At 40.3% G+C, this 288,358-nt stretch overlaps 9 protein-coding genes across 15 annotated transcripts in view; 5 read left to right on the top strand and 4 right to left on the bottom strand.

Annotated features, from left to right (window-relative positions):
• Positions 1-8,720: 8,720 nt before the first annotated feature.
• LOC134212031 (NADH dehydrogenase [ubiquinone] flavoprotein 1, mitochondrial) lies at positions 8,721-19,132 on the bottom strand. Its single transcript, XM_062689528.1, has 4 exons — positions 18,937-19,132; positions 18,576-18,836; positions 9,009-10,085; positions 8,721-8,948 (listed from the first exon to the last, which is right to left on the bottom strand). Exons 1-4 carry the CDS (start codon positions 18,983-18,985, stop codon positions 8,872-8,874), a joined length of 1,464 nt encoding a protein of 487 aa, XP_062545512.1. The 5' UTR covers positions 18,986-19,132; the 3' UTR covers positions 8,721-8,871.
• Positions 19,133-28,121: 8,989 nt separating this feature from the next.
• LOC134216129 (uncharacterized) lies at positions 28,122-29,311 on the bottom strand. Its single transcript, XM_062695113.1, has 2 exons — positions 28,894-29,311; positions 28,122-28,832 (listed from the first exon to the last, which is right to left on the bottom strand). Exons 1-2 carry the CDS (start codon positions 28,951-28,953, stop codon positions 28,332-28,334), a joined length of 561 nt encoding a protein of 186 aa, XP_062551097.1. The 5' UTR covers positions 28,954-29,311; the 3' UTR covers positions 28,122-28,331.
• A 4,288-nt stretch (positions 29,312-33,599) lies between these two features.
• On the top strand, positions 33,600-46,267 carry LOC134212029 (E3 ubiquitin-protein ligase PPP1R11). Its single transcript, XM_062689527.1, has 3 exons — positions 33,600-33,900; positions 45,368-45,638; positions 46,094-46,267. Exons 1-3 carry the CDS (start codon positions 33,790-33,792, stop codon positions 46,153-46,155), a joined length of 444 nt encoding a protein of 147 aa, XP_062545511.1. The 5' UTR covers positions 33,600-33,789; the 3' UTR covers positions 46,156-46,267.
• Positions 34,631-36,311, top strand: LOC134212028 (succinate--hydroxymethylglutarate CoA-transferase). The gene has a single exon (XM_062689526.1). The coding sequence runs from the start codon at positions 34,908-34,910 to the stop codon at positions 36,204-36,206; it is 1,299 nt and encodes a 432-aa protein (XP_062545510.1). The 5' UTR covers positions 34,631-34,907; the 3' UTR covers positions 36,207-36,311.
• Positions 46,268-71,719: 25,452 nt separating the features above from the next.
• On the top strand, positions 71,720-91,474 carry LOC134212027 (F-box/WD repeat-containing protein 5). 3 transcript variants are annotated; one of them, XM_062689525.1, is made up of 8 exons: positions 71,720-71,865; positions 71,993-72,403; positions 73,218-73,375; positions 89,241-89,418; positions 89,480-89,905; positions 89,962-90,712; positions 90,786-90,936; positions 90,990-91,474. In XM_062689525.1, exons 2-8 carry the CDS (start codon positions 72,076-72,078, stop codon positions 91,086-91,088), a joined length of 2,091 nt encoding a protein of 696 aa, XP_062545509.1. In that variant the 5' UTR covers positions 71,720-71,865; positions 71,993-72,075; the 3' UTR covers positions 91,089-91,474. The 3 variants fall into 3 exon arrangements, with proteins under 3 accessions (XP_062545509.1, XP_062545508.1, XP_062545507.1); XM_062689524.1 differs by having other exon boundaries at positions 71,723-71,886; XM_062689523.1 differs by having other exon boundaries at positions 71,723-72,403.
• LOC134212026 (solute carrier organic anion transporter family member 74D) lies at positions 91,322-185,868 on the bottom strand. 4 transcript variants are annotated; one of them, XM_062689519.1, is made up of 8 exons: positions 185,281-185,868; positions 131,517-132,350; positions 113,291-113,782; positions 113,043-113,226; positions 112,831-112,982; positions 99,805-100,903; positions 99,536-99,741; positions 91,322-91,691 (listed from the first exon to the last, which is right to left on the bottom strand). In XM_062689519.1, the coding sequence occupies exons 2-8, from the start codon at positions 131,701-131,703 to the stop codon at positions 91,555-91,557; spliced, it is 2,457 nt and encodes an 818-aa protein (XP_062545503.1). In that variant the 5' UTR covers positions 131,704-132,350; positions 185,281-185,868; the 3' UTR covers positions 91,322-91,554. The 4 variants fall into 4 exon arrangements, with proteins under 4 accessions (XP_062545503.1, XP_062545504.1, XP_062545505.1 ...); XM_062689520.1 differs by having other exon boundaries at positions 185,610-185,868; XM_062689521.1 differs by having other exon boundaries at positions 185,815-185,851.
• LOC134212025 (solute carrier organic anion transporter family member 1C1) lies at positions 161,022-194,899 on the top strand. Its single transcript, XM_062689517.1, has 8 exons — positions 161,022-161,231; positions 161,298-161,643; positions 175,830-176,050; positions 176,110-176,638; positions 193,257-193,312; positions 193,377-193,865; positions 193,923-194,109; positions 194,165-194,899. The coding sequence occupies exons 1-8, from the start codon at positions 161,150-161,152 to the stop codon at positions 194,769-194,771; spliced, it is 2,517 nt and encodes an 838-aa protein (XP_062545501.1). The 5' UTR covers positions 161,022-161,149; the 3' UTR covers positions 194,772-194,899.
• A 23,313-nt stretch (positions 194,900-218,212) lies between these two features.
• On the top strand, positions 218,213-220,370 carry LOC134216128 (uncharacterized). Of its 2 annotated transcripts, none has more exons than XM_062695111.1 (3): positions 218,213-218,546; positions 218,610-219,699; positions 219,763-220,370. In XM_062695111.1, exons 1-3 carry the CDS (start codon positions 218,331-218,333, stop codon positions 220,125-220,127), a joined length of 1,671 nt encoding a protein of 556 aa, XP_062551095.1. In that variant the 5' UTR covers positions 218,213-218,330; the 3' UTR covers positions 220,128-220,370. The 2 variants fall into 2 exon arrangements, with proteins under 2 accessions (XP_062551095.1, XP_062551096.1); XM_062695112.1 differs by having other exon boundaries at positions 218,415-218,550.
• Positions 220,371-237,109: 16,739 nt separating this feature from the next.
• Positions 237,110-288,358, bottom strand: part of LOC134212024 (protein bunched, class 2/F/G isoform) — a 540,084-nt gene continuing 488,835 nt past the window's right edge. Inside the window, exon 6 of the mRNA XM_062689516.1 lies at positions 237,110-240,322. Coding sequence (XP_062545500.1) covers positions 239,981-240,322 — 342 coding nt within the window. The 3' untranslated portion in view covers positions 237,110-239,980. The remainder of the gene's footprint in view (positions 240,323-288,358) is intronic.

Below are 288,358 nucleotides of genomic sequence, written 5' to 3'. Positions count from 1 at the left end.
ATCGTTTTCACGAAAATGGCTGTATCGCTGCGTATACCTAATGGATTTTAGACCTGCATCCAGCATTGGTAAGCATATTAGTTCTAGTTTCTGGGCAAACCATAAAATATGATGGCAGTAAACGTCACATAAAATGACAAGCAGAAGAAAAAATGCATTTTTAACATACCCTCAGAAAACCCGGAACATCTCCGGTGGCCAATGACCTATTTCAAGTTTTGCAAGGAGATAGTATACTAGAAGAGTTTCCGCGTCCGATGGTCCCAATTTCATCGAAATCGGATTTTTCTACGCAAAGTTATGCTGATTTGAACTTCGACAAAATTTTGCCTATCTCAACCTTTTTGTCTAACCCCTGTACAAGAAAGGCGACAAGCTAAAGTGTAATAACTTTCGAGCGATCACCATCCTTAATGCCGCCTACAAAGTGATATCCCAGATCATCTTCCGTCATCTGTCACCATTAGTGAATGAGTTCGTGGGAAGTTATCAAGCCGGCTTCGTTGACGGCCGCTCGACAACGGACCAGATCTTTACTGTACGGTAAATCTTTCAAAAATGCCGGGAATACCAGGTCCCAACGCACCATCTTTTCGTTAATTTCAAGGCGGCATACGACAGTATAGACCGCGTAGAGCTATGGAAAATTGTGGACGAGAACAGCTTACCAGACTGATCAAAGCAACGGTAGATGGTGTGCAAAACTGTGTGAAGATTTCGGGCGAACACTCTAGTTCGTTCGAATCGCGCCGGGGACTAAGACAAGATGATGGACTTTCGTGCCTGTTGTTCAACATTGCGCTAGAAGGTGTCATGCGGAGAGCCAGGGTACGATTTCCAACAGATCCAGTCAATTTATTCGTTTCGCGGATAACATGGACATTGTCAGCCGAACATTAGCAAAGGTGGCAGAACTGTTCACCCGCCTGAAACGTGAAGCAACAAAAGTTGGACTGGTGGTGAATGCGTCAAAGACAAAGTACATGCTTATGGGCAGAACGCACTCGACGTTTAATACACACAACCTCGACTTCAAGGGTGGTAACCTCACCACCCGTCGATTGCAAGCTATGATAGTAACCTATCAACAACCACCGCGCATGCACCACAATGACCTTTATATCTACATACGGAGGTCCCCGCAGCACACCCGCGACATGTTAGTTGTTGGGGTGAGCGAAGTGTTCAAAACACCACAGATGTCCCTACTGCATTCGTTGGTTTTGTTCAAGACGCAACCACCGCTGCAGTTTCGACATAATCTGTTGAGATGCTGTGTTCACCGCATTCCATATAACTTCATTCCGGCACATCATGTCGCCGAGGTTGTCCGGGGTTGTAACAATGCCGCTGACAAGCAGCATGGCATTGCGTTCTACGTCGAATTGCGGGCTTGCGAACATCACATGCTCTGCCGACTCTACCTCACCTACACATTCTGGACACTCCGCAGAATCTGCGAAGCCAAACCTGTGTAGGAATTTTTTAAAGCAGCCGTGTTCGGACAACACATGTGTTAGGTGGAAGTTGACCTGACCATGTTTTCTATCGACCCAGTTGAATACATCCGGAATCAGTCTGTGGGTCCAACGACCTTTGACTGCGGTGTCCCGTGCTCTTTGCCATTTGAGCAGCGAGGATGCTGTCTTGAAACGTCGAGTCCCTTTCGGTTCTCTAGGAGTATGTCTATGTATGTCTATGTATGTCTTCATCCCAGCTGTAACGCGCCTGCTATGATATGGTGCGAAATGCGCTCGCGACTCGTAGGCACATAAACCGGTGTACTCTGATAAGTTTCTTCACATTGTACTCGGCCTTTAGTGTGTTGCGTCGATTTGTCTGTGACACGAATATACAGTTAAACCCTTTATATGACCATTAGTATTTTATCCAGTATCTAACAGGCTTATTGCAACCCAAAAAGTGATACTATGCCGAAAATTGGTCCCATTGGTCCACATTGAAGCATCAAAAAAATTATTTTTCTTCTCTATCTATGTTTTTATGGCGAATTCCCCCATGTATTGCAGGTTTCATAATTTTGGCCAAAAATACCTCCTTTTTTCCTATTGTGCGGCCGGGATACTTAAGCGTAATACCCTGGGCATAGTACCGTGACCTGCCCTAATTCCGCGCATCGCCTAATACCGTAGTTTTCATCAAAAATCAGAACCTATCATGGATATCGTATTATTTGGTGAAATGTTCAAACATATTATGTTTGAACATTTCACCAAATAATGTGATGTCCTTGATAGCCAGGTTCTGATTTTTTTATGAAAACCACGCAGAGCCGTAGTGTGGACTCCCAGCGCCCTTGGCGAAACCGTTATTAGGCGCCCCTTACTTTCTTGGTATGTTCAAAACAATCAGCACGATAAGAGCTAAGATACTTTTAAAGTCAATTGGCCTGGGTCCGTTCTTTGGTCCCTTCTCATTGCTTCATCCCGGGAAATGAGAAAGCGGACCCTTTGGATAAGGTGGGCACTTGTACGATGATGTTTACGACCAGAAAGTAACCTTCGATGATTTTTTTTCTATTAGTTCGTCAGGAAAACTTTGAACTTGCCTCAGGAATCTTGAAACAAAACCAACAGATCTGGAAAAAGAGTACATAGTTAAATATTTGTCTGTATTTTATTCGCCGGTTGATGTCAAAGCGTCCATGGTTTAAATATTGAATAAGGGTCAAGAATTGATTCGAACCATATGTCGTCTACTGTCCAATCACTCCTACCCTCTAAATGCACATCTTTTCAGAGTGAGGCTCTCCGAAGACAATCTGTTTGCAGCGAGGAATATCAGGATATAGTTTATGTCGTGTGGGCGTGCAAGGGACATCGTGGCCCCAGAACTGCGCTAAAGGAATATCTCTGAGGAAAACAACCAAAGCCTCCTAACAAATATTGAAGGCGGGTGAAGCGCTTATTTAGCTAGAAATAGTCTTAGGAAAATAAGCTTAAATTGTTTGTTGGGATTAGCGAAGTGTTGGCGGGTCTTGACCTCTATTACATGTCCCTTGATAATCAATTTTTAAGAGTTTCTGATGTAAGACTGTAATCATTATCATAATCCGCCGATCCTCTAGTCTACCATACCCATCACGAATATCTTTCTCTTGTTTTCCAGTTAAATGTCTGTCGTTTCCCTTTCACATGTCTTCCTCTCGGTATTGTCTCCCAAGAAAATGTTTGTTCATTCCATTACAGCAGTGAAACATCGTCAAGAATGACAACTATGTGAACATCAGCATCGAACAAAAATTATACGCGGTTTTTTACAATCTACTCTGTGTTTCGTCTTTGGGGTATTGAAGTCCTCATCTGGGGCTTCTTAGCTTAGCTTAGCTTAGACTGACTGTACATATCAATGGTTGCTACTCCGTGATTGATCAGAACTGGTGAAAATTACGTCCTCATCTGGGGCTTCTTCCCCAGAAACTTGTTCCATTCTTCTTCTGTATTTTCTGTTCAATTCAAGTAGTATCCAATCGCGTAAAAAAACTTGATTAGATTTTTCATCATTTCCCACAGCTCTGGCTTTCGGCGCCCCTTAGGCCTGGCGCCCTTGGCGGGGGCCAACCTGGCCAACCACCCGCTACGGCGCTGAAACCACGGTATTATGCGCGGAATTATGGCAGAAAACCATCAGACCGCATCGTGCTTTCGTGCTGTGCGGTTCTTTCTCTCTTTGCGGAAGGAAGTTTTTAATACTACCCGAAGCTATTTTAATTTCAACGGTGCTTCTTAGCGCTATTTGTACCCACTGATCCCGTTACGATCTTTGCAAGGACCCGTGCCTTCGTTTTACGTTGGACCCGTTTGCGGAAGTAAAATTCCGACAAGCGGTGGTAATCCTGCAGGGACACCGTTCTGGATCTCTGAATTCTCCACTTCCTTCAAAGAAACAAGGTTTCAAGACCGTCCTGCCCAAGCGCGGAAAAAATAGAAGGAAGCTGGAGAATTCAGATATTCCTTCTAACTCTAATATCGGAAATAATTCTTCTCCAATCGAACTGAGCAATCAGTTCGATTTGATTAATGATGAATTGAGCAAATCGAATCTACCTCTAGCCCAGGTGATTCGATTCATGCGAAAAGCAAAGGATTCCGCCAATTGTGGTATCTGTTGCCGAGTTTTCTGGCTTCCGGAATGAGATTTTGAGTAACCTTCAGGGGATCAAGGTTTCATTTCAGATTGCTAGGAAGGGTGACTGCCGCGTTTTGCCGGGATCCTTTGACGATCGCAAACGTCTTCTTCACTATTTAACTGAGAAGCGCCATAAATTCTTCACATACGACGACAAAACTGAGCGATTGTTCAAAGTCGTCTTGAAAGGTCTCCCCAGTGATGACAAATCACTGGATGAGATTAAAATTGAAATTTCTCAATTACTTGGATTTTCACCAGTCCAAGTAATTAAGATGAAAAAGAAATCCCATTCTGGTACTTCCCAGAGGGGCATTTCTCAAGAATTTTATTTAGTTCATTTTAACAAAAGTGAACTAAATAATATGAAAAGTTTGGAAAAGGCCCGTATTATGTCTCATGTCCGTATTACATGGGAACATTTCCGCAGGCCTGGGGGAAATTTCCAAAACCCTACCCAGTGCCGTAAGTGCCAAAAGTGGGGTCATGGAACCAAACATTGTCACATGGATGCTAAATGCATGATTTGTGGTGGAACCTCTCACGCCAAGGACGCATGTCCTGTGAGAGAAGATTCCAATAAATTTAAGTGCGCAAACTGTGGGGCAATCATAAATCCAATTTCTGGGAATGCCCTTCACGCAAAAGTTTTGAATTCCCGTGCAAAATTGATGACGGGAAATTCCAATCGGATCCCAGATTCGACGGGTAAAAATTTTTCAAACGCTCAAATTTCGAAACCGGTTACCGGTCGAGCAATTCATACCCACCACAATTCACAAACAAATTTTGCCGCTAGTCAAAGGGTAGCAAGCACTTCAGTAAATTCCAATTTTTCCAATGTACCTACGTATGCAAACATCGCTGCTGGTAGACCAAATTTCTCTTCTCAAAATGAGGTTTATACCCATGTCCCAACGGAAAATAACGGTCATGTTGCCGATTCAGGTAGCATGACTGCTTCCGATTTTGATTTTTAACTGAACAATTGCATCACATGATTGATGCAATGTTCAAAGCAAATACCATTCCTGAAGCTGTTCAGGTTGGTATAAAGTACACACAAAAAATTGTTATCGGACTCCGTTTCAATGGATCCAAATAATTGTGTGAAAGTTCTAAATTGGAATGCCCGCTCTCTAAAGGGTAAGGAAGATGAATTATTCAACTTCCTTTCAGTTCATAATGTGCATATTGCCATTATAACTGAAACGTATTTAAAACCAGGACTCTCCATTAAAAGAGATCCAAACTATTTTATCTACAGAAATGATCGTCTTGACAGCGCCTGTGGTGGGGTCGCTATTGTCATTAATAGACGTATCAAACATAAATTATTTTCTTCGTTTGAAACCTTGGGAGTTTCTGTTGAAACAAATTTTGGACAATTTTCCTTCATTGCAGCCTACTTGCCTTTTCAATGCAATGGGCAGCAAAAGAATTTGTTGAAAGCTGATCTTCAAATTCTGACTCGCAACAAATCAAAATTCTTCGTAATTGGTGACTTCAATGCCAAACACCGTTCATGGAATAATGCTCAAAGCAATTCCAATGGTAAAATCTTATTTGAAGATTGTTCTGCGGGATATTATACTATTCAATATCCCAATGGACCAACTTGTTTTTCTTCCAGTCGAAATCCTTCTACAATTGATTTAGTTTTAACGGATTCAAGTCAGCTGTGTGGCCAATTGGTAACTCATGCTGACTTTGACTCTGATCACCTTCCTGTGACATTTGAAATCTCACAAGAAGCCATTTATAATCCAATCAGCTCTACTTTTAATTATCATAGAGCTGATTGGGATTTATATAAAACGTATATCGATAGAAATTTTGATGTTGATATTCCTCTCGATACCAAAAGTGATATTGATAATGCTCTCGTATCTTTGACAAATTTAATTGTCGAAGCCAGAGGCATTGCAATTCCGAAATGTGAAGTTAAATTCAACTCCATTATTATTGACGACGATCTTCAGCTACTGATCCGTCTTAAAAATGTGAGAAGAAGGCAATACCAAAGAACTCGCGATCCCGCGTTGAAAGTTATTTGGCGAGATTTGCAAATGAAATTAAAAAACGTTTCGCTATTCTGAGAAATACCAACTTTGAGAATAATGTCTCGAAGTTGGATCCCAGTTCGAAACCCTTTTGGAAATTAACGAAAATTCTTAAAAACCTCAAAAGCCAATTCGCTTAAAGAGGGAAATAAAATTTTATTAACAAATGGCGAAAAGGCTCAAAAACTTGCTCAGCAGTTCGAGAGTGCCCATAATTTTAGTCTAGGTCTCACTAGTCCAATTGAGGATCAGGTTACACGAAGCTTCGAAGACATTCTCAATCAAGAGAATGTTTTGACCCTTCGTTGGGAAACCAATTTGGATGAAGTGATATCTATTACTAGAAAATTTAAAATATGAAAGCCCTGGGTGATGATGGTATTTTCTACATACTTATCAAAAAACTTCCTGAGAGCTCTTTATCCTTTTTGGTTAATTTATTTAACAAATGTTTTCAATTGGCATACTTTCCAGATAAATGGAAAAACGCCAAAGTTGTTCCAATTTTGAAGCCGGACAAAAATCCAGCTGAGGCTTCTAGTTATCGCCCAATCAGTTTGCTTTCTTCAATAAGCAAACTGTTTGAAAAGATTATTTTAAATAGAATGATGGTTCATATTAATGACAATTCTATCTTTGCTGATGAGCAATTTGGTTTTCGCCATGGGCATTCAACCACTCATCAGTAATTAAGAGTTACGAACTTAATTCGGCTCAACAAATCTGAAGGATATTCGACTGGAGTTGCTCTTCTTGATATAGAGAAAGCATTTGACAGTGTTTGGCATGAAGGTTTGATTGTAAAATTGATGAATTTTAATTTTCCTCTGTACATCATTAAACTGATCCAAAATTATTTATCAGATCGCTCACTGCAGGTAAACTATCAGAATACTAAATCTGATAGATTACCTGTAAGAGCTGGTGTTCCCAAGGCAGCATACTGGGGCCCATTTTGTATAACATGTTTACTTCTGACTTACCTGATTTACCACCAGGTTGTCAAAAATCTTTGTTTGCAGATGACACAGGTCTCTCAGCCAAAGGGCGTAGCCTTCGTGTCATTTGTAGTAGATTGCAAAAAGTTTGGAAATTTTCTCCACTTACTTGCAAAATGGAAAATTTCCTGAATGCTTCCAAAACTCAGCTTATAACTTTCCCACATAAGCCGAGAGCTTCTTATTTAAAACCTTCTAGCAGACATATTGTCACTATGAATGGGGTTCCAATTAATTGGTCTAGCGAATCTAAATATTTAGGACTTCTGCTAGATCAAAAATTAACTTTAAAAATCACATTGAAGGCCTTCAAGCCAAATGTAACAAATATATTAAGTGTCTATATCCACTTATAAACAGAAAATCAAAACTTTGTCTTAAGAACAAACTTTTGATTTACAAACAAATTTTTAGACCTGCCATGTTGTATGCTGTGCCAATATGGGCTAGTTGCTGCAATACCAGAAAGAAGGCACTCCAGAGGATTCAAAATAAAATTTTGAAAATGATTCTGAAGTTGCCTCCGTGGTATAGTACCAATGAACTCCATAGAATTTCTAATATTGAGACATTGCAACAAATGTCCAACAAAATAATTTCCAATTTTAGACAAAAATCGTTGCAATCTTCTATTGCAACGATTAACTCCTTGTACCCTTAGTATAAAGTAGGTTAAGTTTAGTTTAAGTTGAAAACATTGTAATTCCTACATGATTCAATTCAACCAGAGGAAAAAATTCTAACTGCCAGAGGCAATTGAAATGTATTAATAATAACTAAAAGCGTAACATAGCAAATAAGGATGATAGTGTTAAGAAAACACGGAACACCTAGTTTAAGAGATGAATGCATGTATTAGATAATTAGCAAATAAAATTAGTTAAAAAAAAAAAAAAAAAAAAAAAAAATGGCAGAAAACCAAAATCGTCAAAAATCGACATGGGACTCTTACGCGAATCGCGGCAGTACACAGGACTCTCACCGAACTTTTTGTGAACTTTGATGTCCACTTTAGAAGTTTGAAAATAACTTAATGTGAACTTGATAGTTCGGTTAACTACTTAAAAAGTGAGCTGAATAGAATTCTATTCAAAATCCCTCTTGGAGTTGATTAAGCCAGAAATGTACTGTTATCTGAACTTTTGGTTACTTGGGTACTCATGCAATGGCGGGCATAGAAAAGCTTTCAATTAATAACTGAGGAAATGCTAATAGAATACTAATAGAATAATAGAATAATAGAATACTAACTGAAAAGGCCAAGGCCAAGTTCCAGTTGAAATGTAGAATCACAGAAGAAGAAGAAGAAAAACCAAAATTCGGAGCATTTTTTTTTTCAACCTAAATTTTTGAACAAGCCTTACAACTGAGAATCTAACGTGAGATGAAGGACTTTTAAATAGCGTCCTTTTGTAGTGACGATGAAGGAATCTCTGCAAGTATGGTTTTGAGAAGTGGACGGCGGACTCCAAGAATGGTCATCAGATTAACATAATTAATACAGTGGTGGTACTTTGTCAATTAACGATCGAATGGTAGTTTATACATAATCGTAGATGTTTACGCTAATAACCGTGCTTTTCCATACATTGTTGAAGCGTAGATTGAAGAAAACATGTTACCGCTTCATTTATGTTCACAATTTGAAATAAATTTACCTATCACTGTTTAGCGGCTACCTTCTGCTCAAATTTCTTCATACGCGACTCGATTTCCGGTCGGAAGTGACGGATAAGGCCTAAAACAAAACAACCAGTTTGTTTTTTCAATAGATTCAAATAGACCATTAAAAACTCACCTTGAACTGGCCACGCTGCACCATCACCCAACGCACAGATGGTATGTCCTTCGATCTGCTTGGAGATTTCCCACAGCATGTCGATCTCCTCTGGGCGCCCGTTTCCATCAACAAAGCGATGCATCATTTTGTACATCCAAGCTATGCCCTCACGGCATGGCGTGCACTGGCCGCAACTCTCGTGCTTATAGAAGTCAATCAAACGCGAAATTGCCTTGATGACGTCGGTCGACTTATCCATCACGATGATAGCAGCCGTTCCGAGCGATGTCTGCGCCTGGACCAGTCCGTCAAAGTCCATCAGCACATCATCACAAACATGCTTCGGAATAATAGGAGTCGATGAGCCTCCTGGGATGATACCCAGCAGATTATCCCATCCTCCACGAACTCCTCCAGCGTGACGTTCGATCAGCTCCTTCAACGGGATGGACATTTCCTCCTCGACGGTGCAAGGAGTGTTGACATGTCCCGAAATGTTGTACAGCTTGGTTCCAGAATTACGGGTACGTCCGAAACTGGCGAACCAGACTCCACCTCGGCGGCAAATTGTAGGAGCTACGGCAACCGTTTCCACATTGGACACCGTGGTTGGGCACCCGAATACACCGACGTCAGCCGGGAATGGAGGCTTCAAACGCGGCTTTCCCTGCTTTCCTTCAAGCGATTCGATCAAGGCGGTCTCCTCGCCGCAGATGTACGCTCCGGCACCGCGATGCATAAACACATCGAAGTCATATCCGGAGTTGCAAGCATTCTTGCCAATTAGCCCAGCCTGATAGGCTTCAGCAATAGCCAATTGCATATTGGATGCCTCGTTGTAGAACTCGCCTCGGATGTAGATGTAGGCCGCACGAGCTCCCATAGCGCGACCAGCAATCAGACAACCTTCAACCAGTTTATGCGGATCGTGGCGCATGATCTCACGATCCTTGCAAGTTCCGGGTTCTCCCTCGTCCGCATTGACCACCAGGTACTTTGGACGGCCATCCGATGGCTTGTTCATGAACGACCACTTCATACCGGTGGGGAAACCAGCCCCGCCACGTCCACGGAGTCCCGAGACCTTGATCTCATCTGTGGAAAGAAAAAAAAAATGCCATGAATAAGATCATCACGCAATGTTCTATAATGCATCTATCTATGGAACAAACTAGTACTACAATATAATGCCTTCTTCTTCTTCAATGGCTCTACATTGCAACTGGAAATTGCCCTGCTTTGCAACTTAGTATTCTATTAGCATTTTGAAAGCTTTTCTATGCCCGCCATTGTATGAGTATGTATCTGTGTGTAATGTGGCCAGGGAGTCGAGAATGATGTAAATAAAAGCATGATATCATTTGTCGAACGCTGCTTTCGAATCCGTATAAACTGCATCAACTTGACCACCGGAGTCCATGGTACGAACACACAGCGAAACAAACTCTATTAAATTCGTTTCTACAGATCACTTTGGATAGAAGCCGTGCGTGCAGTAGAGATGTACGCTTTACTGGCACTGAATAAAACGTCATTAATGATTATCTCGATCACCTTGGAGCAAAAACATAGGGATGTGATACCTCGGTAATTTTGTACATTCCTTTTGTCGCCTTTTTTGCAAACGGGAAACATGTGCGACATCTTCCATTCATCAGGAAACCTTCCCTCCTTGAGCGACAGTGTGAAAATCCTGACTAAGTGGGTAGCCAGCGAGTTCGAACAATTGTTGAGCACAGAATACGGAATACCATCCGGGCCGACAGTGTACGAGCTTTTCAATTTTCTGATGGTTGACAGAACTGCTCATCGATTATAAACGCATGTAAATCTAAAACATTTTTAGGCGTGAATAGATTTGCAACAGCCATTTGATCGGCGGTGGCCCTGGTGGCATTGAAGGTACTTAGGAATTGCCGAACGAACAAATTACACTTTTTCAGCTCTGAACTGGCGATTTCTTCTCCAAAATGCAAGCACGAAGGCTGACCTACTTCCTTTCGTTTGGAGTTAACAAACGACCAAAACCAAAAACCAAAAACAAGCATCATACATCAATCAGATTTTAATCACCATTTCTCTAGAATTTATTATTTATAAGTAGGCTATTATTTACAGGCAGGGATTTCTCACTCACTCACGCGACAACAGATCGCTCCACCATCCATTTCATCCAGATAAATTACAATGCAATGTAGCAATGTAGCAAATGTTTGCGTAGCAACAAATATTCTCGGGTTTCTATTAAAAACTTTTTGCCTTTCTAGTATTTTGGATTGCTTTTGGGCTCTCTTTTAAGTTCCGAAGGACATGCAAGAAGTATCCAATGGTAGGTATTACGAGAGATCCAAAAAAAAAAAACCGAGAGGGATCCGGAAGGGATTTAAATAGAATTCTGAAAGAAATATTCCATGAGAAATCCTAAGATAACTCGAAGAAGAATCAAAGAGATTCTGAAAAGAACTCCAAGGGGAACCCGAGAGGAATTTTAAGAGAAATTAAGGAAAAACACCAGAATTTCTTTTGGATTCCTCTAGGTTTTCTTTTCGGAATCGATTCCTCTTGGAATAATGTTTGAGTTCTTCGTGGAATTTGTTACAAGAATCTTTCTTTTCCTTCGGATATATAGCTTTTTACGCTAGCCATAAATTAACAAGGGGTGAACCGAATTTGACATATGCTGTGAACTTAATTCATAATAATATCTCGGTAGCCTTGAAGTAGAGTGACGGTCTTCCCCGTTACCATCGAGATTTTTTAGGTTGTTTATTTCTAAACAACAAGGATATTCACGTATCATCATTTTCTATAAAATTGCTAATCATTCTTCTATTTTAGGTTTTCCATTTTATGAATATGAATATGCCTTAAGAGCTACGCAGAATGATGTCAATAAATTTGTCTGTTACAATATTGAACGATGTGATCGATGGAACGCCTGTAATTTTGGATCGTTCATGGCTCTACGGGCAATCTGAGACTCCCATACCGTGCCTCTGCGATCAAACCCTCTGCAGTTATTCTCAATTTCTTAGTCCTAGCTGAGGTTAAAGTTTTTGCGCTGCTGACCCTGGAATCATAGAGGAGGACCAGAGTTAGATTCTCTCGCAATCAAGCTGACCTCAGTCGAGTACACATTTTAAATACACGTTATCTAATCCTCTCCCCTAATTCGACTAATTAATAATAGAATAATTGTACATATTGTATTTTGTCAGTATCGCTAGTCCAGTTGAAAACCGGAATGGGGGACTATCGACGTTGGGTTTTTATTCGCAATCCGTGCATTAAACTTAACTTCGCTAGTAGTGCGCTAGTCTAATTAGACCCTAATTAAACTAGCGCGCCACTAGCGAAGTTAAGTTCAACGTACGGATTACGAGAAAAATCAAACTTCGATAGTCCCCCATTCCGGTTTTCAACTTAATTGAGTATAAATTAAGTTCTGCAAAGGGTCGGCATCAAAACGATCAGTCAGGTAGCACCTTATATTTTAGATGAGATACAACAATACCTAATGTCTCTTTCATAAATCTGTACGATAGATGAATTAGAATCGCGAAACATTTGGAAGCCCTAAAACCATAGATAGTATGACATGGAAGGCGCGTCTCCTTGTATTGTAGAAATAATACAAGAAAGCCTGGAGAAGCACAACGGCTCATTCCTTCAAATGCATGCCACACTGCCACAGGCACCAGCCAAGCTTATATTTTCACGGATACCTAAAAGAAGTATAAATTAATAATAGGTATATTTTAATGGAAAAAATATTAATAAACCAAAGTTTGAAAACATGCTCAACTCAAAGTAAAATAATGACAGTTCAACGATATTTACAAAAAAAAATCAACGGATCACCGATTGCTAAGATCCATCTACAAATATTATAGTGGACACAGCATGTGTCAAAAGGGGTGATTCAAAGTATTATGGCACCAACTCGTAAAAAGCTGGATTCCGATCCTTTTCATAATCTTACACGGACATCTCTCAGAATGTTGCGCAAATTGCACACAGAAGTTCGAAACATTAGGACGATGGCTTCATCGGAACTTCAGGGCTTGTTCTTCGTAGCTATCCAAAAACAAAAAGCATCCTTCGTCTGGTTTGCTCACATCCCGACAGTTCCAGTTCAATAAAAATAAAAACCAGGTCCACTATAGAATTATGTATGTAACTAGAATTAAAACAATTTAAATAAATGGTCTTGTTGAGAGTTTTAGCTTGGTTTGTTTGGATTTTGAACGGAAAAAAATAATTTGAAAAAATTAAGAAGAAGAAAGTCAAAATCAGGCGCCTACATCTAGAAGATATTTAGGAGAACCGTGGTATTCGTGTCTATAATATCAATACCAAATTTTCAAAACGATTTATCTGATTTTGTAAACAAAGATTCAAACGTCGATTTGACGAATCTGATAGCACTCCCACGCAATCCAGCACCATCAACACGTAGGTGAAGCCTTCGGCTACCTGCTGATGGTGTTTGTTTGCGTGAGAGTGCTATCAGATTCGTCAAATCGACGTTTGAATCTTTGTTTACAAAAGCAGATAAGTCGTTTTGAAAATTTAGTATTGATATATCGAAGATATATCTACCCAACTAACATTTAATGTCAATGTAAATGTTATTTCAACTCGTCTATACGGCTTCAAGCTGAATATGTGTGCTATACATATGATCAAGAACATCTATTCAATTCCTTTACCAGCAAATCTGGCGAATCTATTCAGCTGTTTTTGACGTGCCTGCACAACTACTTTACAGCATGTTACACAATTTTTTCTCAATCTTTACTAAACCATTTAGTAATATAATTCGCTTCAATGGCGCTTATTCAGATTTTTTGAATCTGTTAAATAAGTTTTATACAGCCACTGAATTCAATTTGATTAAATATTATTTGAGAGGAGAGTAAATTTCGGAGTTTATTTAATGTTTTTTTTTGTGAAAACCGAAATATCAATTTTGTTGCTACCTAGATTCGAACTCCTGATCTCCTGATTCAATGGCTGCTGCTCTGTCATCACCGTCACTTTGACAGATGTAATAACAAAGAATATTATAGATGTGCTTCTTCGCATACCCTATAGGTTGTTTTACTAACGCTATTTTCAGATTCATGCTGTAGGGGAAGGTGGGTAGACTTGATCCCCGGGGAGACTTGATCATCCCCTGGTTTATCGAGGACTAAAGTAGTTTTGTTCTAGCGTATTTTTTAGTATAGATCGTCTTGACAAATGACCTTTATGTGGTGAGTTACTTTTTGGATTGACAACCTTATTCATTCTGCAGGGATTTTTTTATTTGCCAAGCAAAATTTGAACAACTTTTCATAACAATAACCAAATGCTTTCGTTTTTTAACAGCACAATGCCATAAATATGCTTAATGATCTGTACTGATGAAAATGTTAACATTCCATCAAGGTTTTAGGATATTTGGATTTGAAGTTATTGCCTCAATATGGGGACACTTGATCCCCCATTAGTCATTCATACAAAAATTTGGCGAGAAAATTAAAAAAAAATGTAAATCTATTCTCAGGCATCTATTTTTTTGTAGATTCGACAGATTTGATGGAGGGTTGTCAGGAAAAATTATTTATTGCGTAGATATCATAAAAAAGGGATCAAGTCTCCCCAAATTTGAAAATTCCGCGTATTTTGAAGGAAAAATATTTTAAAATTCTGAGGGCACCTTTCTACTTTTATCGAAGCAAATTTTTGGAGAGGGATCAATTTCCCCCGAATATTTTAAAAGTCGATTTTTGACAGCACTCCAAAAAATCTATTGTGTATCCATAACAACAATAATTTAAGGACTGTCATACATCAGTATAGTTAAATACTATCTATATTTCTTAGAGAGTCTATGTGGAAATCGCGTAGGTTCATTTATTTTTGGCTATGATACATCAGAAATCAGAAAACGGGATCAAGTCTACCCAGTCTCCCCTATAAACGTTAAAAAGAGGCCTACATGCTGCTTTTAGCACATAAGCTTGAAAATTATACTTTCAGCATTATTTCAACTATTATTCAAACATCTATCAGCATGTTCTGTTGGCTAACTTTTATGCATCATCAATCGCTGAAATTGTTTTAGGCAACATTTTCTCGATCTATAGATGCTACTCTGTTGCTAATCGTTTAACAGTAACCGTCAACAGAAATATCGCTGTCTAAATACTGCTAGCATTAATGACAGCGCTTTGTCAGTTGCTATAAGAGCAGGTGAATACCTTTGTAGCTGCTTTACAGAAATCAATATCTCATACACAGCTCCGGCAACAAAAATCAAATGTAAACATTGCGATTTTGACGTTCCATACTGATAAGCTAGAAAAAAGAAGCAGTATAAGGTTTACTTAAACGTTGTGTAATCTTCAAAAATACAGAAGTTGCCTAAAAGCTTCGTTAGTTCATTTATAGCGCCATTACGCTATATTGTTAGTGCTATAAGAACAGCGAAAACGTTTTCATTGTGAATGCCACTCACCGTAATATATGAAGTTGCTAACAAGCAACTCAATCACATACATGAGCTCTTAACCGATAAGCTTTGTTGCTAATTCAGACAAAGCTGTTTTATGACTATATAAAAGCTGCATAAACGATAAAAGATGAAATATATTCGGCACAAACTGACTAGCTGATAGATATTTGGGTAATAGTCGAGTTGAAGTTTAAGGGATTATTTGCGAAGGCTTTTCTTTTATTCAGCATTGGCTGCTTTTATTCAAATATTATAAAGCCTTAGGCTAGAAGTTGAAGCTTTTAGCACCAAAATTGTTAGTTGGGAGCAGACCACACCTGTCAATTCCCCACCGGTTCAAACGGTTTATTCACCCTTAATGTGAGGTAGAAACGGTTGTTGAATTTGAGGCATGTTTGAGGTGTGACAGTTTCTAGACATCGAAGAAAAATTTTTTTTGCCTCAGAGATATCGCGGGAGATGACTAGAAGACCTTTCCGAGCGGGGTCGTTTCCCCGTTACGTTGGGATATGGATACTCGGAAGTAGTGCGTAACAGTGTAAATCCGGCCATATCGCCAGGCTCAGTACAACACTGAAGCTGACAATATGGCGTCCCTAACCCCGAATCCCAAGGTGTCAGGCGACCCGTGCCGAGGAGATGAATGACCTGGTGGGTGAAACAATTAGCCAGGTCGTTAACGTAGCCTGTGAAGGTTCCACAGAGGGAGGGCTGCTTTGGCGGAAAGCGGGTGGCAGTGGGTGGTACCCACACATCCCCAAGTGATGCACATGTGGTGCAAGCGAATGGGAGTTAGAGGTATTGGTATTACTCGTAATACCCCCACAGAGTGAGGGACCGAGTGTATGGGTGAGCGTACAAGTAAGCCTCGCATGGTACGCATGGTCGGTAGTGTTAGAATGACTGAAGTCTGGTGAGGCCTGGCAGGAGTGTCGGAGGCAGATACCTCTGTGGCACCTCAGAATTAGGGGACACGAAAGTCTCGCTATGCCTGGCAGGAGTGTCGGGGATTTGATGCTTCTGCGGCACTTCCGAAATTGGCATGTAAGGTAAGTGGTGCCACTCCGTTACAGGATGAGGAGACCACCACACTGATTGAGGACTATCTGGGCTTCGAAATATCAATAGGGGGTACTGCCTGCAAAGTACCTGTCTGACACCCTGTTGGCAGTATCAAAGCCCGGGTAGGTGAGTGTTAGGCACGCGTGACGTGCCGGGTGTTCCACGCCCAAACGATGCACAGGAGGTGCACAGAGTGGATACAAATGGGAGATGGGGGTATTACAACCCCCACTGAGTGTGAGACTGAATGTCAAGAGAGTGGTGCACAAGTGGTGCAAGCGATTGGAACTGACTGTATGAGCGAGCACACAAGTTAGACTCGCATAGTACGTGTGATCAGAGTGATTGCTTAGGCAGTAGTGTGATCCGGCTGCCAGGGACGAATTGAGTGAAGTCTCGTTAGGTCTGGCAGGAGTGTCGGGGGGCAGATACCTCTGCGACACCCCAGAATTAGGAAACACGAAAGTCTCGCTATAACTGGCAGGAGTGCCTGTTGCAGGACGGGGTGAACATCAGACTGAATGAGGGCTGTATATGTTGTGAGATTGCGGCATGGGGTCCCCCTGCAGGGTACCTGTAAGATTCTTGCAATTATTCAAGCGGCATAGGCAGGTGAGTGTTGGGGCACATGTGGTGGCAATGTGTTTTGTGCACATGTGGTGCATGGGGAGTGCTAGGAGAGTTGAGGCGCATGCGTGCACTTGAGTACGTCATGTAGGGGGCGCAATGCCCAATAGTCATCCCCCGAAGTATTGCTTAACAGCGGGCCGGGGGAATGACTGGAGAGGAAGGAGGTGGTTTTAGTCGGTCGGGAGTGGTGATCCCATCCCACACTACCTGGGTTCCCACACTACTTAGCTTTAGGCAAATTTAGATATTGTCGTAGAGCCTGATGTCAACAAATCAACATGGAATACGACATTTTCAAGTTAAACATTATTTTAAATGTGTCACCAGTTCTAAATGAATTCGTCTTGCCCCGAGGCGATAAATATAGGCATCATAAAAACACATTTTTTGATGAATGATTTGTTTATCGGCTTTATCGGTCAGTTGTACTCAATGTATGAGGGAGTAGATAATCGAAAGATAATTAAAAATCATCAGATTGAAAGCCGTTTGCTAGTGCGCGAACAAGTATGAAACGATAGAGGGTGAAAGGGAGAAAGGAAGACCATCTATTAAACCAGCACACAATCGAAGCGATCCAGGCAACGATCTCCCCATGTGCTGTTCTGTTTTACATTTAATCCTATCGATCGGCAGGTTTATGCAGAATTCGCACTACCACTCATGGAGGTATGTCCATATCGTGAAGTGTTCTTCCAATCACCCGATTTCGATCTTATTGGATAGAACCTTTTTTTTGTTTTTAACCAAAATCTGTCCCAATTATGAAAATAATTTTGGCTAAAAACAAAAAAAAATGAATTTTAACTTAGTTACGCCTATAAAGAGTTTGTAAACGCCGTAAGGTAGGTATAATTATTGTTGGAATGTGTCACACTAAGGTGAAGTGAAACGAAAGTATTGAGAAGGGTACCACTCATCACTGCTAGCTGGAATAATCTTAATTACCCATTTTTTGCACAAGCTGTTTCAAATTGTTTACGTTTTTTTATTGTTTTCAATGTTTTAGAAGTTTTTTCGGACGCTTTCTTGCCTCGACAGTAAGTTTAATCTAACCGGTTATCGTTCCCAATAAAAATTACAATTACATTTAATCACGAATCGTATATTAAATAATCCTCGACTCAGTATTTAGCTGAAGATATATTAAAGTACATATACGCATGAAATGAATAGATATGATACATTTTTGCGTTTCTTTCTCGAACATACGATGGATACTCAAACAGACGTCAAGCCCCACAGCTCGCCGTGCTCTAGGAAGGAGTTATCAAGCCCTTGGACCAAGTCCCTGCTGCTGCCAACAGCACTCAATATAATTTATCAAAATTTGTATAATAACAATAATATTCTATCGTTCACAGATCAAGCAAATCGGACTCTATACTTACTGATGATCCATTCGGTTCCCTTCAGGAGGATCTCCTTGGTCTTATACCAATCTCCCCGCTTGAGAGCTCCCTTTAGACGCCAATCGTGTCGCCCATAAAGGTTAGTAAAGATTCGATCCTGGTCGGCCAACGGGCCGAACTTGGTTTTCGTTTGCGGCGGTGGAGCCGAAGCCTGGGCAGACTGCTGCCGGGCCTGTTGCTTGTTGGTCGCTGCTGCCGATGCGGACGCACTGGTTCCTCTCAGCACCGGGACAAGGGCCGCTGGAAATGAATGATTATTATTTTTGCCAAATTAATTACATAATGCTACATCGCAAATTCGGAGTAGAGCATTCGCATAAACAATCGCTACCAAACTTACCGATCTGTTGACGCGGAAGCGTATTTAAACGCACCAAAGCGTTTGCCATTGTCGAAGGATCGATATCAGCACCGGATTAAGAACTTTTTTCCGTAGGAAAAAATGGAACTTCGACTGCGAACGCTGTTTTGTCTAGTCGTTCGGCAGAGTGTTTTCACAAATTTCGTGCGACTGCGAAGTTAAAAAATTGGATGAATTAAATCAAGCTCTATCTGGAATAAGGGCGAATGTCGCAAGAGAGAATTCTCTTCGCCGACTTCCCTCTTTCAAATTAAAGTGACAAGCAGATGATCTCGTTGCGGTTTTTCCCCTCAGAACGAAAGAAAACAATGAAAACTTGCATTCTGAGGTGATAAACCGCGATGTAATTCTCTGCTTGTCACTTTTATTTAAAAGAGGGGAAGTCGACGAAGAGAATTCTCTCTTGCGACATTCGCCCTTATTCCAGATAGAGCTTGAAATGTCAAGTTTGGTTTGACAAACACAATTTACAGAATTCACCTCCAAACCGGTAAAGCAGAAAATTACGTTTTCAGAACACTCCAAAAATAGTGTACAAAGGATTCTGTTTTTACACGATTTTCTATTCACGTCGTGTGACTTCAATAATTGACCTTTGGGATCGTTCAAAAATTACGTCCATAGTTTTTCGGAATTTTCAACCCCCCCCCTCCTGTCACAAACTGTCACAAATCATTGCCCCCCCCCCTCTCCCTGAACGTGTATCATTTTGATGTTGGAGATTATTTTGGTTTTTCTTTTTTGTACATTACTTTTACAACAACATAGTGAGTTGTGTTCCTTATACTAACAGTTTGAATAAGTTTTTAAAATGCAAAATGTTTCTAAAATGCTTTCAGGATTTTTTTCTTGTGAATGGTCGTAACATAAGACGAACCCCCCCCCCCCCCCCCGTCCCAAAATGTTACAAAACTTGGACCCCCTCCCCCCTCGAACCATGGGCGTAATTTTTGAACGGCCCCTTTCCCGTCAAAATTTTTTATTCACTCGATCGATTCTTTGGCATTTAAGGTCAACTTTCCCAAAGAACCCATATTTTTTGAAGCCTCTAGTTCTTTTTAAAATTGAAAACAAAAACCGAAAAGTGCTGCACGTGTGAATTTAACAAGGGCCTCATACGCCTGTCACTGGCGAACAAAGCTCGTGTACTCTGCATCGAAGCTTAGAACCGGTGTTAGGACGCAATCGTTAATGTGAACATTTTTATATTCGGTTAGTTACTGCAAATAAATTCTTTTTCGAGTCCCTATAATCAAGCAGGTATCTCAAGCATATCACATCGTTATATTGCTGCATGATTGAGTATTTAATTTTGATAAAATATCGAAAAGAAAAGTGTGCATAAAAATTGCTTCGCCATAACAAAAAGGTGGTAGAGAATTAACACTGTTGTTTACAGTTTAGAACCAAATCCAGATGTCGCACATGTTGGGGTAGGGATTCAGTGCTCCGCCTTCTCCCCCTGGAATTTAAGCACCCGTCTGAACACACTTAAATTATTTTGCTGACCTTAGCCAAATTTTCGCCTATTCCAACAGCCGAGATCTACACGGTTAGAAAAAAGTACCTAATTTTAGGAACTTTTTTTCTCTTGCATCTCCCTCCCTCTTCCCTTTGTTGTCATAAAATGAAGAGCAAACCACTCAACAAGGGCATTAAAGTGTGGGAACCCAACGTTCACGCTTAGATTGGTTTACCTATTTATGGGTACTATATTCACTCATATGTGGGTAAATGCAATTATACCAATATTATTAGTAAAACTTACCCAAAATATTGGTGAAATTTACTGATATTCTGCAGAAATAGACTTTACCTATATTTGGGTAATCGCATTCACCCATATTTGGGTGAAAAAATGAACATAAATAAATAAAGCAGAACTAATGGCCGTCTCGTGAATGTCGCCGTCGTCACAGCAGTTTATAAATTCATCCCTTTCTTTCATTGTTCAACCCAGTCAAAGCCGGTATCTATCAACGTACCTAGTTCCGAGTGTTCTTCATATGAGGTAGATATTTTTTGTATTTTATTGGGTAGGATTGCTATTTTTCTTATCTTATATATTATTGATACACCACTTTCAGATTGGAACTTCTCGAAGATCTCCAGTTCCGACCTGAGACGAGACCTGCAAAGACGGCTTCTTTTTCCTTGTTTTGATACTGGTTCTTCTTTTCATCACAGTTGATCATCGATTCTCAACTGTTTCCTTGAGTGTTTCACCTAAATCCCGGGTAGAATCTTCTGAGCGCAATAAAAGTGTTTGCAATTTACGGATTTATAATCTTATTTTTAAAGAGATTTTCCTATCGGGAATAAAACACGTATTCATAACTGTGCAATATTAAGCTGTCCGGCTATTCTAGAATACTTTTCAAAGTGAAAAAGTACTCGTAAAACAAAATCATTCGGAATACTTTTTGAGGGATACCAATACTTTCACACAAAAAGGTGCTGGTTGCATCTGACAGTTTGTGACAGCGCTTGCTGGTTGCAGATGAAGTTACATTTTTTCCTCTTTGCAAGTCCCGTCCCAGGTTCCGACCAAACAGCACCATATCGACCTCCATACATGCGGCCAAAACGGATACTAGTTCCTAATCGATCGGCGGAGATTCCATTGTCGAAGCTGTGAGCCCCTGACCCCAAACGGCTCCACATTCTTAGGAAGTGTCAGTGCTTCGGATTGTTTCGCAACAGTTCCAGTGAGCTAATTGATTTTGCAACAGAAAGGTCTTGACGATGTTGTTCCGACATGCATGCTACCTACCGTCTTGGTCTCAGTTTTGGTGTTCCCGATCATCAATTTGGAAGTGGTCGTGATGGCATCAAGAATAACAGATCCAGTTAATTCGAAAAGGAAATGGAACGTGAGTGCGAAATAGGTGCGGGTACGAGTGCAGTACACTACTAAAAATCCACACATATTTATTGGCAAAAATCCATAGATTTAACTTATATGATGTATATCAGCGCACACATAACCATTCTTCACGCGAACTACTAATAAAATATATATCCAAATAAACTTTATGTGTGGTCTCGAATCAGCAATTATTTAATTTATGTGTGGTTCTATATCGATTATATTAGGGTGGAGCTATTGCAAAAATCTATAACGGCGACACATATATCTTATATAGATATTTTTAGCAGTGTAGTTCCTGTTTGTACCAAAAAATTGTTTTGCTATTATCCGATGCTGCTCCTGAAGAAACCTCCGGATTGATAGGATTGGTAGGTTATTTGGTTTTTAAAATTATAGTTTATTCATATAATTGATGGTTTGGTTTTTATTTTCCAGATCACCAGTTCCGCATTGGCATGCCGTCAAACATCCACACCGGCATTGCGTTTATGTTGTCAGCTAACTTATGTTTCGGTGTTCCGTTCGTTCCACTCGAGGTTCCACTATACTGATACGACGCTGCTACTAAGGGATGTCCTGTCCTGGGATCTGTTCCTGCGGTTCCTGCTGATGATTATACAGTAGCAGCCAAGCATCCGGCAACATAAAGGTTTAAAAATAATCATACCTTATATATGTACTACACACTTAAAATAAATCGCAGATTTCTGTGAAATTTCACCGAAATCTCAACAGCAGCAGCCGAATTCCGGTGAAAAAAGGTCTTGAAAGAGAAGACAATTTTTAAGAGATTTTGATTTTTTTCTTATTTTGGAATTCCGGTGATTTCTTGTAAGAAAATATTTGACGTTTAAAAAAGAAAAAGAAAATTAAATTTTCTTCGAGATTTTTGCAGCAGAAATCAATCGTTTTTATTTATTCTTTTTGTGACAAGTGATAAACATATTACGGAATAACTATTTATTTGAAATTATTTCTAAAAAAATGGAAACATTAATTGTAACATATTTTGCAAGAAAAAAATGGTACAAACGACAAGAGAAAATAAAACTACTTCGTCACCGTCGATTTTTGAGAGATATTAGTAATCCTTTCGAAATATCGGACGGTAATTTCGTGAAACTGTTCAGAATGCCAAAATATCTAGCTGAAAAATAATTGACTTGATGGATCAGCCGTTGAAAGCAATTCCGTTGAAAGATGAACGAACAACAACAATTCCGGTTCATCTACAGGTTCTGACAACGTTGAAATATCTTGGTTCAGGTAAATATATTGCAATATTGTGATTTGAAATTTATTTTTACAGACTTAAGAAACTAATAAGATTGGTTTATGCTCTCAGTTAATATAATCCATTACATTTTAGGTTCTCATCAAGTGACCGTTGGGCAAGATAACTTACTGGCAGTTTCACAAGCAACATGTCATCGTATTTTAAAAAATGTGATCATTGCAATGGACAAATATCTTTTGGGGAAGTTTGTTGTATTTCCAACTGATGATACAGAGTTGACTCGTCTCAAGCAAACATTTTTCCAGCAGTTCAATATTCCCGGCGTCATTGGAGCCATTGACTGCACACATGTTGCAATTTTGAGCCCCCCAAAAGACGTGGAGCATGTTTACTTGAATAGGAAAGGTTACCACTCGAAAAACGTTCAACTGATTTGTGACATTGAGCTTCGCATACTTAATGTAAACGCCCGATTCGGAGGTTCAACTCATGATGCTTTCATATGGAAGCGCAGTCAAGTTCGTCAACATTTAATGCAAAAGTACGAAAACGGAAGCAGAAATATGTTTTTGTTAGGAGACGGAGGATATCCCACCGAACCATGGCTACTGGTACCATATTCAAGAACTGTGAGACAATCACAAATCGATTTCAACACAGCTCACTGTAAGGCACGGAATCCTATCGAACGCTGCAACGGTTGTCTGAAGTCCAGATTCAGATGTCTTTCTAAGGATTCGTTTTTGCGATACGAGAAGGATTTCTGTGGTCAGATTATAAATTGTTGCGTGATAATCCATAATTTCCTTGTTTCTAATAAATATCCAGTAGCGGATATCTTGGATGAAAATGTTAATAATGAAAATAATGACCCTTTCGACGCAGCGGACCGTTTTGGCCATGATGATGATAATGATGGGCTTCTTGACGTAGGAAGAAGAGAAAGAGAAAACATTGTTAATAATTATTTCAATTAGTATGATAGCTCCGATCCGAATCCGATCAATCTAATTGCTAAATTAATAAACTAAACAGATCACGTTGTTTTGTTTTTTTTATATGCTATCACTTGAATATACATAAAGGCAAACATCCAATATTCAATCCCTTTTCTACCAAACTATACAGCCAATTAAACTAATAATTTCATATGATCCAAGACGAAAATCAGATGACAGAATTCAATTTCAAGAGATACAGGGGAACTTTCTTCAAATATGTTCATAAATGACTGTTCTATCCAGAAAGAATATTGAATAGGTATGGTTATGGACATAATGATGATCTAGACCATCCAAACTATCATCATAGCTTTACCATGTATTGGATAAATTATTAGTTCTGTAAAGCATCATGACCCACTCCTACACCATTCTAGAGAAAGTAAGGAATGGTACAGGATCTATTACAATCTCTACTATCAAACTGTCCTAATATTCAAAACAATTCACAAGACGATTTACAATGCCCCCACCATGATTATAAGAATAAGAGAATAAGAATAAGAACTCAATATTTAAAACAGCATGAAGACTTTGATGTCTTATTCATCATTATCGAGAGTTGGCTACATGATACACTGTTATCGACACTAAACAGTATTCTAGGATCATCTACGACACTCCAAACTGGCCCCAGGTGTCTTCTTATTGGCGTTACGTCCTTTACAGAAACATTGCCGCCCCAAGGCTTAGTGTTCGATACATCACTTCCATTGTTATTAACACTAGGATTCATTTGTTCAGAAAATCATAACCAAAATTTCGAATGGCTATATCTAAGTTGTTTTTCAATCTGTTTCCTCTGTGAACCAGTACAATTAAATGTAAATGTAAAACATATATGATAATTGTGGCGAATAAGGCGACCCTGAATAAAGCATTTTTTGGTTGCATTGATATATAATGTAGAACGTATGTCTTATTTCACAATAAAAATTATTAAGTTTACTTCTTTAAACTAAAATATTTTCAAATAACAATAATGAGAAAAAAAGATTACAAATTTGAAATTCAATCGGAGTAGGTATTTGAAATACTAGCAATTATGCAATTTGGAGATCTTAGGACATCTCATGTAGTTAGATATGAAACACAAGTGAAGCACATACACATGAAGGCCATAATTGGGTTGACACTGTTGCTGGATACACCGTGAAAGGCGTGGTTTATTCAGTAGACAACTAGATTCAAAATCAAGGGTAATATGGAAATCTCACAACAACTGATTTGCCTGTATATGGGCTGTAGTGAAACATAGTACTTGGAGGACATAATTGTACTGATTCCGTAGCTGGACACATCATGGAGGCTTTGACTGATTCGGAAGATTATTTGATTAAAACTCCAGAACAATATGAAGATCCGAATGCCATTCTGTCGAATGGGTCATTTGGCTGAACGCCATTTGGCCGAATGGCGTTTGGCCCAGTAATTAAAATACGTTTCCATATTAACTGTGTGAAGTGAGTTGTGAGTAGTGAGAAGGGTTTATAGTGGGAAGCAATAAGTGTGAAGTGACAAATGAGAAACGAGTAGTGTGAAGCTATTGGTACAGACAAACAGACATAACGGTGTCAGGCCATTTGGCCGAATGCCATTTGGCCGAACGCCATTTGGCCGAATGCCGTTTGGCCGAACGGGTCATTTGGCCGAATGCCGTTTGGCCGAATAGTAAAAAAAATTGACCTCAGTTTACGAGTGGTTCTTCTTCCTACTTCCTTCTTCATTTTTCCTTCTTCTTTCTTCTTTCTTCCTACTTCCTTCTTCATTTTTCCTTCTCCTTTCTTCCGTCTTCTTACTTCATTCTTCCTTCTTCATTCTTCCTTCTTTCTTCTTCCTTCTTCTTTTCTCCTTCCTCCTTCCTCCATCCTTCTTCCTTCCTCCTTCTTCCTGCTTCATTTCTCCTTTTTCCTTTTTCCTTCTTCCTTCTTCCTTCCTCCGTCTTCCTTCTTCCTTCTTCATTCTTCCTTCTTTCTTCTTCCAACTTCTTTCTTCCTTCTTCTTTATTCCTTCTTCTTTCCTCCTTCCTCCTTCTTCCTTCTTCCTTCTCCCTTCTTTCTTCTTCCTTATTCCTTCTTCCTTCTTCCTTTTTCCTTCTTCCTTCTTCCGTTTTCCTTCTTCCTTCTTCCTTCTTCCGTTTTCCTTCTTCCTTCTTCCTTCCTCCTTCTTCCTTCTTCCTTCTTCCTTCTTTCTTCTTCCAACTTCTTTCTTCCTTCTTCCTCCCTCCGTCTTCCTTCTTCCTTCTTCCTTCTTCATTCTTCCTTATTCCTTCTTCCTTCTTCCTTCTTCCTTCTTCCTTCTTCCTTCTCCCTTTTTTCTTCTTCCTTATTCCTTCTTCCTTCTTCCTTCTTCCTTCTTCCGTTTTCCTTCTTCCTTCTTCCTTCTTCATTCTTCCTTCTTTCTTCTTCCAACTTCTTTCTTCCTTCTTCTTTATTCCTTCTTCTTTCTTCCTTCCTCCTTCTTCCTTCTTCCTTCTCCCTTCTTTCTTCTTCCTTCTTCCTTTTTCCTTCTTCCTTCTTCCTTCTTCCTTCTTCCGTTTTCCTTCTTCCTTCTTCCTTCTTCCTTCTTCCTTCTTCATTCTTCCTTCTTTCTTCTTCCAACTTCCTACTTTCTTCTTCCTTCTTCCTTATACCTTCTTCCTTCTTCATTTTTCCTTCTTCCTTCTTCTTTCTTCTTTCTTCCTTCTTCCTTCTTCATTCTTCCTTCTTCCTTCTTCCTTCTTCCTTCTTCATTCTTCCTTCTTTCTTCTTCCAACTTCTTTCTTCCTTCTTCCTTATTCCTTCTTCCATCTTCCTTCTTCCTTCCTCCTTCTTTCTCCCTTCCTCCTTTCTCCTCCCTTTCTCCTTCTTCCTTCTCTATTCTTTCTTTTTCCTTCTTCCTTCTTCCTTCTTCATTCTTCCTTCTTCCTTCTTCATTCTTCCCTCTTCCTTCATCCTTTTACCTTCTTCCTTCTCCTTCTTCCTTCTTTCTTCTTTCTTCTTTCTTCTTCCTTCTTTCTTCTTTCTTCTTCCTGCTTTCTTCTTTCTTCTTCCTTTTTCCTTCTGCCTTCATCTTTCCCCTTCTTCCTTCTTCCTTATCCCTGCTTCTTTCCTTTTGCTTGATTTCTTATTCCTTCTTTTTTTTCTTTCTCATTCCTTCTTCCTTCCTTTTGCCTTCTCCTGTCTTCCTTCTTCCTTCTTTTTTCTTTCTTATTCCTTCTTTCTTCCTTTTGCCTTCTCCTGTCCTCCTTCTTCCTTATTCCTTCTTTTTTTCTTTCTTATTCCTTCTTCCTTCTTCTTTCTTCCTTCTCACTACTCACTTCGTAAGGAAACGTATTTCAACTATTCGGCCAAACGGCATTCGGCCAAATGACCCTTTCGGCCAAATGGCATTCGGCCAAACGACATTCGGCCAAACGGCATTCGGCCAAATGACCCTAAACCGACATAACACATTGAACATTTACTCATCAAGTTCATCGTCGTTCAAACACCAACGACATCTGTTGATTTCAGTTAGTTGGGAAAATCTCGAACCAGATGGCGGTAGTGAGCAAACGTCAAACTCGAGCAAAAACGATGCGCGCGCCACGGGTGATCGATTGGCCAACTAATGACTTTTTGAATTGACCAGTAAATCAGTGATGGAAACTTGATTAGTGTTATGTCTGTTTGTCTGTGCTATTGGTAAGAAGTGAGATGTGATAGGTGAGAAGTGATAAGAGAGATAGTGAGTAGCAAGCAATAAGAAGCCAAATAATTTCTGAATGAAGAATAAACAAAGAAAGAATGAGGAAAAGAATAAGTAAGAATCAAGGAAGAAGAAGCAGAAAAGGTAGAAAGAAAATGGAAGAAGAAAGATGGAAAAAGGAAAAAGTAAGAAGAAAGAAGCAAGACGAAAGAAGGAAGAAGGAAAACGGAAGAAAGAAGTGGGAAGAAAGAAGAATAAATAAGGAAGAAGGAAGAAAGAAGAAGGAAGAAGAAAGAAAGAATAAGTAAAAAGAAAGAAGGAAGAAGAGAGAAGGAAAAAAGAAGAAGGGAGAAGGAAAAAAGAAGAAGGAAGAACGAAGAAGGGAGAAAGAAGGAAAAAGGAAGAAGGTGGTGGAATTAAATGGAATTGTACTAAACTCGTCTTATGACAGTGAAAACATTTCACTAAAAAAGAGCTAAATAATTGCCCTATTAAACATTGATTTATTCATATAAAAAACAAATTCATTTATTAAAATTAAAATAAAATGACAAGATGACATAAAAAACAAGATCAAAACATGTTATGCATAGGTTTATGAATTACGGTTTAATAACACTTGTAAGGTTTCGTTGATGGCATACAGTGCCTCCACCTTCTGATGTTTAATCACTAACTTCTTCTCCTCAATGAGCAGCTTTTTCTCGTGCAGCTCCAGTTTACGTTTCCTGTATTCTTTCTTATCAGCCTGAATGGATTCAAGACAATTAAAAATTTTGGTTTCCATTGTTTGTACTCCAGTATCTGAGTACCGCTGACCTCTACCAAGTTTTCGACCTCTGGCGGGTGTTGTCGTTCGTGTCGGACGTGTTTCGGCTTCTTGCATGATGTGCGGAGTTGTTGCTTCAATGTCATCACTCTCTTCCACAGGTGCAACAAGAGCATTACCGCGTGCATCGTTGGGCACATGATCGATTTCGTTGCCGGTAGCAACCACATTTCCATACGCTTCCTCCAGGTATTCAATTTCTTCGGCGTGAGCGTCGTGTGGTTGTTCCGGAACGGCATCGCCAGTGTCAAAATCCACTGCAAGGGTCTACTTGATTCACGTTACGGTCAATTTCAAAGGATGTATGTAATGTTTAATAGTATCTTACCTGTTGATTGAAACCACCTTCTTGTGTCCTTCCATCTCCGTCAAGTGTATCCTTCTGCATTATGGCAAGGATGGTTTTTCAAGCTCCGTTAAAACATCGCGCTTCTTTTTAACCATTCCGTTTTCGCCGCTTTGACGATTTTGGATTAGCAGCCACTTGGTTTTTGTTTTTTGTTTCAGGTCTCGCCACGAAAGCTCCCATTGATCGGCAGTCTTTCTAGCACCTCCAAGAGCATTCAGCGCGTTGCCTAAGCTCTCCCATTTCTGTTTTTGCAGCTCCTTCCCTCGTAGCGACTGAAATCTGTTGTTGGCGAAGTCCAAATTGTCGACCATGAAGTCTACTAAATACTTCTTCTGCTCTACGGATATGTATTTTTTAGGCCTTTAAACATGCAATAAAAAAAACTTATTTGAATATTCATACACTTTTATTTAAATACTTACGCTGTTGTGGATGCCATCACGCAAATTTGATCTTTTATTTAAATCTTATTTAATTAAAATCTTGAATCTTATTAAATTTAATTCTTTAATTATTATTAATGAATTTAAAACTTAATGAAGCGAACCGAATTCAACTCACGCTTTTGTTGACAACGTAATGTCCATTCTAGCTTGAGTTTTCAAAACATCCCAATGACTTTCGACATATTTTGAAAATCGAACAAGGTAAACATGTAAGGCGATTGAATATAAAATGTGTAAAATGTCATTAATTAAGCATACTGAAAAAAATAAATTCCAATTAAAAGCATTTCAGAATATCTTCAGATGAAAATCGACGACAAATAAAATACTTCCCGTTATTGGGATATTTTCAATTGTCCAGTATATAAACGATCGTCATTGACATCTAGCGTATAAAAATTGAACTAGATTTTCTCTTTGATTAAAATTCGAGTTATTTCTTTCTCTTCGATCTTTCGGAATTCGATGAAAAGAAAAGAGATTTGTTGAAAGAGAAAGAGATTTGCGGATTTTCTTCTCTTGAAGAGTTTTTTAATTTTTTTCTTCAACCACCGGAATTCGGCTGCAGAACTGTTCGGTAAAAATTTTACAGATTTTTTGGTTGTTTTGACAGTTGAACAAAAGAAAATACCGCAGAAAATCGGTGAAATAATTACCGAACAAATCTGCTGTTGAGATTTCGGTGAATTGAAGCAAAATTCACCAAAATCTGTGAAATGATTTAAGTGTGTATATAATGAGTCATACATTCAGATCGAGGGGCGGATCACTCACGCATTTTCGAAGCAGTCATACGTATTGATGAACACATTTGCGTATTTTTGAGCATTTTTTAATGCATTTGAGTATTGATGCAATGGATCACGCATTGGTGCATTTTACAGTGCATTGATGCACTGGTGTACGCATTTGAATATTTTACAATGCATTAATAATCAAATATTTCAATTTTGACGTATATTTGTTGTGCTTTCGATTGGAACTTTGGTTATTTCCCATATAGAAAACATGATTTTTCTTTTCATGGAATACAAATATCTGCTGTAATTGAAAAAATCTCACAAATTGCCCCAAGAGTCACCCGCACTCAAGCCCCCAATGCCAGCAGAACGGCTATGGAAACAGCAAATTTGACAGAAAATATATGGACTAACAAATTTTCGTTGCCGTTCCGCTGCATTGCATTCCGTTCTAGCTGTCTGAATGGCAAAGTTTAGATGGCGGTTTTTTAATGATGGATAGACATTGACAATTGATAGACAAAAAGATCAAAAGTCGGAAAGGCATATGTAAACATTGACTTATCCTTGGACTTATCCCACAATTTCATCATCACCAGGAACTTGTAGAAGGCCTGCTGCAGATTTTATATGCCAGGTTTTAGGTTTGATTAAAAAGTGTCCACTTCAATCGGTAAGCCATTCATTTTTGGATGTTACAGAATATGTTCATATGTATTAAATATCCTTAGAATACGTGCCATTTTGCAAAAACATGAAGTTTAACACGTCACATCGCAGGTTTCAAAACTGTTTTAAAGGTAGGCAACAAAGACAACGAACCTTTATTCCGGGATATTTCCGCAATCTCCTCATTGAATTGGAATGCTCCCTGCCAGCTACCACCGAGGTAAAGTTTAGCGCCTTATGCAAAATGGCTGGAAACACCATCAGTAGTACCCACTAAAAGCTATTTTCCTGAAATTAGTTACAAAAGTCAATGTTGACTACCGCTTCGTCAAAATAACATTCTCAAAATATGGCGTCTATATCTGTCAAATCTGTTATACGCACTTTGTACAAAAACGCATTTTATAACGAATTGATGCATTTGTAATGCAATATTGTACTTCCAGTTGAAAACCGAAGTGAGCTCTCGCGACAATCGAGTTTTCTCCCGTTTCCTTTTGTCGCAACTACGTCGCGACTAGTGCGCATCATGGCGCACGGCGGTGGCATAGATGCGCACTAGTCGCAATGCAGTTGCGACATCAGGAAATAAGGAAAAACTCAATCGTCGCGAGAGCTCACTTCGGTTTTCAACTGGAAGCACAATATGTATTTTATACCAGCGATCATTCTTCAACGCACTTAGTATTTAAGCGCATTTTTTAACGCACTAAGCCTTTATTCGCATTTTTCAGCGCATTTGGTATTTTATGCACTTTTTAACGCATTGGTTTAATTCGCACATTTTTGGTGCATTTTTCTCAATACATATTTTCAATTCAGTCAAATTTCAAAGTGATCCGCCCCTCGATTCAGATAAACAAAATATTTTACTTTATATTCATATAACCAATTAATTATTATGCTTCATTTTTATTTATATTTTGAACATACATGTCATCCAAAACAATTTTCGAAATGAAAACATAAAAAAATCACCCATATATGAGTGAATTTCAACTTGAATAGAGTACCCATAAATAGGTAAACATTACAAATATTTCTATGAACCACTTGTACTCAAATATGAGTAAATGGAACTTCACCCATAAATAGGTATGTGCACTTTTTCACGATTATAGGTACTGTTCACCCATATTTGGGTGAACTGAACTAAGCGTGTTGAGTAATCTCATGTTTACTAAAGTTGAGTGAAATTTACCTAACTTTTGGTTAGTTTCTATTTAAAATTAAGTATATTTTGCGTAATAATAAGTGAATTTTTCTTAATTCCAAGAAAAAAATACTTAATTTTGGGTTCCCACACTGAACCCCCGATTTGAGTGAAAAGTACCTAATATTAGGTACCTTTTTCTAACCGTGTAGGTATTTTTTTTACCGAAATTCAGTATTTCTTTTATGCTACGTTTTGACAGGGCAAGTGAATTGAACAACTCAGTTGAATTCAATTGACTTGCCAAAAGTTGAACATGTTCAACTTTCTTTTCGTTCAAGTGAATTGAATTAAGATGTTTACACGTTCAGTTCGCGTTCGATTCAAGCGACTTGCTCAATTCACTTGCCTTGTCTAAACGTAGCATTACCGAGATCTCGTCATAATTTTACCGAAATTAGGCAAAGTTGACTGTTTACCGAGATCTCGGTAACAATTATCGATGATTTAACGAGATTCGTCGAAATTATTACCGAGATCCCGGCTTTTGGATTCTCGGCAATCGTAAAATTTATGCGATTTTAAGTGTGAATGTCCCCGAAAAGAAAATACAATAGAATATGTTGTAAAATGGCTGTTGCGTCACTTTTCCAGATTACGGCAGCAGAGTAAAGCCCCAAACGCAATACAACGGAACGGCGACGGAAACGGCAAATTTGACAGTTATCCCATATATTTTCTGTCAGATTTCCCGTTTCCGTCGCCGTTCCGTTGTATTGCGTTTGGGGCTTAACTCAATTTACACATTAATGGGTACTTTTATATGCTTTTATATGCTATACTTTTATATGACAGCTGCGTTGCGTTGCACATTTTGATGCACTTTTATTGCACCAGACGTCGATTGACAACCGTTTGACGTCTCGAATGCGTTGCAGTTATCGAACGGCATTCGTTAACTGAAAAGTAAACATTTTGCAGTTATCGAACGGATACTGTAACTGCGTTTGTCCTGGTTGAAGCTGTTACTTTTGTAAAGAACTGTCAATTGACGGAAAATTCAGCTGATTTTAAACGTCTCATGAAAAGGCCTATTGAAACTCTAATGTTTCCTTTTCTTATCGGTATTTTCTCAATGGGCCTGATTTTATCTTCAATTGACAGTTCTTCTTTGCAGTGACAACTTCGGGTTTGAGGGCCTGTTCAGCGGTTGTAAACCATTACACAGACTGCCGTAATCTGAAAAAGTGACGTATACGCCATTTTCCAAAAATGGTGTTAACGAGTACTACTCATCGAGCTCTTTAACAGAAAAATGGAAAACATGCATGTTGTAAAATGGCTGTTACGTCACTTTTCCAGATTACGGCAGCAGAGTAACTCAATTTACACATTAATGGGTACTTTTATATGCTATCTCTTTCTCCTAGCAGAAAAATTTACCCATTTTTTGAAGTTCGGCGGCATAACTCATTAATGGGTTATGCCGCCGGACTCCAAAAATGGGTAAATTTTTCTGCAGGGTGAAAGAGTTAGCACAAAAAAGTACCTATTAATGGGTAAACGAAAATCTCCGTGTGCAGTTTCGGCAGTGTCACATGAAAAGGCCTATTAATGCTACCTTTTTAACGTATAGACTTTTTTCAAATGTTATGCGTGAAATATCGTTTTTATGTCTCTAGTTTAAATTTTGTGTTTGTTTTGAATTTAGCCTTTGGGTCGTCATATTTTTCATCTTCATCTGTAAAAATCTCAAAAAGTGATTGTTTCTTGTGAAAAAAGCAGCGAAAGCTATAGCGGACATATTGCTGATGGTAACGATAATACTGTGGTCGAGTGAAATAGTGACATAGGAGCTCCCGTAGTAATGGCAGCAGATCGCCCGGGTCCGACGGGGCCAGAAGAAGTTACATCAGCCGGTGGCAGTATTACCATCACAGAGACCCATACACATGAGCAAATTCCGAGCACCAGTCAGGTAAGTGCTACCGAACAGTTTGTTTGAAATATCGGGGATATAACTATTTTGGCCAATTTCGTTCTATTCTTGGCACCCTCTGCCTGTTTATTCGGTCACAAGCGTCACAATATGCAACAATATACGAAGCATGCCTAGGCAGCATAGTCAAATGAAAGTTTATAGGTTTAAAAAAAAAATTGGCTAGAAATAGAACAAAACTCGAAATGTAGGATCCCCCATTTTTATATGCCGAAAACGAGGTGTGCTGTGCTGATTATTGTTTATCTCAATTTGCAGGGCTAGTATCGGATAATTTTTATCCAGACTATATTCACTGTATTATTTGAAGTTTGTTCATTTTTGCAGATCATATGAAACGGATTTTAAATTCATGATTCCTGACTTTCGAATTTGGCTTTGGTTTTAAATGTGTTTCATTTTTACCATTTTTACTAAAGTAAATTGTGCATACAGTTGATATGTAAGCTCTACTACAGGCATTACAAACCATTTAATCAGTCAGTGTTATGTCCCAGTTATCTACCTCTATAATCTGCTGAGCTATGGCAAATGTGATTGTAATCCATTGACAACGTAAATGTTTTTCAATTTCGTATATCAATATCAAATTTGCTATGGAATTCCTATTCAGATGGGACTGATTGATATCATATTGAATGCACATAGGCTACCGCAATATTTCTGCTACATTTAAACAAGAACTTTTAATAGAATAATATTAGATCGGTTTTATCTAGAAAATGATATCCAGATGTGAATATATATTTACAGCTATTTTCTGACAAAGGAAGAGAAAAGCTGATGAGATTTTAATTGTATGAATTTCCGAAATATATAATTTGTCTCATACATTGTCTCATTCCGTTAAAACTTAACTGAACACAAATCCGCTACCAGCCCTGTTAGTACTTTGTCCATCGTCTCTTATCAGTAATGCAGACTTGTGTGTGCTGATTCGGATAATTGAACAAATTGTTTAGTTTGTGATCAGATTCTGCAAAAAAATGTTCACTGCTAGCTTCCGATTACTGCGTCGGGGAGATCTTCAATGGAGAAGTACGTCAAGAAGGCTTCACCTGAGCAAGGTACTTGCCAGCAACGGTGACTTGAGCAAATACCCATTGGATGGAATAAAAATTCTGGATCTAACTAGAATCGTGGCCGGGCCGTACTGTACCATGGTGTTGTCCGATCTGGGAGCAGAAGTGTACAAGATAGAGCGACCGTTCCAAGGGGACGAATCCCGGAAGTGGGGTCCCCCGTTTCTAAAAGATTCGGTCGATTCCGTGTACTTCATGGCATCGAATCGCAACAAGAAAAGCGTTTGTGTCGATTTGAAAACGGGGAAGGACGTGATTTATGACCTGGCCCGCAAGTGTGATGTGCTGGTGGAGAACTACGTCCCGGGGAAGCTTGACGAATTCGGGTTGGGATACGAAGATTTGAAGGTGGTTGCTCCTTCGCTGATTTATTGCTCCATCACAGGATATGGGTCGGTGGGACCTTATCGGAACAAACCTGGTTACGATGTGATTGCTGCATCGATGGGAGGTTTGCTGCACATTACCGGAAATGAGGATGGTCCCCCAACGAAAGTCGGTGTCGCTATAACGGATATTGCTACGGGATTGTATGCACATGGAGCAATTTTGGCCGCTCTGTTTCAACGTAGCAAAACGAACCGTGGACAAAAAATTGATGTGAATCTTTTATCCACCCAAGTGGCCTGTCTCATTAATGTGGCCAGTAACTATTTGAATGCAGGAAAGGAAGCGAAGCGCTGGGGGACAGCTCATGAGAGTATCGTACCATATGAAGCTTTTCCTACAAGCGATGGTCATATCACGATAGGATGTGGAAGCGATGCTCAATTTGAATCCTTATGTAATCATCTCCAGATTAAGGAAGTGGCAAAAGATGATCGTTTCGTGACCAATCAAACTCGTGTCAAACACCGCAAAGAGTTGATTGCCATATTGGCGCCGATAATCCAAAAGCGAAGTTCTGCCGAGTGGATGAACATTTTCGTTGATGCCCCATTTCCGGTGGGACCGATTAACAATATGGCAGAGGTTTTCCAGGATCCACATGTGCAGGCCATCGAACTGGTGCGAAGTCTTGATCATCCGACTGCGGGCGAGGTTAAGGTCGTTGGTCCTCCGGTCGTCTACAGCGAAGGCAGTAATCTGGCACGTACTGCCCCGCCATTGTTGGGAGAACATACAGACCAGGTTTTGCGAGATTTGCTTAACTATTCGGATGATCATATTCGAACAATTCGTCAGAAACGCATTATTCAATGATATTCATATAATGAATACAATTATTTCTCACTGCAAGCATTTACTAAAATAAACTACTTGAAACAATTTTATGTTTTTGTGCACTGTTCCAAATTTGATGACATCCAGGAAAAGTACACGTAAAAAAATTTAATGTTGTTTATTATTAATATTTCTAATACTTTTTTGCCGAAGCAGGCGCTTAATGACATGTATAAGAAAAAACTTATACATCGCATTAGTCACATACATTCGGAAAATTATTCTTTTCATTAACTTATGAATGTTATTAGCTTTTTGATACGGGCTCATTCATTAGGTGGCATAATGAAGAGTATAAGTATTTTCGAATGGTTTTTTGCCATAACATATAAGGTTATTTTTTTACGTGTATAAAGCATTCATGTAAAACTGTACTTTATATAATTTGTGTTTATTTATTTATTTTCTTTATTATTTGATACATCAACAGAAGATTTAGGTCCTTATTTTGCTTATTGTAATTAATGCTAATTAAAGTCATGATAATAAAAACATCGTTAAATATTGAACATGGCATAATGCCAGGTCGGTGGCACGACGCCATGTTTTTGCAGCCAACATCTCAATATAAAATTCATGATGTGTTTTGTTTACAAACATCACATTTGATTTCCATTATAGGATACAGAACTGTCAGTGGGATACGGTCGCGTAATGTTGGCTGCAAAACAAACCTATTGTGTGAGATAGGGATACCACCGGGCATACACTGAGAAAAATTTTATAGTAGAAACTACCATTTTAGGGGTAATATTGAGAATAGTACCGACGTTTTTCAACCGAAGTGCCAATCGTCTTAAAATAATTAAAATATGCTCTATCTTACGATAATAATAGTTTATTCAACCGCTTACATGGTTATTCTTACTGAAAATATAGTAAAAATGTGTCGTAAAATCAACTATTTTGTTTGAGTCTATGCTAAATAACAATTTTTGTGGTAAAATTGAAAATAATATTAGTCAGGTTTACTACATTTATGATGAAAATAAGCGATTTTTCCCTTCGGTTGAAAAACGTCGGTACTGTTCTTAATTTTACCACAAAATTGTAATTTCTACTACAAAGTTTTTTTCAGTGTAGAGATGAGTGACGTTTAACGCTCGCACACTGATGTGCAATTCGGCATGTGTAAATACATGTTTGTTTTCCTTTTGCGCATAACCTCAAAATTGATCGAGTCATCACGATGGTTGCGAACGAGTCAAAAAATATATGGGAATATACTCATTTTTACCCAAATTTTGCTGAGTAGCACCATCTAGGAGTGTTTGTTTTCCTTTTATCGCCACTCACACATTCGGACGTGAGAATCTCAATAATGCGCTCTTGTAAACTGCCCATGATCGCATAAATGTAACATGTGCATTTTGGTAGATTTTGTAAATCGTTTGTCAATCCTCCCCACAAACTCAATCATTTTCAATTTATCACAGAAAAGCAAGATAGTAAAGCCAATTTTACTGTTGTGGGATGACATGCAGTAAATTGAGCTTTCTGAACGATTCACAGGCTTTTTACAAAATGAACAAAAATGCGAGTGTTACAAATATGCGATCATGGGCAGTAAAGTCGCGACGAAATGTTTGTCTAGATCCACCATCCAGCATTTTAAAATTATCTTCCTATGCTGTGGTCCTGAGACCCATAATGTTATATACCACATCGGACTATGCACACTTAATTTTTTTTACCGGGATCTCAGCAAAATGTTGAACTTTTACCGAGAATCGCACAGCCGTGCCCCAGCAAACATGTTTTTTGCCGAGATTTCTGTCAAAATTGCTGACAATCAGCAAATAATTTGCCGAAAATCAGCTAACAAACGCTATTTTTGCCGGAATATCAGTTGTTTATTTTGCTGTCGCACGGCTGTGCGGATTTTTGCCGAGCTGCAGAAATAAAAACTGAGTGTGTGAGATCAGAAGTTATGGCCAAAACACTTTTTTTATGCGCAAAACACGCTAAAAAACACTTATTCATATTTTTTAGATATGTTTTTGCACGAGAAAGGCACCCACACTGCTAGGTGGATTTTCAGGTTATTTTTATCTTTTTAGTGAGAGAAAAAGGGGAATGTGAGGATGAGATATATTACAAATTGGGTAATCCTCTTCTAGTGTGCATTGATGACAGATATGCAAACATCATCCGTATAACGGATCGGTGGTCATCATCGATTAGTGAATAGCAGGCCATGACTTTGGCTCCTTCTTCGTCGGCCATCCAACGGGGTGGCACTACACGCTTTATTCGACAACGGAAACGGGCCACACAGACATACACATAGCCATCTGTCGACGTGATTTATTCTAAGCTTGACTTCAAGTAGCACGACTGAAAAGGAGGAACAGGGAACTCCCATGAAGCTTTTACGGTGCATCCTAGTTGAGAAATAGCACAGAGAAATAGTCAAGCTCGTATGATGTCCGTTACTTGTTATATACTGCCGTCATAAGCATATTTGTCCCATGTTTGCTGGGATTCCCTATATACATGGGACAATTATGCGTATAACGGCAGTATAAGATCTATACGATATCGCATTTTGTACGACCTGGGTCGGGGAAAAATCGTAACGCAGAGAAGAGCTTTAATCAGAAGAATATTTGCCCGTACAAGCAAGGTGGAAGCCCTCTGTTCCACTAGAGGCCTGAATAGGAGAAACGCGGATAGGTATGTGCCGCCAATCGAACCGTCAAAAACAGCAGCCAATCGAGCAGGAGACCTGTCAAGCAGCCAAAATATTGGCTCAAATACTGAAAACGGCCAAATTCGATTTTATGCAATTTTTAAATAAACAAAATTGAATGTATTTTACATTAGTTTGCAATAATATATGCAAGTCATTTATAGATTATGAAATAAAATTCCATTGTTTATTGGATTCTATTGTTAGGTGGTGTGGACACATAAAATAGCGGATTGTGAGATTTTGTCTACATAAACCATTTCTTCCTTTTCATGTGTTGTTCTTTGATGAAGAAGATTGAATGCAGTGTTGGCAGAGTCATATTTTCTATCCGCGTTTCTCTTATTCAGGCCTCTATGTTCCACCATCAATCGCGGCATCGAGGCGGCAGAGAGCGGAACTGGATTGGCGCGATCAGAGGCTTCCAACATGCTTTCTACGATGTCTGGGTGTTGCGGAGTCTTCAGGAGAGGTTTGGCATCGTACAAAAGGACGTTGACTGAGTTTGTAGTGGCTTTTAATCAACATGCTGGATCCTGTCCAGAAGTGGGAGTCAGAAACTGGAAGGCATCCGAGACTGGAGTTATGACGGAACTGAAGTTTTCCTGACGGCCAGGTGTCTGGGCTGAGTGCAACTTCCTTTAGTCTTACAGCCACTATTCAAGAGATGCGAAGAATTTGAATATGATTCCGAGTTAAGCAATTTTGATTTTGGTCAATTCTAGGATCATCGTATCGTATTTAACGAGAGGTACCATTATTATGATTATATTGTATTGGACACTGGAAGATGTGGAGAACCAACGCGCCTTTTGAGTTTTCCAAAGAAAAGTGCAACGAACCATCTATGCTGGGTTGGGCAACGGTATATGGAGGAGTCGAAAAAGCCACATTGCATCAGCTGTTGGGAGAACCATTCATCGTTCACACCGTGAAAATCGGACGACTGTGGTGGGTCGGGAACGTAGCCAGACTGTCGGAGAATGACCCGGCGAAAAAGGTTTTCTATATCGATCCCTGAGGAACAAGAAGGCGAGGTGCGCTATCAGGCAGAAAACATTTAGTGGACCCTAGACTGCGTGTTTGGCGACGTTCAGTCATAGAATAAGCCTGATGGAGACAACTTTTATATAAGTAGAGTAGAGTGGGGCAAGAGTGCGCGTGGGGTAAGAGTACGTTTTCGATTTTTTTAAGTAATAAAAAAAAGATAAACTAGCAGCACTGCATCAGTTTGACAGGTATTCTGGCTAACTATTATCATGTGTAATTGTGAACGATTTGAATAAACAACAAGGGAGATATGGAGTTAGATATTTTTTTGGTCGTTTTGCTAAAAATAATTGTGTTTCCGCAACTAGTATTCCATAACCATATATAGTATAGTATATACGTTCAATCAGGTGAACACTATACCATTTCGATAACCTATTGTATAGAGTACTTTATGGTGCAGAACATCAATTGGGTTGGTTTTCCAAGAGGTCAAAACCATTAACTGTATAAATATTGGGGCTGTGGGGTAAAAGTACGCAGGAACGTGTGGGGCAAGAGTACGCATATGAATCTTCAAGTTCTGATGCCAAACTCGTGTCTTCGTCCGAAATAAGACTACTTCCGAAGCGAAAAGATCCACAACAATGAAAAAAGGGATAGAAATCGAAAATTATTAATTAAATTCTCCTTCTAAGGATAAGCTGAAACCTTTTGGTGTTAGAAGCGACTCAGCGAACAAAGCGCTGAAACGAAATCATGAAATTGTATTAGGTATTGTTTTACATCTAACCATAGTTTGAAAACACAATTTCATCTAAATGATTATTTCATTTTATTAAAATACACATCCATAAATTACGCAACGCTTAGCTGGTGGGGCTGTTGCGAGATGTATGACGATCTATGCATTTTTTTAGAGGATTCATACATAAATTGTAAAATAGGATGGGGAGGTGATGAAATGGCCAAATTTTGCGTTACGTAATTAGTGGCTCAAACAGCGTCTGCCTGGTACCCAGCGGCTGATTAACGAAATGCTGTATCGCGTCAGCTATACCTAAGGTGGCAGCCCCATCATCGCGATGTAGGTAACGCGACCCCGGTAAGGTAGCTTACTGAAGCCTCTCAAATACCACGAAAAATGGAGATAGAAGAAAAAGAGAACGTTATTTTTGGCAACCGACCCGGCAACGAAATAAGGACTATGATTGGAAACTCGGTACCTGGAATGTCAGGACCCTAAATGAACCTGGACGAGTGAGCCTTCTGGCTCGTGAACTGCAGAAGGTTGGAGTGAATGTGGCTGCTATTCAAGAAGTCCGATGGCCTAGATCCGGAGAACGTGAATTCCGAGCCGTGGACCCCACGACCAATACTGCATTCAAGTATAACATCTATCACAGCGGCGGTGGAAAAGCAGAGCATGGAGTTGGTTTCGTAGTGATGGGCAAGCAGATGAAGCGAGTGATGCGGTGGAAACCCATTAGCGAACGAATCTGTGTGTTGAGGATACGGGGCAAATTCTTCAATTACAGCCTAATCAACGTTTACGCACCGACAAACGATAAATCCGACGACGTGAAGGACACGTTTTATGAATATCTTGATAAAGCCTATGGAGAGTGCCCAAAGCATGACGTGAAAATTGTTATCGAAGACGCTAACGCCCAGGTCGGTAGAGAGGACTTTTTCCGGCCCATAATCGGTAGGGAGAGCCCTCACTCCGCTACCAATGACAACGGCCTACGGCTAGTAAATTTTGCTGCTGCCAGAGGGATGGCCATCAGTAGCACCTACTTTGCACGAAAGAACATCCGAAAGCACACCTGGAGACACCCAAATGGTGAAACTTGCAACCAGATAGACCATGTTCTGGTGGATGGGCGCCATTTCTCGGATGTTATCGATGTGCGGACATTCAGAGGTCCGAATATTGACTCTGATCACTACCTCGTTGTCAGTAAAATTCGATCACGGTTGTCAATTGTATCGAACGAAAGATTACAGCGAACGATGCGTTACAATATCCAGCGATTGTCGGCGGAAGGAGTATCGGCTGAGTACCGCCAGAAGCTCGACGAACGGATAAGTGCAATCAACGTTAGCGACAACATCAACGATCTATGGGAGTCGATCCATGGAGTGGTGAGCACAACAGCACGAGAAGTGGTAGGCACTGCACAGAGGCGACCCAGGACTGGTTGGTTCGATGTTGGTGTCAGGTACCCGATCGAATAGAGATCGGTACAAGGAAGCAAGAGCAGCCGAAAAACGAACCCACCGCAGGAAGAAAAAAGAGTACGAAGAACAAGTTATTAGTGAGGCGCAGGAAAAAATGGAGCAGAACGATATGTGGAGGTTTTATGAGTCTGTCAATGGCGTGCGGAGAAAGACAGCGCCATCTCCCGTCATGTGCAACGACCAACAAGGGAATTTGCTGACAGATAAAACTGAAGTGGCTGCCAGGTGGAAGCAACACTTCGAGACTTTGTTGAATGGAGGAAGTGACGGTGCATCGGTGAACAGAATAAATATTAGCGACGATGGACAAGCTGTGGAGTCACCTACACTAGATGAGGTTAAAAAGCTGTCAAAGAGCTGAAAAACAATAAGGCTGCGGGGAAGGACCAGCTCCTGGCTGAACTTCTCAAACATGGCAGTGAGCAGCTTTATGAAGTTCTGCACCATGTTATGTCGAAAATATGGGAAGACGAGGAAATGCCTGCTAGCTGGTTGGACGGCCTCATTTGCCCTCTCTTTAAGAAAGGGCACAGACTGGAGTGCGCCAATTACCGAGGAATAACCCTCCTTAATTCGGCGTACAAAATTATGTCCCGTGTTCTGTTCAACAGATTGAGACCGCTTGAAGAGTCCTTCGTCGGCGAATACCAAGCAGGTTTTCGTGAGGGCCGATCAACGACGGATCAAATGTTTACCCTGAGACAAATCCTTGATAAATTCCGGGAGTACAACTTACAGACACATCATCTGTTTATTGATTTCAAGGCGGCGTACGATTCAGTGAAACGGAATGAATTATGGCAAATTATGCTTGAACATGGTTTTCCGGCGAAACTGATACGGCTGATTCGTATAACGTTGGACGGATCGAAATCAAGTGTAAGGGTTGCGGATGAAATATCGACGTCATTTGTTACCTTAGATGGATTAAAGCAGGGTGATGCACTATCGAACCTACTGTTCAATATAGCGCTCGAGGGAGAGATTAGGAGAGCTGGTGTGCAAAGAAGCGGTACCATTATCACAAAATCGCATATGCTCCTGGGATTTGGGGACGATATCGATATTATCGGAATTGATCGCCGTGCCGTGGAAGAGGCTTTTGCGCCTTTTAAGAGGGAGACAGCGAGAATTGGACTCACGATCAATACCAGCAAAACGAAGTACATGGTCGCTGGCAATCAACGTGGGTTCATTAGTGGTGGTGGTAGCGAAATAGTGCTGGATGGTGAAAAATTTGAAGTGGTAGAAGAATTTGTGTATCTTGGAACATTAGTGACGTGCGATAATGATGTTACCCGCGAGGTGAAAAGGCGTATTGCAGCTGCAAATAGGGCTTATTACGGACTTCGTAACCAAGTCCCGTAGTCTGCAAACGAAAACAAAACTCGCGCTGTATACTACTCTGATTCTTCCGGTGGCTTTATACGGCCATGAGACATGGACGTTAAAGGAGGCTGATCGGAGAGCTCTCGGAGTGTTTGAGCGTAAGGTGCTGCGGACAATACTCGGCGGTAAACAGGAGAACGGTATTTGGCGGCGTCGCATGAATCACGAATTGTACCAGGTGTATAAAGGGCTGGATATTATTAAGCTTATACAACAGTGCAGACTACGGTGGGCTGGTCACGTTGTTCGTATGCCGGAAGAACGTCAAGCGAAGATAATATTTAGTAGAGAACCCGGAAGAGGCCGCAGGCTTCGTGGAAGGCCGCGTACACGATGGCTTTTTGCAGTTGAAGAGGACCTGAGGGCACTCAATGTTCAGGGCGACTGGAAGCGATTGGCCCAGGATCGAGTCCAGTGGAGAAGGATACTCCATTCGGCGTAGGTTCATCGAAGAGCTGTAGCCCATCAAGTATCAAGTATCAAGTAAGTAATTAGTGGACTTTCTTTAAGGAAAATTCCTTTGTTTACGCCACGCGAAACCTGATATATTTTTACCTCCATAGTTTTTTGGTATTTAAAAAAAACACATCGCATGAAAGTTCACATTTCTAGGACCCCTCCCTCTTTCAGAGTTACGTAATCTTTAAACATTCCAAAATATACTTTCAGTAAACATCAATTAAATGTTATTAGATAATTTTTGTGTTAATAAATAATTAAAACACATGATTGGAAAAGTGCGTACTCTTAACCCACCGGTGGGGTAAGAGTGCGTTTTTCATGTGTCTTGCAATAGGTCATTGCGCGCGGCAAACCTAACCTCACAATTTTGACAGGTACTGGTCCTGTTGTTTACGTTTCGGACTTAGTATTTTTTTGATCCAAATTAAATCTGCAAATTTCAGGATGTTGAAGACATTCCGTACATTTCCCTTTTAAATACAGATAATTATCGATAAGTTTAGGTAATTATCTATCAGATATTCCAAAGAATGATAGAAGTATCTCAAAATTAAAATGTAATCGTCTGTAAACAACAGGACCAGTTCCTGTCAAAAGTCGTGCGGGTCGTCACTGCGCAATGGAGTATAAGGGTTCTGCTTAATCGAATTAAATTATATCCATTATTGTTTCCACTGGGTAACATAAATGAAGAGTATACGAATCGTCGACATTGATTTAATATGCAGAAGCTTGTTTCATAAGGTCCCCATGGTCGATTGTAAACTAAGTGCGTACTCTTGCCCCACTCTACTCTACTGCAGAGGAGAGAATAATAATTCCAATATCAATTCCAAATCAGGCCGCTACAAATGTTTATTTTTGCCCAAAAATAATAATTTGAGGGAAGGGGGGCAACAATAAAATTTCCGGAGAATGTTGATGATTTTCGAAACATTCTTTAACAAATCCGCGAAGTTTATTATTCCCCTTGACGTTTCGGAGACCAGTAGGACATAATTTTAATTAAATATTTGCAATGTCCTTATTGAGTGCTATGAAGCTAAGAGATTCAAGTAATCAGCTCTGAAACCAGTAAAAAACAAATTGAATTGTGGGTTTCGTGGCCGTGTGAATAGAATACATCTTACTCCATAGCATACCACGTAAAGGTGTCTACATATAAGTTCCAGTTGGGATTTAGAGCGTTTCAAGAAGAAGCAATAAAAGAATACGATTTGTATATATGCTCTGCTTATCTGGAAGTAAATTAGCTTTCGAATGGATCCTATTATCTATTAAATACCAATTTCTGTATTGCAGAATTGCAGCAGGTATTGCACTAATTCATATTTTGCACTTTTTGTATTCCGCCCTATTCCAGGAACCTCCTGTGTTACGTCTCCGGTTACAAAAACCTCGGTCGAGCAAGAAAGTCCAGTGGACCAACGGTACGGTAGACAATGAACACATGAATAAAAAGAAATCAAAATGCTGCTGTATTTACGTCAAACCACGTGAGTTTGGCGAAAGTTCTTCAGAAAGCGAGGACGAATGCGAACACTGTTTCGGGCATGTGGAACAAAAGAAAAAACGTAAGCCGATACCGGACTCGGATTCCGATGCAGTAGATTCCAGTGGAGGACCTTCGAAAGGTAAGTCGTTTTCGTAGGGAAATTTACATCCGTAGATCTATGCAGCCTAGGGTTGCAGTCAATATAACCATAGGGAGAAGACATATTTGGTCAGCACAAAAGTTTGATTTTACCATGCTGTAAGGTAGCTGTAAAAATCCTTCATAGTTACTGTGGACTCGCTAAAACAAATGTTATATGATCTGCAAAATGAAGTAGTTGATAAATTTTACTGGAAGCCTGGAAAATTTCATTGACTATGCCATGTCTGCCATTATTTTTCCGACCTTGTCGTATTTGTAATTTGTCGTATGTTTTGCCGACAACTCAGCTGTAGGTTTTTCTACAATTGTAAAATTTAACTTTTTATGTGCATAGTGTCAAAAATCGACATGATCATCTGCGGCTTTCGCTTTTCTACATATGTAAAACTAGCATTAACAAACTATTCTGGTTATTTCTAATTATTTTTATAGATCCGTCTTCAAATGAAAATAGATCTAATGAATCCGGAGATAGTGAATCCAATGCATCATAGAAATAGGTAATACTAATTATAAAACGCATTCAAAACCATTGAATACAAAATATATTATGTTTCAAATTTAATTTCTTTTCAATTTATAATAAATAATTTATTTTATTTCAAACATTTTTTTAAATGGTGATGACATTCCTAAAATTGTAAATGATATCTGGTAGAGCGCAATTGTAGTCGGCGATGTTCCTACTCTGAACGTTAAGATGGTTACATAGCAACAAATCGATTATCTTGGAAACCACGTAGCTTTTACATATTGTACTTTTTTATGAGCACCAGTTGGAAGAACCATAACCAACGTGGAGGATTTTGTCCCACCGAAGAGGGAAACGACGAGAATAGGCCTATAAATATTAGCTATACCCAAGTACATGGTTGCGGGTAGAGAAAAAGGTACACCTAAAGTGGTGTTAGTGCTTCGGAAAGTTCTTGATGTATTTGAAGTTATTGAAGAATTTGTGGTACCTTGAACGTGACATGTGACAATGACATTGCCGCAACTTATACTTATACTTGACGTGCTACAGCTCCTCCTCGATGAGCCGAATTTCAATGAAGTATCTTTCTCCACTGGGCTCGATTCTGGACAAATCACTCAGTCGCCTTGAACGTTTTGCGCCCTGTCCTATTTATTCGACTGCAAAAAACCATCGTGTACGCGGCCTTTCATGAAGGCTACGGCCTTTTCCGGCTCCGGCTTCCACTGAATATTATCTTCGCTTGACGCTCTTCTGGCATACGAACAACGTGTCCAACTCCGCCCCCCTATAGTTTCCCGTATTGTGTAAGTTGAACAATATCCAGCCCTTTATACACCTGATATAACTCGTGATTGCAAGATGCCGTTCTCCTGTTTAACATCGAATATTGTCCGCAGCACCTCAAACACTTCGCAAGCTCTCTGATCAGTCTCCTTCAACCGCCAAGTTTCATGGCCGTATAAACCCACCGGACGAATCAGATCAGTGCTGGCTGAGTTAACGCGATGTGCGATGCGATGCGACGTGACTCACGGAATCCAGCTTTCCGCGAGCGGTAATGGCCGTCACCTTGCCTGTGGGTGAGTCTCTGATTTGACGTTTGTGACCACGAAGTCGCCGGCCCCTATCTGGTTCTCTGTTGAATATTATATTCGCTATTCTTTCTTCCGACATTCGCACTTAGTGACCAGCCCACTGAAGTCTGCCGTAAATTATACGATTCACAATATTTTCTTCTTTGTATACTTGATACAGCTCATGATTCATGCGTCTGCGCCACACACTATTTTCTAGTTGCCCTCCGAGTATTGCACGCAGCACTTTTCGTTCGAAAATCCCGAAAGCTCTCCGGTACGCCTCTTTTGACGTTTATGCTTCATGCCCATAAAGGGCCACTGGAAGATTCAGAGTTTTGTATAGAGTAATTCTCGTTGAGACCGGCCACTATTTGCACGAGGTTCTTAAAAATGCCTAAATTTATATTCTTTTGAAAGCTTTCGTCGAGTATATTAAGGATCCGAGTTAATTTCTTCAGAAAAATGAACCCCTCGTTAGTTATACACGAAATCATTTTAATGGACACCTCGATTTTTGTCAATTCTTGACTAACCAAAACTGTCATAACTCCAACATTTCTGAACCGATCATTTTTCTTCTTACTGGCATTACATCCCCACACTGGGACAGAGCCGCCTCGCAGCTTAGTGTTCATTCAGCACTTCCACAGTTATTAACTAGGTTTCTAAGCCAAGTTACCATTATTGCATTCGTATATCATGAGGCTAACACGATGATACTTTTATGCCCAGGGAGTCGAGACAATTTCCAATCCAAAAATTGCCTAGACCGGTACCGGCAATCGAACCCAGCCACCCTCAGCATGGTCTTGCTTACCGCACGGCTAAGGAGGGCCCCCCGATCATAGAGATCAGCATATCGTTGGAAAGAGGAAGAGTGTATCCTCAATTTGCAATAATAAAAATAGAAGCAGCCATATTGAATTTTATGCCGCAGTCTTATGCCGCGCGCCATTGACAATTGCGTAAAACCTCTGCATATCGTTTCTATCCATTAATCGTATTAAGCTATCACACTCTCTTTGTGTTGACTTTTTTTCTGCGGTGGATTTGTTTCTCTTCTGCCCTTGCTACACTGTACCGCTCTCTGTTGGAACGGGTACGAGTCGCTAGCATTCGACTCCTAGCAACATTTTTCTCGTCCGTCACTCGCTGGCACTCCTCATCAAACCAACCATTTCGTTGGCGTCGCTGTGCAGTTCCTAACACTTTCTGCGCTGTTGTAGTCACAGCTTCGTGGATATTTTCCCACAATCTGTTGACGTCGCCAGATCCGGTGGCATCTCCTTTCCGCTCGTCCAGCTTTTGGTGGTACTGTTCAGCAATTCCTTCAACTGACAAGTGTTGGATTACTAAAACGCATCGTTCTGTTGTTTCGTGAATTCACAACGCTGGAAAGTGGCGCCCGAATTTTTGCAACTACAAGATAGTGATCCGAGTCGATGTTTGGACCTCTGAAGGACCTTACATCTACAGTAGGTACTGCTTATTACCATCTTTCAGGCAGCAGCAAAGGTTACAAGTCGCAGACCATTATCGTTGGTAGCGGAATGAAGGCTTTCCGTACCAATGACAGGGCGAAAGAAACTTTCTCTTCCGCTCTGCACATTTGCATCCCCGATGACAATCTTCACATCGTGTGTTGGGCACTTTCCATAGGCCTTATCGAGGCTCTCATAGAACTCATCCTTCACGTCATCAGGCTTATCATTCGTTGGGGCATAGATGCTGATCAGGCTCTAGTTGAAGAATTTGCTCTCACACTCAACATGCAAATGCGGTCGCTTATCGGCTTCCACCGGATAACACGCTTCATCTGCTTCCCGATTACCATGAAGCCAACTCCTCGTTCTGCTCTGTCACCGCCGCTATAGTAGATGTGGTACTTGAATGAAGTGTTCGCTATGGGATCCACCGCCCGGAATTCACGTTCTCCAGTTCTGGGCCGTGTGTGGCCTAATTCCGCCGAACGAGCTATCCGTTGATTTGATCGCTTGTGTGCTGTCTTCTGGAGCGTGCGACTCTGGGCGTGCCCGACAAGGAAAGAGGCAAAGTCATGGCCTGCTATTCACTAGTCAATGTTGGTAACCGAACCGTTATACGGATGATATTTACATGTCTGTCATCAATGCACGCTTGAAGTGGATTGCCCAATTTCTATTAAATCTCACCCTCACATTCCCCAGAAAAAAAATCATTGACTTGCGATTTTCATAAAACAACAATTTTTTCAACGCATTTTTTTTTACATTACAGCCAAATTTAATTTTACAATTCAGTATCCAATATCCGTACTCAATTCCCATATTCAACATCATCCTAATTCAAATATTTCAATCCTATGTTTGATACGATTTTCCAATCCATACGCAAGTGCATATTTACTAAGGGTCTGTCTCATTTGGAGAATTAAACTGAAATTAAACTTAAAAGTGAAATTTCAATAATTATCAAATAACCCTGCTCGCAGAGCAAGATTACTTTTGACAGATATCGAATCATTTTGCATCGATGTCTTATTGGAATTGCTGGGCAGCATCAGCCATTCTTATTACCTGGTTATTTGCTAATTTTTGAACTGTCACTTTTAAGTTTAATTCTCCAAATGAGACAGACCCTAAACAAATTAATCCAGCCTTTTTTCTGAGCCTTCTGAACTGACAACTTTTTTTATGTTCATGATCCTCCATCTGTATAAGGCATTTTATGAGACAGATCGAAACAGCTGTTTTTCTCGTGTTTATCTACTTTGACAATTAGTGGGAGCCCGTTTGTTTGGTAATTTCGCGCCAAACATTCCGATGGGTCCCATCATCAATTCTGCCTGTTTTACTTTTCGTCTACCAGGGTTTTAGAACATAGTTTTTCATATGATTCTTAAAATGTATCGTTAGATAATTCATATAATTGCATTCTAAGCATGAAATGCTGAAGAAAACACGAATGAAAAGTAAAACGTTACAAACATTATTTTGTGTTCGGACCTAACGGAATGTTCACGCAGAATCATACCAAAACAAAACATTAGAAGTAAATAAACGGGCCACCGCGAAACGTCTCATAAAATGCCTTATTCCTTCTTATTTTTTTGCAAATATATCCAGCATTGTAATCCAAAACTAAATTGAATTCGAGCCGGCAGACCATATCCAATACAATTTTGATGGCTTCCAACAGGAAAAGTCAAAACAATATCGGTGGCTCTCCAAACATACTCTGTATTGGTCCTTCAAGCTTAAGTCAAACAGTCCGGCACTCTCACACAACACATTTGAAATTCAAATTTGAAATGTTGCGTTCTGCTGGTCCACTGCATTAACGTTTCTTCGACGCGAACAATTTGCCCGTCTTCTACACAACCATCAAAAGCTGCAACAATCCGATGAGAACACAAGCAGAAACTGCAACACAAGCAGAAACCCGATGAGAAAACAAATCATTTATTCCGAAAACATATCATGTTTAATCGAAACCGGTAAGAACAACAACTCATTCAACCTGGTACCTTTGACATTACAAGTGGAAACCAATGAAAAAACGAATCATTTGCTTCGACGCTACTTTAGAGTTCTTTCGATATTTAAACTAGTTTAAGTCAAACCGATAAGAAAACAAATAAATTATTTCAGCGTTCTTCCAGAGCGTCTTCGACGTCACAAGCCAAAACTGATGGGCAAATCATTCAATCCGGTGCTCTACCACAGCAGCTTATCTCATCACATATCAAAACCGATGAGAAAATAAATCATTTATGCTGGCGCTCTTCCAGAGCGTCTTCGACTTTTTTTAGGTAGAAACCGTTGAGAAACAACACAATTTTCAATCCAGAGTGCCTTCGACATCACAAACCAAAACCGACGAGCAAATCATTCAATCCGACGCACTCCCAGAGCGTCTTTGACATCCTCAAAACCGATGGACAAATCATTCAATCCGACTCTCTTCCAGAGCGTCTTCGACACTACAAGTCAAAACCGATAAGCAAATCATTCAATTCGACGCTCTTCCAGAGCTTCTTCGACATCACAAGTCGAAACCGATGAGACAATCATTCAATTCGACGCTTTTCCAGAGCTTATTTGACATCACATGTCGAAACCGATGAACAAATCATTTAATCCGATGCTCTTCCAGAGCTTCTTCGATATCACAAGTCGAAACCGATGAACAAATCATTCAATCCGACGCTCTTCCAGAGCGCCTTCGACACTACAAGTCGAAACCGATGAGCAAATCATTCAATCCGACGCTCTTCCAGAGCGTCTTCGACTTCCCAAGGCGAAACCGGTGAGCAAATCATTTAATCCGACGATCTTCCAGAGTGCATTCGACACTACAAGTCGAAACTGATGTGCAAATCATTCAATCCGACGCTCTTCCAGAGCGTCTTCGACATCACAAGTCGAAACCGATGAGAAAATTATTCAATCCGACGCTCTTCCAGAGCGTCTTCGACATTACAAGTCGAACTCGATGAGAAAACAACACGCACGAACTCGAGCGGTTAGTTTTCGGGAAAACAGTCATCACAATTTGAAAAATAAAACACTTGAACAATTCTGATGTGACTTGCTAACTCCAAGTCCAAAATCCGACTCTCTTCTTTATTTACAAAAACGTTATTTATAATTACTGGCTATTGTTTACAATTTTTCTCTCATTTTCAATAATGTTGCAGAATGTTGCATTACTACCTACATTTACTCTCATGTGACATTCTGCTCCGAGAGCATTCGTACTCTCTAAATAAACAATTATTTAACAATTGAGTCAGCTACTATTTCTAGGCCAGCTTATTCGCCAAGTTTTGCTTATACTTAAATATCCGTTGTTTATTTTCAACAGCGGTTGCTATTTGATAAACATAAATGGACAGGTTCCAACCTGTCCAATCTTTCCTTTTGTTCGTTTATATGACATACTTTAATAATAGAAGAAAATGATGATTAATGCATGGCGTTAAGGGTCGCTACATCTCTTCCAACCCACTGAGCTTGAAATTAGAATTGTAAATTATCATTTCAAGTGGATAGTTGATGGTTTCGTTTCAAAACTTTAGGGTTCTCCTGAAGCTATAGTTCAAACACATTCATGAAATATTCAAAAGTTGTCTTCTGATCATTAAAAAATACAAATTTTCAAGCAGTGTATATCTTTGAAATTCCTTGATACTATTTTCGTGCAATTTTCTGATTCCTCAAATTAGTTTTGCTATAACTTTTTTGTAATATTTTCGCCTAATCCCTCTACACATATACTTCCTCGAGAGTGTCTTACCTGATGATGCCTTCTTAACTCGCCTAGCGTCTGGTTGCTGATGCTCGCTTCTTCATAATATTTCGTGTAGATCACTTGGTCGGTTTCAGATTCCGAGTGCAGTTTATACTCCTGGTCTGTTGCTTGGTTGTTTGAACTTGTAAGGTAATATTGGGTCTCCGTGGTAAAGTTTTTGATATATGATGTCTATCGTTTGCTGGGTGCGTAAAATTTGATCGTACCGTTCACTAGGAATAATTTGACGTGCCATCTCCGAATGTATATGTTGCTTTCCTCTGGTTGTAGTTCATGAATTTACTGCTTGCCTTTTAGCAAAAAATGTGTAGCTATTATAATGTATCTCCAATAGCTTTCAGTTGATTCGCCGTTGATACGTAAGTTGTGGTGAATTGCCGTGTATACGCTGCTCAGTTTTGTTGTGAGATATTCGCATCTTTTGTTGTGTGATGCAAAATAGTTGTTATTGATAAAATTTTGCTCGTTTGATATTTCGCCTTGGGTTGATCCTCTTCATAACTTGTCTTCTATCGTGGGAGTTTAGTCTTCATGGTTTTCCTGTTTCTGCTTATCTCGGAGTTATTGTGTTATTCTTCTGTTATATCGCCTTGTATAATTCACCTTTTCCTGATGTTCCTCCGAAAATTTCTACTCCTGATGTTTCTCCAAAGATTTCGTCCCGTTGAATCCGTCTTCATACCCCCACACTCTTTATCTTCAACCTTCCGATTGACCTGTCGTTCTGGTGATACCAATTAACTCTGGTATGTATTTCTCGATGCACTGTTGTCTTCCTTCGTTCGATTCTCGATGTCTTCCTTCGCCATCGGATGTTGTCTGTTCGTCTTCGCTGGATGTTCTTTCGCCCGTTTGCCTCTCGAGTAAGTTATTGTGCACATTTACATTTGGAAAATAATGTGAACTATTTTACTGTCTTTTACTACTCTACACTGTTTTTGGTTTTTTTTTTTTTGATTACCGGATAATGATTACATCTTCAGTGCTATGTCTCTATTTTTATGAATTTGATTCTACTTATTGGGCCTTGCCTCCTTTTGAATTTATCGTTCGATAAAAAAAATAATTGATTGTATTACTTCATCTGATTATGTTATTCTCGCTGAATTATACCCCGTGAAAAAAAAAATTGAGTTGAAGCAAAGAATGTATTCTGCAGGTTTTTGTACAGATATATCTAAAGATAATATAATTTTCTGCGAAATACTTTCCGCCACATATTCCATATTATACCTTATTGGTTTTTTGTTTAGGTTGGCCTTGATGGTTAATTGCTGCAACTGCTCCCCTCCACCGTTTCTGGCTTTTGGCGTGTTTCTGAAATGAGACTTAGACCTCGTGTTTAGTTTATATTTCATATTTAGGCGATAATTTAACAAAAAGCATATTTGAACAAAAAGCAAAATTCTCAGATTTTTTTTAATTGTTAATTTAACAGTAACCCAGCTTGTTTGTAATACCTCGATAATTATAATAATATCAATCATTTTCGAATTCTCTTTCTTTTCAATTTAAAAAATAGTAATTTAAAAAATGTTATTTAATATAACCATGATTATTTTCCCATTTATTTGTTTAACCTTTCTTTTTTTTCAATTCTCAAATTTTTCAATTGTCTAATGCCCTTTTTTTAATTCAATTTGATATTGATTTTCCCTAGATTTCACTTAGATTCGCTCCACTGAATTTTTTTTCCCCATTTTAATCGCATTGTCTCTTCTCACATATTTCATGATTTTCGTTTTGTTCATTTTCTCAGTCACTATTTGTTACATATTCAATCAATCATTCATACAACAAGTGCCATATTCACACATTCCGAGGACGTCTCCTCTTGTCCATTCAAATAACTGTTCACCTTCATACTATCAAGCACTCAAACAAAATTTTTCATTTATTGTCATACTCTGTCACATATTCCTTCTTTATGATATGTTTAATACAAGAGATTCCATCGCGCAAATCTCTCTCAGTACCCAAAACTAGTTTCTCATACTCATATTAATTAGTCTTAAAAAAAATCACTTTCATATATCGTTCTTCTAGAATCATATTTTTACATTTCCGTTATACTTACAAACTTTACGAATTTCCATCGATTATAATTTATTCGGCTTCTTCCATATTACATATATATTTTTTTAACTTTACTTGTTGACTTCTCATACCTGTATTCAACTTCTAGTTCCTCATATTTCCCTTTTTTTTTAGCATATGTCTTTCATATAATAATTTTGATATTTATATTACCTGATTTATCTTCAAGTTGATCTCATATTCTTACATATATTATTATCTGTTTCATTCTGGATGGCCATCCATTATCTTTTTAAAATGCTTTCTCACTTATCATCAGTTGTAAATACGTTTGTAATAAATCATTCTGTTTAAATTACTGTTTTATCTTTTGCATTTTAATTTTTCTCGCAACGAATCAATTAAACTTTTCATAGAAATTCTTTTTCCCATACCATTTTATATTTCAGCTGTTCAACAATATATATTTTATATCCCATTACATGTTACCTTTTTATTTTTCCTTATTATCCCTCTTTCATATTTTCCCATAGTTGTTCTGTTTTAGACCCCAGCAGGTTACCCATTTTCATCCGTATTGGATTTATCATTTTTTGTGTTCTCCCATAATGCCCCTGTTTTAGACCCCAGCAGGGTGTCCCATTTATATTCTCGTTCGTGTTAATGTTTTGTATTTTCCCATAATTTTCCCCATAGATTTTACAAGCTTTAATAGAAGTAATAGTTGATTCGTGTTACACAGCTTTCAAGAAATGCTGTTGTTATACTTGTAAATTTAGGTTCGTTAAATTTAAATAATAATGCGTTGACTATACTGTTTATGCTAGTTACCTTCTTCATCCGTACATATAATATACGCCTTAAAAATGAAAACGTATAAATCATTTCATTCTTTGTACTTATTTCAGTTGAATTTATTGACTATTTTGTATACTATTTGAATGAATGTTTTTTTTTTCATCATGCTTGCTAATATTTTAGTTTGTCTATAATTATAATAGTTATGCGCTTAACTAGATTTCATATTGTTTTAAATTTATTATATTTATATTTATTTGCTAAATCGTACTTATTGATTGTATAAATAACTTATATAATGTAAATTAAAATGTAAAGATATCAAAAATAGTCTTAGTCAATATATTATGTATAGAACTTAAATCAATACTTATTCTAACTAAGTTTAAAACTTATTTTAAATAACTATGTTCTATCTATTTACATTACTTATGCTAATCCTTATAATGATAATCCTTAAACTTACTATGTAGACTCACCATGCTCCATGCTAAGCTTTACTTTTCAGTCGTTGTATTTCTTTAGTCTGTTATTATGCACTTTTTCAAGTCTTTTTCCGTTTTTGATTATTGTAGTTTGTGCACTTGGAAGACTAACTACTTCATATGGACCTCTCCATAAAGATTGCAATTTCTGTCCTGTGCCTGTGGGGTTGGCTTTCACTAAAACCATATCTCCCCACATTGGTTGCCAATCTTTAGCTGTTTTGTCGAAATATTCCTTCCGTTTCTCCTTCGATACTATCAAGTTTTCTCTAGCCGTGTCGTGAATATATTTTAGAGTGACTTTCAATTCGTTGGAATAGTCTCCATAGGTAAATTCCATATCTCTCATTCTGTATATTGAATTAGGAATTCTTGCTTTTCTGCCATAGAGTAATTCGAAAGGCGTGAAACCAGTCGATGAATTAATTGTAGTGTTATACTGGAATGTAAAATGGGGTAAAAGCCTATCCCAGGTTTGTGGATCTCCTCCTATAAATTGGCGTAAGTAAATTTTTAATTCTCTGTTGGATCGTTCCACAAGATTTGCCTGAGGATGATATGCTGTTGTTGTTATCTTTTTTATTTTTAAGACTTTACAAACATTTTTCATGAGGTTGCTCACGAAATTTGCACCTTGATCTGTTACTAGTTCCTTGGGTGTTCCAAATTTACAAATAAAGTTATCTACGAAAGTTTTCGCTACAGTTTCGCTTTCTTGATTTTCCATTGCCGCAACTGTTAGATATCTGGTTACGTCATCCTGTATGACCAGGCCATATTTGTTGCCATTATTAGATTCAGGTAGTACTACAATATCCATAAATATTTTATCGAATGGTTCAGTAGATGTAGTGGTAATCTTCATTGGAATTTTGTTTGAGGCACTAATTTTGTTCTTTTGGCAAGAGTCACACTGCTTGACATAGTTTTCAATATCTTTTCGCATATTTTCCCATATGAACATTGGGCTTATCCGCTGAAACATACGTTTACCCCCAACATGTCCCCCCAATGGGCAGTCGTGAAATTCCTTAAGTACTGTATCTCTTTCTTCATGTGGCACCCACATCCTCTCTTTGTTTGGGGCAAACAACGTGAATTTCTAATTTAATTTTTCTGCAATAAATCGTAGCATGTTTGCATATATAGGAGCTTGGAGGTTTCTAAACGAAATTATTTGAATATTTTTTGCTTCATCTGCGAATACTGGATGTCTGCTAAATCCAATCGTCAATTCCTGAAATAATGTTTTCGGGTCTTCTTTTGATTGCTTGGTTCCGTTCAATATAATGCCCCACATTTTGTGATCTGGTATTGAAAATATGTTTCCATTCAAATAATCTTTCAGGCCATGAGGCAGCTTAGCCAATTCGCTCAACTCTTTGTATGCTGATCTGCTGTTAAGAATAACAAACGTTGCATCAATTTTATTTTCTGGAATTCTTTCTTTAGAAAAGTTCAAAAATTTGAAATCAATTTTACCATCTCGTTCAGCGTTTTCAAATTCTTCGTATACATTCTCATGACATTGATCGTCATCTATGTTGAAGCTTAAATCAATGTTATCCAGTCCATCCATATCTGCGCTCCAATTTTTACTAATTTTTCCATTGAAGGCTTTTGTGTTTGCATTGTCATGATTGGTCTTTTCCTTTTCTTGCTGTTGTATTTGCCTTCTTTGTCGTCTGGTAACGACTGCAATATGGTTTGGGCTACTTTCCTTCTCATTATCCGGCTGCTGCAGTCTAGATAAGAAGTCCGCTACAACGTTATCCTTTCCCTGTTTGTATCGAATATCAATTTCCAATCCCTGCAATTTCAATCTTAATCTGATCAAGGTTGGAGAGGTTTCCTTCAAGTGCCATAGCGAAATCAGTGGTCTATGATCAGTGTAGACTATAAACCGCTGTTGATAAATATAATGTTTAAAATAGTTTACCGCCCATACGATTGCAAGTAATTCCTTCTCAATTGTATGATATTTACGTTCAGCGCCAACAAGACTCCTACTGGCGAATGCAATAGGTCTGTTTATAGATTTTTCATTTGAAAGTACTGCTCCGATCGCATAATCACTAGCGTCTGTAGTTAAAACAAATGTATCATTGTAATTCGGCCTTACTAATAAGGTATCTGAAGTTAGAAAGTTTTCAGTTTTGAAAATGCTTGTTGGCATTCGTTGGTCCAATTAAACTTTACGTTTTTCCTGAGTAAATCATTTAATGGTTTTCGTATTTCGGCTATTCTTGGTATGAATTTTCCATAGAAATTAACTGTTCCTAGAAACGAACGAACATCTTTTACTGTTTTTGGTGTTGGCATTTTTTGAATTGCTGTTATATTGTCCGTTACAGGATGAATTCCGCTTTTATTCACGATGTGTCCCAAAAATTTTAATTCTGTCCTTAAAATTTGGCATTTTGATGGTTCAATTTTCAAATTATGCTTACGAAGAGCCCCCAATACCTTTGACAAGTTTTTGTTGTGTTCTTCAATTGTACTTCCTGAAACTATTATGTCATCTAAATAAACGAATGCTTTTATGCCTCTTAGTTCGTATAACACAGTGTTCATCAATCTTTGAAATGTTGACGGGCTATTTCTGAGTCCCATAGGCATTCTCGTAAATTCGAAATGTCCTGTTGGGGTGGAGAAAGCTGTTTTTGGAGCGTCTTTCGGATGAATAGCAACCTGATAAAATCCTGATTTCAAATCGATTGTTGAAAAGTATTTGCTATCACCAAGGCTATCTAAAATTTCGTCAATTATGGAATTGGGTATACAAAAGGTTTTGTGATAAGATTTAGAGCTCTGAAGTCTACTACAATGCGATATTTCTTGTTGCCGTCTGTATCCAAGTCTTTCTTCGGAATACACAAGACACTAATGATCCCTTGCCGCTCCATTTCCTCTATCTCTTTATTGATTTGAATTTTGGTTTTCTCTGGGAATCGATATTGTCGTTTGTTGATTGGAACATTAGTTGTAGTCTCGATCTCATGAACAGCCGCATTAGTTATTGTAAGGTGATCTCCTTGGAGAAAAACACATCTTGGTAATTAACCATAATTTGGGCCATTGTATTAAAATCATCTGTTTTCAAATGTTTCATTTCTAGTAATTTCATTAATTCACTTGTTCTAATATTTCCGTGCAATTGTTCATGAAAGTTGTTTTCTACAAGGCTGCAATCCAGTTTTTGATCTAAATTTTCGAACCCATAAATTTCCTCGGATGGTTCATCTACCATAGCCTCTGATGTAAAAACTTCTCCCATTTTTCTGTTAAGTTTGGCAAGGTCGTCATTTACAATAGTATTCGCAAAGTATTCTTCTTCGTCTGTGTATATATCATCTGGATCTGGTTCCTCTGGTTCTTCTTCATTTTCATCAACATGTTTCTTTAAACTGTCTTGGTCTTCAATATCCCTTAAGACGTAGTCTACTATGTTCCATCGTATTCGATTATTTTCCATATATGGCTTCTTACCCTCTGCATTAGTTTTGAAAATTCCAATTTTAAAATTATCTTCAATGGCATGAACGTGTTTTTTGATAAAATTCGCTCCAATTATTGCTGGGACAGTCAGATTTTTAACCACATAAAATTTTGTGGGAAATATTTTCTCTCCAATCTTCAAATGTATCCAAATAGATCCTATTGATAAAATCGAATTTTTAGTCACTCCTTGAACTGTCATTTGATCTTTCGTATTTATGGATTTTGCCCCTACTCTGATTGCTCTTTTGGCGCTGATTATATTCATTTGAGCCCCAGTATCTAAAAGATATTTTGTTAATTCGTTTGGATTTTCAAGTGTGGCAAGTTCCAAACAGAATCGATGATCGTAGGTAAATTCTATGGGGTATCTAATACCTTCATTTTTCATTTCGTTTAATTCCTGGTTTTCTTGAACCTTAAGCGAATAATTGTCTTCAAGTTGGTTGGTTTGTTCCTGTTTGTCATAATTATTTTCTGCAAAACAATTTAAATCCGTATGTTGTTTCCTATAAGTATCCTTAGGAAAATGACCTGTATTAATAGTTTGATTATTTGTTCGACATCCTTTGTCAATAATATGTTCAGCTTCTTTAAATGCAAAATCTTCGTTATCTGTTGTCTCTGTTTGACAAGCCATGTCACTAAATAATACGTAATTCCGATTACTTGTGTTTCCTTCACTGATTTTTCCAGCTAATGAATTGACGCCATTTATTCCCTCTTTGATTTATTTTTAGTAGTGTTCGCAATAATATCTGGTGTGCGCAAAGTGTTACTCGCAAATCGCTGATCAGTCTATAATGTATGTTGCTTAAGAAATTCTGCTCCTATAATTCCCGGTACACATAATTCTTTTATTAAATGGAATTTAATTTTATATTGCGAATCCCCCATTATCACGTTTATTTCTACTGATCCTAATGTTAACGTGTGCGTTGAATTGAATCCAGTCATATTCAATTTGTCGGACAAATTTACTTCAGTTTGCCCCATATTAGCAGCTACGTCCCATCTCATTAAGTTACAACAAGCACCAGTATCTATCAAAACTTCATTTTACGATTGGGATTGCCCATTGCTTTGAGGGCCAATAAAATTGATTATCGCTCGTACGTATAATTGGCACCCTTTCATGTGCCGGAATACAAATATTAAGCTTGTGCATACCTGTAGAGGAGTTTTCTTCCATCTTATTTGAATGTGCATTATTGGATTTTTCCTATAAACTTTAAATTTATTGTTATTATTATCCACATTATTATATTTAGCAATATTAGTGTTATAGCGTCTAATTGGTTTATTATCTATTTGTCGGGGTGTTCGGACGCAATATTCGAAACCCCCATTGATCAGTTTTTTTGTTTCGTGTTAGATGTAGTCCTTTGAGCATATGCGTGTAAAAAATCATTTTGACATTCTTCACCATTCAAGTTTTTTCTATGTCCCTCGTTAGAGATTTGATAGAGATTGTCTTCCAAAGCCTTGTTCAATATTTCCACTCTTACGTTGATTTCTTCAATTTCATTTCTATCGTCCCACTCGTTTTTTAACCAGATGAGTAACTCTGGAAATGATTTTTCTCTCTGGAATATTCCTGCATGGGCTAGATCCTTGTTTCGAAGTCCCCCTAAGAAGTGTTTTCGCAAAGATGATAACCCAAACGGCCCTTCATTTTCTATCCATTTATACAATTCTTCTCCTCTCGCTTTATATTCATCAAACGATTCGTTTGGTTTCTGTAAAAGTGTTTCAATATCTTTCATGAGAGCACTAATGCTTTTCTGAAACTTAAATTCTCGTTGTAAATTAGCTTTCACTTCTGACCAAGTAGGGGCAATTAAATTCGAAATTCTTCGAAGAGCCTTACCTTTCAATTTCATCCATATAACATTCAAAAGCGGAGTTTGATCGTGTCCTTCTAACTGAGATGCAAATAATTCCAATTGTAAAATGAATGGTTCCAGCTCTTCTGGATTTCCATCATATACGGGTATACATTGGAGTGCTGTTATTTGTGAAAACTCCATTTTACCTTCCGTTTTGTACCGAACCAAAGTATTTAATCAAGAATCAATTAATTGTGACATTGAGGTGTTAAATTGAATAAACTTGTTTGTAAGAACACAAATCCTGCGAACGCATATTGCTGGCAATTACTGTACTGCTGTTGCATACATTATTTCATTCAAATTAAAAGCTCCCGTACGTAGACGTGTAATCATATCCAATGCATTGCATTGGAAACGCGCCCATTACCGTGCGCCTATCTGCTCGTCCGCGGTTTGGACGACTAATTGCCGACGCATCAAAATGTACTCAGTCCGTTCGCGGGTCGTATTGAAAAAAGTGCCGAGAGAGTTACCGAAAAAAGTGTGTCATCCAGTGTCCAGTGTAGAACATCGTCGTGGAAGGTAAATATATAGTGATAATTAATTTATTGTAGGTGAACATATGTGAATGCCATGGGCATCTTAATTTTAGTTTTCACCGGAAAATCCATCAAGATGTCTTCGAGTTATGCGAAAACGAACAGAGACCGATTAATCGTGGACAAATTCTAGTGCTTTACCGCAGTGTTTCCTGTTGTGCGGTAACCGGTAACCTGTATCGGTGATAGGTGAGTATAACACCTCTGTATCGTGTAAATAATTTCACCTTTCAATTTTAGTCCTGGACTTAATACCAACTTTTAATCGGATACTCTGGGCTTGGCATCTATTGAGTGTGAGTATTTAGTAGTAAATAATTTTTTGAGGATACTTGTATTATGGTATTTATAAATAAAAATGTTTTATTATTACATGTAAATGCTTCGAAAAGCCCGAAATTCATGTACTCACCTATACCACATTTTTTTTTACTGCTCCGATGCTCCAGGGAATTTAATTAATTTGTCCGAGTTTTTTGTTCATTATGGCTGATTTTTTTGTCCTTTTTCGCACATTTAAAGTTTTTATTCTGACATGCACAATCATAGTTTTCTACACTTTTTACACATTTTGGATGTGAATTTTATTTCACTAAAATTTTTTTTTGAACTTTTTCACTTTGAAATTCAACTATTCTGTCTTCTTGATTTTTTTATAACTACTAGACTGTTCGAAACGGCGTTTCCATTGCCAAATTTTAGCGGTTACCGCTGTCACCAATTGCACGAGCTCGAGCGGTTAGTTTTCGGGAAAACAGTCATCACAATTTGAAAATAAAACACTTGAACAATTCTGATGTGACTTGCTAACTCCAAGTCCAAAATCCGACTCTCTTCTTTATTTACAAAAACGTTATTTATAATTACTGGCTATTGTTTACAATTTTTCTCTCATTTTCAATAATGTTGCAGAATGTTGCATTACTACCTACATTTACTCTCATGTGACATTCTGCTCCGAGAGCATTCGTACTCTCTAAATAAACAATTATTTAACAATTGAGTCAGCTACTATTTCTAGGCCAGCTTATTCGCCAAGTTTTGCTTATACTTAAATATCCGTTGTTTATTTTCAACAGCGGTTGCTATTTGATAAACATAAATGGACAGGTTCCAACCTGTCCAATCTTTCCTTTTGTTCGTTTATATGACATACTTTAATAATAGAAGAAAAATGATGATTAATGCATGGCGTTAAGGGTCGCTACACCGGCGATCTTCCCTTCGACATCACAAGTCGCAGCCGAAGAAAAAAAAATGTCCCAATCACGCCCATAGGATACTTACAGCACAATAATTTCCAACCAAAAAACAACCTGGCAGGATCGCGAAATGTGTGGCCTAATTCCGCCGAACGAGCTATCCGTTGATTTGATCGCTTGTGTGCTGTCTTCTGGAGCGTGCAACTCCGGGCGTGCCCGACGAGGGAAGAGGCAAAGTCATGGCCTGCTATTCAATAGTCAATGTTGGCAACCGAACCGTTATACGGATGATATTTACATGTCTGTCATCAATGCACGCTCGAAGTGGATTGCCCAATTTCTATTAAATCTCATCCTCACAGGCCGCCGTATTTCCTGGATTGCTGTTACACTCACGCCGACCTTTTGCAGCTCACGTGCCAGGAGCCCAACACGTGCGGGTTCATTCAAAGGTCTCGTGTTCCAAGATCCGATTTTCCAATCTTTGTCCTTTATTTGTTACCGGGTCTGTTGCCGTTGAATCAATTCGTTTGTTCTACTTTTGCCTTTCTTGGTAACTGTAGAATCGGTAGGATAGCTTTCCAGGGTTGCGCTACCTACATCGCGTTAAAGGGACTGCCTTCTCGATGCTGACACGATGTAACATGGTGTGCACAGTTTAGTTTACACTTTACAGTCCCTCGCTGGCACTCGGACGATGATCAGCCGCCCCTAAGATGGGGAACAGAGGCTGTTGTGAGTTGCTCCTAACATGGTGAACAGATGCTCAATCAGATTTGCACCTCCGAAGATGAGCAAATCCCCCCTTCCCTGTCAGCATACGACCATAGTTCCCATCGCGGTTGGTTACCTGATCTTCCTTAAAGCGACGAAAAAAGCTAAAGTGGTGGGTATAGATCGCAAGTTCTGAACTCAAGTACGGTTTGGATAACCCAGGATGTCCCACAACCAACTTACCATGTCTCTTGGTCTTCTGGAATATGTTATGGACATTCTGAATACATATCCAAGTTTCTAGTGACGGGAAAAGCTAGTGTCGTAGCTGTAGATCGCAAGTTTGGAACTCAAGAACAGTTTGGATGACCAAGGATATCCCAAAACCATCTAACCATGTCTCCTGATATTTACAAATATATTATGGATATAGTTGAAGCGACGGAAAATGCTAAAGGGGGGCTCTCCTTAGCTGTGCGGTAAGACGCGCGGCTACAAAGCAAGACCTTGTTGAGGGTGGCTGGGTTCGATTCCCGGTGCCGGTTTAGGCAATTTTCGGATTGGAAATTGTCTCGACTTCCCTGGGTATAAAAGTATCATCGTGTTAGCCTCATGATATACGAATGCAGAAATGGTAAATTGGCTTAGAAACCTCCCAGTTGATAACTGTGGAAGTGCTTAATGAACACTAAGCTGCGAGGCGGCTCTGTCCCAGTGTGGGGATGTAATGCCAACAAGAAAAAGAAGAAGAAGGGGCTGTAGTTCCCAAGTTATGAACTCAAGGACGGTTTGGATAACCCCGAATATCCTAAAACCATCTTACCATGTCTTCGGGTCTTCTGGAATATGTTATGGACATAGTTAAATACATATCCATGCTTCTAGTGTCGAAAAAAGCTAGCTTCGTGGCTGCAGATCACAAGTTGTGAATTCAAGGTCGGTTTCGATGACCCACGGTATCCCAAAGCCGCCTGGCCATGTCTCCTGATCTCCATAAATATGTTATGGATTTGGTTGAATGCATATCCTAGCTTGGAGCGACGAAAAAAGTTGGAGTGGTGGTTGTAGATCGCTAGTTCTGAACTCAAGGACAGTTTGGATGACAAAGGATATCTCAAAACCATCTAACCATGATATGGAAATGCTAATATCATCTTCCAAACTTGCCAGTGGAGATATATCAGCTTCCACACTGATATTCTTCCCTCCCCCTTGGTAGAAGGAAGGTCGTGCGATATGTGCCATCACAAATATTGCCCTCCGCTCGCTTTCAAATCAACTTCTATAAAAACATTCTTCATGCCTGCTGTATCCTAACGTATCCTGTATCCTCATGAACATGTACGTCTAAGTTTGGAAGATGATATTAGCATTTCCGTATCATTGTAAATCGTTTAACTTCACGTAGAAGTAACACACACAAATCATTAATTAGTGCATCTAACCATGTCGCCTGATCTGCACAAATATATTATGGGTGTAGTTGAATACATATCCAAGCTTGAAGTGACGAAAAAAGCTAGAGTGGTGGCTGTAGATCGCAAGCTCTAAACTCAAGGACAGTTTGGATGATCTAGTACATCCCAAAAAATATTTTTCATCTTATTTTGTCAGTTCTCCATTATTAATCAAATGGAACATATCAAATTTACTGCGTAATACCGCGTAGAAAAATTTGGGCCTGAAAGGGTTAAGAAAAAGGTTAAGATCCGCTGTTGTAGATTATGGAATCTTGAGAGAAAATTTCACTTGGTTGATACTGGAGCCATCCATGCGAACAAATATTTGAAACACCTTCCTCCGATGCGCGCTCATGATTCTGTTACGGACGGCAACTTTCTGACGTCGTAATTTGAACAAATTCGTCTCACTTAATCTTCCTTTGTCCTTTGTTCCTTTTTCTAAGAATGCATCTTTCGAATCACTAACTGTTCTCGACGACGAGCATACGTCATGAGTTGAATAAAATCTGCTCCAGCAACTCCGCCGATGCTGGGACCGCTACCCGTTCTCCGCGACATTTCAAATGAAATGCCACGCGCGCGGGGGAAAGCAGTTTTCTTATAAACAATAGTGCTGTCCAATGAGCAGCTCGAAGTAGCTCGAAGTTGTTCCCGTCCTGCTCGTTCTTTTTTGTCAACAAATGGGCATGAGCAGGACAGGGAGAAACTTTGAGCTACTTCAAGCTCTCATTGGACAGCATTAATAAATAAGACCCATTAGTCCCGACTTTCTGTTGATCGGTATGAGAGCAAATATTGTGTAACTATAACAATCACCAAAAGGGCGTGGCTACAGGGTTAACTTTATTGATTACAAGAAAGCAGTTTCTCCGCGCGCGAGAGCCGCGAAGAGAAGACCGCGGTTCCACCATCGACATCGGCGGAGTCTAAGCCATAATTTGAGGCGAGACGAATTTTGATCAAAGTACGCATGATTCGGTTGGTGATGGCAGATAGTTGAGCTGCAGAAATTTATTCGCATGGATAGCAGAAGCAGCCGTCAAGTGAAATTTCCCCTCAAGATTATAATTTTAGTAGGTAGTCTGCTACTTGTTTCAGGTTTTAAATCTATCCATGCGAATACATTTTTTGCAGCTTCTCCTTCGACACGCGCTCGTGATACTGCTGCCGACAGAAACTTTCTGCTGTCACCAAGCGATTATGATTTGCACTTTAAACAAAATTCGTCTCGCCTAACACTTCGCTTCAACAAAATTGTGATCCTTAAGAGAACCGATTGATTTTCAATAATCCGTTCTACCAATCACAAACTGCAACAAAACCAAATGAGAATCTTGAGAAAATGTCACCTAGCTGCCACTGATGCTATCCTCCCTCCGACGCGCGTTCGTGATTCTGCTACGAACGGCAACTTCCTGGCGTCGCAAAGCGGTTAATTTACACTATAAAAAAAATTCATCACCCAACAAACCTTTCCTTGTATAAAATGGTGGTCCCGAGAAGAACCAATTTATGGTCCTGCAACAAAACCAGATCTAGAACCATGCAAGAAAATTTCACTGGAGTGTTGCTGACGCCGACGATAGCCACCCGATAGTTTGTCGCTAAATCGCTACAAATGCAAAAACCACCGCCACCGATGCTAGGACCGCTACCAATGCCATCATTCTGTGCATTCTTGGTTCCCGCTCTAAGTGACCACGGTGACCACTCACCGTGGATGTGAATCATCGCACAGAAAAAAAAACGCTAAAAAAACGCCGGTAGAGGTTATTGACGGCCCATGGCTTGTGGAGGCGATGAACCGCAAACGCGATGGGCTTTCGGCCTTCGAGGTGGCGACGGAACAGCTGGACGCCATCATCGACTTTGCGTCATCGAAGCATAATATCAGTAAGGACCTCAAGAGGAGCTTGCAGAAACTTCGAAAGTCGATGCTGGACGCCAAGCTGGAGAGGGCGGTCGGAACGGCCAAGTGTAAACCCGTGAAATCCGTGGAGTCGAGGACTACCCAGACTGAGGCCCAAGGATTCGCGGACTCGGGCAAGGTCGAATCGACCAAAGGCGTGCCAGCGAACACGGTGGTACCAAAGTCTACCCAGACTGAGGCTCAAATATTTGCGGGTACGTCGGGGGTGACTGCTCCAACGGATCAGACACAAAACGGGGGAGACAGTCTCCAGGGGATGAGCTCCCTGGGGGCCGCTCCAAAACGCGGAGGGTTACTACCCCGAACAAGGGTAGTGGGGCTGGGAAGCTGAACCCCGGCCAGGTACCTCCAAAACCGGGAGAGGAAGGACCTGGAAAAGTCCGTCCACCCAGGAAAGACGATGGTAAGGGGTTACGGCAGGCTGAGAGCTCTCAGCCGCACCAGACCAGGGAAATAGAGGGGGATGACGCCTCCTGGACCCTAGTCAAGAACAAAAGGAAACCGAAGACGTCAAGGGCCGAAAAAAAGGCCCAGGCGAATGAGGGTAGCAAGAAGTCTAGGGTAGGCGCCAATCGCTCCAGGGGCGATGCCCTAGTCATTACGGTGGACGAGGCTAAGTACTCGGACGTCTTGAAGGCGATGAGGAGTGACGTCAAGCTCGGTGAACTCGGCGCCGACGTACGTCGAATAAGACGTACCCGGATGGGCGAGATGATCCTCGAGCTGAAGCGGGGCGTCTCGCGAAAAAGCGCCGCCTACAAGAAGTTGGCGGAGGAAGTCCTAGTCGAGACGGTCAAGGTGAGGGCACTCACGATGGAGGTGAATCTAAGGGTTAAAGACCTGGACGAGATCACCGAAGTCGAAGAGCTCGTCACGGCACTGCGGCGACAGTGTGAAGTGGAGACGCCCACCGCAGCCGTTCGGCTACAGAAAGGTCCGGCAGTGACGCAGGTAGCATGGGTTCGGCTATCTGCAGCGGACGCCTCCAAGGTAGTCAAGTTAGGGAGCGTCAAGGTGGGATGGTCGGTATGCCCTGTGAGCATATACGAGCAACCCGAAGTTTGCTTCAAGTGCCTGGAACCGGGGCACAAGCAATGGGACTGCAAAGGCCCTGACAGAAGCAATCTCTGCCGACGCTGCGGATTGGAGGGACATAAGGCACAGTGCTGCACGAACCCTCCCAATTGTTTGATTTGTTCCAGCAAAGCTGTGAACAGCAAGCACCCCATGGGGGATTCGATGTGCCGGGCGTTTAAGCGTGCTGCAAAATCACAGTGCAGGTAACGCAGCTGGCTTGCTCGGCCTCGCCCGAGTGTTTGGTGTGCGCAGCTTTAGAGGAAACGGCGAAACACGTGTTGTTCGTGTGCTCACGTTTTCGCGCAATGCGTGACCACATGCTTGCCACATGTGGTCTGGACACTACCCCGGACAACCTAGTTCGGAGGATGTGTAAAAATGAAGTTGGCTGGAACGCCGTTTCATCGGCTATCGCCCAAATCGTCTCGGAGCTACACAGAAGGTGGCGCGTGGAATCAAGGATGGCTAGTTCAGGCGCAAATAAGAGGTGGTCCAAGGGATCGGAGTCGGCTTCATGGGTCATACCGGTGGTCATGCTCTGTGGTCGAACTCGATCCTTTTATCGAACAAGTGGCCGCGCGAAGAACAACATGGTATCGTCGCTTTCGCGGCGTCGGTCAACCGGGCGGGTTCCGAGCCCGAGGACGGAAAGGGGTCCTCGTCAATAAGGCTAGGGGAGGCGTAGGCACCGCGTCGCAAGTCCCTCTGTGTGCTAGCGAATAGGCTTTATCGCAGAAAGGTCAATTTGGGGTGCACGCGGCATTTTTGATACCAGTCGTGCAAAGGGAAGCAGGCGCGAAGTCGACCCTTCCCACCTTCCGAGGACATAGGGCGTGGTAAGGCCACCTGGAAAGCCGGCAACGCGCTGGCACGATACCATGGTGTTCTTCTAAAAAAGCGAGTTACGATGTTCGGTGCTGCAAGGACACGCAGCTAACCTTGAGGGTGCGTTGTGCACTGGCCCCCCTTTGAAGCATTACTTTCTGGTTGTACCGAAGGGACGATGGGCTTGGCGGCAATGGAAACGGTTTAGCGGGTCGGGGATGTAGTCCTGCCTCCCTCGTTTGCTGTTGGAGGTGATCCCTAACCCCGCACTTCCTGGACAACCCAGGATGTCTGTTGAGCAGATTCCCCCTCCATTGCTTAGGAAAAAAAAGTGGACCACAACCTCGACCCAACTAACGAATTCGTTTTTTTGACGTAGAACTACGTCTGTCTTTTCTATATTGGGGTACACTTTACGATTGCAAAAAATCGAAAAACGTCACGAAAATATGATAGACTTTGATCGTTAATATCTCAGCCGTTTCTCGATGGATTTTCGATTTTCTTGGACCATTCGATCAAGGAAGAGTCAACGCTTCATAACTGATGTACACTGAGGTCGTTTTTTACGCGGTTTTTTTCTACACAAATCGTTTTTTACGCGATTTTTTTTTCGCTCGAATTTCGGGATATCCGCGGTTTTCTCAGACAAATTTTGGATTTACGCGGTTTTTACGTTGTTTGAATTAACTCGGCCCATATCCTCCGCGTAAAAACTGACCCCAGTGTGTTACAATATTTATGTATGATAATATTTACTATTGAAAACTTGCTAGCAGTTTAGCAATCCGTTTCGGTGAATCAGTCAATCCCGTAAGTGGATCGCAAGCTTCTTCTTCCACAGCACTATATTCCAAATGGAACTTGGCCTGCTTTTTAACTTAGTAATCCATTAGCATTTCTTCAGTTATTGATTGAAAGCTTTATATGCCCGCCATTGCATTAGTATGTATTGTGTGGCAAATATTTATCTCTTTTTTTATCTTTATTAGCGAGACCTTCAGCCCAAGGCTGGTTAGTCTCGTGTGTTGCAAATACGAAAATGTTTCCCACCCGAAAACATCCTTGATCGGATTGAGAATCGATCTCGCTATCTCTGGATTCTGCGCCTATGTTCGCATGGCTAACTGGAGATCTCAAGCCAGCATAGACGTCAAATTAGTACAACTTACAGAGCTTTTAGCTGGTGCAGTTCGTTTCTGCGTTTTCTCTCGAAAGCTTGGGGGCGTTTAACGTCAGCTTCACGCTAGTCTATTGATGCCAGGGGTTCGGAATCTCCTTTGCTGCTGCAGTGGATGCATTCTGATTCGACTGATTCCTAAGTGTCTGCCGGAATAAAAGATATTTTAGTTACTAGATAAAGATTGTCGCTGTCGTAGCTGTCCGGAACATCTTTTGCTGGCGAGGATAGGGGATCTAAATGTCAATGAAGGAAAAATACATACGATTTGACAGTTTGATACCACATATGTTTCGGACAGCAGAACAAAGGGAACAGTAGATGCATAAGTATTAGATTGCTAATGTCGCTCCTGTTCGCGTGACTAACATCTAGGTCACTTTGATCTGGCAGCCAAAGTACCGCTACTACAAGTGTCAAACCAATGTTGGGAATGAAACAAAACATGCACTACTACATAATGCATAACACACCAAGTTAGGCAAATACTTTTAATGAATACAGCGCCATACTAGCGTTCTAGTACTTATGCTTCTACTAAGGGAACCGAAGCGACAATCTTTATCTAGTAACTAAAATATCTTTTGCCGGAATAAACGCAAAAGCCGACGCAATCCACGTGAAGGAATAATGATAATAATCAATAAACTGCCAAACGTCTTTGTCATCATCATTATCATCCTCCTCAAAGGTTGGTCTAAGGATCATATAGGTACAGCACCAGGGTTCGTAATGCTCACTCAATCTCAGAAGCACAGGATAAACAACGAAACAAGATTCACCCTGGGTTTGAAAAACGCTTGCTTTGGTCTTATCCAACAGAAAAGTCGAAAACCTGTGCATTACATACGTAGTTCAACGTCACCTCTACGTACAACCCGATTGGGCTGCACCTTTGAGTTTTTATATATAGGCGAGGATAGGGGATCTAAATGCCAATGAAGGAAACATACATACGTTTTGACAGTTAAGTACCACACATGTTTCGGCAGCAGAACAAAGGGAACCGAAGCGACAATCTTTATCTAGTAACTAAAATATCTTTTATTAAAATCCCAACCAACGAATCATGACTGTACCAACGTCAAAAATTCAAAATCATTTTTTACGAGTTTTTTGTTCCCAGAAGCTACTTTAAAAATTAAAGCAAAAGCAAAAGGGAGTAAAATACTTTATTTTCAGTGGGTATATACGTCTCAAAAAAAATATTTTGAATTTTTTCATACAAGAGTGGACCACCTTAGTCAGGACTCTAAATAAATCTAGATTAGTGTCCCTTGTGGCACGAGAATTGCAGAAAGTTGGAGTAAACGATGTCACGATTCACGAAGTCCGATGACCTAGATAATGAGAACGTGAAAGTCAGATGTTTGTGATCAGCTATCTGCAGAGCCATCACTTTCAGTTATTTGGAAATCAAAGTGCCCATCCAGCCCACTGTGCATTCGAAACAATCAATGACGTCACTGTTCCTTTCGGAGCAATCAGCTGTCAAAGATTGTCGCTGTGTTTGTGCGATGGCTGATGGTTGATTGCGCGTTGATTGTTTTGCTGGTCGTGTTGTGCTTATGGGAATCGGATCGGAGAACTTGTTTATTTTTATTTACACAACGCATGCAACACAATCGTTGTATTCGCGCTTCGGACATCGCGCAGTTCAACAGCCACAGAAGTCGGGAGGACTGGCAGGTAGTGGTAAAAGTATCAGTGTGGAAACAGTAAGCAAATAACTTTTATAGGTATTACAACTGCAAAATAATTTAGAAGTACCAAATTGCAATAATTTTCGTTCGCATTCATATTACGAAAATTGCTTCAAATGGGCCAATGAAATTATTTGTATAGAGACAACGCTGAACATTGTGAAGGTATCGATTGCGAAATCTCTACAACAACGACGGAAGAAGTGGTGAGAAATCAAAAGAAAAATGTCCTACGAAACGGCAGAACCATCGGGTTCGATGGAATTTCAACGAGCAGGGACGACGGATGAACCTGCGAAAGGTCGTTCCCGTTCCGGTAGCAGCAACAGCAGCGTAGCGGACGAGGAACAAGACGTTTACTGCGAGAATTCCCCATGGGTGTTTATTCCGGAGCCGATGTTTACGAAAATTTTTCTCTGTCTGGACCCGCGGGATATGCTGAATGCAGGGCAGACCTGCAAACGGTGGAACAAGCTGAGCCGCGATGACTACATATGGCGAAAATACTTTCAAAGGGAGTTCAATGTGGATACCAATATTGGACTGAAGCCAGGTGAGGCCTATTTTTGGTATTATTCGAATCGGTCAGCAGGGTAGTTGCGATGATGATGGTGACATAATTGCGTCTTGCTATTCATGTGTGAAGTGGAGTTTACCCGAGTGTGGCATGTGAACAAAATTATATTCCATTTAGAGCGAAGGTGTTTTGAATTATGATTATGATGCATATAAAATTTACGTTAATCTTCTCAATAAATAAAAATTAAACAATAATTCACGAGTTGACAAAGGAAACCTGAACTCTTTTTAATGTAGGTATTTACATTTATACACAACTTAGTTTTTTTTCCATAGCGCGAGTTCAGATTCGTATTTTTTTCTTTATAACTAATAAATTAAATTGAATTCCCAATTGGAAATAAAAAATACTTCATGATTGATATTTTTCTGTTCTCGGGATACTTCACGATTTGTATTTTTACGCATTGTCAGATGTTTTCAGGTCGTTCTCTGCGAATCGCTTTTCTGCTTATTCTCCCGAATGTTATTCAGCAATCCTTGTTTTGTCGTTTGAATTATCCCAACGTTGATCTAAATTCTCAGATATTTTTTTTATTTCATCGCCAAAAACTTTTGCTATACTTAGGTACTTTGATTCGGAAACTCTGGCACAAATTGTAGCTCCTTAATTTACAATGACAGTGATTGCTGGGTGTTTTTGTGTTGAGGATTGGTGTCAATGTTTTAGTTTAGGTAGGAAAACATCCCAAATCAAGAAAAATCATGCAATTGCACTATATAGTCAATGCTGTAGAATGTATAAGGATATAATATGCCTACATATTTATTTATTCTATCTGTTTCAGGGGCGGAATCTTGGCGAACAGAATTCAAGCGACTGACTGATAATGTTCCAATGGTGATGACGGATGTGCTGACCAATCACTCGCACCAGGTGTTACACGTTAGCTTCTCCCATAATGGAAAAATGTTCGCTACCTGTTCCAAGGATGGATTTATTATCGTGAGTATCTTTCTTCATTCAAATATGCACTTGCTTATCGAGTGCTTTGTATGTCATTTCGAAAGGCAAAGGTTGATAATTTCCACGGCAGATTACAGATAATTTGAAATTTACTCGACATTAGTGGCAATGGTAACCCATTCTAGAATCCAAACTCCATAGCAATGATGCAATTAATCAAGATAGATTAAAAGGAATAATGGAGATAATTTATATTGAAAAGGAAAGCAATGACAATCTCGCGCATAGGGTCATGAGGGCAAAACTGTGAACAGGAATATACGATGTACTGTCTGAGTTGTATCACCTTGTTGACTGAAACAAACTGCAGTATTTCCAAATGTTCGAGCGGGGACCGTTCACTGAGTGGACTCAATTATTCCTCCGGTAGTAGACTTTTCCACTATGATGTGATATCTTCACATACAACTAAAATATTCACGACACGAGTGTCGAGTGTCTAAGGGACAATCTTGTTTGCGATTGGAGTGTTTTTCTTTTGTGGGCTTGGCTGAGTTAAAACAGAAAACGCTGAATTACAATCAGTTTTGAATTCAGGACTGACCTCTAACTTAAAATTTATTGTCAATCCGAGTTTCTCAATTTCACATTAATTTCACTTTTTAACTACATTAAACCTTTCCCGTAAAAAATGTATCTCGTTTTATTGTCTCAGGGGACATCAGGGACTATGTTCAAGGGCTTGACGATCCCTGCTCAGTACAACTGCGAGTTGTGGTGCTTTGCTAGGATGTGGTGGGCTTTGACAGAGGGCTCTGTTAGGTGGGACGCTAAATAGACCTGATACGACGGCCTTCCGACAAGACAGGAGGTTTGCGCAGGCCCAATAAGCCGCCTTTTAAAAACAGCCATTACGAACGACATAGAAGATCATACAACTTGATACAATCGGCAACGACCTCGGCGATAAACTATCATGATTGGAACATGGAACAGCAAGTCGCTAGGCTTTGCAGGTTGCGACAGGATAATCTACGATGCATTACATCCCCGCAACTTCGATGTCGTAGCGTAGCAGGAAATCTGATGGACAGGACAACAAGGGTGGAAAAGCGGCCATCGAACGAATACTTTCTACCAAAGCTGTGGCACCACCAACGAGCTGGGAACCGGCTTCATAGTTTTGGGCAAGGATAAAAGGCCGTTTCTTTGACTATAGCATCATCAACGTGCACTGTCCACACGGGAGACCCGACGACGAGAAACAAGCGTTTTATGTGGAGCTGGAGCAGACATACGATGGATGCCCACTGGGGAACGTCAAAATCATCATCGGTGACATGAACGCTCAGGTAGGAAGGGAAGAAATGCATAGAATCGGCATACCGTATCGAACGACAACGGCCAACGATGCATAAACTTTTCAGCCTCCCGCAGAATGGTAATCCAAAGCACTTTCTTCCCTCGCAAGAATATCCACAAGGCCACATGGAAATCACCTAACCATGAAACTGACTGCACTAGGCACGGTGCTCCTGGATCAGAAAAACGTGTGGTATGACTGCGAATGTGAGTAGTTAGTGGAAGAGATGAATGCAGCATGATCGAGATTGCTGCAGCACCGTACGAGGGTGAACAAGGCACGATAAAAACGGGCGCGGAACTGACAAAAATAGATTTTTCGGGGAAAAAGTGACAGCAGAAAGATCGAGCTCGTGAAAAACAGAGCAACTGTACCGTGTACTAATAGCGCACGAAACTTCTTCTTCTTCTTCAGTAACTCAACATTCCAACTGGAACTTGGCCCGCTTTTCAACACTCGTAAAATGATCATCGTTCTCTGATTTACTGATCAATTTAAATAATCAATAGTTGGCCAATCGATTACTCGTGGCGCGCGCATCTGATTTGCTCGAGTTTGACGTTTGTTCACTACCGCCATCTGGTTCGTGATTTGCCCAACTAACTGAAATCAACAGATATCGTTAGTGTTTGCACGACGATGATTTTGAAAAGTAAATATTCAATGTGTTATGTCTGTTTGTCTGTGCTATTAGCATTTCCTCAGTTATTAATTGAAAGCTTTTCTATGCCCGCCATTGTATGAGTTTGTATCTTGTGTGGCAAGTACAAAGGATACATTATACCCAGGATGTCGAGAAAATTTCCAACCCAAAAACATTGTAGACCGGACCGAGAATCGAACTCGTCATCTCCTATTGGCAATCCTACGCCTTTATTACATATTATCATTTTCCGTATGATCCGGTCAAAGTTAAAAAAGCCGTACTTAAATTTTGCTTTTATTAAGTCCTACGGAGTGATTTTAGGACTAATATGCGAATTAATACCCCAAGCTGCTAGACACATTTATAAGCTTTTTTCCTATTCGCGTGTGTTTGATATTGTAATAACAGAGTATGTTATGCTTGAAATATTGTGCATATTAATTTTTGGTATTATTTTTTAGTATTTTACCTCTTTATGCAAGGCTAGTTCATTACAGCGTATAGTATCAATAACAGAATGAGGTATTATTGAGTTAAACTCTCCTGCTCGGGCTGCGACCAGATATTAGACATATTAGATATTAGACAAGAACATTTCAAGCTAGAAAATTTGTTCAGTTATAAGATTAAGTAATGGAGATTAAGGGGATTATTTAACACCCTAACTCGATTTTTCCAGCAGTCAGTTCAGTCTAGGACAATGGACACCAAGTTTATTTTTTAACTGATTGCTTAAAAAGTTGCTTCCGCTGCATACAGTTTAACCTCAAACGGAGTGCGAAATTCGAGTCTTTCAACCATTTGCAGGGTAACATTCGCAAGGTGGATCGATCAGGTGGAAGATGACTTGCGGACCCTCCGTAGATTGCGTGGTTGGCGACGTGTAGCCATGGACCGAGCCGAATGGAGAAGACTCTTATATACCGCACAGGCCACTTCGGCCTTAGTCTGATTAAATAAATAATAATAGGGTAACATTAATTGTTTATTTCTGAAACTACTGCCTGAAACTCGATTATGCATTTGCACAACATGTGATAGATTTAGTTCGGAAAAAGTATTGGAGGGTAACCGCTCCCTTCGGTGGGGTTTGATCCCAGGAAACCAGTGCGCTAGACAGGTGCTTCCCCTGCTAAGCTATGAAGGACCTCCGTCGTCCTCCGCAGCTTAGGGGGTACTGATGAAACCAAATTCCTAGCACGGGGCACGTAGCCGAACTCTCGCAATACATTTTCAGAACTAACTCTCTCATATGTATTTTTGTACAAACGCCAACGAAGAAGGAAGAGTATTTAGTATTGTCCTGCTTCTACACACTTGCTTCATCAGCAACGGCGCTCAATGAAGTAGGGTTGTGTGAGGTTGTGCCAGTTGGTCGTCAGATCCCAAACCGACCACATAAGCGAAGAGAGATCGCAACTCGAGTTCAGTACATTCAAAGTTAATTGCCTATATGCCGGGTATTAAGAGACCCGGAGTGGAAAAATTAATTACTATGTCTGAAACTCGATTATGCATTTGCACAACATTTGATAGATTTAGTTGAGAAAAGGTATTGGAGGGAAACCGCTCCCTTCGGTAGGGTTTCATCCGACGAAATCAGTACCCTAGACAGGTGCTTTTTTGTATGCACTAAACTCGAGTGGCGATCTCTCTTCGCTTATGGTCGGCTTAATACCCGGCATATATGTAATAAACTTTGAATGTTCTGAAACTACTGTTGGTACAGCGGGTACTGATGAGACCAAATTCCCAACACCAGGCACATAGACGAACTCTCGCGATCTATTTTTAGAACCAACTCTCTCACACGTATTGTTTGTACAACGCCAACCGAGTAGGCGTTTTTTTATTGTCTGGCATCAGCAACTGCACTCGATAGAATAGGGTTGTGTCAGGCTGTGCCAGTTGGTCGTCAGATCCCAACCTGACCACAAAAGCGAAGGGAGAGATCACGAGCACCTGTCTGGCGTACTGGGGTCATGGGATCAAACCCCACCGAAGGAAGTAATTACCTCCAATACATATTTTGAACTAAATCTATCACATGTTTTCGCACAAGCACATCAAGTTTCAGAAGGGTCTCAGTCTGTTAAACAAAATTCACGAAAAGATTTTGTACGCTGAGTTCAGAAGGGTGATCCCTCTGTAATTTGCACATTTTTTTTTACCATTGTGTTTATTTTAAGGCTCAGTTGTTTAATAAGAAAAACTCTACAGAGCCGAGAATCAAAGAAATAATATTTACAATAAATTTGATTCAGAAAATGTTTCTGAAGGGTTTCTTCGTGAAGTCTTCTTCGGTGGTGACCGGTCAATGGGTCCCGATTCGACCGTAAATGAATGCTCCCGTCGTTGAATCGTTGATTGCAGTTGTCTTCTCTCCCGTTCCGCTTTCAATTTTTTAACGTGGTCTGTATAGCCCAGTACTGCTTTCTTCACGAACCAGATGCGATCAGTCTTATTTTTAAAGCTCATTGTCTCCGCCAGCTTTTCCCGTTCTACCATAGAATCGGGAATGGAAAATGTTTTCGTTGGTTCACTTGCACCTATCTCAGTGTCTACCTCAACCACATCATCCTCAGGAACTTCGATGACTTCGTTTTCCATAGTAACTGCTGATGATTGTCCGAATGCCGCTTTATCAAAACCGATAACGACCCCTGAGTAGGTTTTCCTGTGCCCATCTTGCTTTTGCCTAACTTGCTGTTTCTTCTGGTTTTTATTTTTCCACTCTGGACACGAGTCTTTTTTATGGCCTTCCATCCTACACATGAAGCACTTGTTTCGCAGGTCTTGATAAAATATTCTTCCTTTCCAATCTGCAATTTCAATCGACGGAGGGATTTCCTTCTCCACACGATGTATACTCCCCTCACTCCAGTGAACATATGGTCTAGACCCAAGCCTGGTGGAAACTTTGCACGAGCCATGCGTTCAACTTTTCCGTACTGCTCAAGATGCACCTTCAGATCATTATCCAGTAATTCCGGCGGTAGGTCAAATACTCGAATGTACTGAATATTACGACCGGCCAATGTCATGCTCACTTCCAGTGAGTTTCCACTGGAATACCGAAACTTTCTAGGTTCAATGTTCTTTTCCAATGCTTCCTGCATGGCATCTTGCGAAACGAACTTTATGAACACCGATCGATCCATCGCTGTTTTATAAACTGTTTCCATCGACGATACATCTGCATTCAATTGTTGCACAAATTCGGCAATCTCAACCCACGTCGGGCGTGGAGCGGTAGGCGGAAAGCGAAATTGGACAGTATTCACTATCATTTTGCACGTTATTGTCTTTCTCGCTGAGCGCAAAGAAAACGCAAACAACACTGCACGGATACCGACAGCTAATAGGTAGGTACCAAATACACAAAACGACTGTTAGCGACGAGAGCAGAACAGCAACTGATAATTTGCACATTCTAGCCTGTGTCGTTCATCAAGGAAGGAGCGCCCAACAGAGCTCTGGTCCCCACAAGTCGTGTGGGCTTCGTGGCCGTGCGGTTAGCGACATCAATCGACTAGACGCATGTGTGTTGTTTAGGTTCGATTCCCGCTTGGTCAAGGAGAAAACTTCTCGTAAAGCGAGAAGTTCTCCACTAGTTCACTGGGTGTTGTGTAAATGTCCTGTCCGTTGGCTCATGCTAGATGTTAAGTGTTCAGTCTGTGCGACCTCTGGTCGAAGACGGTGACCCTGTCTTTTTAAGTCCCTATCTCACGCTTCCACGGGTCGTCCGATGACAAAAGACCGCCAGCTAAGGGTTGTGTACTTAGCTGGTAGTGCAGTCTGGGCACTGTTGTCCTTCTGACATCAGCTAGAGTGAGAAGGTACACCTCGAGCGTCTGTTCACCAGGAGGTGCGGCTCAAACAGCGTCTGCCTGGTACCTAGCGGCTGATTAACGAAATGCTGTATCGCGTCAGCTATACCTAAGGTGACAGCCCCATCATCGCGATGTAGGTAACGCGACCCCGGTAAGGTAGCTTACTGAAGCCTCTCAAATACCACGAAAAATGGATATACAGTCGCCTCTCCACATCTCGATATTGAAGGGGCCATCGAGATAGGGAGAGATCGAGGAATGGAAGGAAAGTTGAAATGGGTACTAGATCCAAAAATGCTCGTTGCTATGAAAAACGACAACAAAACAAATGTCGTTTCCTGTTGTTGATTTATTTGTTATTGTCCAAAGATGGTCTAGTAGCCTAAAAATTTGATCATATCGACATAAGGAGAGTGAATCTAGAACAAAATATGATCAGAACACATCGAGATAAAGAGATATCGATATAGGGAGGTTATCGAGATGTAGAATGCCTAAATGTATGTATATTGAAGGGACCGAGGAAACCATCGACATAGGGAAAGATATCGAGATATAGAACATCGAGATGTGGAGAGTCGACTGTAGAAGAAAAAGAGAACGTTATTTTTGGCAACCGACACGGTAACGAAATAAGGACTATGATTGGAAACTCGGTACCTGGAATGTCAGGACCCTAAATGAACCTGGACGAGTGAGCCTCCTGGCTCGTGAACTGCAGAAGGTTGGAGTGAACGTGGCTGCTATTCAAGAAGTCCGATGGCCTAGATCCGGAGAACTTGAATTCCGAGCCGTGGACCCCACGACCAACACTGCATTCAAGTATAACATCTATAACAGCGGCGGTGAAAAAGCAGAGCATGGAGTTGGTTTTCGTAGTGATGGGCAAGCAGATGAAGCGAGTGATGCGGTGGAAACCCATTAGCGAGCGAATCTGTGTGTTGAGGATACGGGGCAAATTCTTCAATTACAGCCTAATCAACGTTTACGCACCGACAAACGATAAATCCGACGACGTGAAGGACACGTTTTATGAATGTCTTTATTAAGCCTATGGAGAGTGCCCAAAGCATGACGTGAAAATTGTTATCGGAGACGCTAACGCTCAGGTCGGTAGAGAGGACTTTTTCCGTCCCATAATCGGTAGTGAGAGCCTTCACTCCGCTACCAATGACAACGGCCTACGGCTAGTAAATTTTGCTGCTGTCAGAGGGATGACCATCAGTAGCACCTACTTTGCACGAAAGAACATTCGAAAGTACGCCTGGAGACACTCAAATGGTGAAACTTGTAACCAGATAGACCATGTTTTGGTGGATGGGCGCCATTTCTCGGATGTTATCGATGTGCGGACATTCAGAGGTCCGAACATTGACTCTGATCACTACCTCGTCAGTAAAATTCGATCACGGTTGTCAACTGTATCGAACGAAACATCACAGCGAACGATGCGTTACAATATCCAGCGATTGTCGGCGGAAAGAGTATCGGCTGAGTACCGCCAGAAACTCGACGGACGGATAAGTGCAATCAACGTTAGCGACAACATCAACGATCTATGGGAGTCGATCCATGGAGCGGTGAGCACAACAGCACGAGAAGTGGTAGGCACTGCACAGAGGCGACCCAGGACGGGTTGGTTCGATGTGGCGTGTCAGAGAGTGACAGATGAGAAGAACGTTGCCAGAAGCCGGATGTTGGAGTCAGGTAGACGATCGAATAGAGATCGGTACAAGGAAGCAAGAGCAGCCGAAAAACGAACCCACCGCAGGTAGAAAAAAGAGTACGAAGAACAAGTTATTAGTGAGGCGCAGGAAAAAATGGAGCAGAACGATATGCGGAGGTTTTATGAGTCTGTCAATGGCATGCGGAGAAAAACAGCTCCGTCTCTCGTCATGTGCAACGACCAACAAGGGAATTTGCTGACAATTAAAACTGAAGTGGCTGCCAGATGGAAGCAACACTTCGAGACTTTGTTAAATGGAGGAAGTGACGGTGCATCGGTGAACAGAATAAATATTAGCGACGATGGACAAGCTGTGGAGTCACCTACACTACATGAGGTTAAAAAAGCTGTTAAAGAGCTGAAAAACAATAAGGCTGCGGGGAAGGACCAGCTCCCGGCTGGACTTCTTAAACATGGCAGTGAGCAGCTTTATGAAGTTCTGCACCATGTTATGTCGAAAATATGGGAAGACGAGGAAATGCCTGCTAGCTAGTTGGACGGCCTCATTTGCCCTCTCTTTAAGAAAGGGCACAGACTGGAGTGCGCCAATTACCGAGGAATAACCCTCCTTAATTCGGCGTACAAAATTATGTCCCGTATTCAGTTCAACAGATTGAGACCGCTTGAAGAGTCCTTCGTCGGCGAATACCATGCAGGTTTTCGTGAGGGCCGATCAACGACGGATCAAATGTTTACCCTGAGACAAATCCTTGATAAATTCCAGGAGTACAACTTGCAGACACATCATCTGTTTATTGATTTCAAGGCGGCATACGATTCAGTGAAACGGAATGAATTATGGCAAATTATGATTGAACATGGTTTTCCGGCGAAACTGATACGGCTGATTCGTATAACGTTGGACGGATCGAAATCAAGTGTAAGGGTTGCGGATGAAATATCGACGTCATTTGTTACCTTAGATGGATTAAAGCAGGTTGATGCACTCTCGAATCTACTGTTCAATATAGCGCTCGAGGGAGCGATTAGGAGAGCTGGTGTGCAAAGAAATGGTACCATTATCACAAAATCGCATATGCTCCTGGGATTTGCGGACGATATCGATATTATCGGAATTGTTCGCCGTGCCGTGGAAGAGGCTTTTGTGCCTTTTAAGAGGGAGACAGCGAGGATTGGACTCACGATCAATACCAGCAAAACGAAGTTCATGGTCGCTGGCAATCAACGTGGGTTCATTAGTGGTGGTGGTAGCGAAATGGTGCTGGATGGTGAAAAATTTTAAGTGGTAGAAGAATTTGTGTATCTTGGAACATCTGTGACGTGCGATAATGATGTTACCCGCGAGGTGGAAAGGCGTATTGCAGCTGCAAATAGGGCTTATTATGGACTTCGTAACCAGCTTAAGTCCCATAGTCTGCAAACGAAAACAAAACTCGCGCTGTATACTACTCTGATTCTTCCGGTGGCTTTATACGGCCATGAGACATGGACGTTAAAGGAGGCTGATCGGAGAGCTCTCAGAGTGTTTGAGCGTAAAGTGCTGCGGACAATACTCGGCGGTAAACAGGAGAACGGTATCTGGCGGCGTCGCATGAATCACGAATTGTACCAGGTGTATAAAGAACTGGATATTATTAAGCTTATACAACACGGCAGACTACGGTGGGCTGGGAACGTTGTTCGTATGCTGGAAGAACGTTTCGCGAATATAATATTTAGTAGAGAACCCGGAAGAGGCCGCAGGCTTCGTGGAAGGCCGCGTACACCATGGCTTTTTGCAGTTGAAGAGGACCTGAGGGCGCTCAATGTTCAGAGCGACTGGAAGCGATTGGCCCAGGATCGAGTCCAGTGGAGAAGGATACTCCATTCGGCGTAGGTTCATCGAAGAGCTGTAGCCCATCAAGTATCAAGTATCAAGTAAGTCTATGTCGTTTCTTATAAATCGGGCATATAAGGCCATCCAAGCAGTCAGTCTCTAGGTCTTCATCCTCCCATATTTTTTTAACTAATGTGGTGGATCGATTGATGCTGCTTATTTCCAAGTTTGCGAAGCTTAACCGGGACATTGACCCTACTATCGGCTTTACTGTTTTCACCTCATTTAAAGTCTTCTTAACATCATGCAGCGTTGGTTCGGTTACTGAAGTGTTGTATGAGTGAATTTATTACTTTTCTAGTGTCAATAGAACAAAATTTACTCAGACTACACTTCAGAGAAATGCCAATACCTACCTGGATACCTGGTTGGCTACAGGTCCGATTACACCGCGTGCAGCTAGCGTGTTCGTGGCCTTCCACAAAGTCGCCTGTCTCTATCTGGTTATCTGTTGAATGTTGTTTTCGCTATTCTTTCTTCCGACATTCGCACTAAGTGATCAGCCCACTGAAGTCTGCCGTATTTTATACGATTCACAATATTGTCTTCTTTGTATACTAAATACAGCTTATGAATAATGCGTCTATGCCACACATCATTTTATAGTTTCCTAGAGTATTGTACGCAGCACTTTTCGCTCGAAAACCCAGAAAGCTCTTCGGTCCGCCTCTTTTAACGTCAACGCTTCATATCCATAAAGGGCCAGTAGTAGAATCAGAGTTTTGTAATTTCGTTTCCGTCTGCATGTTGCGGGACCCAAGTCTGTTACGTAATCCATATAAGACCCTATTCGCAGCAGCAATATGTTTTTTTTTTCATTTCACGAGAAACGTCATTGTCACATGTCACAAGCGTTCCAAGGTAAACAAATTCTTAAACAACTTCAAACACATCTCCATCAAGCACTACCTCAGCTCCAACACCACTAGGTCTTCCCCTATGCCGCCATGCACTTTGTCTTGATAGAGTTAATGGCTAAGCTTATCCTCGCCTTCTTCCTTTTCAGTGGGACAAAAGTCTCCACTACTGCTCTGCGATCTATTCCAATATGGTCGATATCGTCCGCAAAGCCCAGGAGCATATGCGACCGTGTGATGATAATGCCGTTCCTCTGCACGCCAGATCTTCTAATAGCGCCGTCGAGTACAATGTTGAACAATAAATTCACAAGTGCACCACCCTGCTTCAATCCGTCTAATGATACAAACGAGGTTCACATTTCGTCTACAAAAAAAATTGATTTCGAGCCATCCAGCGTTGCACGCATCAGTCTAATAAATTTCGCCGAAAAACCATGTTCGGACATTATCTGCCACAGCTCATTTCTTTTCACTAAATCTTACGCTGCTTTGAAATCAATGAAAAGATGGTGAGTCTGCAAGTTGTACTTCCAGAATTTATCAAGGATCATCCGCAGGCTAAACATCTGATCCGTAGTTGATCGGCCATCACGAAAACCTGCCTGGTATTCGCCGACGAAGGACTCCTCAAGCGGTCTCAGTCTGTTAAACAGGATACTCGACAGAATTGTGTGCGCCGAGTTCAGAAGGGTGATCCCTCTGTAATTGGCACACTCTAGTCTACCATTTTTTTAAGTTAGCTTTCTTGATGTGAACAGACGCGTTTTGTTGGAAAGCCGGCTAGTTTCAATCGTATCTAAATAAGATTTTCTTACAATTTACCGGCGGTTATTCCGATTTCGTTATTTTCGCTTGTGTTATTCCACCTCGTAGGTGGCACTCGTTCAACCATGAACGCACCACACCGTCGCGTAAACACGTTCAGAATAGAATTCGCGAATCTATCGAAGAAACCAAGTTTCGAAAACATTCACCGCTTCATCGCTGAAGCGCTTGGTCTATCGAAAACCCAAGTTGTGAGAGTGCAAATTAACCACTACTTATGGTGTGCTTTCGAGAAATGCGTCGATCTCGAGACCGCACAATCTATTGTTCAACAACATGACAACCGGCACGAGATTGAAGTTTTCTTAAAAAACCGAACCAAGATCGACGACTTTCAAACCGTAAATAATAATAGGGATGGCTTTCCAGAGTTACAATATTGGAACTATCAATAGTAACAATATAACTAATGAAAACAAACTTAACGCACTTCGACACTTCGTTAGACAGCAAGATCTGGATATTGTATGGAAATCGAAAATGAAACACTAGCAATCTCTGGCTATAACTCCGTCTTCAATGTTGATCATACTAAAAGAGGTACGGCGATCCTTCAAAGACTATATAAAATACACACACGTTGAGAGAAGTTTGGACTCGAGATTAATTTCACTTCGTATAAACGATAACATAACACTTTGCAATATATATGCACTATCTGGAAGTCAACACCGTGCCAGCAGAGAAGCCTTCTTCAATAATACGGTTGCATACTACCTTCGAAACCAAACCGAATACACTATCTTGAGCGGGGATTTTAATTCGGTAACTCACCCGAAAGACTCCACTCTGCCGTAATCTGGAAAAGTGACGTTTTAACCATTTTCCAAAAATTGTGTTAACGAGTAGTATTCATCGAGCTCTTTAACAGAAAAATGGAAAACATACATGTTGTAAAATGGCGTATACGTCACTTTTTCAGATTACGGCAGCACTGGTATCAGTAATTTCAGTATTGCACTCAAAAACACAGTTCAACAAATCCGATTAGCCGATGTATGGGAGCTACTGTATGGTAGCCGGGTCGAGCATACATACATATGCCACAACTCAGCTTCCCGAATTGATAGAATATACATCAGCTCAAACTTACGTCCTCAACTTCATACCGCGGTCACACATGCATGTTCATTCACGGATCATCTAGCTGTAACAGCAAGGCTCTGTCTCCCTTCTATGGGTAGAGAGCGAGGGAGAGGTTTCTGGAGCCTTCGTCCAAACATACTAACAAACGACGTTCTTGAGGATTTCGGAATGAAATGGACCTACTGGACACGACAACGAAGAAATTTCAACTCTTGAATGGAGTGGTGGATTTTCTTCGTGAAGCCTAAACTTCGATCCTTCTTTCGAAGGAAATCCTACGAGCTCTCAGCAGAATTTCACAACCAACATCAACGATTGTACACATAGCTTCGCTCCGCTTACAACAATTATCTGGACAATCCAAGAGCGCTTGTTGACATCAACAAGTTCAAATCGAAAATGTTGATCTTGCAAAGGAAAAACACCCATATGTTCCAGAGAATAAACGAAACTCGTCTTGCAGGAGAAACCGTTGTCAGTTTTCCCAATTAGGAGAAAGGAATCGGAAACGCACTGTTATACAGGAGATCGAAGATAACAGCGGTCACAAAATTGAAGATCCAATCACTGTTCAGGAGCACATCGTCAACTATTTCAAACATCTGTATGCTGAAACAAATACTCCTGAAGAACGACACCCCTTTCGTTGTGAACCGAAAATTCCTCAGAACAGTCATTTGAATAACAACTTGATGGATCCTATCACCACAAGCGAAATATTTTCTGTACTAAAGGGAAGCGCAGCTCGGAAATCACCTGGCTCCGATGGAATCCCTAGGGAGTTCTATCTGTGGGCTTTCGATATTATACACAGAGAGCTCAATTTGCTTCTGAACGAAGGTCTAAGTGGTAATATATCGCCAGAGTTTGTCAACGGAGTAATTGTATTAGTACGTAAAAAGAATGCAGGCAATACAATCAAGTCATATCGCCCAATATCATTATTAAACTATGACTACAAACTTCTGGCACGAATACTGAAGTATAGGATGGATACGGTAATGACTGAACACAATATCATCAGCAATGTACAGAAATGTTCAAATAGACGACGGACTATTTTCGGAGCGACGCTAGCAATAAAGGACAAGATAGCTTAACTCAGGAAACATCGCCGAGCGGGAAAACTCCTATCCTTCGACCTGGATCACGCATTTGATCGTGTGAACCGACGCTTTCTCTTCAACATGATGGATACTCTCGGATTCAACGTTGACTTGACGCGTCTACTCGCAACTATTTCGGATCTATCAACTTCGCGGCTTTTAGTCAACGGTCATCTCTCTTCTTCGTTTCCGATATGTACAGCGCTCTGTTCGCCAGGGCGACCCGCTGTTGATGCACCTATTCGTTATATACCTCCATCCTCTCCTGCAGAGAATTGAAGAAACTTGTAGTGACGTAGAAACTGACTGTAGTGTAGTGTAGAAACTGACGATTTGGTGGTTGCATACGCGGATGATGTGACTATAATATCGACGTGTTATGGAAAAATTGAGAGAGTGAAACAACTTTTTCACTCTTTTGAGACATGTGCAGGCGCTCTTCTAAACCTGGAAAAAACCTCGGCCTTAGACGTTGGATACGTAACAGCTCGCAACAAAGTGGATGTGCAGTGGGTCCAGACAACAGAACAAGTTAAAATATTAGGGGTTATTTTTTCAAACTCGATTAGACGAATGGTTATTTTGATTTGGAATACACTGATATCAAGAATGGAGCAACTTATATAGTTGCACAAAATGAGGGTCCTTTCACTCCATCAAAAAGTCATATTGATGAACACTTTTGTTTCCTCAAAAATGTGGTAAATTTCATCAATTTTACCACTGTATAAAATACACATAGCTAAAATAATCTCACTAATAGGTAGCTTTTTGTGGCACGGTCATACAGCTAGAGTGGCAATACATCAACTGGCATTTCCTGTAAACAGAGGCGGATTAAATCTTCACTTGCCGATATTTAAATGCTAAACACTACTTGTCAACAGACATCTTTGTGAAATCGATTCTATTCCTTTTTATAGAAGTTTCATAGAAGGGATCGGTAATCCTCCAAATCTAGCTCAGCTCCCAACTGATTGCCCGTGTCTTAAGAAAATCTGTCAAGAAATAGCTTATATCCCTCAAGAGGTGTTGAGAGCTCCATCTTCAGCTGCCTTGCATCATCGATATCTGAGCTAAATAACTTGCCCAAAGGTAAAGGAAGAGTCACCAAACTCAAACTGGAAAAAAATCTGGCATAACATCAACTCAAAACAGCTAGAATCATCTGAACGAAGCTTTTATTGTCGCGCTTATCTTTTTCTAGAGTGCTGCGGCGGTCTTACACTCGCAGCCTCGACTGCGAAGGTAAACGTCAAGATAGCCGCCGTGTTAAAAGATAGGCAGAATTTTCCCGCTCAAAACAAAACCACGTGCTTTTCGCGAAATGACAGCAGTGTTCGATTGTATTAGTGAGAGGCAACCAGAGTCATTGAGTAGATGCAGAGTGTTTATCATGGCAAGTGCATACGGTGGGTGAGATTTTGATTGACTCTGTTGTGTTAAGTGATCGTTGCGATTACCTGATAAGCAACCAGCAGGAAACCGCAGTATTCTATTTTATCTCGAGATGCATAATACTACATGTTAGTGAACAAAAAGGTAACCCACGCAAAGCTCCTGCACCGTATGAATTTGATTCAATCACCAATTTGTACTTATTGCGGGATAGCGGATGAAGATCTACAGCATAAATACTCATCGTGTACAAGATCGACAGCCGCATGGGCGTCATTTCAACAGTTTGTCCAAATTGTAGCTCCCAGCAGAACCTTAAAATTTGAAGACCTGATGGAACCAACACTCCAACATTTTCCATGGCAAATTAAAACAAAAATAATGAAATTATTTGTTATGTTAAATTCATAAGTTCAGAAGATAATGTAATATCATTGAATTCGCTTAAATTCCATTTGGAGATAGCTAGTAACTAAAAATAATGTAAGTAATACAAACTTGACAAATAAACTTTTATATTAAAAAAAAATTTTCTTGTGGATTGGGCATATCCAATCAGCCGGCAGGCAGTCCTTCATCCTATCATATTTTCTGGATAATGTGGTGGATCGATTGATGCAGCTGCTCACTGCCGTGTTTGAGAAGCTCGAAGCAGCTTTACTGTTTTTCAGCTCGTTTAAAGCCTTCTTTACCTCGTCCAGCGTTGGTGGTTCCACAGCTTGACCGTCGCCGATTATGCCCATCCTGCTCCTTAATACACGTTCATTTTCACCGTTCAACAAACCTTCGAAGTGCTGTTTGTAGCGATGACTAAATACGACGAATCCTTTATTACCACAACTTACTGCCCTAGCTAGAAAAATGGATTAAGCTAGGGCTCTGTTTGGTAGATCTTACACCGTAACACACTGCGTCAAAGTGATCTACCGTGTTACTGAATAAGCTTTATAAGTTTGTCCAACTTGTATGACAAAGGTTATTTTTATTGCGCGAGAATCGAATTAAGGGATCACAGATCATTAAGATATGTAAAAGTTTAAGTTTGATTTTGAGAAATTGTGTAGAGTAGGCAAAGACAGGGATTATAGTGCAATTGAATGATGTGATTGAATGATTGATAAAAACTGTTGGCCATATGGTTGATTTACTATTTTTAAACTGCAAGTTTTTCAGCAGCTGTGTCGTATCAAATTCATAGGAATTTATTTCTTGTTTTTTCCTCAGGTTTGGAATTCTGCATATCCTTCAACGATTCGACATTCATATGATATGCGCAAACTAAGCTGGAAATATACCCAATTCTCACAATTCAATCAAAGCGACACCTTACTCTTGGTGTCTGGAGTACATTTCGGTTCACCACACAGCACATCCGGCGAGATTGCCGTTTTCACCGTACAAAGTAAAGATCCTCGTTTGCAATTGAATTGGTTGGAGATTAAATATTCATTCACTAATTTCAGATGGCTTCCGTCTGAAGTGCCGGGTAACTAATCGACCGTATGATATTTTCGGGACGTGGTTCAGTGATCAGCATCTGCTGTCGGGAGATCTGAATTGGTTGGCTCATTTGGTTAGTTCGTCGATTTTGTGGCTGAACAAGGCTAACCAGGAAGTGGACTCAGAGCACACACCGATTCGTAACCAAATGTACAAATTCTACAATAGGAACGCCAGTTCCATAAGGGCTATCATGGTGGCCAACTGCCAATGGCTTGGCGATGAGAAGAAGGAAGAAGAAGGTGCTGAAGCTCCAAGCACATCCGACACATCTCAACCTAAGACGACTAACGAAGATGAGGAAGATGATCGGAGGATAGGAAATCCTCTGTCGCACTATCAAATGAACCAAGATCAAGCCATGGATAATATGTACCGCGCCGGGAGGGGTTCGTATCGTATGGTTATCTACTAATACCGCCTGTTCATAATACACATTGTACAGTATTTATTCCAGACATAGACCTTGACTTTCCGTATGTCCCGTTGGAAAATCACGATTATGCTAGTCCCATACATTATTTAGAGGAATATCGTAGAGAATACGAAGACAGTTATTACGAATCTTCGGACGACTGTTTGGACGACGATGACGATCAGGAAGACGATGAAATGTCGGAAGCGGACGATTTGGACAATGTTTGCCCGAAGTATTTAATTTTCTCAACAGGGTCAAAGACCTACACCCCCCATCAGATTGGATTCAAGAGGATAAGTAGCGTCAATTTTCCCCGCCGGCTGGATCCGGGACCAACGCTGAAGGAAAGGATTGCACTACGGGATCGACAACGAGAACTGGAGGTAATTATGCGAGAGATGTCACAAGAAGAAATCCGCCTCCAATATATATTGCAGAACGAGACCCCACCGATAGAGGCCAACTGGGCCAACTACGAGGCGGTGGCCGATCGTTTCGACAAAGTTGACAAGTTGATCGATTTGCACGGGCACATAATTGGCATGGGTTTGAGTCCCGATCACCGTTATCTGTATGTGAACAGTCGCCCTTGGCCGAAGAACTACGTGATACGAAACCCGCTGGAACCTCCGCCGATTGCGCAGGAAATTGACATCCACGTGATTGATTTGATGACGCTGAAGAAGGTTGGCACCATGCTGAGAGCGCATAAAGCGTACACACCAAATACGGAATGTTTCTTTATTTTTCTGGATGTGTGCGACAACTATGTGGCAAGGTGAGTTGAGTCCATTGACACCATGTGCTTAGTAGAATACTTCTAATCTAAGTGATGTCCTTCATTTTTTCAGCGGGGCGGAAGATATGCACGCATATTTATGGGATCGGTACTACGGAGTTTGCCTGACCAAGTACCAGCACCAAGATGTAGTCAACAGTGTCGCCTTCAACCCGCGGGACAACGAAATGTTGGTGACTACCAGTGATGATTACGAAATTAAGGTACTTCATGGCCATTACATTGTTTCGTACTGTTTTGACTTCTGTTATTCCAGGTCTGGAGATCATTGTCAGAAGCAAAGAAGCTTGGTATTCAACCAGTGGGAAAAGCCGTTGAGTTCAGAAAGCTAAAATCCAAAACAGCATGGCATTGAGTTGGTAAACGTTCATCTGATTTGGTTACGCTTTCTTCGGTCTTGTTGATATTTACCAGCTTCGAATTATGGAATCTCAATTTATGTCAATCAATTTAGTCAATTTATGTATTTTCAGTGAATGAAAGTATGAACTGTTATTAAATATCATATGTATGTAAATTACAAAAAAGATATCATTGTATAGACCCAGAAGGGATATTTCTTTCCATTGTGAGCTCACTATGGACCGATTAAAATTGTTTATAAGTTTATTCACAATCGTGCAATGGATATGTAACGATGTTACTGCTTCAACAAATCACAGATTAAGATTGTATATTTGCGGATTTTAGAATTTTTATTCTATTTTACTGTTTTAAATAAAAAAATCACATAAAAACGTTCATGCAAGACCAAGTTGGTATTACATCCGAAATATCAAATGCCAGTGAACGGTTAAGAAGCACTCGCTAGTTGAGTTTCATCAGTTGAATGCACTTTTGGACTGTGGCGCTGTCGTCGATTTTTTCTGCTCAGCCGCTTCTCGTTCACCGTAAAGATCCAGTGTTCGGCCATACCACCATACTAATACGTCGAAAAATACTCCGATCGCCGTTAAACCTGAAAAAGATAAGAATCTTTAGACTTTCGAAGTTTGTGAGATACAATTCTGCAAATGTATAGTAGCAGCAAGGTTATATTCAGAAAGTATAATAATTTTTTAATCTTTATTATGTTGATGTATTGTCTTGTTCATGGCGCTAATTCAAACATTCTATTTACCGTGTCATTCTATTACTGGCACGGCAAATGCTGGGTAAAGCGTACCATTGGTACTTCGCGTACCTGAAAGAATAAAATAGACCCCATCTCGCGGTCCTTAGCCTCTTACCCAGCAACTCCTATCCCTACCTCCTCGTGGTGCTGGCCGGGATACGAGCAACCTTAGGGAAAATCGGGTAACCAAGCCCGGTGGGAACTATGGTCGTATGCTGACAGGGAAGGGGGGGGTTTGCTCCTTCCGGAGGTGCAAATCTTATTGAGCGTCTGTTCTCCCTGTCAGGATCGGTTCACAACAGCGTCTGTTTTCCACGTTAGGGGCGGCTGATCATCGTCCGAGTGCCAGCGAGGCACTCTAAGTAAAATTGTGCACCATGGTCCACAGGAAATAAGGAGGAATGGTCTTACGGAAATTTAGGGGGTTTGGTGTCAGGCCCAGCAAGCCAGCCTTTAAAATCATAAGCAACGAACAATCAACAAGAGAGTACGGACCGGAACCATCGGCGAAGACCACTGCGACGAAAGGGACTAGCGATTGGAAACTCGGTTCGTGGAACTGCAAATCTCTCAACTTCATCGAGCACACGCATACTTGCCGATGTGCTCAAGGACCGTGGATTCGGCATCGTAGCGCTGCAGGAGGTTTGTTGGAAGGGATCAATGGTGCGAACGTTTAGAGGTAATCATACCATCTACACACACCAGCTGGGAACAGCTTTCATAGTGATGGGCGATATGCAAAGGCGCGTGATCGGGTGGTGGCCGATCAATGAAAGAATGTGCAGGTTGAGGATCAAAGGCCGGTTCTTCAACTTCAGCATAATCAACGTCCATAGCCCACACTCCGGAAGCACTGATGATGATAAGGACGCATTCTACGCGCAGCTGGAACGTGAGTACGACAGCTGCCCAAGCCACGACGTCAAAATCATCATAGGAGATTTGAACGCTCAGGTTGGGCAAGAGGAGGAGTTTAGACCGACTATTGGAAAGTTCAGCGCTCACCGGCTGACGAACGAAAACGGCCTACGGCTACGACTAATTGATTTCGCCGCCTCCAAGAATATGGCCATTCGCAGCACCTACTTCCAACACAGCCTCCCGTATCGGTACACCTGGAGATCACCACTGCAGACAGAATCACAAATCGACCACGTTCTGATTGATGGACGGCACTTCTCCGACATTATCGACGTCAGGACATATCGTGGCGCTAACATCGACTCTGACCACTATCTGGTGATGGTTAAACTGCGCCCAAAACTATCCGTCATCAATAATGTTCGGTACCGACGACCGCCGCGGTACGACCTAGAGCGACTAAAGCAACCTGATGTCGACACTGCATACGCGCAGCATCTCGAGGCAGCGTTGCCGGAAGAGGGTGAGCTCGATGGGGCCCCTCTTGAGGACTGCTGGAATACAGTCAAAGCAGCCTTTAACGACGCAGCGGAGAACAACGTCGGGTATATGGGTCGAAGTCGACGGAACGATTGGTTCGACGAAGAGTGCAGACAGATTCTGGAGGAGAAGGACGCAGCGCGGGCGGTCACGCTGCAGAAACGGACCCGGCAGAAAGTGAACCGTTATAGGCGGAAGTGGAGACAGCAGACCCGCCTTTTTCAGGAGAAGGAACGCCGCCTGGAAGAAGCGGAGTGCGAGAAGATGGAACAGCTGTGCCGTTTCCAAGAAACACGCAAGTTCTATCAGAAGCTCAACGCATCCCGCAAAGGCTTCGTGCTTCGAGCCGAGATGTGCAGTGATATGGATGAGAGCATCTTGACGAATGAACGTGTGGTAATCGATAGGTGGAAGCAGCATTACGAGGAACATCTGAATGGCGCTGAGAGCACAGGCAGTGAAAGTCAAGACAGCGGAGGAGATGACTACGTCAGTTCAGCGGACGATGGAAGCCAACCAGCCCCCACCTTGAGGGAAGTTAAGGATGCCATTCAACAGCTGAAGACCAATAAAGCAGCTGGTAAGGATGGTATCGGAGCTGAGCTCATCAAGATGGGCCCGGAAAAGCTGGCTGTCAGCTGATAGTCAGAATCTGGGAAATCGAACAGCTACCGGAGGAGTGGAAGGAAGGGATTATATGCCCCATCCACAAGAAAGGCGACAAACTGGAGTGTGAGAACTTTCGAGCGATCACCATCCTTAATGCCGCCTACAAAGTGATATCCCAGATCATGTTCCGTCGTCTGTCACCATTAGTGAACGAGTTCGTGGGAAGTTATCAAGCCGGCTTCGTTGACGGCCGCTCGACAACGGACCAGATCTTTACTGTACGGCAAATCCTTCAAAAATGCCGTGAATACCAGGTCCCAACGCACTATCTGTTCATTGATTTCAAGGCGGCATACGACAGTACAGACCGCGTAGAGCTATGGAAAATTATGGACGAGAACGGCTTTCCAGACTGATCGAAGCAACGGTGGATGGTGTGCAAAACTGTGTGAAGATTCCGAGAGAACGCTCCAGTTCGTTCGAATCGCGCAGAGGACTAAGACAAGGTGATGGACTTTCGTGCCTGTTGTTCAACATTGCGCTAGAAGGTGTCATGCGGAGAGCCGGGTGTAACAGCCGGGGTACGATTTTCAACAGATCCGGTCAATTTATTTGCTTCGCGGATGACATGGACATTGTCGGCCGAACATTTGCAAAGCTGGCAGAACTGTAAACCCGCCTGGAACGTGAAGCAACAAAAGTTGGACTGGTGGTGAATGCGTCAAAGACAAAGTACATGCTTGTGGGCGGAACCGAGCGCGACAGGGCCCGCCTGGGAAGCAGTGTTACGATAGACGGGGATACCTTCGAGGTGGTCGAGGAATTCGTCTACCTCGGATCCTTGCTAACGGCTGACAACAACGTTAGTCGTGAAATACGAAGGCGCATCATCTGTGGAAGTCGGGCCTACTACGGGCTCCAGAAGAAACTGCGGTCGAAAAGATTCGCCACCGCACCAAATGTGTCATGTACAAGACGCTTATAAGACCGGTTGTCCTCTACGGACATGAAACATGGACAATGCTCGAGGAGGACTTGCAAGCACTCGGAGTATTCGAAGGACGGGTGCTTAGGACCATCTTTGGCGGTGTGCAAGAAGACGGTGTGTGGCGGCGAAGAATGAACCATGAGCTCGCCCAACTCTACGGCGAACCCAGTATCCAGAAGGTAGCTAAAGCCGGAAGGGTACGATGGGCAGGACATGTTGCAAGAATGCCGGACAGCAACCCTGCAAAGATGATGTTCGCTTCCGATCCGGCAGGTACGAGACGACGTGGAGCGCAGCGAGCGAGATGGGCAGACCAGGTGCAAAACGACTTGGCGAGCGTGGGGCGTATTCAAGGATGGAGAGATGCGGCCTCGAACCGTGCATTGTGGCATCAAATTGTTGATTCAGTGTTATCTGTTTAGATGTTAACTAAATAAATGAAATGAACTTTATTTGACGAGAAAGAGAAACCTCATCAGCAAACTCTGGGACTTGTTAAAGAGTGTTTTGAAAACTCACAATTTTTTTCTGAAATGTTGTTGTTGCCCCTCAAGATGTTGTTTTCAAAATCTGAGCTGGGTGGGGAGGAGTTGGGGAGGGGTGTAGTGGTAAACATTTTTTATATATTTTTATCGGCCCTATCGCTCAAGTTGTTTATCTTTTATGGAGACATCGTAAAAACGGCACTTTTTTCGAAAACACTAAATTTATATTTCTCAAATGACGAAGTTATAGTGATGCAAAGTTACCCCTCCTTGAAAACAATTTATTTGTTGTAACTTTTTTGTTTTGTTTTTTTGGCATTTTTCAATGTTCTACAAAACAGCAGGTGCTTCGAAAAAACATATTGTCATAGAAGTACCAACCGGAAAAACATGGCTTGAAAGAGCAAACTGATATCGCTCCTCATAATGAAAAGGTAGCGATTTACTCTCTTCTACTACAAAATGTTTTTCTACATTAAAAATTTATAAAAGAGGCAAAAAAATTTTTAAATGGTTGTCAACTTTGGACCATTATAAATTCCTTCACATGAGGATTGAAATTTTGTGTCTTCATTAAAGCACAGACAAACAGACGTAACAGCTTGAACATTTTTCTGAAAAATCCATCGCTCAACTCATCTACCACCATCTTGCGAGCTTGTTACAAGAAACTATGTTTCGTATGACATTGTCACCAGAAGGCGCTGGAGTGTAATGTTAAACTCGAAGGATTACGACGCTAGCGCCTCTAGTTGTGAAACGCATAATCAATCAAATTCAAATTGGTCGTTAAAGTCATGGTCGATGGTATTTTCTTTAGTGTTACGTCTGTTTGTCTGTGATTAAGGCTCAAGACTCCATCACAATGTTTTGAAAATTGATGACTGTATCACATGTTTGTAATAGTGATGCAATTGGTACGGAAAAGTGCAGCAGCGATAAATAAAATGTTGTTTACAACTGCGGTGGGTGGAAATGGGGTGGTAAAAATATGTCAGCTGATGCATAATGTTGCCAGACTTGACGAATTGTTTATTTTATATCATAAGACATGTTCATGGTGTATCAAATATATGGGTATTTATCGGTTTAATTTTTTTTATACACCACTTGGAATGTAATAGAAGCTTACGTAACATGATTAAACATTTATTTTTGGTTCTATTGTTCAATCCGACAAACAGCAATGATTTTTTCCAATAAATAAATCTGGCAACGGCGAAGAGATGATTATTTTCTTGTGTATGCACATCTTTGTTTGCGTGTTGGCTGGCGTATACGTTGTATTGTTCGGATTGAATGAAGTTGCATCGCGTAGATTTTGTACTCACCATTTCACTTATTGCGCTAGTTAATTTGAGTCTTCCGCATTTTATTGCATTCACAATACGGTCGTCAAATTTGTCTCTCACTTCGATTTTTGCAAAGCAGTTTTCAACAGTTTTGGGCGTGAAGTGAATTAATTGGGAGTCAAGGTTGACGAAAAATGAGATACTCAGTTAGTGAATATGTTTTAGGAGTGATAAAATCAAAGAAACAATGGGAAAAGATCCAGTGAAAAATCAAGTGAGTGTGTATGTGTTCGATCCGAACATTCGAACGTTAGTATGCGTTCGATGTACAAACGAATATCGACCTAGGAAAAAGGCAGTTTTCAGCGTTTTTCCTGCAATTCCTCAGTAATTGCTAGTTTTGATAAGTGAAAAGTTAATATGGAAATGCCATGAATATATTATGATAGAGGGTAAGTCCGTAAATAGCCCCAAAATATTGAATTTAGTTCAAAACTTTATTAGTATTAGTGCGGATTTGAACAAAATCATTGTCATTATCGGATTGATTACGGTTTATAGAGCCTTAAAGTATCTTAATATTTCCGTCTCTAAAATGTCTCTGCACAAGATAAATAATTTTGAGGAAATTTTTTTCTCGGTTGCACCCCTTAAATAAAGTGCTCTAGAAATAAATATACGCTCTAAATCACATATCAAAAAACCCGTTTTCGAATCACAATTCAAATTTTCCAAACAACAGCGCGGCACCTAGACCAGCAGACAGCGTTCAGGGAAAAATTAACGAGGAGAAAATAATGATAACTAAATTATGCACGGAGAAACAAAATAATGGATCAAAAAGTTGAGGTGCATTTCGCGGAATATTTTTATGAATCCAGTTAGATCCACCTATGATTTATATATGTAACAAAAGAGTAAGAGCTACTGAAGCTGATGACATAAATAACAGCTGCTACAACCTGCTACCCTGAAAGGTATACCCGATTAAAAATAGTGTTAAAAAACTATAAAATCTGATATGGCCCCATAAAATGAAGAGATAGCGATTTGCACTCTTCTACGACAAAATGTTTTTTTGAAACACCTAAAACTTCGAGGAACATTGTAAATATGTAAAAATTTAAATAAAAAAGTTAGAGCTGAAAAATAATTTTAAGGGGTTTTTTACTTCGCACCCTATAACTTTTTCCACTTCAGAGATAAAAAATTGGTGTCTTCGACAAAGTGTCTTGAAATTATCATTTCTACAATGTCTCCATACAATATAAACAATTTTATCAATAAAATAAAAAAAAACTCTCGGGCTGCACCCTTTTAAGTCAATTTTTCTTGCTCCTAAAATAAAATGCTCTAAAAATTAAGACACCCTCCAGAACACGTCAAAAGTCTCCAATCAATAGTTTCGCCGATAATACCAATGTTCCACTTTTTTCAAAACCATCCCACTGTTGCGCCTGTTTGCCCAACTTTCCTTGAGCCTTAATGCAGCTAAAGGTTAATTCAATAACAAATTTTCAAAAAGACTTAAAAAAAAAAATTCAAAAAGAGAAAGATCTGCTTTCGTAAACAAAGATTCAAACGTCGATTTGATAAATCTGAATATGAGTCATGATTTGAGTCAGAACGGTACCAAAAACCAAGTCATTCAGTTGAGATGCGCCAGAGTAGTAAACGTTGCGGACGGGAATAGGGTGTGTATGCTATTTTATTACAATCTAACTCCCACTATTTGGCAGTGGCATTATGGATAACATATTCGTGCAATTATTAATATAATTGCAATAATCTTAGATCCGGGAGCTAGAAGGTAATAGCTTTATTGTCACCTATAGCCCGTTTCAAGAAAGAATGCGTTCCGAAGCTATAGCCATATACTAGAGTCCTATAAGAAGAGTAACGTCATATTCCACGTTTGACAGGTCTCCTACTCGTTTGGAACGTACATTTATATATCACACTGAACGACGGCCAAAATGAGACTCACGTTGTGAATAGGAAAAGGAGGTGCTGTCAAAATGGTCCAATACCCTAGTTTAACGTTGACAATCACAAGTTTCAATAAAACTGGCAAATTGGTGGAGAGTTTCTGAGTCGATTGATATATAAATCTTGAAAATTCATCGAAAGATGAATGCGCTGTTAACGTTCAAAATCTTACATGATTTCGTGACCGTCTTCAATTTTGAAATTTTCATTTTACACCCTGTATCCAAGTCTTCCCCTTATGGAACGTACACACGGTCAAGCAGTTTGACCAACATTGACTCCACCTCTTGTTTATTCAAACATCCATCCAGTTTTACCAACAGCGGCACGAACAATCAATTTATTCGGCCAACAATATCACACACGAACGACCGAAGCGCCAACTTGAGCACCAACCATCAAAATATATGGGGGTTTGAGCAACTTCACTACAAATGCTCAAACATGTTCGGCAAACCTTGACTCCACCCCCGATAACTCAAATCAAAATCAAACCGTTTTAATATTTTCCAACCGAGCCGCCGAGCCGTCAAATGGTTGTTCGAACAACTTCACACACGTGCAAACAAAGCAGCAACCGAAGCGTTTTCTTGGGTGCGGAGTCAATGTTCGTCAAACTGCTTGACTGGTGTGTACGTTGCATTAGACGAAGTTCACGTCAAAAAGTGTATCTTTTATTGATTTTCGAGACTATGACGAAAAGACGAAAATGCCTGCCTTAACCCTATTGAAAGTTTGAGGAACGTTTTTCCAATTCATAGACAAAGATACATTTTGCCTATACTTTTATATCAACTGTTATATCTGATAAAATTTATAGATATATTAAATAATTGAAGAACTCGTTTATTTTTATACGTTATCATCGCTAAATTTAAAAAAATATAGGGCGGTCAATAATCCGTATCTCACTGTACTTACATAGTGCCGTTATGTTGATGTAATACCGGAACAGTCGCTGATCATACAGTTGACAGTTCCCCCGCTTCCCACACTCTTCTGTCCACACCAAACAGGTACTGTCGATGATGCGCCCGTAAATGATCGGGCCCGGAATCAAGGCAAAGAGACTGATCATCATCAGGATCAGTCCTTGCGTAAATGTTTTGTCCTCCTTGGCAACGCATCTGCAACGATATTTTCAGTTAACTTCCTAATGGTTTAGGTTGAACAATTTTTCTCAGTATTACCTGTAGTTCACCAGCAAATTCCCGATGCGACCGGAAGCTCCGAAGCAATTGATAATACTGGAAATAATAGAAAACAGGTAAAATCCCATTGCGCAGCCCTTCAGGCAAGCTCCGGGAATCATCCGCGCTGTGAACGGACTCTCGGTGTTAGAGGACGTCGTACTGGAGTACTCTGTCTCATCGACCGCTCGTCGCGTTCTGTTCCGAGCATCAGCGTCGGTTTCCTTGCTTGTGGTCGCGTTAAAGTCTTTTTCGTCGAAGTCCAAATCGTCCTCATCGTCGTACAGATAGACATCGTCCAGATCGGTGTCTTCTGTGTCGGACGAGCTGTGCGGTTCCGCGGTGTTTTTCTGGAAAAGAGCTGATTTACCCTGAGGTTTCTCTCCACTATCATTCAACTCAGTCGGCATTGTAGAAGCGGAAATGCTGTTTGTTTCTAAGCCGCTGGGTGCCCAAGTGATAGGAGTTGGAGCATCGTATGTAGACAGCGTAATATCTGGGAGGGTTGTTTCTCTCGCGAGGGTACTCGTAGTGATAGGAGGATTTGTTTCCCAGGGTTTCGTAATGGGTGAATAGTTTTCATTCTGGCAGGTACATTTGTCGTAATACTTTTCGGTGGGATTCCACGCGTCGCATCCAGCGTGACAGGCGGAGAAGAATGTGATTCCGGTTTCTTCCTGACAGACCGGGCTGTAGGGAATATCATCACAGTGGCACTGACTGTTGCATGGTGCCGTCAAATTTAGGCTTCCGTTCACCAGCGGCATAGTGCCGTCGGGACATGTTAGGAATAAGTACGAGAATTGTCCAAGCATGTAACCGAAACCAACGATTACGTTCCAGAAAAGGAGAATCTTCGGAGAGGGTTTCTTCTTGGAGATGACAATGCCTGAGATTAGAAAACCGGCGACCATTCCGAATAGGGTGATGGGTCCAGTGATGACCGTTGCGTTGGCGGCAGATTTGTGGAACTGAACCTCCATGTATTTGCTCAGGAATGTTATGTAGCCACTGGATCCCAAAATGTAGAATATTCCAGAGATTATGTTGAACATCAGTAGTTTGTTCTTGAGGAGTCGCATCAACGCTTTAGGGAAATCTGCAAGAATTGTATAGAATGTAATAAAATAAGTTATTTAAAAAAACATGCTGACAAGGATGGAATATTGACCTGTAACAAAAGGTAATAAATTAACTTGTAAGTGAACACAACTAATAACAATAACATTGAATTGTGCAGAGTACCATGCTGATCAACAAATAAGTACCGTATACAAATTGTAACTTCGCACGCTTAAGCACTTAAAGAGGGAAATTACATTTTATTGACAAATGGCGAAAAGGCTCAAAAACTTGCTCAGCAGTTCGAGAGTGCCCATAATTTTAGTCTAGGTCTCACTAGACCAATTGAGGATCGGGTTACACGGAGCTTCGAAGACATTCTCAATTAAGAGAATGTTTTTGACCCTTCGTTGGGAACTAATTTGGATGAAGTGAGATATATTACTAGAAAATTTAAAAATATGAAAGCACCAGGTGATGATGGTATTTTCTACATACTTATCAAAAAACTTCCTGAGAGCACTTTATCCTTGTTGGTTAATTTATTTAACAAATGTTTTCAAATGGCATACTAAATGGCAGATAAATGGAAAACGCCAAAGTTGTTCCAATTTTGAAGCCGGACAAAAATGCAGCTGAGCCTTCTAGTTATCGCCCAATCAGTTTGCTTTCTTCAATAAGCAAACTGTTTGAAAAGATTATTTTAAATATTAATGACAATTCTATTTTTGCTGGTGAGCAGTTTGGTTTTCGCCATGGACATGCAACCACTCATCAGTTATTATGAGTTACGAATTTAATTCGGCTCAACAAATCTGAAGGATATTCGACTGGAGTTGCTCTTCTTAACCCTCAAACTGCCGGGACGAATCTTGACAACTTAAAATAGCTCGTTCTCGGTCAATTTTTACCTAAATTGCAAGCGGTTTCAACTGTGATCAAGGGGAAAAGTAGTTCCAGCATGTAGAGGGGTAAAATGCTCAGGATGACCCTCCCTCTTTAAAAGGGGGGAGTTTTGAAGTGTGGCATAAGTCATTTTTTGAAAAAATGTTTAGTATTTTGAAACTTTTAACGTCGTGACAGGTGTTTCATTCTAAGTAATTAATGATAAATGTTAATGGTTGACAACAATGGTCAAATAGACATAAATTGACCTCCGGATGACCTTCGAAGAGGTTCCGGAAACCCGGAATATCCGGTATAAAAGGCCAGCATAGAATCACCGAACATATCGGTCTTCCGACACCTCAAACTTCTCAGAATCGCATAGGTAACTTAGAAAACGTCATAGTTTCTTGGTAGGATAAAACTGCCCATTTGATGGCCACGGAACAGGTTCCGGAAACCCGGAATTTCCGGTAAAAAATGGCCAACATAAAACTACAAAACAAATTAGACCAGTGGCGTAGCCAGAAAATTGGTCTGGGGGGGGTTTTCTGAACATTATTTTTTTCGAAAAAAAAAATTTCTTCCAAAAATGTTGTCTCTGGGGGGGGTTTTGTACCCAAAACCACCCCCGTGGCTACGCCACTGAATTAGACTTCCGACACCTCAAACTTCTCAGAATCTCATAAGTAACTTACAAAACGTCACAGTTTTTCAGTAGGGTAGAACTGGCCATGCAATGGCCACGGAACAGGTTCCGGAAACCCGGAATTACCGGTACAAAAAGCCAAGATAAAACTACATAACAAGTTAGGCTTCCAATACCTCAAACTTCTCAGAATCTCACGAGTAATTTAGAAAATGCCTTAGTTTCTTGGTAGGGTAAAACTCAATTTTAGAGTCAATTTAGTCAATTTTAGAGCAAATGTTTAGTATTTTGAAATCATCATCATAACGGATGTTTTAGTATAAGTAATAAATGGTCAATGTGAATCGTCGACAACAATAGCCAAATAGATATAAATTGGCCTCCGGGTGATCATCGAACAGGTTCCGGAAACCCGAAATATCCGGTATAAAAGGCCAACATAGAATCACGGAATATATCGGTCTTCCAACACCTCAAACTTCTCTGAGTCGCACAAGTAACTTAGAAAACGCCATAGTTTCTTCGTAGGGTAAAACTGGCCATTCTATGGCCATGGAACAGGTTCCAGAAACCCGGGATTTCCGGTAAAAAAACCATACAAAACAAATCAGGCTTCCGACACCTCAAATTTCTCAGATTCTCATGGGTAATCTAGAAAACGTCTTAGTTTCTTAGTAGGGCCACGGTATAGGTTCCAGAGACCCGAATTCCAGAATTCCCGGAACAAAAGGCCAACGTCAAAACAAATCAGTCTTCCGATACCTCAAACTTCTCAAAATCTCATGAGTAACTAATAAAATGCCATAGTTTTTAGCATAGTTTTTTGTTAGGGTAGGTTAGGTCCATGGGATGACCAAGGAAAGTGTTTCGGAAACCCGGAATCATCAGTACAAAAGGCCAACATAAAACTACAATACAAATAAGTCTTCCGACACCTCAAACTTCTCAGAATATCTTAAGTAATCCAGAAAACGTCTTAGTTCCTTGGTAGAGTAAAACTGGCCAAGTGATGACAACGGAATAGATTCCAGAAGCCCGTAACAAGCAGTACAAAAAGCCATCATAGAACCACGAAATTAAGTGGTCTTCCGGCACTTTAAACTTCTCAGAATCTAATGAGTTATTTTGAAAACTCCATAGTTTAATGATATATCCGAAATATCCGGTACAAAAGGCCACGTTAGGCTATCGAAATGGGCTTTCCAGGGACTCCGAATCTTCTTCTGTGGCTATAAAATTTCCAGTAAAAGAGCAATTTGGCGTTTTCTGGATAACTCGTTAAATACTCAGAAGTTCAAGGTGTCCGAAAATTGATTTATACAGATGTTCTATATAGGTCTTTTTCACTGGAAATCCTGGATTTCAGGAACCTGTTCCGTGGCCATTTGAGGGGTCGATAGACTGATTTATTTTGTAGTTCTATGTAGGCTTTTTCCTGTAACGTTGAATAGATCACTTTTACGTAGTGTCTCACGGAGTAAGATCTACCAAACCGAGCCCTAGTGATATTGTAGAAGCAAGACAAAGAGGTGGCTAGGGCTCCGATACTTGTTCGAATAACAGTATTACTGTTCTGTTTTCTCAAGAAAGGATTGAATTCTTATTGATAAGGGGCGCACATTCAATGAGATTGCTCTCTGTCCAAATAGGCTATCATGATCCTCTAGAGAAAAAAAAAACAAGAACTATATCGAAACCGATACTGCATTGCTTATCAATAGTATTGGAGTAATTGGAGATGCACCTATACATTAAGATAGCAATGCAATAGATCTAATAGCTGGTCAAAGTGGTACATCCGAACATAAAAATGTTTGAAGACTAATTTATTTTGTAGTTCTACGTTGGTCTTTAGTACCGGAGAAGTAAGGTGTAAGGTAAGATGAGGGTTTAGACCTGTTTTATAGTTCTATGTTGGCCTTTTGTACCGTGAATTCCGGGCTCCCGGAACCTGTTCCGTGTTCATCACATGCCCAGTTTTACCCTTGAGCTTGAGCTTGAGCTTGATTGACTGCTCGTAGTTGCTACTCCATTATGACCAGATCAGCTGTTCTTGCATAAGGAACCAACAGATGTTTGCTTGGGACTAGCACACATCTTCAATGTGCAAGTACTGGTGATCTCATTTGATAGGTCATACTGGCGCCTGCCACGTCAGAATGCAAGTCAATGTAGGGAAGGGGAGGAAATGATGATGCAATCACTCGCCCACTGCAAGCCGAATATACCTCTGCACTTGCCACGAGTTCATGCCGGAATTTGTTGGAATTTTGGGTTAGGTTGGAGGCAGAGGTCCGTCTTGGTTAACGAGCTGCCAATGTGATAGATAGGAGAAGGTAACTGATGGAATTTCTAATTGGATGTAGGAAACGAGCTGCATAGTTCATTTCCAATTCTAGCAGATTACTGTTAGAATACTCAAGTTGAAGGTATAGGAATAGTAATGGAAACGGTATGGAAGTCCATTTCCAGTTCTAGCGATTGCTAGAACATGAGAAATACAGAGAAAGATACAAAGTAGGAGAATGGAACGGACCTGGGATTGAACCCACGACCTCCTGCGTATGAGGCAGAAGCAGTAGCCATATGACTACCAAGCCCTCTTCTCATCACATGCCCAGTTTTACCCTACCAAAAAACTATGGCGTTATCTGGATTACTAATGAGATTCTGAGAAGTTTGAGGTGTCGGACGCCTAATTTGTTTTGTAGTTTCATGTGGGCCATTTTTTAACGGAAATTCCGGGTTTCCGGAACCTGTTCCATGGCCATCGCACCGCCAGTTTTACCCTACCAAGAAACTAAGGCGGTTTCTAAATAACTCATGAGATTCTAAGAGGATTGAGGTGTCGTAAGCCAAATTTGTTATGTAGTTTTATGTTTGCCTTTTGTACCAGAAATTTTGGGTTTCCGGAACCTGTTCCGTGGCCATCGCATGGCCAGTTTTACCCTACCAAGAAACCAAGGCATTTTCTAAATTACTCATGAGTTTCTGAGAAGTTTGAGGTATTGGAAGCCTAATTTGTTATGTAGTTTTATCTTGGCCTTTTGTACCGGAAATTCTGGATTTCCGGAACCTGTTCCGTGGCCATTGCATGGCCAGTTCTACCCTACTGAAAAACTATGACGTTTTCTCAGTTACTTATGAGATTCTGAGGAGTTTGAGGTGTCGGAAGCCTAATTTGTTTTGTAGCTTTATATTGGTCTTTTTTACCGGAAATTCCGGGTTTCCTGAACCTGTTCCATGGCCATCAAATGGCCAGTTTTACCCTACCAAGAAACTATGGTGTTTTCTAGGTTACCTATGAGATTCTGAGAAGTTTGAGGTGTCGGAAGACCGATATGTTCGGCGATTCTATAATGGCCTTTTATACCGGATATTCCGGGTTTCCAGAACCTATTCGGAGGTCATCCGGAGATCAATTTATGTCTATTGGGCCATTGTTGTCATCCATTCACATTGACCATTATTTACTTATACTAAAATACCTATTATGATGTTAAAAGTTTCAAAATACTAAACATTTGCTCAAAAAATGACTTATGCCACACTTCAAAACTCCCCCCTCTAAAAGAGGGAGGGTCATCCTGAGCATTTTACCCCTCTACATGCTGGAACTACTATTCCCCTTGATCACAGTTGAAGCTGCTTGCAATTTAGGTAAAAATTGACCGAGAACGAGCTGTTTTAAGTTGTCAAGATTCGTCCCGGCAGTTTGAGGGTTATAGAAAAAGCATTTGACAGCTTTGACAGCTACACGTCGCCAACCACGCAGTCTACGGAGGGTCCGCAAGTCATCTTCCACCTGATCGATCCACCTTGTCCGCTGCGCACCTCGCCTTCTTGTGTCCGTCGGATCGTTATCGAGAACCATTTCACCGGGTTACTGTCCGACATTCTGGTTACGTGCCCGGCCCACAGTCGTCCGATTTTCGCGGTGTGAACGATGGATTATTCTCCCAGCAGCTCATGCAACTCGTGGTTCATTCGCCTCCTCCACGTACCGTCCGCCATCTGCACCCCACCATAGATGGTACGCAGCATTTTCCTTTCGAAAACTCCAAGTGCGCGTTGGTCCTCCAAGTACACAAATTCTTCTACCACCTCGATTTCGTCACCACCGATGCAAACTCGCGGTTGGTGGCTCACGTTGTCTTCCCTTGAACCTCTTCCTATCATGTACTTCGTCTTCGACGTGTTGATGACTAGTCCGATCCGCTTGGCTTCCCTCTTCAGTCTGATGTAGGCTTCCTCCATCTTCTCAAAGTTACGTGCCATAATATCTATTTCGTCGGCGAAGCCAAATAGCTGGACGGACTTATTGAAAATTGTACCACTCGTGTTAATCCCTGCTCTTCGTATTACCCCTTCCAAAGTGATGTTGAATAGCAGACACGAAAGACCACCTTGCCGTAATCCTCTGCGGGTTCCGAAGGGACTCAAGAATGCCCCTGAAACTCGAACTGCGCACATCATCGTCGCTTTGATCAACCGTGTCAGTTTATCCGGAAATCCGTGTTCGTGCATTAGCTGCCATAGCTGGTTCCGATCGATTGAATCATATGCGGCTTTGAAGTCGATGAATAGATGATGTGTGGGAACGTTGTATTCGCGGCATTTCTGCAGTACTTGGCGAATGGCGAACACCTGGTCCGTGGTGGAGCGTTCGCCCATAAAACCCGCCTGGTACTGCACCACGAACTCCCTTGCAATTGGTGCTAGTCGACGGCATAAAATTTGGGAGGGTACCTTGTAGGCGGCGTTCAGCAATGTGATTGCGCGGTAGTTGCTACAATCCAGCTTATCGCCCTTTTTGTAGATGGGACACACGACACCTTCCATCCACTCCTGCGGCAAAACTTCCTACTCCCAAATCTTGGTAATGACCCAGTGCAGCGCTCTAGCCAGTGCCTCACCACCGTGTTTAAATAGCTCTCATGGTAGTTGGTCAACCCCAGGGGCTTTGTTGTTCTTCATCCGGCCAATCTCTTCCTGGATTTCCTGGAGATCCGGAGCCGGTAAAATTATGTCCTGCGCGCGTTCTCCCAGGTCCATTACCATACCGCCATCTTCGTTTGCCACATCGCCATTCAGGTGTTCTTCGTAGTGCTGCCGCCACGTTTGGATCACCTCACGCTCGTTCGTAAGAAGGTTCCCGTTTATGTCCTTACACATATCCAGCTGTGGCACGTGGCCCTTAAGTGAAAGGTTTAACTTCTCATAGAACTTTCGTGTGTTATTAGCGCGGTACAGTTGCTCCGTCTCATCACGGTCTCGATCTTCCTGCTGGCGCTTTTTCCTCCAGAAAATCGAGTTTTGTCTGTTCCGCGCCCGTTTTTATCGTGCCTCGTTCGCCCTCGTGCGGTGTTGCAGCAATCTCGCCCATGCTGCATTATTCTTTTCCACTAACTGCTCACATTCGCCGTCATACCAGTCGTTTCTCTGATCCGGGGGCACCATGCCAAGTGCAGCGGTTGCTGTGCTACCAATGGCGGATCGAATATCTCTTCAGTAATCTTCAAGAGACGCTGCACCTAGCTGCTCTTCCGTTGTGAGTGCCACTTCCAACTGCTGCGCGTATTCTTGGGCTACTCTACCGTCTTGTAGCCGCACAATGTTAAGCCACGGCGTCCGACTTCGACGCTTGTTGTACACAGTCGAGAGTTTTGAGCGCAAGCATACTGCAACGAGGTAGTGGTCGGATTCAATATTCGCACTGCGGTAAGTGCGGACGTTCGTGATTTCGGAGAAGGATTTACTGCCGATTAGAACGTGGTCGATTTGGTTTTCCGTTTCTTGGTTAGGTGATCTCCATGTGGCCTTGTGGATATTTTTGCGAGGAAAGAAGGTGCTTCGGACTACTATTCCGCGGGAGGCTGCGAAGTTTATGCATCGTTGGCCGTTGTCATTCGATACGGTGTGCAGACTATCCGGTCCGATGACCGGTCTATACATTCCTCCCTTCCTACCTGTGCGTTCATGTCACCGATGACGATTTTGACGTCCCGCAGGGGACATCCATCGTATGTCTGCCCCAGCTGTGCGTATAACGCTTCTTTCTCGTTGTCGGGTCTCCCTTCGTGTGGGCAGTGCACGTTGATGATGCTATAGTTGAAGAAACGGCCTTTAATCCTCAGCTTGCACATCACTGCATTGATTGGCTGCCACCCAATCACGCGTTGGCGCATCTTACCCAGCACTATGAAGCCGGTTCCCAGCTCGTTGGTGGTGCCACAGCTTTGGTAGAAGGTAGCCGCTCGATGCCCGCTTTTCAACACTTTCTGTCTTGTCCAGCAAATCTCCTGCAGCGCCACGAAATTGCGGGGATGTAATTCATCGTAGATCATCCTGTCGTAATCTGCGAAGCCTAGCGACTTGCAGTTCCATGTTCCAAGCTTTCAATCGTGATCCTTTATTCGTCGTCTAGGTCTTTGCCGATTATATCGAGTCGCATTATCTCTTATATTGTTCGTAATTATTGGTTTTCCAGGCGGCTTATTGGGCCTGCGCAAGCCTCCGGTCTCGTCGGAGGGCCGTCGTGTCAGGGCTGTTTAGCGTCCCACCTAACACCATGACTTGGGCTTGTCTTCTTCTTCTTCTTCTTCTTATTGACATTACATCCCAACACTGGGACAGAGCCGCCTCGCAGCTTAGTGTTCATTAAGCACTTCCACAGTTATTAACTGCGAAGTTTCCATTTTTGCATTCGTATATCATGAGGCTAACACGATGATACTTTAATGCCCAGGGAAGTCGAGACAATTTCCAATCCGAAAATTGCCTAGACCGGCACCGGGAATCGAACCCAGCCACCCTCAGCATGGTCTTGCTTTGTAGCCGTGCGTCTTACCACGAGTCTTACCGCACGGCTAAGGAGGCCCCAGGGACTTGGGCTTGTATACAAGTTGAAAACAAAAAACTGATTCGGATAGAGGTATTCTTCCCATCCCACATCGCAAATCCCTGACCTTCTGCACCGCACGGCACTGTGGGTGCGGCCAAGATGAATACACAGCTAGGTGTTCCAATCTGCCAAATTCACGGTTCAGCCATCTTGGATTTTCGTATGGGAGAGCCATCCGGTTTGTTTATGTTTTGCACCGAAAATGAATTTTTCACCCCCGCCTTCTTCTCGTCCATAAATTGGGCAGATTGAAACACCTAGCTGTGTATTCATCTTGGGTGCGGCCACAATGGTGGCACCGGTGACGAACAAAGAGTTGCTTACGGTGGCGAAATCCCTTGCATCGATCAAAGCTCCAAGGTCTGGTGGAGTACTAAACTCCGCGATCAACTCAGTGGCGAAAACCGTCGAGGTAGCGATCTAACGTAACCGGAAAGGTACTCGATAATGGGCAGTCGTGACTTCAAGAATGCATTCAACAGCGCAAGCTTGGATGCCATCGCGCTCTCGTTATGCCGGCTTAGCTTGCCGGTGAACCTGTACAAAATTTAGGAAAGGTGAGCTATTGCGGAATTATCAAGAATGAAGTTCGATTGCTAGAGAGTGTGCTGCAATAGACATGGGCGTTATAAAAACAAAATTCCAGCATAATTTTTTCCGGGATTTGATCCGAAAATTCCACCATTATTTTCTCCAAGAAATCCTCCACGAGCTCCTGTATAAGTTCTGCAGCTAATTCTTGAGAAAATTCTTTCGTGCTGTTTCTTATAAAAATTTCTGAAAAATTGCACCGTGGATTTCCTAAGAATATTCCGTGGAAATTTCGCTGAATTGCCAATAAACATTCCTGAGAATTTCGCGAAAAATCTTCGAATTTCTTGTGTAAATTCTATAAAAAGATTTTTTCTCCCAAAATTTCTCCGGGAATTTTTCCAGCAGTTCCACCGGCAGTTCCTGCAAGAATTCCTCCAGGATTTCCTCCAAGAATTATTCTTGTAGTTCTATCGGCAGCTCCTACGGGGGTTTCTCTAAAAAATCTTAAGGGAATTTCTTTAGACTTTCCTCCGGGAATTCATTCAGGCTTTCTTTCTTTCTGGCTTTTTCAGGAATTTAAATAGAATTTTCATTCCTCCAGAATCTCGTCCGAGAATTTCTTCGGGAACTCCTCAGGGAATTTTCCAGGAGGTCCTCTGATGATGATGATGGTCCAGCTACATACCCCTGCAAAGGTCAGCTAGACGAGATTTTTCTATAAGATGAATTCTCCAAAATATTTTCCAAAAATTCTTCTGGTAGCTTCATTGGCAGTTTCTCCGGGGGTTCCTTTGAAAATCCTCCAGGGAGTTTTTTCAGAAATTCCTCCCGAAGCTCTTTCGAGAATTCCTCCAAGATTTCCTCGGGCAATTCATCCGGTTGTCTCTCCGGGAATTTCTCCGAGAGTTCCACCAGTAGCTCTACCAAGAAATCATTCAGGCTTTTTTTTTTAAATCATTTAGGGTTTCTTCAGAAACTTAGCTGGAAATTCCCCCCGAAGTTCTGGGAGTCCCTCCGGGAGGTCCTCTAGGAATTCTTCTAGGAGTGAGTTCCTTCTGAAATTCCTCCGGGAGTTCTAACGGGAGCTTCTCCATAGTTCGTTCGGGAATTCCCCTGGGAGATCCACCAGCAGTTTCTACGAGAATTCCTCCGGGAGTGGAGTGGAATACCCGGAGATGAATTTCTAGAGGGACTTCCGAAATCCCATTTCCCGTTAAATTCCTTCGAAATATCCTCCAGGAATTCCCTGTGAAGTTCCTGGAGGGATTTCCGGAATAGAATATTCTAAAGTAATTGCGGAAAGAATTCCAGAATGAAATCCTAGAGGATTTCGCTACTGAAATTATGGAGGTATTTCCGGAAAAATCCTGAAAGTTATCCCGAAGGAATTAAAGGAAGAGTTCCGGGAGGAATGCCCGGAGAAGTTCCTAGAAGAATTTTCGAAGGAATTTCTTGAAGATTTACAAGTGAAATTGGTGAATTTGGAGGATTTCCGTCATAAATTTCTGAAGAGACTTCTGGTGGCATTTTGGGAGGAAATTCCGTATGTATTCTTGATGGAACTCTCGAATGCATTCCTGAATTAAATGCCGAGAATTTTTCTGGAAGATTAGCCGAAGAAGTGTCTAGAATTAAACATTGGAGAGAAGTACAATTACATGAGAAGGATTTTCAGAGGAATTTGTGGATAACTTTCCGGAGCAATTTAGAAGTTCACAGGGAAGCTTCTAGAAGGATTTCAAGGAGAATTCTTGAGCCCGAAATATTTCGAGTTGCTTTGAACTTTCATATATTATAGATCCTGGATACCCTAATAAATTTATGGAAATATTTTGAATTTGAACCATCTATTTCTGAATATGATTGGATCGAAAAGTGCACATGTTTAAGGGAATTCATTTCAGTACCCGTTCAATCTTTCCACCATTTAGGGGGAGGGGCGACCGCCCCCCTTTGGCTACTCCCTTGGCAATAGACGTAAGAACAGAGTTAACTGTGAGCTTCAGAAGATGGGAAACAGCAGTGCGCTTGATGTGTCTCAGTGTGATATCCGCCACACGGCGGCAACCAAATCTGAGTGGTGTGAAACAATGCTGCGGAAACGACAGATATCACTTTGAACAAATGATACCCACTAGAACAGTGCCCTGTTCTTAGACTCATGAATTTACTCAGAGCTCGTTTGATGAGTTCGGGTAGCCTTCTAGTAGCTATCATTACGTTAGGCGTAATAAACCTTTTTGGTTGAACACATGTTGTGACGGCCATCCAGTTGGTCATCAACCTTTGTTCTTCGCAACATTTTAGTTACCGTCGTCAGGGGTGCCAATGGGTCAAATGGGGTGAGAATAAGTCACTGTTTCAACTACATAGAAAACTTGTAGAACAGAATTAATGTATCTTACGGCAAGAAAACTAGATTATAAAAGATCTTTGCGAACGATTTTGTTATCCGACCTCCAGACTGTCGGTGAGGATGTTGATCCATTCTCACCCCCAGACCCATTATCTCGAGGGTACATTTTCATAGTACAATACGATACTCCTCAGAAAGGCTCTGGAGGAAAAAACTGTAAATTGGAACCTTATTTTGCCAGTTCGTCTGTTCATTTTTGTGGTGATACAATGCACTCGAAGACAAGCCGTACATTTATAGATAAAATGGGCTTTGCGCGCTGCTTGACTAAAAGATACAAATATTTGCATGTTGGTAGCTATGGAAATATTTGCGCATTTCATTATCCCAAGATCTCGTTCTCGAAGAAGATTGTCGCGTTGCTACTGAGCGATTAATTCCAGAACCAATGGAGCGCGTAATCGCATAGTTGTCTGCCAACAGTAATTCCGGAAAGGTGGTCCCAAGGAGTCGAAAGATTCAACCCCGTTCGTCTATTTCTGGATGCAAATTCCATTCCTGCAGACGCAACTCCGGCCTTTGTCTAAATAAACCAAAAAACTGGGGTCTACAGATGTATTATGATTTACGACTTACCTTTCAACTGGGGTAATTCTACTATCATGCCAACTTCATCTTTCTTTTGCACTGCTAAACCGTTTTGGTCCTTAGTTTTGCTCAAAGGATTTTTCTCCTTTCCAAATGCTTCAGCATCATTCATTAGGATTACGGGCATATTTGATTTGGGCCTACAATGTTTACGATTCAAAAGCTGACATTATTGATAGAGCTTTCTTAGAATGTTTTACCTATCGGTTGTAGCATTTCTCTTGGGCAGTTCTTTTGGGAACAGGCCAATCAAAGCGGCGAAGAACAGCATAGCGATTCCCAGTATGATCCACCCAAGCCACCAGGCTCCCAACCATCGTGGATCACTGCTATCGATGACTGGAGTTTTTGACGGATCGATATAAATCTTCAGAGCGAAATATCCTATCGAAGATATTGATGATAATTAAAATCTGGCACGTAAATATTATAAAATGAATGTTCTCACCAAGTGCAAATCCTACAACCGGACCAAACGTTCGCAGCGATGAAGCGTAGGCCAGCATAAGTGGTGTGTTGGTTTTCTTAGTGTTGTCATCTAAATAGGTATGACCGAGCGAATAGTACAGTGTGTTCCCAATACCCAACACAAACTGGGATAAAAATATTAATACCAGTGGAATTACTGAGATGATGTCGTGGCACTCTTTCGGACTGACCGAATCCAGGCACAGCCGGTTGGTGCTTTTGACGATTCGCGTCAGATTGTGGCTGTTGAGCAGCTCATCCGCTTCCTGCTCGTTGATGAACTCCTTGGTGAGCTGCAGTGCCGCGTCGCCTGCCCCATAGATGAAGTGCGGCATCGCCAGGATGAAGCAGGACAGGGCGCAGAACACAACACCCCACGCTATCCAACGGGGCCGATTCCTGTGGCCTCCCACATATGAGAGGATAAGGGAAAGTAGGATTTGGGAAATTTCATTTCCACTGAGGATGATTCCTGCAAAATGGGATACAGACAGACAGAACAAGAACAAATTAGTTTTTTCATAGTTAATATTTATTGATGTATAATACATTATTTTAAATGGTATAATATCTCAATACAGTGATTCAATAACAAATTTAATGAGTAATAACAATAAGTTTAATACATGAAATGGGGTTTTTCCCTACAGGAATTAAATTCATTTCAACTTTAAAGGGATTAATTATAGTTCCACCGATCAAATTTGATGACCACGTTAGGTCTAGTTCTTTGAGGCTTCTTCTTCTTCTTCAATGGCTCTACGTTCCATCTGGAACTTGGCCTGCTTTGCAACTTAGTATACTACTAGCATTTCCTAAGTTATTAATTGAAAGCTTTTCTATGCCCGCCATTGCATGAGTATGTATCTTGTGTGGCAAGTATAATGGATACACTATGCCCAGGGAGTCGAGAATGTTTCCCACCCGAAAATTTCTTAGACCGGACCGAGAATCGAACTCGCCATCTCTGGATTGGCAATCCTACGCCTTTGCTCGCAAGGCTACTGGAGACCCTTTCTTTGAGGCTATTTTTGCTATTAATCATGGTTTTTTTAAAGCTTTCCAAAAGTTCATGCCTATAATCAAAGGCTTTTTAATTTCAGGAACTATCAGTGTCGCAATGACTCTAGTTTCGTCCCCGAGTGTGAATAATATATTTACGTATCCAAGGCAAGTATGCACAGTGTCATCCGCTGTACTAACTTTTACATTGGACTTCAGAATCTTGAAGCCATGTGACTCTATCAAATTTAGCTCACTTATCACACTGACTTCAGCTCCGGAGTCCAGTAGAGCTACAATGTCTGTTCCTAAAATAATAACTTCAATATGAGGACAAGAAATAGGGTTGACTCTCACTTGGAGAATTGTGGACTCCACAATGTGAAGGTTGCTTCTGCAATAAAATTTCCTGGTTTGAAAATCATTTCGCACAGCGAGATGCTTGGATTACCTGGCCTTTTGGAATCTTTTTCGCTCTTCTTCCCTTCGGTAGTGCAGATTTCTGTCTTCGGGACTACGATGTGAAATTATTTCCACCTGCCTTCTCTCTAGTCTATTGCTAGCATTTTCGGAAATTCCTTTTCTACTACTGTCAGCTCCATTATCTTCGTAGTCCTTCCGAGCTCTTCTCTCGTCCTTGCTTTCGTACAATCTTTGTCTAATTTCCTCTTTATACTGACCAACTTCTTTCGTTTCATCATAGCTTGCTTTTTCTTGATCTCTTTGAAATCTGAGCCGTTCATTCTGCAAGTCCATTTCTTCATTATTTCTAGGATCGTAAACCTCATTACTCTCAATCTTCTCTTCTTGAACTCCACCTATCTCTTTCTTATCTTCAATTTTCTTTTCCGGCTCTTTCTTCTGAATCGTTCCCTTATTTAACTCTTTCTTTTCTTCTGTTTCTTTTTCTAGTTCTATCCTTTTCTTCGTTTTATGCTCCAGTTCTTTTTTCTTACTCACTTTTTCCGCTCGACTTTCCTTATCGCTATCAGGGAGTTCAGTGCGTGACTTCTCTTGTTTCGGACAGCAGAACGATCGAGCGATCTGCCGAAATATTGTGTTCTGCATTGTGCGGCCGGTAATAAAAATCAGTTCAGTGCGTGATTTCTCGTGTTTCAGATTCTCCAGTAAGCAGAGCGATCGGCCTGTCGTCGAAATTTAGTTTTGCTTTGTGCGGAAAGCAAAACGATCGGTCACCGAAATTTTGTTCTGCTTTGTGCGGGTGAGTAAGTTAATCAGAAAGATAATTAAAATATTTAGCGTTTTTCGATTGTTTTTGTTCTAAATCAAACTACACGCTATACACGGCAGACCGTTTACCAAAACGAACCCTGCCACACTCCCTACCCCATATATCCAACATCCCAGTGATTTCTCGTGGAAGTGCAGATGACTCGTCGGCTTCTATCAAAGCGAGTATCACGTCAACAATTTCCTACCTATTCCTTAATTGACCTGCATTCGGACACGGCCGGCGCTGGTATTGCTTATTTTTTGGGTCACCAGTTCTTACATATTAAAGATGATGTTAGTCCCAAACTTCATCTATTGGTTCTCTGTGTAATTACAGCTGACCTGGCAATAACGGAGTAGCAACCGTGGGCGGTCAATCATGCTCATGCTCGACTTTCCTTATCGCTATCAGGTTCACTAATCAGTGTTTCTCAAAGCTAATTTATACCTTCTGAATATCTCTTGAATGCGATAACTAAGATGATCCTGAACATTTCTTTCCACGTCGTCAACCGTTGCCGCGTTTCTGGTTCGAGCCAATTACTGTCGACATTGACATTGCCGCATAATCTATTTCCTCACTCAATTGGTCTTCAATTTCCGCGATTTTTAAGCTATTCTCCATAATATTCCGAATCGATACAACGGTTTAAACTTCCTATCTTCGATTACTAATCTACAAATTACAAACGTTTTTTGTCCTCCAAGCTTTCTCTCTTATTTGGTCTTGTTTTTCTCAACAACAGTTCATAATCGGCCTCCTCCTCCCAGAGGTGTTCGGCGGTCGGCAAAGAAGAAAATTTCTTCATTTTTGCTTTAAATAACCGAAATTATTTAAAGCTCAATAAAAATTCAAACAAAATATGATGAAAAGAAATTCGAAATAATAAAATAGGAAACCTAACCTTAAACAAAAAATTCAATTCAATTTAATTTAAAAAGATTCAAATTCAACTTATCCTATGAAAAATGTAAAATACAACTGTTCTAGAGAAAAAATGCAATTAAAACCAATTCAAGATTCAATTGATGTAATTTAGAGTTTAATAAGATTTGATCCAACGGAAAGAAAAATATAATTTTAACGTTGGGCGCTAATGTAACCGTTCGTAGCTACAGCTCGAGGTTTAATTATAACCGGCGGCTAAAGCGCCACTTCCGGAATCCAGAAGACCACCGGTCGAGTTGTTTTGCCCGACTAATTCTCGACTTCTCTCCTCAGGGATCACCTGGCTGAAACCTAAAATTACGCTTTTCGCCAAGTGTTTTCCCCAACTTGGCCACCTCCCAAGTTACGTTACTCAAACTCTCAAACTCTCAAACTCTTCAAACCCGCTAACAAATACCGGCAGGTGAATTATCGAAATGTTCGTCAACTTTATTGAAAAGTTTACTTCCAGACACATTCATAAACGGTGAATATGTGTTTACATTTCACGAGGTGATACATAGAACACGTTTTTGATCAATAAAGAAATGAATCACTTCAATTGACAATCACAAATGTAATCAGTGCCAGTTATCATGTGTTTCATACATTGAGCACTTTCAGTGTCCATAGAATTACTGTGTAGACGAAGAAAATAGCTGAATACGTTCTATGTTGAATAATGATTAATAAATATTTTTAAAAACGTTTGAGTTCTGTTCGGAGCTTAAATTATAGGGTTCTCGGAGGTCAGCCACCCAAGGTGCTTAAAGCCTCTTTAATAAAGATATATATAAAAAAATAATTACTGAACTGTGCAAAATAACATTTTACTCATAGTATTGGAAAACATGGCTTATCTTAATGAGCAGCCATTATTTTTGCGTAGATAAAACAAACCAAAGTCGTATGTACTATAAAAGTTATCAATCATCATAATTAGTACTTCTTCTGTGGTAGATATTACTGGGTTCAATGTTTCTTATTATTGCCGTGACATGGCAATAATTTCCAATTGATGATTACTTTTCATTTTATAATACAAATGATGAAAACGTTTATTTGACTTTCTTTTTCGTGGAGTTTTGATGCATTAATATTAGAACCTGAATCACTGTGATTGAGTCAGGAATGTGATTCTTAGAAGAGATATTGGATTTTCGACTCATTTTCTTCGAGCATTGAGATGCATTTTCCCAAAATTTGTTAACGAAAATGATATTGCCCCAAAAATGACATTTCCCCAAATATGACATTTCCCTGAAGGTGATTATACATACATGGAGGGAGCTGGCCATTAGCATAAAGCCATTGTCACTGAAAATCAGTTAATGTTCTTGATAGTGAAGTCTGCCTTCTTTTTTTTATCTTTATCTTTATTGGGAGTAGAGAAAAGCCCGTTCGAGTAGTGCTCGTATAGGCACTTTCTCGAATGGGCGCAAAACCTTCTCATCTTTTCGTATTAACAGAATTTACATTGACTCCAAATGATACATTATAGTCTTAAATATACAATTATACACTACTTATAACTAACATATGTACAGAAACAATTTCAAGAAAAACACTATACAGTTAAAACAAACAAAAAACTTACTAACGTGTAGAGTTGGTAGTGGTAGTGATAAGATGGGTGAATTTCTTTTTGAGAGCAGGGTGGTAACTCAATTTCCATTTTGGAATTTCCGGCTTTTTCCCGGTTTTTTCCCTGTTCAAATTTTTGAACTTTCCCGGCAAGTGTATCGAGAAAAGATATGATCGAGGAATGAAGTGTTGTATATAAATTCCGCTGTGACGTTTTTTTCAGTAACAGGCTTGGCACTTATAAGGCAACCGCTCGTTCCTGCTCTATACGCCATGGGTTTAATTCCAGATCGTTTCCATCTCCATTCCATAGGTACCTTTATCTTGCCTATTCTAGCAGTCACTGTTAGAAGTGAATCAAAGCTATTTCTGCATTCGTTTTTTCATTTCTATACCATTGGCAACACGTTAATTAAAACGACTCTCTGGTAAGTGATAGAAGCATTGCTATCAATTATTTTTCATTGTAAATTCTTATTTGAAAAATAAACGAGCTCATTATATAATTTTGATCTAAATTGTGATTAATATTTCAAAGATTTTTCAAGCAAAATATTTTTCTTGAAAAAACATTAAAGCGTTCTTCAGAAAAATAACAACAACTACCGAAAACAGGAAGTTAAAGATGACAGATGTTTTCATATCATAAAGCACTTCTATTCAATACCCTAGCAGCACACATATTCCATATAGGTTACTGCAACTCATGTGTGACCAGATTTGGTCGCAATCAAGTTGCTGCAACCAGATTTGCCTGATTTGTGCTACTCGGGTATGAGCTCAAGGCATTCGTATTCCGTTGTTATGAACTCAAAATAACCCCTTATCAAGTTAAAAAAATAACATGCTTTAGGAACTTGAGATAGCATTGATTTAAGAAAAATTAAATGATTTCAAAACGTTCATAGGGGGAAAGACGGCTTTGGCAGGTTTTGTTCTATTATTGTCAGAGGGGTTTTTGTCGACCAAATTTTATGAAATTTGGCCACAATATTCTTTAATATGCAAACTATGTTTAGGCCAAATTTGAGCATTACCAGTCATAAAAAACCCCCTGACAATAATAGAACAAAACCTGCCAAAGCCGTCATTCCCCCTACTTAAAATCGGAATCATTATTCAAAAACGAGACAGCTCAAGAAATATTTTTGTCAGATTTCTCTGAGAATTTCAAAGCGGATTTTAAAATGGGAAAGCATTTTATAAGAAATGGAGTATTGCTAATGGTTTTACAGTCCACCATGTGTTCGAAAAAAGTTCTTAACTTCAGATATACTTCTAAGATTCCAGTATAATATCCTAGCTTTAGAATGTATTTTGATATTTTGGAAATTCTGTAATACTGATATAATTGTCTAAAATTAAGTGTATTTTCTTGAATAGAAACAATTTAGAAGTTTTAACTAAGAAACATATAACACTGAACAGATTTCAGAGCTAATGTATTTGTATTTCGAGAAGAAAGCTGGGATACGTGAAAGGATCTTAGAAGCAATATGGTTATAGGGTTATGATTTCTTCAATATTTGAACTGAAAAAAATATTCCTGAAATTTCTGAAATCTTTGGCACTTGAGATTAGTTTTTATTTATTTACAGTTGTCTGAAAATCTCCTATGTAAATATGTACATTATGTGGAAAATTTTGATTTGAAAAGTGTATTGGAGGTAACCACTTTTCTTCGATGGGAATCAAACTCATAACCCTTAATACTGAGGGCAAAATCTTCCAGAAAATCTAAAAAAAAACTTTTTAAAAGATTGATAAATTTATGTAAACATAATTCTTGAGTAAGGACGTGATTTCTAAAACCTATGATTGTCAAGGAATTTCTGTGTTATTAAAGGGTGTACGGAATCAAATTGCACCACTTTCAAAAGTCGATAACATTTCACCTACTGGGCTGATTACAACGAAATTTTGAGAAAGACGGCTTCAGCATGTGTTATTCACACTACGTGAATTTCATTAAGAAACTTCCAATAGTTTCGAAAATACAGCCGAAGGAACAGGACGTGTGAAAATAAATCTTGCGCATTCACCTCCATATTCCACATCTTATAAAAAGATGTTAGTAATCCAATTTTTTGCCTTTGACCCCGATATCACCAGAATTGCGGCAGATTGAAAGATACTGGTCTGGAATGAAAACACGAGCTTCGGAAGCCTCCAAAATTTACAATGATATGGAAATGCTAATATCATCTTCCAAGCTTTAAGTGATGAACTTTGTCAAACTTAAAAATCACTTTAATAAAGTCCAAAAAAAAAAAAAAAGTCTTCCAAGCTTGGACGTACATGTTCATGATAGAATTAGAGGCGAAAGTATAGAATTAATAGTTCCGTTAACGGAACGGAACTAACGGAACTATCAATTCTATACTTTCGCCTCTAATTCTATCATGAACATGTACGTCCAAGCTTGGAAGATGATATTAGCATTTCCATATCATTGTAAATCGTTTAACTTCACGTAGAAGTAACACACACGAAATCATTAATTTAGCCTACAAAATTGATTATTACGGAACATAAAATGTTAATTTGGCCTTTCGCGTCAACATTTCGTATTGGTTTCTAACTCCAACGTTAACATTTTCGTTTAACCGACTAATACAGGTAAACTTTTCAAAAAACTTTTTGTTTTGTCGCTTCTATAGTAAACAACCAAAATCAAAAAAATAAGAAAAGCGCTGAAATCTAATTTTGGACTGATATTTGTCAGATTTTGAGAGAGCATCAATCTCATTGTTCAGACCGGTTCACACTGCAGCAATTTTTGATTTTTGTTTTCGATTTTTGTAATAGTTAGAGGCTTCAAAAAATATGGGTTCTTTGGGAAAGTTGACTTCAATTAAGTTAAATAATCGACTGCGACAATAAAATTAGTTATTTTTTTTTGTTGGGATAGATTGCAGGATGAAAAATGTTAGTCAGGGACATGTACAAAATATAAAAATATAAAATATAATTGATATAAGAGATAAAAGAACAGGCAACAATACAAAAAATTTGCACCAAAATATCATTTAAATATCAAGATATGCTATGGATAAGAACAAACTAATGGCACATGATATTGATTACTTCTTACAAATAGCATAACTTGATCTCCTTATGATATTTCAGTGCAAAATATTGATATTATCCTCTGATCTTTTATCTCTTATATCAATCATGTCCATATCTCATTTTGCTATCTAATCAACATTTGATATTATTGAGCTATTTTCATCTACTCGAGAAGTGGTGCACTTTGATTCCGTACACCCTTTATGCTGGAAACGAAGAAATTATCCAACTGCTGAGAAACCACGAAAAAATTGGGATTTCTGAGCTCCTTATAAAAATGTACATCCTAATAAAAAAAAACACTATAACAATTTGATAACAAAACTCATTCAAACAGCATTTCATGAATCCTAGAATTTAAATAAAATGTAAACAATTATCAGAAAAATTGTTTTTAAAAACAGACAAGAAGTTAATTAGTTGATTATAGATTTTATTTAGTCACAGATTCTCTGTGATTTCCTTACGATCAGTATACTTCAAATAATGAAGTATCAAAAACAAAACACAATTACCCTGTTGATTGGTTTTATCATTTTCCGATTGTAAAAAGAAATGCATATCAAACTGACAATTCCGAGCAAGGCCGGGTACATACAGCTAGTTTAACATAACTGTAAAAATATGTTCAAAACGAGTTTTCAAACATTGTAATCATTATTATTATAATAATCTTTATTAGAGAGGTTTTTAGCCCAAGGCTAGTTCACCTCCGCCATTGTAATCATCATAAATATAATAGCTCTGTCCGGTGACTAGCCAACCAGACGAAGCACGCGGGGAAATTCTTACAAAAAATAAAATATTTGACACTTCAATTTATTCTTTTTTAGGTGCAAAGAACAAATCAACAACCAGACATTAGATTAGATGAAAAAATCACAGACAACAGACGTTAAAAAATTTTAATGCAGAAAAGAATCTAAACACTTCGTCGTGCGGGGCTTCTTTTGAATTCAGGGGCTACTTTGGATTTTGGATTTTCTGAAATAATTTAGCGAAAAAAATACCAAATTTAAAACAGAAAGCTAGCATCCAACTAACAACCAGATACCCGAATGGTAATAATGGCGATTTGATAGTAATGTACGTTACAATTGTTGTTTCAAAATGTCCAAAGTTGCCCCCAATTTGTCAAAAGAAGCCCCGCACGACGGTAGTTAATTAATATTCCGCTTGAACAATCGCCGGAAAGTAGCCAATTTCCTATGTTAAGTAAGCATTTTCAATGTTGCAAGTTATCCCATACGGGTAGTCAGGAGAGTTTATTACATTTTTGTAGTTTTTTTTTGATCAGTTCATACAACTTTCAATATGCAGCTTTGTGCATTAAAACTTATTCTTTCGATACAAAGTGGAAGTTTTGAGTTTTGAGTAGGGGAAAAGTGGTAAAATGAACACGTTAAGGACTTGCGTTGAATTAAGTCTTAAAACGAGGATAATTTGCTAGTTTTACGACAGAGTTCAACAATTTTTTTCACTAATATATATTGTTTTAGACAGTTTTTCTTTAAAATGAAAAACATTCAAAATTCGCATTTTCAAGATAGTACAGGTAAAATGAACATCACTTTAAAAGCTCTTTTGAAACAAATAACAAATTTTATGGAATGGCAATTATTTTTAAAGTAAATTTTGCTATCCAAAGTTTTACCATGGTTATATTATACACTACAAAAAAATCAATAATTTTCTACATGTGGAACGACACATAAAATAACTAGAAAGCCTTCTGTATACATTCTATGAGCACTTTATAAATTACAAAACAGTACAGATACATTGAATAATCATAACTTATCCCGAACACTTGCGTCCTTCTTAAAAAATATATGTGAAGACTAATGGTTAAAAACCATAACATCTCACACATAAATTTGAAAATGTTCAAACATGCGATTGATATTGATACGATCCATGAGAAGTGTCAGCAGAAAAAGAAAAAATGGAGACGAAACGCGTGCTGAATCATTCGGAGCATCGAGCAATTGGATTTGTGAAGGTTTGTCTGTTAATTTATATTTGTTTTTATATTTCAGTTGAATGGTTCTTTTCTTTATGAATTTAGATGCGGCGTAAAAGCTAAATGGACCAAGAAATCTCCTCGGGATGATCGGTTCGTAATACTGGGGCTTTTAGGAATCACGACGCAAAGAAAATGGAGGGCACCGAACAGTTAGCTCAAATAGTACATCTGTTTGGATGCCGATGTCTACCTTCCCGAACCGTAGGTTGAGCAGGTTTAGTCCGAGGACAATTCCGCAAAAATTGAGGCGAAACACCGTATAGAAAGTGACTATCAAGTTGAATCCGCTAGTTTTTCTCCATTTCGTCTTCGAGGCCTTTTTCAAAACGTAAACAAGTGACATTCTCTTTGATTTTGGCAAGGGCAGCGCTATAATGAACAACACGTCAATAATCAGCCCCGAGACGGATGCCACTCAACCACAAAGAGAGCTTAATGATTTTCCCCACAATCCGAGATTTGTCAACTTTATGTGCATACAACTGGACGTTATTCATATAGTGATACTTCCGTTTTTCCTCGTCCGGATCGTTACTGCAATCAGCAGGAAGAAAAGGATCTTCATCTCGCGAGCATTCAACGCGTAGTGATCTGTCTGGGTGTACATATATGTCCATAAATCATGGGCGCTCGCTCCGCCACGATGTATAACATGCACATCAGAATATTGACCCACTAGTAGGGCTTCACCAGCAGGACCAAATCCATCATGAATGAAAATACAATGTGAACAACTAGACAGAGTCGCAGGAAGCGGTACAGATCATCGCTGAAAATTGACCAGTGTGCGGTTACTATTAGCTGTGGTCGACGTAAGTTTCGCATTTTTGAGTACTTTGTATACTCTCGCACTCTTTCTGTGGAACAGCAGTTAAAGTTGCATACTGTTATCAGTGCTGATAGACCACAACCACAAATGTTCAATACTGCATATGTCCTCATCAGTTTTGTAATACGGTGTAATAAATAAAAAGTTTGTTTGTGTTTTCTTTAAAATCTTTTTTCTATGATTTGAAAACATCTCATAAACTGAATCATTTGTATGTAAAATATTTCATAATATCTATTAAACAATTCCATTTGAATTTATCAGCTAGTATAATTAATCACATCAGAAATCATGAATAAATTATATGTGTCATCACTTATACATTTTTCATAAGGCCCACACATAAAGAGCATTAGAATTAAGCTATTGCAAAAATCTATATCGCTCACACATAAACTATATATAGATTTTTTGCTCAGTGTACAGTTTGTTTCTTGTACTTCCACTCCACAATTCTACAACCTTTATCACAAATTTGTGTAAGTATGATCCACGTGCATACATGCTATGGGAATAGTCACTCTTCCCAAAACGCAAACCTAAAAAAATTACCCCTGCAGCATATTTGTGAAGGTTGTCCCATTCGCCTTTGTAGGTTGAACCTATGTTTTAGTAACCGACTCCCTGGGCATAGTGTATCCATTGTACTTGCTGAGGTAATGCTAATAGAATACTGAGTTTAAAAGCAGTCCAAGTTCCAGTTGGAATGTAGAGCCATAGAAGAAGAAGAAGTTTTAGTGAATTTATTAAGAATTAAAGCTTACGGCAAAATGGATGAAAATAATATCAGAACCAATTTTTACGGCCTCGTTTGATATTTTTTATAGCTATCTTTCGGTCTTTAAACCCACATATTGGCTATGTGATGAACTATAAGTGTAAAAAATCACAATAAAAGTAAAAAAACACACTATTGACCAGGTACCTTTTATTTCAAGGAATATCTGTACATGGTTGACATATGCCTAAACAGTGTCTTAATCGAAATATAGCCAACTGTTCACTGTTCGTTTTACCACCTCTTCCCTTACTAATCATCTAAATTAGGCAAGGCACGATTTTCAGCCTTAATTTTTATGCTCAAATTCTTTAAAGTTCTTACTTACTTTTTAAGCATGTAGCATAAAAACGATATGGAATTATATTCTATCATGAACGTGGAAACTTGCTATCGCATATTAAAGTTTGATAGCCTTGATGTCCAGATTGAAAAAAAATAGTGCATAGCCTTGAAAAATGCATCTGAACGGCATCAAGTCAAAGTGTTGCAAATGACCCTTTTTGACGGTATACAAATTCGGAAGATTTTAATATAACCATTGAATCGAAATCTCACAATTTTGTATTATTTCAATACAGTATCTGTATAATAAAGCTTACATTGTCTGTATTAAAATCTTTCAGAATTCTATATGCTAAGATTTTGTACAATAATTGCCAATAACTGATTATGCCTTCTGATTTTTCTGAGTGTTGTGGTATAAGAGCCTTATTAAGAAGTGCACGAGGAGGTCAAGTGGTGATGAGCTAAATGGTAAGCTCACAGCTCAATAGTCACTCCCTGAAGTACCGCTTGATTGCGAGTCGGGAGAAATTCGGTCAGTGTAGAGTAAGTTGGATTCAAGTGAGCCAGGTGTCGTAAACCCATCTTCACTCAGGCAGGAGTATGGTTGCAGATTTCCGTTTCCCCTTTTTAAAACAGATATCTGATAAGATTACTGAATCTTCTGTTCGGTAAATAAGCGAGAACAAGCTCAAAGGCTGCTCATCGGATTTTTTTTTTCACAGACATAATCTCATATCTCATATATCTCCATACAATACTCATTTTAGGTTTTTGGTCATATCTACGAAGTCGAGATTACAGCTATAAAACCCTTACAAAATAAAGGATCTTTTAAGGACAAGCCTTTCGGAATCAAATTTTAAATCTACTCGCGTTTTCAAGAGCCATCACTCAATACGAAAGTAACGCACAACTGTCATCTTTTTATTACAAACTTTGCTGCATCGTAGCATGTGTGAAATAATAAAAATGACAGTTATGCATTGCTTCTGTATTAAGTGGTGTGACCTTGAAAACGCGAGTGAATTTTGTTTTGGATTTTGGAAGCTCGTCTTTAGCTTAGATCTTAAATCACCAACATTAAACATAAGGATATTCTCTGGCAATAACAAGTCGCATGTCACAATTACATCGCATATAATCACATGGGACATTTGATTTAAATCACATACTAAAGTGCTGTATATATCACAGGACTTCGGTTCAATACATTCATGTAATTACTCTATAACTTTCATGTTCTACGAACTAACTCGACTTCCTCATAAAACTAGTAGGAAATGACTTACAGAAAATATTTACTGCCTACTTTATTACAGGCTCTACACATAAGTAAAGATTGAAAGATCGGAATGTCTGTCACGGCTGTGGAGGGTGTTTTTGAAATCATTCATCGTGCGAAGTGGCAATCTCAATCACATTACCTATCAGAGGTCCATCAACACACATACATTGGGATTAGCTTCCATCCATAGGGCTTTGATAAGCAAAACACATTAATATGACGCAGTGGCACATCAATGAATTTGCAGATTTAGGATCGAGAGTATGTCAGTCAGGCGATGCTATTTGATAACACTCATATACAGTCACTCTCAAAATTGAGCGTACAGTATGGATTAGTTGACCACATTCGAAAATTTCAAAGGAAATTAAATGGTTAGCTCGGTTGTTTTTAATGCATTTCAATATTCATCCCTTCCTTCAATGTATCCGTACATAAAATTGTTGATATTTTTTCTCTAAAGTTCATTTATTTGAAAATAATCTCAAAATACGCCTATTAGATGTGACAAAATTGAGCGTACAGCTAATGTTTTTCTATAAAATTTCTTATTATAAACACGATTAATGTATTTTAATATTGTTTTTTCATGATTATATTTATAATAATAAACATCCGCTACTTAAACATTCAATGTTTTGAAATTAAACCATGTTTTGGTCAAAATGGCGAACAAGTGAGAGGTAAGAACATTGCTATTTAACAATTCAATGCCTGTGGGCAAAATAGATGCTTTTAGATATGGATTTCACCGGCATCGTGTCTTATATATGATAGATAATCGAAATCGAGCGAGACATACGATAAATTTGGGAAAATTCAGTCGGTAAATGATGAAAACAGATATATACATACAAAGAAAACGACAAATTTTGGGAATGGCATATTTCAAATTGAGTATAACTTTATTTAAAAGTCGATTTATTGGTAGCTTATAAGCTCAGGACACTCATTAATAATAATATTAATAAAAGAGCAGCACACGGATACATTATAAGATGTCATTTTATATTTGAAGACTCAGTCACCGTAGGAGCAAATTTGGTTGAATCATTTAAATTCACCAAAATATCATTAAATAAGCTGCCGAACTCTTAAAAAAGTTTATTTTTACTCGCCACATGGAAATCATCCAATTGTATCCCTTATGGTAACAGACCGTGGACTTCAATCCTAATTTAATTATGAAATTACGATTTTAGGCTATCTTTTCAATATTCAATCAGAAGTGCTCTACGGGACTGAAAAGCTGTTTTTATGTTTGGTACCTTAACATGCCCCTTCTACTTTTAGAATTTGACTGTGAATGATTGGATTCAATAATATTACTCTTAATGATAGACCTGAGACAATAATCGAGCTTTAAAACAAATTTAAATTAAAAACATACTAAATTTGAATTATGTCATTCCTAACATTTGTCGTTTTCTCTGTATGTTTACATCTGTTTTCATCATTTACCGACTGAATTTTGACAAATTAATCGTATGTCTCGCTCGATTTCAGTGAATGAGGCAGATTTGTGGCCTTGTGGATATTCTTGCGGGGAAAAAAGGTCTTCGGACTACCATTCCGCGGGAGGCTGCAAAGTTTATGCATCGTTGGCCGTTGTCGTTCGATACGGTGACCGGTTTATACATTTCCTCCCTTCCTACTTGAGCGTTCATGTCACCGATGACGATTTTGACGTCCCGCAGTGGGCATCCATCGTATGTCTGCTCCAGTTACGCATAGAACGCTTCTTTCTCGTCGTCGGATCTCCCTTCGTGTGGGCAGTGCACGTTGATGATGCTATAGTTGAAGAAACGGCCTTTAATCCTCAGCTTGCACATCCTTGCGTTGATTGGATGCCACCCAATCACGCGTTGGCGCATCTTTCCCAGCACTATGAAGCCGGTTCCCAGCTCGTTGGTGGTGCCACAGCTTTGGTAGAAGGTAGCCGCTCGATGCCCGCTTTTCCACACTTTCTGTCCTGTCCAGCAGATTTCCTGCAACGCTACGACATCGAAGTTGCGGGGATGTAATTCATCGTAGATTATCCTGTCGCAACCTGCGAAGCCTAGCGACTTGCAGTTCCATGTTCCAAGTTTCCAATCGTGATCCTTTATTCGTCGCCTAGGTCGTTGCTGATTGTATCGAGTCGTATTATCTTCTATGTCGTTCGTAATAGTTGTTTTTAATTATTGGGCCTGCGCAAACCTCCTGTCTCGTCGGAAGGCCGTCGTGTCAGGGCTGTTTAGCGTCTCATCTAACACCAGGACTTGGGCTTGTGCGCTTTGAGCGGCACACGGTCGCTTTGGCGGAGCCTACTTGCGGATTCATGCAGCTTTTTATAGAGGTTTAACAGGGCCCACTGTCAAACCCCACCACATCCTAGGCAGGCGCCACAACTCGCAGATGGCCTGGGGAGGGATCGTTAAGCGCTTGGACATAGTCCCTGCTGCCCGGGTAAATTATGAATCACTGATTATAATAAAAAAAAACCCTGAATAATCTACCTAGCGATGTTGGTGCCTTTAATGACTGCAAAAAATATGAGTGAGTGCTTTTTAGCGTGTTTTGCGCAAAGAAAATAGTATTTTGGTCATAACTAGCGGTGCTCATAAAACACCCATCCTTCCTGGGCAATGACGTCTATCATTTGGTGGAATATACGCGCTTATATCCATGGTCGAGTCCCAGGTTCAATGGAAGTTTTTAAAAAAAATTTAATAATGTGATCACCTTTTCCACTAGCGCCAATGATATATAAATCATCGCCGTTGAGCTTCGGTGGCAGCTTTACACCAGCGACACACATACCCACTTCTTTTTATTAGCCTTAGTTTTCCAATTGTTGCTCTCGACAATAGTATCGGAAGATCTAAATATGTTGTCGTTAATAGATCAATAGTTTCAATAGAATTGGCAAATTTCTGGAGAGTATACGAGTAGATTCATATTAAAATCTTTAAAAAAGATCGATAGGTTAAAGCGTTATTTGCGTTCAAAATCTTGCCTAAATTGGTGAGGTTCCAAGACTTGTAAATTTTCGTTTTACACCCGAAAAGGAGCAAGCTTGAAATGAGCTGCATCAATGATGCAGTATTTTCAATCAAGTAGTACCTAATTAAAAGTTGATTACTAAATTAATGATTTCGTGTGTGTTACTTCTACGTGAAGTTAAACGATTTACAATGATATGGAAATGCTAATATCATCTTCCAAACTTGGACGTACATGTTCATGATAGAATTAGAGGCGAAAGTATAGAATTGATAGTTCCGTTAGGATACGGCAGGCATGAAGAATGTTTTTATAGAAGTCGATTTGAAAGCGAGCGGAGGGCAATATTTGTGATGGCACATATCACACGACCTTCCTTCTGCCAAGCTCCCGTATGAAGGGGGAGGGAAGAATATCAGTGTGGAAGCTGTACGTCCAAGTTTGGAAGATGATATTAGCATTTCCATATCATTGTAAAAGTTGATATTCTAATGCATCACACAGGAAATTATTTTTCATAGCATACTTTTCTGAATCCTTCGCAAAAAAGGATGCTCTTTGAAGACTGGTTCAAACTTGTCCCATGTTGTACAATGACTTTCCGTAAACTTTTTCAGAATTTTCGGAAAAGTCTCACTGCGCAATATCAAGCGTGTCGTCGCTCATAATTTTTGCTGATTGTCATGCTTGATTCGCTAGGTGCAGATTCGATTATAACGGCAAACGCCCACTTTACCGTTGCATATCTATCCCATGTTTGCTGGGATTTCCTTTCTACAAGGGACACTTATAAGTAGAACGGCTGCTTAGTGCACCTTAAAACACCATTCAACAACAAAATTCGTTTGCCTGAGGAGACATCAAAAATGCAGCTCAATGTGTGGCTAGGTGATGCATCGTGATGCCGTACCATGCAGGGAAATGCCAGTAAAATTTATGTCAGCTAACATTCACGTCATCTTGCTGCATTAGTCTGAATTGATATGTATTGAATCCTCCAATCAAATTAAAAAAAAAACTTCAAAAGGCAGTTTGCCTCACAAAAATGAATTAGTGTCATGCAATACATAAGGTGATTCCCTACAGACCTTTTTTTGTGAATTCTTTTGATTTTCATTCCAGCAACAAGGTGATGTACCGTCCTGTATCCAGAAATCACCATTGCAATAAAAAGCTGAAAATAAGTTGATAATGAATGCAGCCGACCCTCCGTTAGTCGTTGATTTATCGTTTAATATCGACTCATGGACACGGATAAAGCTACAATGAAAAACGGGTTTTCGTGATGATCCCTTCAAGCTACATCTCAATATTTCCAAGTCGATTGTCATTTCTTTATCGACTTTTGACTGCTACATCCATACTTTCGAAATCAATGAAAGGATCAAAGTGATTTAAATTTTGACTTTTTCGCTGCCCTATGCTTGAACGATTATATTTACTATTTTGATATTCCTTATAAGCTTTTAGCTAATTTGGTTCTAATTTGACTGAGCACGCGCAGATTGAAGTTCGAAAATTACCGAGTTATCAAGAAAATACTGAATCGTGGGAAATTCAATTTTACACGTAAAAGAATAACATCAATATCAATAATGAGCATTTTTGTTTCCTTCATAACTTTGCTTGTAAAAATTAGATCGCTTCGCAATAACAACTGTATTTCAGCTTAAAAAGTTATATTCTATGAAGTCCATGCATTGATAACATTTTAATAGTTTATGGGCTTCCTCACGAAACGTTATTTCACATGAGTGGCGATTTTCATAGAAATTTCCATACAAACCTCAATGACGCGTGCACAATCAAATTTCAACCAAATCAACTAAAAACCACGGCAAACGCAATGGTTACAGCATAGGGGAGCGACAAAGACAAATTTTGAATCACTCTAATATACATGCCATATTTAGGAAAAAAGCCATAAATATTTTACGTGGAAATCTATGTTCCATTGTTCAAGGCGTAGAACACCATAAATTGTCCAAATCATCAAAACTATTAAAATAAAATCATGTATTTGAACTTCATATATAAGCCCTTGACCGTTGAGACAAGACATGCCACCGGCGGTGGCTACTTGTCGCTCTACAACGACCGATAGAACTATCTCCCGCCTCTGGCAAATTTGCAGAACACTTGAGAATGGCGAGTTCGAAAACAAATATAAATCCTTGAGTCCGGAGTCCTGCTTACCTGTAGTGGACGATTGAATTTTGAACCGCTTCTCGAGTGTCGTGAGGGTAATTACGAAGTAGATGTAGGCCATTGCCTGCGTGGTTCCGAGGAATCCGTACACCATGATAAAGGAACGTGACGTCGCGAACCGCTGAAGCCATGCTGGATGCCAACACGATAATCCGCAAAGGTAGTTGGATTTCATTTTCGTCAATTCTTTTTCACGACCTGTTTCTTTCGGTTGATTACGCTTATCACTAAATCACTCTATTGGCGCCTTGCAAGGGCTTTTCCGCTTCCTTTCTTCTTGGTTCGGTCAATGAACTTGATGCAAGTCGACGACCAACACTGTGACCTTCTTCCGTCGGGATTGGGTTTCCCAAGCACAATAACTAAGTATTCCGATAACCACTATCACTAATCATTGCACTTTTCGGGCGTGAGCTTGAATTTTGTGAATCTGCTTTCGTCGAGGATCCCACGTTTCACTGCGCACACGGTGGAAATATTGTCACCTCTTATTCATAGCATCATCGTACGGTCACCTGTTCGGTCGCGCATCACACACTCAACTGATGATGATGACTGGAGAACTGCGAGGCTTCCACCCGCCTAGGCATCGATAGCAGCTCAGTCAGATTATCGACTGCCCGTCAGTCCGAATCGTCACAACAGCACAACTTCTCGACGGTTTGTCGCTCTTTTTGTTTCAACACTTTATTGGTGGCTTATTTACAGTGTTCAATGCACAGTTACCGTATTCACTTGAATAGGATTGTGTTGTTTGGTCCGTATCAGGCCAGGTGTTATCGGCTTCTTATTAGGGACTGGGCTATGTGCTGATAAATCTTACTGAATGATAATGAAATTTTAGTTCAATAAACAGGCGAGGAACGTTATATGCGTGATTAGATTGGCACGCTTGCTTTTGGGGTGTGAATAGCAATTTCTTGAATATAAGTAGGATGGCAGATAGGAAGCTAGGAAGTTTAAGTTCGGTTTGATTTATAGACATGATGTCGAGGAGCCGTGGAGACGCATGGTGCTGAGTGAAATACGTAAAGCATCGTTGCATTACTAAAAACAATGATTCGTTAATAAAATCATAACACATGAATCATTTAGGGTCAATTTCTTCACCGCCGCTTAAGCCTTAAACCAGGTTTAAACGTATGGGTAAGCACCGCTCAAGAGTTAAGCGAAGGTGAAGAAATTGGCCCTTAATCATTTAATTAGAAATCTCTCATTCACGCGTAATTTATTTACACTTAATATTTAATATTAATTATATTTAATATTAATTCAAATTAACATGAAATACGAATATCTGCCGAAATACATTCTGAAAAAAAAAATCGGATTGAAATTAAAACATTCGAGAATGGTTTGTATTTTTCCAATAATGAAAAATTTGCTAAGATGTTTAGAAACGAACGCACCTTCCCTCTGTTTACGACGTGACTTGCTTTCAAGACACGTTTCATATGGTATCATTTTGTATATGGTGGAAAATTTGTTCAATTGCATTTTTTTGCGTTACTTGCTACTTTATACCCCTTTCGATTGTAACATTCTTTAAACTCTTCTAAACAGTTTCATCATGGAGTATTGAGGATGAAGGATCAAGAAAAAAAAATATTTCAATGCGTAATATAATTTGTAGACGGTTACTGATTGGGTTTGATAAATCGGCGAGTATAGTCGTTGATGCTGAACTGATAACTCTCCAATCAAGAAGACGAAGACGACTTTGAGGGTCCAATACAACACATCGGTTCTCATTCATTTGGCTTATCAAGTCGGCATCTACATACTCATTTAGAACCACCTTTATCAGGTAACATTGTTCAGGGATTAATTACCGTGAGTAACCAATATTTGTACACTTCTGTGCATATTTAAGGGCGTTTCCGCAACTCGTGGAGAACTACTTTCTGGATAGTACTCATCCTTGTAAATTAAGAATGATCGAAACAATTTAATAGCATTACTAAAAGTACAATATTACACAGCATTCTGTTTTTACACGATTTTTTTTTCGATCGCATTTTTGATCGTGTGACTTCAAAACCTTTGCAACATGCTTCAAAAAATCCTAAATAAATCAGAGAAAATCATATGGTAATTAATATGCGTTAAACATTTAGAATGGGTGCAAAATTGAGAAAGTGTAACTCGTGTACAAACAGAATCCAGTGTAATCATGTTACTAATGAATATCCCTGTGTCGGAAGGTTGGCAGTGTTTCTAACAACTGAACTCAATAACGAAGTATTTTTCCGTCACATCACAAACAATAAATGCCAATACATATAATGAATAAATATGATTTGGTGATAGCCAATTATCGTAACCGTCGTGAAACACGTTCTAGAAAAATATCCAAAATTAATTAGTGTTGATCAAGCCAAATTATCATATGCCATTTTTGTTGTTTTGACGACTACTACATTGTTTACGTAACTGTGTTCTACGCATTGAGAATCTTCAATGATGGACAGAAAATAGTTTAAAAGAAATATGTATGGGAAATAAGTTTCCAGGAGTCGCTTTTTACGCGTCCTTTTCGAGCGAATTAACGTAGATTATAGAATGACGTGAGCTTTTTCACATTTCTTTGCCTTTCTCGTACACAAAGTATAGGGGAAGAGGTTCGGTTGTGGGCACCCTTTTATCTTGGGTCTATAACTTTGGTCCTAGTTGATCTTATGCCGCCATTTGTATAGCAATGGAAAGCTAGACGAATAAACCTACCGTGCAAACTCAAACTTCGGACGCTTAAGCACTTTCTGATATAAAATTATCCAATTTACTCACATTTTTATTCACATTGTTTAAATCACCATTGCAATCATCAAGCAAAGTATTCATCTTTGGACTACGTATTTAATATGTGCAAGATATTGCGAAGAATGTTTGCAATTTATGAAAATGTCCGGCTTCTGTTTGATTCAAACCTCGGACACCGGCGGCGTTGGATTCATATTTCGGACACAAAGATTCAAATTTCGGACACCAGATTACACAGTACCGGGAAGAATAATTGAAAACAATTCTCACTGCACAGCACAGAATGTCTTTCAATCATTTCGTTGCATTGTTTTAACATGTCTTGTTAGAATGTAACTATACTAAAACAAGCTAAAACTATAAGTCCTTAATACCCAGTTTGACGAAACATTTCGATGAAATATTTCAGAAAATTTCGCATACGTATTGAAGTGTCTGAAGTTTGAGTGCGTCCGAAATTTGATTCTTCACGGTACTACAAGCCAAAAAATTGTATTGTTTTCGTCAATTTGGGAATTTTGATATATTTACTCGCCTAAAAATAAAGAAGAAAGAATGAAAACCACCCAAAAAGAAAAGTAATAATTTGTTTATTCTAATAGCCAGGAGGCACTAAAAACTCAGATCAATCCATCTAGCAGTGATCATGCCTTTCTCGTGCATCAGGGAAAATATTGAAAACAATCACACAAGATTTTACTTTAGGTAAAATAGATTACATTTTTCCAATTTACGTTTATCGCATTAAAAAAATCCTGATTAATCACCCTAGCCGTAATGGTACCTTTCTCATTCATAGTAAATCCCATAGTCCGATCTGACCAATTTTCAATAGAAAGCAATAGGACAGGATTCCCAGTCGAATGCAACTTGTTGGATGCAAATCGATCAAAGCTTAGTTTCAAAAAGTATGTGTACGATAAAATAAAAATATAAATTAAACTCGCGACAAGCTGGAGTGTTAGAACTTTCGAGCGATCACCTTAATGCCGCTTACAAAGTGATATCCCAGATCATCTTCCGTTGTCTGTCACCATTACTGAATGAGTTTGTGAGAAGTTATCAAACCGCCTTCGTTGACGGCCGCTCGACAACGGACCAGATCTTTAATATCATTTATTCAGACTAAGGCCGAAGTGGCCTGTGCGGTATATAAGAGTCTTCTCCATTCGGCTCGGTCCATGGCTACACGTCGCCAACCACGCAGTTTACGGAGGGTCCGCAAGTCATCTTCCACCTGATCGATCCACCTTGCCCGCTGCGCACCTCGCCTTCTTGTGCCCGTCGGATCGTTGTCGAGAACCATTTTCACCGGGTTACTGTCCGACATTCTGGCTACGTGCCCGGCCCACCGCAGTCGTCCGATTTTCGCGGTGTGAACGATGGATGGTTCTCCCAACATATGATGCAACTCGTGGTTCATTCGCCTCCTCCACGCACCGTCCGCCATTTGCACCCCACCATAGATGGTACGCAGCACTTTCCTTTCGAAAACTCCAAGTGCGCGTTGGCCCGCCACAAGCATCGTCCAGGTCTCGTGTCAGTAGAGGCCTACCGGTCTAATGAGCGTTTTGTAGATTATCAGTTTGGTACAGCGGCGAACTCTATTCGATCGGAGCGTCTTGCGGAGTCCAAAGTACGTACGATTTCTAGCCACTATGCGTCTCCGAATTTCTCTGTTGGTGTAATTTTCGGCAGTCACCAGTGAGCCCAAGTACACAAATTCTTCTACCACCTCGATTTCGTCATCACCGATGCAAACTCGCGGTGGGTGGTTCACATTGTCTTCTCTTGAACCACTTCCTATCATGTACTTCGTCTTCGACGTTTTGATTCCTAGTCCGATCCGCTTAGCTTCCCTCTTCAGTCTGATTTAGGCTTCCTCCATCTTCTCAAAGTTACGTGCCATAATATCTACGTCGGCGGCGAAGCCAAATAGCTGGACGGACTTATTGAAAATTGTACCACTCGTGTTAATCCCTGCTCTTCGTATTACCCCTTCCAAAGTGATGTTGAATAGCAGACACGAAAGACCATCACCTTGCCGTAATCCTCTGCGGGTTTCGAAGGGACTCGAGAATGCCCCTGAAACTCGAACTACGCACATCACCCGATCCATCGTCGCTTTGATCAACCGTGTCAGTTTATCCGGAAAACCGTGTTCGTGCATTAGCTGGTCCCGATCGATTGTATCATATGCGGCTTTGAAGTCGATGAATAGATGATGTGTGGGCACGTTGTATTCGCGGCATTTCTGCAGTACTTGGCGAATGGCGAACACCTGGTCCGTGGTGGAGCGTTCGCCCATAAAACCCGCCTGGTACTGCCCCACGAACTCCCTTGCAATTGGTGCTATTCGACGGCATAAAATTTGGGAGAGTACCTTGTAGGCGGCGTTCAGCAATGTGATTGCGCGGTAGTTGCTACAATCCAGCTTATCGCCCTTTTTGTAGATGGGACACACGACACCTTCCATCCACTCCTGCGGCAGAACCTCATCCTCCCAAACCTTGGTAATCACCCAGTGCCTCACCACCGTGTTTAAATAGCTCTCCTGGTAGTTGGTCAACCCCAGGGGCTTTGTTGTTCTTCAGCCGGCCAATCTCCTCCTGGATTTCCCGGAGATTCGGAGCCGGTAAGATTATGTCCTGCGCGCGTTCTCCCAGGTCCATCACCATACCGCCATCTTCGTCTGCCACATCGCCATTCAGGTGTTCTTCGTAGTGCTGCCGCCACCTTTGGATCACCTCACGCTCGTTCGTAAGAAGGTTCCCGTTTATGTCCTTACACATATCAGGCTGTGGCACGTGGCCCTTACGTGAACGGTTTAACTTCTCATAGAACTTTCGTGCGTTATTAGCGCGGTACAGTTCCTCCGTCTCTTCACGGTCTCGATCTTCCTGCTGGCGCTTTTTCCTCCGGAAAATCGAGTTTTGTCTGTTCCGCGCCCGTTTGTATCGTGCCTCGTTCGCCCTCGTGCGGTGTTGCAGCAATCTCGCCCATGCTGCATTCTTCTCTTCCACTAACTGCTCACATTCGCCGTCATACCAGTCGTTTCTCTGATCCGGGGGCACCGTGGACCAGATCTTTACTGTACGCCAATTCCTTTAGAAATTCCATGAATTTTAAGTAAGCATACGACAGTATAGACCGCGTAGAGGTTTGGAAAATTATGGACTAGACCAACTTCCCTGGAAAGCTTACCAAATGATCAAAGCAACGGTGGATGGGGTGCAAAATTGTGTGAAGATTTCGGGCAAACACACCAGTTCGTTCGAATTATGCCGGGACTAAGACAAGATGATGGACTTTCGTGCCTGTGTGGTTCAACATTGCGGGGTGTCATGCGGAGAGCCAGATGTAACACCCGGGGTACGATTTTCAACAGATCCACTCAATTTGTTTGTTACGCGGATGACATGAATATTGTCGGCCGAACATAGGTGGCATAGATGTACACTCGCCTGAAACGCGAAACAACAAAAGCTGGACTGGTGGTTAATGCATCGAAGACAAAGTACATGTGAGTGGACGGAATCGAGCGCGACGGTGCCCGCCTAGGAAGCACGATAGACGGGAATACTTTCGAGGTGGGCGATGAATTCGTTTACCTTGGTTCCTTGCTAACGGCTGATAATAATGTTAGTCGTGAAATACGAAAGCGATGCGCATCTATGAAAGTCGGGCATACTAGACTTGGAGCATGCTCGAGGAGAACTTGGACGCACTCGGAGTATTCGAGAAATGGGTGCTTAGGACCACCTTTAAAGTTCCTGCAGGTGAACCTCCATCATGCAAAAGGAGCTTCTGCTGTTATGAGTAGGAGATTCAAAAAGTAGGAATTTGGCGTGGCACTAATTCAAGAGTCATGGTCCAATAAAGGGAAAATGAATGGCATAGACATACACAACTGTAAGTTGTTTTTTGACGAAAAACAAAGTTCGCCAAGAACTGCTATTTTAGTCGATAAAACATTGAAATGTTACCCCATTACAATCTTTTGAAAACGTGCCAACCACCAATGGAAAAGCTGAGATTGCTGTAGCTTCGGCCTATTTTCCGGGTGATGATCCTGAGGCCCCTCCTCCTGAGGTCGAATCATTTATCCAATACTGCAGAGAGAATAACAAGTCATTCATCATTGGCTGTGATGCTAATGCGCATCATACCGCGTGGGGTAATACGGATATCAACAGTAGAGGTGAATCCTAATTGAATATCTCTCATCCAATAATATTGATATTTGCAGTAGGGGAAATGATCCAACATTTTCTAATGCAATTAGACAAGAGGTCTTAGATCTGACACTGTGCAACGGTGCGATTTATGAAAGAATTGCAAACTGGCATGTCTCCAAGGAAACATCATTGTCAGCTCATAGACATATTGTGTTTGAATGGAGTTGGGGAAAACGATCATCAACTTCATTTAGAAACGCTAGAAAAACGAACTGGGAACAACATGAGCAATATTTTAATTCAGACCCATTTACAAAAGGTGGAAAGATTGATTTAGTTCAAGAGCTGGAATATTTTTCCCAAAAGGTAAATGATAAGATTTTAAATGCTTTCTATAACAGTTGTCCTACGAAACAGTCGTCCTCTAACAGGGACGTTCCGTGGTGGAACTCAAAATAGGAGAAACTGCGGAAGACTTCTCGTAAACTTTTTAATAAAGCAAAAAGAACCTCGAATTGGACTCCGTATAGGAGTGCACTTACTGAGTACAATAACGAAATAAGAAAATCCAAAAGAAGATCTTGGGTTCAAACGTGTGAAAATATTAGCAATACTCCAGAAGTCGCGAGACAAAAGATCATACTAATGAACTAGGGAATCTGAAAAAAGGATGGATTTTCCACACAAACTTCTGGTGAAACATTAAAGTTGATTATGGAAACCCATTTTCCTGGATCGATTATGTGTGTAGACCCAACAACAAGTGGTTCGTTTGAAAGTCAAAGATGTTCAGCAAGAACAACTAAAATGTCTGATGATGCACAAGCCTTGGCTGACGATATCTTTACGAAAGCCAGGGTAGATAATGCTGTGAGATCTTTTGAGCCTTATAAATCTGCCGGACCGGACGGAATAATTCCAGCCATGCTTCAAATCGGAGAATCAGTGCTGATTCCGCCGTTAATTGAGATTTTCAAGGCAAGTCTAAGACTTAATTATATTCCATCTTCATGGAGGAAAGTAAAAGTTATTTTCATACCAAAAGTAGGAAAGCGAGATAAGACGCATCCTAAATCATTCAGGCCCATTAGTCTTAAATCAGTTTAGTTGAAAACTAAGGAAAGGTGTTGAGTGATTATATCAACTCAAATTACATAATTAAACATCCTCAGTTCCAGTTTGCTTACCAGTCCGGTAAGTCAACAATTACGGCACTTCATACAGAGGTATCTAAAGTGGAAAAAGCGCTATCGGTAAAAGAAATAGCACTTTGTTCTTTCTTGGATATTGAAGGAGCTTTCGATAACGCTTCTTATTCGTCAATGCTGATCGTGCTATGAAGAAAAGAAACTTCAACACGAGAATTATCAAATGGATTCACACCAAGCTTGCAAAAGAGAAATCTCTTCAGAGCTGGGAAGTTCATCTCTTACAGTATGGGCAACAAAAGGTTGCCCTCAGGCAGGGGTCCTCTCACCACTAATGTGGTCCTTAGTTGTAGACGATCTTCTAGGAAGCTTAGAAGAAAAAGGTTTCGAGGTTGCAGGCTTTGCTAATGATATTGTCATCTAGTGAGGGGGAAATTCGATAATAACATTTCTGAAAAAATGAAATGGGTTCTAAATTTTACCCAATCGTGGTGTATTCAGGAAGGCATTAGCATGAATCCGTCAAAAATTGTAATTGTACCATTCACTTGATCTAAAAGCTCTTGAAACTTGATCTAAAAGCTCTTAAGCTTGGAGGACTAGAAATTCAGCTTAGTGAACTAGTCAAATACCTGGGAGTCATTCTAGATTCTAAACTAAACTGGAATGCTCATATTGAGTGTGTGATCGGAAAGTGCCTTCTGGATATGCTCTAAAACATTTGGAAGAAAATGGGGCTTAAGACCAAAAATGATAAAGTGGATTTACACTTCCATTATTCGTCCAAAACTGACATATGCTGCTCTTGTATGGTGGCCAAACAAAAGAGGCTACTGCATAGAAGAAGCTGACAAAACTGCAAAGGTTAGTGTCCATTGTCATAACGGGAGCGATGCTTCAAAATAGTGAGATGCAATTCTAAATCTGCTACCATTGTATGAATTCGTGCAGTTAGAAGCGGAAAAGAATATGCAAAAACTTAAACGATTGAAGTTATTCAAGTCAGGCGATTTAGTGGGCCACTTGAGTATCTCACAAAATTTTCAATATGGGCCAGTGATATGAGTGGAGACTGGATGAAACCTGTGGAGAACTATGACATTCCCTATAACATACGTGAGCCATCACGTATGGACTGGGAAGTCGGAGGTCCCACTGTTCGGGACGGTTCCATAAAATTCTACACAGATGGCTCAAAAATAGGAACAAAAACGGGAGCAGGAATCTTCGGCCCTGGGATATCGATCTCAGTGGCAATGGGAAACTATCCAACGGTGTTCCAAGCGGAGATTTTTGCTATAATGAAATGTGCTAATATCTGTGTAGAGAGGAAATATAGATATGCAAATATTTGTATCTTCACAGATAGTCGAGCGGCACTCAAAGCATTGAGTAGCTTTAAATGTATATCAAAACTTGTCGGGGACTGCATTCTTTCATTGCGAAAGGTGTGCCAAAAGAACTCCGTAAATCTGTACTGGGTTCCAGGATACTGTGGCATTGAAGGTAATGAAAAGGCAGACGAGCTTGCAAAACGACGTTCAAATACACAGTTTATTGGCCCAGAACCTTTCTGCGGTATATCATTCTTCTTCTTCTTATCGGCATTACATCCCCACACTGGGACAGAGCTGCCTCGCAGCTTAGTGTTCATTAAGCACTTCCACAGTTATTAACGAGGTTTCTAAGCCAGGTTACCATTTTTGCATTCGTATATCATGAGGCTAGCACGATGATACTTTTATGCCCAGGGAAGTCGAGACAATTTCCAATCCGAAAATTGCTTGGACCAGCACCAGGAATCGAACCCAGCCACCCTCAGCATGGTCTTGCTTTGTAGCCGCGCATCTTACCGCACGGCTATGGAGGGCCCTATGGAGGGCGGTATATCATACTGTACTATAAAAGTGGAATTGAAATCCTGGAAAGCACAAAGGTTGATGACCAACTGGTTGGTTGCCGAAAAGTGTGCTCAATCAAAGAGATTTTTAATTCCCAATGTTAATGTAACCGAAAAGCTCTTGGAGCTCAGCAAGAGAGCTCTTTGCACCTTCACTGGCCTAATAACCGGACACTGCCCGAGCAGATATCACTTGAAAAATATTGGCCAGATTCAGAATGATATCTGTCGTTTCTGTAACATGGAACGTGAAACCTGGGAACATCTGCTTTGCAGTTGTGATGCATTGTGCAAGGGTAGATCTAAATTTCTAAATAGTGGCTTTATGCAACCAGGAGATATTTGGACTGCAAATCCTAGAAAGGTAGTGGGTTTTATTAACTCAATTATACCGGACTGGGAAAAGACGCGTCTTACGACGTTGTTTACTTGACAAATGGTGATCAACCTACAAGATGCGAATACATAGTTAAGAGTAATCAGAGGTATACCACAAAAGTTCAACTCAATGGACGCAGTGGTTCTACGCTCCAACGAAAAAAAAGGACCTTTTTTGGCAGTGTGCAAGAATACGGTGTATAGCGGCGAAGGGTGAATCACGAGCTCGCCTAGCTCTACGGCGAACCCAGTATCCAGAAGGTAGCTAAAGCCAGAAGGGTACGATGGGCAAGGCATATGTTACAATAATACCGCATAGCAACCCTGCAAATATGGTGTTCGTATTGTGGCGTCAAACGGGTCAATGATATCTGTTTAGATGTGTGCTAAATAAATAAATAACCTATAAAAATCATATTTTGATTATAAGTTTTTAGAAAATCATTTTAGCAGTATGTATGTCTGGAAGACTACTTTGGTTTCTCCCAACACCTGTCAAAGTTAATTTAATTAATATGAAAACTAGTAAATTTTTCACATCAACTTACCATTAAAAGCGATAAAAAGCGGCAAGCCACTAAGCCGCCTTCTGAAAGATACAATTTTAAGCTGACAAATGCACTGTTTAGTTTTGCTCCGCCATTTTCCACTGTTAGTTTGAAACAATTCAAAAATTAGGGTGGGGTGTAAGTGTCACTACCGCAAATATTTGAATATACTTTATAGAATTCCGGAGCTAATTTGGATTGCTGCAATGCTAATTTAGATTGGTAATGTGGATTGCTGCGTTTAAATTAAAGATTATCTCCAAACAGTACTACCGCCACTATAGAAACACCCACAAATATCGAAACTTTTACCCTATTTGTACCATACTTCATATGTTGTTGATAAACCATCCCCTCTCTTGGATTTGTGATCAAAGTAACGAAGAGTTTCACAGACATCTACAGTTTGAAAGCTCGTGCGATCCACGTTAGAGCACAGTTTTGAGGTCTAGAGTCCGTACTATAACAACGGTGTTAAACGCATCGAATCAGTCCGACGTCGATTAATGAATCGCCTACTTTGAGCGTGTGTACAGCGCACACTAGGATTTAACTTCCGGAAAACAGCATGGCGAAATGCATCTAAGATTTAATATCTCGAAAATAAGCACCATAATAGAAAAAAATATTTGGTAGGCGTACCAGCCACTGCCAATAATTCATTCGATACACTCATCGTGGAACGTGAGTACGACAGCTGCCCAAGCCACGACGTCAAAATCATCATAGGAGATTTGAACGCTCAGGTTGGCCAAGAGGAGGAGTTTAGACCGACTATTGGAAAGTTCAGCGCTCACCGGCTGACGAACGAAAACGGCCTACGACTAATTGATTTCGCCGCCTCCAAGAATATGGCCATTCGCAGCACCTACTTCCAACACAGCCTCCCGTATCGGTACACCTGGAGATCACCACTGCTGACAGAATCACAAATCGACCACGTTCTGATTGATGGACGGCACTTCTCCGACATTATCGACGTCAGGACATATCGTGGCGCTAACATCGACTCTGACCACTATCTGGTGATGGTTAAACTGCGCCCAAAACTATCCGTCATCAACAATGTTCGGTACCGACGACCGCCGCGGTACGACCTAGAGCGACTGAAGCAACCTGATGTCGCCACTGCATACGCGCAGCATCTCGAGGCAGCGTTGCCGGAAGAGGGTGAGCTCGATGGGGCCCCTCTTGAGGACTGCTGGAATACAGTCAAAGCAGCCATTAACGACGCAGCGGAGAACAACGTCGGGTATATGGGTCGAAGTCGACGGAACGATTGGTTCGACGAAGAGTGCAGACAGATTCTGGAGGAGAAGGACGCAGCGCGGGCGGTCGCGCTGCAGCAAGGTACCCGGCAGAACGTGGAACGTTATAGACGGAAGCGGAGACAGCAGACCCGCCTTTTTCAGGAGAAGAAACGCCGCCTGGAAGAAGCAGAGTGCGAGGAGATGGAACAGCTGTGCCGTTCTCAAGATACACGCAAGTTCTATCAGAAGCTCAACGCATCCCGCAAAGGCTTCGTGCCGCGAGCCGAAATGTGCCGGGATAAGGATGGGAGCATCTTGACGGACGAACGTGTGGTGATCGAAAGGTGGAAGCAGCACTACGAGGAACATCTGAATGGCGCTGAGAGCACAGGCAGTGAAAGTCAAGACAGCGGAGGAGATGACTACGTCAGTTCAGCGGACGATGGAAGCCAACCAGCCCCCACCTTGAGGGAAGTTAAGGATGCCATTCAACAGCTGAAGACCAATAAAGCAGCTGGTAAGGATGGTATCGGAGCTGAGCTCATCAAGATGGGCCCGGAAAAGCTGGCCACTTGCCTGCACAAACTGATAGTCAGAATCTGGGAAAACGAACAGCTACCGGAGGAGTGGAAGGAAGGGGTTATATGCCCCATCTACAAGAAAGGCGACAAACTGGAGTGTGAGAACTTTCGAGCGATCACCATCCTTAATGCCGCCTACAAAGTGATATCCCAGATCATCTTCCGTCGTCTGTCACCATTAGTGAACGAGTTCGTGGGAAGTTATCAAGCCGGCTTCGTTGACGGCCGCTCGACAACGGACCAGATCTTTACTGTACGGCAAATCCTTCAAAAATGCCGTGAATACCAGGTCCCAACGCACCATCTGTTCGTTGATTTCAAGGCGGCATACGACAGTATAGACCGCGTAGAGCTATGGAAAATTATGGACGAGAACAGCTTCCCTGGGAAGCTTACCAGACTGATCAAAGCAACGGTGGATGGTGTGGAAAACTGTGTGAAGATTTCGGGCGAACATTCCATTTCGTTCGAATCGCGCCGGGGACTAAGACAAGGTGATGGACTTTCGTGCCTGTTGTTCAACATTGCGCTAGAAGGTGTCATGCGGAGAGCCGGGTGTAACAGCCGGGGTACGATTTTCAACAGATCCAGTCAATTTATTTGCTTCGCGGATGACATGGACATTGTCGGCCGAACATTTGCAAAGGTGGCAGAACTGTACACCCGCCTGAAACGTGAAGCAACAAAAGTTGGACTGGTGGTGAATGCGTCAAAGACAAAGTGCATGCTTGTGGGCGGAACCGAGCGCGACAGGGCCCGCCTGGGAAGCAGTGTTACGATAGACGGGGATACCTTCGAGGTGGTCGAGGAATTCGTCTACCTCGGATCCTTGCTAACGGCTGATAACAATGTCAGTCGTGAAATACGAAGGTGCATCATCTGTGGAAGTCGGGCCTACTACGGGCTCCAGAAGAAACTGCGGTCAAAAAGATTCGCCACCGCACCAAATGTGTCATGTACAAGACGCTTATAAGATCGGTTGTCCTCTACGGACATGAATCATGGACACTGCTCGAGGAGGACTTGCAAGCACTCAGGTATTCGAGAGACGGGTGCTTAGAACCATTTTTGGCGGTGTGCAAGAAGACGGTGTGTGGCGGCGAAGAATGAACCATGAGCTCGCCCAACTCTACGGCGAACCCAGTATCCAGAAGGTAGCTAAAGCCGGAAGGGTACGATGGGCAGGACATGTTGCAAGAATGCCGAACAGCAACCCTGCAAAGATGGTGTTCGCTTCCGATCCGGCAGGTACGAGACGGCGTGGAGCGCAGCGAGCGAGATGGGCAGACCAGGTGCAAAACGACTTGGCGAGCGTGGGGCGTATCCGAGGATGGAGAGATGCGGCCTCGAACCGTGCATTGTGGCGTCAAATTGTTGATTCAGTGTTATCTGTTTAGATGTTAACTAAATAAATGAAAATGAAATGACACTCATCGTTGCCTTCCCCGAAGGAACCCGCTGTGACTTCCTAGCTACCAGAGTCGCTGCTAGCTGATCGGCTTAGGACCTTTGTCGCCGATATTTTGCGAGGAAGAATCGGCTGTGACACTTTTCTGCAACAAATTAACATCGACGCACAACCTTGACAACTTCGGAATAACTTAATACTGAGACCGAGACGAGCGACACAACACCGATGATGAATCATTCGAATTCGAAAAGTGTTTTTATTCGTCCGATGTGCATTGGACCTTGAAGGTGTGAACTCTTCTTCCTGAGCTAAAGCTAAGTTTGCAAAAAAAAACCTAATGCAATATGTTGCGGGTCATGACAGATAGATTTCATTTCATCGAGGTACAAAATTTTCTCTTAAAATTTACAAAACTCCAAAGTTCTTTAAGGTTTTTCTTTAAAGTCGACTGAACCTGTGACAAATGAGATTTGTACAAAAATACTTTCAGATAGCGTTATGCTTCACTAGATCAATAGAAGTATCTCTGGTTACGAAGTTTAACTACGTTGGAGTGCATCGCGTTTCAATTCCTTTAGCCCACGATTAATTTCGTTTTCACACAAAGATTTCTCGTAAAACATGATGAGCTTGTATTCTTTTTTGAGATGGTAGGTGGAAGGTAGGTACAACGTTGTAAATGTTTCAATTGAGTTAACTTTATCTCAGTTTTTAATACACCTAAAATCTTGAATAAGGTATACAAACTCATGTTAGGGGTCGTACACTAATTACGTAAGCACTTATGGGGGGAGGGGGGGTCTGTCATTTTCTTACGCTCCATATAAATAAAAAATGATTTGTATGGGAAAAATCTTACATGGGGGAGGGATGGTTGAAAACCCCAGAAAAATTGCTTACGTAATTAGTGTACGGCCCCTTAAATAATGTTAAGGATACTATCCAATAGAGTGGGGCGTCATGGTAATTATTTTCAAATCAATGGTTTTTCGAAGCCATTCTGGGTCCTGAACAACTGTGCAGAATTTGGGACCGATTGGTTGGTTCCTCGCTTTCCGCATCGCGTTTGAAGTTTGTATGGAAATTAGTATGGGAGAACGTGTATTTTTGCATTTCTACTACTAGAGGTTTCAGTTCATCGTAAACCAAGTGGCACATTGCGGTAAAGTATAACCCAAAGGATGCCGAAAAACTTTGCTGGAACGTCCACGAAAAAAGTTATAACGCTTCGAACATTGAGTGTTCAAACCATATGCAAAAAATCGTTTATTCTGCCAGCACTGCCGTACTACGTAGACGTAGACCAATAATTTAACTGAGTGTTATTTCAAAATAATTGATCTTATAGGGCTATTGAGCTAATGGAAGCTATCCGGAATTATTTCACAAAGAAAAAAATCCGACTAGAAGGAAGATGAGTTTTGCCCTTCTATAATCATAGGTTGTCCGGTAGTGCTGGCAGAAACATTGATTTCTTGCATATGGTTTGAACAATCAATTTTCGAAACGTAATAACATTTTTTGTAGACCTTCCAGCTACGTACCTTCTTCGGCAAAGTCTTTCGGCATCTTCCAGAATATATGCTAACGTATTGAGTCACGTGATTGATGATAAATTGAAGCCGCTAAGAGCAAAAATGTTAAAAAGTACTTTTTCCCATACTAATCTCCATGTAAATTTAAAACGCGATGCGGCATGCGAGGTTGCAACCAATCGAGCCCATATTTTGCACAGTTGATTGGGGTCCCAAAACGATTCAGAAAAACCTTGATCTCACTTGATCGGACGAAGTTTGCGTTTTTTCATTCAACTGCGCCCCACTCTACTATCCAACCACTGACTTGTAATAAAGATGGCTTTATAAGTATAATTCACTGGAATACGCACTCCCTGGTGAAAATTCAGTTGCTTATTAGTTCACTCATATATTAATTGCCTTTAGGACTAGTTTATTCACCTTCACTTAGTTATTAGGCGATACAAACCTGGTTTTGAATGATACAAAATGAAAGAGGTTTTAAAACTAAGCTAGGTCTACTTGGAAAGTGTGAAATAGCGAACGAACGCTGTTCTGAAGGCAATCTACCTATAAGCGATAGGAGATAACTTCAATACTGCCGTCATACGCATATTTGTCCCATGTTTGCTGCGATTCCTATGTACAAGGGACAGTGATGCGTATAACGGCAAAATAGCTAATGAGTAGAGGCAGGTTACCAGCGCGATCCCAATTGACCTTTCCCGTCAAAGATTGTATCTCGTTTTATTGTCTCAGTCGATTCTTCGGCTTATTTAAGGTCAACTTTCCCGAAGAACCCATATTTTTGAAGCCCCTACTATTTTTCAAATCGAAAATAAAACCCGAAAAAATGCTGCACGTGTGAACCGGGCTGAAAAATTCACTCGATGTTCGTTCAAAATCGGGTCAATGTTAGGCTATAGCCGTCGGGGGAGACAAATGGGTCAAATTGGGTGAGGATGGGTCACTGTTTCAACCACATATAATGCTTGTAGAATAGATTTTATGTATCTGAGAGCAAGAAAACTAAATTATAAGAGACCTTTTTGAACGATTTGGTTATCCGACCTCCATAGTGTCGGTGAGGGCGCTGACCCATTCTCACCCCCTAGACACATTGTTACCCCCGATGATGGTAATCTTAAAAAGCACCACTTTTTTATTTCTTTGTTTAAAAATACTTAGAGGCGTCAAAAAATATAAGTTCTTTGGGAAAGTTGACCTGTAATAAAATAAGAATCGATAGAACGAATAAAATTTTTTGACGGGAAAGGTGAATTCTGTTGTACGTATATACGTACGTATATATTATATAGAAGAAGTGTACCCATAGAATACCAAACGTAAGCAAACTTCCAGGGTTTGCAGCCATCGCTCTCAATTGATGATAATAGACAATAAAAGAGAGACATGAAAATATAATCGGAGAAGCGGCCCTTTTAGAGACAAGCTATGATAAAACGTTTCGTTCTCTCACATTTGCCGATAAAATGCATAATCTCCATCGTTACACATATAATTTGATCTTTCAAAATTCATGTATCGTGGAGTATCACTCCTAATACAATAAATTCCGTTATTGAAAACTGTCTCTCACGATATACTGCATATTGTAGGTGTAAAAAATGAGAAGGATTTTTTCCCATTTCTATCTGTTTTCAATGTTGCAAATATCGCAAAAAGTGGTACTCTGTTGAGCAATTCTATTGGCACATAAATCAATGCCTAAACCATAATACTTACAGCCAAGAAGTCACGTTTTATATGCATACCAATATGAATTAATATCGTTCAATTATTAACTGATCATTATACGTGGATCAGCGCCGTAGCAAGAGATATTTTGAGTATATCAAGTAAAATAAAACTTATAAGATCATCCAAAAAATAATGAACTAGTTATCACACATGCGAACTAACTGTTTATTGTTTGATTTCTTAGTTCAAAAATGTGTTTTCATTTTTACCAAATTTTGTTATTGAATACCATAATATTGCGCTGAAGGTGTGACACAATATCGAACGGGAATTTCCAAAAATTAGCACGTGGCTGCGCCACTGATCTAAACAGTATATTCGCCACTCTTTTTTGGCATACAATAACACTGGTTACAAAACAGGCGTTGAACGATTTTTCCTGTAATTTGCCGGGTGGTCCACCGGCAATTATTTGCGCCAGTTCTGACAATCGTCGCTAAACGTTGCAGCAAAAAAGCAGCCAGCTAAGGTAGATGGACCTATTAGCGTACTTATACGCAACTTGCTAATTAGCATTCTGGCGGAACTGAATCGGGGATATTTTACGCCGATGAAATATTTTGACAAATATGTACGAATTCATTTTATTGTGGAAAAAAATATAGCAAAAAGGTGCGGAATCGTGCGCACCAATATTAAGAGGTCGCACCCTTGAGGCTTGATGATACAATTGTAGCTCCGATAATAGTTAACAGTCGAAACAAACAGAACATATAGATGATGCGCTATATGTTGCTCCCATGATGGATGAATGGAATAACTTTGCCAAGTCACGTTTTACGGTATGTTGGCTTTGCTTTTTTGCTATCGGATGTCGTTCCGCTGCTTTAGTTTGTGAAGTTAGTACTTTTTGAATATTGGCGCACTCTGTTTTTCATTATCCACTTTCACTGTCTTTTCAAATGTATTTTTTTTGCAAATCACGACAAAGTAATATCAGTCAATCTACTAAGAGGATTCCGAATGCGTAAGCATTTCACACTTAATCACCTTCGGCAGCTTCTACGTTCAACAGGTTTTGCAGAACTGATCGGTCTGCTGCTTTCGATCGAGGTTTTGAGAATTAATCGTATTCAGAAAAGTTCGTAAATAAGAAATTCATCGATACATGTCTCACTCTAACGGCAAGGAAGCATCTCCAAACTGAATTCTGATCGTTGGCGGTGAATACCCTCCCTTTTCCGCGACAATTGAGTACCAACGCATAATGCATTTTAATCAGGTGTAGTATAGTATTATGGATAGAATTTGAGGAAAGTGTACAATTGACGTCAACGTATCCACATGAGCTCGAATTGTTCGATGACGTACCAAAGAGTTACGCAAACAGTGCGTTTTTGGAGTATCATGGAGATCGCTATAAAAATATGCAGATAGGGAAAACGATCGTTCCTGGTTTTATGGTTCAACACATCGAGGCGCATATCCAAATTTGTTAATTCTTAATATTTATATAATGTTGCTCAATGACGAGTTATTTGATAGTCTATCGTGCTGTAATACCTGTAGTGTTGCTTTGAAACGAAAACTCAAAGAATTAAACATCTATCAATTATCACTTTACGGTCAATCCCCAGTCATAACTCTGAGAATATTTCAACAGTATTTTTCGACGCAATCAAATTATCCTCTAACGACTGACAGCATCACACAACCATTCTTCTTTTTCTTCAATGGATCTACATTCCAACTGAAACTTGGCCTGTTTTTCAACTTAGGGTTTTATTAATACATCCTCAGTTTTAATTGGAAGCTTTTTTATGCAATGTACAATGGATACACTATGCCCAAGGTGTCGAGAATGTTTACCACTCGTATGGGAGATTCTAAGGATATAGCACTACGACAGTTTCAAGAGTTGAAAGAAAAGAAAATCTGCGTTCACAATATCACGACTTTATAACGCAATTCTTACAACTCGGGCACATAAGGACGGTTTCACTGGATTCAACGGAAGAAACCAAACGATTCCTTTCTCAATTGAAGAGGCAAGCACTACAACTAAGGTTGGTGTGGAATGCATCATTCAAAACAAGTACTGACATTCCACTTCAAACCAAAAAAGACGCCGACATTGAGACGTTCGAATGAACGAAAGTCACTTATGGTACAAAAACAACCGTTCTTAGCTACAAGAACACTTAAATAACTATCCATGGACGAAGGCGGCATGTATTAATTTTGTTTATTTAATTTCATCTGACAGAAAAATTCCTAATGAAATACGGATGGGGAAAAGCTTCTTTATGATGTATTCAACTGAAAGAGTCTTAAAAACCTCATATCTTTTAACAAACATTACATAAACTGATTCGACAAATTTACAACAGAATAAAACTATACAATATAAAAATAAGAATGGTCTAAGTGTTAAAACAAAATTAATGCATCTGTAGACCGAGAAAAAAATTAAAGCCAAAAAATACCAACTCTAACTAAAAATTTCAATTGGACGAGATCCCAGCCAAAAAAAAATCCCTCAAAGTAATTAATAAAAAGCAATAAAAAATGAGAAAAATTCCATAAAAAAAACATTTTTAATTGATATTTTTTAAATAATATTCTCAGGGTCCCTGGGCCTTTTGGAACCAATCGGGCCACAATCCGAGGGACCTATGGAATGGCCACTTCTCAGATCAATAACACATGATTTTACAAACGAATGCTAGAAATTATATTTTAGATTTCCTGGACAACTTGGGTTCAAACCAATCATATTAGCCACATCCGAAGGATCTGTGAAAGAGACCTCAAACATCATGATTTCAAACCACTTGGGTTCAATCCGGTCACATCCGCTTCTCTGAAGAACCTACGGAATGGTTCTAAATTGAGTCAAAACAGGTTGTGTGACACCGTTTCATGGTTTTACAAAGCAATGATGGGAATGATGTTTTTAGAGTTCTTTGGCGACATGGGTTCAATCCGACTAAACTAGGCTTGATTTTGATAACCTGTTTAGATCGAATTGCACAAGTTTTTCTTTAATAAGTTACACGCATCGTAGCCAATACGACCAAATATCCTAAGAGCAACAAAAACAGAATTTATTTCATTATTTCGAAGAATCATTAAGTATGTTCAAAATGTCCATTTCCTAGGTCTTAGGGTTGTTGCTGTTGTAACCGGATTGAACCCGAATGTTTTGTAAAATCATGAAGTTTGAGGTGTCACACCACTTATTTTTACTCAATTTAGGAAATGGCCATTCCGGAGGTCCACCGGATTATGGTTGATGTGGCTCGATTAAACGCGAGTGGCCCAGGAACCATGAAAATATCATTCCTATCATTACTATATGAAATCATTAAGTTTGAGATCTTGCATGACCTGTTTTTACTCAATTCAGGAAATAGCCATTCCGGAGGTCCCCCGGCTTTTGACCGGGTTGACCGAGTGGCTCAGGAATCCTGAAAATATAAGTCCGATTTTATTGTGATATCATGAAGTTTGAGGTGTCGCACGACCTATTTTTAATCAATTTAGAAAATGGCCATTCCGGAGGACCTCTGGATTGTGGCCACATTAAACCCGTGTGGCCCAGGAACCTTAAAAATATCATTCCATTCATTGCATTGTAAAATCATGAAATTTAAGGTGTCACGCGACTTGTTTTGACTACATTTATTTATTTTTTTTTATTAGCTTTATTAAGGAGACTTGCAGCCCCAGGCTTTTGACTACATGTAGGAAATGGCCATTCCGGTGGTCCCCCGGATTATCTGCATTGATTCCGAGTGACCGAGGAACCCTGAGAATATAATTTTGATCATTGTTTTGTGAAATAATAAAGTTTGAGGTGTCGCAAGACCTATTTTGGTTCAATTTAGGAAATGGCCATTTCAGAGGCTGTGGCCGGATCGAACCCGAGTGGCCGGAACCCTAAAAATATCATTCCCATCAATGTTTTGTTAAATCCTGTGAAATCCTGAGTTAAATTTGTAAATGATTACTATTTCCTGGAACAACTGACCCCAACGGATTCTGAAATAGTTTAACCCAAATTCAGTATGAATCATAAATTGAGATCCATTCGGATCGAATGCAACTTGTTACGAAAGAATCGGTTAAGAAATGTGGTTTTAACCGCAATTTTAGTTTTTTAAAGCCCTTAAAAACAGATGTCAGGGACGGAAAGGAAAGTGCTAATTTTATTTCATTTTACGGAAAATTCTGTATGGTTTGTGGAAATTTTGTTTTATTTGTGATAATTTTATATTTATTCAATGCTCATGCCAAGATTTCTTTATTGGTAATTTCCTAATTTTTTGTTGAAAGTTTCTAATTTTTAAAGAGAGCATTTATTTTAGCTAAACACCAACCAAAAAACAACTAAATAAAGACATATAAGACTTGCTGCAAGGGCCCTCCTTGGTCGTGCGGTAAGATGCGCGGCTACAAAGCAAGACCATGCTGAGGTTGGCTGGGTTCGATTCCCGGTGCCGGTCTAGACAATTTTCGGATTGGACCCTGGGCATAAAAGTATCATCGTGTTAGCCTCGCCCTCATGATATACGAATGCAGAAATGGTATCTTGGCTTAGAAACCTCGCAGTTAATAACTGTGGAAGTGCTAAATGAACATTAAGCTGCGAGGCGGCAATGTCCCAATGGGGGATGTAATGCCAATGAAGAAGAAGAAGAAGAAGACTTGCTGCAACCAAATCAGTCTGACTTAAAGCTACTCGAGTCGTCCCGTTCAATAAAACAAGGGGAGTTATTTATTTCAGAAAAATATTGTAACAAAATGTGTTATAAATTTGGCTGGTTAATTGTTAAAATAACAAAAATTATATCAAAAATCCCTTTAGCAGTAACACAATTAAATCAGAGGTTGATACCTTCATATTAACATTACAACAAACGTTGATATAATTATCATATAAAAAAATCAACTTTCAATGTAATTGTCTACATCGCGTATAATGTAGGCAATTAGCTTTGTACTAGCTATTAATATTGAACATTATATTCCTCCAGTATAGGTTATTATCTCCGTTTTTTTTCCAATATCCACAAAAATGTAGGCAATTATTTTGGGTAAACATACATAACTAATGTTGTTATAATTTTGATGTGAAATAAAACTGGCGAAGACTAGCGTTGTTTTAAATAACAACCTTTGATATAATTGAGTTATAGTTTTGTCATGCATAGCTGCATCTATAAAAAGGCGATAAGCTGGATTGTAGTAACTACCGCACAATCACATTGATGAACGCCGCCTACAAGGTTCTCTCCCAAATGTTATGCTGTCGACTAGCACCAATTGCAAGAGAGCTCGTAGGGCAGTGCCAGGTGGGATTCTTGGGTGAACGGTCTACCACGGACCAAGTTTACGCCAGATATTGCAGTAATGCTCATCTATTCATCGACTCCAAAGCCGCATATGATACAATCGATCGGGACCAGCTATGGAAGCTAATGCACGAAAACGGATTTCCGGATAAACTGATACGGTTGGTCAGTTGCGACGATGGATAGGGTTATGTGCATAGTTCGAGTTTTAGGGGCATTGACGAGTCCATTTGAAACGCGCGGAGTGTTACGACAAGGTGATGGTCTTTCGTGCCTGCTATTCAACATCGCTTTGGAGGGAGTGATACGAAGAGCAAGGATTGACAGGAGTGGCACGATTTTCACGATTACGATTACCACCAGAGAGATACTTTGGACTCCGCTAGACGCTCCGATCGAAGAAAGTTCGCCGCCGTACCAAACTGAGTATCTACAAAACGCTCATTAGACCGGTAGTCCTCTACGGACATGAGACCTGGACAATGCTCGTGGAGGACCAACGAGCACTTGATGTTTTCGAGAGGAAAGTATTGCGTACTATCTATGTCGGGGTGCAGATGGAAGACGGTACATGGAGAAGGCGAATGAACTACGAGTTGCAACAGCTGTTGGGAGAACCATCCATCGTTCATACCACGGAAATACGAAGACTGTGGTGGGCCGGGCACGTGGACAGAATGTCGGACAAAAACTCGATGAAAATGGTTCTCGATAGCGATTCGACGGGCACAAGAAAGCGAGGCGCGCAGCGAGCAAGGTGGATCGATCAGGTGGAAGACGATTTGCGGACCCTCCACAGACTGTTCTGCCACTCCGGCCTTAGTCTGAGTAAGTGGGGCAAGAGTACGCACTTAGTTTTCAATCTAACATGTAGCCCTTATGAAGCAAACTTCTGCATATCAAATAAATTTCGACGATTCGTATACTCTTCCTATATGCTACCCAGTGGATTTTTTTTTAATAATTGAAATTCGTTTTAGAGCCACAGTAACAGATATTGAGGCTGGTATCCCATACGTGTGTAAACATCTGCATCCGTTGATTCAAATATATTCAACATTAGGAATACAATTGGCAATCACTTGGAGACAATCCAAGTGACTGCCAATTGCATTGCGCGACGATCATTTCAGTGTAAAACGCAGCCCAAATGCAGCTGTCAAACGTATTGGCTGCGTTCGATGGTTGCTAATCAGTTGCATCCGTATGTACTTCCACAATCAGTTGAGTAGATGGCGGTAGTGAGTCAACATATATCAGTTTAAAAGTTTACACAACATTTTCAATAAAATTTGTTCTTGCTTCAATATCTGTTATCTGTGATAGAACCCTTATTGCAAGACACCTGAAAAACGGACTCTTACCCCACCGGTGGGGTAAGAATGCACATCGGGTGGGGTAAGAGTATGCAATTTTTCAATCATGTGTTTCAAGTATATATTAAGATATAAGAATTTTAAACATTTAATTAATGTTTATAGAAAGTATATTATGGAATATTTACAAATTACGCAACTCTGATACGGGGAGGGGGCCAACGAAATGCGAACATTCATACGAAAAAACATTGATTTTATATACAAAAAAAAGATAAACATATAGGGACACGGCAGGTATTTTCGTCTTTTCGTCATAGTCTCGAAAACCAATAAGAGACGCTTTTTTGTAAAACTCATACGTACCAAATCGTAAGCTCAGGAGAAACGTTCTGCTATAGTGGAGTTTTAGCAAATGTATGTTGCTTTCGTTGGTTTTAGCCCCTACGACGATGGACGGAAATACCTGCCGTGTCCCTACCTACCAAGTTTCGCATGGCGTAGAGAAAAGGAACTTTCCCTAGAGAAAATTTACTACTAACGTAACGCAAAATTGGCCATTTCATCATCCCTCCCCCCGATTTTACATTTTTTGTATGAACCCTCTAAAAATTACTTGATACAATTTCATTATTTCGCTAAGTTCTTTCTAGCTCCAAAGAACTTTAGCTTATCCTAAAACGGCGAGCTTTTTTTCTTTGTTGTGGATCTTTACGTTTGCAAAGTGGTCTCATTTCGGCCGGAGATACGGGTTTGACATCAGAACTTAAAGGTCCACATGCGTACTCTTGCCCCATCCGTTCCTGCGTACTTTTACCCCACTGCCCCAAAAATTTGTTTGTTGACCTCTTGGAAAACCAACCGGATTGGTGTTCTGCACCATAAAGTACTTTATAGAATAGGTTATCGAAATGGTATAATGTTGATCTGATTGAACGTATATATGGTAATGGAATACTATGTAGTTGCGGAAACACAATTATGCTTAGCAAAATGGCCAAAAAAATATCTAACCTCATATCTCCGTTGTTGTTTATTCAAATCGTTTACAATGACAATAGTTGGTCAGAATACTTGTCAAACTGATGCAGTGTTTAGCTTTTGTAATTACTTTAAAAATTCGAATAGGGAACGGTACCAATAGTGGAGGTATTAGTAGATCCACAAAAGAAAATATTTTTTTTAAATTGATAAATATGGGAAATTTACAGCTTTAATATCTTAGTCAATAGATAAACTAATAAATTTGCTAATAAAAATGAGATAGATGTCATTTAACATCAACAATTACCAAATATTGCTTGCACCACTATGGGTACACTGTTCCTTTAGTGGCAGTAAAAATTAATTTTGGTTCCCATAGTGGTGCTATCCATTGGTTTCTTATGAGACTCGCCACTATTGGTACAGTTGCACCACTATAGGTGCAAGGGAGTCAATTTTGTGAAGGAAAATCATTGTTTTCAATAGTTTTTCATGTGAAATCTTAAGATAAGTTGCCTTTAACAGGATATTTAAAGCACGACCCATCAACCGAAACCATCTTAAAGTGTATAAATATCATAAATCGCATTAAAATCCCACTACCTCAACTATTGGTGTTACCTCCACTAAGGGTACGGTTACCCTACTTGTTTTTACCCCACGCGCACTCTTGCCCACTCTACTCTAAACAAATAAAATAATTGGGAAGCGGTTATACGCTCAACGAAGTGTCATTTATAAGGGGGGCTTGGAGGGAACACAGTTTCTACGAAAGACTTAGATATGAACCGGTGCCAGCGAAAGTGGTTCATGTTACATTGAGTAAATTTTACAGGAGACGCATTTTTCCAAAAACCTCAAAAATAATATTCGAATTATTTTTCTGCAATTTAACTGTACCAACGTGTTATGACTGTTGTGCCTAAAGGTAGTAATGAGAAATATGCGAAGTTTCTTGACAAATTTCAAGTTTGTTTGAACAAAATGCACATGTACCACTATTAATGGGAACACAATGCAACAGAAACCGAAAATCGTTGCCAGCAAAAGTGGTAGGGGGAATGACGGCTTTGGCAGGTTTTGTTCTATTATTGGCAGGGGGGTTTTGTATGACTGACTAGGCTCAAATTTGGCCTAAACATTCTTTACATATCAAAGAATATTGCATTGTGGCCAAATTTCATAAAATTTGGTCGACAAAAACCCCCCTGCCAATAATAGAACAAAACCTGCCAAAGCCGTCTTTCCCCCTACATGTTCATTTATAAAATTATTTTTAGCAATTCCTGATCTTAATATCTGGTTTACAGTTCGTCTTTGAGTGATAAAACGGCCTACTTTTCCATACCAACGAAATGGGTGCTTTAATGAACATTATGCAACTCAAATGGGTTGGCACTCATTTGGGTGCTATAATGAAAAACCAACATCAGAACAGTAGTTACATGACTACATTTTGCTGAATTAGTTTCGGTAAGTGCTCAAATAGTGTATTCTATGCGCCCCGTAATAAATTAAATAGTTTGGTGGACATGACATCAAAAATTTCCAAAGTCAAGTACATCTATCGCTTCACGGTTTATCGAACTATGCAATGTAACACGGTAACATGGAAACTGATTGTTCTCCGCAGCAACATAATTTATTGGCAAGAATGATCATGTGGAGTAAATTAGACTGTACAATTTTGGTACAGATTTATCAAATTAAAGTCCATTTTTTGTCATTGCAAAAAATAGCGTGTGCAACTCGTTGCAAAACTCGATTTTTTTGCAACTTGTTGCACAAACTACTATTTCGTCATTTCCTTACCAGGTCTTTGCTAATAGAAGCCGTTGGTGTAAAAAACACAAAATCGACAAAAATGGTTTATGTACCCCCTTCGCTGGCACCGGTTCATATCTTGTTGATGCAAGTAGAAGTCTGCTTTTGTCCTTTAACGCAAATGTCGAAGACTCCATGTACAAACTTAAAACCGCTCACTCCTACCCATTTTTTGGTGAATTATTGCAATCTACTCATAAGCCAGATTACAGTCCAGTGCAGCGCGATCATTACCAGATGGTGCAAAAGCATTTATATGTTTTTTTAACCTTTGGAGAATGGAATACTTGTCCCAGCTATAAAGTAGGATCAAGTATTGTTAAGCACCTGCAAGAATTTAATTGGCAGTCTGAATTTCACCCTCAGCAAGCAGAGGGAGAGAATCCGTTCGTTCATCAGAGAAGCTTATTGAAGGTTAGATGGCGATCAATATCTCCCAGACTCAAAAGACCGAATAATCTTATGCATTTCCGTGAGCGCCAAAGACAAGGAATAATTGGTTATGGGTAAGTAACTTGGTAACTGAATATTTTAATAGTACGAAATTATTTCAAACGCACGAAAACGAAAATCGTCGTTCATAAATCAATTCAAAGCGCCACTAAATGTGTTTCGACTGATAAGCGATAACCGAATGCAATTCCTACTCCATACAATGTACGCCCGGTGATTGTATCGCGCCCTAATGAACAATCTATCTTCATTGTCTCGCGACTACCCACACAATGCACGCTCAGTGGCTTCTTCTTTCTCTTCATTTACTGGAAAGCAATCCCGGCGAAAAAGTCCTTAACGATTGGGATTAAACTTTCAAAACCACTTCGTTAGATTGTAAAATCCGAATATAATTGCTCAAGGTGTATTCAACTCGGTCTTGAAGGTATTGAAGTTATCGCAAGTTGCAAGTCACAAGTCACAACACCCTCTACTACATTCATCAACCCAAGTATTCATTAACATAAAGTTTTAATTCATTAACGTATTAGGTTCTGCAGCATGACGTCACGAATGAATTCGGTCCTCGTCAAATGAACTTTTTGACAGGTCAGTAGTACTTTCCACCGACTCCGACGAGAACTCCGACAAGGGTCGAGTTCGTGATTGGTTGGCTGCCCCTGAGTCCAACAAGAAGTACTACTAATCTGTCACCAGATTGAGGTTACGTACAGACGCTGCAGACATTGAAACTGAGACAGACTACGCAAATAATCGAGCGATCCAGCATTCGATTACTATAGAACGCTACACCATGCTCAAAAAATATAAACAAGAAATTATCGATAATAGAAATATTATGGTAATATTATGGTAAGGCGAAAGTCTATGAAGAAATTTACAAATAAATTTTAATCGTGCGTTAATAACGATTATTCGCTATGGAAGAATCCACATAAAGATTATTAGTCAAATAAGGGTTATGTGTGTTTCCACATATGAATAATGCCAATTCATATAGTCATTATTTGGGATTTTTTCAGTGTAGGGTCTATGATGACGAAGTACATCGGAAAGATACAAATCCAGTCATTGCGACGCACAGTAGTCCCGCATAACTACAGACGTTTCAAGTCTTTTACCAGGTTGCTTCAATCTGTGGGCCTGTAACCAGTGATTTCATTTCTTAATATTTTGCATAAAAAAGTCAAAATCTGTTAAGACTAACATGGGTCAATTATGCATTGAAGGAAGATTGGATTGGACTTGGATCATACAATTTTGCCATCAACTTTGTTCAATTGATATATTAGTGAATTAGTACCTAAATCCGTAAAAATGGTTCTTGCAACAATTTTGTTAAAGCTCAATCCTCTCCAAGTACTAAGGCAACAAAGTAACAATCAGCTTTGTTCTTCATGGATATGTGGGAAACTGTTCCGTTTTACATCCCACTGAACATATAATTATCTCATCGCAAAACATGGAAATACTGCACTAATCTCGTCGCTTCTTTTTGCTAACACGCGTGCTCACTGGTGAAAAAAATCACAAAAATAAGAAACAAACCACTGCTTTGTTTTTTATGGGATGGAAATAGGAGCTATGGGATGAAGTGCCGAACCGTTCCCCTAGATGATATAACAATTATGACATCATGAAATAAGTTGAAGATTAGATCAAAAATCTAACATTCTGTAATATGATGCACTTTATAAACAATCTATCCGCTTCACAGGACAATTTTAAAATCTCCACTTGTTGAATATTATTCAAACAAAAAAAATCCATGGTGATTCGCCAAATGTTGAACGGCTAATTTTTTCGTCTGTTGTTGAACGCACGTGGATTTCTTATGGAAGTTCAACAATAGGCGACAAAATTAGCCGCTCAACATTTGGGCGTTCTCCCTAATCATCACAACAGGTTGCGAATTGAACGACGTGATGCACAATTTTCCTAGAATCCACCTCGCGAAACGACATCGCTAGAGTGTTCCTATTCCCTAAGCCCATTTAATATCGGTTAAAGAACAGGCAACCATAACCGAATATGATCCGCAGGTCGGTCGCCACTAACTGATAACACGGCTTGGATCACTTCTTCGCTCACAACCTTCATCGTATGATAAGATAAGATTTTATCAGAGTACGCCACCGGGTTTTGTGAGTTACGGCGAGTGAGCACCATTTGCTTCTACTAGTTCGCTTATTCAGTTCGTAGTGAATTCGTGCTATGGCAGCATAAAATTTCGCCTTTCGGTCAAAGTTTCGTTCGGTTAAACATGCTTTAAAGTAATTAATAATCTAGTGTTAAATAACTACCTCTAAACAATGATTCGTCCAGCATCGTTGATTCGCGACGACGAAGATCGTTTCCCACAGTTTCAAGCCAATGCGAGACACATTCAAGAAGGCAAGTGTTTCATGTGAAAATATCCGCAACCGGATTCACGCTAAATGATGACGAACTGCATTCCAGATTCCATTGATTGCGGCATCAAGGCGTGTAACTGCTGCAATGGCCCGGGATGTCAACGGTTAGGAACCACAACCTCCTTTTTGGTGATCCTATCGCTGTTGGGATTTGTTCAGGGAGGGGTCGAAGCTTATTTTCGGATTGCAGCCCACCAGGCCGCCAGTGAATATGATCTGGATCCGTTCATCGTGGATTGGCTCTTGGTGACCAGTGGAATTGCTCAGGGGGTGCTTGCACTGCTTGTTGCCTATTGGGGCAATCGATTGCACCGGATCTCGTGGCTGGGAGGCACTTTTATGCTTCAATCTGTTGGACTGGTGCTGCTCATCATACCAACGCTGACTCACAAGTATGTTGAAATTGACACATGTATATGTATGCTTTGTGATAAGAACGTCAGGTGTGTATTGCGTTTTCTGCGAATCGTAACCAGCTTTATCTATAGGCAAATCGTGGGGTTTGTTATCGTGAATACGGTTTTAGTTGAATGTTTATGCTGCAGTCTAGTTTCGTCGAAGATTTGTTGTATTTTGAATGAGACTTAAAGCATTTTTTTCGCTCCTGTTATTTTTTTTCATTGTTTACAGCTTGTAGAGAAGTTCTTGTTGAGATTTGTTTTAAATACAACATAAATACAAAGCAAGCAATGCTACGTTATGCGAGAGTGTATTGCTAAGTGTATATAAGGGAATCATAACTTAAGCTATTACCTTCGGGATTGATTAAAAGCTCTAATAAAAACTTTTAGATATATTAGAGTGAATAAAACAACCCGGAGAGCATGTTTAGCTGAATAACTTCCACATCTTTGTCAATGACTCAACATTCCCACGGGAACTTGACCTACTCACAAAGCTAACTATAGACCCCTAAGAACAACATAAAGCTAAAATAAAAAAAAATTATAGTAATGTGTGGCATTCCAAAAATCATCTGCGCGAAAATTTATGATAAATGATGATGATTTAAGATCCGTTAACTTCATATTAAATCATAACAGAATATTTTGAAAATATATTTAGACCCTATGACCCTATGATGGATCAAATATGTTAAATTTCTCATTTTACTGGTAAATGCCATACGATATTTCCATGATGGCCCCTTAAGAATTAGTTTGGTTTATTGGACTATAGGTTAAAAGCCCGTTACCCTACTTAAATATTATACACATAATTATTGTTACATATACAGTTGTGCTCATAAATATAATATTAACTTATCACGAATCACGTCTGTTGTCATAGTTGTGGAAATAACATCCTGTAGTGTGTTGAAATCATTCATGACCCTACTAGTTGGCTCATACTGCGTATAGCTCCTCGATCTGAATGTAGGATCGAAGACTCTCCGACGACGAACAGTAACCGGACTCGCAAAGTCCAATTTAGTCCTAACGAGGCTGGTATATATTGTTAGGATTGCGTAAGGATCGGTAAGATCACGGCCAAACCGTCGGGTAAACGCAAAAAGTTGCAATGATTCCTTAATGACTCTACTGATATGGTCGTTGAATGTCAGTGACTGATCCATTGTTACGCTCGAATCCCGAACGTTATCTACTCGTAGCAGAATTGCATGTCCCAAACCCACGGTGCCCCGTTATTATAAAATAAAAATGTCCATCAAAACCAAGTACAGGGCTCGATTCCTGTGGTAATTCTGCACCTCTGGACCAATTTAAAAAAAAATCCCTAGGAGGAATCTCGAGAAATCTTGATTTGAAGTTTAAAGTTAAGAAATTTCAAAAGAATCCATATAAGAATCCAAAAATATCACCCAAAACCCTGATTAATCCACCTAGATAGATGTCCTTCAATTCTTCTTGTACCTGCCGGTCGAAAGTAACCACCAGCTTTGCAGGGTTGCTGTCCGGCATTCTTGAAATATGCCCTGCCCATCGTACCCTTCCAGCTTTAGCTACCTTCTGGGTACTGGGTTCGCCGTAGAGCTGGGCGAGCTCTTGTTTCATCCTTCGCCGCCACACACCATTCTCTTGCACAACGCCAAAGATGGCCCTAAGCACGCGTTGCCGTTATTAGAACTATGAATATTTATAACTGACGCAAGTATGTTTTTGTATGGCTAACTTGCTCGAGTTTAGTATAAGTGTGTTGCTTTCAATGTTTAATAGAATGAAAGGTAAAAATTAATTTTAATTTAGTGTTTATGTTCATAATGGTGAGAAGTAAGACCAGAGTTCGTGTAGAAAAATAGTAGTTAGAAGCTGTTATACTCGATCACAGCACTTATGAATCGACCTTTGCTGCCAATTCTGGTCAAAGTTCTAATCAACGGACTAGAAAAAGCATGTTTGATATGTAAGCCAAAACCTATTCCGGTATCTCTATAGAACTCTGGAACATGATAATTCAAGATATGGTACTTTGACGTGAATGGAAGCTGCGGCTTTTACCAGCTGCTAGCAAAGCCATCAATTGCTTCCTCAAAACCATGCTCGAGTTTTTCTTGCGTTCACTTTTTTGAAATCATTCAGAACCTGCTGCTTGAAATATTAATTAGAAAATTGTTAATGTTTGAGCAGAGTAATGACGTAATCCGAAAGATCGGGATTCTAGTGAACTCTATGCAATTTGTTGATGCCTCATCTGTACTTGGTTCACTCATAAATTTACTCAACATGGCGCTTCTCGAGCAATTTTAAAATCGTATTAACAATTCCGAACTAGATGTGTAGGAAATAAGCAAATGTTCATTTTTTTTCTTTATTGAAGTGTTTTTAAAAGTTCAAAAATTAAATATTTTATCTTCGTCGTAACCGAAAACCCAAAAGAATATGCAGAAAGCTTGTACAATTGTTTCTTTCTAATGTGCATTTTTCCTGATGTTTTCCTTGGTTCTCGTTCTCGTTCTCATTCTATATGCCGAGCTCACTCTTGAAAATCGTAGCTTTTCCTTACCGCCAAGCTCTGTCAATTAAATTGTTACAGCATCTGACGAAGATCTAACCTGTTATATAATGCTAAACAACTACACTACTTTAAACAAATCTTTAAGCTGTTGGTTTTTTTTCATCATTTTTTTCCATACTCCAATCTTTACTTCTGATGCTCGAATACATTTGTGAATACAATAAAAAAAAATACAAACTTTAATCTGAATGGCATTCAACAAAGAATCTGCAGCCTGCACGTGAATTCATGAATGGTTCTGAACGAGAGGTAGCATTCTTGAAGATAGACGGCCATACAAAAAACATACCTTAACATAGCTTAATCAGTAGTAAAAATGTATAATTGTAATAAAGTCAACAAATGCAAACTGGTTGAAAACACCTTGGACCACTTTTTGGACGGCTTTCAAGGTATTTTTGGGATATTATTGAATTAAAATATAGATTCTTTTGAAATTTCTTAATTAAAAACTTTAAATCAAGATTTCTCCTAGGGATTTTTTTAAAAATTGGTCCAGAGGTGCAGAATTACCACAGGAATCGAGCCCTGTACTTGGTTTTGATGGACATTTTTATTTTATAATATCGGTCTACCGGGGCACCGTGAAACCTCTTCCATGATCTTCAAAACCATCAAGGATTCTATTACAGTTTAAATGATGGATGGCTTCAATTCTTTTATTCAGCTATACCTATGATGGTCGTTCGCGGCCTGTGCGCCGATCTACTTTGAACCGGCGGCGGCAACTCAGATCGGCTTGGTCCGAAATTATTTTTCAAACAATACCCCATTTTAAATGTTTGCGTTTCTCATGCACTAAAAGCAGTAAGCATAACTTTTATTAAATACGCTGTTAAATTTTACACTGCAATGTGGCGTGAAAGGGCGGTTTGAAAGCTATTGATGTTTCCTTTAATTAATATTCCTTTTGAGATGACATGTTTCGGAATGGGGCTCTCTGGAAAATCCCATAAATTTCTACAGAGATTTTTCATGAATTTAGAAAAAATCCTTCAACACTCCTGAAAAATTGATTGAAAAATTGCAGATTTTTTAAAAGCATTCCTTCGGACATTCTGGAGCTTTCCTAAATTTCTTCGGGAATTTCTGCAAATATTGCAGAAGTCCTCCAGGAATTTCTTCAAAAATCCCTTCAGAAACCTCTTCAAGAATTCCTTAATTTATTGAAGAATTCATTTAAAAAATACCATGGGAAGATTTACCTGAGGTTCCTTCAAAAATTTTCTCAGGATTTCCTCTACCTGGCGTTTACAAAGCAAGGCCATGCGGAAAGTGATTCAATTCATGGTACGTTCTACGGTGTTAGTATCTTTTGTACTTCCTTATGCCTGTGAGCAGTATCCTGTTAGTTTTATGACACAGGAATGCAAAAATGGTGAATCGGCTCAGAAACCTTACAGTAAATAGCAATGGAAGTGCTGAATGAACTATAAGCTCAGATACGGGAATTCTCAAATGGGGATATAATGCTTACAAAGAAGAACAGAAGAAATAATTCCAACAGGACATACCTGAAATTCCTATAAAAGTATTTGATAGAGGAAATTTCCCAGGATTGTCCCTTAGCTTAAGCTAAGCTAAGCTAATAGCTTAGACTGACTGTACATGTCAATGGTTGCTACTTTGTGATTGATCAGAGCTGGTGCAAATTGCACTTCGATCCAAGTGATTAGCGGTTGGGGTTTACCATTTATTTGCAAAGTGCACGTTTCAGCAGCTCACAAATGATGATCAATAACGGCGCCGGCCAAGTCTTTACAGTAAGTTGAGAAAGGAAATGAATGTTAGTGTGTGGTGATTGTTGCTACTAGAGACCGAGAATACCGCCGCATCTCCACAATAAGCACAGGATGGAAGTTATGTTAGTTAGGTGGGGTAATCAGAACCATAGATCGGGATTCACCATGGAAAGTGAAAGTCTATTTTACTAGTACAATCGGGCGGTATGTTATTATTATTATTTATTCAGACTAAGGCCGAAGTGGCCTGTGCGGTATATAATAGTCTTCTCCATTCGGCTCGGTCCATGGCTACACGTCGCCAACCACGCAGTCTACGGAGGGTCCGCAAGTCATCTTCCACCTGATCGATCCACCTTGCCCGCTGCGCACCTCGCCTTCTTGTGCCTTCTTGTGGATCGTTGTCGACAGTGGCGCCGGGAGTGGGTGGGACAGGTAGGACATGTCCTACGCATGAATTTTTCTGGGTGGGACAGTCAAAGCATTGTCCTACCCATGATTGTGCTAAAAACCTATGAAGTCATTGGTTGGCAAAAATTTGTGTGTTAGCAGAAGGTGATTTTAAAGTTAATCAGAGTCCAAACTATAAACATAGATGTTTTTGGGATCCTAAAGCTATAGACTACTGATTGTTGTTTTGGACTTCAGGCCCTTTAAAATCCCTAAAGCGCTTAAAGATGTCTAAACTACACTTCTTAGACTCTAAAGGTTTTACAGAGGTAAAATAGAAATTGTTGAAATCTGCAAATGCGATTAAATAATTGTTTTAGAAGTTATGATAAAGCACGATTGTATGGATTATTAGAAGCCACGGAAAAAGTCTTCTTCAAATCTCTATTGAACCAGAAACATACCAAAGACCGCTTTAAATCTGATCCGTAAGGGATTCTGAGCTCCCAAAACAGATTTATCGACAATCATGCGATTTTTTGGAAATTTGTTTTGGATTGCTTGATCCAGGAGGTAATATAAAATCCTACTAGTTAGAAATAATTGATTGAAACAATTGATTTTTTTTTAATTTCTGTGACCCGTGACTTCTTCAGGAAGCTTGTAAAGATGTTCGATAATCGATAATTGGAAAGCAATGACCTAAAAAAAGAGGGAATTTTCTAAAATTATATAAATATTCCGGGCTAAGTCTTGATTATTTTTAGAATTGATTATATTGCAAGCATATTTTTTTCCAAATTGAAATGGATTTCATCTCAACATGGAACAGTTATGCTTTCCGCGGCAGTATAGATAGAATGTGCATTAGGGTGGTTCAAAAAATCGATTTTGCTCCACAGTGCTCATCTGATTCTTTACCATGTTCTGAGTGTCCTCTGAAAATTTGAGCTCATTTGGATTAAAACTGATTTAGCACAAGCCGTTTCAAGTTTGCATGCAAATTAGTATGAAATTTATTTTTCATGATACTGTTAATGACGCTTCCCATCAAGCGCATGTTAAAGAAAACCTGCATAGCTAAAGGAATACTCAACAGCTTTCACTCAGTGAAAACCGCATCTCAATTAATTGTTCCAATAATTAGTAATCGAATTTAATCTATACCGTGGTTTTCTGGAGCTAATTGCATAACTCATCAACAGGCAACATTGCTGCTCGTGGCGCGAAAGATAGCACACAAAATTCAGGCTACTATGTTGCACTGCACATTTCAGTGATGCCCTCAAAGAAGTTTAACGATCATGACTAAAGATTCGCAACCTGTTTTAAAATCGATTACTAATTATTGGGACGATTAATCAACATGCGGTTTTCGTTGGGTGAAAGCTGTGAGTTTCCCTTTTAGCTATGTAGGTTTTCTTTTAACCTGCGCTTAATGAAAAATAAATTTCCCCATACTAATTTGCATGCAAACTTGAAACGGCTTGTGCTAAATCAGTTTTAATCCAAATGAGCTCAAATTTTCAGAGGACACTCAGAACATGGTAAAGAATCAGATGAGCACTGTGGAGCAAAATCGATTTTTGAACCACCCTAATGTGCATCGACACGGCCGTGCAAAAAAAAATCCCATACAAATTTTTTGCATAGTTGGTCAGTTTTGCATGATTTGTCGACAAATCATAAAACTTTTTTTATACGGATTTACATATTTTGAACTGAAAACTTTTTTTACACGGAACGCATCTCCCGTGTAAAAAAGAATCGGGTATATAGGTGTCCCAATAAACTTTGCTTTTCCCTCCAGCATTCACAAGAACGTGGCCAGAACTGATCTCGACTGTTGAAGAGTGCCTTGCTTCCAGTGAATAGTACAAAATCATTATTTGTGTTAACGGATGTTAGTGATATAAAAGTCTTGAAACACCTGCGAATTTATGCGAATCGCTGTTAATACCAGAGCTGTTGCCCAAATCGGCATTTCCTATTTGTCCTACCCACGACTTGGAACGTGGATGCGCCTCTGGTTGTCGAGAACCATTTTCAGCGGGTTACTGTCCGACATTCTGGCTACGTGCCTGGGCCACCGCAGTCGTCCGATTTTCGCGGTGTGAACGATGGATGGTTCTCCCAACAGCTGATGCAACTCGTGGTTCGTTCGCCTCCTCCACGTACCGTCCGCCATCTGCACCCCACCATAGATGGTACGCAGCACTTTCCTTTCGAAAACTCACAGTGCGCATTGGTCGTTCACGAGCATCGTCCAGGTCTCGTGTCCGTAGAGGACTACCGGTCTAATGAGCGTTTTGTAGATTGTCAGTTTGGTACGGCGGCGAACTCTATTCGATCAGAGCGTCTTGCGGAGTCCAAAGTATGTACGATTTCCAGCCACTATGCGTCTCCGAATTTCTCTGCTGGTATCATTTTCGGCAGTCACCAGTACACAAATTCTTCTACCACCTCGATTTCGTCACCACCGATGCAAACTCGCGGTGGGTGGCTCACATTGTCTTCTCTTGAACCTCTTCCTATCATGTACTTCGTCTTCGACGTGTTGATGACTAGTCCAATCCGCTTGGCTTCCCTCTTCAGTCTGATGTAGGCTTCCTCCATCTTCTCAAAGTTACGTGCCATAATATCTATGTCGTCGGCGAAGCCAAATAGCTGGACGGACTTATTGAAAATTGTACCACTCGTGTTAATCCCTGCTCTTCGTATTACCCCTTCTAAAGCGATGTTGAATAACAGACACGAAAGACCATCACCTTGCCGTAACCCTCTGCGGGTTTCGAAGGGACTCAAGAATGCCCCTGAAACTCGAACTACGCACATCACCCGATCCATCGTCGCTTTGATCAACCGTGTCAGTTTATCCGGAAATCCATGTTCGCGCATTAGCTGCCATAGCTGGTCCCGATCGATTGTATCATATGCGGCTTTGAAGTCGATGAATAGATGATGTGTGGGCACGTTGTATTCGCGGCATTTCTGCAGTACTTGGCGAATGGCGAACACCTGGTCCGTGGTGGAGCGTTCGCCCGTAAAACCCGCCTAGTACTGCCCCACGAACTCCCTTGCAGTTGGTGCTAGTCGACGGTATAAAATTTGGGATAGTACCTTGTAGGCGGCGTTTAGCAATGTGATTGCGCGGTAGTTGCTACAATCCAGCTTATCGCCCTTTTGTAGATGGGACACACGACACCTTCCATCCACTCCTGCGTCAAAACTTCCTCCTCCCAAATCTTGGTAATGACCCAATGCAGCGCTCTAGCCAGTGCCTCACCACCGTGTTTAAATAGCTCTCCTGGTAGTTGGTCAACCCCAGGGGCTTTGTTGTTCTTCAGACGGCCAATCTCCTCCTGGATTTCCTGGAGCCGGTAGAATTCTGTCCAGCGCACGTTCCCCCAAATCCATCACCATACCGCCATCTTCGTCTGCCACATCGCCATTCAGGTGTTCTTCGTAGTGCTGCCGCCACCTTTGGATCACCTCACACTCGTTCGTAAGAAGGTTCCCGTTTATGTCCTTACTGTGGCACGTGGCACGTGGCCCTTACGTGAACGGTTCAACTTCTCATAGAACTTTCGTGTGTTATTAGCGCAGTACAGTTGCTCCGTCTCTTCACGGTCTCGATCTTCCTGCTGACGCTTTTTCCTTCGGAAAATCGAGTTTTGTCTGTTCCGCGCCTGTTTATATCGTGCCTCGTTCGCCCTCGTGCGGTGTTGCAGCAATCTCGCCCATGCTGCATTCTTCTCTTCTACTAACTGCTCACATTTGCCGTCATACCAGTCGTTTCTCTGATCCGGGGACACCGTGCCAAGTGCAGCGGTTGCGGTGCTTCCAATGGCGGATCGAATATCTCTCCAGCCATCTTCAAGAGACGCTGCGCCTAGCTGCTCTTCCGTTGGGAGTGCCACTTCCAGCTGCTGCGCGTATTCTTGTGCTAGTCTAACGTCTTGTAGCCGCCCAATGCTAAGCCGCGGCGTCCGACTCCGACGCCTGTTGTACACCGTCGAGAGTTTTGAGCGCAGGCATACTGCAACGAGGTAGTGGTCGGATTCAATATTCGCACTGCGGTAAGTGCGGACGTTCGTTATGTCGGAAAAGAATTTACCGTCGATTAGAACGTGGTCGATTTGGTTTTCCGTTTCTTGGTTAGGTGATTTCCATGTGGCCTTGTGGATATTTTTGCGGGGAAAGAAGGTGCTTCGGACTACCATTCCGCGGGAGGCTGCGAAGTTTATGCATCGTTGGCCGTTGTCATTCGATACGGTGTGCAGACTATGCGGTCCGATGACCGGTCTATACATTTCCTCCCTTCCTACCTGTGTGTTCATGTCACCGATGACGATTTTGACATCCCGCAGAGGGCATCCATCGTATGTCTGCTCCAGCTGTGCGTAGAACGCTTCTTTCTCGTCGTCGGGTCTCCCTTCGTGTGGGCAGTGCACGTTGATGATGCTATAGTTGCTATAGATCATACCATCACAAATATTGCCCTCCGCTCACTTTCAAATCGACTTCTATAAAAACATTCTTTATGCCTGCCGTATCCTAACGGAACTATCAAATTTATACCCTCGCCTCTAATTCAATCATGAACATGTACATCTATGTTTGGAAAATGATATTAGCATTTCCATATCATTGTAAATCGTTTAACTTCACGTAGAAGTAATACACTCATATCATTAATAGTGTACTTTCTACAGTGTTAAAAAAACTCACACTTACGGTGTTCGGGTCATATTGACCCGGATTTGACTAAGCCAAATTAACATGTTTAATGTTTATATTCCAAAATATTCGTCTGCTAATTAATTTTCCGAAACTGATCGGAGATTATTGATCGGTCACACCTACATCCTGTAACCGTCAGAGGAAGGATCGTCAGTTAGCCACTTTTATATGGACGAAAATTGCACACGACTATCGCTAATGCAGACAAAATTTCTACAGATGTTCTAGGTTCTCCAAACCGTTCTGGATTTCAGAGCCTTGGTCGAGCAGGTCAATTACTCTTGGTACGAAACCAATAACAACCCATGGTGCCCATACAGGCCCTTAGAGGTTATGCGCATGATTTATGATCTACATATGTCCAAACCAATAGTGCCCATACAGAGGTTATGCGCATAATTTATGATCTAGACAGCATAGCATAGCATAGCATGGAACCCTTACACAAATCGTAGATGGAGTTGCAGAGATAAGCATATCCACGGTCATTGTAAATCTGCCACAATCCACAATTAAGCGGACCCGATTTTCTCCACACACTTGATGAAGGAGAGAAAAAAGAATGGCAAACATATATTTAAATGTTTGAGTTATTTTGAATTATATCATGGATAATAGTATAATTGTGAATATACGTTTAAATATATGGATGAGTGCTATCCACCGATACAATTTCAATAGAGAACAAAAACTAATATACAACAACATTGGTTATACATATTTTGTGGATGGCACGGAAGTGCGTGAAAGTGGACATCAAAATTGCAATACTGAAACTTGATAAATCATCCAAAACCGGTGCACGGTGTCATCATCGCGTCTAGAAAGTTACTGGAGCATTCGTCCCATTTTGACGTCAATAAATTGAAGCAATCGTTGATTTAGATTTTTGATCAGCGGTCCGAATTTCTTCACGATGGCCTAGGAAAATAATTTTCTGTATTTGACAACTGTCTCTCTGTGCATATTTTTGGCTTCCATCCTCTGCCATTCCTATTTCTCTCGTATCTTCTGACTAGAAGAAAAAAAAATCATTACGTTTCTGAACGATGTGGTGTTGACATTTTGCTCTCTGATAATGTCATTCATCCTAACGGCCAACTTGTCGTTATTAATAAACAAATTGCTGTTAGATAATGTGACCAGACGTCTGCATTTTTCAACTTTGTTTTACACATTTATTACAATTCATACAGCCTTACAAATATTTTTCCATTTTTTTTGGCCAAAATCTATGCGAAGTGCTCTTTTGGAGGATCCATTTTCAAGCCAGCGACGTTGTCCAGGTAGGCGTCCCGCGTTTCGCAGGACACTTGCTGGTCACATTACTGTTAGACAAAGTTGTTCTGGATGAAGAATAGTGAAATACCGCCAACGGGGGTGTCATTGGGCCAAAATGTGGTATGCTCCAAATAAATGTTAAAAAGCTCTAGTAGTTAACATTGGAATCAAGTTTTAATTAGTTTAATACAAGCTTGAACAATGAATTTATCACAGTGTAGGGAACAAATAATAAATGAGGGAAATTCTTCAAAGTTATATGTTGTTTAAAATTGGCCCATTCTCACCACTCACAGGGGGTGACATTGGGCCAAGTACAATAAAGTTCAACGGTGACGATGCAACGATTCAATCGTTCATTAAAAATAATTGCCTACATTACGGCTCTTACCAACTATGTATGGAAAATCAAACAAAGGCTTGGCCCAATCTCACCCCTTTTCAGCGTGCATTGCTCGTTGCTACGAAAAACCAGAACCGCTATATAAATATTCTTAAAATTTGATGAAACAACAACATATTATCGTAACATGACAACAAGGTATCCATCGATCCAAAAACTAGTTATGTAGGGTTCAGGCAGGTATTTTCGTCTTTTCGTCATAGTCTCGAAAACCAATAAAAGAGAAACTTTTTTGACAAACTCATCCGTATCAAATCGTAAGCTCAGGAGATACGTTTTGCTATAGTGGAGTTTTAGGTAAAGGACGTTCCTTTCGATGGTTTTAGCCCCTATGACGATGGACGGAAATACCTGCCGTGTCCCTAATAGATTTGTGGGGCATTACCGACACTATTTTAATACGGGTTCATTCGATGAATAGTTTTACATTCAAATTCCAAGAATTATGGTACGAGCACAATTGCACAGTTCTTGGAATTTGTTTTGTGATTTCCTAGACGTGAATTTTAATATAATTTCTAACCGTTTGAAGTTTTCATCAAAATTCGTAACAGTTTTTGAGATATTAGGAGTTGAAACATTTTTCGTTTTTGGCCCAATCTTACCCCCTAGGCCCAATGTCACCCCGAACGATGGTAACACAAACTATTTAGAACTAGAAGAAGCGCTCCTGGAATTCTACTCATGGCTCCGATATTCATTCCATCAAAAACAAAGCACTGGAAAGTAAGTCGATCTGTTTCATATATTTATGATTTTTTGCAGCGACGAGCACGCATATTGACAAAAAGAAGGGACCACATATGTGGCGTATATCTTTATTTCACGATGAGATGAATATATGTTCAGTGAGATGGAGATCAGGACAGTTCCTCTATATCGGATTCATCTATGCAGTTTAAATCAGGTCAAAATCTGTCTGAATATATAAAAATGAAATGGTCTGTGTTCGTATCCGCATAACTCAAAATCAACTGCGATACGCATAATTTAAGATCTAGATATGTCCAAACATTCCCGTTATGTTTGGATATGGATACTCGGAAGTAGTGCGTAACGGTGTGAATTCGGCCATATTGTCAGGCTCAGTACAACACTGAAGCTAACAATATGGCGTCCCTAACCTCGAATCCCAAGGTGTCAGGCGACCCGTGCCGAGGGGATAAATGGCCTGAGGGGTGAAACAATTAGCCAGGTCGTTAACGGAGCATTTGGAGGTTCCACATAGTGACGGCTACTTCCGCGGCAAGCGGGTGAGGGACCGAGTGTATGGGTGACCACACAAGTAAGCCTCGCATGATACGCATGGTCGGTAGTGTTAGAATGACTGAAGTCTGGTGAGGCCTGGCAGGAGTGTCGGGGGGCAGATACCTCTGCGGCAGCTCAGAATTTGGGGACACGAAAGTCTCGCTATGCCTAACAAGAGTGTCGGGGGGTTGATGGGGTCTTCAGCACCTCAGAAATTGGAGACGTGTAAGGTAAGTGGTGCCACTCTGTTGCAGGATGGGTTGACCACCACACTAGTTAAGGACTATCTGGGCTACGAAATGTCAACAGGCTGGTACCACCTGCAAGGTACTTGTCTGGAACCCCGTTGGCAGTATCAAAGTTCTGGTAGGTGAGAGTTAGGCACGCGTGACGTGCCTGGTGTTCCACGCCCAAACGATGCGCAGGAGGTGCACAGAGTTGATACAAATGAGAGATGGGGGTATTACAACTCCCACAGAGTGAGAGACTGAATGTCAAAAGAGTGGTGCTCAAGTGGTGCAAGTGATAGGGACTGAAGGTATGAGCGAGCACACAAGTAAGCCTCGCATAGCACGTGTGGTCAGCTTGACTGCACGATCTAGATATGTCCAAAACCGGATGTTTCAAGTTCTTCAAATTATTCTTGAGTTCAGACCCATTGGTCCACCACGTCAACTGGGAATAATACAAAGCCAATAGCAAACCCATGGTGTTCATACAGACTCTTAGAAGCCATATGCATGATGTGTGATCTGGGTATGTCCAAACCTATTATTCTAAGCTCTCCAAATAAATCGGGAGTTTAGACGAATTGGTCAACCTAGTCAAATGGACTCATTACAAAGACAACAGTAACTCATGGTGTCCATAAAGGCCCTCAAGAGGCCATGTGCATGATTTACGATCTAGATATGTCCAAACCGGATGTTCTAAGTTCTCCAAATCCAGAACATTTTCTAAATTCAATTTCTTCTTGTTCAATGGCTCCACATTCCAACTGGAACTTGGCCTGCTTTTCAAATTAGTATTCTATTAGGATATCCTCAGATATTAATTGAAAGCTTATCTATGCCCGCCATTGCATGAGTATGTATCTTGTGTGGCAACTGGCAAGTACAATGGATACACTATGCCCATGGAGACGAGAATGTTCCCCACCCGAAAACATCCTAGACCGGATTGAGAATCGAACTCGCCATTTCCGGATTGACAATCCTACGCCATTGCTCGCATGGCTGGAGAACCCTAAAATCCTGATAACATTCTAATCGTAGGAAGAGAAGAAATGTGGAGTACTTATCGCTTGGGTTCCCTTTGCTCTTTTTTCCAAACAAGTTGGAATCATACCCACCTGTCAAATAATATGGATTCCGCCATGATGCTAAAATAGAAATACCTAAATATTTATTTTGCGGAACATTTTGTCCCTTGATTAGGTTTCTTAAATTTTGTGTTATTGTATATATTGCTTCTATCCTGATTTCTTCATTGGCCGTTACCTATTTTGCATGTTTTTATTTTTTATTTTTACGGGGTAGTTTTCATTTTAGTCCCTTAATGATTGATAGTGCCATCCATGATTAGCCCTTCAGCTAACGTTTATGCCTCAGCCCAGCTGTTTGAAAACTGACAATCCTCTGTTACATAATATTCCACGTTTCGATTAGGACCCCTCATCAAGGTTCATCAAGACCATTCTTGCGCTGTAGAGAACATCGCTATTTATTCTAAAATGTCATGTTGTCAACCTCCGTAAAATCCTTACGCTCATATTTCTCTTTATCATATTCCACAGTTCAGATGACACCCAAACATTATCGGCTTCACAAGTGGGAAATGTATGCGTCCTGGAGCAATCCGCTCAACTACAGATGGATCACCCGCATGCCATCACCACTCTGGTGTTGATGTTCATCGCACAAGCCGTCATCGGTATTGCCAATATTGCTTTCTACTGCTTGGGAATGAGCTATATGGATGACAATTTACTGGAGCATCAAAGCCCTGGACACATTGGTATGTAGCAAATCTCTGTATTAAATTCCTCTTAAATATTCTTTGATTTATCGTTATAGCATGTGCCTTAGGTGCCCGCGTTTGGGGCCAGCAATTTGGTCTAGCCGTAGTATTGGCCGTCGGCGCCACCTCTCTCAGCTGGTGGCTCGGCTGGGTCATAATTGCTCCCATCGTTTTCATACTGGGCTTCTTGATTGCTCTCTTTCCGAAGAGACTACTTTCCACCCTGGTCCGTCAAGCAGCGGACGACATCATCGAAACGGCCACCAACAACAGCACCCAATCGTTGCCCGGGCACAAGTGGCTAGCCGATATCGCTTTCGCTCCCTCACTGAAACGTGTTTTCACCAATGGAATTCTGATCTTCAATGTGCTGGCACTGGTGTTCGTTCAAACCGCGATTATCAATTTCAATGCCCACGAGCAAAACTATCTACAATCGCGCTTCTTCCTGCCGACCTCCAATGTCAACGGGTTGAACGATGAATGGACCTCCCGATTGATCACAAACCTGTTGCGGCCACCAGTGGTGGCGCTGGCCATCATCGTAGCTGGGTTGATAATTGCCAAGGCGAATCCCAGTCCAAGGTAGGTAATTGTAATAAGATTGGGTAAGGATGATTCAGATTTCAATGGTTCTGTTAGGAACATTTCTGTTAATAGATTTCATGTTTCAAGACATTTCATGGGCTTCATGCTTAGTTATTGTTTTTATCACCGCGTTCAACTCGGTGGATTAAAGGAACATGATTAATGCAGTTATTGGTTTTAATTTAGACATTTTTATTTTAAAACAAAGCACATCTTTTCATTACTGCCCAGTGCCCATCATGCGAAATTCATCAAAGAACCCAAGATACTATTATTTGGTCACCTGAGATAGAAAAAAGACCTTTGCACTCTGTCTTATGACGGTTTCCAAGCTTCTTAAAAGAAGAATTCCGACCCCTTTTAAAGGGGGCTTCCGAACCACTTAAAATGGGACTCATGATCCTCTTGAAAGTGGGCTTCCAACCCTCTTGAAAAGGGGGCTTGCGACCCTTTTGAAAAAAGGGCTTTCGAGCCTCATGAAAGGAGTCTTCAGAGTGTGGGGAATAAAGTGAGTCTGAAAAATGCATTTGCATTTGTTGGTTACATTGATGGATAAAGTGGAACGTATTTCTTATTTCATGATAAAAATAATGAAAAAAATTTAAATATTCAAAAATGACATTAATAGAAAAAATGATAACGAATTTGAAATTCAATCGTAGTTGGCATTTGAAATGCCAGCATACAAAGAAGCTAATGAGAAGAAATTTGAAATTCAATCGCAGACAGGAATTCTAGATGATTCGAACGGTGAAAATAAACTATCATTCAGTGTTCTGTTTTTGAGGCGTGAACATGCGAATTATCCTTCGGTATTCCGCGCTTGTTTTCGTTGGTAAAAGGCAAATCGGAAGACGGATTTGCTTGGCTACGACAAATAGCACAGCTTCTAGGCCTTGCGCTACATGTAATTAAACTCGATTCTGTGCTGTTTGCAAAACAGTTTGCCTCATCGGCAAAAAAATGTCACGATGTCGCGTACATTTTTTTGAAAAACTGTTTCGGCTTGTTTGGTGCATGAAATTTGACTGGAAAAAAATGTAAATATTCGCATAATCAAAGTGTTTTAATGTACATTTCCCAACACTGGACTACTATAACTGCAGATGAATCGATGAACATTTTTAATGGTAACAATGTTCTAGGAAGATGAAGATGAAGCAGAACTATAAACGAATTCACCCGACATAAAATTATTTGGAACTAGTTGACCCGGCAGACGTTGTCCTGCATAGTAGGCGAAAATGCAGTTTTTGAATTACGCATTAAATGCGATTCTTTATTTAAGTTTTTTTTATGATTTTGTCAACTTTACCCATGATTTTCGCATGAGGAAATATCATATAAACCCGTCGGAAACGATTACGAACATATTTGCTGAAGGATTGAAAAAAATCCATCCACCCGTTATCGAGTTATGCGGATACGAACACAGACCATTTCATTTTTATTATATAGATCAGAACCATTTGAGGCACCATACTAATGCTATTGCTTGATCATAACTTTAAACAACCGGGAAAATCTATTACTTTTATTTTAATTCAATTGATTTTCAACTATAGTCGTTTCTAAATTTATCATTGACGTGGAAAGTGAATATTTTGAGCAATTAAATAATTGTGTTACATCGAAAACGATTTAAAAATTTTGATTAAAGCCAAAATCTGCAATTTTCATTTGCCCCTGAGTTTTGACATACATGGGGCAAGTGGGACATATTTGAACAACATTTTCGATATAGCTATTTTAATTATTTAAGATGGTTGTCTAGTGAAAAATAGCTTCGTTATTCATATATCATATGGACCTGGATCAGAGGCAGTTTGATTTCGTTGTTACAAAAGTATTGTACAGTTAATTACCAAATGTGTATTTTACATTCTGAAAATTATCTCCCACATGAATAAGAGTAATGGCTATAACTGTTTTTGAGCCGTGAACATGCGAATTATCCTTCGGTGTTCCGCGCTTGTTTTAGTTGGTAAAAGGCAAATCGGAAGACGGATTTGCTTGGCTACGACACAGAGTATTTCAAAAGGAGGCTTACAACCTGCTTGGAAGGAGGCTTTCGAGACGCGTAGAAGAAGGTTTTAAAGAGTTTTTTTTTTAAGTTTTTTTGCCTCAAGACTTCTGAAGATTTTCGTTAAAAAGCATATTCTTAACATATTATTCAACATTATGTTTCGATCGGGTAGATTGCTTTTGAAGATTTTTTTGTCCTTTGTCCCTCAGCACTTTATACGTGTTAATTGTGGCAATGGTGGACATGATTTGATAGGCTTTGAATTACTGATTGCCATGCATATTATGTCTTGGAATAAAAAATTATATAATTATTAAAATTTAACCAATAAGTTTTTATTGAAATTGTAATATATCCGCCATTACGCATTTTCGTCCGAAGTACCTCCTGGGGTCAGCGAAGGTACCCCCAAAGGTACATGGTTGAGAACCGCTGCACTAGATAAGTGAATCAGAAAATATTGAAGCGTTATGTTTATACACTCAGTATACACTCGGTAAATTCTTCTCCGACATCACGAACGTCCGCACTTACCGCAGTGCGAATATTGAATCCGACCACTACCTCGTTGCAGTATGCCTGCGCTTAAAACTCTCGACGGTGTACAACACGCGTCGAAGTCGGACGCCGCGGCTTAACATTGGGCGGCTACAAGACAGTAGACTAGATTTTCCGGAGGAAAAAGCGTCAGCAGGAAGATCGAGACCGTGAAGAGACGGAGCAACTTGTCCGCGCTAATAACACACGAAAGTGGCGGCAGCACTACGAAGAGCACCTGAATGGCGGTATGATGATGTACCTGGGAGAACGCGAGCAGGACATAATTCTACCGGCTCCGGATCTCCAGGAAATCCAGAAGGAGATTGGCCGGCTGAAGAACAACAAAGCCCCTGGGGTTGACCAACTACCAGGAGAGCTATTTAAACACGGTGGTGAGGCACTGGCTAGAGCGCTGCACTGGGTCATTACCAATATTTGGGAGGAGGAAGTTTTGCCGCAGGAGTGGATGGAAGGTGTCGTGTGTCCCATCTAGAAAAAGAGCGATAAGATGGATTATAGCAGCTACCGCTCAATCACATTGCTGAACGCCGCCTACAAGGTACTCTCCCAAATTATATGCCGTCGACTAGCACCAATTGCAAGGTGTTCGTGGAGCAGTACCAGGCGGGTTTTATGGGCGATCGCTCCACCACGGACCAGGTGTTCGCCATTCGCCAAGTACTGCAGAAATTCCGCGAATACAATGTGCTCACACATCATCTATTCATTGACTTCAAAGCCGCATATGATACAATCGATCGGGACCAGCTATGGCAGCTTATGCACGAACACGGATTTCCGGATAAACTGACACGGTTGATCAAAGCGACGATGGATCGGGTGATATGCGTAGTTTTTCAGGGGCATTTCAGGGGCATTCTCGAGTCCCTTCGAAACCCGCAGAGAGTTACGGCAAGGTGATGGTCTTTCGTGTCTGCTATTCAACATCGCTTTGGAAGGGGTAATACGAAGAGCGGAGATTAACACGAGTGGTACAATTTTGAATAAGTCCGTCCAGCTATTTGGCTTCGCCGACGACATAGATATTATGGCACGCAACTTTGAGAAGATGGAGGAAGCCTACATTAGACTGAAGAGGGAAGCCAAGCGGATTGGACTAGTCATCAACACGTCGAAGACGAAGTACATGATAGGAAGAGGTTCAAGAGAAGACAATGTGAGCCACCCACCGCGAGTTTGCATCGGTGGTGACGAAATCGAGGTGGTAGAAGAATTTGTGTACTTGGGCTTACTGGTGACTGCCGAAAATGATACCAGCAAAGACATTCGGAGCAACATAGTGGCTGGAAATCGTACGTACTTTGGACTCCGCAAGACGCTCCGATCGAATAGAGTTCGCCGCCGTACCAAATTGACAATCTACAAAACACTCATTAGACTGGTAGTCCTCTACGGACACGAGATCTGGACAATACTCGTGGAGAGTGCACTTGGAGTTTTCGAAAGGAAAGTGCTGCGTACCATCTATGGTGGGATGCAGATGGTGGACGATACGTGGAGGAGGCGAATAAACCACGAGTTGCATCAGCTGTTGGGAGAACCATCCATCGTTCACACCGCGAAAATCGGACGACTGCGGTGGGCCGGGCACGTAGCCAGAATGTCGGACAGCAACCCGGTGAAAATGGTCCTCGACAACGATCCGACGGGCACAAGAAGGCGAGGTGCACAGCGGGCAAGGTGGATCGATCAGGTGGAAGATGACTTGCGGACTCTTCGTAGACTGCGTGGTTGGCGAAGTGCAGCCATGGACCGAGCCGAATGGAGAAGACTCTTATATACCGCACAGGCCACTTCGGCCTTAGTCTAAATAAATAATAATAATATTATACACTCAGAAGATATGGGCAGGCGAAACTGATAAAAAATCATTTTAAAAAATCGTGTTAGCCTCATGATATACGAATGCAACCTGGTAACCTGGCTTAGAAACCTCGCAAACCAAAAATATGCCGTTTGTCCGTTATGCCAAATGACCCTCATTTTTGTCGCTGTTCACAATTATACCAAATGGACTTTATGCCAAATGCCCTTATGCCAAATGACCCGCTCCCGTTATGCCTCACATGGGTCACAGTTTTTCTCACATTCTCAAATATTTATTATCTGAAGACCTCTATAATAAATAATTAAAAAAAATATTATGAGAAGCTTTTTCAAAATACGAATAAAATGAATTCGTCTTGAATCGGAATTCGTCCACAATACACGGATTTCGGTTCATGGAATCTAAATCCGTTCACCTATTTAAATACTTGATATCTTAATTGCGCCACAAATAAAATCGTAAATAACACTTTAAATTGCTCTACATGTACCTTTAGAAGCCATCCTTGATGTTTGTATTAGGATGATCACTAAATATTAATATTACTGGCTCAGTTCGCAACACATATTTTTAGAACAGTAAAATAAAATCATGTACTAAATTGGACTTGTAATATGGTGTTTGCGGGGTTACACAATGTTTTTGATTTTTGTCATTTAAAGTTTAAGTCATATTTCCTATTTCCGAAGCAGAAAAACATTGCACCAAGCATATACACAGTATAAGATAAGGACGTACACATATTACGTAAGCATTTTTTCTGGATTTTTTGACCCCCCCCCCCCCCCTGTAAGATTTTTTTCATACAAATGATTTTTTATTTATATGGGGCGTAAGAAAATGACGGACCCCCCCCCCCCCCTTTAGTGCTTACGTAATATGTGTACGGCCCCTAACAAGTTGGCAAATTGATAATTTCTAAGCTCTTTGAATTTAATCATAAATCAGTGTTTGTTCGGATACCCACAACCAGTACTGCAGTTTCTCATTTTCGATTAGAGATATTACGATACTTTTATTTGGTCGCCTGAGATATAAAAAGGCGCTTTGCTCTCTGTCTTATGACGATCACGACCTTCTGCAGCAGTACTGGCCACAACCGTAATCAAAACTCTCCCGGCCCTTGGCTATTGTGAATAACTAAAATTACTGTGTTAAAGGCTGCTTTACACCTCGGGAAAATTTTTCGCCGGAATTTGGTCCCCGTGTATTTTAAAGGGGGCCGGGATTTTTATTTTCCGTGCCCAAATTCCAAAAACATCGCATATGCAAAAATACATGAGGAAAAAAAATCCGTGGTCCAAATTCCCGAGGTGTGAGGCTACCTTTACTCTCTTATGTAGTCGTTGATGTTTTAAACAAACCCTTAAGCAGTAGCCGATTCAATATACTCGTGAATACAGAAGCAATAGTAAACATTCGTTGTGGGAAACGCAATTCGTCTTTTATCCTGGTAGCTGCTGCATTATTTTCAGCAAACTCGCAGCAAAAATATCATATCGGCGCACGCAAAAAAAAAAGTTCATGAATTCGTGAACTAAAGAGTTCACGGTGTAATTTTTCGGGAACAACAGTCACGGATTCGGGAATACAGTCTGGAACGTTCTGGAAAACGTGACTGTTCGCGCATGAAGCGAACGAAAATCAAATATTCCTTCCATTTTGTTAACATCATCTTCTTTGATGTGGTGTTGTTCCATTCCCCAAAATTTCATTCTTCCAACCAACAAAACATGTACTGCTACCTGCTAAAAGTTACGCAAAGCAAGAGCTCTCTATCGTGTACAGTCACCGCATCAACAGCGAGAATTTTCTCATCGAAGCCACGCCCCATATACTTAGAAGAAACATTTTACATTGTCATTGTATACTATTAGACTATATAAGAAATGTGCACAATGTATCTCATTCATTCAGTATTTAGCCATTGTACGGCAATAAACCGGTTAAAGCAAAAAGCGAAGTAGTTTTCATTCCCCGAAAGCAGCCAAACCAACCAGCTCTTTTCAGAGCTATGAGTTAATTGATCCCTCCAGTCTGAGCTATCGACACCCCAGGCATTCCTTCGCCGAGAAGGAATTGGCCGATCATCCTTGGCATTCCGAAGAGGAATTGGCCGTTCAGCAGGGATCCTCAACCGAAGGATTGGCCTCATCATTCGACTGTCCGTGACCGGACAGTGACTGGTGTGCCCGAATCCATGAATTGAATCAAGGTATATTTTTGCTGGTTCACGAATTCGGGAACGCTTTTTTTACGTGCGTACTCGCTGATCAAGAATTGCATTTTGTGGTGCGCGGTTATGATAAACACGTACTCGCGGTAAAACAGTCAACGCAAAATTAATGCCGATTAGGTACCGACTAATGGTGTAACTTGCAACACTTTGGCTTGATCCCATTTAACTGCATTTTTAATGACTATTTGTTTTTTTTTAAATCTGGGTAACAATGCTGTCAAACATTAGCATATGATAGCATATCATTCTCAGGTTTTATTCTCAAAAGTTCAAAGTTTCAGGCTGAAAATCGCTTTTCTCCCTACTCAGCCACTCAAAGAAGTAGGTTTCGAAGGTTCCGGAAGGATTTTTATTAATGAAAAAACTGCGCATTAAAAGTAGTATGAACTAAACAACAAAAGTTCAAAAATGTGTTAAACTTTCTGAACTACCCGTGTGGGGTAACTTGTAATTGTAACCAAGATTTTTTTATGTACAGGTTATCTGACTTCGTCAGTAGATGGGAATAACCAGCGCGGGGGGGGGGGGGGGACATACATCGGGACTGCTTTGCGATTTGGGCGTAACTTATTTTGTAAACAAACATTGCTTCATGGATTCCGGAAAATGCAACCACTTTCATCTCAAACTAATTCCCTTATCCGGTAGAATAAAGCCTAATCTATCGGATCCATACCGTGGTTTCCTCATAAAATGCTTGTTTTAGCAGGAATTCCCCTTCCAATGTTTGTTTACAAAATAAGCTACGCCCAAATCGCAAATTGGTCCCGACATTTTGAGTGCAAAACGTAAACAAACGAGCATAAATCTATATAATAAAAATGAAATGCTCTGTGTATCCGCATAAGTCGAAAACGGCTTGAAGGATTTTCTTCATATCTTCAGCAGATATGTTCATTATCGTTTCCGACGGGTTTATATGATATTTCCTCATGCGAAAATTACGAATAAGGTTGAGTAAATCGTGAAACACTAAAATTAAGATTCGTATGGAAATTTCGCATGGGAATTTACGCCTACTATGCAGGACAACGTCTGCCGGGTCGACTAGTTCCATACAAAAATCCAAGATGGCTGAGTTGGGGATATTGACAAGTCAGAACACCCCCCAATAAATGCATCCTGATTGTAACATTAGGATATGTCTTCTTCTTCCATTTATCTTCTTCGACTGCTACATTTGAAATTGAAAAGTGTCGCAAGTAAACCCATTAGACGGTACTTTTTTTGTTTGTGTTGATTACTCTCATTGTTGTCGTATTGTCATTACCTCTGATCCGTGCATAAAGAAGCATGCCAGTTCCATACAAAACGATTTTTGCAATAACTCAGTTAGGAGTGATTTTCGAACATATCTTCAGGTATATGTTTACTATCACCTTCTTTCGGTCGTAACTGTACCGGAGGCTTCAAGTTACGATGTCTGACAGTGTCATGGCTTAAAAGAAATAGAAAGAATTTCCTGTAAGAAATAGAGAAATTTTGCGCCTATTGAAGTTTGGAGCCACATATGATTTCGCTCAAGACATGACTGTGCATTTTGAAAGCTAAGATGACAGCCGACAGTATTTAAATGAGCAAAATCAATACCAATAAGCCTTCACACCCAGTTTTGTTTTCTTTGGGTCCACGTACTCTAAAGAGTTGCGATCTCAATAATTTATAACACTGATATTTTTGAATTAATAACTTTTGGTTAACAAACTATTTGCCGGGTCTCAGCAATAAAAGTTGTGTGTCGGCAACATGCACAAGCAATAAACTTCCAAACATTTGAAACTAAGCTCCGATATCGCATAATCTGAAAGATCGAACATGGATCGATAAGACAATCATCTCATGTAGACTCGTTCTTTACTACAGTTAGTACGAATATTTGTAGTAGACAGAAGCCTGGAGTGACTCTACATAGCATTATTGAATTGCTTCGAATCCACTTAGCACCACATTTTTCCACGCTATCACACCGGTGTTTATCTACTTACGAAACCTCGAGCACGGGTTCAGGCGAAAGGAAGCATGCAATTATTTCTAATAAACCCAGCAGAGATCGTCGCCAGTCACGGTTGAGATGTTTACAAACAAACGACAATCAGGTCATCGGCTATTCCAACGCTGCTTTCTGTTTTTGCATTTCAGGAAAAAATAATCCATAATTTAAGCACGTATTAGTCGACTCATCATGATCTGTAGTAAAATCCCATCATTAGAACACGTTTACGTTGAATTCACTAGGGTCAGAATTAACGGAACAAGCATAGTGCAAAAAAACTTGAATATTAGTTTCCCAATTTCATAAGCTCCATCCACTCACACTGTTCACGAAAAAAAAAGTTGTCCTACAAGTTTTGAAATGCCCGAGCACCACAGGTCCAGCGGGGGAAATACGCAAACGCTACACGTCAATGACTTTCAGGTGCTAATTTTCAGCAAATAGAAACGCAATACAGTAATATACACGACGATCTCCATGACCGAAGGGAAACCTGGTAGGAAAAAATATATTCTTTTTTTATTACATCGAATCAAAAGCGCGTTCCACGATTGCGCACGATGCGCAGCGTAACGAAGCTAGCCGTTAACTAAGCTCGCAGATCACTTGAACTACGTAGATTTGCTGGCGGCGGCGGGTCAATGTTGCTCGTTGGCGGTGGAACCTGTCGCGGGTAAAAGCTGAGCATACTCAATATATGCATGTGTATATACCGATCAGACGCTGTAGGTCGTATGATGGATGCAAAGGGTGATGCTGCTTCATAGGTGTAATCACTTTGGAACATGAAAGCCTTCGTGTCGTATGGAAGTTTAATTCTAGCATGACCAAAACATGGACTGACTTTAAATTTTATTAATATCAATTTTAACATATATTATATATCATTAACTAACAAAATTGTAAGAATAAATCCGACATACTTTTCGAAGCCCAAAACCAAAATAAAACTGTAACAAAATCAAAGCCAATGGTTGTAACTACAACTACAACCAACTAAAACTTAGGCGAAAAAAAGTATTGAAGATAGAAAAGTTTCACACATTTAAAATTGTTAACATTTGATTTGTATTAAGGTTCCCTCAAACACACGCGATGCGACAGTCGCGACGCGATTCTAGCGCTTGGCGACTGCGAATCTGTCGCCGTTGGTATGGAAGCGTAAATAGAACATTGCCTGCAGCGACCCAACGATAGAATCGCGGCGACTAGTTGTCGCTGTAGCGGCGATAACATCACTTAGTTCTGGGGGAGCCTTTAAACATATAAAGATTTTGCGAGGCACAACGCTCAAGCAACGGTAATCTATGATGCACCACGCGGCTCCATTTTCACTGTCTGTACTAAAATGAGAGATCTTAAAGCGTAGTACGTAGTTCCTAAAAATTGTCAGCTCACAGACGGGTTTTCTCTAGCAAAAGAACATTACCAATTTTTTTCAAATGTAAATGTTGTCAATATTTTTTAGACTCCCTGGATTTTTTTTTAGATGGAATGGTAAAATGTACGAAAAATCAAGTTTACATACATCTTTTGGATGACACTTCATCGGTCTGCCGTCGAGCATCCAAAATCCTGACTACGTCCATGGTTCAGCATACGTAAAACTTTTGCATGATCAAATGCCGTTTTTCTGGATTTGGATGTGACCGCTAGCGGGATCCGCTGCGAGCAGTGCGGGTAACTCGAGATTCGAGATTTTCTCAATCTCGAGCGCAAAATAGGCATAATTCATCGCACTGATACGCCGCCACCGAGAGATGCAACTGAAAACCACACATCTTTCTTGTCACTTTTGTCACAGTGCTTGCCGCTGTCGAGAGTAGACAGATTTTATTATTTAATTCTCGTATTGTTATGTGGAATAATGTAGCTACTGGGAATGGATGATAGCTCTATAAGGAATTTATCACTTGTTGTAGCCGTTGCCGTTTGGAAGAGTCACGTGTCCTGATAGAGAAGAATAAATTAGCTCCACATTTGCCATAAGGGTTTTATTTGTGTGACAGAATCGCGGAACAAATTGTGTCATTTAGTCGAACGTTTACTTATTTAGGTAATTTTCGCGAACATTTACAGAAGACCATTATTTTTCTAGCAATGATAGCGCTTGGCGCGCTTTCAAACACGCCTGTAAACTATATCTATCAGTTCTGTTAGAAAATCAAATCGGAAACCGAGTACTATTTTCAGATGAACACATGAAAAGAGAAGAACCGATTACCAAAAAACGCAAGAAAAGGCAGAAAAATGTTTCAAAAAGCTACTAAGGAAAGATATTTATATAGATTTTAAATAAAACATAATAAATCTAGAATTTTATTGATTATATTAACGCAATCTTTAGGATGATTCTTAACTAATTATACAAGTAGAAGCTTCATATGCTAACCGATTGAACTTGGTCCGTTAGAACGTAAATTTTATGAGTGAATTTTGACATTGTATTGATATTGATTGAAACGTAATTGAACCCCAATTTCATGTGTAGATCGATCGCACCTTCTGCTAGAGATACAATTTAGGACGGCAGCAAAATAAAATTTCCATGGAGAATTAGAAAAATTGCAGTCATAAGGAAGATTTTTCGATGAAGAAATCAAAATGCTCCACGAAAACAAACAAATAAATCAGTATTAGACCTAAAACCTGTGACGTCATTGTTGAACGACCCCAAATTTGCATATTTTTTATTGCTCCTTATTGTTTTTTTCGTGGAAAGCTTTAAGTTTTGTGGAAAATTTTATAATTGTTTATTGCTAATATTGATTTATTTCTGTAAATTTTGAATTTTTTTCCGGCACGGCAAATGCTGGGTAAAGCGTACCATTGGTACTTCGCGTCCTTAGCCTCTTACCCAGCAACTCCTATCCCTACCTCCCCGCGGTGCTGGCCGGGATACGAGCAACCTTAGGGAAGATCGGGTAACCAACCCCGGTGGGAACTATGGTCGTATGCTGACAGGGGAGAGGGGGTTTGCTCCTCTCCGGAGGTGCAAATCTTATTGAGCGTCTGTTCTCCATGTCAGGATCGGCTCACAACAGCGTCTGTTCTCCATGTTAGGGGCGGCTGATCATCGTCCCAGTACCAGCGAGGGACTCTAAGTGTAACTGTGCACCATGGTCCACCTGAAATAAGGAGGAATGCTCCTCCGGAAATTTAGGGGGTTTGGTGTAAGACCCTGCAAGCCAGCCTTTAAAAATCATAAGCAACGAACAATCAACAAGATAGTACGGACCGGAACCATCGGCGAAGACCATTGCGACGAAAAGGGACTAGCGATTTGAAACTCGGTTCGTTGAACTGCAAATCTCTCAACTTCATCGGGAGCACACGCATACTCACGCATACTTTGTTGGAAGGGATCAATGGTGCGCAAATTTAGAGGCAATCATACCATCTACCAGAGCTGCGGCAACACACACGAGCCAGGAACAACTTTCATAGTGATGGGCGATATGCAAAGACGCGTCATCGGGTGGTGGCCGATCAATGAGAGAATGTGCAGGTTCAGGATCAAATTCCGGTTCTTCAACTTCAGCATAATCAACGCCCATAGCCCACATTCCGGAAGCACTGATGATGATAAGGACGCATTTTACGCGCAGCTGGAACGTGAGTACGACAGCTGCCCAAGCCACGATCTCAAAATCATCATAGGATATTTGAACGCTCAGGTTGGCCAAGAGAAGGAATTTAGACCGACTATTGGAAAGTTCAGCGCTCACCGGCTGACGAACGAAAACGGCCTACGACTAATTGATTTCGCCGCCTCCAAGAATATGGCCATTCGCAGCACCTACTTCCAACACAGCCTCCCGTATCGGTATACCTGGAGATCACCACTGCAGACAGAATCACAAATCGACCACGTTCTGATTGATGGACGACACTTCTCCGACATTATCGACGTCAGGACATATCGTGGCGCTAACATCGACTCTGACCACTATCTGGTGATGGTTAAACTGCGCCTAAAACTATCCGTCATCAACAATGTTCGGTACCGACGACCGCCGCGGTACGACCTTCTTCTTCTTCTTCTTCTTCTTATTGGCATTACATCCCCACACTGGGACAGAGCCGCCTCGCAGCTTAGTGTTCATTAAGCACTTCCACATTTATTAACTGCGAGGTTTCTAAGCCAAGTTACCATTTCTGCATTCGTATATCATGAGGCTAACACGATGATACTTTTATGCCCAGGGAAGTCGAGACAATTTCCAATCCGAAAATTGCCTAGACCGGCACCGGGAATCGAACCCAGCCACCCTCAGCATGGTCTTGCTTTGTCTTACGCGTCTTACCGCACGGCTAAGGAGGGCCCCCGGTACGACCTAGTGCGACTGAAGCAACCTGATGTCGCCACTGCATACGCGCAGCATCTCGAGGCAGCGTTGCCGGAAGAGGGTGAGCTCGATGGGGCCTACTGGAATACAGTCAAAGTAGCCATTAACGACGCAGTGGAGAACAACGTCGGGTATGTGGGACGAAAGTCGACGGAACGATTGGTTCGACGAAGAGTGCAGACAGAAAGACGCAGCGCGGGCGGTCGCGCTGCAGCAGAGTACCCGGCAGAACGTGGAAGCTTATAGACGGAAGCGGAGACAGCAGACCCGCCTTTTTCAGGAGAAGAAACGCCGCCTGGAAGAAGCGGAGTGCGAGGAGATGGAACAGCTGTGCCGTTCTCAAGATACACGCAAGTTCTATCAGAAGCTCAACGCATCCCGCAAAGGCTTCGTGCCGCGAGCCGAAATGTGCCGGGATAAGGATGGGAGCATCTTGACGGACGAACGTGTGGTGATCGAAAGGTGGAAGCAGCACTACGAGGAACATCTGAATGGCGCTGAAAGTACAGGCAGTGAAAGTCAAGGCAGCGGAGGAGATGACTACGTCAGTTCAGCGGACGATGGAAGCCAACCAGCCCCCACCTTGAGGGAAGTTAAGGATGCCATTCAACAGCTAAAGACCAACAAAGCCGCTGGTAAGGATGGTATCGGAGCTGAACTCATCAAGATGGCTCCGGAAAAGCTGGCCACTTGCCTGCACAAACTGATAGTCAGAATCTGGGAAACCGAACAGCTACCGGAGGAGTGGAAGGAAGGGGTTATATGCCCCATCTACAAGAAAGGCGACAAACTGGAGTGTGAGAACTTTCGAGCTATCACCATCCTTAATGCCGCCTACAAAGTGATATCCCAGATCATTTTCCGTCGTCTGTCACCATTAGTGAACGAGTTTGTGGGAAGTTATCAAGCCGGCTTCGTTGACGGCCGCTCGACAACGGACCAGATCTTTACTGTACGGCAAATCCTTCAAAAATGCCGTGAATACCAGGTCCCAACGCACCATCTGTTCGTTTATTTCAAGGCGGCATACGACAGTATAGACCGCGTAGAGCTATGGAAAATTATGGACGAGAACAGCTTCCCTGGGAAGCTTACCAGACTGATCAAAGTAACGGTGGATAGCAAAACTGTGTGAAGATTGCGGGCGAACACTCCAGTTCGTTCGAATCGCGCCGCGGACTAAGACAAGGTGATGGACTTTCGTGCCTGTTGTTCAACATTGCGCTAGAAGGTGTCATGCGGAGAGCCGGGTGTAACAGCCGGGGTACGATTTTCAACAGATCCAGTCAATTTATTTGCTTCGCGGATGACATGGACATTGTCGGCCGAACATTTGCAAAGGTGGCAGAACTGTACACCCGCCTGAAACGTGAAGCAACAAAAGTTGGACTGGTGGTGAATGCGTCAAAGACAAAGTACATGCTTGTGGGCGGAACCGAGCGCGACAGGGCCCGCCTGGGAAGCAGTGTTACGATAGACGGGGATACCTTCGAGGTGGTCGAGGAATTCGTCTACCTCGGATCCTTGCTAACGGCTGATAACAATGTCAGTTGTGAAATACGAAGGCGCATCATCTGTGGAAATCGGGCCTACTACGGGCTCCAGAAGAAACTGTGGTCAAAAAAGATTCGCCAGCGCACCAAATGTGTCATGTACAAGACGCTAATACGACCGGTTGTCATCTACGGACATGAAACATGGACAATGCTCGAGGAGGACTTGCAAGCACTCGGAGTATTCGAGAGACGGGTGCTCAGGACCATCTTTGACAGTGTGCAAGAAGATAGTGTGTGGCGGCGAAGAATGAATTACGAGCTCGCTTAGCTCTACGGCGAAGCCAGTATCCAGAAGGTATCTAAAGCAGAACCTGGAAGGATACGATGGCAGGACATGTTGCAAGAATGCCGGACAGCAACTGCAAAGATGGTGTTTGCTTCCTATCCGGCAGATACGAGACAGCGTGGAGCGCAGCTGACCAGGTGCAGAACGACTTGGCGAGCGTGGGGCGTATCCGAGGATGGAGAGATGCGGCCTCGAACCGTGCATACGCCACAATGCCACGCCAAATTATTGATTCAGTGTTAACTGTTTAGATGTTAACTAAATAAATGAATGTATTTTTTTCCGTGAAACATTTTGATCGTTATTGGCAATTATTCATTTTTTAAGGAGTTTTTGTTTTAGTCATTCAGGACAGCTCTTGTTGCAATGAATTGCTTTTGATGAGGCCTGAACCAATGATAATCTGAGCCTTGTGATACCATACACCATGAAATTTACATTTCACATTGTAATATTCGATACTAAAGCAGAATAAGGCATGCAATATTCAACCAATATTAAAAGTCTGGAGTAAGAGATAAACTCGTGAAATAATTAAGCAATTAAGGAGTGAAAGGTCTATTTGGAGAAACAAAGTTACGAGAAGCCCCTTGATAAAAAAAAAACTGTTAAGGCTCCAATTGTAGAAATTGATAAAAGATAATAAAAAGTGAGGAAAAATGAATGCAGGGACGAAAAAGATCAAACGTCAGATTATCTCTTATATTGTTTTCGGAAAGCATCAGAATAGAATTTGGTGTGGGATACGATTTGTTCTATTGCTTTTTAATTTCGATTTCAATTGAATTGGATTTGATTTGGATTTGGAATTGGATTGGATTTGGATTGGATTTGGATTGGATTTGGATTGATTTGGATTGATTTGGATTGATTTGGATTGATTTGGATTGATTTGGATTGGATTTGGATTGATTTGGATTGATTTGGATTAGATTTGGATTGGATTGGTTTGGATTGATTTGATTGGATTGGTTTGGGTTGGATTTGGATTGATTTGGATTGATTTGGATTAGATTTGGATTGATTTGGATTGATTTGGATTGGATTTGGATTGGATTTGGATTGATTTGGATTGATTTGATTGGATTTGGATTGGTTTGATTGATTTGGATTGGATTTGGATTGATTTGGATTGATTTGGATTGATTTGATTGATTTGGATTGATTTGGATTAGATTTGGATTGATTGATTTGGATTGATTTGGATTGGATTTGGATTGATTTGGGTTGGATTTGGATTGATTTGGATTGATTTGGATTGATTTGGATTGTATTTGATTGTTTGAATTTGGATTGGATTTGGATTGGATTTGGATTGGATTTGGATTGGATTTGGATTGGATTTGGATTGGATTTGGATATGATTTGGATTGGATTTGGATTGGATTTGGATTGGATTTGAATTGGATTTGGATTCGAATTGGATTTGGATTTGGATTGGATTTGGTGTGGGATTGGATGTGGAATGGATTTGAATTGCATTAGGGATGGATTTGAATTGGAAGAAATTAAAAATATTTCTTTTTCAATCAAATTGCATTTTCAATTGATTTTTTTTTCGAATATGATTTGACTAACAAACGACATCGAGACATTTTCGTATGTTTTTATGTTCATTTCGTACGGCAATATATGGGGTCATAATGATGAACCGAAAACCCTAATTTTTGTTAAATGGATTTTGTGAACCACGTAATACTAAGTACTAAAGTATATCCACTGTAATCTATTACCTACATTGGCAATCCAATTGATATTAATTGATTTTTCTTTGCAGAAAGATTGCGGGCTGGAACATCTTCGTGGGATTGATCGCTGTCGGCTTGTTTGTCGGTATGAGCTCTAATCATCAATCCGTGCTGCAATTGTAGCTCACTGCCCTTCATTTCAATTACAGCATTCATTTTCCTGTCGTGCGACAATGAACGGATCGCCGGCGCCTACCGCGGCAGACTAACCAAGCCGTTTTGTGCATCCAACTGCGTTTGTTCGGAGAATGTTCCATTTTCGCCGGTTTGCCCTCAGGATAGCGTGTTTACCTACTTCTCTCCGTGTCATGCGGGTTGTCAAAATCGGACCGAAATTAACGATGTAACTGTTTTCACGGAATGCTCCTGCGGAATAGATACGGAGTTGGTGCTGGCCGATGGCGGAATCGCTACCATCGGTGCATGCGGGATGGACGATTGCCAGAAGTATTGGATCATTTTCCAGGTGCTAAGCGTCGTTGTTTCAGCGCTGCTGGCATCGGCACTCATTGGCAAATTGATCATCTCGATCCGCACGGTGATGCCCCAGGACAAAGCCCTGGCGCTTTCAGTGGAGGTGACGTTAGTCGGATTGGTCGCCTATCTGCCTGGAACAGCTGCCTATCAGGCTATTGCCAGTGAGCTCTAATTATTCTCATTTTCTACTAGAATGCTAACGATATATTGCCTTGCAGTACACGCGTGTCAATTTTGGTCATCCGATCAACGAAGATGTTTTATCCATGAAAACCCATTCTTCGGCACAACGTTAAACATCCTCACTGCAGTATTGATTGCAATCGGTGTACTTTTCGAAATTCTGGTATTCTATTTTGTGCGAGATTTACCACTTTACGGCGACGATCCAGACGATGCCTACAGGTGAGTCTATGAAAATTAAAATTAACAAACATAACAAGTCTGCCTCCACTTGCAGTCCCATCGAGATGCGACTTATATCGCAAGCGAGAAACAGTATGCGACACTCTCCTCCTGTCGAACCAGAAGCACAACCATTCAGCGTTGCCCAAAATCAACCGGATGTTGACCAAACTGCCCAATCCAATAGTATAATGCAAGCTTCGACTATCCCTGCGCAAGACTCGCCCGTCATCCGGAGCATCCAGGACAGTCAAGAGGATTATCCCAGGAATCATCGATCCATCTCGCCCATCGCTGGACCCTCCTCCCCGAACGCTTACGCCGAAGTAATTCGGCAGCTTCCAACTCGCAAGGCGTCTAGCGATATTGATGATCAGCTAGATTTCCGATCGGCCATCAGTCTGAATCCGGTCAGATCGGATGACGACGATGACGATACGGATTACGAGGATAATAGGCTGCACAAACCGAATGGACCCCTAGCGAACCTCAGAGATTACTCAGGAATGAATCCGGCAACATTCGGAGCAGCTGGAGGAACACGGCAACTAGGTTCGCTGCAGTCCAGCGTGGCCAGCAGCCCCGGTGGAATTGGACATCCTTCGCGAACGACGAACACCAACAGAGACGGTCGGCCCATGAGTCCGGAAACGGATTTCTGATTTCATTGGTTGGCGTAATATTACAGAATAGTATTATGAATACAAAGTAAAGAAGATAAATAAATTATTGTTTAGTTGATAGTGCCCCATTAAATCAATGTTTACAATTTCCATTGCATCTAAAATAACTCTTGGTTTTTTAGATAGAGCACGATATGATGAGAAAATTGCAAACTTGTACTATTAAGTGATTATTTGCTGATTAATTTTTCTTTCTTTTTATTACTAACATCGCGTTACACACCATAGTTATTACTTGGTGCTTACATATAGAAAATTCGAGAAAATTGCTAAAACCGCATCGATCACACATGGTATGCTTCGTAGTTGCACGTTTTATCTTCTGAATTGCACATCAACTTTAAAATGGATAATTATTTGTATTTTCTGTAAACTGTAACACTCCAAACTCCAAGCAGATAATCTTTTTGTTCTCCGGTGGTTCATCTTCATAACACACATAATTTTATTTTGATAACTTTTAAAAAGCATGAGCCGAGCTCAGCAAACACATTTTTACGCCGCGATTTCAGTAAAGGAGGACGGGAAACTCTGCTGAATTTTCATGGGAACTTGTTCTAAACTTCTTTTCTATTGGTAAAACCACAGATAAAAATATGTTGTTATTTTAAATGTATTTTTGCAATTCCTGATCATAATACTTGGTTTACAGTTTTTTTTTGCATAAAGTTTATTATCGCACTCATTTGGGTGATATAATGAAAAACCTATATTATATACAGGCGTTAGACAAAAAGGTTGAGATAGGCAAAATTTTGTCGAAGTTCAAATCAGCATAACTTTGTGTATGAAAATCCGATTTCGATTAAATTGGGACCATCGGACGCGGAATCTCTTCTCGTATACTATCTCCATGCAAAACCTGAGATAGGTCCTTGGCCATCGGAGATTTTCCGGGTTTTCCGAGAGTATGTTCAAAATGCATTTTTTTTTCTGCTTGTCATTTTATGTGACGTTTACTGACATCGACGGTAAATCCTTCTCCGACATCACGAACGTCCGCACTTACCTCAGTGCGAATAATGAATCCGAACACTACCTCGTTGCAGTATGCCTGCGCTCAAAACTCTCGACGGTGTACAACACGCGTCGAAGTCGGACGCCGCGGTTTAACATTGGGCGGCTACAAGACGGTAGACTAGCCCAAGAATACGCGCAGCATTCCCAACGGAAGAGCAGCTAGGCGCAGCGTCTCTTGAGGATGGCTGGAGAGATCTTCGATTGGAAGCACCGCAACCGCTGCACTTGGCACGGTTCCCCCAGATCAGAGAAACGACTGGTATGACGGCGAATGTGAGCAGTTAGTGGAAGAGAAGAATGCAGCATGGGCGAGATTGCTGCAACACCGCACGAGGGCGAACGAGACACGGCGCGGAACAGACAAAACTCGATTTTCCGGAAGAAAAAGCGCCAGCAGGAAGATCGAGACCGTGATGAGTCGGAGCAACTGTACCGCGCTAATAACACACGAAAGTTCTATGAGAAGTTGAACCGTTCACGTAAGGGCCACGTGCCACAGCCTGATATGCGTAAGAACCAGGGAATCAATATTCGAGCAACGCCTAACAATATACTCTTTGTCATCAACAGAGTTTGTTACTGACAAACGCACCTAGCGACAAACCTTTATCAGAAATTGAACACAATATGACAAGAATCATTTGCCTTGCTTGCTCTGATATTTCCGAAAATATGATGCTAATTTTGTAATCATTGTTCGATTCTCGAATATTTCCATAAAAGCAGAAACTATGATAGCATAAAACCGAAATTTGCTCGAAAAATAATGCAAAATAACGGAATGAAAAGTTAGCAACAAGATTATCTTTTTTTTTTGTTGCTGACAAAAATTTTCGGATCTTTGTCATTATTATCTCCGACAAAAACAAAGCTTTGTCGTTGGTTCTCTTTTGTCGCTTGTTTCGCAAGCGCATTCCAAAAAAAATGATTCCCTGGTAAGAACATAAACGGGAACCTTCTTACGAACGAGCGTGAGGTGATCCAAAGGTGGCGGCAGCACTACGAAGAACACCTGAATGGCGATGTGGCAGACGAAGATGGCGGTATGGTGATGGACCTGGGAGAACGCGCGCAGGCTCCGGATCTCCAGGAAATCCAGAAGGAGATTGGCCGGCTGAAGAACAACAAAGAAGAACAACACGGTGGTGAGGCACTGGCTAGAGCGCTGCACTGGATCATCACCAGATTTGGGAGGAGGAAGTTTGGAAGGATGGAAGGTGTCGTGTGTCCCATCTACAAAAAGGGCGATGAGCTGGATTGTAGCAACTACCGCGCAATCACATTGCTGAACGCCGCCTACACGGTACTCTCCCAAATTTTATGCCGTCGACTAGCACCAACTGCAAGGGAGTTCGTGGGGCTGTATCAGGCGGGTTTTATGGGCGAACGCTCCACCACGGACCAGGTGTTCGCCATTCGCCAAGTACTGCAGAAATGCCGCGAATACAACGTGCCCACACATCATCTATTCATCGACTTCAAAGCCGCATATGATACAATCGATCGGGACCAGCTATGGCAGCTAATGCACGAACACGGATTTCCAGATAAACTGACACGGTTGATCAAAGCGACGATGGATCGGGTGATGTGCGTAGTTCGAGTTTCAGGGGCATTCTCGAGTCCCTTCGAAACCCGCAGAGGGTTACGGCAAGGTGATGGTCTTTCGTGTCTGCTATTCAACATCGCTTTGGAAGGGGTAATACGAAGAGCAGGGATCAACACGAGTGGCTTCGCCGGCTTCGCCGACGACATAGATATTATGGCACGTAACTTTGAGAAGATGGAGGAAGCCTACATCAGACTGAAGAGGGAAGCTAAGCGGATCGGACTAGTCATCAACACGTCGAAGACGAAGTACATGATAGGAAGAGGTTCAAGAGAAGACAATGTGAGCCACCCACCGCGACAAACTCGGTGGTGACGAAATCGAAGTGGTAGAACAATTTGTGTACTTGGGCTCACTGGTGACTGCTGAAAATGACACTAGCAGAGAAATTCGGAGACGCATAGTGGCTGGAAATCATACGTACTTTGGACTCCGCAAGACGCTCCGATCGACGCCGCCGTACCAAACTGACAATCTACAAAACGCTCATTAGATCGGTAGTCCTCTACGAACACGAGACCTGGACGATGCTCGTGGAGGACCAACGCGCACTGGGAGTTTTCGAAAGGAAAGTGCTGCGTACCCTCTATGGCGGGGTGCAGATGATGGACGGTACGTGGAGGAGGCGAATGAACCACGAGCTGCTGGAAGAACCATCCATCGTTCACACTGCGAAAATCGGACGACTGCGGTGGGCCGGGCACGTAGCCAAAATGTCGGACAGTAACCCGGTGAAAATGGTTCTCGACAACGATCCGACGGGCACAAGAAGGCGAGGTGCGCAGCGGGCAAGGTGGATCGATCAGGTGGAAGATGACTTGCCGGACCCTCCTTAGACTGCGTGGTTGGCGACGTAACCATGGACCGAGCCGAATGGAGAAGACTCTTATATACCGCACAGGACACTTCGGCCTTAGTCTGAATACATAAATAATAATAATCACCATCAGAAACGGTTTAGAAAAAAAAATCGCTGCTCCAAGAAAACTCTTTCCACAATGACTATTTTTACGAACGTTCCGGATTCATCGTCTTGAGAAAACATGAATTTTGACACCTATATATGCAAGGTTCCAGATGGTGCCAAACCCGACTCTTACGAGAAGGCCCTTGGAACCTGCTATAAGGGTGGCAGTGGACACTATCATTTTGGAAATGTTTCTGTAATCATCGTCTCGCAAAGCCATGAAGTTAGATACTCATATTTGCATTATTTCGATCTGTTATCATTTCATCACGTTCCCGGGACCGTTTTTATGATAGATTCACGATCGGCAGCACCATTGGTCGGCATATTAGTTCTAGTTTCTGGACAAAGCATAAAACAAGATGAAAGTAAACGTCATATAAAATGACCAAGCAGTGGAAAAAATGCATCTTGAACGTACCCTCGGAAACCCCAGAACATCTCCGGTGGCCGAGGACCAATCTCAGGTTTTGCATAAAGATAGTATACTAGAAGAGTTTCCGCATCCAATGGTCCCAATTTCATCAAAATCGGATCATTCTACGCTAAGTTATGCTGGCTTGAACTTCGGCAAAATTTTGCCTATCTCAACCTTTTTGTCTAACCCCTGAACATCTCGATATCTTTCCCTATGACGATGGTTTCCTTGGTCCCTTCAATCTACATACATTTGGGTATTCTACATCTCGATAACCTCCCTATCCCGATATCTCTCTATCTCGATGTGTTCTGATCATATTTTGTTCTGCATTCACTCTCTTTATGTCGATATGTTCAAATTAATTTTTTGGGCTACTAGACCATTTTTAAACAATAACAAACAGATCAACAACAAGAAATGGCATTTGTTTTGTTGTCGTTTTTCATAGCAACGAGCTTTTTTGGATCTAGTCTTCTTCTTCTTCTTATTGGCATTACATCCCCACACTGGGACAGAGCCGCCTCGCAGCTTAGTGTTCACTTAAGCACTTCCACAGTTATTAACTGCGAGGTTTCTAAGCCAAGTTGCCATTTTTGCATTTGTATATCATGAAGCTAACACGATGATACTTTTATGCCCAGGGAAGTCGAGACAATTTCCAAGCCGAAAATTGTCTAGACCCAGCCACCCTCAGCATGGTCTTGCTTTGTAGCCGCGCGTCTTACCGCACGGCTAAGGAGGGCCCCCATAGTACCCATTTCAATTTTCCTTCCATTCCTCGATCTCTCCCTATCTCGATGGTCCCTTCAATATCGAGATGAGGAGAGGCGACTGTATTAAGTATTATGTCCACCCAGGAGCATCAATCAGAATCTTTCACAGTCCGCTGTAATACGACGTAACTGATTTTTTCGTTGATATAGCTTAATATGTTGTAGTTTTGAATCCAAAAACAGAACTAAAAATTTTATGTTATTGAAAAAATAGAACTAAGGAAATAAGAAAATAATTATCAAGGAAAACATTTGACGATTGTTTGTTTTCAAGAATTCTGATGAGTGCCAGTATTATTTAATGAATCAAAGCCTACATTGATTAAAGTATGTAAATATTTTCTACCTCTTGGATGTCAAATCAAGGGTAACTCACGCCGCCATTATCGAGCGCAAAATACTGGATAAGTTCATTTATTTGATATTTCGTTAAGATTTCTTCTATAATTATAAAAGGTATTGTGGCAAAGAGTTATTCAACACACTATTCATACAATACGTTATGGTTCAATCTATAATTCGATTCTATTATGTAGTAATGTCAAAATTGTAAATTTTGAATCCCTTCCTTTGTCACTTCGTAACGCTTTTTGTATGAAAGATGATTTTTTTCTTGAATTAAATTGACGTAACGTTAAGATATAACCCTTCCCCTCAAAATGTTACGTAAATTGTGTTCGTCACAAAATTCAATTAGATTGTCATTATTGAAGTGTAACGCGGTACCTACTGAACTTCCCATTATTATTGAGTAACTCAGATGAAAAATTTAAAAAGAAAAGAAGTTAACCAAAAAACCTGATTAATCCCCTAGCGCTGATGTTGTCTTTCTCGTGGATTATAAGAAAATGTATTTTGATCAGAAATTTTGAGCCCATAGTCCGATCTAGCTTATTTTTTTATAGGAAACAATGCAACAATGTTCTCTGACGAATGAAATTTGTTGCGAGTAAATCGGTTTAGGGTAAATGCCTCAAAAAGAGTAAAGATCATTTTTGCTCACACACACGTACACACATCACCTCAATTCGTCGGGCTGAGTCGATCGGTACACAACACTATGGGTGTTATAGCTCTCTATTTTAAATATTTTTAGAGCGATCATGTAGCTTCTACGTATTCTTAAATACGAGAAAGGCAAAAATGGACAATTCTAATTCACGTATCTCACAAAATAATGAATTTGGGCAGAATTTCATTCATGGTCCTCAAAGCTTAAAAGTTCAACAGTGTAGTGCATGATGTTTTACTGCGGGGTACCAAACTGTTTTGTTCGTCAAATATTGCTTAAAAAGGTGCTTTTACAAAACTACTAAAAACTAAATTCTGGACGAAGCTGTTATTACATTATCAAGCCTATTGACGAATTTCGCGCCAACCCTTCTATGGGGCTGGCAGCACCATCTCAGAATCGAGTGAAACTTGGTGGGCATAAAGATAAGGTATTTCTAAGCCACCCTGCATACTTAGTCTTTCAAAAATTGTCAAGAGTAACATTTGATGACGGCCTAATTTTTTTAAAGATTTTTATAAATCGATGTAACTCTAAAATGACAAGACCTACAAAAAGTGTTGCATGGCGGACTGTCGTGAAATTCCCAGAAGTCTTTTGAAAAAATATCCAAAAAATAAAAAAACCGATCTCTACATTGAAAAATTAGTTTAAAAAACTAAAATCGATATTACAAAAAAACCTCATCTCAGAAATCGATGAAATGAATTTTGAAAAAAATTAGTTTTAAAAACTAAAATCGATATTACAAAAAACCTCATCTCAGAAATCGATGAAATTTTTTCTGCAGATAGGTATTTTAATTATCTAACTTTTCTGGAAAAAAGTTTGTCTAACAAAAACTTTTTTCATGTCCATATTGAGTGAAAATTTATCAGCGTATTTTATGCTTACAGCGCCAATTATAGGTGCAGCAGCCTATCATCAACCAACGACACATTTTGGACGTATAAAAATTTCTTTGGGAAGCAATTTAGCATAATCTAACATAATTGTGGACCAACATTTGAAAAGGGTTTATGTTTTATTTGACTTTTTGTATCGAAGTAACTTAAAAACACTTTGAAAATTAGCAATGTTGCCGAAACGAAACTGAAGTGATATTTAATTGTAATAGTGGAAAAGAAGATGTTGTTTTTCAGCAAAGGCTAACCACTGAACGGTGTAATTTAGAAACCGTTATAAAGCCTGTAGATGATTTTGTATCGTATTTTATTGAAAAAATTGATAAACTTATAACTTATGACATTATTTGCAAACAGCAATACACTTGTACAGTTAGATTTCTCAGAAAATTATTCATTCATTATCCAAAATGCTGCTCAAGGTTGGAATAATTCCCAGGCAACAATACATCCATTCGAAGTTTACTTTAAAAGAAACGGTTAATTAGAAAACGTTAACTTTATGAATCAGAAGTAATGACCCATGACACAAAAGCTGTTCACTTATTCATTTCAAAATTAATTGACTTTTTGAAACAGTCGATCGATTTTACAAAAATTACTTTTGTGTCTGGGTGAGCTGCAGCACATTATAAAAATAAAAGGAACTTTGCAAGTCTGTGTAGTTTAAATTCAAAACATGGCTTTTAGAAGCAGAATGGCACTTTTTTACAACATCGCACGGAAAAGGCCCTTGCGAAGCTATTGGTGGCACTCGAAGGTGGCAATACGAGGAACTCTTGCCAAAGATTATGGAAATACTATCAAGACTCCTCAGGAGTTGTACGAATGGGCGAATGGGCACGTTTTCAATCAAACAAAAATATCACTAAATTACATTTCTGTTATATCACGTATGAGCAATACCGCCATCGGGGGTGGCAATGGGGGGGGGGGGTGTGAGAATGGGTCATCGCTCTCACCGCGAGCATGGAGGGCGTCGCGCAAAATCGTTCAAACAGGTCTCTTATATTTTTGTCTTCTTGACCTCAGATACATCCATTCTACAAGCATTCTAAGTAGTTGAAACAGTGACCCATTCTCACCCCCATTTGACCCATTGTCACCCCCGACGACGGTACTCAACAAGAGTTTTATGAACTTTTCAAAAAAGCAAAAACTATAATTGGCACACAAAAGCTTCATTCTTTTATACCAATCGCTCATAATAAAATCCTGGATAAAAATATTCTAACTCAGATGAAGACCCAAAAGTCTTTGAATTGTTCGACTAAGTTTACAAATTAATGAGTATTCAAGTAGAATTAAGAATTAAATGTAGTAACAAATAAAATTGAAGAAAAAATTAAAAAAATGCGGAACATTTATTATTCTTTAAATGTGCGTTTACCAGAAATCCCCTTAATGAAATTACCTACCGAGCTTCATCGTTTGGAATCAAAATGTTTATCTGATTAAAAAAATCGACCTCCAATTTTTTTTTGCTAATTTTTTTGCTCAATTTTAATCTTAACATTCATTAATTTATTTTCTCGGTGAACGAAACGCTCTTTTATGTTTCAGACTTCATAGTTCAGACAAATTTACAATAGTCCATCAAACATCACAATTTTGTAAATCTGGTCATTTGTGTGTAACATTGATATACGCAATCTAGGAAAATATACGCCCTTTCCAAATGTTGGTCCACATTAATGTTAGATTATGCTAAATTGCTTCCTATACAAATTTTTTTACTTCCAAAATGTGTCATTGGTTGATGATAGCTGAACCTATAATTGGCGCTGTAGGCATAAACACGCTGATAAATTTTCACTCAATATTGACATAAAAAGTTTTGTATTAGAATTTTTTCCTTAAATATGTCACAGGAACATTATTCTCAGAAAAGTTAGATAATTAAAATACCTATTTGCAGAAAAAATTGATGAGGTTTTTTGTAATATCAATTTTAACTTTAAAACTATTTTTTTTCAGTGTAGAAATCGGTATTTTATTTTTTGGATATTTTTCCAAAAAACTTCAGGGAATTTCACGACAGTCCGCCATACAACACTTTTTTGTAGGTCTTGTCATTTTAGAGTCACATCGATTTTTAAAAAAATCATGAAAAAAAATTAGGCCCTCATCAAATGTTACTCTTGACAATTTTTGAAAAACTAAGTATGCAGAGTGGCTTAGAAATACCATATCTTTATGCCCACCAAGTTTCATTCGATTCTGAGATGGTGCTGCCAACCGCTGGTCGAGTTGGCGCGAAATTCGTCTATTGCAAGAGCTTTGTTTAATAGCTTTGTAACTATATATAAATATGATACTTTTCCGCTGCCCGTTTTCCAAAGAAAAAATGTTATTTCTAAAAGGGGCTAGTTTGAACGCCCCCATCCCTTCCTAAAAAATCAAAAACGTCCTGATACTAAAAATATAGGTTATAAGCTGTGTATTCATCACATTTTACACGCCTTAGTCGAAATTGGCTATTTGGTAGTTTTGGCCACTCCTTTATATGGGACTGTCCTATTGTGCGTTGTGGAGGAAGTGGACCTTTAGCGACATATTGCAGTCCATCGAACGGAAGGATACTTGATTAAAGTGTTTATTTGTTTGTTTATTAATCTGAACACCGTCTTCCATGCGTAACTTGCACAGCTGATTGTTTGTCATTATTCTACACAAAAAAATTAATTGTTTAACATTGAGGCATTATTTTGGCAGTAATAAGACCTGGAAAAAAGAAATCCATTTTCCTCTCAAAAGAAGCTTTCAAAATCTTGATGTTTTCCCTGGTAGAATATAATGCGAACATCATGATCCAGAAAGTTCCTTTCTTTTAATCGACAAGAAAACAGCTCGGATTGCAAATTGAACAAATTCAGATCCCCTACCAGATCATTCAAGCCACATTAACTCATTAAATACATTCCAGCGCTCGGAAAATAAGTTGAAACTTAAACATTTTGTAACTTCATCGTAAATTTTCTCATTCATGCTGTTGTATTGTTAAATTAGAAAAACATTAGATTGCAGAATTGACGGATCAACCAACCATAGTCCCCCACGCCCCATAGCCGTCGCTTCAGCTAGTATGCAATCATACACAAGGGCGGTTGAATGCAACTTATCGACTCATTGGTTGATTTTGCTGATTGATAGTTTTTCCGCCCAAATTTCTATCATGGGATTTTTGGAATGATCATAAATAGCAGGAATAATCAAAATAAATAGAACTGCGTACAGTTCCCTTAGTTGCTTTATTCGAATGAACATAATAAAGGAGCTTCAATTGACAGCAAAAACACCATATCACTTGGGCAATTATTGACAATTTGTCGTGCCAGAGGAAATAAAACATCATATTTACATTCAATAGAACTTACTTCAATGAAAACATATTATTTTTTTGCTTGGACAAACTATTATATTGAATTCTTGTTACTTTCCTTTCAAAACCGTTCACAGAAGGGGGCTTGCATAAAACAAATTTTTGTATAACTTTCACTAACTAAAATTATAGAAAAATCACCCTTATTATTAAATTGCTAATTTATTGAGGCATATCTCAAAATCTCGACTTGTTAGCGCAAATCACCCAGAACAAACACAAATAATTAATTTTCAAAATGCATAATAATAGAAGTTATAAAATAGAACACTAATACGCAATAAGCTTTTATATTTTCAATGTGGTCACATAATGCTAACAAACTAAATAATTTAATAATAAGACTATATAACTTTTCACGGCAAATGCTGGGTAAAGCGTACCATTGGTACTTCGCGTACCTGAAGGAATAAAATAGACCCCATCTCGCGGTCCTTAGCCTCTTACCCAGCAACTCCTATCCCTACCTCCCCGTGGTGCTGGCCGGGATACGAGCAACCTTAGGAAAGATCGGGTAACCAACCCCGGTGGGAACTATGGTCGTATGCTGACAGGGAAGGGGGGGTTTGCTCCTCTCCGGAGGTGCAAATCTTACTGAGCGTCTGTTCTCCATGTCAGGATCGGCTCACAACAGCGTCTGTTCTCCATGTTAGGGGCGGCTGATCATCGTCCGAGTGCCAGCGAGGGACTCTAAGTGAAACTGTGCACCACCCAAGTAACATTTTGAGTTTTATCATACTCTATTAGCAGTTTTGGAGAGCAAATTTTCAAGACTAGCAATAAAACTAAAATCTACATGACAACCTCTTCATGACCGCTACAAGATTATGTTATGACCAAGTGGACCACTCTTGAGATCGTCTTCAAAGCAAATTAAAGGTTATTCATAAGAGTTCCAAAAAACCGCTGTCAAAAAGAGGAATTTCTCTTTCGTGTAACTTTTTGTTATTGTTTTGCAGAAAAAGGATAATCGTAGAAATGGAAAATTAATGAAATGAAAAACATCATCACAAACATGGATGAAAAATAATGTTTAATTTATGATTGGAAATTGGATGCCCAGAATTCGTTCGCGTGCTTGCAAATTTTTCTGCGCGTTCGAATTTCTGGTGAAAACAGGTAAGAAAATCAGTTTTTTCAAGTGCGCCGTCGTAATACAGTGATTTACGGCCAATTAATTAGTGTAGATAATAAATCGATATGCTGCCTTTTCCTCTGGTGGCATTCCGATTTGCAAGGAAACATTTCTCGTGCTTCAAATTTTGAAAATCATCTTGAAATGCAGCGATTATTACTAATTGTCATTAGTAATAATCGCTGCATTTCAAGAGATTTTGCAAAAGATTTACGCCGATATAAAATTATTTTTTCCTACCAGCATGGCTGCTACTATACTATGGGCAATTTTGACGGCCAAAATAACATTTTGCATAACTTTCAAATACAATAAGTATTTTGCTGAAAGTTGCTGCAATCGATTCCTTACGATCATTTCTTTTCATGATCGTTCTATATTCAACTGGAACTTGGCTTGCTTTTCAACTTTGTGGTCAATTACCATTTCCACAGTTATTTTATTACAGTTATGCAAATTTCATATTATTGAAAGCTTTTCTATATCGAATCGTAGTCATCGTACCATTCGTTGTTAATTCGCATTTATACTATTTTAATTTACCGGAAGCAAAAGGATATAAGGTACCCCGGGGCAAGTGGGACCTAAAAAAACGCTAGTTCAGCAAAATCGCTAAAGCATACTTAGAAAACAGGGTATTTCAGGACATTAACCACGGATACATCATTATATGCTTCCGTTGTTGAAGTGTAGACGTGTTGTAAGCCATTTATTCAGTTACAAAAATATTGGTAGTGACATATATAAATTTACCTGTGGGAACCACTTACCCCTTCAAACGGGGCAAGTGGGACCTATTCTGCTTTATACTGTCGAACGAAACTAATTTGAAGAATGTAGATATAATGTTCATGTAATTTCTGAGTCGTAGTATTTCAGATCATGGATGAAGGTTCATTGCTTGTCAGACTTTTGTTTTTGGCAAAAGAAAGGGATTACAATGTTAGCAGATATAAAATCAAGACAACAGCCGGTTTACCGTTTAATTGTCTGTTGTCTGGCTTTACATTAACTTACTTTCTTACCGAATGTGTTAGATGGAAGAGATAAGCAAATCTTTGTTCACTTTTCGAATGAATGTTTCTCTGTTTAACATAAATTATTACATAAACTAGAACCTCAAAAGGAACGTTTTTATTCAGGCGGTGTTGTAAATTTGTAATAGAACGAAATGGCCAATTTATGTCTTAAGCACCTAATTTATCTTAAAATCTGTTAATCTGATGCCAAGTTTAAAAATAACAAAACACAAGACAAAACCTGTTGATCTATAGTAGAATAAGTAGATTGTTTGCACTGTAAACGGGAAATTTTGCATAGTTATTACCATTGCTCTTTTCCATGAGGGAGATAATTTTCAGAAAGTATACTACACATTTGGTAAATCAACTGTACACTACTTATTAACAACTAAACCAACGATATCAACTGCATTTGATTCAGATCCATATGATATATGAGTGGCGAAGTTTTTTTTACTAGACAACAATCTAAAAACAGATAAAATGGCTCTATCAAAAATGTTGGTCAAATATGTCCCACTTGCCCCATGTATGTAAAAAATCAAGGGAAAGTGAAATTTGCAGATTTTGGCTTTAATCAAAACTTTTAAATCGTTTTTGATGTCACACAATTATTTAATTGCTCAAAATATTCACTTTCCACATCAATGATGAATTCAGGAACTACTATTTTGTTGGAAATCCATTTAATTAAAATAAAAGTGATGGATTTTGCCGGTAGTTTAAAGTCAATATTAAACAATAACATTAGTATGGTGCCGCAAATGGTTTTAATTCCAATTTTTTTTTGTGTCAGGCGAATTCGTTGATAATTCATCTTCATCTTTCTAGAACATTGTTACCATTAAAAATGTTCACCGATTCATCGGCAGACATAGTACCCACTTACCCCGTATTTTCACTTGCCCCGGGGTACCTTAGATTGCTTGATTTTTATTATCTGTTTCATTTTCTGAAGTGGAATTTGACCAATAAACAACAAAATCTTAAATATGCGAATGCTCAGTTAGGAAAATTTATGTATTTTTTATGTTCTTTGTTTAAAATATTTGGGGAACATGGAACAGAAACATCTGTTTTTAGCCATTCGATTGACCATAGTTCACGAAGTTCAACATAAAAATTATGTTCTTGTACAATACCATTATAAACCTAATTAAAACTACTAAGTTTTATTTAGGTTATGCGTAAGACGAGTCTTAGACCAATATATTCGGCTTTATGACAGTTTTCAAAATTGGTTTTATTAGAGTCCTCAAGATAATCATTAGGCCCCTAATAAGCTCATAAAGCATTTGACATTTGTGGTTTTATTGAACGTTTTATTATGATTTTGAAGATAGCTAAAAGTCTTCCAATCAGGCGATAAAGCCGTTAAAAAACTTAAATAAATCTATGAAGTCTTGAAATTGTTACTTGGGCATGGTCCACCTGAAATAGAAGGAATGGTCCTCCGGAAATTTAGGGGGTTTGGTGTCAGGCCCTGCAAGCCAGCCAAAAAAAACTCACGCAACGAACAATCAACAAGAGAATACGGACCGGAACCATCGGCGAAGACCACTGCGACGAAAAGGGACTAGCGATTGGAAACTCGGAGATTTGTTGGAATGGATCAATGGTGCGAACGTTTAGAGGTAATCATACCATCTACCAGAGCTGCGACAACACACACGAGCTGGGAACAGCTTTCATAGTGATGGGCGATATGCAAAGGCGCGTGATCGGGTGGTGGCCGATCAATGAAAGAATGTGCAGGTTGAGGATCAAAGGCCGGTTCTTCAACTTCAGTATAATCAACGTCCATAGCCCACACTCCGGAAGCACTGATAATGATAAGGACGCAATCTACGCGCAGCTGGAACGTGAGTACGACAGCTGCCCAAGCCACGACGTCAAAATCATCATAGGAGATTTGAACGCTCAGGTTGGCCAAGAGGAGGAGTTTAGACCGACTATTGGATAGTTCAGCGCTCACCGGCTGACGAATGAAAACGGCCTACGACTAACTGATTTCGCCGCCTCCAAGAATATGGCCATTCGCAGCACCTACTTCCAACACAGCCTTCCGTATCGGTACACCTGGAGATCACCACTGCAGACAGAATCACAAATCGACCACGTTCTGATTGATGGACGGCACTTCTCCGACATTATCGACGTCAGGACAGGACATATCGTGGTGCTAAAATCGACTCTGACCACTATCTGGTGATGGTTAAACTGCGCACAAAACTATCCGTCATCAACAATGTTCGGTACCGACGACCGCCGCGGTACGACCTAGAGCGACTGAAGCAACCTGATGTCGCCACTGCATACGCGCAGCATCTCGAGGCAGCGTTGCCGGAAGAGGGTGAGCTCGATGGGGCCCCTCTTGAGGACTGCTGGAATACAGTCAAAGCAGCCATTAACGACGCAGCGGAGAACAACGTCGGGTATATGGGTCGAAGTCGACGGAACGATTGGTTCGACGAAGAGTGCAGACAGATTCTGGAGGAGAAGGACGCAGCGCGGGCGGTCGAGCTGCAGCAAGGTACCCCGCAGAACGTGGAACGTTATAGACGGAAGCGGAGACAGCAGACCCGCCTTTTTCAGGAGAAGAAACGCCGCCTGGAAGAAGCGGAGTGCGAGGAGATGGAACAGCTGTGCCGTTCTCAAGATACACGCAAGTTCTATCAGAAGCTCAACGCATCCCGCAAAGGCTTCGTGCCGCGAGCCGAAATGTGCCGAGATAAGGATGGGATCATGTTGACGGACGAACGTGTGGTGATGGAAAGGTGGAAGCAGCACTACGAGGAACATCTGAATGGCGCTGAGAGTACAGGCAGTGAAAGTCAAGGCAGCGGAGGAGATGACTACGTCAGTTCAGCGGACGATGGAAGCCAACCAGCCCCCACCTTGAGGGAAGTTAAGGATGCCATTCAACAGCTAAAGACCAATAAAGCAGCTGGTAAGGATGGTATCGGAGCTGAACTCATCAAGATGGCTCCGGAAAAGCTGGCCACTTGCCTGCACAAACTGATAGTCAGAATCTGGGAAACCGAACAGCTACCGGAGGAGTGGAAGGAAGGGGTTATATGCCCCATCTACAAGAAAGGCGACAAACTGGAGTGTGAGAACTTTCGAGCGATCACCATGCTTAATGCCGCCTACAAAGTGATATCCCAGATCATCTTTCGTCGTCTGTCACCATTAGTGAACGAGTTCGTGGGAAGTTATCAAGCCGGCTTCGTTGACGGCCGCTCGACAACGGACCAGATCTTTATGGGCCAAACACAATAGATACGTTTGCGTACGTTTTGACAGTTTTCCCATGGGAAAACTGTCAAAACGCACGCAAACGTACCAATTGTGTTTGGCCCATTACTGTACGGCAAATCCTTCAAAAATGCCGTGAATACCAGGTCCCAACGCACCATCTGTTCGTTGATTTCAAGGCGGCATATGACAGTATAGACCGCGTAGAGCTATGGAAAATTATGGACGAGAACAGCTTCCCTGGGAAGCTTACCAGACTGATCAAAGCAACGGTGGATGGTGTGCAAAACTGTGTGAAGATTTCGGGCGAACACTCTCGTTCATTCGAATCGCGCCGGGGACTAAGACAAGGTGATGGACTTTCGTGCCTGTTGTTCAACATTGTGCTAGAAGGTGTCATGCGGAGAGCCGGGGCGGAGAGCCGGGTGTAACAGTACGATTTTCAACAGATCCAGTCAATTTATTTGCTTCGCGGATGACATGGACATTGTCGGCCGAACATTTGCAAAGGTGGCAGAACTGTACACCCGCCTGAAACGTGAAGCAACAAAAGTTGGACTGGTGGTGAATGCGTCAAAGACAAAGTACATCCTTGTGGGCGGAACCGAGCGCGACAGGGCCCGCCTGGGAAGCAGTGTTACGATAGACGGGGATACCTTCGAGGTGGTCGAGGAATTCGTCTACTTCGGATCCTTGCTAACGGCTGACAACAACGTTAGTCGTGAAATACGAAGGCGCATCATCTGTGGAAGTCGGGCCTACTGCGGGCTCCAGAAGAAACTGCGGTCGAAAAAGATTCGCCACCGCACCAAATGTGTCATGTACAAGACGCTTATAAGACCGGTCGTCCTTTACGGACATGAAACATGGACAATGCTCGAGGAGGACTTTCAAGCACTCAGGTATTCGAGAGACGGGTGCTTAGGACCATATTTGGCGGTGTACAAGAAGACGGTGTGTGGCGGCGAAGAATGAACCGAGCTCGCCCAACTCTACGGCGAACCCAGTATCCAGAAGGTAGCTAAAGCTGGAAGGGTACGATGGGCAGGACATGTTGCAAGAATGCCGGACAGCAACCCTGCAAAGATGGTGTTCGCTTCCGATCCGGCAGGTACGAGACGGCGTGGAGTGCAGCGAGCGAGATGGGCAGACCAGGTGCAAAACGACTTGGCGAGCGTGGGGAGTATCCGAGGATGGAGAGATGCGGCCTCGAACCGTGTATTGTGGCGTCAAATTGTTGATTCAGTGTTATCTGTTTAGATGTAAACTAAATAAATGAATGAATGAATATAACTTTTCAAAAATCATCAAAATAGATCCTTCAAAGACAAAAGAAGAAGACATTGCATTTTAAATATTGCTTTCGAAAACTAGAATTTTTGAAATTATCATTTTATCAATTGATTACTGACTAGTTCGCATTCACATACATTTTGCATTAGTGTCGAGTCGATTCCAAAACCGAACCTCACCTTATCCTACCCCATGGCGTTCAAGTGATCTGCAGGGACTCTTCTGCCATTACCCCTTGCGCTCTCATTGCCCCACCAAAATATTATCCACGCTAATAAATCTAGAAAATTTCATATGCATCGCATTATTCCCCACTCAAGTAGCTCGTCCGCAGTTCTTCTCTGCATTCACTTATTTCACCACAATTCAAAACAGTTGCGTGCGCCTTATATTAGTTGATCCGCAATGTTCGAATTCTTCAAACTTGTTAGTTGAGGTGAGATGCGATGGCGAATAAATACTGGAAAGCTTCATGTTTAGTTTCGCTCGTTTTCTTCATTGTGTTATTTTTTGTGATTTCGATTATGAGTAGCAGTAATGTTCCGATTCTCATCAAAGGCAAACCCTGCCATATAAACATTAAACTGTAACGATTTTCGTGGATATTTTTATTTCAACAGTTAAGAAACACGAAAGATGGCAATAATTATTTTAAGTAAGCGACGTACATATATTCCATACGTTCTTGTCTCTCGTTTTGGTAAAGGACAAGGATAGCACTCATCCACGCAGTGGAGACGCCTGGTACATCACGTTTTGGAGTCACTAGTGCGTTTTTTTCGCGCAGTCGTTAAATGTTTCACCTTGGTGTTTTCATGATGAGATGACCAGGTACAGAACGACTTGGCAAGCGTGTGGCGCATTCGATGAAGAGGACCTGTGGCCTCGAACCGTGTATTGTGGCGTCAAATTGATGATTCAGTTTTTTTTTTAACTAATTTTATTTGCTAATTATCTAATACATGCATTCATCTCTTAGACTAGGTGTTCCGTGTTTTCTTAACACTATCATCCTTATTTGCTATGTTATATTTTTAGTTATTATTAATACATTTCAATTGCCTCTGGCAGTTAGAATTTTTCCTCTGGTTGAATTAAACCATGTAGGAATTACAATGTTTTCTACTTAAACTAAACTTAACCTAATTTATACTAAGGGTACAAGGAGCTAATCGTTGCAATAGAAGATTGCAACGATTTTTGTCTAAAATTGGAAATTATTTTGTTGGACATTTGTTATTATTATTATTTATTCAGACTAAGGCCGAAGTGGCCTGTGCGGTATATAAGAGTCTTCTCCATTCGGCTCGGTCCATGGCTACCCGTCGCCAGCCACGCAGTCTACGGAGGGTCCGCAAGTCATCTTCCACCTGATCGATCCACCTTGCCCGCTGCGCACCTCGCCTTCTTGTACCCGTCGGATCGTTGTCGAGAACCATTTTCACCGGGTTATTGTCCGACATTCTGGCTACGTGCCCGGCCCACCGCAGTCGTCCGATTTTCGCGGTGTGAACGATGGATTCTCCCAACAGCTGATGCAATTCGTGGTTCATTCGCCTCCTCCACGTACCGTCCGCCATCTGCACCCCACCATAGATGGTACGCAGCACTTTCCTTTCGAAAACTCCGAGTGCGCGTTGGTCCTCCACGAGCATCGTCCAGGTCTCGTGTCCGTAGAGGACTACCGGTCTAATGAGCGTTTTGTAATGATTATATCGAGTCGCATTATCTCTTATATTGTTCGTAATTATTGGTTTTCTAGGCGGCTTATTGGGCCTGCGCAAACCTCCTGTCTCGCCGGAGGGCCATCGTGTCAGGGCTGTTTAGCGTCCCACCTAACACCAGGACTTGGGCTTGTGCGCTTTGAGCGGCACACGGTCGCTTTGGCGGAGCCTACTTGCGGATACATGCAGCTTTTTATAGAGGTTTAACAGGGCCCACTGTCAAACCCCACCACATCCTAGGCAGGCGCCACAACTCGCAGATGGCCTGGGGAGGGATCGTCAAGCCCTTGGACATAGTCCCTGCTGCCCACATTTGTTGCAATGTCTCAATATTAGAAATTCTATGAAGTTCATTGGTACTATACCACGGAGGCAACTTCAGAATCATTTTCAGAATTTTATTTTGAATCCTCTGGAGTGCCTTCTTTCTGGTATTGCAGCAACTAGCCCATATTGGCACAGCATACAACATGGCAGGTCTAAAAATTTGTTTGTAAATCAAAAGTTTGTTCTTAAGGCAAAGTTTTAATTTTCTGTTTATAAGTGGATATAGACACTTAATATATTTGTTGCATTTGGCTTGAAGGCCTTCAATGTGATTTTTAAAAGTTAATTTTTGATCTAGCAGAAGTCCTAAATATTTAGCTTCGCTAGACCAATTAATTGGAACCCCATTCATAGTGACAATATGTCTGCTAGAAGGTTTCAAATAAGAAGCTCTCGGCTTATGTGGGAAAATTATAAGCTGAGTTTTGGAAGCATTCGGGGAAATTTTCCATTTTTGCAAGTAAGTGGAGAAAATATCCAAACTTTTTTGCAATCTACTACAAATGACACGAAGGCTTCGCCCTTTGGCTGAAAGGCCCGTGTCATCTGCAAACAAAGATTTTTGACACCCTGGTGGTAAATCAGGTAAGTCAGAAGTAAAAATGTTATACAAAATGGGCCCCAGTATGCTGCCTTGGGGGACACCAGCCCTTACAGGTAATCTATCAGATTTAGAATTCTGATAGTTTACCTGCAGTGAGCGATCTGATAAATAATTTTGGATCAGTTTAATAATGTACAGAGGAAAATTAAAATTCATCAATTTTACAATCAAACCTTCATGCCACACACTGTCAAATGCTTTCTCTATATCAAGAAGAGCAACTCCAGTCGAATATCCTTCAGATTTGTTGAGCCGAATTAAGTTCGTAACTCTTAATAACTGATGAGTGGTTGAATGCCCATGGCGAAAACCAAATTGCTCATCAGCAAAAAATAGAATTGTCATTAATATGAACCATCATTCTATTTAAAATAATCTTTTTCAAACAGTTTGCTTATTGAAGAAAGCAAACTGATTAAGGGCGATAACTAGAAGCCTCAGCTGGATTTTTGTCCGGCTTCAAAATAGGAACAACTTTGGCGTTTTTCCATTTATCTGGGAAGTATGCCAATTGAAAACATTTGTTAAATAAATTAACCAAAAGGGATAAAGAGCTCTCAGGAAGTTTTTTGATAAGTATGTAGAAAATACCATCATCACCCGGGGCTTTCATATTTTTAAATTTTCTAGTAATAGATCTCACTTCATCCAAATTAGTTCCCAACGAAGGGTCAAAAACATTATCTTGGTTGAGAATGTCTTCGAAGCTCCTTGTAACCTGATCCTCAATTGGACTAGTGAGACCTAGACTAAAATTATGGGCACTCTCGAACTGCTGAGCAAGTTTTTGAGCCTTTTCGCCATTTGTTAATAAAATTTTATTTCCCTCTTTAAGCGCTGGAATTGGCTTTTGAGGTTTTTTTAAGAATTTTCGTTAATTTCCAAAAGGGTTTCGAACTGGGATCCAACTTCGAGACATTATTCTCAAAGATGGTATTTCTCAGAGTAGCGAAACGTTTTTTAATTTCAGTTATGCAAATCTTGCCAAATAACTTTCAACGCGGGATCGCGAGTTCTTTGGTATTGCCTTCGCCTCACATTTTTAAGACGGATCAGTAGCTGAAGATCGTCGTCAATAATAATGGAGTTGAATTTAATTTCACATTTAGGAATTGCAATGCCTCTGGCTTCGACAATTAAATTTGTCAAAGATACGAGAGCATTGTCAATATCACTTTTGGTATCGAGAGGAATATCAACATCAAAATTCCTATCAATATACGTTTTATATAAATCCCAATCAGCCCTATGATAATTAAAAGTAGAGCTGATTGGATTATAAATGGCTTCTTGTGATATTTCAAACGTCACAGGAAGGTGATCAGAGTCAAAGTCAGCATGAGTTACCAATTGGCCACACAGCTGACTTGAATCCGTTAAAACTAAATCAATTGTAGAAGGATTTCGACTGGAAGAAAAACAAGTTGGTCCATTGGGATATTGAATAGTATAATATCCCGCAGAACAATCTTCAAATAAAATTTTACCATTGGAATTGCTTTGAGCATTATTCCATGAACGGTGTTTGGCATTGAAGTCACCAATTACGAAGAATTTTGATTTGTTGCGAGTCAGAATTTGAAGATCAGCTTTCAACAAATTCTTTTGCTGCCCATTGCATTGAAAAGGCAAGTAGGCTGCAATGAAGGAAAATTGTCCAAAATTTGTTTCAACAGAAACTCCCAAGGTTTCAAAAACTTTGGTTTCAAACGAAGACAATAATTTATGTTTGATACGTCTATTAATGACAATGGCGACCCCACCACAGGCGCTGTCAAGACGATCATTTCTGTAGATAAAATAGTTTGGATCTCTTTTAATGGAGAGTCCTGGTTTTAAATACGTTTCAGTTATAATGGCAATATGCACATTATGAACTGAAAGGAAGTTGAATAATTAATCTTCCTTACCCTTTAGAGAGCGGGCATTCCAATTTAGAACTTTCACACAATTATTTGGATCCATTGAAACGGAGTCCGATAACAATTTTTTGTGTGTACTTTATACCAACCTGAACAGCTTCAGGAATGGTATTTGCTTTGAACATTGCATCAATCATGTGATGCAATTGTTCAGTTAAAAATCAAAATCGGAAGCAGTCATGCTACCTGAATCGGCAACATGACCATTATTTTCCGTTGGGACATGGGTATAAACCTCATTTTGAGAAGAGAAATTTTGTCTACCAGCAGCGATGTTTGCATACGTAGGTACATTCGAAAAATTGGAATTTACTGAAGTGCTTACTACCCGTTGACGAGCGGCAAAATTTGTTTGTGAATTGTGGTGGGTATGAATTGCTCGACCGGTAACCGGTTTCGAAATTTGAGCGTTTGAAAAATTTCTACCCGTCGAATCTGGGATCCGATTGGAATTTCCCGTCATCAATTTTGCACGGGAATTCAAAACTTTTTTGCGTGAAGGGCATTCCCAGAAATTGGATTTATGATTGCCCCCACAATTTGCGCACTTAAATTTATTGGAATCTTCTCTCACAGGACATGCGTCCTTGGCGTGAGAGGTTCCACCACAAATCATGCATTTAGCATCCATGTGACAATGTTTGGTTCCATGACCCCATTTTTGGCACTTACGGCACTGGGTGGGGTTTTGGAAATTTCCCCCAGGCCTGCGGAAATGTTCCCATGTAACACGGACATGGGACATAATACAGGCCTTTTCCAAACTTTTCATATTATTTAGTTCACTTTTGTTAAAATGAACTAAATAAAATTCTTGAGAAATGCCTCTCTGGGGAGTACCGGGTGGGATTTCTTTTTCATCTTAATTACTTGAACTGGTGAAAATCCAAGTAATTGAGAAATTTTAATTTTAATCTCATCCAGTGATTTGTCATCACTGGGGAGACCTTTCAAGACGACTTTGAACAATCGCTCAGTTTTGTCGTCGTATGTGAAGAATTTATGGCGCTTCTCAGTTAAATACTGAAGAAGACGTTTGCGATCGTCAAAGGATCCAGGCAAAACGCGGCAGTCACCCTTCCTAGCAATCTGAAATGAAACCTTGATCCCCTGAAGGTTACTCAAAATCTCATTCCGGAAGCCAGAAAACTCGGCAACAGATACCACAATTGGCGGAATTCTTTGCTTTTTCGCATGAATCGAATCACCTGGGCTAGAGGTATATTCGATTTGCTCAATTTCATCATTAATCAAATCGAACTGATTGCTCAGTTCGATAGGAGAAGAAACAATGTCAACATTAGGTTTAGAAGGAATATCTGAAGTTTCCAGCTTCCTTCTATTTTTTCTGCGCTTGGGCAGGACGGTCTTGAAACCTTGTTTCTTTGAAGGAAGTGGAGAATTCAGAGACTCCCCCTTCCTCTTGTTTTTATTAATGCTCATTGCTGAACGTGGAGACGTGACCTTCTAAGAGGTTTTTTCCCAGAACGGTGTCCCTGCAGGATTACCACCGCTTGTCGGAATTTTACTTCCGCAAACGGGTCCAACGTAAAACGAAAGCACGGGTCCTTGCAAAGATCGTAACGGGATCAGTGGGTACAAATAGCGCTAAGAAGCACCGTTGAAATTAAAATAGCTTCGGGTAGTATTAAAAACTTCTTTCCGCAACGAGAGAAAGAACCGCACAGCACGAAAGCACGATGCGGTCAATTGATGATTCAGTGTTATCTGTTTAGATGTAAGCTAAATAAATTAAATGAATGCCAGATCAGTCAATGCGATCACCGAAATCATAAGAATATGTATACATAAATCTTCATTGCTTTTTGCTTCTAAGGAGTTTAATATGTAATATGTATACATATTAGAATTCCTTAGAAACGAAAAAGCAATTAGAAACGAAAAAGCATTTAAATAGATCATATTTTGAATTCAAATTACGAAAGTTAGTACCCACCTAATTCAAAGCTAGATTTGAAGATATTTGAAGCGGTAATCATTCCAGGCTAGGATCCTAGTTTGTGATCCTAGACTACTAAGCTGACGCAGCAGGCGTTCTAATGAAAAAACAGTTTCGTTTGACGTTTCATGGTTTCGTTCCTATCGCATATTATTCTTGGCTGATAGAAAGACCAACAGCAGAGTGAGAAAATGATACGGAATAATGCATATAGTCTCTGTTGATTGGACACGAGGAACATTGTTGCGAGTCTATTTCTATTTCTTGTTGCTCTTGCTGCTAGGCGCGAGTATGCAAAGTATGAGTTTTGCCGCGGTTACAGAAGATCAGTTTGCATACGGAACCGTATTATTTAACAGCGTCGGGAGATGTTTCGATTCGAATGACCCAACAATGATGGAAGCCAAGCGGATATTCCAAGTAGGTGAACAACGCCGGCAGAAGTGATTATTTTCACCAATTTAAATAATTGACTTTTCATAGGACCTCATGCCGTACCGAAAGAAACGATTCGAATCTCTATCCGATGATGTTGTGCAAAGTCTTCTACTGTACTTCACTTCCGTTGGTAGAGTGGTGGACAAGTTGATATCAAAAAATGATAAGGTCGTTGCCGCTTGGTACGATACTGTAGGGGACTATTTGCACAGTTATCTGTTTCCAGTGACAAAATACTGTTTTTACTCCGGAAACGTAAGCTACCCGCAGGTAAAAAGCGTCCAGAAGTATTATAAGCAAGTGAAATTGCGACTCGATACGGATGGTTATGGTTGGTCTCATCCAAGGCTTGATCCTAGCGCAGTTCAACCATACGTTCAGGTTCTTAAGTCATATCAAATCTACACAAATTGTTCAGAGTTAGTTTTTGCCTCGAATGCTGAAATCCCTCTTCCAAAGATAGAACTTGATGATGAATCTCATAAAGCTATATCGTTGTGGGTTCCGCTAAAGTCAAGACAAGTATACGATCCTCGGACTAAGGCTTCTTTGTCGGTGCTTAGAATTTATGCGGAAACCGTCCTACACTGTACACCCACTGGAAAGCAAACCATTCAGTTTGCCACCAGATATATTCGGTGGATCGATGAAAATTTGACTAAATGCCTTTTGGATGCCGCTTTCTATCCTGGTTTGGAGTCAATTCTACGAATCAAGAAATCATTCGAAGCTGATATCGCTGTTAATTCATTTGTTAAGAAATCTGTCGCTGAAGATGCAAATGAGTTTAGTTCTGCCCCCAGGGGATTGTTCGCTACCTTGTTGGGGTCCGACGATCCACCATCGGAAACGGAAAATGAAGATCAAGACGAATTGACAGAAGATGAACGACGTTGGAACCGGATAAAGGTCCTAACGGCAACTCTCTTTTTTGTACTCTTCTTTCTGATTTTGATTATCGTCATATCGGTCAAGATTAGTATGAATAGAAAAACGATGAAACGAAAAGCCGCTGTCAAAAAGGAACACTTCAAGCCACCGAGTCGTAGAAAATACCTAACGCGAAGAGAAGATCTGTCAGACGAAGAAGTACTGCTGACGATGGAGAAACGGCCCAATCCGTCAGAAACCAGTGGTAAGCTTTTGTTAACCGATTCACGGTCTGACTTAATTATATTCTAAATTTTTATAATTTCAGGAAGTGGATGGAGACCCTTTAGGCCTCCATTACGACGAGACAAAAACCATCAAGAGCCAACAACCAGCAGACCAGTACCACCATTCTCCGACACTGAAGAAGACGAGTTTCATCCGCTACAAACGAACCAATCGGAGCGAACTCCCCTAATCGCTGACCAAAGCACGAAGAAAAAACGTCGCTGCGGACGAGGGTGCTTGTGCTTGATGTGTATCACGAAGCCAAAAGGCGGACATGAACTTCACGATCGGCAAAACAATTCAGCGTACAAGTTGGCGAACAAAAAGTTGGATCCAACCAGTAATCGACAGAAATCAGAGAGACCACCGATCATAAGAACGGACATGGTGAAAGGGCCGCCATGAGCAAACATTCGGAGGAGGAACATGGGCCGGATGCTGACCCTAACTAATAGATAGGCACAATTATGTGAAGGATGGTGCTGAGCACCGTGTTAGTAACAGTAAACCAGAAAACGCAACACGCATTCATAATAACAACAATATCGTTACGAAGCCCAATACGCGACTGCTTTTTTTATAGCTATATTTTAAGACTCATATTTTTGTATTCTATTACGAACGCTAAATATATTTTTCATGTTCATATCTACTATGAAGATATTACAAATTCTTATGGATCGTGCTTAAAGGATTTTTTTTCAGGCCGAAGTTAATTTCGTAATATTCTATTTGATAAGAAGCATAACATGCCCTACAGACATTCTGGCTGGGGTCTAGGGTTCCTAGTTTATGCATTGGCTTTCTACCTTCAATTTGGAATGACTTAGATGTACATTCGGTCATGTATCTTATTTGTAATTCTAAGATTTTTTAACAATGTTATTTAACAATTTATGGCGTACCTCGCAGCTCGACCCAGAACTGCTGGAAGAATCACTACGGTGGGAAAATCGGCCTTAGTGGTGATGAGTTATCCGATGTCCTAACACGAGCATGTGACGTGACAATGCTCAGGAGGACTATGCCAATTGACAATCGCAAACCGGTGTACTGGTGGACGAGCCGGGTGTTCCAAACAGCGAGTAGAGCTCTGAACTACGAAATCAAATGTAGTAAGAGAGCCTACTTTGAAGAGCTGTGCAGGATGGCCAATAATACTCTATGGGGGGATGCATACAGGATAGTGATCACAAGGACCAACAGCACACCTCCTGAGAAATCCCCGTAGATGTTGGCCAGGATCGTTGAAGGTTTGTTTCCGAAGCATGACTCATCGCACTGGCCCGCCACACCGTACGAGCGTATTTTTTTTTTTTTTTTTTTTTTTTAACTTTATTACCGTACGAGTGTACCGCTAGTGACTAACGAAGCTCATCGTTAGTTGCAAGAAAACTTAAGCTGAAGAAGGCACCAGGGTGGGATTGTATTTCTAACCTTGTCCTTAAGTACGCGATTCTTGCCGCTCCAGATATGTTCAGGAGCTGCCTCCAACGTTTCCTGGACCAAGGAAACTTCTCATATCGTTGAAAACGGCAGAGGTTGGTGCTATTGTCTAAGCCTGGTAAATCCCCCAGAGAGCCTTCGGCATATAGACCAATTTGCCTACTCGACACAACTGGTAAGTTGTTAGAGAGGGTGATCCTGAATAGATTGACGGACTATACGGAGTGTGCTGGTGGCTTATCAAGCAATGCTGGTTGCTTCCGTGAAGGCCGTTCTACCATCGAAGCAATTCGGTCGGTAACGGAAACGGCTAAGATAGCGCGTGGTTTGAATAGGAGGAATCTATGACAAATGGTCGAAAGACAAAAGGTAGAAAGGACAAAAGGTCGAAAAGGACAAAAGGCCGAAAGACAAAAGGTCGAAAAGACAAAAGGTCGAAAGGATAAAAGGTCGAAAGCCACAAAAGGTTGAATGGGACAAAAAGTCTAAAAGGGCAAAAGGTCGAAAGGGACAGAAGGCCAAAAGGGACAAAAGATCGAAAAGGACAAAAGGGACAGAAGGTCGATCACAAACAAGCATTCCATAGGAATTTGCGAAATGCACACTGATCTCATCAATCAAAGTTGAAGAATGAGCAATTTTCAAAGAAGATCTAGATAGTTCTGTTACAAATAAAAAAGATTGTTGATTTAGAAAATGAATAAAACTTGTATTGTGCGAGACAGAGTGGCCTACACAGTTGGTGAACAAAATTTTTCTTTTATTTTTCCCTACTTTTAACAATTAAATAAAATTTATTCAATGAGTGCACACAGGCGCGCGCATTGAAAATATACCACACGCACATGTAATACACGCCGGTGTATTTGATGTACGCGTGCTCCATCTATTAGTTGTACTCACTGATTGAATTTTATTAAATTATTTAAAATAGTGGAAAATAAAATAGCAGAGTTTTTGCCAACTGTGTAAGACAACTCTGGTGCGAAATTGATTCTTTCCGTTTCAGTTTCTTGTTAATTTTGACCTTTGGTCCCTTTCGACCTGTTGTTCTTTTTGATGTTTTGTTTTTTCGACCTTTTGTCCCGTTCGACGTTTTGTCCTTTCGACCTTTGGTCCCGTTCGACCTTTTGTCCCGTTCGACATTTAGTCCTTTTGACCTTTTGTCCTTTTCGACCTTTTGTCCTTTCGACCTTTTGACCCTGTTGCGTCCCCCGCAAGAAAATGCCGAACAGAAAAATGAGCAAATCCACAAAATTTTGAATTCCGCCCCGAACATTTGGTCCATGCGAACCGGATTTGACTACTGAGTGCTTCCCGAGGACGATTGGAAAAGCAGACGACGAGGAACAAGACATCGACTACGAAAAAGACTAGTATCAAAAGAGTCTTTCGGAAGAACAGTGGAAAGTGAAGTGAAAAGCAAAAAGACAACGAAAGACGATGAATCGGATTTGTTCACGGGATTTTCTGAGACATCTATTTTGCAATCTAAGGATGCCGTCGCAGCAACTGACAGTAAAGTGACCGAAAAGTTGAATTCTCTTTCTCGTCAGCGAGCGCAGGTGATGTCAAAGGTCAACCGAATCTACAATGCCGTGAAAGACGCCGAACTTGGCCTACCTCAGCTAAAGGTAGAGGCCAAAAAGTTGGAAGCTGCATACGCTGAATTTTCTGGCTTCCATAGTCAGATGATCGCCATCATTCCTGAAGAACAACTCGACGAGCAAGAAGTAAAGTATGTAAGATTCGAGAGACTATACGACTGGACATCCGCTCAAATTGAATCGCGCATCATCAAGTGCGATCAAGCCAAACCACCGCAGGTCATCCTTCAGCAGCAGCCTCTAAAAGCACAGATTCCAACGTTTGATGGAGAATACACGAGCTGGCCGAAGTTCAAAGCTATGTTCGTCGACGTTATGGCACAATCCCGAGACTCCGACGCAGTGAAGCTCTATCATCTCGACAACGCCTTGGTTGGAGCTGCTGCAGGTATTCTCGACGCGAAGACTATCAATTGATTTGAGAACACTAGAGTGATAGTGGAGAGCACATCCGTGGTCTCTTATCATTCAAGAAGATGACGTCCGAAGCCAGCATAGAACTGAGGAGCCTTCTTGACGTGTGCACCAAGAACATCGATAGTTTGGAGTACCTGGGGCAACAGATATCTGGTGTATCGGAGCTGATTGTAGTTTATCTACTAACGGCTGCACTAGACAAATCAACACTAAAGCATTGGGAACAATCACTTGCATCGGGTGAGTTGCCGACGTACAAGAAGACGATAAACTTCTTGAAGTCACATTATCAGATGCTAGAACGATGTGAAGCCGCTAATCAACAATCAGTTGCAAGAATGAACCCTGCGCCGAAACAGACAACACCAATTCCGCAAAACTATAGCCGTACCCACACCGCTACACACCGAAGCTGAGACGACAGAGAGATGTGATTTTTGCAACGGTAGGCATTTGCGTACAACGAGAAGATGGAAAAAGTACGCGCAGGCGTGTGCTTCAACTGTCTGCGAAAAGGACATCGATCAATCAATTGCCCCTCAACGAAGTGTTGCCGAAAGTGCCAAAAACGATATCATAGGCAGCTGCACGACGACGAAGCCTACCAGAAACAAGAATTCCGAACCGTTTTGAAGAAAGAACTGATGCCAACCACGACCTCATCGAAGACAAACGACTCATCAGTGTCAACCGCCTTTGCGTGCAATCATGGACGCTTGTCACACACCGTATTGCTACAAACCGCAGTAGTCTTGGTTAAGAATCAGCACGACGAACTACTGCCATGCCGCGTTCTCTTGGACTCAGGGTCCCAGGTGAACTTCATCACTGAGAAGATGGCCAATACGCTCGGCATCCAACGACAACCTGCCTACGTCCCGATAGCAGGGATAAACGATCTTCGAACGATAGCTCGTCATAGGACATCCTTAGACATTCGTTCTCGTTGCAGCGATTTTCGTACCAAGCTGGATTGCTTGATCACCAAGCAGGTGACTGGAACTATCCCATCTCGAAACATCGACGTCACGAGGTGGAACATTCCCAGCTACATCCAACTTGCTGATCCATCATTTTTCCGACCTGGTGGCATCGACATGCTGATTGGAGCAGAGATCTTCAAGCTCATGAAGCCGAACCTCATCACAATCGACGATAGACTTCCTGAGTTACGAGAATCTCAGCTTGGTTGGCTGGTTGCCGGTGCAATCCAGTCAGACACGCCATCCAACGATATTCGTTTCGCCCAAGTGGCATCGATCCAAAATGTTGAAGATTGGATGCACAAATTTTGGGAAATCGAGGAAGTTCCCAATGCATCATCGAATTCAACCGACGAACAACGATGCGAGGAACACTTTGCAGCAACGCACTTCCGAGACAATGATGGGAGATTTGTTGTCAGACTTCCCTTGAAGGAGAACGCTATCAACTTGAAAGCTGTAGATCGCTAGCATTAAAGCGATTTTACATGCTTGAAAATCGACTTCAACACAACCCTGAACTAAGGACGCAGTACGTAGATTTCATTCGTGAGTACCAGGATCTCGGCCACTGCCGAGAAGTCAACGAAGCCAGCGACGACCCGAAGCGACCAGGATACTACATGCTTCATCATGCAGTACTAGGAACAAACAATTCTACCACCAAATGCAGAGTTGTTTCCGATGCCAGCGCAAAAGCATCCGAATCCAGCATATCACTTAACGACGTACTACTGGTGGGACCGGTGGTACAAAGCGAACTGTATGCCATAATGATACGATTCCGAACGTATAGGTTTGTGTTCACGGCGGACATAACAAAAATGTACCGTCAAAATCGATTGCATCCCGACGACACCCATTACCTAAGGATATTCTGGAGAGAATCCCCGAGCGAACGTTTGAAGGTCCTACAATTGACAACCGTCACCTATGGCACCGCATATGCACCCTACCAGGTTATCAAGAGTTTAGCTCAACTCGCAGATGACGAAGGAAAGGAGTTTCCTGTAGCAGCCGAAATAATCAAAAACGACTGCTATGTGGACGACATTTTGTCTGGTGCCAACACACTCGACGACGCACTCGAAGCTCAACGACAACTGATGACGGTGTTGGGAAAGGCAGGATTCCCAATCCACAAGTGGTGTTCCAATTCCGATAAGTTTTTAGAAAGCATCCCGAATCAAGACCGACAAACACCAAAGCCATTGGAAGACTGCGACATCAATCAAACCATCAAAGTCATTGGCCTCCTATGGGACCCAACATCCGACGAGCTCCTCCTGGCTGCAGACATACATCCAGTCATACACAGCAACCGACCGTGGCGAAGCGAAAAATTTACTCCGAAGTAGCAAAACTCTTCGACCCGTTAGGATTATTTTCGCCAGCCATCGTTCTTGCCAAACTGCTAGTTCAGCAACTTTGGCGCAACAAGCAAGATTGGGATAATCCTGTAGACGACATCATCAGCCAACAATGGATATCGAGTTACGACAATCGTTACATTTGCTGAAACAGTTTTCTATTCCTCGCCGAGCAAGCATCGATGGTGCAGTGCAGTTCGAGCTGCATGGATTTGCGGACGCCTCAACCAAAGCATATGGATCGTGTCTGTACATCAGAAGCATCAATCCGATGGCACAGCCACATCAAGACTGCCAACCAGTAAGTCAAAGGTGGGGCCTCTTCATGATATGACGATTCCACGCAAGGAATTATGCGCCGCTCTTCTACTAGCGAGGATAATCGACAAAGTGACTTCAACCATCAACATAAGATTCCAGCAGATAGCGTTGTGGTCGGATAGGCAAATTGTGTTTGCTTGGCTTCAAAAGCATCATAGTCAACTTGAAATCTTTGTTCGCAATCGCACAGCAGAGATACAAAGGTTAACTAGAAGCTATCAGTGGAACTACGTCAGAACTCATCTGGCGTAAAATCGACTGGCGTAAAATCGACGAAGACTCATCTGAAACGAATAGTAGGCAACTTGGTGCTTACTTTTGAGGAGATGAGTACTGTATTGCGCGAGATTCAAGCAGTGTTAAATTCTCGCCCACTGTTTGCAGTTTCGAACGACCCGACAGACCCTGAGGTGATCACGCCAGCTCACTTCTTGACTGGTCGTCCCATTAATGCAATACCAAAACCATCGATCCACGACGCAAATATCAACCGACTATCTCGCTGGCAGCATTTTCAGAACAATTTTGGCGAGCTTGGTCCAGAGAGTACCTGACAAGCCTACAACCACGCAAGAAGAATTGGACTACGATCGACAACGTGAAACCAGGAATGGTGGTACTTCTACACGACAAGAATCGACCGCCGCTTCTCTGGAAACTCGGCCGAATCACATCGGTGTACACTGGTTCCGATAACTTGGTCCGAGTTGTAGACATTTTGAGTGAAGGAGCTACCTACAGTCGCCCCATAACGAAACTGTCAATTTTGCCAACAGAAAAATGAGCAAATCCACAAAATTTTGAATTCCGCACCGAACAGACCCTAACCCGAATAGAAGAGGTATTAGGTGCTATGCATTGATTACACTAGATGTAAAGAATGCATTTAATAACGCTGGCTGGGCAGCTATTGCTAATTCCCTGCATCGCTTGAGAGTCCCGGATTATCTGTGCAGGATTCTGAAAAGCTATTTTCAGAACAGGATATTGTTAGCCGACACCGACGCTGGCCAGCAGTCGATTGAAGTGTCAGCAGGTGTTCCACAGGGATCGATCCTCGGACCGGTTCTGTGGAATATCATGTATGACGGAGTATTACGCTTAAATCTCCCGGCTGGTGTGAAAATAGAAGGCTTTGCGGATGATGTAATGCTAGAGGTCACAGGCGACACTCTCGACGAAGTTGAATTGAAAGCTTCGTACGCGATTAGCAGAGTCGAAGAATGGCTCAACTCAAGGAGGTTGGCGTTAGCACATCACAAGACTGAGGTTGTTGTGGTGCATAACCACCATGGGCTGCAGCAAGCGAGGATGCACAGTTAACTCCGTGAGATCATTAAAGCATCTGGGCGTGATGATCGACGATAAGCTCAATTTTACGAGCCACGTCGATTATGTATGCCAAAGGGCTTCATTGGCAATAAAATCTTTATCGCGAATGATGTCCAACGGATCGGCGGTGCAAAGTCAGGTGCGTAGGCTTATAGCGGGTGTAGCATTGTCTATTATCCGATACGGCGTACCAGCATGGTCCAAAGCACTAGAGGCCGGGTGCAATGTTAAGAAATTAATCAGGGTACACCGGCTGATGTGTCTGCGGGTTGCAAGCGCATACCGCACCATATCTTATGAGGCGGTGTGCGTCATTGCTGGGATGATGCCGATAGACATACTTCTGGAGGAAGATGTGGAGTGCTTCACGACAGGGACTCGGTGCAAGTGCGACGTGTTAAGAGAGCAGCTTCGTTGCTCAAATGGCAAAGAGCATGGGAAACTGCAGTCAAAGGTCGTTGGACCCACAGACTAATTCCGGAGGTATCGAATTGGATTAATAGGAAGCATGGTCAGGTCAACTTCCACCTTCCAACACAGGTGTTGTCTGAACATTCATTTCATTTATTCAGACTAAGGCCGAAGTGGCCTGTGCGGTATATAAGAGTCTTCTCCATTCGGATCGGTCCATGGCTACACGTCGCCAGCCACGCAGTCTACGGAGGGTCCGCAACTCATCTTCCACCTGATCGATCCACCTTGCCCGCTGTGCACCTCGCCTTTTTGTTCCCGTCGGATCGTTGTCGAGAACCATTTTCACCGGGTTATTGTCCGACATTCTGGCTACGTGCCCGGCCCACCGCAGTCGTTCGATTTTCGCGGTGTGAACGATGGATGGTTCTCCCAACAGCTGATGCAACTCGTGGTTCATTCGCCTCCTCCACGTACCGTCCGCCATCTGCACCCCACCATAGATGGTACGCAGCACTTTCCTTTCAAAACTCCAAGTGCGCGTTGGTCCTCCACGAGCATTGTCCAGGTCTCGTGTCCGTAGAGGACTACCCGAGCAAAGTCTGAAAACATAATGAGCATAAGGAAAACAAATTTTTAATTTGATATCAAATTGAAATCATAATTTGATTTCAAATATTAATCATTATGACTGATTACACATTTTGATCTCATTTTGCTGTTGATTTCTAATTGTATGATCTGACATCAAACTGTGTACTTATTTTGCTATCGGAACCAATATCAAAATTAGTTTTCGATTTGCTCTCATCGATAGCAGGAATAGTTTTCGATTTGATGTCACAGTAAGATTTTTCTGCTGTAGATTTTGATCTTTTAACCGTTAAAACGACCAAAAGGATATCAACCTGAGTTATCAAAATTAGGCGATTTCACAACAACAAAATTAGATATCGATTTGCTCTCAAGCTTTGCTCGGGTACCGGTCTAATGAGCGTTTTGTAGATTGTCAGTTTGGTACGGCGGCGAACTCTATTCCATCGGAGCGTCTTGCGGAGTCCAAAGTATGTACGATTTTCAGCCACTATGCGTCTCCGAATTTCTCTGCTGGTATCATTTTCAGCAGTCACCAGTGAGCCCAAGTACACAAATTCTTCTACCACCTCGATTTCGTCACCACCGATGCAAACTCGCGGTGGGTGGCTCACATTGTCTTCTCTTGAATCTCTTCCTATCATGTACTTCGTCTTCGACGTGTTGATGACTAGTCCGATCCGCTTGGCTTCCTTCTTCAGTCTGATGTAGGCTTCCTCCATCTTCTCAAAGTTACGTGCCATAATATCTATGTCGTCGGCGAAGCTCACCCCAACAACAAAAACGTCGCGAGTTGGCTGCGGGGACCTCCGTATGTAGATATAGAGGTCATTGCGGTTCACGCGTGGCATTTGTTGTCGGGGTGCTCGTCTCCTACGCGAGTTTATGATACAGACCGAGAGGTTACTATCATAGCTTGCAATCGACGGGTGGTGAGGTTACCACTCTTGAAGTCGATGTTGCGTTATAACGTCGAGTGCGTTAGCATAGGTGTGAGCGTTCTCAATAGTCCTCCCCTGATGTATTGCTTCATTGCGGGCCGGGGGATAGGGACTGGCGAAAGGGTTTTGGTTTTAGTGGGTCGGGTGATCCCATCCCCACACTACCTGAGTTAACCTCCTCACCTCAGGTGTCTGTTTGCAGATTTCCGTTTTGCTCAAGAAAAAAATAAAAAAAGGCAAATCCTGACCCAACAAATACCTTCCTCATTATCCAACTCCGTGGTACTTATGAGGGTGTCGCTAAGTCGATGGCCTCCCGGTAAGTAAGTATCACATCAACACTTCCTTCCTCTCCCTAGTCCTAGGCGTGGCCAGGAGTAGTATTCCTCATGCTTTTGTTATTTTTGTTTAAGACTGGAATCAAGGACCACTCCCCTTCTTGATTTCTGATAGCATTCTAGATAAGGATCTCAAAAGTAAAACATGAGTATCACTCACTAGTGTCCAATCTACGAATTACACCGTAACAATGCACATGCTAATCAGAATGTTCCAGAACCGATGTATTGAAGAGTTTTTCGTTAAATGGCTTATGTGTCACTGGCACTGAGGGATCACCCATTACTTGATCCCTTACTTGATCTGACAGGCTGTTCGGCCACATTGAGAGTTGACGTAAAGTCAATGTCAACTTCTCTCCCCGAACAGCCAAGATAGCTGTGTGTTGTCGGCAGCCAGTTATCTGGCTAAGAATAACGCTACGGATTGCCTGTTCCGGTGGTAGAAGTCCACCATATAGGTGACCCCAAATTCTTGGTGTGATGCGGCTTTATGCTTAACGTGCCTACGAATGAATGGTTAGGGGGGTCTAAAAAGAACCTAACCGCTAACGGAGCCTGTGAAGCACCAGGGCACCCTTCACAGTATCTAGCCCTTACTGCGCTAACCGGAGCTATGGCGTAGCTGACTTTTTGCTTCTCTGAAATAATCGGCTACTCTTATTCAATCTCAACTTGAGGTTGAATAAGGGTGGGATTATGAGCATGTTTTTATTTAGTTTTTCAACAAATTGTCACCTATATGGATTCGCTTTATGCGTTATACACATTGTACTCTGTGTTTCGTCTTTGACTTTCTTGATAAGATACCAATTTGGTTTCATCGTTGCTGTTCATATTAATGCTGAAGTTGTGGAGTGCATTATCTTAATTTTCAATGGCTTCAGTTAAGATAGCTCAAATCAATCTTCAGCATAAAAGAACAGCAACGATTAATCTTTGTAGACTTATGCAAAATGGCAAATCCCAAGTGGCTTTTGTGCAGGAACCCTATTTTCGCAAGGGTAGCTTCTACCTAGGTAACCTAGTGAACCCGGTTTTTGCTGCTATCAGTAAAGAAATGGCAAACTCTCGATCAATGCCGCGTGCATGTGTGCTTGTTAACAATGCTATTGTTGCTACACTTATCTCTGAACTAACAACCAGAGATGTATGTGCTGTCACAATTGATGCAACTGGCGGAACCCCCGTCAGGAAATACGTCTATTGTTCGGTTTATTTACCACATGATGAACCTTCCCCTACGGATGCTTTCAAACGAGTTGTCATATATTGCACTTCAAAAGGCCTTCCGCTAATTGTCGGCAGTGATGCTAATGCTCATCACATCATCTGGGGTAGCTCGGATATCAATCTGAGAGGCTCCAGCTTGATGGAATACTTAAGTAGTACCGAACTTAGTTTACTTAACATAGGCAATCGCCCAACCTTTATGGTATCTAATAGAGCAGAGGTGTTAGACATAACCCTTTGCTCCAATAGAATCAGTCACGAATTGACGAATTGGCATGTGTCAGATGAGGAATCGATATCTGACCATCGCTACATCTACTTTGATCATTTGAATGTTACTTCGCAGACCTTGCGTCTTAGAAATCCTCGTTCAACAAACTGGGATCTTTACACAGAGTTGCTCTCTACCAAATTTCATGGATATCTACCTTCTATAGAAACTCCTACCGACTTGGATGATGCAGTTGATACTACAACATTGCACATCGTGGAAGCTTTCGAAGAAGCTTGCCCTTTACGTTCTGTAAAAACCTCAAGAGGAACCCCTTGGTGGAATTCCGATTTGGCTAAGCTAAGGAAGCAGTGCAGAAGGAGTTGGAACAGACGCCATTCAGCAGGGATGGATTCTTTCAAGTTGACTCGCAAAGCTTACAAGAAGGCTCTACGATCTGCTGAACGATCCGGCTGGAAAAACCTTTGTGCAAATGTTTCCAATTTGAGTGAAGCCAGTCGATTGAATAAAATTCTTGCGAGATCCAAGGATTTCCAAGTTGGCGAAATTCGCAAGCCAAATGGCGACTACATTTCTTCTGATGAAGAATCGTTAGAGCACTTATTTGATACGCACTTCCCTGGATGTGTCGATATAACATCTTCGGATGATCCTGATGTCTTTTCATGTAGCTATGGGTCTTGGGCTCAAGCACGTAGAATCATAACTAATGAATCGATTCAATGGGGACTTAACAGTTTTGCTCCCTACAAATCTCCAGGGGAGGATGGGATTTATCCCGTTCTACTTCAGAGAGGTGTTTTTCAAACATGTTTTGAAAAAGCTTTTAGTATGCAGTTTTGCTACTGGGTATATTCCCATATCCTGGCGGGATTTCACTGTAAAGTTTATCCCAAAAGGAGGACGTGCTTCGTATGAAGAAGCAAAGAGTTTTAGACTCATCAGTCTGACCTCATTTCTTCTGAAATGCTTAGGACGTATTATCGATCATCACATTCGCGATGACTGTTTGGCAAACATGCCTCTTCATGTTATTCAACATGCTTACCAATCTGGAAAGTCTACCGTGACTCTTCTACACAAGGTTGTGTACGATATCGAGAAAGCATTCGCTCAAAAGCAATCGTGCTTGGGTGCTTTCTTAGATATTGAAGGTGCTTTCGACAACGTGTCTTTAGATGCAATATTGGAAGCCGCACCTAAGGAAAAGCTACCTAATATTATTACCAAATGGATTCACCAGATGCTTAAAACCGACATCTCTACTCGACATTACGTCAAGCAGCGATTAGGAAATTAATTGTTCGCGGATGCCCTCAAGGGGGAGTATTATCTCCACTTTTGAGGAATATCGTTGCAGATACGCTATTGAGGTTACTCAATAATGGCGGTTTTCCTACCTATGGTTTTGCCGACGACTATCTAACATTGATAGTGGGTTTGTGCATTACTACCTTAATCGACCTGATGCAAAATGCTCTTCAGGTAGTTGAAGTTGGTGTCGCCAATATGGCCTTTCGGTCAATCCGAATAAAACATCTATTGTTCTTTTCACGGAAAAACGTAACCGTAATGGTATTCGTCCATTACATCTTTTGACTGGTGCGTTCTCTTCAACTCCCACGGCTGCTCTCGAAGTTCTTTTCGACGTGGCCCCACTACACATACATCTCAAACAAGAAGCATTTTCTTGTACTTACTCGGTTTTATGGAAGAGAATCCTGTAAACCGCAGTTCTACACATACTTCGTTGTTACCGCTTATGGTTAATTGGGACAAAATTTTCCTTGCTCCAAGTGATCTTACACACGTTAGTAGTTTTCCTTATTGCGTTGCGTTGCGTTGCGTTGTAACGGAGTATTTCGTAGATTGCATACTGAGAGTTGTCATGTATATTCTTTACCTTTCTTACCCCAATTGCTTATGGATTTCCATTTGGGATTCAATGGAAATCCAATTGGGGTTCAAAATGATAAAATATGAAAGCTATCATTGCCGGCCACGCCCATCTTCTCCGTTACTAGGAAAGGGAAGGAAATGATGATATGACATCTACTTAACGAGAGGCCAGCGAATCACCGACGCCCTCATAGATGTCAAGCAATTGGATGGTGGGTAGGGTATGTGGTTTAGGAGTATCATTATAAGCAAATGATAGAAAATTTGTGGAAATACGTTGGGAGTGACTTTGCTAAGAAATTTATGTCACTCCATTATCCTTGCCGATGATTTTCCTCGGATGGGGCGAAGGTATTAGCCTTGCCCTGGCTAATAGCCTAGGTTTAAGCGCCTTTGCCCGCTCTCTGAAACGAAAAAAGAGCAAAAAGAAATTAAATTCCCCTTCCCCCTGATATGATTCAAAAGCTTGATAAAAATGATGCAATTTTCTTTTTCAATTATCTGAATTTTTCACCCTAACGACCCCATTCGCACAACACACCCTCTCACGTCAACGTTAACCATTTATTTCACTTAGCACTAGGGAACTGTTTAATCTCCGGATGGGCAAAGCTTTGCAAACCACAATGACACCTTCACACCACTTCTCTCCAACAATAATTAGTTCGTCCACGAAACCGAACTTCAGGTCGCGCAAAATGCAAAAGCGTCCGCGCACTATCACAGACTCGATCTTCATCCCTGCTTCGATGGCTTCCACAAATAAACAACACAGACAAATCATTGCCGACACTGCAATATTATTGTCGAATTATGTATGCGGAAACGTTCAGCTGAAACCAGCCGAAATTCAAATTTCAACACCAGGCAAAAAATTGACGTTTGAAAATTTGCGACCGGTCGGAAGCATGGCACACTCAGACTCTACACACGTTAGTAGTTTTCCTTATAGGACACTTTCAACACAATTCCCCTCGCGGGATGAGTGGACATCTGGCTATTTGGAGAGAAGTATGTCGGACAGCATTGTTTATTACACTGACGGCTCCCTCCTCGAAGGTAGAGCAGGTGCAGGCGTCTATTCGCGTGAGCTCAGATTGGAACAGTCACACTCACTGGGTACACACTGCACTGTCTTTCAAGCGGAAATATTTGCCATCATGTGTGGAGTGCAATCTGCACTGCAGCAACGCATTATGTGCAAAATAATATACTTCTGTTCAGATAGCCAAGCAGCTATTAAAGCTCTCGCCTCGGCCAACTCAAGGTCGAAGTTAGTAATCGCATGTCGAATTCAAATTGAGGAACTGAATTCAGTTAATACTTTACACCTTATATGGGTACCTGGCCATTCTTCCATAGCTGGAAACGAATTGGCTGATGAGTTAGCTCGTAATGAAGCATCGCATGACTTTATTGGTCCTGAGCCAGCTATTCCAATATCCAAGTGTTGGGTGAAGCTTTTGATCAACTTTTGGGCTGTCACTCAGCACAAATGGCATTGGAGTAGTACATTGTACATCCGGGAGTCATCTCCAGTAGTAGCAAGCTATTTAGCTAATCTGTCTAAACAGAATTGCAGTGTCTTAGTCAAGGCCTTGACAGGTCACTGCCGACTGAACTATCACATGGCAAATATTCAACGCGTTGAATCATCTGTTTGTGATAGTTGTGAATCCGATTATGGAACTTCTTATCATCTAATATGTAACTGCCCTGTCTATGCACAATTGCGCTTCCAAATATTTGGTAAACACTTACTTAGTAAAATTGACTTCAGAAACCTGAACCTTCATAGTATTTTGTTGGTCATAACCCGTTGTGGTAAGAAGCTTAAGCTCTTGTACGCTTATGCGTTGTATGCCCTCTTCAAGGGCCCTTTTCCAAACATTCCCTTTGTTCTCCCATCCACATTCCTTTCCTTTTTGTTCACTTCCTTTTCCGTTAGGTGTGTGATGAAAAAGGCTGTGAAGGCGATGGCACAAATCTCCCAAATTGAGGTGAACGTGCCCCTGGAGCCGACGTTCTGATACCTGATACCTGATACTCCCCTTCTTGATTTCTGATAGCATTCTAGATAAGGATCTCAAAAGTAAAACATGAGTATCACTAGTGTCCAATCTTCGAATTACACCGTAACAATGCACATGCTAATCAGAATGTTCCAGAACCGATGTATTGAAGAGTTTTTCGTTAAATGGCTTATGTGTCACTGGCACTGAGGGATCACCCATTACTTTTTTGATACTTTATTGATAATGGGTTGCCTCCTATTGGTGAGCCTACGCGCAATGAAGTATCATTCGTCAGATACATAAGCCATCGTGTATACGGCCTACCACGAAGTCCAGGCATGTCCCGGGTTATCTACTTTCTATATTTTAACTACACTTCAGCCCATCGCAGTCTACCGTGTACATAAGTATTTAAAAAGTGATCGGAATCACAGATTTGCAGCCATAAGCAGTTGGATTTTGTTTAAATGCTTTCTGGGACGCCCAGTGAAATACGTAGTTGTAGTCGCTAGGCGAAACTTTGAGAAACTTTTTTTTTGAATAGAACCTTTTTGGATGGAAAACCATATTTTTTTCGTCGGGCCTTATTAGGATGTTTTACTACCTATTTTTCCGCATGTACCCGCTCTTCGAAAGTTCATGAAACAAGTTTTCAGAAACTTGTTAAAGAGAACTAAAACTGTCTGGTTCTGATGCCTATATCTTGATAATTATATGGCTTAGAGTGCTGATATTCTGAAGTTTTATGCTCCAAAGCGTTAGCTTTCAGTAGGGCAACTCAATTTTTCATTTTCGGCCACCTGGTTCCCCATAGTGCACTGTTGTCCTTCTAACATCAGCTAAAGTGATGAGGTGCGTTTCTTGACCCAAATATTCGAGCGTCTGTTCACCAAGGAGGTGCGACTCTAACAGTGTCTGCTCTGGCATCCATCGACTGCATAAGAAATGCTTTTCCCCAGAAGCTATATCTAACCTTGGGCCGAAAACCTACTGTTCTCGACACATAACAAACCGTTCGAAAAAGAAGTTACATGAGAAGGAGAATTTTTACACTGAACTGAATGCCGCCGTGGATATCAAAGCTTAGATGACATCAGGATCTACATGGGCGACTTCAATGCAAAAATCTGCGCACTCAGCGAAGAGAGTGGTTTACTGATGATGCAACCTGGCGGAAGGTTGAGGAGCGTAGAGAAGCAAAGGCCGCAATAGAGCGGGCAAGAACGAGGCCTGAACACAAGTTCTGTCAACGGTATTCGTCTGTAGAAAACGAAGACGGGAGAAGCGAACGCGAATGGACTCCTTGGTCAACGAAAGGGAGAAACCAACAACAACTGACTGATAGTCGCCAACAAGCAAAGAATAAACTGAGGATGCCAGTAAAAGACGCGACCGGTCGGTTACTCACCGACCCAACTGAGGCCTCATTGCGCATCTCCTTTCGACAGCTCTTTCGTATGACAGTTTGCATGGTTTGCTCGTTTCGAGTCGAGGTGCGCAATGCCACCCCTGATCATCTGAAAGTTGGTTCGAGCAGGTATACCCCGTTAGGCATAAAGACGTTAGCCAGAAATCAGTTAGGCATAATGTACGTTATGCATAAAATGGGGGGCCCTCCTTAGCCGTGGGGTAAGGCGCGCGGCTACAAAGCAAGACCATGCTGAGGGTGGCTGGGTTCGATTCCCGATGCCGGTCTAGGCAATTTTCGGATTGGAAACTGTCTAGACTTCCCTGGGCATAAAAGTATCATCGTGTTAGCCTCATGATATACGAATGCAAAAATGGTAACCTGGCTTAGAAACCTCGCAGTTAATAACTGTGGAAGTGCTTAATGAACACTAAGTAGCGAGGCGTCCCAGTGTGGGGATGTAATGCCAATTAGAAGAAGAAGAAGAAGCATAAAATGCCCCAAAGAACAGCCTATGACATAAAGTAGGCATAATTATACCTAACATCGGGGACCGCGTTCCAGGACATTTAGCAACTTCTTTCGATGCCAGACCGCAGGAGATTTAAGTAGCCATCTGAAGCATGAAATCTAACAAGGCTCCCGAGTCGATCGCATATTAGCAAAGCTGCTAAAGGCTAACCCCATGCTATCTGACAAATGTTGCATAAACTATTCTGCAATATCTGGGACACCGCAACTTTTCAGGCCGACCAAGAGTTTTGACCCCAAGTTTCTCTCGTTGGTAAGTTTACTAACTAAAATGGATGTTCTTTCAAAATAAACCTGTGATGCAGTTAGTTAAATTATCATATTTTATAATGACTATATTATCAACACCTTGTTTGCTTCGTATTCATTCGCTTAAGTTTATCGCTCATTTTCTGCAGTTTCATTATTGAATAATGCTTGATAGTCTTAACTATTTATTGATTCCTTCGTTTGCGACATCTACGCTTCGCATTTTCTCTTACTTCTCCACATTTATTTATTAATCTTTTTATTTGTCCAAAACTATCCTCATCATCTTATTCTTTCTCGCTCATTCATTCTCCGCATGTGCACACAATGCTTTGCTTCATTTTTTGGTTAACCAATATACAAAATAATAAATAGGACTGACTACATAATTGCGTTTTCAACTAGGACAATTGAACAAAAATCCTATAAAAATAAACAAGATATTTCTTAACAGCCTATCAACAGTTCCTCTTATAGCCTACGATGACAACGACCTATGTCGAATACAGACGCGGAAGGGCGTGACTTTCGCTCGCTCGGTATGTAAAAAAGAGGAAACGTACTGTTTGGGTTCTTACAAACTATTCACAGCATTCATGCTACCGATTTTCTTCTTCTTCTTACGCCGTGTTCGGCCGTTTCATCGATCATCATCGGTTGATTTATTGGATAATAATGTCTGCTCATCAGTTCCATCAGATCAAATTCAAACAACTATTTATTGGCTTTCCCTGATTGTTTTTACATCGGTTCTCTAATTCTGTTTGGGTTGACATCCAGGGTAACGCAACTAATGTGTCTTCGCCTGCGAGGTTGGATTGCCGGGGCCTTGGACCCCAGCCTACTCGTACCGCCAAAAAGTTTGCCATCATTAGTTTACGCTGAACTCTAAACAACCATCAGAAGCTATTTAGTTAGAGTAGCTCCAGAGCAGTTGCGTAGGGTCTGGGACAATTGTGTTATTCTAATAATCAGTTTTCACGCCTATTTTCGTTGGCATCGCAAAATTTGTTCACCAATCGCAAGCAATACTTCGTGGGGGTCGTTCCGGGGCCCTAAGAGGTCATACACTATCCGAGATTCATCATTCAACCATTCCTACGGAAATATTTACAACTTGCTTTGCATGTCCAATCACGCCGATGAATTCGCACTCGGTCACACACATACAATAATCAGTGGACCCCGAGAATTGGACCACGAATGCAGTAAAGAGGGGGATATATCGGGAAACTGTCAGCTAACTTCTCTGATTCGGAATCCAACTTGCGCACTCACTGCTTAGTGTTGCTTTTACATACCTTTATTATCACTGTCACACCCAACCATTCCGCGCGGATAATTCATGTCTCTTCTCTTACAGATAGACTATCATTTATGTATATGTACAAAAGAATCACATTTTGGGTTGCTTTATTTCTTTGTTTCACCTTCTTTAGCTAAGCTTGTCGATTTTCTGCCGTCAACGCGTTATTATTATTTTTATTTTTATTCATAGCAATCTGTATGTATGTGCTAGGAAAGAAAATTTTGTGTTTCTTGATTCTGATGCTTAAAAGTTTTGGCAACGATCGGATTAAGTTGCATTGAAGTTATTTGAACTTAATATGCTGATTTTAATTACTGTTTAGCCAATTGATAGAAACATGGTAACGTTAATAAATTTTAATGATTTTTCAGATAAAATTGTAGGCATGAAGGATGTTTTCTTGGTCTGGTAGCGTTACGAACTTTTGTCAAGTTATAGAAACCTATATTTGACGTGATTGAGTCGTATTTACGCTGAAAATATGTACGCTTCTCATTGTGTATCTTCCTTCAAAAAAGACAGTTTGACTGTCACAAATTTTGCTCACTGGTTGATAATGATATTCGAATTAGATTAAATAGCCAGTTACTTCAGTTTATGATGAGTATCTTTTAAAAAATAAACTCAAAACTCTACAAAACGTTACCAAACCGAACATTTTCGAAATTCAGCATTCTTGCCATATGATATTTTATTGCTTTCATTATGTTGAAGCATCAATCTACTAAAAACTGTTATGCACAAGTGACACAAATTTCGTAGAGTTCTTTGAACAACACATTTTAGTCACAAACAAGTTTGCAGTTTCAAACGAACCATGCAAAATTTGCGAAGCTTGGATTCGACAGCGACATAAAAATCACAATTCCAATGTATCAGTTCTGTTCCTTCCTGCGAACTACGTTGGGACAGAAGTGCGTCGACATTTCGAGATACTGCGCAGAGTTATCCAGAAATAGGACACCGCAAACCAACGCAACGGATCGCTACTCAGCATAAGTCCTTTCCAATTTAGTGAGACGAATACCAATAGGAGTTTTCGAGGGTTCGAGGAGCTTTCAATGTATTTCATACAGTTGCCTTGCTTTTTCCCTTAATTCGAAAAAAAAGAAAATCTACCTTCTTGTCTAGCGTTAGTGCGGTTTGTCTCCATTTTGGCATTGCTTACCACGGTCTGTTTTCAATTTTAATCATCTCTGACACAATTCTAAAATAAAATCCTAGCGTATTAGGAATTTGAGAATGAACGAAGTTTCTTACCTCTCGATTCTAGCAAATTACGATTAACTTGGCTTTGAGTTGTTTTTTGTTTTCTATTGTTTCTGCTTGATTAGATACTTGTAATTTCCTTTCCATATTGGTTTGCCAGGACTTCGTCTTCAAGGTGCTTTTTGCGGTGTGGTCGGGGGTGTGCGGCTCGGCATGCGGCCCTGTCTTGTCTCGTCTAACGCCGGTTCCTCGTTTCTGTGGCCGGCGTCAACATCGGGTTCATCTACAGGCGGCGACCGCAGCCCAGCGTTCTCACCCCGTAGCAAGTTATCGTCTTTCCTAGTACTATCATAATAAGCAGCTAGTAGTAGTAGTAGCGAGTAGTGTTGTGAGGGCGCGTCTAGGCGGAACATCTAGGAAACGGAACCGTTCGAGCTGGGATTGGCCGCCGCACTGGAGGGGCCCTTGCTGGCTGGAGCTGAGGGTGCACTGGCCGAGGCTGCCGCTGCCGCCGTTGCCGCAGCGGCCGCGGCGGCTGCTGCCACTACTGCCGCTGCCGCCGCCGTCGTCGAGGCGTTGCTCGCTCCGCCACCGCTCGTGGTCAGCTGCGAGAGCGTTTCCTGGGAGGCGTTCTGCTTCAGGATGTTGTTCTCGTACTCGAGCTGGTTGATGCGGTCCATGAGTTCGGAGATTTTTTCCTTCAGCACTTCAACCTCCTCGCGGACGGCGAACATCAGGTGGGACTTGACAAGATCCTGGAATAGAGAATAGGAAGGAAATTGAATTAGTTAAGTTGGAATCTTAAAGAATAACATTGTAGCTAATTGTAAAATAATAACTTTTTATGACGGGCTTAAACCCATTAATTACACTATAAGACTGCTCCAATACCATAATAAGATAATAAGTAAGTGAAGCTATAAAAGCTTATGCTAAAACTGAAGCTAATCTAATCAGCCTCCCAGCTTAACTGCTTGCATTAAACGAAATAGTCCGCCTTTCATTAAACTCGGAAAGCTGCCCATCCGAATGACATTCCAATTTCATACTCATTAGTTCTCCTTGTTGAATATAAGTGGCAGTAGTTTAATCTGCATTATACATTTCCATCGTACCATCAAGCTCGCTGACAAGCTGTGTGGCCTGGCGCTCCCATGACAAATCCCTTGGATTGCAAAACAGAGCTTGAAACTTTTTTACGACGATCACTTCATCAACAGTCCAGTGTCGTCGGTTCGGTTGCGCGATGCGAGGTTCTAAAAATAGTGGACATACATATTTCCGTATTCGCGAGCCGCGCCACCCCATTGATGAAGAATAATGGTGATCGTCCACCAACCACTCTGTTTCTGTTGTTTTGATTATCGTTTCATTGGGTACAAGAGTAAGACACAGAAGCGAGATCTTTATAAACACGCAAAGCGTTTGCCCTCCATATTGGAGGAGTGGTTCGTTTTTGTCCAAAGAAGTTCGCCGGTGGTTACGTATTTCTTCTTTGTTTACGCTCCACAAGTAGCTGAATCAATTTGAATCAATCAAAATCGACCGCGGAAATGTGATTAATCCAACCAGCAAAGCTTTTGATGGAAATATCACAAAATATGTGAGGCGAATATATATTATGAAAATTAAGTTTCAAGAATTAAAATTAGTTTTGTAACCGTTTTGTTCAATATTGACTTCCGAATCCTGTTGAATGGATACACCACACACGCTCAGACATTGATCTCCATTAGTCGTATCCATAATCCACCATCCGTTGGGATTAAAAAGCAATTACTTTACTCTTCCAAGGATTGAGTAACAATCCAGAACCCAATACCGCGCGTTGAGCTGGACAGCAAATGATAAACACTGACTACGTGTTCGGACGTTTCCACCATCATCAATCGACAATCGACTGTCCAGAAGCCGTCGATGTTGACATTGCGCGTGTTTTTGCAGACTCGAAGTCCAACGTGACGACCGGAGGTGAAACGGCGACGACGTGGGGACGTGACACCGAATGGTGGATATGTTTTCTTACCTATTTGACAGCGCGCACTGCACTGCACTGACGGCTGACGTCGATAATTAGACACTCATGATCTATTGCCGGGGTATGACGTGTGCGCAAATGCGCATGCAGGTGCGTTGGCTGACACGGCCTCGCTTACAATGGTCAATGAGTCAGATCAATCATATGGCCAAAGGTGAATAAATTATAACGCATGTTGACGTCAAGACAGATCAAAGGAAATTTAGTTTTTCTCGGCAGCTTGTTTGCTACAATGTCCGACAAAATGTTTGCTCTGTCGGATCGACTGCCAAAACTGGAAACACATGTCTGTGCTGTGAGCACGGTTGGTGTATTTTCGAAAGGATTATCTCGCTTCGATGCGCTTGATCAGTCAACACTGAAGGGTTAACTTTTGGTTTTACATATTAGTTGTCTCTTCAAGTTGCGGTTTAATTTATACAGATCGCGTTCCCAATTTTTTTCTGGAATAAGTAACAATGAAGGATAGAACTATTTATATAAAAATATGACATTTGTTGTTTCTGTTCTGGAAGAACGATGTTGAGAGATAAACTGGCTACAATGTGCCATGCGCCTCCACGCTTTATCCACACATGAAGTAGAAAACTTTCGAATGTCCATTATACCGTCATCGGGGGTGACAACGGGTGTTGGGGATGAAAATTGGTCACGACCTTACCGATAGTATGGAAGTCGGATAACAAAATCGTCCAAAAAGGTCTCTTATAATTTAGTTTATAATATCAATCCATTTAACTGAAGACAAGGACGGATAGCAGAAAACATCGACAAGGACGGATAGCACAACGACATCGAAGCAAGGGCAAACAGGCGCTTTTTGTCTAATTAAAAATCTAAGAAATCATAACCAATTTCCAAATGTTCAAAATTTGACTTATCAGATTCGCCGTTTGCAGCGCCGTGGCGTGCGGTTGGCTCCGCTAAGGGTGCTAAAATCACGAATAACGTCATAAAAAATGGAACAATTGTATTAGTTAGGATCAATTATTGATAACAAACCGATTCCAAAGCCCAGATGTCTGTGATAAAGTTTTTTTTAGTTATCAAGACTCAACCAACCAACCTTCTTCACAGCAGTGAGGATAATCTACTCTCAAATTCATCAGATTGAAATTATTCATTTTTTTTCAGAGTATTCCTTTAGAGACTTCACCCATCAATAGATTGAAAAATTCCGAAGGCCCAATTTTATTTAAATAAATGATCATCAAAAAGTAGTGTTGTGGATTTAATGTAGATTTGAGATAAATTGGCTCGTTTCATTAAGAAAAACTCCATATGGTCTCTGAGAAAGAAGTCCATTTTGGCTGCATTTGCCCAAGCAACATTTCCGATTCCAGCAAACCAGAGTGCAATGATGAGTAAAAAAATGTGAACCAATGAGAATTCGATGAGCAGTTGCAATCTGAACTTTTTTTACTGGGATCAATAATAGATGAAACGAAGGTGTGAATTTAAAATGATGGTACCCATCTGACAATTTTTCTAAATAGGAGCATCTACATCGAAACATTGCGGTATCTAAATATATGTTATGGTGATATTTTTATTGATATTGTGATAGGATATTGATGGATTGGAGAAGAATGTTCTTTATGACTGTCAGTATCCGTAATGGAAGATTTTTAATTGGTTTTAAATAGGTAACAGGAAAATCCAATATTATAACTGAATTTTATTAACAATCCTGCTTCCACTGGCAATTCCGGTCATGGACCAACACATTGCATTGATCCAACTATTTCCAGTAGCGTCTCCAAACTTGGATTGGATTTGTCTTGTTCTAACTAGCTCCGATAGCGATCCAGAGCTGGGTTTATTTCTTTGACCCAGCTAGGTTCAATGGTGTTTCCAAACTACCGACAGATCCTCTCCAAGATTCTCTTGATCCAATTGGATAAAATTACTAACTCACTCAAAAATAGGGATTTTCCTTATCCGATTAGGTTCGATAGAGATTCTGACCATAAACCGGTCGCTTTAGAGTTATAACTTATTGGCCTTGATTTTGTAAATTAATTAACAAATTTTATGAATATTTAGCGAATTACTGCTGTAATCATATTTAAACATAGGTAGAGAGGCTTACAAAAATTATAAATATTTTCATTTAGTACATCACGCAAAAAACAATCATTTTAAATCTTCTTCCTTCGTAACGTTTTTGTTTCAAACATCTGAAACTCGAAAATGTTTTATCATGCGTCTCATGATGCAAATAACTTTAAGCTTTTTTATAAAATTTGGGACGTGAAGAACTCTGTGTGCAAGGTTGAAAATTTGGCAATTAATAAAAAAAATCACAAAATATTCAAAATTATTGAGGGAATTTCTGAAATTCATATAAAGGAACGATGTCCCTGTACACTAGGGTGCCAATGAAAATCGACTTTTCGAATTTCACAAACAAGTAATGCTCAAAAAGTTTCATCTCCCCGAAAAAAAGTCCCTATGCAAAATTTCAGCTCAATCGAACTTCGTTAAGTGCTGACCGGAGCGGTCAAAATTTGACTGTTTTGAAACACGATTTTTTTTTTCGAAATCGATTTTTGTTGATGGCAAATGTGTTAGAAATGCATGAAACGTCGAGATCTGACGTAAACAACTGAAAAAACAAATTTGGGGCTCAAAATTTTTGTTTTTGATCCCAAATGTCTTAGAAATGTATGAAACGTCGAGATCAAGTGTCACCTCGGATAAAAAAAAAATTCAGAACAAATTGACTTTTCGGGACTCAATTTTTGAATAGAAATTGATGAAACGTCGAGATCTGATGTTATCTCTAAAAGATTTTTTTTAAACATTTTACTTAAAAAATCGATTTCGAAAAGTAAAATTCGGGGATTTTTTTTGAGGAGATGCTCATTTTTTTTTTTTCATACTATTCATTGGAAACCTATTGTACACTTTTGGATGTTCAGTTCAAGTCTTTTTTTTTTTTTTTTGGAGGTTTACTGGCGGGACTCTGAATAGAGTTGAAACCTCTGCACCAGGCCTTTGATGATACCGTTGCATAATTCCTTTCGAAGCAGTTTGCCAGCCGTACACGGAACATGTCGTCCAAGAAGACGCTGTTGCAACTGAATCAGAGGGAATTACGTTCATAAATAGTCAGACAGGTCTCATGCTAACTAACATCGTTATAGTTTAAAGTAATTTTTGTCATTTTCTTGTCAGAGTCAAACTATTTTGTCAGTTTTTATGCTATTTAGACGTCTATTATCATTGTACGCGCTCGAAATCGACCGAAGCAGTTTTTTCAACTCACATGGAACATGTCGCCCAATGCTTCATCGAAGAAACTGAGTCGGAAGGTTTTTTTTATCAAGTATAAGAAAGTGTTCAATCCCCGATTTATAAAAAATGACAACTGTCATAAGACGAGTTTATACCATCCCATTGAATTCCACCACTTAATTGTATCTTGACAGATACGTATTTCGACCTCAATAGTAAGGCCGTCTTCAGTGTCTCGTACTTGACTCGACTCAAAATAATTTTCTTATCAAAAAATGACAAGTTAATAACTTTTGAAGCAGTTTTCCAGCCGTACAAGGATCATGTCGTCCATTAAGACACTGTTGAACTGGCTCAAAAGACATTATATTTACAACTCTAATAGATATTCTCTCCCATTATCTCATTCCTAATCATATAGAATTTTTTTAAATCTTTTGTTTATTTTGGAGGCTCAATTGCCGAATCATATAGATTGGTCTGTACGATGTCATTTTTGTCTTTATGGTCAGAAGGTATGAAATATGCGTTCCTTGAATTACTTTGTTTGCCTAAGTTATTGGTTCATCCTGTGTCAATACTATCAAACACAATGTAAGTTATGTCTTGTAAAAGTGGAAACTGTTCGTGCATTTAGTCTATTTTATTGTTATTCCTTTGTCAAGGTATTACTATTATTATGTTCTAATAAGTAGCTTGATCGTTTCCAAACTAACTGTCATTGTCTATCATGTACTAATCATCAGTTAGGGGTCAGCTAGAGGTTTCCCTTTTCGATGGCAAAGTAAAGCTTCATCACGCCTATTCCTACTATTAGTAAAAATTATCGTGAATGAAGCCGACATAAGATTGTTCATATACCATCATTATAATTTGCGGTATTTTTTATTATTGCTCTTCGAAGTGAGGCATAACAAAATAAAACTGGCACCACGTTCCTAGTTTTGAAAAAACTTCTACTCAGTGAATCCAGCAGTCGATTCCCTACGAATGTCTTGAATACTTAGTTTTTTTTAATAAATGCCTAGCTAGCTAAATGTAAGCGTGGCTACGAGTCATCGTCACATGGAACGCATCAGAAAAGTATTGCCGAAAAGAAGAGAACTCACATCATTATCACTGATGAAAAAGGCCTCTGCATGACTGCACTACCATTCAAGGCTCCAAGACACGAGATCCGTTGGATCACATGCAAATGCCGTAAATTAGTGCGTCAATGCCAGATATGTAACGCGGCACCAAATAAAAATAGTTAACATGTGATACCACCACGACAGGATATGTCTTTGGTTGCCATATCAGTGCTAATGGCGTAAGCCGACCCACCGCGGCAAGGTAACATATCCGAGGGGAAGGACTTTTGGATGTTCAGTTCAAGTCCTATCTAAATCCAAACCAAATACAATCCAAACTTAATCCAAAACTAATCCAAAACCAATCCAAATCCAATTCAAATCAAATCCAAATTCAATCCAATCAAAATCCAATCCAAATCCAATTCAAATCCAATCCAAATCTAATTTAAATCTAATCCAAAGCTATTACAAATCCAAATGAAACCCCAATTCAATCCAAATCCAATCCAAATGCAATTCAAATCTAATCCAAAACCAGTTCAAATCCAATCCAAATCCAATCCCAACAAACATTGGAGGTGAGAAAACTGCTTATATAGCCAAACATATTCTTCTTCAGCTGAAAAATTAGCATTGGGATGGAAAACACATAAAAATTGCATACGTAAATAGTGTACGGCCCCCTACTTCTCTCAGGTAAGATTGATTTTGTTCTCTAAATGCTAAATATTGCACATTTTATTTTCTTTAATAAGAAAGGGGCGTCAATAAAGTATTCGCCAAGGCCGCCGGGACTACGGCTCTGGTCCTTTGTCATTGATTTTTGTTTAAGTTTTTCTTCAAATTGACATTTCGGCTCCGAAATGCGTAAACCACGATTGAGCCCACCAATTTGTTTTTTAAATTCACAACACCACGAAAAGCAAGTTGTGTTGGTTGAGTGGAGCATAGCTCATGATTCACCATGGAAAAGGATATGGCTTATGTTTAGGAAGGACTCCACGCCCTCCTGATTACAAGGTCCGTACAAGTGGTAGTTGCTAGGACTAAACCACTGAGCTCGTTTACATGGCAGGATATCCTCTGAATTATGCATAAGCATAACAAAACAAAACAATTTTTAACTTTCTTTCAAAGTCTTGCATCAGAAGCTCAAACAATTTCTAATAGAATCAATTTCGGAGGTTTCAGAGATGTTCTGGCAGAAAATTTATTTAAAAAATTCGAAAAAAAAAATCCTTTCGCCATCTTTTCGAAACATCTTTTAGCCTTCCCTCAGTTTTCAAAATAAAGTTATATCAAACTCTAAAGGTGCCAACTCTGCAATATTCCAGAAAAAAAAACCACTCGTATGTAGAACAAGATTACTTTCGTCTGACATTTTTGATAGATGCGTTTTTCAAGACCAGTTAATTTGTAATTTACGTGCTGTCTCGTCCTATTTTTTTTATTTTGGGAGTTATAACACATTTTTCACACAAATTCTGATATACATTTTTCTAAAACCGACGTCAATAATCCCTGTGGGCTTTCCTTTAGAATCTGCACCAGGTTTTCTCCCAGAGTTTGAATCATTGCTTAATCCCTAAAAAAATCTTTCAAATTCCAAGAAAAATATCGAGTAAATGCTCAATGAAAAGCTATAGATGTTTCATCACAAATTGCTTTAAGGGAAATCATTAGGGAAATTGGGGAAAAATAAAACTCCCTCGCTATTTCCTTTCTGATTTTTTTTTTGAAACACATATTTTCAGAAGTTATTTTACGTCTTTGTTGCTTTGTCCTATTTTGGACATTCATTTCTACAAAAAAAAAATCTTCTTGCACCAAAATTCCTTCAGAACTTTTTAAAAACATTCCAGAAAAATTTTACATAATTTCATACAGAAAATCTAACATAAGATCCTCTTCTGGGATTTATCACAAAGTTTCAGGATTAAATAATACTTTAGTATGTGAAAAAAATGAGCCGAGTGATTTTGGGGTTTGCTGCTTTAGTTTTTTTTATCCACGAATTTTTAGGGATTCTGGAGAAATAACCAACATTTTTTGCTATTTCCTTCATCCAATATTTCTCCTCTTCCAGACATAATATTCTCCAAAAACTATTTTGCTGATTTTTGACGTAGGACTACGTCTATCTATTCTATATTGGAGTACACTTTGTGATTGCGAAAATCGGAGACCGTCAAGAAAATATGATAGACATTAATATCTCAGCCGTTTCTCGACGGATTTCCAATATTTTTTACTATTCGATCAATGAGGAGTCAGAATACAGATTTTCAATTATTTATTTTTGAAAACTGGCAAACAATTTAGAAATAGTAAAATAACCAATCCCGTGAATACTTTCAATGACTAACAGAAAAAAAATCAAATACTAAAAGAAACAAAACCAAAGAATCTTGTCAAAAAGTTAGAGGATTGTACTATGAAGAAAATTGTGATTGTATAACATTTCACCGGACACTATTTCGCGGAATTCATTTTCGCGGATGAACATTTCGCGGAGTAACATTTGGCGGTTTGTAACTTTTCGCGGTACGACATTTGGCGGTTTGTACCTTTCTGCCGAATGACTTTTGGCGGAATGCACCATTTCGCGGAATATTAATAATAATAGCCTTTGTTCATTCAGCATTCCCACAATTATTACCTGCGAGGTTTCAAAGCCAAGTTAGCATTTTTTTCGATAAATTTCCTATACCGAGTCAGAAGTTGAACCCAGCCTCCTTCAGCCTAGTCCTGCTTGGCAGCCACGCATTTTCTTAAGGCTAAGGAAGGCCTCCCAGAATATTTAGAAGTAGAAATTTTAATTGCCCTTTATACCGTGCAGATACATCCATTTAAAGAAGACGTTACCCATCCTTTCGCCTTATACTGGACAGACGCATTATTTTATAGAAGACATTATCAACTCCTTCCGCCTTGTACTGAGCAGATGCATCCATTTAAAGAAGGCGTAACCCCTCCCTTCGCCTTATACCGGGCAGACGCGTTATTTTAAAGAAGGCATTATCAACTCCCTTCGCCTTATACCGGGCAGATGCATCCATTTAAAGAAGGCGTTACTCCTCCCTTCACCTTATACTGGGAAGACGTATTCTTTGAAAGAAGACATTAGCAACTCCTTTCTCCTTATATCGGGTAGTAGATATGGTTGGGCTTCAGGTTTTAAAACTCGCACCCCGAATCGAACCCGAACCCGATGGGCCAACTCCGAGTACGGGTTTACGAATGCAAAAATTCTCGGGTACGGGTCGGGTTCGTGTTTGCATTAAATCGAAAAAATAGCCCGGATTTCATGTAATTGATCGAGTAATCCGTTAAATATTTGAATGATAATTATTCTAATTGAATTCCGCCAAATGGCATTCCGCGGAATGGTTTTCGGAAAAAAGGTTCATTCCGCGAAATGTGTTTCGGAAAGTTGATACATTCCGCGGAATGTCGTACCGCGAAAAAAAATTCCACGAAATGTTTTTCGGCGAAATAGTATACAACCGAAAATAGTATTTCCTTTATGTTTGTGATTTTAACAATGGTTTATACATATTTAGTGTTTGGCCCTAGGCCCTTCATATATGTTCATTTACATTATTTTTTCTCTTTTATATTGAATTTTCCGAAAAGGATGCTCCTACAGGTTGACCTTTAATAGGCTTTAGTTTGACTATATCCTAAATCTAAAATTTGATAACCTAGATTGGAACTAGCGCCCTAATGGCAGCCTGGTCCGACGCTAAGCAACGGACCCTGAACCGATCTTTACACTCACCAAAACGCTAGTGAATCGTTTTGATGCCGGCCAGACGGTGGACCTCAAAGTTCGTGTCCTGGGAGAAATGTTGAAATTTTTTTTTCACATTAAAGATTAAAAAAAAAAGTTGAAGATCATAATCAGGAACTTGTTTTGAACTCGTTGGAGTTTCAGATGATGAGTTTTTGCGCAGCACTCCCAGACCGGCATGCCGTATTCGATCACGGGGAAATTGATTTGCTTGTAGACAGCAAGCTTATTTTTCAGCGACAATGACGACCGACGGTTGACCAAAGGGTACAGTAGTTTCAATAAAACGTCTTGTCAACCTGTTGACGGAAAATAAGCTTGCTGTCGAGGGTCAAGTGAAGGTAGTCGGCCTCGTCATTGGCCCATTCCAGAGTCGTGCCATTGAGGATGATTTTACCGTCCCCACAGACGGAACAAGTTTAGAAGATTTAGAGTGGGGAAAAATGATGACCTGGGTCTTCACCGCGTTGATACAGATCTTCCAGCTGATGAGGTATAAATGGCTCGCACGCGCTGGAAAGCAGCTTTCTTGTTTCTTAGTAATCCCATTAGCCCCCGGTAAGCGTTATGAGTGTACGCACATCATATTTACACCCATATCAGATCACAAGGGGCGGGGCAAACGGGCTTACTATATTGAATATGTGAAGAAAGCTGCTTTTAGGCGCTCGCAAGCCATTCTGATCAGGATTCCACAGAGAGCGGTAGAACAATATCTCACACTGAGCGGACTCAGCAGCACGAAGCCGCTGGCAGCAGTTGCAACGAAAAACCATCGCATTGGTGGTGGCGTCTATAGCGATCCCGCGCCACCAATGACGATGCTAAAAACTTTTTCCAAATGGTGGCGTCTTAACGAAACTCATCGAGTGGCCGTTGAACAATAACAGTACGAACTGAAATTCCAACGCAAGGTTCCAAAAGCGTTTGGTTGCAGTTAGTAATTGGTCTTTCTCAGAATCAGCATTTTCTGGACAGAAAGGGTTAATTGCAAAAATGAACTGTTTCGGTGGCGTTTGACGTGGAGCTTGGTTACTTAGTTGCTCCGTCGAGCGCTTGTGATTCTGCAACCGAAAAGTAACTTTATGTCGTCGTCGTTACACTTTGAAGAAAACTTATCTCGGATTGACCTTCTTTTGTATAAAATGGTGGCCCGGAAAAAAATTATTTTTATTCCAATGACTAACAGAAACAAACCCAAAAAATCTGACCAGAAAATTTCACTTTCTGCCGATGACAGCCAAATCGATGAAGACGCCATCTTAGTTGAAAATTTCGTTTAGTTGCTTTATTGTTTGAAATAGCGATCATTAAAAATATAGGATCTTTTCAGAATTGTATCGAATAATCGTAAATCGCCGAATAGTCTGTTTGTCTGGGTGAAGATTTTTCCCAACGGTCGATAGCTCTTCTTGGATGAAAAGTTCAAGTTCTGAAAAGGACTGTGCTTCATCGCGGGCGGAAATCGAACGTTGCAAATAAATATATATGCGTTTGGTTTCGCGCCAATGTAGATTCTGTTTATTTCTCCTTTATTTCGAACATTTTTGAGGATGGTGTCTTCTAGGACTGTGATGTTCTCCACTGAAAGCTGCATTTGTCGTGGTCCTACGTGGTTTTAAGTATCTTAATTTTTCGAAGAAATAAATATCCGATCGGTCATTGAATTGAAATAAACTGTTTCATACATCATATTTTGTCCTAAAAAAGACTTTTTTGAATTTTATTTAGAGATTTTTGATCTTCTAGTCAGACTGAAGAGGAAGTGGCAAATGCGATGCTACTGCTGCCATCAGATTTGGAATCACTCAGCCGAAATGCCGACAGCGGTGACGCTGCTGCTTCCCCAACGCCAGATTGAAACGAATACGACAGTGGTGTTGCTATTAACTGCAGCTGAGCTTGCAATCGCTTAGCCGAATTGAAAATGCCGGCGACGGTGCTGGCGGGTGCGCGGGTTCCAGACAGAAGCGAACTGACGGTTGCGATGCAGCTGCGTAGTTAGTCCAGGTCAGAATGAAGAGAAAATTTTGCATCACCTATAAATTAAATTATTAGTCGGCTCACATGAATTTCTTCAAAAAATTTGCAAAAGACATTTGGTCGGGGTTCTGCGAAACCCCACCAAGCGTCTTTTTGACTGTCTTGTAATATTTTGTTCCTAGAATGAAAACGGAAATGAATTCATATCAAATCATTGGTTTATTTGGTGTAGGATATCCTCAGTTATATGGTGGAAGGATCTTCTTCTTATTGGTATTACATCCGCGCGTCTTACCGCACCGCTAAGGAGGGTGGAAGGATATCCGAAACTATATGTGATCAATTGGATCTGCTACAAGAAAATTTGTGCAAGAAAATGGGTAATTTTTTATCAGCGATTGGTGCGTTTTGGCAGAGCCCCTGTCTTGTCTTTTTTGTCTTATCGTATGTACAGTTAGAGAAATACTTATTAGCTTTTTAACGTATAAAACAAAATGGTTGGAGAACCTCTCTTTGTATTTGAAACATTCAAACGGCTTTTCTGATATTATTTCAATCAACTAATAGAAGGTTGTTTCAGTTTTCAAACACAGCCTACATTATCGACAAAAATCCGACCTGGCAACAATTGACTCGGAGAGAAATCTTGCATGGTGACCCACACTTTCTCGTGAGGAGCCTAAGATCTTTAGTATTCAAATTTAATTCCATTAATAATAATTGATTTCCATATTTCTAAAAAAAAACATCTGCTGGAATTCAATCCAACAACTACCTAAATAAAAAATCGTCATCGCAGTATCAACCAAGCCCCCCTCGGTCTTCAGTGGAACAAAGTACTAACCGTACTGCGACGCATGCGAGGGCACCCTTTCATAAGCAAGCGTGACTTTTCATCGACCGCCTTCGACTAGGCATCGCCGTTCAAAAGTCAACTAATTCATTTGCACACATTTACACTTTTACTGCCATTCGTTCGTCGGACAATGAATGATTGAAACTATTCAGCTGGTAAGTGCCATCGATAGGCTCTGTTTAACCTTCAACAAGCGCGCCCGCAACGTCCCGCGCTCGCGCCAGCCACGTTGATAAATATTCAATACCGGCTGATCCGCGGTGACTCCTGTTTGCATATTCCGCGCGCCAGACCACCGCGGGAGGACCTTTGGCGTTTGTCGAATGATTGCGCGAGTCATGAGTCACAGCCCGTCCATTCCGGACCGTCAACAAAGAAGGAAAACGCATTATCGCGGATCGAAATTCCTGAGCTACCTGTGCGATTAAGTCAGCGAAACGTCACCCCATGCAGGGGGAAGTAATTCTAGCTCGATTTCCATTTGATTGCCCACTGCACCGCGCACCCGGTTTAAGCGTTGCAAGGAGAGTAATTATTGTCCGCCGACGACGATGTTGCTTCCTCATGAGGGGTTTCAGAAAAGAAAAAAAAAAGCGATCTGTGAACAATAATCACAAGCAATCAAATCGCACGTTCGAACGAATAATTATCAGTCTACTTCATCATTTCAGACATGTACCGCTCGACGAGCGGCATTTCGCCGGACGAGCGACTGTACACACTTGGTTTTGTTTTGTTTTCACAGCTTCTGTGGCTGCCTGATGTCATACTTCGCACGGTCTGACCCGAAGCATTGCCTACATAGAGCGCACATATCACTATGGGGGATCCCCATACAAGCGAGCGGTCAAAAATAAAATTGGACTTTTAAAGTGATTTTCCACTTAGTTTTAGCTGTGTATGGTCGAAATAGCATGAATATACAATTTCCAACCCCCCCCCCCCCTTTGGGGATCGTCTATGAATTACGTAATTATTTTTTTTCATAGGTTCGATTAACGTGACAAAGCAAACCTATTTGGGAAGTTGAAATTTCGTGCGTTTTCTTAAGGGGAAGGAAGGGGCTGTACAAAAACTAAGTTCAGCAATTTATGGACATTATGGCGGCGATCATGTTAAATGACATTAATTTCATGACATTCCGTGATATTTTTGTTCTCACTCTCATGCCTCACTTTTTGTAGTTAGAACAATTTGTTTGACGAAGTACTAGGATCTGAAGGATCATAAAGCATTAAATGTTAATCAAATAATCAGAATTGAAAATAACTTTTGAAAAAGGGTATTAGCAAATTAGAAATCGCAATCCCATGACATTTTTACGTGTACAAGTTATTCAAAAATGAGATTAATATATTCTCAAAAAATGTGGACATTCATTGTGGAATGTAAGAATGCTCCATTCTTCCGAAAAGCAAAATTCTTTTAATTTAAATAACAACACTATTTGAATTACTTTTGATTTGTTTTCATGATTTCTACAAGTTATATACAGCATCATTCTTTTCTGTGTCAAGGTTTAAGTCTTCAATGATATTTTCTTCAATTCCATCAACGATGGAAGATGAGATAAATTCATCTAAAGTATTAGAAGATAAAGAACTTTTGAAAATCTTCAAATATTACAAAATTACGCATGGCATAAGAATAACTAAGTGAAAAATTTTTTCCAACGTCTCCTCGTTATCCAAATCGAGCTTAAAATGGATCTGATTCATGTAAGGCACGAAGGAAAATGTCAACATTTGCCTCTCTTGATCATTTTCTTGCATTATGAGTTCTAAATTTCTTCAACTGTTTATATTGACTTTCCGCTGGTTGTTCAGCCAGTGAACCTCAAAGTGTAGATGAGTGAATAAATATTTCCCTACCATTAGCCAGACATTCATGAACACTAGCAGGAATTTCATACGCTCCGTTCTAACTAAGATATTGTTCGTCTTTACTTTTGCAATAAACATGTCGGGAATTATTGATTCCAGGAGATTTATAAATATTTACATATTATGAAATCTCATATTTAGTTCTCCATCAGTAGCTAATGAATAGCTCAGAAAATTAGGTTTAGAGAATGACTCAAACCACTCAAGCCCCAAACGCATTTCAGCGGAATGGCGACGGAAACGGTAAAATTTGACAGGAAATATATGAGCGAACTGTTAAATCCTTCCGTTACCGTTGTGCTGCATTGCATTGGGGTTTTATTCATTTACTCCTTTGAAAAGTTAATTAAATGAGCTCAAATGGTTATAAATAAAGTCGAAGTTATTACCAATAAATGTATTTTGACCATACCCTTTGAGCGCATAGTTCAGTCTGACCCATTTTCAATAGGAAACGATGGGACTAGATTTCCCGTCGAATGAAACTTGTTGCGAGAAAATCGGACACAAATAAGTGTCTAAATGGCGATTGCGTTCTTTTGCGCACATACATACAGACGCGCATGCACACACATACAGACATCACCTCAATTCTTCGCGCTGAGTTAGTTGATATATACCACTAGGGGTCTCCGGGCCTTCTATCAAACATTCGTTTTTGGAATGAGCATTAACCTTGGAGTACGAGAGAGGCAAAACACGGTAAAAAACAAATAAACAAAAAAATCAGAGTGATTTAACTCTGTTAATTGCAAATTCGGGCAAAAACTTCCTTCAGGACGTTTTAGCCGAAGGTTTGTCCTTGATGTGTATCATAAAGAACCTGGGGATTCCTGAGGAAAAAAGTTCTTCACTATCAAAGTTGAAAATAGCGTCGTTTTGGAAAAAATATTGCTTCCGCATTTTTTTCAATTTTTTTCACAGTGTAACCATTAGTTTTGCACACCATTTAAAAGCTTATACAATAACCTTTGTAATGATGTATTAACATTGAAGAAAAAACATTTAAAAAATATTTCAATAAATAGTTGAAAATAAAATATTTTTTCAGAAAATTTGCTAACTTTTTTACCCATTTCTGACTTTGCCACCTTATATCTTTGGAACTAGTGCACCTAGAGACTTCAAATTCAGAATTTCTCTTAATTAGAGTATTGACAATGGAGAGAAAATATTTTAAAATAATTCGGAAGACATGACATTTTCGATTAATGACCGCCCGAAATCCTATAGTGCATATGTAGACGTCATCCAGTGAGATCATTTGCGGATTTTTATCGCTCACCGAACACTTGACACTTTTCCTGTATACGACGGCGAATGAGGCAATCCCCCATAAGACAACTCCAATTTGTTTGTTTGTTTTGACTTCTTTGCCCCGATCGCGGTTGGAGTACTAAAAGCTCTGCCCACGAGCACTTAAAGTTGGTTAATGGCACACATTTGACTAAATTTGCTTGAATCATGAAACTGTGTCGTCATCGATGAGACGCAAACCTTAAAAAATATTTGTTTAAAGTTTTGAAACCGGTGTGGTTTAAAACTAAGAGAAATCTACCATTCCAATATTATTCCTATCAGATGAATTTACATACGAGCGCTAATCTAAGCAAAACTGTTGCTTTCGAACAGATTCAAATTAATTCCAGTAAGGAAAAACAAACCAAATCATAAGCATGGAATGACATCACGTGACGATCGACCAACAACAACAGAAAACCGGTCCTATGCTCAATGACGGACCGTGGACAGAAAATAGCAAGCTAAGAATGAGACGAGTTACAAACTGTAGGGAAAAAGAGCTGTTATCAGCAATATTAGTAATGCGGCCATGCGGTTTGTAGAAAAGTGCAAGTCTTGACCAGACATTTTTTTCGATTGGAATTAGCTGTGATTCAGAACCGTGGAGCCCATGCTGCCGCCATTTGAAACCCAATCAGCAATGTTGGAGGTTTGAGAATTGCGCGTCATCATTCGGCACCCCACCAAATGATTCAGCGAGCATCGGATGTTCTTTTTTTTATTGCGACGAAGAAAGTGCTGTGGGCAGTCTTCCTTTTCCCCCATTATTATTTTCCAGTTTTGTTTGCTCATATTATGGGTAACCTTGGAGGCAAGGTTTGCTTAGCGATATGGTTCTGTTCTTTGTCGCCGTTTCACAATAATTCGCTGGAGCAATGCGTAGTAAGTTCGCGAAATAAATTGAGACGTTTGTGACATCACTTTCGAGCGTGGAGGGCGAACTTGCGACGCAAATATATGAACTACATTACGACACGGGTGATGTTTTACGGGATATAATGCGGTAGTCCTGAAATGCACATCATTCTAAATATAGAAACAAAACTTTAAATATTTTTACATCATGCAGCCACATACTGAATCGAATCAATTAAATTTAAATTAATTTAAACCAACCGCAACCGTTACCAAATGACTTTCCACTTAACAGTATTCAAACATCATGGCCATCATCTTGCTACCAACTGATGGGTGATGACTGGGGTCGACTGACCCCAGTTTCACAATGTGCGTCATTCTATTAATAACTGCACTTCAAACTCGAAGGAACAGACCCGTCTTACAGCCTTTCTTACAATACACTTCAACGGGTACGACGCGAAGGGGCAATAAATCGATCGCTGTCACCGTCTTTGAACAATCAATTGCTATCAATTGATCGCGCGTTGATGGTCCGTCGGAAATCCCACCATCGACTTCTACGATGGACTCGACGGACCTGGTGCAAGTGTTTTGCGAGCGATTCAATTCAATTCGAACGGTTTCGGAGTAAGATGGTCATGAGGAACACCGCACTGCCTCTGTAGGTTCAAAAATAGCCTGCACCGTTAGTCCCACTGCTCGAAACACGTTTCTATTGGAAGGTTAGAACTCTCATCAACCAGAACCGCAAAGTTACATAATTTCATGATATTTTTATGGATTGAAGTTTGGGATCGAGTTTTACGACCTCTAACCTTCATCGAATTAGGGGAGGCGTCTCATAAAATCTCACTTTATACCGAAAACACATGTTAGTTTCGCATTCTGCCTGCTGGTGCTGTCGCAAAGTTCATATGGGAAATGAGAACATAGAAATGCGCCACTGCACAATGAGAGAATTTGGAAAATTTATAAAAACTTATTTGAAACCCACGTCATTAGGTTTTTAAAGATTAATAAATCGGTTACGCTACCGCAGTGACAATTTTTTAAAAATATTTTTTAGTCTTTATTAACGGGCAGAAACCGAAACAAATATAGTTTTATTTCAGTTTTATAGATTATGTATTTGATTGGAAAACTGATAAATCCACAATAACACCAGGATTTTGTTTGCCAAAATCAGAATCTTTTGCACTGTAAGATAGTGTTTACGCATGGTCGTCCAGCTGCTGCAGCTGTTTGGAAAACGGTCGTAAATCACAGGGTCGGTTTACTTCCACACTCTAATCGCTGGTTGTTGGATTTGCCAAACGAACTATTGACAAACGAACTGTCGAGACCTGTGCGCTATGCAAGCCAGCAGACATCCGGCAGTTATCTGCGGAATTTGTTTTGCTTCTTTCATGCACATCTCGTAAAAAATGGGAAACAATTTTTAACGAGCTGCCCAAATTGGTGATGATGATGAAACTTTTTTAAGTGATTGCCACCATCTTTTGGTTGGCAGTTTGCACGCCCTGGTAATCAAATTCAGAAGCACTTGCATGAATGCACCCGCCTCGCTGCAATCGGTGCCTCTGATGGTGACCGCAATAAGTTTTTTTGTGTGTAAAGAATTGCCTGCCAGGTAATAGCCGTTATTATTGAATTGGACCGAAAGGTAATTCAAATCGAACTTTGGTTTCATTTCATATCAAATTGAACGCACGTAACAAAGTTAACGAAGGTCAGTTCAATAATCGCCAAATGTCTGCTTTGAACTCAAACAGATAGGGGTGCATTGACTCACTCCGCCGACAATAGATTTCGCTTGTCATTTGATAAGAACTCAGATAAACGTTAAAGGTGGCAATGATTAGGTCATCCGATTGAAAAAAGCTGCTGTTCGTACGATAAACAGTAGGCACAATATAAATCGTTCCAAGTGCAATAAAAAAGTCTTTCATTTCTAAAGTGTGACAGGCAGAACTCCTCATCAATTCGCACATCCGCTATGATAAGCAAGTCATATTATCATGATTTTATTGCATTTGTTTTTCAGAAAAAAAAACGCATTGATATTCAATATGTACTCTAATGGTGAATTGCAGAAGCATTTGCTTGAAGTCTAACAGCTTCAAATTTACAATAAATGCCTTGAAGTAGTGACATTTTTATGAAGTATTACTTGATCTGCAAAAATATAAAACCAAAACAGAACCTTTTATGTGGAATTGGTTTTAGACATTTTAGAAATGTCAAGCCGTGCGTCAAAATTGATTCATGTAATCAACCTAGTGTTATCAAATTCTCTTGAAATGTCCAATTAAAATTGTAATGATCGTAAAAAACATTTGTTAAAATAACGAACGGTAAGTTGGTGAGGAATCTTTTTGAGGCTTTCAGCACTAGCCGTCGCCCAACCATCCCAAAAATTATGAAACATTTGACCATGCGTCTCCATCGACTTCCTACTTATAGCCAGAGCGCATCAAGACCCCACCCAACTACCCATGTGCTATGACCTCAACTACTTACTCGAACGTTCTGCACCATTACGTAGCACGTGTTGGTACTGTCCTGGCCCTTCTGTTTGATCTCGTACAGCCAGTTCTCCGTCTGGACAGCCCCCAATTGGTGGTGCCGGTGGTGACTTTGCTGCAGTGCAATGGTTTCCATTTTCACGCTTATCGATCACTTCTCCTCCGTTCACACTTCGCTGTCAATTTATTTTGCGGTGGACTCGTCACAGCAAAATGGCGACCAGTTTGTCCAAGTCCTTGCACGAAACGCGACGAAAACACGACGATCCGCCGCTTATCAGTTTTGTTTTGCTGGACTTCACAAATTTATCGCCCGAACCAGTTGGAACCGGATAGCCCCGAGAGATTGAACCTTCCGATTTGATTGTTTTGCTCCCAATAAGCTGAATTCCGGTTGATTGACAGGCACAATCAATTGAATATGGATCGACACGAAAAACAAACGACCAGTAGCAGATAACAGGCGCCTTGTTTACTTATTTCGTGGGTGTTATTGTGCTCTGCTCCTTCACACAGCAACTATCTTATCACTTTTCAATGTTGCAATCAAACCACAGATATTGTCTCGTGTTGCTGTCAAATCACTATTTTTTCCTCGTTTCCTTCGACTGACTCCCAATTAACAGAATGCGACAAACTCGTCCGATTGAAATTTCAAGGACGGTATTCTTGTTCGTGACAGCGCACACTTTTCACTGTTTCTCGAGATTCTAACAAAGAAGAATTTTCCTCGTGGGCTGCTGCCTACACCACACTGCGATGGATGCTGCAAGTTCGTGGAAAAAATCCGCACCCAACGTATCGGTACTTGAGATTTTTCTTCTCTTTTCAAATTCTGCGTGGAAAAACTAAAACTTTTTCCCCTGCAGTAGCAACTATGGTCAACTTTGCACTCAGGTAAATCTAGATTACACACCCCGGCTAAGGGTTTTGTACTTTCTGTTAATGTTGAACTTGAACTTGGTATCACAAAAAAAAATGGTGCTTGAAAAATCTAATTAGTCTTCCCTGCTTCAGGATTCACAGATGACGATCGAATTACTATTTCTGCTGTCTGCTATGAGCTGCTAGACTTCTGAGCGGCGACTGAGTGTCTGCTCCCGGTGGAGCAAAGTTTTATTAAAAGTGCGAGAGCTGCCGCCCCTTCGGTCTCCTGGTTCGCTCTTCGGGATACTTAAAAGCAAAAATGCATACATTCATGACCGTCTCTCTCTAGCGGTGTCGCCCCAACGACATTGTTCACCGAGCTCACCAGTTCTGTTATACAACAGCGCAACACAGTGACATTGGCTGGTGCTCGGAGAGAATTTTAACCCTGGAAAGGATTCCGAGTATATCATGCAGGACTGAAATTTACTTATGAATTTACAAATTAAAAAAAATACTTTTTGAAACTTAACAAACGTAACTTTAAGTTGAAAACTTCAGGATTTGAGATTTTTTTATAAGTTTGTAACAAATATTAAATTTATGCTATGTCACCGAAATGTCAAGAGGGGGGGATAATAAAAAAATAAATAATAAAATGAAAAAACAAACTCCTCGGATTTGAAAAGAATGTTTTGAAAATCCTCCGAATCCGAATTTTTTTTGTTGCCTTCTCAAAAAATTATTTTTTAGCAAAAAAAAATCCGAAAAGACATTTTTTTTAAATATTTGTATCGGCCTGAAGTAAATTAAAAAAAAGTTGAAAACCGAAGAAGCTTAAAAATTTTAAAAATTGGAGATTTGATGGTTAAAAAATTTGAAAATCAGAGAATGTGAAAGTTTACAAGATTAAAAATTTGGGAAACGTAAAAATTTTAATATTTGGAAAATTTAAGAATTTGGGAACTTTAGAATTTTTTTTTTCTCGTGACGCTGAGTAGACCTTTGCGTGGTGTGTTACGGTGTAAGATCTACCATGATCACATTGTCAGCTACAGGCATACTAGATTGAAATCAAGGACCACACTCACCTTGATTTCTGATAGCAATCTGAATAAGTCAGAAGGAAGGTCCTGAATAGTGACAGAAGGAAGGTCGTGTGATATGTGCCATCACAAATATTGCCCTCCGCTCGCTTTCAAATCGCCTTCTATAAAAACATTCTTCATGCCTGCCGTATCCTAACGGAACTATCAATTCTATACTTTCGCCTCTAATTCTATCATGAACATGTACGTCCAAGTTTGGAAGATGATATTAGCATTTCCATATCATTGTAAATCTGAATAAGGATTTCAAAAGAAAAACATGAGTTTCCAATCTACGAAGTACACCGTAACTATAATATGCTATGCTATGCTTGAAAATTTAGAAATTTTTTTTTAAGTTTAGTAGATCAAAAATTTCAAAATTATAAAATGTGAGCTTAAAAATTTAGAAACTAAAAATTTAACAACTTAGAAAAAAAATTGAAAAATCTTAAAATATGAATATTTTAAAATTTGACTATTCTTATAAATATTAAATTCTTGTAAACTTAACATTACCATTTCAAAATTTTAAAACTCAAAAATTTAAGAAAAATTATGGATTTAGGAATTCAAAAACTAGTAAAATTAAATATTTGGAAAATATGGAGAAAATATTAAAATTTAATATTTAAAACGTATTTTAAAATCTAAATAATTGAAAAATTTCTTAGATTTGAAAATTTTAAAATATAAAAATAAGAACATTAACAAAAGTTAAAAATATGAAAAAGAGATTTAGCTCAAATTTTTAAAGCATGAAAATTAAAAAATAAAATTTTTAGTGTTTTAAAATTTGACCGTTAAAAAAATGAAAAAAAATATTGAGTTAGTAAGCTTGTTAATTTATGAAATTGTGAATTTGTAAGTTTGTAAAATTAAAATTGGAGAAGTCAAGATTTAAAAAAAATGAAAATTTTATAATTTCAAAATTTTATAACTTCAGAGTTTTGAAATTTATTTTTTTTTAAAGAGTTTAAGATTTATAGATTTAAAAATTCAATAATTTGGGAGTATAAAAAATCTAAAGGATTGAAAAATTAAAATATTTAAAAATTCAAGAATTTGTTTATTTGAAGAAAATTAAAAAACTTGAATGATTAAAAACTAAAAGAATTGAAAATTTGAAGGTTCGAAAAATTAAAATAGAAAACATTGAAAATTTGAAACTAAACAAACGTAACTCTTACTTGAAAACTTAAGGATATGAGAATTTAGAGATATAACAATTTATTTTTTTACAATTAATAAAGTTTAAAAATTTGAAAAATTACAAAGTTTAAAAAATTTAAAGTTTTAAGGATAAAAAATTTGAAAATCTGTAGATTTGAGAATTTGAAAATTAACTAGATTAAAAATTTGACAATTAGGAAACGAAAAAATTTAAATATTTAGAAAATTTAAGAATTTGAGAGCTTATTATCGTCTTTATTAAAGAGGTTTTCAGCCCTTGGCTGGCTCACGTCTAGATTTGAGAACTTTTTGAGGGTTAAGTAGCTTAAAAACTTGAAAATTATAATATGTGAGCTTCTTAGCCTAGCGGAAAGATGCGCGGCTTTAAAGCAAGACAATGCTGAGGGTGGCTGGGTTCAATCACCGGTACCTGTCTAGGTTATTTTCTTTTTGGAAATTGTCTCGATTTCCCTGGACATAAAAGTGTAAGCCTCATGATATACAAATGCAAAAATGGTGACTTGGCTTAGAAACCACCTCGCGGTTAATATCTGTGGAAGTGCTGAATGAACACTAAATAGCCAGGCGGCAATGTCATGCATTTGTCATTTGAAAACTTGGAAAATTAAAAATTTGGGAATTTAAAAATTTGGATAATTAAAGTTTTGTGAGATTTGAAAATTTGAAAAAATGAAAAAAATATTGAAAAAAGAATGGAGATTTAGCTCTCAAATTAAAAAAATTAAGGCTTGAAAATATAAACAAAAGTTTTAAAACAAAATTTAATAATTTAAAGCTATAATATTTCGAAACATCAAAATTATTGAGTTGGCAAGCTTGTGAATTTAAAAAATAAAAATTGTAAATTTGTAAAATAAAAATTTAAGAAGATAAGATTTAAAAATTAATTTAAATTTTAAAAATTTTAAAAATTTTGAGATTTAAAAATTTTAAGATTTTAAAGTTTTGTATCTTAAGTTTAGTTAATTAAGTTATCTTAAGTTTTCAAAAATTTAAATTAAAAAAAATAAGATTCATAGATTAAAAAATTGAAAAAAATTGAAGTAGGGGAACAGACGGCTTTGGTAGGTTTTGTTCTATTATTGGCAGGGGGGTTTTTGTCGATCGAATTTTATGAAATTTGGAGACAATATTCTTTGATATGCAAAGAATGTTTGGGCCAAATTTGAGCATAATCAGTCATAAAAAAAACCCTGCCAATAATAGAACAAAACCTGCCAAAGCCGTCATTACCCCTATAGAAAATTAGAAGTGATTGAAAAATTAAAATATTTAAAAATTCAAGAATTTGTAGATTTGAAAAAAAAATAAAAATTTAAAATCAGCCTAGGGCTGAAAGTCTCCTTAATAAAGATAAAAAAAAAAATAAAAAAATAAAAAATTAAAGATATAAAAATTTCAAGGATAAAAAATTTGATAATTGAAAAATTTAAAGGAAAAATTTGAAAATTGAACAAATCAACGGTTTAAAAATTTGAAAAAAATCTCACCGTTTTTTTTTTTCAAATTTTGTAAATTTGAAAATACAAAAATTTAAAGATTTAAAAAGATAAAAATTAAAATTTGTTGTTTAGTAAGTTGGAAATTTAAAATTTGAGGACGTGTAAATTTAAAAATTTGAAAATTAAAAAACTAAAAATATGAAAATTAACAAATATGTGAATTTTTTTTTTTTTTTTTTTTTTTAGTTCTTTATTAAAGTGATTTTTTATGCGTACAGTAAAGTTCATCACTTGATTAAAGATATGTGGATTTGAAAATCTTAAAAATTACAGATTTGATTATTTAAAAATAGTTTGAATATTTTAATGAAAATTTGTGAAAGTGAGAATTTTAAACATACAAATTTTAAAATCTGCAAACTTTTAAATTTTATTTTTTTAAATTCCTTTGTTTTCTAAATTTAAAACATTAATGTTTTTAAACCTTTGGAATTTTTATTTAAAAATTAGAAAGTTTAAAAAAATAAGACTCACAATTTTTAAATACAGATATGTTCCGATTTTGTCACGCTCCGATTTCGTCAACAAAATTATTCCGTTTTTATCAACAAGAAAATTCAATATTTTTTTTAGAGATTTAGCTTTTAAAATTGAATAACTTGGGTTAGTGTCTTGCCAAATCTCGCTTAATTTTTCAAAAGGACCTAAGTAACATTTTTTCATGAATTAATTTGAATAGCGCAATCAACAGAAAAACACGAAAGCTTTTGATTGCAGTACTCAAATTAATTCATGAAAAAAATGTTACTTAGGTCCTTTTGAAAAGTTAAACGAGAAATGTTGTACATATTTATAGTATTTCAAGCACTAACTAACCGCAACTAACAAGACAAGGTATCTCTTCACCGACTTCCCCCATCGAAAGAAAGAGACAAGATGCGGGTTTGTTTTCATTACTTCAGGACGACGGATTACATTGTTATCTGGTGTTCTGATATAACTGAAAATAGTTGAAAAACTTTTTCGGATGTTCGAGGCCGTCCAAACTGTTCTGGAGTACATATCCTCGAATAAATAATAATAACAAAAAAAGTCCGCAGCTAAATTGCTCGACACAAACACCTTCTTAGTTATTGTGCATCTAGTAGATATCTTGATCTTAACTCAAGATCATTTTGGAGGACCTTGGACATCTTCTTCTTCTTCTTTTGCTATGGCTCTACATTCTAACTGGAACTTGGGGGGCTTTTCAACTTTTAGCATTTCCTCAGTTAATAATTGAAAGCTTTTCTATGCCCGCCATTGCATGAGTATGTATCTTGTGAGGCAAGTACAAAGGTTTTGTGTTGTTTCCCAACCGAAAATATTCTAGACCGGACAGGATCTAACCGTGAACACCTCGTATTTCAGAAAATTGAGTTTACATTATTCCTATTGAATATATTAAGTATATGCCAAAGACACATCGAATTCAAGAGAATTGAGTTTGCATGGTGCGCACATGCTTATTGAACCAGGTTGGGTGCATTTCGATGTTGAGGACATTGCAAGAAGCCTGGGTTGTCCGGTAGATACTTTGGGTTGAACTTGGAAACGTCTTGGAATACCTTGAACATCATTGAGAAAACTGGATTTAAATGATGCGCATGTGCCTATTGGACTTGACTGGGTATATGCCGATGATGAAAATTTTGCATAAGCCATGGTTGATTGGGTAGATACCGTGGGCTGAATTCGAGAACGTTTTGGAGAACCTTGAGCATCTCTTATTCCAGAAAACTGATCACTGTCTTAACGATCAAGATGACTAAACTTGATTGAGTGTTCAGATTTATTAAACAATGTGGTATAGGATCCAAATATTTCAGATTCATCTGCAAGCTGTTAGAAGCAAAATTTCCCCAAGGAAACATGGACATCTAGGTCTTCAGGATATAGTCAAACTTGACCTCCAATATTTTTCCTGGGTAGCCGACATCCTGATGAACATTTTTGCTGAAGAAACTGGGGACCTAGCTCTCTTCGGTTATTTTTCACAGCCAATCTCAAACGCTGGGCATATATGACCTATCCGTCCCGAAATGGTTAAGGAGGTCAACATTTTTTAAATTTATTGTCATGTTATCAACGGATGCGACCTTATCTTAGGGAACATCTATAAATCCGTCACTCATTCGATCTGGAAATTGGTTCTGATTGCTCGATTGAGCTCAGAATTGCAAAAACGGCAGTTAGTATGCTACAGAACAATTTCACAGAACGTTGTACGATGATTAAATAAACTTTTACTTAGCTTTCGGCTGATTTATTAGGAGCTGAATTGTGTATTTTTGGATTTATTGATCGAATCGTATCAGCCGAAAACTATATAAAAGTTAATTTAATCATCATACAATGTTCTGTGAAACTGTTCTGTAGCATACCAACTGTCGTTTTTGCAATTCTGAGCTCAATCGAGCAATCAGAACCAATTTCCAGATCGAATGAGTGGCGGAGGTGTATTTTCCTATACATACAAACTTCAAATCAATCGCGCCAGATTGATTGAGAGATTGATTTTCTTACCCAAAGACACAATCCTGGGGGGTGCCCCGAGGAATTCGACAACTTTTTGTTTCCTGGGCCAGTCTAATTTACATTCTTAAATTGTCAAAATTTCAATTTTTTAAATTTCGCGTTCAAGAAAAATTGATTCTTTGCACTTAACTCTAACTGGATAGCTAAGGCTGTCTTTTAATTTTTTGTTGCCTTAAATTCGTATGCATCACATAAAAGGAACTATACTAAAATAAGCCAGAACCATGAATCCTTTCGGTCCAGCTTGGTGAAACATTTCGACGAAATATTCCATAAAATTTCCCAGACGAATTGAAGCGTCCGAAGTTTGAGTATGTCCGAAATTTGATTATCCACGGTACCATCACAGGGTTAAAGTTCTTACCATTCACGAATTCACTCCGTGATCGGCATGGCGGGCGACCGCACAGCAGTCCGATTACTATCGTTCTGTTTTCATTCGCTTAACAATCATAACATTTCGCTGCCTCCCAGAACATCGTCGTCGTCGTCGTTGTCTTGGTTTTCGTGTTCACCAGTGAAACCAGTTCGCAAAACCCACGACAAACAAAGAGCCTCCGCGGGAGCGAGAAAAAATGTCATTCGGGCAAAACTCTCGCAGAAGTCGAATCTCGTGTGCTTCGCGCGACCCGAGCAGAACCGAAGTAGCGAACTGATAACGTCATCCCCCTAACTGGGCGACTGAACCTGGTGGATGGTTCAACAACAGCAACAACAACGAGAGATAAAAATGTCGAGAGGTTTTTCTTTCCCGGCTCAGTTCTTGGTAAAGGTGGAAAGTAGAACCAAATGATTCGGCGGTGCGGAAAAACTTCGAGTGCACGCGATGGAAATTCCCACCCAGCTGTATTATTGTTATTGTTTTACAGGTTTATGGTTTTAGGGCTGCTACAGACAGGACACGCTTCCTGAGAAAAAACATTTGCGAATGAGTAACCTGGTGAGGGATTGGTTGACCGTGCGCCTCCATCACCGACTGTCGGATAGCAGTGGACAGCCATGCGAGCAACCGAATAGAACCTTGGGGTAAAAATTCTAGGAACATGAACATAGTGAAAGCAATCATTGCATTAGTCGATATTGCTGATGGTGGTGGGTATTTTCCGGGGTATTTCCAACATGCTTGCGCGAGGAAATGAATTAGCCAGCCGCGATTGGTTGCTATGAAAGGGGAAAAATTACGATACCTGCATGACTTGCGGCAGTTCGCCGTCGGAAAATACGTGACGTTGGGATTTTGCGATTAAGGTAAACGATTCCGAAGAAAAACGCTTGTTGCTTTTCTGAGTTATGGTACGGGATGCAAAGGATTTTGACAAGACGTTCTCTCTTCTTATGACTTGAAATTGTTTGTGCTTCTCCATTCGAATTTCTCACGTCTGTTCAATAAGCTTTAAGTTTCAAGCAAATAAGCTTTAAGCTTGACCAATAAAGGGTAATAATACTGATTTTACTAATTTAGGTATAATTTAGCATTCGTTTGACACAGTTAGAAAATCCTTACTCAATACCGCTTGTTTCATTATTCTGCTTTTTTCTGATATTTAGGTCCCAGGCTGTATTTAAACAAAAATTCTTAGAATCCAATAGCGAGTAATATGTGTAAACTGTCACTCTCGTCAAAGTTAATCACACAAGCAGAACAAAGCGAGGCCATATTTAAATCACACAAATCAAATACACATATGTTCCACGTTATCAGACAGTAGCATCTTCACGGTGCGGTGCACCTCATTATGATGATGGACAGCTCTAGAATGCATTGCGAAGCGCATTCTTTTGCTACACACCACTAGCCCACTGACTGAAACAATGAACTTACTATCCCATATGCCAAGCACGTCCCTATCATGCAGGGCGGCAGGGTAAATCTGGTTTACACTGTGGGCAAATGTTTGATCGAGGCAAACAATTTTTGCAACTTTTGCTTGTCGCAAATGCACACACGCGGAATTGCAATGTGAAGTTGATGTCGTCCAGGCCCTACACGTCCGATTTGCAGACAACTATTTTCCCTCCCACAGTTTGAAGTGGAGATACGAAGTGCTATGCGGCGCAGTGGAGACAGGCGCACGAGGACAACGCAGAACTGTCTATCAGTTTCGATCGGAAAACGTATTTCAAGTAGTTGTAGCTGGCCAACAACCGCCCGGAATACACTTGGATGGTATAGTGGCATGGTTCGAAAACACCTCTGTGTGGGGCGTTGTAGAATAATAATAGAAAATAATTGACAGCACGAGTGAAATTCGCTGTTGATGTGGGTTCAGTATTTTTCCACGTGCGCAAAGCGAAGCTATCGGAAATCAATTACCGAATGGGTTCCTACAACGTCAAGGGAAGAACATTTTTCAAACCTGGAACTATTTGTTTCACTCAATTGGGGGCTAAATATTATTTTCAACTTAAAAACGGAGCATGAGTTAGCATTGACTCATTCCAATTGGGCTCTGATAAAGACATAAAAATGTTATCTGGCACCGGACCAACCAAGGCTGAAAAACAACAATCATTTGATTAGCAGCTCATCTGGACAAACATTACACGTCCGATGGTTCACAACAGACGCACATTGGGGTATAATAAAGTTGTCGTTTTGTAGAACAAAACTTTGCTCTGAAAACTTTTTGAAACCATTGTATGATTTATTTTGTATCAAATGTAAATAATGTTTTTCATCATTTGTAGTTATATTTTCTTATTATGTGCATGCTTTTGGTGTTTTGTCCATACATACAATTATTTGAACATTTTTTAGAATAGTTTATTTTTGACACGGTTTCTATAAAAGCCTAAAATGATTCCATCAGCACACTATATTTTCGAAAAAAAAAAATGCCCACAATATCTCGATTCCTTCCCAATGTGAGCCAAAAGTGCGAAATCGGATGTTGTCTGACGCAAACAAGAAAACAGAGCTGTAGGTTTTATCAATTTGCTGATTTTTGTGCCGCTCGATGGCGATAGGCGATAGCACGCACCCAAATGGATCAATGATGGACCGGCCGGCGGCGTGGCGGCTGTTGTTGGATAGGTTGTGTACGAATCGTCGTCGGCGTGTCGGTCGCAGCTTATCGCACGCAACCGAACCAGCCCGCCGTACGTCGTAATTAAAGTTCGAATCGTGATGGAGGTTCGCGGTGTGCCGAAAGAAAAAAAAATAGCAACTGATAACGATTCCGATTTCGGATTCGGAACGCACAACAGCACGAGATTTGCTAAGTAAACAGTATGGAATTAGATTTCGGACGTGCTAATATTGGCAATGAGTTAGCAGCGTTCGGTAAATTTGCACATCAAACATAAATTGGCCACAAAGGTCGATGCGTCATACACAACGCAATTTGTTTAATTATCAGGGGTGGATGAAATAATCATTATCGATCATTAACATTAATTATGTATTGTTTGACATGTCTCCGACCTGTTTTGCACTTGACGGTGGTTTTGGCTAAGGGAATCTTTTCATTTATATAAATTAATTATCGCTTTTCCTATGAACAAGCATTCAGTTTTAGGTTTTTGACATAAGTAAAAAAGATATATTAAAAAAATGTGTTGTTCATAGATCCGGAAAACAATGTCCTGTCAGGTCCATTGACACTAGCAGACATAGGATAGAACCTCGTCATACGCAACTGGTTGAAAATAAATCGATTAGTTTTGAATAAGTTTGTTTAACAGTGTGCAAACAGACAAACAAATCCTGAACATACAGAAAACAGAGCTCGGCGAGTACTATTACATTCACGTACATTTTGTTTGCTAAAAAGTAGCCATTTAGCTAGCATTAGACTAATACTAATAACTTACTAATAGTAAAAATAGATATTTTAAAAGATGCCGAAGTGCCGTATTATAAAATAGTAAGATGGACTGAATACTAAATTCAACCTACGGAAATCATGTTTTCTGAACCGATTAGGTCTAGTCAAAATGTTTTCATCGATTATAGTTTTTTTTAAAGATCTTACAATACAATAATGGATATGTTTAAATTGATCAACAAGGAAAGAAAAACGCATTTATTATACTTAGCGACAGCAGCATTGTTCGTGTAGGATGCCTTACCTGCAACAGAAAAATGACAAAGGAATTGATTAGTTGTATAAAATACAGATAGCATTAGATATAAAAAATAAAATTTCGACTGTTTTGTGCGTAGGACCTTCCATGGCTCAGCGGTAACATGTCGGCAATCAGAGTCGGGAGAACTGGCGTTGAAGAAAATGGCACAACAATAAATTATTATTCGTGTTTTTCCGTACTCGGATAGCTTTTTGAACTGATATGTGTTTGAATATCAACCAGAAGATCAAGGGTCATCCAATAGTCTTAAAATAGTATCCGGTTATCCGCACAACTACTGACAACAAACCATGTCCAATATCACATACAGTGGGTCTAAAAAGTATGCGTCCATCTGTATGTTTTTTTAACTAAAATATAGAACTATGGCGTGGTAGAAGCGAAATCATATTTTTTAAGCTTGGTAGAAGAATAATTATCCTTTCATAATTGGCCGGGGTTCTCGCACCAAGCGCCATCGAAAAATTAACCATTTTTTTGCCCAAGTTTCCATGTAGCAGATTCAATTAATCACAAATCGTATCCGATGTCCCTTAGCCTTATAACTGAGGATACTCTATAACAAATGTATGCATGAATAAATATGAATTAATTTCCGTTTTACTTTTACAAGCAAATTATCCCAAGGCAGTTAATAAGCCGCTTGGTGCGGTTTGGTTGAACCCCGACCAATTAGTATTCAAAAACTGAGAGAAATTCCTATTTCTATTGTTGTCAAGCAGTAAATGTCTAAATTGTCGTATTTTCGCCGGCTCAAAAAGTATTTATCTATTTTTCTACATAATCTGTACAGTGACCTGCATAATAAAAAGCCCACTTGCCGTTTTTCATACAAAATGGTAAACTTTGGAGATCTAGATCTCGATTGCGTGTGAACCAATTTTGCTGAAAATTTGACCAGAGCTCAGATATAACTTGAATTACCACACCTGAATTTCAACCATATTGATTCATAGGGCAAAAGTTTATCGCGGTAATACCAAAACCGATTTTTTTTGGCAAAAAATTGATTTTCTAATATCTTGAAAACTACAACTCTTAGTGTACAAGTATCCGCAAACTTTTTAGTATTGCCAAAATACTTGTTTTTGCTGAATAAGTCATCAGTTTACAACCTATAGAATTCAAGATATTTAAAAAATAAATTTTTGCCAAAAAATTCATTTTGGTTTTACCGCAACAATTTTTTACCCTATGAATCAATATGGTCGAAACTCAGGTGTGGCAAAATTCAAGTTATATCTGAGCTCTGGTCAAATTGTCAGCTAAATTGGTTCATACGCAATCGAGATCTAGATCTCCAAAGTTGACCATTTTGTATGAAAAACGGCTAGTGGGCTTTTTATTATGCCGGTCACTGTAAGTTGACTTGCGAAATCGATTTATTGCGTGAAATAAAGAAAAATTCAAAAGCTAGTGCACCCAAGTTGTCAATCAATTTGGAGAGAGGAACTAAGAGATGTACCAATACAATCAGAAACATTTGTTCCAAAAATAGAAAAATCCTTCTCAGCAAAGGAATTGCTATTAGCCACATTCATTGATATTGAAGGTGCCTTCGATAACTCATCTTTCACATCTATCCAAAATGCTATGAGGCATCATGGTTTTCCCTTAACTTAACTTAACTAGAGAGATGCTATCAAAAGAGAAATATCGACCAGGTTCGGAGAATCAACATTAAAGTAACAGCTGTAAAGGGCTCTTAACAAAGAGGAGTGCTCTCCCCTCTCCTTTGGTCTCTTCCCAGCCAACACAAAGTTGCATAGGATGGCGATAAGGTATACATGGTGGAGGCGATATAGGCGCATAGCTCCATTTGACTGCATGCAAAATGCACGTATATGGCCTCCACTTTGTACACTTATTCGCTATGTTATACGACCTTTGTTTGCTGGGTTGTTGTAGATGATCTTCTTTCAAACTTACAGCATCATGGTTTTGAAGTTATTGGATGGCATTGTTATCATAGTCCGTGATAAATTTGATAAAATTGTCTTCGAGAGAATGCAAACCGCAGTGAAGGACTGAACATAAATCTGACATTAACAGCAATAGTTCCTTTTACTAGGAAACGTAAACTTAATTCTTCGACGCTCTTCTTAGGTGAGACAAATTTATCATTGTCTTTCGATACAAAATACTTAGGAGTAATACTAGACAGCAAACTCTACTGGAATAAGCATATAGAACAGCAAATTGTAAAGGCAAGAAATGCTTTCTGGATATGTAAACGAACTTTTGGCAAAAAATGGGGAAGACCGAAATGGAAGACCGAAAATGATACACTGGTATTCGGCCATAGTTAAACCTAAAATCCTGTATGCGTCACTTGTTTGGTGGCCAAAAACACAACAAAGAACGGCTCAAGTTACACTTGGTAAACTGCAAAAGGTTGTCACTTTATCTATCACATGAGCAGTACAAAGCACTCCATCTAAAACTTTATATGCTTTGCTACATTCTAAGTAACATTTTATGTTCTATAACGCTCTTGAAAAGGGGGGTCCCGTAACGTAGTTGGCTACACGTTCGCCTTTCAAGCGAATGGTCATTGGTTCGTTTTCCAGCCCCTCCACAAAACCCTCATCAGTCGCCGGATGTGCGTGCAGCCTATGCGGTGGCGTATTAGGGTGCACGCCTCACCGTCACGGCTGCCTGATGACGACTGACAACTTGTTTTTCTCGGAGGCATTCCTCCAACGTTACCCGGATAAATGGCAACCGGACAATGCAACGATCATTGGATACACGACATGGACAAAACGAACACAATGGACTCACGACGAGATACACCAGCAACGACAACAACAATAATGGAAAAATCTAAAAATAGATTCTGTGTGGATTCTGGCTGCAGAATACCACAGTAGATCTCGGCACAGTAGCGGTTAAGTAACACAGAATGCCTACGAAATAAATAAAGGAATAAAAAAAACGCTCTTGAAGACCATAATTTACTCTACAAGAGTGTTATAACACCAGCATAAAACCAAAATGTGACTAGGGATATGTATATATTACTTACGTACGTCCAATTGGATGCCATCAAAACTGCTCTGAAGATCAAACGATCCATGAATCGTCTTGAAGGGGATCTCGTTGGACATATTAGCGTCTTGAATGAGTTGCAAATCTGTCCATTGGTTTTAATGAATGATGAACTCAATGATAAAGAAAAGAATCTTCAATCACCTGTTCAAAGTTCCTGAGGTAACTTGTGGAAATTGGAGTGCAGGAGACCCAGGGTTTCGAACTGGCTTTAGGGTAATTCGCCAAATGTTGAACGGCTCATTTTTTCGCCTATTGTTGAACGCACGTGCATTTCTTATGGGCGTTCAACAATAGGCAAGAATTTTAGCCGTTCAACATTTGGTGGTTTCCCCTATAATATTTTATACAGATGACTCCAAGCAAAATCAAATGGCAGGGGCCGGGATTACTGGCCCTAGCATTAACATTTCGATATCAATGGGAATTTGGCCGACGGGTTTTCTAACGGAGATATACGCCATTCTAGAATGTGCAGAAATTTGTTTAAAACGGAATTATCCAAATGCAAATATATGCATATGTTCAGACAGCCAAACGGCATTGAAGGCAATAAGGTCAAAAACTTATAATTTAATGCATGTGTAGGTATGCTCCAAGCTACTGCAGCTAATTTCCTATTGCAATAAGGTTTATCTTTATTAGGTTTCTGGCCATTGCGGAATAGAAAGAAACTGGGAAAAAGTACAGATACAGAATAAATGGAAAAGTACTTTAGATTCCCGGCAATCAAAACGATTTATTAGTCCAAATGTTTCCAGTACATTACGACTACTTAGCCTAAGTAAACATGATTTAAGATTTTGCACTGGTTTGATAACAGATCAGTGTCCTTGTAAATATCACCGAAAAATCATTGGACAGCTTCAAGACGACGTATGTGGCTTTTGCAGGTTTTGAGAGCCATGAGCTTTGATCTAGTCGATCCATCTTGCTTTAACAGAATTTTATAGAAAAAAAACAGGAGTGTTCTGTAGTTTCTACACTTCTGCCTTATAAGCAGGAGGTCGTGAGTTCATTTCTAGGCTTGTCCCTTTCTTACTTTGTTTTTGATGCATTTCGCTTCAAATCGTATTCGGAGCTGGCAGCACCCTCTCAAATATAAATTACACTTTCTGGACATGTAGACTTTGTCACAAAAAGTATTTTGCATGCTTAATTCTTCCAAAATTGATGAAGATAAGAAAAATGCAAAAAAATGCCGTTTTTTTTTTATTTTTGTCATCAAAAGGCAAGGATGTTATCGATCATTTAGTAATCTGCATTCGATCATTTAGTAGTTTTTCAATAACTCATTCCAGAGGCTAAAGGTTTATCTACAACTCTGCCTAAAGGTCGTTGTTTGAATTTATCTAGTAACGGAGCCTTAGCGCTAATAGCAGTAACTTAGACTAAATGATTGCATATTTTGTTATCATTTAGTATAAGTATAGCAACTAGCACCGTAACTCCTTTAGCAGTGGAATTCGAACATCGACCTGTTAAGGAAAGTTGCAGAAAAACCTTCGCACTAAAAGTCCACCATAGAACACATTTTGAAATTTAGCCTCAGGAATTAGTTATTGACAAACTACTAAATGATCTAACGCAGATTACTAAATGATCGATAACATCCTTGTCAAAAGGAGACAGTACTAAAGAGTATTGTATGGATGACTGTCATAAAATTGGGAAAATTTTCGAATAAAAATAATCAAAAATTTCCAAATTGAGTCCTACACTAAAAACAGAAACGTTATAAAAAATATGAAAAGTCAATTGGCAGAAAAAATATAGCTTTTTGATTTAGACGAGATTTTGCCTCGTGGTAATTATGTTCCATACCAACCGTTCATACATTGCAAAATGGGCACTTTTGAAAGAAAAAAGTTTTCCAGCAAAAACTTATTTTATGCCCAAACTGAGAATTGTTTCAGAGTCATTTTATCTGAAACTAGACCAATGAAAGTCATACTCATCTTGGAATCCCTTAAAACTCAATTCGTTATGAGATTTTATCTTATTTATCAAGTTAGTATACTTGTGTTCAATAAGATTTTTTTTGCTTTTTAGCTCCTATGATCATCTCATGAAAAAACAAAACATAGAAAAGGAGTTTGATTTGTTTCTCATTTTTGGGATTTTTTCCAGCAGTGAGCATGAATGTTAGCAAAAAGAAGCGACGAAATTGGTGCTGTATATCTTTGTTTCGCGTTGAGATAAATGTGAGATGGAAAACGGAACAAATATCTTTAAACAGCATTAATATTATACTATTCCTTTACTCTCTTGTGTACTTCTGAAGTAAAATTAGGGAAGAAATATAATACATGGTTGTAATACACTTAACCCACTTCTTGCATCACTTATTGGAGAAGAATTGGAGTACAGGACATAAGGTCAATACGCGTTACAAAAGATTTGTTTGCTCCTTTTAGAAATTAAACATATTTTTAATGATCATTCGAGCCAAATAGGCATTCCTTAGCCGGTCGATAAGATGCGCGGCTACAAAGCACGACCATGCTGAAGGTGGCAGGGTTTCATTCCGGGTCCGTTCAAGGACATTTTTGGGTTAGAAATTGTCTCGACTTACCTGGGCATAAAAATATCATCGTCGTCGGAATACATTCATCGGGGTGACAATGGGTCTAGGGGGTAAAGATGGGTCATCGCATAGTATCATCATCATCATCATCATCATCATCATTTTCGAAGAAATGTTATTCTAGAGAGGAAAACTTGTTTTCGAGAAAATGTTTTTTCTTTATATAATTTCAGGGAATGACATATTCGGGGAAATGCCCTGTTTGGGGAAATTACATTTTTGTTGAAATGTAATTTTCTGGGGAATGTTATTTTTGGGGAAATTTTCAATTTGGGGAATCGGTTTTCGGGGAAATGTACAATTCCAAAGATTCATGTATGAGTAATGGATAATTCGAATTATGCCTAACGGCCATTATGTCTAGCATTCTCATGCATAACCTCACTTACTTTACTCTTCCTATACACCACCCACTTGTCATAACATCCATCCGACCCCCTTCATATTTGTCTACTTAAGATAGAGGATATATGTTCCAATTTTGCTGTAAAACGGTCAAAAGTTTCAGAAGATATACTGAATTTGTGCTGTTGGGTACCAACCTCTCCCTTGTCCAAATGATCAATCCACCCCCTCTATAATCGTTAGAATCTAAGGATAGAGAATACGTATTCTAAATTTAGTAAAAATGGACTCATGTGTTTATAATCATATCAAAATGATCGTTTCGTAAACACAACGGGTAGCCACTAAAAAAGGGAACTTTATTACTTCAATACTTTTCTATGAGAACATTAATGCTTTCAGAGAAATATTTCCTTATGTGAAGGAATCCTTAAAATATTCAGAAAATTGTTACTTTTACTCCAACATGTTCAGTTGTTTCAAACATGCCATCAAAACAGGAAGGATGCGGCGCGCATTGTACTTTTTTTTTCAAACGAACAAAGACCCTGGGAAAAGTACACGGTTGACAATTTTGAACGTGAAAACGTTTCGAAAACTGTTAAAGGATTTGGAGTAGACCGAGCTCCATTGTATTCAAAGGAGATTGTAAGGAAAAAGACACGAAGCAAATCATCAATAGGATCAGAAGCATTAACCAGAGATGGCCGCCGTCCAACGGTCATGTGATACCTGCCAGATTAAATTACGCCGCACAGCGGACCACGAACCATATGCTATTATTCAATAATCTAAGTTTAAATACTAAAACCAACTCTTTATATAACGTGTATCAGATTAAACTGTACTTCTTGGTAGTTTTCTTCCCAAGCCATTATTTTCATTCCCGCTATTTAGTGGCCACCCGTTACATCTCCTTTCTTTCCTCTATGACTCTCTTAACCACTTTATAATCGTCTTCATATGATAGCGATATGTGTTTCGAATTTGCGCGAGTTATCGGTCAAAAGACTCAGACTTTATACTTAATGGTTCTCTCCTTCTTTCCCAATGACCCTCGCAGCCCATCATGCACTCTAAAATGATGTTCTAAGGGTATATGTGTTTCATATTTGGTAAAAATCAGTCAAGTCGTTATACAAAATTTTCGTTTTTTTAATAATAGCCCCCCCCCCCCCCATACCATTTATATTTACTAATAACTAAAATGAAAACCAGAAAATTCAAAATATTTCATGAAAAATCGGAAATTGCCCATAGATAAACCAAATTATTAGCAATAAAAAAATAATAAATTTCCATAAAAAATGCAACATTTCCATAAACAATTAAGAATTTTCCACAAAAATATATTAGCACTTTTAAATGTAAAAATTGCAATTATAAAAAAAGAATTTTCAATATAGAAATCAAAATTTCCCATTAAAAAAGAACGATTAAGCAATAAACAATTACAAAATTTTTCACAAAATATATATTTTTTTCACAAAAAAATAAAAACTTTCTGAAAAAAATAAATAAAAAAAAACCTGATTAATCCACCTAGCGGTGTTGGTGCCTCCCTCGCGCAAAAAAAATACTAGGGACTAAATACACTAAATAAGCATTTTTAGCCTGTTTTGAGCATAAAAATAGTATTTTGGCCATAATTTCTGATCTCATAGTCCGATCTGGCGAATTTCCAATAGCAAACAATGGGACAGGATTCCCCGTCGAATGGAACTTGTTGTTATTCGTACAATGTTAGATTCCAAGAAGTGTGTCTACAAAATTTGGACACATACACACAAACATACACACATACAGACATCACCTGAGTTCGTCGAACTGAGTCGATTGGTATATAACACTACGGGTCTCCGGGCCTCCTATAAAAAAAATCGTTTTTTGAGTGTTCATATAGCCTTTCGGTACAACTTGTTTCACGAGAAAGGCAAAAATATAAAAATTTCTTTGGAAAAATAGAAAAAAGCAATAAAACTGAGCATTTTTTTTGAAAAAAAAAAATACTTTGTGGACAATTTTATAATTGTTTATTGCTAGTATTTATTGATTTATTCATGTACATTTTATATTTTTTTAAATATAATGTTTTCATTTATTATGGAGAAATTTTCTTTTATATTTGCAATTTTCACTATAAAAAGTGCTAAGATATTTTTGTTTCCTGGAAAATTCTTAATAGTTTATGAAAATATTGCATTATTTGTGGAAATTTTATAATAATTTATTGCTTCTAACCTGATTTCTTTAAGGAATTTTATTCATAAAATTACCCTACCACCTCCATTATTATCGTCCCTTCAGGACAGAGAATGTATGTCCCAATTTTGGTTTAAATTTATCAAGATGTTCATAAGTTATGCTAGAACATATTCAGACTAAGGCCAGAGAGGCCTTTGCAGTACATGAAAGTCGTCTTAACAACGCAGTCAACGGAGAGTCCGCAAATCGTCTTCCCCCTGATCGATCCACCTTGCTCACTATGCACCTCTAGTGCCCGTCGGATCGTTGTCGAGTGTCATTTTCACCGGGATTCTGTTCGACATTCAGACTACGTAGCTGGCCCACCGCAGCCTTCAGATTTTTGCGATGTGAACGATGATGGAACATAAATACAAACATAAAAGGGTGTCTACAGTTAAATTGCATCACTTTCAAAGGTCGATAACATTTCGCCTTTTGGGTTAATTTTAACGAAATGTTGGGTAAAATAGCCTCAGCGTGTGTTATTTAACTATGGAAGTTTCATTCATATCTTCGGAAGCTTCTACAACAAAAAACCCAAAATCAAAAATATCAAAAAAGTGCTTCAATCTAATTGTGGATTGATATTCGCCAGATTTAGGAAAAGCATCTAGCTTATTCTTCAGGTCGGTTCACACTGAAGCACTTTTTGATTAATATTTAATAAATAAAATATAATAATAAATAATAAGAGACGTTATCAAATATGTTCTGTGGAAAAGTCGATATTAATTGAGACAATAGAACAAGATTATTATGACGAGGATCCGGACCGACCACAGGAGTGTCTCCAACAACTTCGGCGGAGCCCTTTTTCGGTCCTACAGTGATCTTTGTAGAATCAAAAGCATTTTATCCGCTGCTGTCCCAGATACGACCACCCCAGCGAGCTCTAAGGGATCCCGTCAGTATTTGGGACGCACTGCAGACGACGAAGCTGTGATCACAGTCTCTTTTTGTTTTCAGAAGGACGCAAGTTTATACTTCGAAGTCTAGTATTTTCATCTTAAACACCCCGAACACCTTGTTTCGGAGATAAGACCCTTCGCCAAAGGCGAACGAGCATTCTACGAATTTAAGTCCCCCCTCCGTGATCGCTCTCCATCGTTCAGCTGGGGTGGGGAAGGGGTTTTGGATTCTGAATTCATAATCCCCAGCAAAACACATAGCAAGAAACGCTGCCATGCTATCGAAGTTTTTTCTATTCCTTTTTAACCCGTAAGGCGTGAGTGAAGGAAAAAAAAACTACCATTTCGTCATTTTTCGTCGTATCTGCCTGAGTTTATTACTGTTCTGCTCGTACGGATCTCAGAATTCAGAATACCTGTTGGGACTTGTGATATGATCCTCATATCCGGAGTTATTTCGTTATATTTATTTTGAATTTGACCACAACTTCCTATTTTGACGATATTAAGACAAACAAAATATCACTTTTTTCGTCCCGATTCATGCCATTTCGGTTGATTTGTATATAGGGATTATATCAGAACCAAGGAAGGTTATGAGGACATTGGCCTCCCTGAGGTCAGTTGCAAGGCCTTTGCGGAAGCCTCCGGAGGCATCAATATCGGCCATTTTTTAAATATCACCAACTATAGCAATATTCAACAAATAGCAATATTCAGCAATAGCAAAACTTCAGCATTTTGCAAAACATGTGGAATAATGTCATCCGGATATGATTCTGGGGACATTGGCCTCCCTGAGGTCAGTTTTGAGGCTCTTGAGGAAGCCTCCGGAGGCATCGAAATCAGTCATTTTTTAAATATCACCAACTATGGCACTACATGAGTCAAACTTAACATTTTTGCAATGTCTACATGAAAAATTGCTTATACCTTCTTAGTTGTTGGAAAATTATTATAAGCGTTTTGAACATTTTTATGTTGTTTATGGAACATTACTATTAACATTATCATTTTAAGTTTTTTGCCTTTCTCGTACAACTAAGTTGTACCGAAAGGCTATCATTTCACTCCAAATTCGAACTTTTGATAGAAGTCCCGGAGACCCATAGTGTTATATACCATTCGACTCAGCTCGATGAGCTGAACAAATGTCTGTCTGTCCGTGTGTGCGTGTGTGTGTGCACAAAATGCCATAAAAAACATTAGCCAAATTTTCACATAGAAACTCTTAACCGATTTTCTTGCAACAAGTTGCATCCGACAGAGACTAAAACGCTGTTGATCACTATTGAATTTCATAATAATTGCAAATTGCAAAAAATAGATAATATTAAAATAGTGATGAGACATAGTCACATAGAACAATAATGTGTTATGAAAAATGCCTTGCATCTATGAATATTTTATCCGTGGCTTCCCATTAAGAGTTTCATCGTACTATAAAGATGCTCGTGTTGCACGCATTTAGGCGTAAGTATGCTCTTCGTTCAGTTTCATAGTACTATGAAATTGTCCGAAAGTCAAAATTCGAACATAGGAAATTCGAGAAACTTTTGGCAGCGCCATCTGTCGTCTACTAGTGTAAATTTTCTATCATAACATTAGACGGTGTAACTGTTTTGCCTTTCTTGTACATCATCGAGGTGTAAGCGTAAAGGCTACATTTATTACCTTTGCGCGAGAAAGGCGCCATCACCGCTAGATGGATTAACACTAGGATTGATTCGCTAAAAAAACTTACGCGGATACATTCGTGCGAAAAATCGTTGTAACTAAATTTTCAAATGGCTATATCTCAGTGGTTTTTCAACCGATTTTCTCAGGTTTTCACCAACCTCTTAGCCATCTCTTCTAGTTTCTGTACATTGCAAAATATTGTATCTAGGGGTGTTCAATTTTCCACTAGAGCTGTGGGAGTAAAGCAACGGATTTAGAAAAATGCGATTTTGGAGATATACTTATATTTCATTACCAAAAATGATATCTATTCATATAGTGATGATGGAAATGATAAAATAACAAATAAAAGACACCACCTGGAACATAAGAACACATTTTGAGCATCCCTACTATGCATACGATGATAATTCGGTACCTTTAGGAACCACTTTATACTACACGATGTATGGAGCTTCAGAAAATGTTTTCAAGCATGTTGTCTACTGTGAACTTGTTAGAATAAATGAAAACTATATACGAAACATGTGTGATAATAAATTATGATGTTCTAGGATCTCCGAACTGTACTGGAATTTGAATCAAATGGTCTACCGAATCAACCAAGGCTTCCATGATGTCCCATACCGCGGTATCAACCCAATTATTTTCTCCGAGTATTTATCTTTCACTTGCGTCTCAAATCCAGCCATTTGAGATGTTGTAAGATCTCCAAATTGTCCTGAAGTTTGAGTAAAATAGTCAATCGAATCAACCAAGGCACCCATGATGTCCTCAGCCGCGGTGTCAACCCAATTATGTCCTCCGAGTATTTGTCTTTCACTTGCGTCTCAAATCCAGGCATTTGAGATGTTGTAAGATCTCCAAATCGTCCTGGAGTTTGAGTAAAATGGTCTATCGAATCAACCAAGGCATCCATGATGTCCCCAGCCGCGGTATCAACCCAATTATGTCCTCCGAGTATTTATCTTTCACTTGCGTGTCAAGTCCAGGCATTTGAGTTGTTGTAAGATCTCCAAATTGTCCTGGAGTTTGAGTAAAATGGTCTATCGAATCAATCAAGGCATCCATGATGTCCCCAGCCGCGGTGTCAACCCAATTATGTCCTCCGAGTATTTATCTTTCACTTGCGTCTCAAATCCAGCCATTTGAGATGTTGTAAGATCTCCAAATTGTCCTGAAGTTTGAGTAAAATAGTCAATCGAATCAACCAAGGCACCCATGATGTCCTCAGCCGCGGTGTCAACCCAATTATGTCCTCCGAGTATTTGTCTTTCACTTGCGTCTCAAATCCAGGCATTTGAGATGTTGTAAGATCTCCAAATTGTCCTGGAGTTTGAGTAAAATGGTCTATCGAATCAACCAAGGCTTCCATGATGTCCCCAGCCGCGGTATCAACCCAATTATGTCCTCCGAGTATTTATCTTTCACTTGCGTGTCAAGTCCAGGCATTTGAGTTGTTGTAAGATCTCCAAATTGTTCTGGAGTTTGAGTAAAATGGTCTATCGAATCAATCAAGGCATCCATGATGTCCCCAGCCGCGGTGTCAACCCAATTATGTCCTCCGAGTATTTATCTTTCACTTGCGTCTCAAATCCAGGCATTTGAGATGTTGTAAGATCTCCCAATTGTCCTGGAGTTTGAGTAAAATGGTCTATCGAATCAACCAAGGCTTCCATGATGTCCTCAGCCGCGGTGTCAACCTATTATGTCCTCCGAGTATTTATCTTTCACTTGCGTCTCAAATCCAGACATTTGAGATGTTGTAAGATCTCCAAATTGTCCTGGAGTTTGAGTAAAATGGTCCATCGAATCAACCAAGGCATCCATGATGTCACGAGCCGCGGTATCAAACCCAATTATGTCCTCCGAGTATGCGTCTCAAATCCAGGCACTTGAGTTGTTGTAAGATCTCCAACATGTCCTGGAGTTTGAATAAAACGGTCTATCGAATCAACCAAGGCTTCCATGATGTCCTCAGTCGCAGTATAAACCCTATTATGTCCTCCGAGTAATTGTCTTTCATTTGTGTCTCAAATCCAGGCATAGGCGATGTTGAAAGATCTCCGAATGGTCCTGGAGTATGAGTAAAATGGTCTATCGAATCAACCAAAGCTTCCATGATGCCCTTAGCCACGGTATCAACCCAGTTATGTCCTCCGAGTATTTATATTTCTCTTGCGTCTCAAATACAGGCATTTGAGATATTGTAAGTTCTCCAAATTGCCTTGGAGTTTGAGCAAAATGATCTATCGAATCAACCAAGGCTTCCATGATGTCCTCTGCCGCGGTATCACCCCAATTATGTACTCCGGGAATTTGTCTTTTACTTGCGTCTTAAATCTAGGCATATGAGATGTTGTAAAATCTCCAAATTGTCTTGAAGTTTGAATCAAATGGTCTAACGGATCAACCAAGGCTTCCATGAAGTCCCCAGCCGCGGCATCAACCCAATTCTGTCCTTCGAATGTTTGTCTTTCACTTGCGTCGCTTTACTAATGATGTTTATTGTTTATTATTATTATAATAATCATCCGACAGTGTATGTTTGTCTTTTTTTTTTTTTTCCTGTTCGGGTGTGCCACTGCGACCTGTTATTAGATCTATTGTAGCGTATGTTTGTCTTAATGAAATTTTACTCGAAAAACCTCAATTTTAAAAACATCACTTTGTCAGTTGAAGTCTAAAAATTCGTTAAATCCGATCATCATTGATCAAATTGGTTCAATCAGGTCCTAGTAATGGTGTCTTCGAGGTAAACGGAAGAAGACACTAGAATAGAACGTATAGGCAAGCATATTGATGTCCATTATCGCCAAAAAATAGGGGGAGCGGGTAGTTACCCGATACACCAACAAGAACTTTGGTAAGTCTGCAAGTTGTACTCCCGGAATTCATCAATGACCATCCGCAGGCCGAACATCTGATCCGTCGTTGGTCGACCCTCACGAAAACCTGCCTGGTATTCGCTGACGAAGGACTCTTCTAGCGGTGTCAGTCTGTTAAACAGAATACGTGAATGAATTGTGTACGCCGAGTTCAGAAGGGTGATCCCTCTGTAATTAGCACACTCTAGTCGACGGTCATTGCTTTCAAAAGATATGAAGAGAATGGGAAAACAATCAAAAAAGGTTGGTGTTTTGGTTAAACGGAAGAAAGGAGAGATCACTTACTACCTGGTTTATTTCGGTTTTTTCTCTTTGAATCGAGAAAATGAGGAAACCGAAAACATTTCAGAGAGGCATCGTAAGGCGTGTTGCTTTGGGAGGAGTACGTTAAGTACTACGTAGGACCAGTCACGGCAGCAGAAATCTCACACTCCGGTACACTATCATCCCTAGCTGCATGATTTGGGTAATCACTTGTCGTAAGACAATTTTTAATTGTAACTTACCAGATACGTGAGGCCTTCTTTAGTGTGTCGTACTTGACTCGATTAAATGTGTGCATGAGCTCGGAAGACATAGTTCCAGGCGAGGTTGATTTGGTTGACAGACTACTTGATCCACATCCAGGTCGATTGGGGGGAATAATAACATCGCATTTTTATATACCTAACATGTGCATGGGCTCGGAAGATTGGATAAAAACATCTGCTGGAGACATATTTAAAGGTAGGGTTGATTTGCAAGTCTTGATTCATTTGAAATACTGTTGCGTTGATTTCGTGGCTGAAGACATCATGGAAGCCTTGGTTGATTCGGTAAGCCATTTGATTCAAACTCCAGGACAATTTGGAGATTTTACAACATCTCATATGCCTGGGTTTGAGACGCACGAGAAAGTCAAACACTCGGGGGACGTAATTGAGTTGATACCGTGGCTAGGGACTTCATGGAAGCCTTGGTTGATTCGGTAGACCATTTTACTCAAACTCCAGGAAAACTTGGAGATCTTACAAAATCTTAATTGCCTGGATTTGAGACGCAAGTAAAATATAAATACTCGGAGGACATAATTGGGTTGACACAACGTCTGGGACATCATGTTAGCCATGGTTGATTCGATAGACCATTTTACTCATACCGGGACAAATTGGAGATCTTACAACAACTCAATTGCCTGAAACTGCATAATTGGGGTGATCCCGCGGCAGAGGACATCATGGAAGCCTTGGTTGATTCGAAAGACCATTTTACTCAAACTCCAGGACAATTTGCAGATCTTACAACAACTCAAATGGCTAGATTTGAGACGCAAGTGAAAGACAAATACTCAGAGAACATAGTAGGGTTTATACTACGGCAGAGGACATCATGGAAGCCTTGGTTGATTCGATAGACCATTTTACTCAAACTCCAGGACAATTTGGAGATCTTACAACATCTCAAATGCCTGGATTTGAGACGCAAGTGAAAGATAAATATTCGGAGGACATAATTGGGTTGAAACCGCGGGTAAGGACATCATGGATGCCTTGGTTGATTCGATGGACCATTTTACTCAAACTCCAGGGCAATTTGAAGATCCTACAACATCTCACATGCCTGGATTTAAGATCCAAGTGAAAGACAAATATTCGGAGGACATAATAGGGTTTATACTACGGCAGGGACATCATGGAAGCCGTGGTTGATTCGATAGACCATTTTACTCAAACTCCAGGACAATTTGGAGATCTTACTACATCTCAAATGCCTGGATTTGAGACGCAAGTAAAAAATAAATACTCGGAGCAGGGCTGACAATCGTCATCGTTATAGCACGAAATGCCACAGTAGCGACGAGTTGCATTGTCTTCATTGCTACTCTACACATCGTCAATGACGCGCACGACGTTAGCTTTCGTCGTGTAACCAAATCGTCCTGACGACATCGAAGAACGAAGACTTCATACCGTTATTCTTCAAGCGGCAGCTGCCATGCGAAAATTTTTACTAATTCTTTGTAATAATGAATTTGAAGCAACGTATGAAAGCGTTATGAATGGTTTCGATACATTTATGTTACCAAATATCCTACTTTTTGTTTATTTGAGACGCTATTATGTTTTTTACCAGTCCGTCTATAATGACGTGCAATCAATTGTGTGAAGAAGTGACGACGAAAATCGTCATAAATTTTGGCTGCGCGACTATCGTCGTGGTACGCATGTGGCGCGAAGAAAACGAATAGGTGTTGCGTCGTGCAATGTTATGACGAAGACTAATTTTTTTTCGCTTTCTTCATACGACGAGAATGACTATTGTCAGCCCTGATCGGAGGACAAAATTGGGTTGACACAGAGGTTGAGGACATCATGGAAACCTTGGTTGATTCGTTAGACCATTTGATACAAACTCCAGGAAAACTTGGAGATCTTACAACATCTCAATTGCCTGGATTTGAGACGCAAGTAAAATATAAATACTTGGAGGACATAACTGGGTTGAAACCGCGTCTGGAGACATCATGTAAGCCATGGTTGATTCGATAGACCATTTTACTCATACCGGGACAATTTGGAGATCTTACAACAACTCAATTGCCTGAAACTGCAACGCAAGTGAAAGACAAATATGCCTGGATTTGAGACGCAAGTGAAAGACAAACACTCGGAGTACATAATTGGGGTGATCCCGCGGCAGAGGACATCATGGAAGCCTTGGTTGATTCGATAGACCATTTTACTCAAACTCCAGGACAATTTGGAGATCTTACAACAACTCAAATGCCTGGATTTGAGACGCAAGTGAAAGATAAATATTCGGAGGACATAATTGGGTTGACACCGCGGCTGAGGACATCATGGATGCCTTGGTTGATTCGATGGACCATTTTACTCAAACTCCAGGGCAATTTGGAGATCCTACAACATCTCACATGCCTGGATTTGAGATGCAAGTGAAAGACAAATACTCGGAGGACATAATAGGGTTTATACTACGGCAGAGGACATCATGGAAGCCGTGGTTGATTCGATAAACCATTTTACTCAAACTCCAGGACAATTTGGAGATCTTACTACATCTCAAATGCCTGGATTTGAGACGCAAGTGAAAGATAAATACTCGGAGGACATAATTGGGTTGACACCGCGGCTGGGGACATCATGGAAGCCTTGGTTGATTCGATAGACCATTTGATTCAAACTCCAGGACAATTTGGAGATCTTACAACATCTCATATGCCTGGATTTGAGACGCAAGTGAAAGACAAATACTCGGAGGACATAACTGGGTTGATACCGACATCATGGAAGCCTTGGTTGATTCGATAGACCATTTTACTCAAACTCCAGGACAATTTGGAGATCTTACAACATCTCAAATGCCTGGATTTGAGACGCAAGTGAAAGATAAATACTCGGAGGACATAATTGGGTTGACACCGCGGCTGGGGACATCATGGATGCCTTGGTTGATTCGGTAGACCATTTGGTTCAAACTCCAGATTAATTAGGAGATCTTACGACATCTCAGATACCTGGATTTGAGACGTAACTGAAGGATAAGTACTCGGAAGACACAACTGGGTTGATACCGCGGCTGAGGACATCATGGATGCCTTGGTTGATTCGATAGACCATTTTACTCAAACTCCAGGACAATTTGGAGATCTTACAACATCTCAAATGCCTGGATTTGAGACGCAAGTGAAAGACAAATACTCGGAGGACATAATTGGGTTGACACCGCGGCTGAGGACATCATGGAAGCCTTGGTTGATTCGATAGACCATTTTACTCAAACTCCAGGACAATTTGGAGATCTTACAACATCTCAAATGCCTGGATTTGAGACGCAAGTGAAAGACAAATACTCGGAGGACATAATTGAGTTGACACCGCGGCTGAGGACATCATGGGTGCCTTGGTTGATTCGATTGACTATTTTGCTCAAACTTCAGGACAATTTGGAGATCTTACAACATCTCAAATGCCTGGATTTGAGACGCAAGTGAAAGATAAATACTCGGAGGACATAATTGGGTTGACACCGCGGCTGGGGACATCATGGATGCCTTGATTGATTCGATAGACCATTTTACTCAAACTCCAGGACAATTTGGAGATCTTACAACAACTCAAATGCCTGGATTTGAGACGCAAGTGAAAGATAAATACTCGGAGGACATGATTGGGTTGATACTGCGGCTGGGGACATCATGGATGCCTTACTTGATTCGACAGACCATTTGAATCAAACTCCAGAACAATTTGGAGACCTTACAACATCTC

The sequence above is a fragment of the Armigeres subalbatus genome, chromosome 2 (assembly GCF_024139115.2).
Source record: "Armigeres subalbatus isolate Guangzhou_Male chromosome 2, GZ_Asu_2, whole genome shotgun sequence".
Taxonomy (NCBI): Eukaryota; Metazoa; Arthropoda; class Insecta; order Diptera; family Culicidae; genus Armigeres; species Armigeres subalbatus.
This window is presented reverse-complemented; position numbering and strand designations above follow the sequence as displayed.

Bases quoted from the DNA above. Each gene is read 5' to 3' on its own strand.
- LOC134212031 (XM_062689528.1), bottom strand. From the start codon at position 18,985: ATGGCAAACGCTTTGGTGCGTTTAAATACGCTTCCGCGTCAACAGATC. The intron at 10,086-18,575 runs GTAAGTATAGAG...TTCTTTCCACAG, and splicing joins GGGAACCGAATGGATCATCA to ATGAGATCAAGGTCTCGGGA. The intron at 8,949-9,008 runs GTGAGTTTTTAA...GTTTTGTTTTAG, and splicing joins TGCAGCGTGGCCAGTTCAAG to GCCTTATCCGTCACTTCCGA.
- LOC134212029 (XM_062689527.1), top strand. From the start codon at position 33,790: ATGGCAGCAGATCGCCCGGGTCCGACGGGGCCAGAAGAAGTTACATCA. The intron at 33,901-45,367 runs GTAAGTGCTACC...GCCCTATTCCAG, and splicing joins AAATTCCGAGCACCAGTCAG to GAACCTCCTGTGTTACGTCT. The intron at 45,639-46,093 runs GTAAGTCGTTTT...TTATTTTTATAG, and splicing joins CAGTGGAGGACCTTCGAAAG to ATCCGTCTTCAAATGAAAAT.
- LOC134216129 (XM_062695113.1), bottom strand. From the start codon at position 28,953: ATGCAGAAGGATACACTTGACGGAGATGGAAGGACACAAGAAGGTGGT. The intron at 28,833-28,893 runs GTAAGATACTAT...TGAATCAAGTAG, and splicing joins AAGGTGGTTTCAATCAACAG to ACCCTTGCAGTGGATTTTGA.
- LOC134212027 (XM_062689525.1), top strand. From the start codon at position 72,076: ATGTCCTACGAAACGGCAGAACCATCGGGTTCGATGGAATTTCAACGA. The intron at 72,404-73,217 runs GTGAGGCCTATT...TATCTGTTTCAG, and splicing joins CAATATTGGACTGAAGCCAG to GGGCGGAATCTTGGCGAACA. The intron at 89,419-89,479 runs GTAAAGATCCTC...CACTAATTTCAG, and splicing joins TGCCGTTTTCACCGTACAAA to ATGGCTTCCGTCTGAAGTGC.
- LOC134212025 (XM_062689517.1), top strand. From the start codon at position 161,150: ATGATTCGTCCAGCATCGTTGATTCGCGACGACGAAGATCGTTTCCCA. The intron at 161,644-175,829 runs GTATGTTGAAAT...CATATTCCACAG, and splicing joins ATACCAACGCTGACTCACAA to TTCAGATGACACCCAAACAT. The intron at 193,866-193,922 runs GTGAGCTCTAAT...ATTGCCTTGCAG, and splicing joins TGCCTATCAGGCTATTGCCA to TACACGCGTGTCAATTTTGG.
- LOC134216128 (XM_062695111.1), top strand. From the start codon at position 218,331: ATGCATATAGTCTCTGTTGATTGGACACGAGGAACATTGTTGCGAGTC. The intron at 218,547-218,609 runs GTAGGTGAACAA...GACTTTTCATAG, and splicing joins AAGCCAAGCGGATATTCCAA to GACCTCATGCCGTACCGAAA. The intron at 219,700-219,762 runs GTAAGCTTTTGT...TTATAATTTCAG, and splicing joins CAATCCGTCAGAAACCAGTG to GAAGTGGATGGAGACCCTTT.
- LOC134212026 (XM_062689519.1), bottom strand. From the start codon at position 131,703: ATGAAATCCAACTACCTTTGCGGATTATCGTGTTGGCATCCAGCATGG. The intron at 113,783-131,516 runs GTAAGCAGGACT...CCCATTTTGCAG, and splicing joins AATTCAATCGTCCACTACAG to GAATCATCCTCAGTGGAAAT. The intron at 112,983-113,042 runs GTAAAACATTCT...TAAACATTGTAG, and splicing joins AGAAATGCTACAACCGATAG to GCCCAAATCAAATATGCCCG.
- LOC134212028 (XM_062689526.1), top strand. From the start codon at position 34,908: ATGTTCACTGCTAGCTTCCGATTACTGCGTCGGGGAGATCTTCAATGG.